This window comes from Strigops habroptila, chromosome 10, assembly GCF_004027225.2.
Source record: "Strigops habroptila isolate Jane chromosome 10, bStrHab1.2.pri, whole genome shotgun sequence".
Taxonomy (NCBI): domain Eukaryota; kingdom Metazoa; phylum Chordata; class Aves; order Psittaciformes; family Psittacidae; genus Strigops; species Strigops habroptila.
In genome coordinates this window covers 25678742-25922534 of record NC_046359.1, presented here as the reverse complement: position 1 = coordinate 25922534, position 243793 = coordinate 25678742, and the positions used below count along the sequence as shown (strand labels likewise).

Genomic DNA, 243793 nt, shown 5'->3' with positions numbered 1-243793 from the left:
TCCAGATTTAATTCTCCACTGTGCTGACCAGAGTGAAACCACTTACAGATCTCGTAGATGTCTTCATTTCTGAGGCCTGAAGCAGTACCATGGTTTACCAAGTGCTAGTAAACAGTCGAAGTGATGGGAAGGCAAGCCGGTGATGAGCTGCAGATACACGTGCCAGCAAGAAGGATCATTCTAAGACACTGCCATAGCTTTGTCTCATGCATGGGATTGTACCCTCCATATCAGGAAAGGGGGAAGGAACCAATTTCTGGTGCTCTATCACAGTGTACCTGCAATGTCCCCTTGGCCACACAGGATCATGCAGATGATGGTGTCTGATTATCTCAATCAGTAGATGGCACTGGATAAATCTGTATTTACAACTAGGCAATGAAATGACAGCATTTTAAACTCGGTTTCATCCAGTATCAAAGGTAATAAAAGGTGAGAAAAGGACTCACACAGCTGAAGGAGCACTTTCAATTAACCGTAGCGCAGTGTTAGAGTAAGACTTACAAAGTGAGTATCTCTGCAGTACACTGACTGAACTCAGAGACTGAGGGATAGACTGAACTCCTTAAACTAAATTTAGCAACAGGCTTAGCCTTGATGGATGGTACTCATAGATGAGGGTAGACAGAAGGCACAAGGGCTAGAGAACATCCTGCCTACACCACTGGCAGAAGAGGAGGCAGCAAAGACTGAGCTCTGTCCCACACAGGGAGTTGTGGCTAGGCTCTGACTCCTTTGCAGCAGTCAACTAGACTAGAGAGAATTGAGTAGGCCAGACTACTTGGACAGTTGTAAACTAAAATTATTCTGTGGACATATAATATCAGAATTAAACAACATTTTTGTAACATATCACAGCCCAACTAGCTATTCCCAGACCTAACTTAACTTAGATTCATTTTATTTTCCACCAAAAACTATATAGTGAATTCAGGTTAACCAGGGTCCTTTGAAAGATCTGTGGGACAACAGTTTCTTGGCTTCTTTGACACACATACTGGATTGACAACTGTTAAAGCACAGATGCTTTAAAGAAGCCAGAGATATGACCTGGGGGGGTAAAACCTTATGCATACAGTAGACAATCATACAGACAGAAATGCCACCAATGATATACCATATTAACAGCAATCATCATGTGTTACAAAACATCCGGGGAGTCTGGGTTGGAAGGAGAGGTAAATTATGTGGACTGTATCAAATTTAAGTGTCTTGACTGGTACAATTTTTTGCTTTTCTTTCCTAGACATTCTCTCTTCTTGCAAAGGATTTATTTTTAAAAGACTCCAGGAAGCCAAGAGAGCCCATTAGACTAGCAATTATCCCGAGTCACTTCCTAGAATGGTTTAAAACAACCTTGCAGAAAATCTCTCCTGTAGGCGTGGATGCAAGTAGATCACTGGCCTACAGAGTCGAACCAGTAAACCTGAAAGGAGTAATGATCTACAGCTAATTACATTACATTTTTAATAACATTGAAAGGGATACCAAGGTTGTAAAATCAAATGTTATTAAAAATGACAGATATCAAACACATTATGATACAGATATGTTTATCCACTACCCATATGGCAGAACATGGCAGCTACCTGCATTGCCATGCCAGTTCAAGACATTTAGCTCAAGACAACTCTCTTTCTCCTTGCAGCTCTTTCCACAGTTGATGTGAGCCTGATGCATGGGATATATATAAAATGTGAGCACACAGTCAGAGCTGGTGCTTTAATATTTGGCACTTCCAAACTTTTAGGTGCTTTGGTTTACTAATGCTTATGCTCTTTACTGTTGTTTTTTCTGTATTATTTGCTAACTACAGAAAAAAGTACCAGTTTCAAAACTTTGCACATGTAATCCTACTGAATTTATGACACATCAACATAGTCCCTAAAGTCTCCTGAATACAGAGTCATGTCACCATACTGCTCCCCTCTTGTGAAGCTGCCATTTCAAGATGTCATACAGTTTGACCATGACATATACAAGTGTCTGCTTAGGCAGGAAAACATAAGAAAGTTCTTGAGTTCTGCTTCTGAAGTATAGTACGGTATTATGGACACAGGCATAAAGACTTGGTACAATTATTCTTGGAAGATACCTCACCTGCAGAAGAAAGAATTAAAACAACCTGCCTACAGGGTAAGAGCACAGCATCTTAACTGATAATAATGAGAAGCATTTCATACTCTTAATAACGTAAGAAATAAAACAAGTGAACAGAACAAACTTAAACCATAACATTTAGGTATTCTGTCTCCTTTGTACTTATTAAATACCAGAAATGAAGAAATAATTCTCATACGATACATAAATTTATTCTCAACATATGTTTCTATCACCTGCCCAATAGTCTACAGAAATTGGACAATTCACAGGATGAAACAGAAAGCCACTGGACTGCAGATACTTTTATTTTTTCTTTCCAGATAGAATAAAACCTGGTCTTATAAATGAATGAAAGTTTAAAGACAGAATACTCATTTGAAGAATCCAGTTCTGGACTGGACTTGAGGAGCAGTGACATGTAACAGCAGTATAATCAGACTTCTGGTGAAGACAGGCAAGAACAACAACTTTACAAACTTACGCTAAGAGCATACTGACTCTCCAGGGTCCTAGTCACTGTTGATTTAGCCGTGGTTCAAGATATTCAATACCCCACAGCACCAGGTTTTTCTGTCTGAAGTTGAGCAAACAAAACAATGAACACTGAACAGCTATCACTGTCCTCAGAAGAAGAGGGCAGTGCTACTTCCGTATTATTTTTACAAACACTACACAGAACAGGTCCCATGAATCCAAAGACTGGCAAATGAGTTTTGCAGCCTCTTTAAGGGAGAAGACAGACAGCTTGAAGAAATATCTTGCAGGCAGCTACAAATACTGCCTTTGCTGAAAATGCTGAGAGTGGGAGTGTGTCAAAGCAATGGGCCCATATTCCCATGATCTGAGTAATCTGAGTTTGGACTCTTTTGTCTCATCGTCTTTAAACTGCAGCAGATCCAGAGACCAGAACTGAGCAGAGGAACTGGGAGGGCAAAGGCGCTTAAAATTGTCCCTGAAGCACAAGAAGGAAAAGAAGTACCTCACTAGGGTAAGTACGAGGTTATATTATGCAACGGGATTGCTATTGTGTTTCACTTAATAAAACCTCTCCAAAATGTCACCAAAACCCGATAAGCTGGAAATTCTAAAAAACAAACCAGAATGATAATTCCAATATGTCTAAACCCACTAATCTCCTGAATATCAGAATGCGTTCCTTAGGATCCGAAAGCAGTTTGAAATAAACTAAGTTGGCATGCTCAGCATCTTCTAAGACCAAGATACAACATATTGTCAAATGTGCTCTAAATTAGTCCATTTTGTTCTGATATTTGCATTTATAGAAGAAGATGGACCATTGATGAAAATTAGCAGTGCTGAACCAGTTCAGATAAAATTTTAATAACCAGTTTCACAAGAAAAGGCTATGTATCTTTGATTTGCCATTTCCTTTGATTATTTCCTGAGTATACAGAAAAGCTTCAACAAATAATTTTATAAATTTTTGCATTTCTTAAAATTTAGGTCATAAAAATTGTTACTAGAAGATTCTTCTCCTGACCAGGTACAGGAATGATCTAAAATTTGAAGTTTCCTTCGTGCGCTTTTTTCTTTCTTTTTCCAAATTAATTTGGCATATCCAGGAAGGTGTGAAAGTTTAATTACATTTGGATCAACATAGTCAGGACATGAAAATGGCAGCATGTGTAAAACACATGCGTGTGTGTTAGTCTCTTTGACCGAATTATTCCTTTCACTGGGCCTGTTTCTTCATCTGTGAAATGGGAATTACAGAATTGAGTACCTGAGTAAAGATCTGTGAGCTCCTCAGACTGGAAAAACTGAAGAACAGCAGAGAGTTTTATGGGCAAGAACTTCGTTTTCATAGTTGAAGGAGCACTGTCTGGCTCAGAACCTTTTTAACAGCAAGCAACCTACCTGATGCTACCAGATATTATTAACAACAAAAAAAGCGAATGTTTCATCATCAAACATTAATAGCTTAGAATTGGCAAACTGTACAGATAGATGTATCTTGTTTGATTAATATTTTATTGAAGAATTAAGATGCTAAAATGGAAGGATGCCAGAGACTGAGACGTAAGCAGTATCACCAGTGATCCGGGCCAGGCTGGAGTAAAGGACAGATACAGATAAAAATAATACCACATTCAGGATTAAGGGGATTAAGGTTTACAGGCTTCACTGGCTAATGTCAGGGACTCCAAAGTATAAGTTGGAAGAAAGAAAAGGTAGGGCCAGAAACACTTCAGGTGGTGTGTAAAAAGGGCCCTGGCTGAGCAGGCAGAAAAACAATTCAGGAGGAGAGTTCTGGGACACAGTTATGAAGCAAAAAGGGACCATCTGGGTTCCCTTATACATGGAATTGGTAGGGTACTCCACAGATTGAGTTAAATTCATGTGGCTGTCTTCAGCACATGTGGCTTATAAAGCCTTTACTCTCAAGAAAATTAATTATGGCCATTTGTGGAACAGGTTATACACTTACCTAGGCATAAGGAAGGCTCAGTAGTAATCAAATGGCAAACTGATATATTTTCTAGAGGATTTCTTTTGGGGTGTATTTGCTCTGTATTTTGCTCATTTTTTAATGAAACACAAGTTGCTCATAAGAGAAATGCTCAAATATCTGATTACTCAATGGTCTATAGTTAACATATATAATAATGCAATATAATGTTAATGATGAGAATATTAATATAATGTTAATTATGAGAATATTAATATAAAATAATAATAATAATATATGGTTGGAGGCAAAAGGCATTTTATAATGCCTTAAACATATGGCAAGATAAAAATGATAATAGCTTAAATGATTAGAAAAATACACTGAGAGCTGAAAGGTAGGGCAGGGCCAGTGAACCTGCAGGAAGAAACTGAATTCATTGTGCAGGGACTGCTGCACAGTGAATCACAACTAACAAATTACCAACTAAGTACTGGCATGGATCCTGGCTTACTTGAAAAAACTGGATGAAGACATTTTTGCTTCCTTCCCATCCCTGAAAGCTGATGAAAAGTGCTCTACACTACACCCAGCCACAGTAGCCCTCTGAAGTCATTTCAGAAGCACAGGACCACTGGAGTGCAGTAATGTTTGGAAGCAGTAGAGGAGATCACAAGTGAGTTGCTTCCTTCATGTAGCATCAAGCCCTCTGAGGGTAATTAATTTATCTGAGACACTAGTCATGAGCATCCTCAGAAACCAGGGAATGTAAAATCAATCCAAATGGAGCAGAATAATTAGGAATTGGTGAATGAAGTATTTCGTGAAACTTTGTGCTGGCAGAAAAGCACAAAGCAGCCAACTGGGGCAAGGATATATTTTTGGCAATGAATAGCTTGACGAGCTTCTTTTCTTCACGCTGGTGTTACAAATCTGATTTTGTTAATATCTGTAAATCTCTTTGAGATCTTCCAATGGAAATTACTATTCAAGCTTTTAAAAAAAATTATATAAAGGAAAAGTTACAGTGCCAGAATATATACAATGAATCTATGGGAAATCATCATTCTTCCATGTTTCAAGAATTGTTTGACAAGTTTTTAAATTATTTCTCTGGGAACTGGTCTGGCTTAAATGTGTTTATCCTTTGCCTTTTGTTAGCTTGTGTTTTCATTTACTGTCCATTAATAATAGATGAACACAACAGTCTAAGGTACTTGATTCTTTTATGAACTGTAGATAATTCCACATTTCAGTTCTACATAACATCAACAGCACAGGGGAAAATGGAATGTGGCAAGAAGCCCAGGAAAAGGCAAGTTGAGTTGGACTGGGAATTAGCTGGAAGGATAATAATCCTGCAAGCCAATATTCATTAAGTAATTTTATGTGTGTTCGAAGAAAATTATGATACACACTTGGCACCTGGAGACTTTAAAATGTTAAGAAAATATTTCAGTAACTGTACAAATTGGTTAACAGTTGTGATACAAAACAATTATTTCTAAGGTGCCTCATACCAACATGATTCAGTTTTACTCGGCGTTATTCTGAAACTCCAATAAGTAACTTGAAGAACTGCTTATCAGGCAGTCTAGCTGTTTTCTGAGATGTTATACAATCCTTCCTACCATTTTTCCTCTTGCAGCCATCGTTTGGACTATATCCAAATCACATTCACTTCAACAATGTGGGATTAAGCTTCTGGAGGTGCTTTAGCATACACTAGAGCTTAGGTAAGGCCTGTGAGGGCATGCAAAACCATCACAACTGTAAAGTAAGAATTTAAAATGTTCTATAACTAATAACAAAACCAGTTAAAACCCAGTGTACTTAAACGGCCCTTCTGGATTAAATTCATGTCTGTTCTTAAACTATTTAAACTGACCTAAAATAACACTATCCCTTTCCAGGGTAAGATATTTAATTCCCCTTGTGGCTTGTCATTTGCACCCAACCTTATGTTTTACTTATGCAACTTTTCCAATAAACCATTCAGCGGACACTGCAAATAATATGAGCTCCATTGAAAGCTAATGTTATATTCCTAATAACAATTTAGTTTGTTGAACTAGCCATGTAACTCACCTAGAAGGACTGTTTCTTTCTCTTTAGATCACTGAAATCGTTCTCTCAAGCGAGACTGCTGGAGTATCCCTTTCAACAATGATTAATCCTACTCCATGCATCTGGATTTCTGTTCATCAGTGAAAAAAGTATTATTTACCTGGAAGTAAGCAGTAGATGGGGATTTGGGTTTGTTTCTTTTCTTTTTCAAGTAGCACTTCTTGTTCATGTGTCTCCATGGATCAAACTTGACCTCTGTAAATACAAAAACTTTCATAGGGAGTCCTTACACATCCTACTAGATTTATACAACTGGAAAAGTGTTTTTTTCTTATTTCACAAAATTACAGCTTTTTCAATGACAGTAACTGTTAACAATACCTGTTAACAGTCTTATCTCTAGTGTTAAAAGGAAGTCTCTATGTGCTAGTCATTTGCAAGAAAAAAATATGTTCTGAAGAAAATCTCAAAAAAGAATTTATGTACTTCTGAAACTCATTATTCACGGAGACAATCTGATATTCCTGTTGACCTATGTTTTTAAATATCATATCTAGGACTTTGTATGCTTATTTGCTTTGGAAAAACCTGATGCGAGTGTGTACAAACCACTGCCCTCTCCTGGGGGTCACAGAACAATGCGAACTTGAGCAAAAACTACATAGTTCCTGATTTTATGAACAGTATCTCCATAAAATAGAAAAGTTATACTATTAGATTAATAATAACTTGACATGAACAAAAGCTGATGGTATATAGTTGTCTGTCAAATTACCTCCGAGGTCTTTAAGAACTTCACTTTGTGAAAAAAAGATCCACAGTATATAGTGTGTTGATGAATTTACAACTCACCATTTTGGTTATAAACAACATGTGAAAGATCTAAATTCTTTACACTGCTTACAATAAGACTTTAATTCAGTAAAGAAATAATGGATATAAAGTGCAGTACAATTTTTAACTCAGAGAGTTTATTCTATTTTCAATTTTGCACAATTTACTTCACCTGTGTTATTCAGTCATACATGAAAAACAAGTAAAACGCATATTGTTGTTTGTGATTGTAATCTTGCAGTCCTAGAGTCAGCCTTAACTTGAAAAGGATTTAATTCCAAATGCAAGAGATGATTAAAACTCACTAATGTGTGATCCTTGGGGATTCATAAGTGAAAGATGCTAGGAAAGTCGAAACGACGACTAAATACAAAATCCATAGCCAAGATAAAAATGTAAGATTAACGTTGGGTAAATGAACATTTTGTGTTTTAATATAGTGACTCAGACAGGAAGTCTGCCTCTTCACATTGGCAAATAACTGATGTCTGCAGTCCCTGGATACCAACCCTTACCCATTTATAAGATTTCTCAACTGTAGACACACAAGATCGGCATGTGACAAAATCACCCCGCCTTAAATGCATCTGGCATTTGAGACTTGAATGAGCAATGGTAGTTAATTTATTTTAAACCAAAAACTGGATGTTAAAATTAAATAAAAACCCAACCAAACTCCTTTTTTTCCTTCATTACTTGAAAATATGTAGTCTTGTAAAAAGAAAAAGAAAAAAAAGACTGTAAATACTGTTACAATGTGCTTAAATAAGAGCTATTCTATTTGACTTCAAACAGTTCAAGAGCAGTTCTTAATTCTACATTACTGTGATGTTAGTCTGCTACAAGTATTTTGTTGTTGTACTTGTTAATTTGGAAATACTACTTTCTGTAGCTACTGGGAAGCTGCATGCTTATATGCTACCCATTCACAGAATTATAGGGGGGGAAACAGTATTCAAGACCAAACTCTGGGAAAACCAGCTGCTTTGCACATAGTAACACATAAACACAGCTGCACTGTTTTGTGCATTGTCCTTTTGTCCCTTGTTTACAAGAGTATGCAAATAATGAGAAATTTAGTGGGAAGGTTGGTCTTGGTTTTTTAAGGTATCTAGTGGCTTTTTTACTGAAGACACCATTTTCTCTGGCTTCACTGCAGGCTGTGCTTGCACAATTGTCCACATTGCTCAATTTCTCCATGTCTTAATTCTCTCCTCTAAGAAAAAGGCATGTACCAGCTCTGCAGCTAAACGTGTTAATGTCTGGCATGCCTGGCTGGAGCGTATTAATATATGCATGTGGAAGCAGCAGTGAGCCTGTGTAAGTACTTACGTATGCTCATTATAGCAGCTTCTTGAGATCAGTGTACCTGGGAAGTATAATTTCCCTTATTTTCAGCTATGCTTTGCTACTTAGATTATGATTCAGACTTTTGCTTCTTTACAGATGGCCTTGTACAACTCCATTTCACTGTAGATACAAAAGTTTCTCATCTGTTCACCTACTTAAGTACTAGTCACCTCGTCCTAATTCATCTTCAGTGAGATCAACTATAATCCTTTTGTATTTTTCTTAATTACGCACTCTCCTGTGTCTCTTCACATTAACACCATGCTTGAGTCATTTACATTCAAATAAATAGGCAGAACAAAAAGCCCTCAAGTGGTCTGCTACCTTTGTTTCCCATTGCCTCCAAAGTAATACTTCATTTTCCACTCTCCTTTTCATTTTCACATTACCTAAACCATGCAGCTTATTTTTACCAGCTGGTGTTCTCCATTATTCTTATATTTTAGAGTTTCCTTCATTAGACTTCCCTGCATCATACCCTCTATTTTCACTTAATAATTGTGAAATTGAGATCCAGACATTTATCCTTAACCTTTTGAACTACAGACTTAATTTTACTCCATGGCTGTAATCACTTTATTCACATCACTGCATTTTCCTCCTACCTAGTCCCAATGAGTGAACTCCTCTCCCTGTTCCCCAAGCCCCTCCCCCAGACTCTCAGAATCATGTTGCTAATATAATCTTTTCAGTTATCACTCTGATTATGCCGCAGGCAATTATACCTTCTCCAGTAACTTTCGCTTCTTTACTACATTACTTTCTTTGTCTTTGAGGTTCTTGTCCATTTTGTTATACCTTATTCATGACCAAGTTGCAGATAGGTTTCTGTCTATAATCAATTGGTAGTATCAGCTTCATGTTACACTTTCAATAAAATCTTTCCCTGTTTTCTGCTGTGCTTGTTTTCCTTCCCAAAAAGAGTTTTTCAGAAAATTTATGTAAAATTACATAAAGGTCTTTCTCTAAGTCCTCCTTATGGTCTATGTCTGTACAATATCTGGATAGGAGAACCCTAGTCTCTGACCATTGTGCTAATATTATCCATATTATTTCCTTTTATTTTCCTCTTTTCTTGCATTGTCCCCTCTCCAAACCTTGGATAGCAAGAGCTGTTTGGTACAATGATATTTCTCAGGTTTTGGTTCTTTGTTTGGTTTTTTTTAACTCTTGAACTGAACACAAGAATCTAAATTTCTCACCAGTTTTCAGATCAAAAAACTCCAAACTACACAACCTTTTCTACTCATGGTCACCTAGTATTTTATCTGTCCCTTGGTCAGAGGCAAATCAATAACAGACTTTGGAAGTTTTCATGACAAAATAAGGAAAACTACAATGCTAAAGATAAATGTTGGAGAGAGTTAGAGAAAATTGTTCAGATAGCATATGCACTGCATTAGAAGTATGTTCATGTCTCCGGCTAACACTTCTTACATTGTAGTTTGCAACAAAGGATGCAGTTTACCATTTAGAAGATGGGGGGGGGGAGGGGGAGGGAAGGGAAAAAAAAATAAATTGGAAAAAAGATTTGTTGCCTTCTGCAGTCAGAGTCCTAAGGATCCCTAAATTTCTCCATGGAATTTTGGTTTACTCTAAAAAAAACAAATACATACATACATACATGTTTACATGTATGCATACACATAAGCCCTCAGGAGGACATTTTAAGATTTTCTGTTTTGGATGAGTCTACCCAGACATAAATTTTTAGGAAACATATAAATGTGTTCAGTAAGAATGTCAGAACAGCAGTGAAATTGTAAGGTACTTACAATAGAGTCCAAATAAACATAACACCATAAACGAAGATGTAGCACTCTTTCCTAAGAAACAGATTATACCAGTAGACTAGAAGACAGAAACATCCCTGCTCTTCTCAGCGCTGGGCTATTAAAAGCTGAACAAGGCAGTTTACGTGACAGCATTAACCATTTTAAGCAGAAAGAACAAATGTTACAGGTAGGATACTTGAAATACAAAAAAATATTGCCAGATTTTTTTCACATTCCATTTAACTACAGAAACTGAAGTTTCTATATTACCACACCTTTTACAAGTAAAGGTTGTACTCTTTCTGGCAGAGCCCAAATAACATACTCAACAGACACACAGAAATTTAAGCCAACTTTCAGATCTTAAGTTCTGGTCATTTAAGAAGAGTTTCTGGTCATGTAGAAGGTACACGTTTGGCACTAATATTTCCAGGAGCTGGATGATGAGACGAACTCAGACTCTGGCAAGAGTCTTGGCGCTTCATCCTGTCCAGTTGATCTGTGGAAAGATTTTAATGTTCTAACTTCTAATCATTATCTCAGCCAAATGGCATGACAGTTGCCAAGAATAAGTAAAGTCTATGAAAAGTAAAACTTTGGAAAAAAAAGAAAGAACTTGAAAGTTTGGGCTATTATAGAACTTACAAGGCTGTTTATTTGGAAGCATATTATGTTGCTAGGTGACATAATGGAGTACAAGTTCTGGAACTGCCAGCTCCAGTATATAGTATGACCCATATTATTTTTTTAATTGGAAGAAAACTGCAATGGTAAAGGCAGACGATTAGTTGTGATGTTGTAACTATTAATTCAGAATGCAGTGGCTGACCTTTTTAAAATATGCAATTGCCAGATCCTGTAGCTCACACAGCCACATAATTATTTCAAGCCCAAAGGTTGCTTTGTATTCTGTGGTGCACTTTCCCAAATACTGGAGCTGAAACAAAGTTTGACACTTATCTCTGAGATTTAGCATCAATGTAAATGCTGAGAATTCTTCCAGTACAAGGTGATTTCCCAGGGAAGACAGAAAGGTCTTAACCATAGTAAATTCAAAGAAGAACAAAACTTTTCAGGCCTCCATCATATGATTCAATCTCTACACCAGTACATTATCTGGCATGGTTAGCTGTCACCTTCAGGCTCCATTTTCTGAGACTTTCTTAAAAGCTCTAAGAAATACAAATGCTGGAAACAGTTCTATTTGTTTGGTAATAACAGAAACACATCCCACAATTCCCGAACCTTTGTAATAATTCTTTACCTCTAACAACAGCCATCTTTTAAAAATCTTAGGAAAATTTTAAAAGCCAATTTAGTTCTTTAGCTAACTCAAGAGAGGTCTTTTGTTAATCAGCAACTCTGTAATTATGGATAAAAAAATAAAAAGCTTCTGTTCATATTCCTCTTCTATCTTTCTACCTTATTTTCTCTTAGAGTCTGGAAATCTACTGTTCCCATTCTTTTTTTTTTTTTTTTCTCTTTCTTTTTTTCCTTTAACATGTGAAGCTTCTTGTTTCTGGTAAGCACTGGACATGATGTGTGGAGTCACCACAGTGGGGACTCTAATCTAATCCTGGTTTTACATCAAAATTTAGTTATGTGATAGAATAGTAAATAGATTGAGACAGTTGTCTTAATCTCTCTTGGCTATTGAAAGTTTTGTGTGATTTTGTGGGGTTTTTGTTATTATTTTGTTACTTTTGTTCTTTTTCAGCTTCAAACAAAAAGAATTAGTTTAATTATTCCTTTAACTAGCTTTTAAATATGCGAAATAGTTTCTATCCTCATATGTACCTGGTACATACTACTTTAATTATTTATATAACTTTTCTGGAAAAAGAATGCTAGTTTAGAGAAAATGTAGCAGTCATATTAATACCTGCATTACTTCAGCAAATAAGATACTTCTGACACTTCTAGCTGAATGGATTCCAGATTGTAGCAGAACATGTTGTCATTAGTCCTCAGTCCTACATGCCTGCTTGATTTTGCAACTTATACCACATTTAATAGTTATCCATATCTATTCCTCTAATCCTTACAGTCATTCATCTTCTCCTAGATATTTTGATCCTTTTCAGCACATATGACTGTCAGTCACATCATCAGAATTTAATTAATATATGCTCCCATTTTTGTCACAGTTATTAATTAAAATATTACATAAGATCTGTGTCCTCAGAAAAGTCTGCTAATAATTTCCTTACAGCCCAAGAATAGCCTTTTTCTTGACAAACTATAATAGATCACCTTTAACTAGATTATCACCAATTTAATAATTCTTCCACTGATCTCCAGTCTTCTGCAGTCAACATACCATATACTACACTCAAGAGAAAAACCTAGGTAATAACGATGCAGCTTTCATTTTGCAGAAAGACCAGTAAACCTAGAGTGCTAATACTGAGCTGGGTGCCACTGGACTAACATGCCATTCTTGAAGGCAATATATTGTGGAGCACAACACAGCACTTTAGCATTTCTGCAAAGACAGCTGTGTAATAAAAAGGGTATTTCAGAAGACAATTGTGAGTTTTTTCTGTTATTTTTGTTTCTTCTTTTGCTGTATAAGTGACCATTCTGCAGGTGGCCCAGGATTCCTTCCCCCATTTCAGAAATTCGGACTCTGCTTTTAAACTGGAAGCAGCTTGAGTTTGAGATAGCTCACCGGCTTATCTGTGCAGGCCATATAATACTCAGAGTAGTCCCATGCAAAACCTGTGGATGACTCTTCACTGCGGCATTGGTTCAGGGTTTTACAGCTCATACTTCGTGTTGGAGGACACCTAAACCGTTTGCAGACCAGACTTTGTGTCAAGAGCAATATAGTCTCATTCACCCAACTCCATATTCCAGCTACTGAACACCAGCAGACACAAAATGGCTTTCCACTCAGCTAACTGCAGTGTTTCAGTGCCCACTGCCCAGCTAATTCACAATCCAGCTAAGATGTTAAGTAAAACAGTCGATTATTGTATTTGAAGTTTTCCAAGAATAATGTACCCTCCTGTTCCTGTTTCAATACAAAACCAAACCAACCAACACAGTTCCTGAACCTTCAATTAAAAGTCCCAAGTCTTTCAGAATTCTAGGGCTGAAATTATCTACTCTTCTCTGTCAAATCCCCATCTCCCAGCCTAAATTCATTGAATTCTCTAGGTTCTGCTTGCCTCTTGGCTGTAGATATTTCTCTCTCACACTTCCTTCCTGTTAGTCACTTCTGGCTCTGACATCACCTTCAGCATTCCCATCCCTACTGACAAGGGACAAAATTTTTTTGTAGTTTTGGAGCAACACTTAACAAATACTCACTATTTATTCCATTATCCTATTCCAATGTCCTGTTTTTCCTTCACTCTCTATTTAATCACCAAGTAATACTTTCCATTTGTTTGCATTTTTACCCTTTTGACTTTTGCACTCAATTGGGTTGGTGATTAGTCCATTTCATTCCCTGAAGGCTCACTACTTACGCCTCATATGCTTTCTGAGACAGTTATTTGTTCAGTTGGGGGAGAAAAACCCTTTCCCCTACTGTTTTTCTTATTTGGACTACAAGTTCAACATACTTTTACCTTATATGAGTTAAAGAAACTTCTATCCTCCCCCATAATCAAGTCCCTGATTTTCCGCTTAATTTAAATTAGTGGGCTTGTAATCGCTGTAATCTGATCTTTACCACTACATCTCACCAAAACTAAGGCCAAAATACTATTGTGTTGTTTCTGTAACTCTTTGGTAACCACTTCATAGAATAACAGGGTCCTACTATTACTTCTGTGTGTTTAGTTCTCGTAACAAGACAGCACCCTCTATTTCCCACCAGCAGTTTTTTCAGAACATTTTTTAGATTAAAAAAATGATGTCTTTATTGCATGTAATGTACATGTTTTCCCTCAATTTCCCTCCTGATGTTCTGGCTGGTTAGCAGACACTTCTCTTGACGCTAGTGACCTCACAGGGGTGATTCCAGCCAGAGGAGGAGGAGGGCCACATGGACACACAGGTAATGCACAATCGCACAGATCTGGTGGGGAATTACTGATGCGACAATGGAGTGATCCATACGTGATACAAACACGGCACCGCTTGGCTGGGCAGTGTTTACAACCTCCCTTTCCTCACAGCCATAGCTCTTCAGCCTGGGGGAACACAGCTGGTGGGAAATCACCCACCTGCGGCGGGATGGCAGCCACCGCTGGCAGGTGGAGCCCGTTTCTCCCTGCTCCTCCAAGCCCCATTAAACAACCCCTCAGGGCGTGATGGGAACCTGAGGGCACTCGGGAGGAGCCGAACCCGCCCCAGCGCGGTCCGCAGCAGTCTCCGCGGTGCACGTTGGGTAGCGTGCTGCCGTGGTTACCGTTGCTAGGCGGGCGGCGCAGCACGGTGGCGCTCGGCGGGCCGCGATGGTGAAGGAAACCATCCGGGTGTACGCCCGAGTGAAGCCGCTGGGCAGGCGGCAGCAGGCGGGGGTAGGACGGGGAAGACAGCTGCTGTGCTGCTGGGGGGGAAGCGGGGCGGCTGGGGCGAGTCGGAGGGCGCCCCTGGGGCTGCCTGAAGGCGGGAGGGAGCGCGCAGTGAGCGTGTCCCGTCTCATCCCGTCGCTAAAGGCACCGCTGGTCTGTGGGGTTTTTGTGGAGGCTGAGGGGTTTTTCATGTGGTCGGGTGCGGAGCGGAAAGCCACAGCCCCGGACTGTTCTCCGAAGCCTTAAAAAGTTAATAAAACCACTGAGTACAGGAGTTCAGACTTAACTACTGGGAAAGGGGGTGAGGAACTTCTTTCCTGCCTACTTGTTGCGGAAAGGCTCCAGAGTAAAAACAGTTTATGCTGGTCACTGAGTTTATGCAGTTCAACACTGTTCTGAACGTCGGAGGGGAACGTGTAGCTCCCAGTCTGTAGTGTCGTGGGAAGGAGTAATAACGGTGATCAAAGTGCTCCTCGGAAACATGCATTTAGGTCTCTTCATTGTCTTGCTGTTTTAAACTCTATTCATTCCGTTGTACTCTTCCCTAATATATTCTTACAAGTTTTTTGGAGGGGGTTGTTCTAAGGGTCTGTGCTTTGGTTTTTTTTTAATAACATCTCAGATACTGAAGTGGTTTAGTAAGTAAATTATGTCAAAGGGGAAATGGTTCTGTTTCAAATCTTACCGTAGTGCTTACATGGTAACAAACAGGATAATAATAGCTGAAGGAGGATCTGCTCAGGTATTAAGTGAATTTTTCATGACTCTTTTCTTCAGGAAGTTACAGGTGCTAAGCTTACATAAGTGTGATATGTAAGGTCTGTACTGTGCTATTGGTAAAACTGTTTTGCTAATTCATATCTGTGCCTATTAGATCTATTCAGTTGTTGATGATGAGAAATCTCTGTCCAGTCTGGAGGTTATTGTGCCACATGATTTAGCAGATGGGGTCATCAATAATAAAAGAGAGAGCTACAAGTTCAAGTAAGTAAAAGCCTTATCTTCATATCTTCTGCTTTCAGTGATTAATATCACTATGTGTAATGATACAGATCTACAGAACCAGGAAAAGCCCATTCTTAAAATTATGCTTTGGTATAGATAAATTGCAGCTCCCTTAACAAGAGGAATAATCCAGCATATTATACTCTTCACCTACTTGCTAGTATTTGATAAAGTTGGGGAGGTTTTGTCTATCCATTGCAAGTCATTATACATTTCTAAGTATCATCTCAAAGATTGCATCTTCATTTATCAGCTCGGCCATTTTTACAGCTTGTTTTGAATTTGTGTATGAGTGCAGGACAGTGTGTGTTCTCTTGTTACCTAATGAGTTGGCATAGGCTGGCTAAAGATGTCTTGATGCAAAACACTGTTTGGAAATTGTTTCAGACATAACCGAAACATGGTAAAGAAAAACAGAGATTGTTGAAAGAAACAAACCCCTGGTTGTAGAATGTAAATATTTTTAGAAACTAAATACCAGCAATATCAATAAAATGTTTGTTTGTTTTGGGTTTTTTTTGACAGAAAACTTGGAGGCAACACTTTTTTGATGATGAAGAAAGTTAGATGTATAACCACTTCTAGTAACAAGGTCGAGGTTGTCTTTTTCCAAGTTGAATATTTTTTATTCTATAATACCCAATTAAGTAAATTTGTTGCTCTATGCTGTTCAAACTGAGAGGCTCAGATAAACATCTGCATCTCAGACAGATACCATTTTATATCAGCTAAGGAAATCTATTCTACTTGGGAAGAGATGAGCTGCCCTCTCCAACTAGATTTGTATGCAAAACTAGCTTAGGTTGCAAGTGCCCGAGTGAGCTGTAATGAATCTTGGTATTTTTTTCTGACTTTATTAAAAACTCTATAGAGATGGAATTGAGGAAGGCTATGCCTTATTATCATTAAGACAAGGCAAAAATAATACTATGGAGAAAGCATTTCTTTTTCCTCTGTAAAACTCATGCTTTCATGAAGTCTGTCTATCCTGGTCACCTCAGACATTAGTCTCCTTTGCTCTTACTCTCATATATAGGGATCAAGTTCTATGTGAGTGTACAGTTACAGATAGGAGGGACAACACAGCAGGGCACAAGCAGTATGGGAGGTTTCTGGAGTATATGGATGGCAACTTCCTAACATGGTTAAAAAGCCGATGAGGGGAGAAGCTCTGCTGCATCTCATATTTGCAAACATGTAAGAACTGATCAGGGATATTAAACTGGGTGGTAGCCTTGGCTGCAGTGGCCGTGAGATACTGAAATTCAACATCTTGACAGAAGGGAGCAATGCAAAAAGTAGGATTATAACCCTGTACTTCAGCTCAGACTGAAGAGAGATAGGACTTTGGCCTGTTCAGGGACCTGCTTGAAAGAATTCCAGGAGACACAACCCTGGTGAGAAGTCCAAGAGCTGGCCGATTTTCAAGGATTGTCCCCTCCAATGGTCCATCCAAATGGATGGGAAATGATGCAAAGGCAGCAGGAGGCTTGCATGTATTAGGAAGCAGCTCCTGACTAAATGCAAACATAGAAAGGAAGTGTACAAGAGCTGGGAGCAGCATCACGTGACCAAGGAAGGCTGTGTGAAGAATGGATTTAGGAAAGCCAGATAGTTGTGCTGCCATTCAGAGGGAACTCAAGAAGCTGGAGAAATGGACCAATAGAATCTCATGAATTTCAACAAAGTGAAATGCCAAGTTCTGCTTCTGGTGAGAATAACCAAGACAGGCTCAGGGCTGACTGAGAGCAGGTTTGCAGAAAAGGACCTGGCATCCTGATAGACAAAAAGTTGAACATGAGTCAGCAATACACCATTTGTGGCAAAGGTGGCTGCATTAGGAAGAGCATTGCCAGCAGGTCAAGGGAGTTGATCTTTCCCTTCCGGTGAGATCACATCTGGAGTTGTGTGTCCAGTACTGGGCTCCAGCAAAGGGTCACAAAGATGACTAAGGTACTGAAGCACCTGCCATGTGAGGAGAGGCTGAGAGACCGGGGCTGTTTGTCCTGGAGAAGAGAAGGCTCAAGTGGATTTTATCAATGTGTGTAAACACCTGATGGGGTGAGGGGGAAGTAAAGAAAACTGAGCTAGATGCTTCTAAGTGCTACCCAATGACAGGACAAGAGTTAATGGGCACAAATTGAATTATAGGAAATATAAATATTTTTTTTTTTGCTGTGGGGTAGTCAAATACTGGAACAGATTGCCCACAGAACTTGTGAAGATACTCAAAAGCTGACTAGACAGACCCTTGCTGTACCTGCCTCTCCTTTGAGCACTGGAATTGGAGGAGACCATTGCTCCCAACCTCAAGTATTCTGTGATTCTAGAAGACAACTGCAGATATCTTATACAGGAACTGACAACACATAGGTCGAATTAAATGTATCCTTGTGACTTACAGTAACTGTGCAGCAGAATGAACGAAGTAGTTATGAAAAAATGTGAGCCTGGCCATACTGGTGGGATGCTGTATTTGGTTATAGTGTAATCTATTTATCCAGGTTTCAGTGCGGTGCCAGTTACAAACACTGATTCTCTTGATAGATTTAAAATACGGTTTATTTCTTTTCTAAGCCACATCATTTTATCAGAGGATTTGATTGTACAGATCTTTTCAAAGCAGCACTGTGTACAGCCTATTTATATACAATAGCACAACAGCACGCTGTGGTTAAGACTACAGGGAAAACATTGTACTAAGTTATGTAAGCCTAATGATGTAAACATTGAGTATTACAAACACAAACAAAAATGTATGAATCAAGTAGTGTTTTAAGATTCTAAGCAATTATTATTTGCTTAATATTTTCAGATTTCAGAAAATTTTTGATCAAGAGGCAAAACAAGATGTGGTTTTTGACAGCATTGCCAAACCAGTAGCAGAATGGTACGTTGTTGATCTTGTGAGTAATCGGGGTAACACAGGGTCAAAAATAGCTTTCATTGTATTACTTGAAGAGCTGGCAAGTGTTTGTCTCGATGCTGTAAAAGTGGATTGATGTTTTAACTTTCTAAATATTGACATACCTGAGTCTAGGAGATATGCAACAATCCCAAAAGAATTTTATGTATGGCAAGGTTCCATTTTTAACTCCTAAAATAGCATTGCTACTGTTGGCTTTTTTGTTGCATAGGCATAGAAATCCATGTCTAATTAGTTTTTTGTATATAATGTAAGCTCATCTCATTGCCTTAGAAAAGTATTACCTATGTAGTTCCATGAAGGGGTAAACCTAATGAAAATCTTAAACCTCTGTTTGGTTTTCATTAAGTTAGGGATGCTCATGAATTAATACCTATGGAGATAGCTTCAAATTTTCCCCTCATTATTTTTGTTTTAAAGTTTAAGGCACTGGTTTTGTTTTTCTCCTCAATAAAATAACCAAACAATGTTTGTATTTTAGAGTTTGCAAAGGCAAACATGTAAGACTGATGTAGAAACCCTCTTCATTGTGTGGAGTGAATGCCACTCTGAACCGGGTGGATTTTCCAATATGCCATTCTCTTTGCTCAGCTTATGCCTACATTGCTGATGTTAGTACTGGTTTTAGTGGGGGAGAAAATCCCATTCTGGAGGAAGCAGAATTTCTGCATAATGTTTCACCAAGCTTTCTGCTCAGAATTCTAATTTGTGAGTTGGGAAGTATTACTTTAGGTATCAACTTCTTTCTCATTCATTGTCTGACCCATCCGTTGGTTTAAGCTATGATTCTGCAAGTTATTTGTCAGCCTACTGCACTATTGCATGTTTTGCACTGTAGGAAAACAGACATCCTCAGCTGGACTCATAGTCTTTCTCAAATTATTATTTGGAAGTAAAAGTACACCTAGCTCTTTATAATTTCATTTTCTTGTCCTTTCCCTACCCTGCTGCTTCTTAAAAGTCCCACATAACACAGGAGGGTAAATCACAGTGAAAATGAAGAGCCAGTGAATTTGAAACTTTACTAAAATAAGTTAAATATTCTTTTTAAAAAAATTGTATTTTCTTCTTTCACCCAAAATGGATTTCTTTGCTTATCTGACTTTTTAACATATAGCTTCAAGTTAACTAATTTACTTAGCTTTAAATAATTCTGAGTTTAATGGTGACTGAAGAAAAAAATTATTGACTGTGTGTGGATAGAGAAGGATTAAATGTCTTATTGTTACATGCTATGGATTGAATTATCCTCAGGAAAAATTGAGAGTATCAAAGCTAACTAGCAACAGACTGACTTTTCCCACTCCCCCACTCCCCTTTGGAGTGTTTGGCTAGAAAATGAAGAGGTTTTCCAGTTGAATAATTCACTTATACAGTGCTCTAATAAACAGTAAGTGGTATTGTTTTCCTTTATTTCAGTGTTGGCTGATACAAGATTTTTATACATTGATTTGGTCCATTATGCAGATTTTAGCTTTGATTTTTAGATATTTTGAAGTACTTGCAAGTACTTAAATGCTATTAAAATCAATGGGTTTTAGGCATACGTTTATCTCCAAGTAGCTGAGTCTTTATCTTCAATGCTAAAATTAATTTGTAAGATCATCATTAACTGAATCATGACTGTTTTGACTGAGTGTTATAATGTGTTAAAGCTTGTATTATAATTGACATTTGTATTGTTACTGGTAACATTGAAGGATAATTTTGAGGAGTTTTTTATGGTAGAGTAGGCAATACCTGAAGTATGTTCCTGCTTCTTATCATTTTCCTTAATTTTTACCTTTTCTTAAGCAAAAACACTTATCTCAAAATGTCTTCACAGTCATTAGGTTCCTTGGCTAGTGGAGTCTGTGTATGGAGTTTATTTCACTCTATAGCTAATGACTCAGTTTGCCTTTCTGTTGTGGGACAGTAAGATTTGCCCTGTTACTCTGAAAGACCACAGTTTTCATAGCAAAACGTTCGTTATTTGTTTCTACGTTGTCATTCTCTTGCAGACAAAAACTGTTGAAAATGCACTCATTTCTGTTGTTGGAGTCATTTTACAAAGGGAACAGGTTTTTTTTTTTTTTCTTTTGTCTGTGTATTGCCAGGGAAAAGAAAGTAGCAGGAAAATATCAATGAAATAGTTCAGTAACGTTTTGAGGCTCCCTGCCATGCATACTTAGTCATGAGAAAATTTGGTTAGAGACTTGAATGCTCAGGAAAAAAAAAAAGGGGGGCTTTGTTTAAACTAGAACCAGCAATGCGATGTTCAGGATTCTAAAATCTTTCTAGTTTGTTCTTGGATGGTTGGGAATTGGATGCAACTTTATTTTTATATTTAATTTTTATATTTTTATATTTTATTTTGGGGTTGTTTTTATTTTGTGTGTGTGTGCTTTTCTTTGATGTTGAGCCACTACTTTTCTCTCTTGAAGTCCAATTACATTGTTATCTAGCCTGTGGTTTCAGAGGGACCAGACATTAGTTTAATTTGCTGCTTCAGTCAAAAGTACCAACCTCTGCAAACTATTGTATGCATGTGACTTGTCTGAATTTTTTTATTACATTTTGTTAATGCTTAAGTCATCTCTTACATGGTTTCTTTTTATCATTTGTTTGTGCTTTCCTCTTTTCCTTTTAATTTTAAATATTTACTTGATTTTTTTTGATGCAGAGCCAACTTGATCTTTAAGAAGCAGCACTAACTCTACTACTCTAGCAAAAATAGAGAAAATGAAAGAACATCCTTTTGCAGTTTGCTAATGATTAAGCACTGCTTTAGTCTAACAATTATAATGCTTCAAATAATAGTGTTATGATGATTAATGCAATTTGAAATTAAGTAGACAATCAGTGCTTTGGAGTAGGTTTGGTTTTCAGTTGTAATATGGCTGATGTTTTGTATTGATTTATTAAAGAATAACATAGAAAATATTTTCTCTTCATGTGTATTATGCAAATAAGAAGCAGCTCATTTTCTCATAAACCTAAATGGCAATCACCTATGGTTTTTTGGAAGATTTGATAGGCTCCAGGATAACACTCCCATTGCCGAGATTTTAGTTTCTTCTCATATGCTATATTTATCCTAGGAATTAGCATCTGTAATATAGAAACTATTTCACTTAACTCTTTTCTGTTTGTTTGTTTGAGTTTATTGTTGGTTTGGTTTGTTTTTTTTCTGCTGGTTATTCTTACAGAACATGTAGTCAAAATATGCATGAACAATTATCCATTGTGACCTACATATTTGTCACACTGTGGGAAGAAGTGGCTTGGCTTACATGCAGGCAACCTTGCATCACAGCTGTGTTATTGCTAATGTGGATAATTTAGGTGCAAGAGACCTATAGAATCTATATATAGTAAAGGAAAATTTTTTTTTTTCTGTGTGTGTAAGCTTGACATGAATGCAGCTTAAAATTTCCACTAAATTAAGAAATTGGAGCAGTAATGCTATCAGTTCTTCCTGGAGTACAGTTATGAGACAATAAAAAGTGAGAAGCTTCATTAATGTTTCATCTCAAACAACTGTTAGTTGCTCATGTTTATTTTGACTTAAATTGCATAGTTTAGAATTGTTCAAGGAGGCTGCTTATTAGAGCTTACAGTCTGATACCTTTGATTCAGAGTATCTTTGTGTCACCTTCTGCAGTGCTTATGGTGGAATTCTAAATATATTTAGGGATTTTTAGTTAAAATAAGAAATCATATTACACCTTTTTTTTTTTTTTTTTAATAAGAAAGCCCTTTTAAAATTTCTAAGGAAACTTGGTTGCACTAAGCTCTCAAAAACGCATTTACATGCACATTTGGAAATTGGTGGTGTTTTTGACAGATAAGGCATTACCAAATTAGATTTGTTCCATAAATCTGGCAAAGACATAAAAAGAAAATGTCAGACTGAGATACTTTGTTCATTTTACTTAAAATAAAATTTAATCTGAACTCCAAGTGATAGAAGATACCTAACTTCTGAGTCTCTGTAAAGACAAATCCTCCCTGAAAACTTGTTTTCCAGATCCTGCAAATGAAGTTCTTTTTATCTTAAATACTGTGTCTGGGAGCTGGTTGCATCAGAACTGTGTTGAATTTTTATTCTTTTTTCCTAATAAAGTAACTGTGGATTATCTGCAGCAGAAAGAAGGAAAGTGAAGAACATGGGTAATGTGTTTCAGGTCAGCAAGAACTGACATGAGGAGTGGGCTGACAGTATTCCAAGATCAAAGATACTGGTGGTTTCTGCTTTTTTCAATAGTGTAGTATTTTAATAGTTATTGAATATTTGTTCCAACCACATGTCCTTATATTAGCAGTCCTTTAAAATGAAGATGTCAGAACTGGAGTTAATAGTGTGAAGCTGAAATAAACTCTCAAAATCAAAGTAATTAATTTTTAAAGCTGAAATTTGTATCTTGTTCCCAGGATTTTCTCTTACCTCCATATAAACACAAGATTTAGCCCTTACTTAATAATGCCTTTTTTTTTCCCCTTCATTTAAACTTTTAGACATGTTTTGTTTATTCGTATTATAAACTTACTGAAAACCTTTCACTTTGAACTCTTTAATTTTAAAACAAAACAATAATAAAAAATTACAGCTGGCTTAAACACATGTATGTATCTTTTTAATAATTTTGAAGACGGAGAAGTATGTCTTGCTTATAGCAATTAAGTGTCAGAGCAAGCAAATATTTTTTTCTTAGACGTCATATTCATTTTGCTGTGATGGCTTTTGGTGTTCAGGGTAGACTTCATTTACCAATTGCTAAGACAAGATTTCCACGTTATAACACCTGCTAATGTCAAAAACTTGAGAGTAAGGTTGTTACTTCAAGCTTTGTTATAAAAACTGATGCGTTGAGACTAGTCTGAAGCAGCACAGAGTTTGTAGCATGTTTTCAGGGACTGATAAGCACTGTTGACTTTTCCTTTCTGCTGCTGCTGACTCTGTGATTTGTGCCTACTGCCAACAACTTAGCATAATTAAGTCAGAAGGGATCTCTGTAGGTTATCTGGTCCAACCTCCTGAGCAAAGCAGGTCTAGCTTCAAGGTTAGATCAGGTTGCTCAGGCCCTTGTCCTGTAGAGCTTTAAAAACGTCCAAAGATGGGGATCTCACAACTCATCTGGGCACCTGTTAAAGGGCTTAACTACCCTCATGTGAAGAACATTTTCCTTATACCTACTTGTAGTTTCCCCTCACAACTTGTGACCACTGCCTCTTGTCTTATCACTGTAAGTCTCTGAAAAGAGTTTGACTCCATCTCTGTAATGATCCATTGTATAATAGAAGGTGGTAATTAGGTGCATGTATAGCTTTGTCTTCTCCAGGTTGACAGAAAACAGCTCCCTTGGCTTCCCCATGTGTGTGCTGTGCTTCAGCCCAAACTAACTTGGTTCTGTCAGGCTCACTTCAGTTTCCTTATAGGATCCTTCCTCCACTGAGGAGTGCAAAACTTCACACAGAACTCGGGGGGGGGGGGGGGGGGGGGGGGGGGGATTTTGGTGAATTGGGTTTGTTTGGTGGGTTTTTGTTTGTTTGTGGGTTGTTCTGTTTGTTTGGTTGGTTTTTTTCAAACTTTGTTTGAAATTGTTGAAATTGTTGAAATTGTTCTGTTTGATTCAGCAAAACCGATGTAGCAGCGAAGGAAGCAGAGTTCTTTGTTGTACTTAGGCACAAGCCTCCCTGAAGTCTCGTTAACAATGAGCACAGAAACAAATGAAAAGGTCTGTGTCCATGAACTTTAAATAGAACAAATGATCTTCACCGGAAATTAAAACAAAATGTAGTCAGAAAAACCAACCACAATAAAACCACCTCAGTCTGCTTTCAACCTCTGTCTACTGTCACTGGGCTTTATACCACTATTTATATTGTCTCAGATATTCAAGGACAAAGTACTGAATGATATTTTAAACTGTGGTAACTACCCATAAATTGTCTAGCTCTCATTTGAGGAATTTCTCACTTGAAGAATGTTAAGCAGTTGTGAACATAACATATTTATCAATTTAAATGGAATTGCTTGCATGAGTTATACTTCTGTATCACACCCTATATTTAGGAATTAGACATCTTTCAGGCATGAGGCAAGTCAGTTGAGTGACTGAAAATGCCAGTACATAACTCTAACATCCATTTATTTAAATAGGTTTAAAATGAAATGAATTTTTAAATGAAAAGTTAATTTCTCACTGTTCATGTTTTTGAATTGCCACTAATTATGAGTAAGTTAAAGTGTCAATTAACTGATAACTGAGTGAGAAAATTTGACAGGAAGAGAACACATGGCATTGCTCTCCTTTAATCACAATTCATTTATGAGTCCATAAAAATTGTTCTTTGCCTGATAATTGATACAAGGTTGTATTAACAGCTTTTGCTTAGCAAGATATATGGGAAGAAGCAGGGTCTTTCTAATGTAACCAAAGAACCAGTAACCCACTGAAGCCCTGAGACTAGTCATGTTTTCCCCCAATAATATTAGTGAGTCTAATAAAAGATGCTACCTCTCATCATAGTTGCACCTACAGTGTTACAGTCTTCAGTCCTTACATTTATTGACTATTTCTTATAAACGATTCTTTTTCTCTGGACTCTGAGGACTTTTTTTTTTTTTTTCCACAACCACTGATAAGGGAACTCCTAAAATATTGAACCCTTGCTATTTTAAACAATGGTTGATTTTTATTTTTTTAATCAGTTTCTCGAAGTCCAAAAAATCTGCATAAAATTGTCCCATGCTTTGGATCCCACCTAAAACTCTGAGATTATTGGAAAGGTAGTCATTGGCTTGAATAAGCTTTGGATCATAGTCTTAATGATACTTTGAAAGTGCAGAACTCTTTCTTGATGCTTTCTTGGTGCTTTCTATATTTCTTCTGGTTATTTTAATATTCTGGTTAGAAAAATACTTAATATATTGCACTTTCTGTTTCAAAGATTGTCATTGTGGGAGACTTTTTGGTAGTCTATGTCACAGCTTAGAAGTAAAACTTAAAATATTTTATCCCATCACATCATGCTTAAATTATGTTGCTGTCATAATATATGGTTAGGTTTATACAGCAATGTGATCAGATTACTCTCTTCAGTCCGTTGTGTGAACAAACTACTTCTAGCTTGGAAAAGGTATGCTTTCAATTCTGTGCAATATAGAGGACATATTGAATATTTTCTTTGTGTTTAAAAATGTTGCTGATTAGCTTTGTAAGGTCAAGCACAAGCTGTTGTATTTCTAAAAATCAGCAATAATTTTTCAGTGCTTAACCAGAGAAGAAGCATTCAGTTCTTTGAGTAAAATGTAAGAACAGGTCTAACCTTTTTCCTATGTTAAAATCATCTTGAAGTGGGCATATAATTAGATTAGAAATTATACTGCAGAAAAAAAGGATAAAGAAGGTTTAGGACTGTAACAAAACAATACTAAATTGATATTAGCTGTTGGTAGCATTTTCCTCTTGGTTTATGAATACCTTTTTTTTTTTTTTTTTTTTTTTTTTTTTTCCTAATTCCCCTTCTGCCTTATCCTGATTTCTACCAAGGAAAATATGTTGTATAACTTTAGGTTCTTTAATAATATCAACTTTATGAAACAGACCTGGTTGTTACTTAAATACTTGATGAATTCGGAATACTTAGCAGGTAATCATGATGTATGTATGCTCACCACTATTTTTCTTTAAATTGACTTTCAAGTGATTAAAACAAGAAGACTAAAATTTTTCATTTAACACACCTTTATGTACAACAGACATATGTAAATATAGTCACGTTTCCATTTCAAATTAATATATCCAGCATGCGTTTCAATTTTTTCATTATATATAGCTTTGTAATATGTGAGTCTTCATATGGTTTGACCAAATGTATTTTCACTGAAACACAAAAATAGATATACAACTTTAAAATGTGTGTTCACCAAGTATTGATGCAATTATTAATTATGTTACAAAATCTGGGAAATCCTGATACTCTGGCATTGTGAGTTAAATCTAAAATATTAAGATTCAGTTTATTTAGTTCTTTGATCCATTTGAATTTACAGAGTTTGACCTTTTTGAGCCTCTCTTGGCAGTCATGAAACTGACATCTCCTACACATTAATAATAAGATATGAAGACAGCTCAGTATATTAATTCGAATTGAAATATGATTGTTTGCAGAACTACTATATGTCTGTTTTCCCAGAAAGGTCATCTTTTTCTGTAAACCTTATCTTCACAGAATTTGAGGTCTTGGGCAATTTTTTTGAGACTTCTTTACATGCAGAAATTCAGGCCAATGACACTTGTCCATATTCAGTGGATCTTGTCCACAGGTATGAAGGCCAGCATGTTGGAGTGATTGCTCGTGCACATGACAACTTAGGTTTTTCCTTTACACATTTAAGTTGGTCCATATTTTCAGATTGCAACATGGCATATGTAGTTGTAAAGCAGTAGAAGCAAAGCTGAAACAACCAGTTCTTTGTTAAAAATTGACTTCTTTATATCTCTCTTTTTGTATTTGTTTGGTTTAAAGCTAACTCTAAATATTTTTGTAGGTAAATTTAATACCATTTTACTGTGTAAAGGTTGTTTTATTTGGCTTGTGATGAATGGCACTTTCTTGTCTTTGCATAAAAGCTAAGTCTATCACAAAGTGTTAAAAATATATGCCTGCATGTTTTAGTGTGTAAGGAAAAAGAAATCCCCGAATTTCCTAACACCATGGAAAAAAATGTACAAATTTGTACAAGTTTTAGTCACTGTGTTTTACATATTCTCCTCTCTAGTAAGCTTTTTTTTTTTTATTTTTCTGAGCTTGGTATAATCTGAAAAAAAAAAGAAGGCCCTCCAGGAACTCTGACAATCGTGACAGGAATATTTGCTAAAATTTGCTAGTATTTGCTAAAATATAACAGAAACAGATTTCTCCAGCAACGTTTTAGCTGATCTGTCTGGAAGCAGTCCATGAATTGAATAGGGAGCTATACAACATTGCATAAATTCATGAAAGATCTTTTCAGCAAAGACTTTCCTTGGATTATGTGTCTTTGTTTTGTTTTGTTTTTTCTGAAGTAGTAAAGAGACAATTTATTCAATAAGGTGTATCCTTAACCATGTCAAAACTCAGCTTCCAGGGTGGGGAAAAAAAAAAAATTTGCAAAGTTCTGGATACTCTAACACTGAGGGGGCATGACTGAAAATATCCTTTTAGTGTATGATTTTTACGTATGCATGTTTTAAAGTCTTCACAAGACTACCATCTATAACTGTGTCAACTTGTGTACTTTCAAATACTAAGTTTAACAGAAGTTTAGGATTTTTGTTTAGAGAATCTGAAAAGCAAAGCTGCAGATCTTGCCTAGGTGAACTGCCATGTTGCAAAGTACATTTTGCAGAATATGCAGGAAAGAGTTGCTAATTCTCTACCACCTTACCCAGTAGGGAATCAGTTCCACTGGGGACAGCTTTAATTTGCAGATGAGAATCTTCAGGGATCATTTTGGTTGATGCTGTTCAAAAAATACACTCTCCTCTTGTCTCAAAATCTGTTTCTTTCTGAATGGAAGAAATATGCGCTGTAAATATGGACAGAATGCAATTATAGGTATAACTATATACACATACACACATATATAGAAAGAGATTGACTTCGATCCTGGGTTTTAAAGTGGAACTCAACTGTGGAATCATAACCAGCACTTTGATAGTGCATCTGTGCAACACAATGTTCTCTCTTACACTGGACTGTGAGAATGCATTATTGACATTGATATATTAATATTTTCTGAATTTTCAGTGTTTTCTGGGAAACTGCTCAGAGCTGTGCCAATGCACTGCAATAAATATAAGAAATATATGAACCAAATAACACAAAGAAAACTCTGACTATTGTAGCTGTTTTGACACTGTATGGTATCAGACAGAATCATAGAATGGTTTGGGTTGGAAGGGACCTTAATGATTATCCAGTTCCAAGCCCTCTGCCATGGGCAGGAACAATTTCCAGTAGACCAGGTTGCTCAAAGCTCCATCGAACCTGGCCTTGAACACTGCCAGGGATGGGGCATCCACAATTTCTCTGGGCAGCCTGTTCCAGTGCCTCACCACTCTCACAGTAAAGGATTTCTTCCTAAGAGCTAATCTAAATATTCTACTCTCTTTCAGTTTAAAGCCATTACCCCTTGTCCTATAACTACATGCCCTTGTAAAATATTTTATCCTATGTTTACATATGTAGTGATCCTAACCGACAGCCTTTTGTGAAGTGCAGGGACCTTAAGTTAATAATTTGCATCCACCCCTTTACCACTTTTTTAGACACATTGCAAAACACACCTTTCTGCAGAAGCCATGTCACAGTAATTGAAAATATATATCTTTAACAACTTTAAAGAATTAGGGGAGAAGAAAACTTAACAACCCAAAATGCTAGATCTGGAAGAGCCAAAGACCAGAGATGTAAAAATAGAAAAGAATCTGTACTGGGTCAGACTTAAGTTCCATCGAACCCAGTATGTTATCTCTCACAGGGACTAACAATCAGTGCTCAGGGAAAAACTAAAACAAAACAAAAAACAATGAAAGCATGTAGAGCTACCTCTCCAAGTATTCTGATAGCCCTTAGTCATTTGTAGTTTAGGAATTTTCTGATTTCTCTGTGTTTAGTAGCCGAGATATTTTTTTTTTTTTTTTGGCATGAATTAGTCCAGTCTCTACTGAAGCTTGTGTGAATTTTTAGCATGTAAAACCTCCTACTGCAAGGAGTTTCACAGCTTAACTAGATTTTGCATGAAGAATCATTTTCCCTTGCTTGTTTTGAATCTGCCATCTCTGAGCTTCTTTTGATACCCCCTACTTTGTGACAACTCATTACTGTCTTCAGCATTCAGATACTTTGACAGTGGGCACTAGAAATTCCTAAGATAGATGAATGAGGTGTTTGATAGTAGTAATTGTTTTGATTTTTAACATCTGGAATCTAAAATCTATACATACTGTGTCTTTGGGTGATTTGGTCTTTGGGAGCAGATGTTCATTGTAGTTCCTTTCAGCATGTTTCTGGTTTTGTCTCTGACATCCTACTGTAATGTATTAAAATAAGCAATTTGGCAACTACTCAGGCCTTTAAATAAACTTTAATAAGTTGGTGAATTATTGCATCTCTTGTGGCGCCAGAGCAGCAGCTATCTATACGTGATTCCTTTCCTCTTACGCAAGGGTATTATTTTTTAAAATCTTACTTATTATTTATAATTTTTTCAATAAACAATGCACAAGAAAAGTTTTAATTAAATATTTAGCGAAATTAGTAGGTATTAAACTACAGTAAATCAAATCCAAAGTACATTTTGCTTCTGTTAAGTTATAAAACTTAAGAAAATTATTCTTTCTTGCTTAACTCTACTATTCTTTCAAATACTCCCTTCATATTTTTTGTCAGGAGATGTTTTTTGGAATTATGGTAGAACAATTTTGAGATGGCTGAATCCAGGAAACAATTTGTAATTCACAGCTGCTGAGAGGAAATAAAAAAGCTTGACAGTCTAATCTGATTTCTTTATCATACGTTCTGTCAACTATAGAGTCTCATGAGTTCTGGTTTGATTTTCCATCTTAATATTACAGTCAAAAACTGATTTCATCACTATTTAGTTTATGATTCTAATATTTTTTGGTAATTTTATTCAGTTTTCATTTGCTTTTACAGACAAAGAAAAATTCAAAATAATTTTGTCCTCCATCATTTTTACCTCATTGTTTCTAGTCAGCATGAAGCATAAAATCTTGCAGCACTTAAAATATTTGTCAAGTTCAGGACAGTTCTCAGTAATTAAGAAGAAATGGAATTAGAAATGTGGAAATAGATTGTTAGTATTTTTGTCTTTTGAGACAGAGCTGTACAAGGGAAATGCATGACAGACTTCTGTTTAGTCAGCCATTGCTTCTGAGCTGTATATCAGCTACAGCCATGTCCCACCTTTCCTCCGTGGCGTGCAGCTAAACCACTGTCATTAAGTTTATCTACTGTTTGGTGGAAATCAGGTGGAAGTTAATGGTGGGAGCATGGGCAATTAGAGAAAGATCTGAACGAGATTTTTGTTAGGCTCTTCTGCAAGTAGCACTTAGGTGTGAAAAAAGATAATTGAGTCTGAAAGTAATTTCAAGCTAAGCCATTGCATACAGCTACTATTGCTGTTCTACTGAAGCTTCTTGTATAGACCTAGTTCCAAGAGAAAAGTTTCTTTCACCAGTGTGTTTTTATGTGTTTTCATGTGTTTTCATGGTAATTGAAGATTTTTCCTACAGTGATTGTAAACACAGTATATGATATAATGAAAATAGTAATAAATATGACTAGCTAATGACAATATTGATTAATGGGGTAAGTCCAGGCAAAGTCCTTCAGTTCTAGATAGTTTAATTCTATTGAATCTAGAATACATACCTTAAAGTGTATTCTTGTATTACTGAAGACAGCTGCTATGTAATTAAGAATTACTGTAATTATATTTTGGTTCAATACAAAGTTGATAATGGAAAATATGTTATGCCTTATATATTAATTATCTCCACATTTTTTTATTCTCTAGTGTTTTGTCAGGATATAATGGTACTATCTTTGCATATGGTCAGACAGGCAGTGGCAAAACTTTCACCATCACAGGAGGAGCAGAACGTTACAGTGATCGAGGCATCATTCCGAGGACTCTATCTTACATTTTTGATCAATTGCAGAAGGTATGGGGCATTGTTTTCTGTTTATTTTTAATGTCTGGTTTACAAATACTAAACTGTATTGCAAAAGGCTGCTTTTATAATAATGTTAGAGGAAGCCTTAAAATTAATGCTGAAGAAAATATCTAAGTTGAAATGACACCTTATGCAAGAGTCTTACCACACCTTGAATATTGCTTATTATCTCCTTACATTGATTTTTCTAATAAGTAAATTAGAAAATTCCTTATTGAGTAGAAAGTCTTCTGACTGATCTGCAGCCTACAGGTTGGAAAGAAAGCTTAAGTAATGTATCTTATTTTTTGCCCCATATAAGGGGACTGTGAGAAACAGCAATAGTTGGCTGATGATGTAGTGATTGGCAGTCCCGGTGTTAGAACTTCGTTCTCAAGGAGAATGTGGGAGGATGTGTGTGTGTGTGTGTCAGATTATAACCAAAATATTGTTGTACGTAATGAAATGAGTGAATAAGTGAAAAGATGCACCAGAGTAAGCACACTGATGATTGTTCATTATGTTTACAAGAAGCTTCTTTTAGTGCATATAATACTGATATGAGTAAACACAGCCAATCATTTTGGGGCTTTCACAACTATAGGAGGCGAAAAGGAAGAAAAAAGAGAGGAGTCTGGTGTAATATATGTTTTAGTTCTTCATTTATGTCCTGGGTTCAGCTATAGCAGTCATTTTTCTCCTTCTTAGTAGCTAGTGCAGTGCTGTGTTTTTTAACTTTCAGCCTGGGAACAACGCTGATAACACCGATGTTTTTAGTTGTTGCTAAGTAATGTTTATTCCAACCAAGGACTTTCTCAGTCTCATGCTTTGCCAGGGAGGAGGGGAAGCCGGGAGGAAGCAGAGACAGGACACCTGACCCAAACTAGCCAAAGGGGTATTCCATACCATGGCACATCATGCCCAGTATATAAACCAGGGGGAGTTACCCGGAAGGCCCAGACCACTGCTCGGGTCGGGCTGGGTATCGGTCGGCGGGTGGTGAGCAATTGTATCCTCTCCCCTTGCTATTTCACTAATCATTATTTGGTGGTAGCAGTAGTGGTTTTGTATTATACCTTAGTTGCGGGACTGCTCTTATCTCAACCCGTGGGAGTTACATTCTTCCGATTCTCCTCCCATCCCTCCGGGAGCGGGGGGAGGAAAGGGGGGAGTGAGCGAGCGGCTGTGTGGTTCTGAGTTACCGGCTGGGCTCAAACCACGACAATTTACTCCACCGGGTCTATGACTCATTAATCTTCCCATTTTAACAAAGCTATTTAATTAAACAAATTTAAGTATTATTTGACATTAACATCAATCATTACATTTGTAGTGTTATACTCTGTCCTCTGTCATTCATCTAATAGAGGATACCAATTCTTACTCATTAAGGGTATATGTCTCAATCACATTAACATACCCTGTCTGAGTAAGGGTTAACAATATTAAGTAATTACCTTGGCTCTTTCAAAGTGTGGCTTTGGCAGGTAAATGTACATAGCATGTTGCAGGTGCACAAAAGCTTGCTCTAGTGGGAATGGGAATGAAAAAAAAGGAAACCGTTGATCATGTTGCCTTAGACCTTCTGCTGCTGAACTCACATGACCCCAGGGAGGACTTTTGTCATGGGAAGTGCACAGGTTGATTGTGCAATTGCCCACAACATACAGCGTCAACACCAACATTCTTTCCTAGTGCTAACTATGTAATAAAAACAAAATAGGATGAAAAATAAGTTGTTTATTTGCTGCCTTCTCAGCACATAGTTTCTACAAAAATAAAAATGTTTGAGTTTCCATTTTCAGCCTGGGTTTTGGGTGAAAGCTCTACTTAGTTGTGCTTATAGGGATATTTCTGTCTGCTTGTTTCCAAATCTTTGTGCTTGTTTTGTACATTTTCTTTCTTGGTGCATCTTAAAACATCTCTTCTTGGTGTTTTATCTTTCCACCTGCCTTTCTTTTCATACCTTTCCCTTGTTTCATTTCTTTTGTTTAATGAATGTGCTTTGAAAAGTGCTGACATAGTGAGGAAGTCATCTGCCTCCTAAGTTTAAGTAGGATGAAACAGAAGAAAGTGAATTCAGGGACACAAAATATAAGACTTCTGAAGCTCTTACTTGCACTGAGAGTGCAATTTAAAATCAAAGAAACAAAACTTTTTACCCCAAATGAGAAGCAAATCAAGCCTTTTGTTTTTAATAATATCTCTTTTTAATTTATTGGTTGGAAATTCCAGAACTTCCTGTACTTCCTTACTACACTTTTTCCATCCATCTGTAGTGTATCTTTTTTAATGGGGTCCCTTGAAATAGAGAACTGTCATTATCAATAAAAAAACCTGGGGGAAATAACTATTCAGTGAAAATTTAAAGTTCATATCTCAAAGTATTTTGCAAAATAACTGTAGTGGATTGGATTATTAAACTGGTACTGTAAGTGTGATATGAGTGCTTTCACAGTGGCCTCATCTGCTGAAAAGAAGTGACTAATTTTCTTCTACTTTGGAAATCATAGCCCATTATTTTGTGGTTTATGTTGTTTGGATTTGGCTTTGGGGCAGGAGAAAATTCTCTCTGCAAAACCCAGTTGTGTTAAGTTACATTTTGGCAATGTAAAAAAAGAGGATTACAGAAAACAGACGACATCATATACAGTGCTTAAATGTTATGATAGAGTGGAAAGCAGTAAGTGCCTGATGTTTCTAAATAAAGTAAATCTTTGGTTTATTTTTGTTGTTGTTCTTTGTTTTGTTTTGGTTTTGTTTTCCTTTTTTCAAGCCTATTTCTTTCTATCCATAATATGAGGGTTTACCTCTTTATAATAACATTCTTCTTTTGTTGAAGTGAAGAATGGCATGTTATATGGTTCCGTAAGCAGGCTGCCATGTTGTAAGTGTATACAGACTTTTCTGTATATTAGAAACCAACAAAAAAAACCCCAGACTAAACTCATGGGGGGATTTCGGGAGGACTTTTGTTTTGAGGGTTAGTTTTGATTAGGGGTTTTTTGTTAATTTTTCCTTTTTCTTCTTGAGCCTTTATACATACAGTGACAGAAAACATAAAAGTATCATGAATTGAAGATGTAAACCATACTCAGGAAAAGAAAAAGAGAATGAGGAAGCACCATAAAAGCTGTAGTGATAATTTGTCTGCTGATCTAGCTCTGACTTCTCTTGATAGCTCTTTTTCTTCTTTTATTCCCGCCCCCCCCCCAGGATAGCAGTAAAGTGTATACAACTCATGTTTCCTACTTAGAGATCTACAATGAATGTGGTTATGATCTGTTAGACCCAAGACACGAGGCCTCCAGACTGGAAGATTTGCCGTAAGTAATAAAACTGCAGAGAATCATCAAAAACAACAACAGAAATCATTTTCATATGCTCTGTTGCATTGTTTGGGGACTTTTTTGAAATTGTGCTACTGATAGCAGTCTTAATTAACTCAAAATACTTTGTTTTCTCAATTTTATCAACACTGTCTACATTTTCTCTTATTTTTGTACATATAGGGCATAGGGAAACTAGATGGGAGTAACTGAAGGTGAAAGCATTAAAAACATGTTTTGATACTATGCAGACAAGATCTATTGCAGCCACTCAAAACAAAAGAGAATGTATACTTGTTTTGATCCTGACAGGCTGTTTCTCTTTCTGGTATGCACATTTGTGTGTATGGCAGAGACATATGTAACAGGCAGCATTTCCTTGCAACAGTAGGGAGAAAACTTCCCTGCTTCTACTTGGACCTTTTCCTTTAGGGATAATTATTTTTCTAGAGTAAGTGATTATGAAATAATGTTAGTAACAGATAGAAAAGGCCACAGGGAACTCCAAAGAACAATATGTTTACTTCAGAATGGATGATAGTTATAATGGTTTTCATTGATAAAATAAGACCTACTAATAATTGGAGAAGGGTAGTAAGTAAAGGTTTGTAGGTCATGAACACATAAGCCTGGTGAAATTAAACATCTTATAATTTATAGGAAATGCAAATCCTAGTTTCTAAGTTTCTTCCGAAAAAAATAGTTTATAGTGTTATTCTTAAAATAACTCAGCAGACAGTAAATATGTATAAATGAGTTGTTGGCTGGATTTGCAATTGCCCTGATATAATGCTGGGAACAATAAACTTTTTCTCAACATGATGATGACTGAAGTATATAAATAGCAATTAAATCACTGCTGATACAAGAACAGGAAACATACTGAAAACAGTCAATGGAGCAATAACAGAAAATCTATAGAATTTTATATCAAACTAGCTAATTATGTTATTAACATATTAGTATTTCTTTGCTTTCTTTGTGTGTAAAATGGAACTATATTTTATCCCATAATGACATATTGCTGCTATAAGGTCTGCATCTATTTACTGATGTCTTTCATGGTAAAATTTAATAATTTAATTTGATTTATTATCTCCTTCCTGTGCTATGCAGAGAAAAATTTTAAAATCAGACTAATTTGGATAATAATTTGTTGTGCCCATTTTTACAGGTGCAGATTTATTTTGCAGTTTTGTATAAAAATAATGTTTCACTTTTATTCAGCTTATTAAAGTTAATGCTATTAAGTTATTCAAGTTTAGTAAATTATTAATTTCATTTATGTTATTTGCAATATTTTATTTGAACTCATTCTATTTTATTTAAAATAATTTATTTAATGGAACTAAGTTGAATTTGCTTAATTTAATTGCAAGTTTAAAACAGTTGTTTGGGAGTCTTGTGCCCTGGAAAATAGTAACTTTTTTAAACTAGGTTCTCAATGTTTATTAATAATCATGAATTTTAGAATCTCAAAATTGATTTATGTATTGTGATTCATTTAAGTCAAAGAATGACTACTTTTTATGTATTAATCAATTTTAAAAAGTAAAGATTGACAGTTAATTTGGTTGTGAATTAGGGATAAAGACACTGGGATAATCATAATTACCGGTAAACTTATGTAGTATATGCTATTGCAGGAAGGGATTTAGTGAGATGATAAATTCTCTGGAGAGTAACTAATCTTAATAAGTGCTTAATGGTTTTACTGTACATGGTCATTATTATTTCCAGTGCATAATATGACAAAAAAATAGGTCCTGTATGCTAAAACTTTACATTCACCACTCATATTTAGCATTGTATAAAAGTATTTAATTTATGAAAATATTTTTTGTTTGTTTTTTAAGATAATAATTTAGGGCTTTGAAAAACTATGTAGTGTCATTCTGAGCTAGAATGGGAGTGCAAATTGCAGGAAAGGGTAGTTGCATGACTATATTTTAGTTGCTTGGTTCATGTAATTAAATAGTAATCACATATTTTAAAATATATCAGGTGTTTATTACCTTATATATATTTCATTCTTCTGAGAATTTTATCTGCTGAAGACTTCTTAAGACTTTAGTGGTAGTAAGCAAAATACAGAATAATCTAACTTTCCCAAGTTTGTTTGAAAGTGTGTATTTAATGAGAATATTAAAAATAACTTATGGTTTTTGTACTTTGGAAGCATCATATTATGCATAATTTCCTGTTGATGATCCGCAGTGGATCATCAATGTTTTAAGCACCATACAAAGCCAAATGCAGGTTTTCTATGCTTAGGTAACTGTTAGCAGTCTTGTGCTGATATTCTTCCAAGTATGTAAGATGGACAAGAACAGTATTGAAGGAATGTGTCATTTTAGAAGAGTAAGCAAAAGATTAGCTAGTCTCTTGAAGTATCCAGGTTGGTTGGAAGAGTATTGTTATCCATATTCCTGCAGAAGAAAGGGATGCAATTTGAATCAAAGATACGTACTTCTGCCTAGCAAACTCTATGTTAAAGACTTTCCGTTATCAGTTCAGTGGAAGGAGTAAACACAAAGTGCTGGCATTCAGGTAATAGAAGTTAGGAAAAGTGCACAACAGACTTGTTGATAGTATTTGAAAACAAGATATTAAAATTGTAATTGATGTTCAAGACAGAGTGAATAATAAAAATTTTTTAAATTGCCCGTTGTATAATCATGGTGTGATTAGATTTGGTATCTCAGCTCCTGAAGTCAAGGTTTTCTGTGTAGCCATCCCTTGTATATTCTGTAGACTATTAAATTTTCATCTTAATACTGCTTAGCCATTTCACTAGAGTCTGACAGATGAGAGGGGAAGAGAGTCTCACAAAAAAATGACTACTTTTCTAGAAAGAAATTCCTGACAAATGTGTGAATGTAATTCATATATCTATGTCTATATGTATATATAGGTATAGGTAATTCAAATAAAGAATTACGTAATTATTTGTGCATACAGATGGATTTATGCATACATAAGTATGTATTATGTTTCTAATAGGTACAGATACTGATACATCAAGTAAGTTTGGTTTTGAATTCCCATTGAACTGTTATTTTCACAGGAAAAAAACCCAACGGTTTTCGTGATGTTTAGTTTCGACAGTATTAGATGTAGCCCATAGAAGATATCATTTGATATACCTTATTTTTTCATAATACAATATGCCTTAGTTTACAACTGTAAGTTGTTTTGTTATGCAAAGCTGACTGTGTTTTAATTTTGTGCCATTGTAGCTGAAACACAACATATGCAGATGCAATTACATTTGAAGAATCTTACTTGTTGGAATGCAAAAATTGAATTTAATATTGATAATCTAGTTTTGGTGCAGTTTTGGAACTGCAGAGAGTTCCGTGTTTATACAAGGAAATTATGATTGTTTTCAAACATGTAAGAAGTATAAAACTATTGCTATGAAATATAGCTGGTAGAAGACTATTTGAATTCTTACTGCCATCTCTTGTTTTCATAAATCTTTTATGAAATCTTTTCATAAAAGATTTACAGGACTCCTCAAATTAGGAAAATTTTTTGAAGCTCTTCATTTGCTCTGCAGTTGTGCAAGAGGCTTTCTCTAACAGATTTTTTGTGTACAATGTATTTGTAATTTATATAACTCCATGATACTGAATCATACCATTTTCACTTTAGTTATAACCTACCAGTACAAACTCTTTTTAACTAGTTTGTATTATTTATTAAGAAGTAAGAATTTCCTTGGAGTGAACAATAAAACAAAAATAAAGACTAAGATTGTAGGACCATTAGTCATAGATTAAGTCAGGACAAGCAATAAATTACCACTTTACCTGTCCAAACTATGGCATGTGAAGACAAATTAAAATTAATGCTCTTTTACCTTAAAACTTCAGTCTTTAAAACTGCAGTGGTTGAGGAGCTACTTCATAGGGAGCTCAGATAACCATTCATCAGGAGTGATGTGGCATGGGGAAAATGTAATCTAAACTTTCAGTCAGTGTGATCCCCCTTTAATGGGGAAATACATAAGATTTATTATGATGACTTTAAAAAAAATAAACCAAAAAACCCAGTTAATTTGTATTGAATCATCTGAAAATTCATTCCCAGTTTATGCTCCAGAAAGATGAAGTCTAACTGAACTATAGTTTAAGTGAACTCAATTCCATGAAAAGGAAGACATTTTAAAAGCCAATTAACTTCAAACATCAACAGTGATAACTATATCAGTACCTATTAGGATCAGGCTGACTTCAGAGAACATAAAATATTTTCACTTAAAACCCCCCCTGTAACTAAATATTGGTTAACTACCTCAAATAAGAAAAAAAACAAACAAAACCAACCAACCGAACAAAAATGTAGCTAAAGGAATAATTTTCAACTTAGAGAAAATATATTTTATATATTTTATTTGGTCTGATTTTTTTTGTTGCAAATAAACCTATCGCCTATCTCCAGGCTCAACACTGTTAATGTCAGCCCTTACCCTTTGCAGTGGCTGTACCACTTATGTAATCTAGAAAACTGGCCACCAGCCATAGATCTTCAAAAACTGTATTTTCAGTGTTCTGAGAATTACCAGGGGGTTAAAATTTCTAAGGCTAATAATAATATTAGCTCACTTTTTTCATATTAAATAGATTCTGCAAAATGAAGAGTGCTCAATGTGTTATTACTAAATAGTAAGATTAAGAGAATACAAAGGTTTACAAATATAAGGTTTTCTGTTTGTTAATGAAAAGACAGCTGAAAACTGTTAAAATAATTTTTCAAAGATTCTTTTGTTCATTACATTTCAAAGAGATGTGTAAAATAAACAATATATAATGTATGCTGAAGTTATTCCTATCCAGACTTTATGTTGATTCGTTCCCTGAAAAACAGTAGGAAGAAGTGAACGAAACTCCTGTAAGGTCACTTTTTCTAAAGGCATTGGATGAGTAAATTGATTCAGGTTATATCATTACTGTGCTGTTCAAGGCTACTTTTGAATATCCAAGTATTTTTTAGCAAACACTTTTTGTGAGTGACATTACACTTGCCTGCCAATTCTAACAGATCTTATATGTTTTGTTTGTCCATGACCCACCAATTTAATTGTTTCAGTTCTGACTCCTTGTTCTACAGGGTAGGATGAGGGGGCAGAGAGAAACAGTGCAGGGCTTTTTTCATATCTCAGTAAGAAAGGCCTGACAACAGGTGGCTTTACAAGGTAACTCCTTTAGTAAGACAGAATAAGAAGAGGAGTACAGATGGCAAGTAAACCTTCCTTCCCATAAGATGCTGCCCCCACACCCCTCTGTGTTCGTGCAGCATTGAGTGGAGCCTGGATGGATTTCCCCATGGTGCACTGTGCAGAGCCTGTTCTGGGAGAGGCAGGATCCCTCCGTTCAAGCTATGATATAATTCCTTACAGGGAAACAGCTCCATTTCTAAAAGATGTTCTCATGAGAACTTCTTGTGGCCTTTTTTGATAAAGGCAAGGCCACACAGGGGGTGTGATGACTAGATGGGAGCTGCCTGCAAGTCTTAGTGGCCTTGCTGAATTTATCCTGCAGCTGAGGGGTCTGTGCAGCAGGACACAGGCCTGAATGCCACACTGTGCGTGCTGCACAGCACAGGCTGTGCCTGCTCAGGCTAACTGTTAGGTGGATCGCTAACTCCTGAATGTGCAACATTCTGTCACTCAGAATCAGTACACAAGCTAGAACAAGCACACTGTGTTTTTCTTGTCTCGCGTGTAGAATTTGTTGGAGGCTGTGGGAAGGATTTCCTATTGTAATATGATGTGTCAGAAGAACAGACTGCACTTACTCATCTCATAGTTCTGTTGTGTCTCACAAGCTAAGGCAATTATGCTCTAGATCTGTACTCAAATGGGAGATCAAATCTCTGGGCTATCAAAAGCTGTGCTGAATAGCTGAATAACTTTGTAATCTTGCCTCTTGAATCAGTGTTGACTTTGTCCTCTGATGTGGTATTTAGGAGGCTATACTTCTGAAGGATTTTTTTTTTTTTTTTTTTATTATATATAAAATGATGATCTTGGTCATTCTTTCTTAAAACCTAAAGCTCCTTGCAACTTTACACAAAGATTAACTATAGTTATCGATTAGTTTCTTCTGTTCTTCTGGACAGACTCCAAGCTGCATGCTTGCTGCTTTTCTCTTTTATCTTTTTCCTAACTTTATCATTGGCTGTATAGGCTTCTCCTCATGCTGAAGTAGTATCACTATATTCTGATAATGTATTGTCACAGAAAATATGTATCATCATATAATATTTGTTTACATCGTTATTTTGAAATGCTTACAAAGTTTTTGAGATTATTTTAGATTTCTTCAATTTTAAATCCCAGAGGCAGATATAATGATAGAAAATTTGAATTTTTAAATTATTATTTCTTTTCCAAAATCTTTGAAGTTTTTTAATTATTATATATGAGGTGAAATTAATTAATCAAATGAAGCTTTAACTTGATTTTTTGCTAGTAATAGGAATATTATAAATGAAAGAATTCAATATGTAAGGCTCTCTTGCATTAATGGCAGCTCAGCTGAAGCAACAACAACAACAGCATAAGAAAGGCTGATCCCATCCTACAGGTTTCCCAGGCAGCCCCAAATTCCATCCGTTAAACCAAAGGGAAATGGTTCTTTGCTTACAAAGAATACAAAACCTTGTATCTGCCTTCTTTCAGTCATCGTGGATAACTTAACAGAGCTTTTCCACTCCAAGATCCAAGTTAGGGCTATGAAATTTAAAGATTTCACTAATAGAATGTTCCATAGAAATCTATTATATTATACAGCAACTTTATAGCACTATAAAATAAATAATTTTGTTGTCATTTTGGAATGTCTTTCTGAGAAAGTTTTGACAGATGCGTCTCAAGATGTGCAAATTTAGGCTTCCATCTGGAAACCCTCCTAGGAGCTGCAAGGCCATGGTATAGGAGGCTGTCACTGTTTTGTGGTGTCTCCACTGTCTCCTTTCTGATACAATAGTCCTCCAGAGCTTTTTGTCCAAACTAATATCTTGTCTGGAAATTCTTTATAACAGTGGTCAAATGTAGTCTGAAAAGATCCTTAAAAGTTTAAATACTATGCCAAGTGTGCATAATAAAACAACATTGTTTTCCTAAATTATAAAAAGAGGCAGATGATGCTCACCATGTAATTTCAAAATATGAAAATTAGTCAAAGAATCATACTGTAATGGGAACCACTCTGGGCTTTAGCATGTGATGCATGCACTGATGAAACTGCAGGCAGAAAATAACTTGACATTATTAAAACTGTTATGTGAGAGCAAAATTTTGCTTTTGGGTTTATACTCTGAATGGGGAAGTAGATTTTCATGACCGTACTACTGCTCTTACCCTATCACACAAAAATAATGCCTTAGTTGGGAAGCAGTCATACTTGGAAACACACTTGTTACGACTGCTAAAGAAGCATTATGTGTACTTTTATATGTATTTTTTGCGAATATTTCTTGCAAATAGGGAGTGTATTGCAATGTGTTTAAATTATTTCTGTATCTTCATTCCAATGTTCTGACCATCTGAGCGCGAACTGTTTCCTTAATACTGAAGATCAATACTGTGGAATGCTGCATAGCTGTTCGATTTGATTCTCTCAGTTTTGGGGAAAGAAAGACAAGCAAAGCAGAACAAAACCCAACCTGTGCGATTTTGAAGCAGGTTGGAGTAATTAACATGCAAGTACTATCTAGAGATAACAACTCAAGCCCCATACTCCCTCTTGTGGTTAATCTTGAAGATTATGGAAAAAAAAAAACCCAAACAAAAAACCCAAGCATGTGTACTTATATGTGCATACATATATACATATATGTACATACACATATATATAAAGTATCATCTATACTTAAAGGAAAAAAATGTTTAAAAAAAAATAATTCTAACTTTTTAAAAAGTTGTAATTTGCTTGTTGTAAACTGTCTCCAGAACATGTAATTCATCTTGAAGGACGTGTCATTCATCTTCAAAATTGGTGTACTTCAATTTTAACAGAATTTTTACTCGAGGAGTTTTCCAAATCCAGTGATGCAACTACTTGGCTTCCATGTCAGATACCAGAATGTCCTAACAGAGGAGACCCTAACGGCTACTCACTAAAGCCAATAAAGTTTAACTCTCAGTAACCTGATCAAAAGAAAAAAGAAAAAAAAGAATCTTGTGTAAAAGAGTTACTTAAATAAGAGAAAAGGAGTTTTGGTAATATTAAGTAGCTTTTCTGGAGCCTTTGCCATATCCTCGATACTTCCATCCAACTTCCTTTTTCTGACCTTTTAGGCTTAAAGTACAATTAAAAGCATTTCTAACCTCAGTGACAATAAATAAAATTGTTTGCTTGCTTTTAGTTTATGAAAGGGATCATTCACAGTTGTTATTACCATTTGAGAAGAGTGAAAAGAGAAATGATCTTGACAAATGCAAAGTTATTGTAAACATATTGGCTACAGATGTGTTGATTCTGAAATATGTTCCATACCTATTTGTTCATCAAAGTTATGGTATGCTTTATATATCATTTGTGTTTAAATAGCTGTGGTAATGGAAAACAAGCCTCTACTTATTATTTGTTTGTCATGATTAATCCAACCTCTTGTTCTTGAGATTTTACTGCTTCTTATTAGGAAATAAATCCCAAAGATTTCTCTAATAGTTATAGGTGTATATATATGTATATATATGGAATTTTATAGTAAAGGAATAAAAAGAAGGTAACAGAGCTGAAAAAAAGTCAGCACTTCCTTTAACGCATATTGTTTACTCTTCATGTTTTTAGTACTTCTATTATAATTGGTTTGGGGTTTAAGATGTCACCTTTTAGGCATAATCAAAATGAAGTCTTGTCGTGGTATGGAACAAAGATTTCCTTACAACAATCCTAGTTTTTATTTTGGTTTCGTTTTTTTCTCCACGTAGAAAAGTGACAATAATGGAAGACCCTGATCAGAACATTCATCTGAAAAACTTGTCTCTTCAGCAAGCAACCAATGAAGAGGAAGCCTTAAACCTACTCTTTCTCGGAGACACCAACAGGATGATTGCTGAGGTGAGAATTGCTGCTGTAAATCTTACTTAACACCACCAGAGTTAAAATTGTTATAAACTTTTCCACATGAGATGTCTAGTTTGGAAGTCTGTGGAGATAAATTAGTAAGTATCTTCTTTCTAAGTGTATTTCCACAGGGAAATTAAATAAGCATTTCTCTGATGATAGCTTTCACTTTGCAAAGAGCTTTCTCTTTTTCCTTAGTGAATCTGATTGGTGGTTATTGATGTCATTACTTACTGCAATTAAAATAAGTAAGAAAAAAAATTGCTCATAAACCATAGACTGACTTTTGAAAGTGATTTATATCAACATACATATGCATTTAAAGATTAGAAAGCATGGTTTTACAAAGCATTGTCAAATATTCCCACAGAAGTACTAAATTGCCTTTGAAGTATCTCATTCAAGAGTTAGCTGTCCTTTCTTTTTTCTTCTTATAGCATAAACATGTTGAGTTATGTGTAAAAAAAACCCCAAATGGTAGTGCGAAGCTCATTCAACATAAATGCTTGACAATATGCAAATACATGAGTTTTCTTGCTGATTCTGGAAAATTCAAATGAAGTGTTTTCATATCCAAAATCTGTAGGGTTTTTAGGTTGGGTGTTTTTTTCTTATCTTCATACTTGGAAATGGAATATAAATATTAAAAGTATATTATAAAATGTGAGCACTGTCAATGTGTCTTTACTAAACACAGCTAATTCTATTTTAGAAATTGTAGGTTTTCTTCCTCTATCCGACCAAAAAGATGTATAATAAATCAATTACAAGAAAGATATTTAACATGTATGAAATAGTCAAGTAACTATGTGTTCCTCCTGTCTGACCATGTATACCTAGCCACAGGGAAGAAACGTTTGATTACAAAATGTAGATAGGCAAAAAACTGATTTGTTCTCCCTTTCTGAAGGGAGAGTATTTCAGCAGTGACATTTTGAGAGGCAGAAAGATGTTAAGGCAAGAGATAATCGAGCTGTACTTAAGGGCTGTTAGTAAATATGAATATTGAGACGAGGAAACATTTGATGATATTGAATTTGAAAATTTGATACAATTTTGAGAAGAGGAACTGGAAAGCATGCAACAGTGGAGACAAAAGCATGACAGTGAGTTTAGAAGCCTGAATACCTATCATGATAGTTGGAGATGGAAAAAGAAAGTTCATTGGATGAAGAAAAATCTTCAGGAAATCTCTGATCAGCTTAAAGGAGCTGTGTATGAAAATGAGACACAATGTTTAAAGAATGGTATGCTGCTGCCTGACAGGGTCATAAATCAGCAATTGTAAAGGACAATTAGGTTAGATACTTGGAAAACGTTGCCTAAAGAGAAAATATATCCCAAACACTGAAAGTCATGAGCAAATAGCAGGACTAATGAAGATGGTAAGTCATTAAAGGTCAAGATGAAGTAGTGTTCAATAAAACTAAAAGAATATTCTTAATGGGGCAGACCAAAGGCATGTCTGCTCCAATTTCCTGTTCTGAATAATGGCCAATAACAAATATATTCAGAAAAGTCAAAGATAAACTACTTAAAAAATCTCCTAATCTTCATTAGTTCATGTTTCAGACAATGTATAGCTAATAATTTTTGTTGCTTTTTTCTTTACGTAAATTTTCCCAGGTGTTTTATTTTAACCTTGGCAAATTTTGATCATGAAATCTTGTGTGACACAAAGTTCCACAACTTCACTGTGTTGTCTGAAGAAAACTCTCCTGTAGTTTATTTTTCAGCCGACAACTTGGTGGTTTTATTTGAGGCATACTAGTGCTTGCTAGAAAGCTTAAGAATAGCCATGAAAATGTGTGGGACCCCAATAGTAGAGAATTCACTAACCTGCATGGCTTGCGTTAGCAAATGCTATGCCATTGTCACTTGTGCTGCTTTTGCCCACAGCAAGAGTTTTTTGTTATATAAATACTATAAAGTTATTATTCGGTTGGTCTTTAATGAATAGTACTTAAAGAAAAAAATTGAGACAATACTTGCTTGGAATAACTGCCACCCATTGCTTACTTTATTTAGTCCGAATGCTAATACGATTCCAAAAACTTCAGCTGAGGAGGATTTCATTGTAGTTTTATTTATGTAGTTATGTCTTACCTGCTGCAATTGCAAAGGAACAATGTATGTTGCAGTACAGTTCAGTGAGCTTACTGAGTGCTGTTTCATCTTAGAAGAAATTTGTCTCTCAGAATTTATCACCCATTATCATTTTTGGCTTTAGGTGACTGGTACTTTATGTGATGACTTAGCAAAATGAGAAAATAGTATTTGCAGAAATGAGGGATTAATGTAGAGGTCTAGGGAAGAGGACTTATGACATCAATGTAACTACTTCTCCAGAGATCAATATTTTTAAAACTTAATTGAATTATGATAACACTTCCTGACTTCAAAAAAGTTATTAGGACTGTATTTAAGCAAACTTCAAAAAAAAAAAAAAAAAAGAAACCAGAAGATAAACAAATACAAATAGGAAAGAAAGTAAAAGAAATGCTTGATTCATCTTTTTTAATGATGAGGACTTTGGCTATGGAAAACTGAAGATGACTGTCATGGATCACGTGAAATCTGTGGCTTCTAAAATTGCAAGCTGATACTTTACCCCTGAGATAATCCTTCTTTGAAGAATTGTAGGACCATTTTGAAAATAAGAATGACAATTTAATTTCTGCAATGCCTCTACTGGTGGAGTCTAACTTGTGATTTGAGGGCTGCATTTTGCCCTCATCACTAACTGTGCTGAAAAGAAAGTGATGAGAATATGAAGAGTATTCTCCAGGCTACATTCATAAATTCATTAGATGTCAGAACCTAAGGGAACATTTATAACTGAACACATCTTTCCCACACATAGCTACGTAGTTTATAAGAAGGAAAAAAAAGGAGGAAGCTAGTTTAATTTGTGCAGGATTGCTTTTTAGGTCAGTGTAGGACCAATCCTTTGCACTAGTTTTGACCTGTACTGCAAGTTGTGGAAATGGTGAAATGGGAGAAATCTGTGTACAAACACTTAATAATACAAAAAATCCAAATAGGAAGCTTTTGTCTCTTACATTTTGCTAGGGAAAGTTAGGCAGAGAACAACCCCCCAAAATTATTCTTTTGTTGTCAGCTCTTCCAACCATAAGGGCTATACTTTTGTTTTGTTTTCGCATAAAAAATAGTTTCTCGAATGTATAGGAATCTTAGCAACAGGTTATTAAAACAAAAATCTAAGTTTATTTTTTATATTTTATTTTTTTAAGCCAGCTTGATGATGCAGACGTAGGATTCCAAAATCTAATTTGCGCACATGACAAAGGTGGTAGCAGCATCTAAAAAGCTCATGTACAGGAATAAGTGTTTGGCCATTTAGGCAGTGTTTGCAAATCATTTTATTTTGGTAGATATGCTATTAATATGTCTTCAGAGGAAGTGTTTTTTTATAAATTCTTCTAATGGGAAGCTCATGTTATCACTGTCCCTTGAAATAATACACCTGAACCTCTGTGATACAGAAAATTCCTAGTACTTTTTTAGTATTTCTCTTAAAATAGCAGTGTAAGGTAGAGCCAGTAGCTTCCCAAGGGCATGCACAAATTTCAAAACTGTAATCTTTATGTGAGATTGATATGCCTGAACACTGCAGTTACATGTACAGTTAGCATTTGTTTTTCCTCTAATGAAAAATTACTTAATTTTAATAAGGATGGGAATGTTTTAGTGCGTGGTTTTGTACCTATAATACTCCATTGTTTATATTTGGAAGACAGCTCATGCTACACAGCATTTGTTCCATCATTTCAAATGTCTGAAGTGCACATGGGGCAAGGAGTAACCTTTTGGCAATGCTTAAGTATGTTTATTTCAAAAAAGAATGAAATTTCTAAACATTTAAAGATAGTTGTGGGGACTGACTTGTGAACTCTGAATTGGACTCATTCCCTTTGTATTTATTTTTATTGTCCATTAGTATTCTCAGGCATATATTTAGAAAGCTACTAGTAGTGTGTGAATGCATTGGATGAAATGCGAAAAATAGAACTTGAAGATGTGAACATATAAAATTAAATGACACTTTTGCCAAGAAGGCATGTTATCCATGTTAGAGCTGTATTCTAGAATGAATTACAACTTTCTGCTTTCCTTGTTGCTGTCAATTGTTAATTTATTTCCACTTTGACAAACCTGTTCTATAGTATTATTAGCACCAAATAACATCATCATTTCAGCACAGGTGCTTTCATTTCCATGTGTGATAAAAGAATCACTGGTTGTATGTACTACTTGGAATAGTCCTTCAAGTGCTTTGGGATTTAGGCGGATAAAAGGCAGTGTGTATTGTAAAGTTTAATAATATCCTCACCAGGGAATATGAATTGCTGTAAGTTACCTTAGTTAACCATGTTCTAACTGTGAAACTGTACTGGTAGTAAATACGGAAAGGTAAAGTAGTGCTTTTAGAAATCAGGGAAGTGTCAGATTGTACCTGTTCTGATACTTACATTTTCATAGCAATAGATTTTTCAGTTTCAACTGTCAAGTGTACTTAAGCACACCTGAAGACCCCCTTTGCTTGTACCATATTAATCAGAAAAGAAACTAAAGATGTATTAAGGTCTCACTCATTTACCAGATATAAAGGCAGGAACCTCCTGTTATTCGACTTACATAGCCTTCCATATAGCATGGTTCTGTTGGAACTGGTGGGGTTTATATTCATTAGGCAGATGTAGCCACTGCTTCTCAACAAAGAATCTCTGCTCCTTTAGTCTTGCAGAAACTTATGATGTTCTCTGCTATAAATTAATAATGTGAAAACACCAGAGAAACAAACTGTGTTATATTGCTTTATTATCATTCTTGTAGGATACAATGGCTCTTTTCTTATAATCTGAACTGTGAAATGACTGAAGCTTTCAGAACTTCTTTCTACGGGTATCCATCTGATTGTAGCTTGAGATTGGAGAAAATAAATTTGATACTGGCTTTGGATGCTATCCCTGCTTTTCTCTTTTACCTTGCCCTTCTTTAAAAATCTCAAAAAGGGGAGGGGGGGCAGGGACAACAATGGGGAAAGGGAAGAAAAAGAAACCCTCCTTAAAATGAAATTTTGTATGTTTTCAGTGAGACATTCTCTGGAAAAAAAAAGGGGGGGGGGGGAACATTCACAATCAGTGTTCCTTCATTTATGCCTTGGTTAGTTATGAATTCACTCACACAGGAAAATCATGTTCTTCTGATGTCTAAATATTTTGATTCAAAGAAGAAAAGATTCCATTAGAACTGTATAAACTGTCAAGTGGAGATGGTTTGCAATATGGGCTGAATGACTGCATTTATCACCTGTGAAATCTTTTTGTCCCAGCTGTCCTGAACGCTTTTCTGTATTTTCTCTGTCCGACTGAATTTGGCAGCTGTAATCAACAGCAGCTTCTGTTAGTCTAATGGTGATTTTCAAACAGCTTTTTATATGTTTTTCTCCCATTTAAGAAACTTTTTCCTTCTTAGGTCGTCAGTTATTAAGAACTCAATTTAGACCAGTAGCATCCTATTTCTGGCTATTCTTCTTAGTGAAAACAATGTTTATAATAGCAGCTGCAAAAAATAAAGGATTCGAGAAATACATACATTCTTGTATAGGGAGGAACTCCTACAGTGTTTTCTTGGTTTAAAGTAGATAATTATAATAAGATGGATAACTTAGGCTCCAGCAAGTTTTTTGACCTTTCATGACCTTGTATTTCTTGACAGAAACATCCAACTTGGATGTTTCTTGCAAAATGGCTGTGCTGCAGGTCTCATTTAAGTAGAAACCACCTTCTTGCAAGTGTTGTATGAATAGATGTAATGGTTCAAGTCACAAAGCTTCTATACATTTTTCTTTTCATTTCAGCAAACACAGGTGTGTTCTAGTCCCAAAGAAAAAGGAGTCTGGGTTGTATGGCTTGAAACACCTCTTTACATATTTTCCAAGATCAAACAAAACACTGATGCTTTACCAAATCATGATCTTGAAAGAAATGTTATTGAATTCCTCTTTTACCATGCCACAAATGGGCAGCAACAGATGACTTGGCATTAATTCCTTTGTAGTGTTCATGTGATATCACAAAGCATCTGATATCTGCTTATGTGGTTTATGATGTCACAGAATTCCTGGAAAAAATTCTTTCTTTGTAAGTAGCTGCAGCTCATCAGTTGTTCTATATATAACTTTCACAATAGCAACCATCTGCTGAGATCCAGGCCACTCCCCTCTTTCTTTTTTTTCCTTCATCACATCAAATTAATGTGAGGATGATTTCATATACATATGGTTTGAATACTGCTAACAAGGCTAAAATGCACTCTGAAAGCCACTAGAGGAACCTTGTAGTAGGCTCTGAGACACTGTCCAGAAAATTTTGTTTGTTTGTTTTCAGTTTTTGAATTTTCTGTACAGCTGAATGGTGATACTCAGAAGTTGCCTATGTAAGACAGCAAACATCGAAACCAAACAGGCTTATTTTTGGCTGAAGATGCTGACAAGTTATTTCTGTTGCTGTTCTGTGTTGCATCTACTTGTGTGGTAAAAGTAGCAGTGTGTGGGATAATGACTGCAATTAACATTTCATGATCACATCCCATTTAACAGTTTAAATTTTTATTACTTTATGCTTCCTGCAAGAGTTCTAATAGAGCTTTCTATATACTGGAGCTGCAAAGTGGAGATAGAATCATATTGTAAAAAGGAGTATGGGTGTGTTAATTAAAGCATGGTTCTACTCTGAAGAAGGTCTTTAAATAGCAGTTTGGGATTCTAGCCAATAACTTCCAAATCAGCTTCACTCATTAAGAAGTTGTGGGGAGAAAAGCAATGGACCAGTCCAGCAAAATCTGCTTAGAACATGCAAAACAAGTCATGGCTAGTGTGTTGCTATAGCCAATAAAGACCTAATACGCCAAATATTGCCCGAGTTTTTGGAACTCAAAGTCCTGACATTATTTTCTTTTATACTTTAATATTTTTTTTACCTCTGTGGGGTTAAGCAGGTGTGACTAAAAGCACATTTTGAAATACATGAGGGTTTGCTGCATAGTGAAACTTAAGTTTGCTTAAGAATGCTTTTTCTGAAGAATGATGATTGTTTTTCTGCTTCTTTCATAGCAACCTTTACTTTGTGCTTCCATAGCTAGACCTGTATTGGTATTCAATCTGGCTTAGACTTGTCTGCAGTATTGTGTGACCGATGCTAGGACTGTAGTGCAAAATGTCTTCAAATATCAATTTTGTTGGGGAGAATGTCCTGAAATATTAATTCTGTTGTGGATTTTGATCTAAAAAATAAAATATCCAGTCCTGCTGCACAGAACTGCAACTAGTAAAATTATATCTCTCCCAGTAAAATAAGTGAAGCTGGCTCTGATTATTTATGAAATCAGAATTGCTGAATAAAGTACATTTTAACAGCATATAACTTTTTCTTAGTATAACTGCATTTTAAATCTGTTTGGAACTATTTTCTTGCTTGACACTTTTCCCTGAGCCTGTTTATTTTCATTTCCATGCTACAACTCACTGTCCCTTCATTTGTTCAGTGTAGCCTCTGAAGGCAGCATAGGACATGACTGCACTCTGATGCTCGTTTCACAGGATTGTGAAATGATCCTCAGAAATCAGGCAGTTAAGCAGAGCCAGTGGCTTGCCTATATTATTCCAAAATTACTCATCTGTATAAACTAATGATCAAAGCTGTTCTCCCCCTCCCTCTGAGCTTGACTTTATTAGGTATAGCAGCCCAAAATAAAATAGTGCTGAGGCTGTAATTTCATTACAGAATTCTCACCAGCTACAAACATTTGCTGTTCCTCTGCACACCACCTACTTGTTCACACGCTGTATGCTGCCATTTTCAATTATCTAGCAGAGCTGCTTCCTACAGCTGTGCTGTGACTGAATTGGGAAACTGATCCAGGTAAAATATCTATAGTTTGCAGACTTCCCCCCCCCCCCCCTTTTTTCCATTTTGCTGTGTCAGTTCCCAAAAACAGTTCAGTTGTGCTGTCACTATTAAGGTTGCAAAAAAAATATTGGGAAATTGAAGGAGTATAGCTGTTAATATTATTCCTGGTAAAGGATTACTCAGCTTGCTGTTAAACAAGCATTTCTGTTAAGACCTGTCGTTTCTGGGTGTACTGCCTGTTAGAGTATCTTGGAACAAGTATAGTTGCTTGGTTGCTTGCAGTACCATTTGTCCAGATCAAAGTTATGCAAGTATTTGGCCAGAATGTGAATGCCAGGTAAACCCTTTTGAGTTCTTGCATATTTATTATAGATACAATAGCTAAAAAATTGTATAGGTGATTTCAGTTGCCAGATTATTGAGCTATACAAAGCTAAAATTATTTATTAAATTAACATTAAGGGCTGTTCCTTTCTTTTCGTTTTAGACTCCAATGAATCAAGCCTCATCCCGATCTCACTGCATTTTCACTATTCACATCTCTAGCAAGGAACCTGGATCTGCAACTGTTCGACGCTCCAAGTTACACTTAGTAGACCTTGCTGGATCAGAGCGTGTTGCAAAGACTGGAGTTGAAGGTCACTTATTGACAGAAGCCAAATATATCAACCTTTCATTACATTATTTGGAACAGGTAAAATTGGAACAGTGATGCAATTTCTTCCTTTACAACATTCCTGTTTAGCAATGTGCGGTGTTTCGGAAATCTTGATTCTAATATTCAGCTAGGATATTTGTTGCATTTTTAAAAAATGTTTGAGTTGATAGCTCTTAATTTGAAATAACATTTTAATTTAGGAAAAGCTTAACAATTAACCAGTAAGGTTATGGTAGGTATACAGGGTAGTATTTTAAAAAGTTTTCTTATTTGGAATGCTAAAGATATTTACAGTTATATTTCTACTAATAATGTTCTTTGTGATCTTCTTTCCCTTCCACAGCTGGGATCAGAATGTATCACTCAAAAATCATTGAACTAAAGTGACTCGGTTTTGGGTATTTTTGCTTCAAGCACTGTAATATGGTAAAATATTAGGTTCTTCTCTCTAGTGTTGTTTTATTCCTCTGCCAATGTGAATCTTCATTTTCTTTCAGACAGGAGTTACCTCTGTTAATGTATTTATGGGCTAACTACCACAATTGGTTTTGTACCAATAGGACTCTCAGATGCAACTGCAATAATAATAATAATAAATCTCCACAAATCTTTATCATTCAGCTGTTGTTACTGAGGAAGATTTAGCCTGAGAATGATTTAAGGCATACTAAAATTTCCTATCATCCTTTCACTGTTGCTTTTTATTTTTACTCTTTGGAAAAGGCAAATATTGAGAAAGTAGATTAATCCTGAGTAATCTTACTAATTTATTTTTTCTTAAAAAAACAAATAATAAGGTGGTGGTGGTGGTGAATGGAAACTGAAGATAAAGTATTTGAGTAGAAAGGTTTGGTCAACAGATTATCATTATTATAAACAATAATAATAATTGTTATAGTAATTATGACTGTTGTTAGTATGATCATCATCATTATTGGGATTTAATTATTTTTCCTTCACTGATCTGATATAATTTTCCCTTCTTGAATGGAAATTATGTTGCATCTTAGGATGCTCGTGATTTTTGTGAATGTGACAAGTGTGATGGTGAAGGCTGTTCACATTCTCCTTCTTTTCTAGTACTCATCTTTTCTTCACATCACACTGATAGGCATGGTTTGTATACCAAAGCATTCCTTCTTTTGAGATATTTCTTTTTGGCTTAGTATTTGTGGCATTGCTAAAAAATTGTTTATGCTGATTTATAAAAGCTTAGTACACATTATGTTTATGTCTTCCTGATCTGTGATCTTTTGTATTCAAATACTGTAAAACACCAAGTAAGGTTAAGAAACACATGGCAATCAATGAAATCTCTTTTGTGAATGCTGTACTCTTAAGTTGCAATCACTGAAGATTTTCAAGTGTGGATTTCAGACATTACACCTTCTAAGACAGGATACATAATGTTGTTTCCACAGTACAGTAAACACTGTTCTTGTTGCCAGAAATTCGTGTTTTGAATTCTGATGGAGAGTACAGTATCTTTTCTTAAGGCTTCTTTAAAAATTTCTATATACAACACTAGCAGGTCTGTGAGCCTGTGATTTTTTTTTTGGGAGAAATAAGGGAGTGGGAGGGGGAAGAAAAAATGCTTGACACTAAAATTCAGATTTGCCCCTTTTAATTCGTACTCCAGTATGTGTGTGCTTTACACAAATTTACACTTGAGGAAATTAATTAAAACATAAAATTTTGAGGGTGTCTATATGTCAAAATTCTTTAAAATTACATGAAGAAATAGAACTGATTCTTCCACTTACTGTGAAGAATCTTTTTCATTTTTGTGTTATGTTTTTTTCTGTTAACAAAACCAAATCCCTTAGATTTCATTTAATCTACAATCAGAGATATTTCATCTGCCAAAAGAAGCAGCTTAAGGCACAGCAGGTGGCAGTCAGTCATTTACTATTGCACTGAATTTTTTTCATATCCCCCTCTTCCTTCAAATTTTTATCTTGCAGAAAAAAGACTGTATGTTAGTTGTACTCTTGGGAAGTGATAGGGATAAGTGATTCTAAAACAGATCTCTTAGGGATCATGCAAATTGTACTCAGGATCCTTCTTACTTACCATGTGCTTTTTATGTATTTATAATGCAACCCTGCATAGATATTTAATATCTATGTAGTGTCTTTTGAGATACTCAGGTTTGAAGTGCTGTAAAAGTGTAAAATACTAATGTTTTGTCATGCAGCTTTTAACTCCTACTTTATGATAAATGCAGTTGGAGATAAAGACATTTAGTTCTGTCTGGGATTGCATGTTAATAAAAACATTTTCTAATATTGAATAAAAGTCTACTGAAGACAGTAAAAAAATCTTTTTTTGTTCAGTGGGAATTGGGCCATTGGTTACTGACCTTGCAGTAACCAATATTAAAGTACAAGGATCTCTCAGAATCAACTTATTTACATGCTCTAGTAGTTAGTTATCTACTGGTGTTTTAGCATTGAGTTATGTCATTTCTAAACACCTTGCATAATGAAGTAGCCATGTAAAATGATTTCTACCAAGATAACAATGGGAACACAGTTTTGTGTTATCACACTTGGTCTACCTGTTAAAAATTGATAATATGTTAAAAAACCTTATATACAGAGCTATCAACTACGTTTATATCTTGTATATATCATCTACATAGATGTACCTGATAGCCCTGTACCTAGAAGTGATGCACCCCAAAATCCCTCTCTTTCAGACCTGTCCTTTTTCTATTACAAGTTCCTTGACTGGATTGTAAAGATTGATTTAGTGATTTAGGTGAGGTTTTATTAAACCCATCATCTTGTGAGTTGCATTATCTCTCATATGACAGTTCAGTGGCTTCTGCATTATGAGAGCTGGTCACTTCGGTGCCAGTGTGGGTGGGTTCAAATTCTTCCTGGGCTACAAGCTTCCGGCATGAACTTCAGAAAAAACGAACTTCTCTGTAACGCAGTTCCCATTTTTAATGGAAATAGCATATCTTCCCTCTGGCTCTTTTCCCATCATGTCTATTCAGATAGTAGTCTCTGTGTAGCAGAGACTGAGAATGCGCTTATTAACGTATATGCTAGACTATGAGGTTTCTATGCAATATTATAAACTAACAGTGATATATTTCCATCTAGCAAGTTGTAATAAATAAGAGTTGAAAACCTTGATAGAAGAATGGGTTTCTAGATTCCTTTAAAAGAGAGTTATTTTCATATTATGTATTTGTCCATCTTAGGGCTGCCAGTGTAGGATTTGTAGTAGTAAGACACTTTAACTTTCGAAGACCGTTAAGAAAAACAAGTGCCAACAAAAAAAAAAAGCTACTAAATTTTCTAAAATAACAAGTTTCTTAACTGCAGCATAAACAAAATGTATGCTGATGTGTAACATTCATAAAAGGAAAAACAATTCCTAATCATTTAGGACAGCTTGCACAAGTCATATAGATACAGGTTTTTGGTACAGTTCTTGGCCAGATAACAGTTCAAATATTTGTATCATAACAGATGATGGGGTAATCTAGCTTTTTATTTAATAATAATTAGGTCCCATAAAGTAAACAGCTGAGAAGGGAAACTGAGAATAGTACGTGTACCATTTCCTGTTTGGCCAAGGCATATATATTCTAAACTGAATTATTTCTTTCCAGCAGTACATTGTAATCATTCACCCTTTTATTTGTGTTTTATTTTTCAAGACACTTTCTCAGAAATAAATGTATTGACCCCTCTAAGAACCATATGCTCTAAGAATGTGTAAAATTAAAAGCATGCTTTAGCAAATGTTAAGGAAATTTCTACTGAAATACTATTCATACTTTATTATATGACAGAAAAATACAAGGAATATTTTCAGTAAGTTCCTGTGTCTTAAGAAAGTCTGTGGGTTTTGGTTTATGGTGTTCAGTTTCCATGTTGCTGAGAGGCTGTAAAGCTAGGATGTGATAAAATTACATTTATTTGGTCTTTCAGGTCTAGATCCTACAAAGACTTATAAACATGCTGAAATTTAAGTTGAAATTATTTCCATAAAATCAGTTTGCAGCTGAGTGTGTAAGCATAGTTCTGTTCTATCAGAAGTTTGGGTTCCTGAGCAGATTTTTTTGTTCTTTTTATATATCAATCATTAATAGACATGTAAATTTAAAAGTCTTTTCCATGTTTATTTTTTTTTTTTCTTTTACTGTTTCAGGTAATAATTGCCCTTGCAGAGAAAAACCGGTCCCACATTCCTTATCGAAACTCTATGATGACCTCAGTGCTGAGAGACAGCCTGGGAGGAAACTGCATGACTACTATGATAGCAACACTCGCTATAGACAAACGAAACATAGATGTATGTTATTTCTATCTATTTTCAACAAAAATGCTTTCAGTTCTCTAACAATCCTGCTCTTCTGACTTTTATTACAGTTTGTAATTCAAGTGTGTATGCTTTCATTTTTATCCTTACAGAAAAACATTTTAAATTTGTTTCCAAGAGATAATTTTATCAGTGGACATTGCAGTAAGATGTAGACAAACCCTTTAACACTTTAAGAAATGTACTTTTCTCTAAGTAATCTCAAGTTAAGTAGCAGTTGGGCAACAAATTGCACTTAGTAATGAACTTTTTTTTACTTACTGTTTTCCTGGTGAATAAATCTTTGAGGACATAATGGTAATATCTATAACTATTTACTTCTTTGGAGTCATGATTTCACTGAGTATGGCAGAAAACTGAAGAGATTGTTGATGGGGGAGAGGGAATTGGGTGGGGTGATTTGGGATTTTTTGAAATGTTTCTGATACTTTTATCTCCCTTCACCCATTTCCTGTGCTGGAAGTATATATAGTGATGTTTTCTTTATTTACCAAAAGAGCTGTAGCGTTTATCAAAGTGCTGTAGTGAATGGGGCCTTATCTGGCTGGTGACAAGTTGTGTTCCTCAGGGTTCCATTCTAGGCCCAGTTCCGTTCAATATATTTATGTATGATCTGCATGCAGGAGTTCAGGGCACCACTAGCAAGTTTGCTGATGATACCAAAGTGGGAGGTGCTGTTGACTATTTTGAAGGACAGGAGGCCTTGCAAAAGGGATCTAGATGGATTGGATCACAAATATAAATTGTGAGAGGAGTGGCTAGAGAGCAGCCTTGAAGAAAGAGATCACTGGGGACTCATTTGAGAAACAGTTGATCAGGGGATTGACTGAGACAATAAAAGATGTACTATGATTTGACGTTTTTATATGTCACTGTCATTAATATGCTAAGCTAATTTCCCTTGAATATTGTTGGGTTGGAATATGAAATAATAGATTATTTCAGTAAAATATGCAAAACCCTGAAGTGTAGTTTGATGACTTCCTTAGCAGTATGTTCTACTTACCTCAGGGTGCAAAGGTAGCTGAAATTTTTCTTTTTTTCACTCTTGCTGTTTTTTTTGTTCCAGGAATCTATATCAACTTGCAGATTTGCACAGCGAGTTGCTCTTATCAAGAATGAAGCAGTTCTTAATGAAGAAATTGACCCCAGATTGGTGAGAGTTGTTTGGGGGCAGAGGGAAGAGGATTGCTTGATTTAGATTTTAATGATCAATAGCAGTTGAATGGATGTTGAGCAATTTTTACTGAATCATCCTATTAAATTGTTTTTTGATGCAAGTTCCTCTTTTTTTCCCTGTAAAAAAACCTACTATTTTCCTTTTTTGGGGTTTTCTTTTTGGTGTGTTTTTTTTTTTCTGAACATAGTTATAATATAAGTAAATGGACTTTTAGAAAACCTCTAAAGGCTTTCTCAGCTCTTAAGGCATCTGAGGAGCAATGGTCACTTTCATTATCGCCTTTGTGTTTCTTTTAGGGTCTTAGTTTCTAAACCCTAGACACAGATAAATGGATGTCCCTAAAACTCAACAAAATCTACTAAGATTGCTTGTCATCAGATGAAGGCACGCTGCTGCACTGAAACAGTTTGTGTATTAAAATGCTAAGAAACAGTTACAGTCCTTCCTTGAGATTGGTCCGAGGAACCAATTCATTTCTGCCTGTTCTTTTTCTTTTTTCCTTTTTTTTTTTTTCCTTTCCTATGTGGGCTTTATTGTAGCAAATCATGCAAAAGATTTCTTCCGTGGCCACAGAAGCCTTTGATCGAGGCTGGAACACATGCAGGCTCCTACATTACTACGTTTACTACATCCTGTGGAGCTATACTCCACGAGTTTGGTATGTCTTGCTCTGCAGGATCATTTAGCAAGTAAAGCAAAAGTGGACTCGTGAGAGTTAGAAAACCAATCCCCTCTTGTGGAAAAGGCAGGGGAACACAGGTACCTAGACTTTATATGGCTCTGTGCTCACTGAGGAATTTGTTGCCCGTCTTAACTACCTGAAGTATAGGGTGCAACTTGATTATTTGGTGAAGAACTCAACTACAGTTTTTTTCATAAAATCAAATGCCATTTATTTGCAGTATTTATCATCTGTAAGTTGAATGCATACTTTATAAAGGGAGTGCATAATACCTCTTGACAGATCTGATTTGTGTAAATTATATTCTTCATAATGGAGACTTCCTGGCTGTGTATCTTTCTAAGAAGATGAGCTTGTACCCATTGTACTTCTTAACCAACTCAGCTTATGATCAAAGCATTTGTTTTAAAATTAAAACCAGACTGCTGAGCTTGAATTAATTGTAACCTCCTCTGGCATTCAATATTGTGCTTCTGTAGATTTTTTCATTTGTCTTAATAATACTTGAAAATCAATCTTTTATCCATATACTGAAAATTTGATTTCTATTGTTGTCTTACTGACATTAACCATCCTAACAATTTCAACGTTGAACAGGGATGGTGCTGTCAGTTCAGCTTTTTCCATTTTATACTCCAACCCCAAATTTTGTTTTATTGACTCAGTAACTGGCACAGACTACATCAGAGTGTGCCACCGAAGTGAGGCAATCTAAAATCAGGTTAAAATGTTTGACCTGCAATATTCTTGAAGCACTCTTGCTACATCTGTAATTAACAATTCATCACCTTAATAGATTCGTATATAAAATATTGTAAGTTTGCTTTTCATATTTATACTAATAAATGTGTATCCAGTAAGTTTAGAGTTAAAAGAAATAATCATATGTATGTTTAGAATATTTTGAATTTTAAAGTAAAAATAGTCATTTTAAGTTAGGAAGTCATGGTTAAATTTAATCATTAAAAGAAATACAAATGTTTGAAGGAATTTTAACATCCAGTGAAAATGTGTCATCAGTTTCAACAATCTTATTTCTAGAAAGTGCATGCAATCAAGAATAATTCATTTTTCCTTGAAAACATTCTTCTCTTGGAAACTTATTTTGCACATTGGATCAGTGTATTCATATCCATCTAAAAATATCATTGGACTCCTAATACATTTGAGCCATTATAAGGTGATGCACTATTAAAATATTCAATCATAAAGTATCCATGAACTTGCTCATTCATGTTTTAAACTTGGGGATTTGCATATTTTCCCCGTTTTGTAGAATTTGGCCTTGGGAAGCTAATGATTTGTAAAATACCATTTTATACAGACACTTTTCCCAAAGGTACAGGCTCTCATAATGAGCTATTAGAATTTAAAAATGAAGTACAGTTCTCCAAGTCACTATTGCAATCATTACTATTCATTAATGCAATTTAATGTTAACTTATAATATTTATTTGTCATTGTCAACTGATACATCCTATAATTATAGTACACTATAATTATGAAATGTGAAATGTTACAAGCAAGAGAAGAAAAGTTAAGACTAAAGTACTAAGATATTGGTTTGGAATTTCTGTTTTTTAGAAAAATGACTTCTGGTGTGTATTTGTCCTTTCTCTAACAAAGACATCACTCCTATTTCAAACATATTTTGATTACTAACAGGCAAAACTAATAGTCAGAAAGTCACTTTTATTCCTACGGCAAATTATTTTTCTCTTTTGCAAATAATCTTTTGAATTCCTTTACAGCCATGTCTTCTAACACATAGAATTTACAGAGTTTGGAAGACTTCTCTTTTTTTTATAAATGGAAAAGGAAAAAAAGAGCTTTGTATATTTGAGGCATTTGGACTGTTTTTAAAAAAGAGATGTTTAGAAAAAGAGAAAACCAAAATATAATATTTCTTTCACTAAGCCTTCTAATGTGTAAATCATAAACTAGCTATTAATCTGTAGGTGATGCTTGGTTTCTGCCTTGCTGTTTGTAGATGATTGTCCAGCTGAAAAAGGAGATCCAGGAGCTGAAGGATGAGCTGGCACTGGTGACTGGCAAGCAAAGGACATCAGAGCTTTCACAAGAAGAGCTACTTCAGTAATGGCTTACATTGTTTTCATTTTCTTCTTTTGTGGTGATATTTTTCATCAGTTTTCTTTGGTGGCATAAATGTTTAAATTCATCTCAGAGTTTTAAACTTCTCTGAGTGAGAATAAGAAGATGAAGTTAGGTGCCAGGTTAGGATGGCAGTTTTCCATGAAACGCTCAATGAGGCTGCTGGCTGTGTTTTTGCAGCCTCAGCTTTGAGGAAGCAAAGTAAAGTAAACGCAAAGGATGGGAATGCCTGTCAGATGCCAAGTAAAAAGAAGTGTTGTATAATAGTGCAGAATGAAAAAACAGTCTCTCTTAGAACCGGATAGACGATCAGAGTAAAAGTCAAGAAATATTCTTTGTGCTGAAAAGGATCCTGCTGCAGTGTTAGTTTGATGTAGGCCAAGAGAAACCTTGCATTTCTGATACACAATTAATCAATGTCTTAAAAGCCAAATATTATGGGGTTTTTTTACTGAGCATGCTATTGAAAATGCATGAGTAATTCACATAATTATTGTAATATCTTACATCTTTTTGTAACAGATTGATACAATAGGTAAGAACTTTCTATATAATCTAGAAATATTTACTTAGGTCTAAATGTTCACAATAATGAATTCAATACCCAGTTTTGAAAAATTAATTGATTCTGAAGGATGGACCTATTTAATATCTCTGCCTCATCTGTATAAAGAAAGTAGAAACTGTCTAGAAACTTTGTTTGGTTAGTATATTAATGGTAACTAAGTTGAAGCTCTGAGAGTTTTTAGTCTTAATTTGATTTCTCTTGGAACTGATCCAGAAGAAAACTAAAAGTGCTAATAATTTCCCCTGACATCCAGCAGATTCTGGAGACATGAGGACAAGCATCAACCTTGAAACTTGAGTTTCTCATGTAGATTGTTGTCATTAATTCTTGGCTTTGATTGTTTTGTTTTAATTCAGAAACTAGAGACATCTCTATCAAGGATGGGGAGCTAGATAGTATTATGTATATATTTCATTTACACTGTTAATCTGGATCATTTTCAGCATAGGCAGTTACCAGTATAATCTTATAACCAGAAATGTCCCCTCAGTTCCTACTGGGTTAATATTTATTTATCATTCTGCACCAAGAACGTTACAGGGTAGCACTCAATGTGGCAAAAACAAGCCATAGAAAGAAAATTAAAGAAACAACAAGAACAGAGAGATATCTTGCATTTATTTATTTATTCATTTTACATGTAAAATTAAATGCCCCTATTAGATGGTTTCTTTTTACCCTGACAGAACTAGTCTTTAAGAAGAGAAATGACTCTCAATGACTATTCAGATATACTTAAATAATATATATATATTCATTTAAAGATGCACTTTCCTAACATTAGTATAAAAATCTGTTACAGGAATCTTCCACTGTAGTCTTGTTTGTTGTTTAATTTCTATATGTAAACTGGGGTTTTAGAAATAATTTGGTTTTTTAGGCCACATTCATGAATCTTACTTGCTATGATTTCTATCTGCCATGAAAATGGCAGTCTTAAAAATGCAAATGGGTTCACAGTTGATGAAAGTGTTTAATATGAATACGCAGAGAAAAACTAGGAATGTACCACCTGCATAGACTTGCACTATAGCATACATCTGGGAGGCCTTGTTCCAGAAATATGTGACTAAAAAGTGTGTCAGTTGGTTTTCCATTTTATCTATATAGCAAAATATATAGTGCATTACAATATCTGAGAAGGTTTCTTCTGAGATCATAGCAAGGAATTTTGCATCCCGTTCCTTCAGAAATTAGCAGGTAAGAAAGTTCAATGAGTTTCTACCTGTAAGAAGACACAGAGGAGAAATAACTTTCAAGTACCTCAACTAAAGTAGAATAACATAAAATTTTAAGTTTTTTTAAATTTATAATTTATTTATCTTTACGTAGGCTTATGTAGCATGTTTGTTCATCGTTTCAGAAACAAGTTCTTTCTTGGAACACATGCTGTGCAATTAAAATATAGAACACAATTTAAGTACTGCTGGCTGAGATGATACAATACTTTTTTCCGGGGATCAAGAATAAAAAAAGGACTTTAAACAATTAACCTCATCAGTCATAAATGCTATATAATGGCCTTGTTCAAAGATAACAATTTTTAACATAGACTTAAAATTGAAAAAATGATTGGATATAGAGTTTTTATGGGTAGCATAGTTTCACACAGAGAGCAGAAGTACTGCTAGAGGGTAACTCATATACATGAGTCAGACTGGTTTATTAATGCTACATGCTGCAGTTGAATGGAATGCTAAAAGATAAGTCTATCTTTTTTTAACAGTTCAAGTGGGGGAAAATATCAAATGTCAGGGTTTGAATTTTGCATTTGTATGTATTCTTGCAAGCAGAGTGTTCACAGGTAAACAACTGATGTGAGCTAAATACCCAAATGAAAGTATTATGAAATGATAGCATAAAAAGCCATTACTTCAATGAAAATATCTTTCTGAGGTTTTGAACATGTATGCATTTTGAGCTCGCTTTGATATGGCAAAATACTTGTAACCATGATGGCCTACATCTGCCTGAGCCTCCTGTTCATAAACGTCCTGAGCATTTATGAAAATCAACAGATAGTATCTAAGTGTTCTGTCTCCAGTTAGTGCTATCAATGCATAACACAGTAAATCTTTGTGACAGTTCTGTTTATTGAGACTGGCCATCTGAGTTTGGAGCTACTCGTTATCTGGAGAGTTTGTTCACATTAAAGAATAAATATACAAGTAAGTAGTCCAAACAGAAGTATTGACCTGAATGAGGGCTGATAAAATCACGATTTACTATTACTGGAAAATGTCTGTGGTGGTGTTCACATCTAGTTTCACATCTCTAATGAAACCTAAATAATATTACTTATCAGGAGACGTATGGATCAGATTGTTATGACAGACAGAAGAGGAAAAGAAACATGCTATAGGCGATAATGCAGCATACTGTGTTGCACTTTATTTGGAGTCACCACCCAAGAGTGGTTTTAAGGGAGTGGGGAATTCCAGACAGAAGAATTTTTTTTCCCTTTTTTTTTCTTTTTTCTTTTGTGTGTGTGTGTGTGTGTGTGTGATTGATGCTTTTTTAATATGCCAGAGAGGAAATTGTAGTTAGGGTCACTATGGATTTCAAATACTGTTTAGGCATTTCTGCTTAGTTACGATAGCCTCTGTTTAAACAAACTGTATCTTGACATGTATACGTATGTGAGTATATGTATTGTGTGTATATATATAAATAATCCAAGTTTACATAGTTCTTTTCAAAATTCTGTAACAAAAATCTTAATCTGACTCAATTTTATCACAAAGTAACTAATAAGAAGTGTTACTGAATATAGTCTCATAAAAAATGGATGTGTGTTAATTCTTATTCTGATTCATTATACACATTTCAAGGGAGGTCAGAATAATATTAATCTGCTCAGAAGTATTTTGTGCCAAATTTTTTATTTATTCTTTGATTTGGAACACAGATGATGAAAGGTTCAAAACATGTCAATAAAAACTACAGGCTCTAACTACATATTTATTTTGTTGTCTCAGCATAAGGCTTTATGTCAGGCAATTTTCAGTAGAAGATGGAGACCAAAATGAAACTGAGTTCAGTGGTACATGTGTAGATCCAATAATATATTTTTAATCTAATAAAATGCTTATGGTAGTGCATAGGGTTCTTTCTCTGTACATATGTTGTAGGCAATAAGTGTTAGTGATTGCCCTGAAATAAGTATTAATATTATGTCAAAACTCTATTTTATATGTTTCTTGACTTAGTAGGTCAAGAAATGCCAAACATTTCCTACAGTAATGAGCTTCATTGACTTGTTTACTTTCCGGGGTCTACTCTCTGCAGTTAAAATTGCTAGATGTTGGAAGTCAGTATGTTAATAAGCTGTAGTTCATTCTTCATTGTTTTGCTTTTCTTCCGGTTTGTTGGGTTTTTTTGTCACTTAAATCAAACAAGTGTCTTCAGGGATATTTTTTTATTATTATTATTCATATAATGTAAGGGAAAAAATACCCCATCTGTCAAATAGGCTTTTCTCATAACCACTACAATGTCACATTGTCATTCACCAAGTTTAAAACAAAATCGAAAACATGGTCTTGACTTTTATGGTGAATGCTAAGTTATAATACAACACAGTTTATCAGTCCTGTGAAGAATGCCACAGATGTCTGGAATTCTTACTTCAGAATTCTATGTTAAATGGTAATGTCATATTTTTTTATTTTATCCTCATAAATGTTAAACATACATGAATTCTGCTGCTCTCATTTTGTTTATTTAAAAAGCACAGCATAAAAAATTGAGCTAGACTACATAAGTGGTTCAGAATGTAGTTCCTAAAATGCTTCCAAAATCTGAACTGCTTGCTTTGGATTTACCATCTACTTCCTCAGCTGTAAAGGGCTGATCTCTAAATATTTCTTTGAGTTTGAGAATTAGCTTCTTGTTTAGAGGAGAAAAAAAGATAAAGAAACACTTTGGACTATTTTTAAAAAATATAGAAAATAACATCATACATCCCAAATAGAAGGAAATTGTACTCTTGCATGCTTCTGTATTATGCTTTAGAATAGAATTAAATGGCCTTCGAATGATTTATTGGGTTTTTTTGAGAAGCGTGCCAAAAGTAAAAGGGAGAATCCTTTTCGTTTGAATCATTTGGGATTTTTTAACAATTTTTGTTGTTTTGTTGTTATAAATGAGCTCACTAACAATTTACAATATGTGCCCAGAAAGTCAGGATTTCAAATCACGGCCCTGTATTCCAGAGCACCCACGCTTCCAGAGCCTTTGCCAGTTGGAATTCTCTAGGAACAGGACCGGAAGTACTGGCTTAGCACTTCAATTTATTAATAACTTTACCTTATTTCTTTCAGATACATATGTTATTACAGACGCTTCTATTTTTCACTTCAACAGTCATATATTGTTCATCTCACTCAAGTCCTGGATATCTCATTACTTCTTTCTGTCTTTCATTTTTCTGTTTCAACATTGTGACATCTGTATGCTATCATGTTATTAACAATATTGCACTGTTGTACAATATAGAGCTTTAACAGTTACTCATACTTAAGCTGTTGAACAAATGGTTTCATTTACAAAGCAGAGCACATGTTCCTATTTGCTGATGTCAGTGTTCAATTTCAGTTGCAAGGTGGAAGAAATAGAAGCATATTACCTTGCCTTATGTCAACACAGCTTTGCAGACAGTGGATTTATGTAGAAGTTAGCAGACTGACTAACATAAGCTGTGTAAGCAATATCCAAGAGAAAAGAAGCTGCCTTAACTCTAAAGTAGTCTTAAAATGTCTCACATTAGTTTCTCGCTTAGATGCCTGATTTAGAATGCTATTAAATCAATGTATATCTCTAGAGGGTATTTTTTTCTCTTACATGTTATAAAATCTTTACTGACAGCACAGGAAGTCAGATTCCTAATGCAGGTATGTAAGCTGGATGCTTAAAATAAATGTAAATACTCTTCTGTGATCTTACTATTTTGTTTCAAGACCACTGGAAAAAAAAAAATCTTATTTAAACTGATCACATTTTACATCAAAACTATTAAGAGATAATTTAAAGTTATTTTCCAAGATTAGCAAGTTTGGTTAATTGGGGAGAGTGGGACACTATGTACTATGGACTGTAATATTGTGTGGTTTCAAGAAAGGTAATGAAATATAGTATAACTGATATTAGTGAGGTATATGGAGAAAAGATAGCATAGCTGAATTTTATTATTTAGATGTTTGAAAAAATCTTGAAAATCTTTGAGCCAATTTCCAAATATGTATGTTCAAAAGTGCTTGATCATAGCAGCTTTTTGAATCTCACTGAAATTTGTTGAATGTTTGGTCAGCTGAGTTGTTTCTGGAAGTGCTGCTAAATATCTGTTTGCAAATTTTGGCACTTTAAATACTTTTTGAAAATCACTTTCTTCTGAACTTTTACATCTAATTAATAACCTGTAAATGGCACTTTATGCAATTTTTTCAGAACTGCTTCTGTCTTATATTGTAGAAATGTTCATCCATATGAGCCTTTTTGACTTCCTTACGTACCTGTTAAATGTCCTACATTTCTTTTAAGTTCTTGCTATCTTCTCCTTAGAGATATTTATATTTTTTTAAATTTTGATAAACTGAAGCTTAGTATTCTTTTGCTAGTTTTAGATGTACTCCAATGATTTGAATCTGACTACTGTTATGACCACAAATATTAGCTGGCAGTGAGTAGCATTTCTCTATGTATGTGCTTTCAGTCGGCTATTATAAAGTGCCATTGAAAAAAGAAGTCATCTACTCAGCAAGCTACTTGTATGTGTAGTATTAGTGCAGGCATTTTTCCTCCTGTATAAGCCAGTCTTGGTCTTTCTATAGTCCATGCCAAATCTCCCCTTGACTTACTGGTGCAAAGATTTAGATCTGTGCGCATTTCATCATTGGGCTGAATGATTTTCAACGGTGTAGAAACTCTTTACATCTGTTTACCACATTGTAGCCATCTAATTCAGAAGAATCTCCTCAAATAAGGAAGAACAGAAATGGCTTTGCCCCATATGCTTAACAAAAATAAAAGAGGGGGAGGGGTTATATCCGTAATGGGAGGTGTATGCTTCTCTACTGCGCAGTGCAAATGTTTAAGGGTAATCGTTCATCTGTAGGCATGATACTGTTTGTTTGATTGCTTTCCAAAATTAGAAGCCCTATATTCAAAATTTTATTTTCAAAAATTTTGGTGCTGCTCTTATCTACTGAGGGAATTGTATGAAGGCTTAGGTAACCGGTTCCACTATTTAGTTACTTTAATCATTATTTCACTTGGGAGTTAACCCACTTTAGTTAAATTAGAGGTTAAGCAGGTATTTCTGGATATGGAGTATAGCATTATCCTCTACCTTTGTCAATTACATGTTAGGCAATTGCTGTCATGTTCACTACCCATCAGTAATGTATTACAGCTCTTCTCAGGGCAAGTTCAGATGTGTTCTGTGTACTTTATCTTCTTTTTCATGCTATTAGTATGGCATGAAAACAATGCCTGGAAATACCTTCTCTTTTTTCTCTTGTCCTCCACAGCATTATTGATAAAATTTCCATGGTCTTCCTATACTGATGCATGCTTGAAGCTAACTTATGTGGATGGCTCTTATTAAATATAATGACAATTCTGCTTCAAGTATCATGTGTTTTTAGATAGATTCGTAAAATTTGTGGAGATATGGAGTTACTTTTTTTTAGTAATATAGACATCATAAAAAACCTTAAAGATAATTTTCAAAATTAATATATAAGGAAATTGCTATGGAGTATGTTACCAATAGAAAAGCTAGTGCAAAAGTCTAGATAAACAAGCTACTTTAATTGAAGCAACCTCTCTCATTACTGCAAGTGTTTGAGTAGCTTCTTTGTTTGCAGCTTACTATTTTTCATAAACTTGGATTTCCATTTTGCTTGTCAGAGTTCACATCTAACACACAAAATTCATTGTTCTTTAAGTGAACTTAATTTCGATACATAATATACAGTGTCAGTGATCGGGGATTAAAAGGCAAGCTCTCCCAGAAATGAATCATGGCACAGAAAGAAAGGTCAAAATGAGTCCTTCCAAATCTGTGTTTTGAGACCATGCATCCTGCATGCTATTGAGAGCTCTAAACTTTAAAAACATACTCTCAGTTGGCGAGGAGTTCTTTTCTGATGCATTTCAGCTGTGTAATTTGCATCCTGGTTCAGGCAAACATATGACTGATTCAGAAGTCAATTTTCTTTCTTTAAAAATTGAAGTCTGTATTTAATAGATGGGTGAAACTGAAGTAGCAAAGTGCTCATCTAATCATTCGGGAGCTGGGCTATCAGAAAAATTGTATGGAATTTAAAGTAGTGTGGATTGAAAGCTTTTGTGATTTATGTGTGGTCTAAATGGTAAGCAGGGTTCATTAAAAAATTTCTGAAGGACACAAAGTAACAGAAGAGAAATTAAGTTGATAATGTAAAAGCTGTGAGCTGCAGTACAGTGTGTGTTTACATTATTTGCACAAAAACTATAAAGAAGGAAATGCTAGACCAAGAATTTGGGCCTGATTCACAGTCGCTAACCGGAGAGCACTGTTAGTTTAACATCTTTCCATACCAACTGTTTATGACTGGTTTACTGTGAATTTGCTTCCCAGCATCAGCATAAGAACAGACTTGTGCTTCACACAGCTTGTCTTTTCAAAGTCTGGTATTGTAATTCAAACTCGCCTGGATCAGCACTGTCATACCTTTCTTTTTGTACTAGGTTAACATATAAAAGACCACTATCAAAATGAGTTTTAAATTAATCTCATAAATTACTTGATACTTTTCCCTTGGCATTCATTTAGAAAATTTTTTGTGTTTGTGGAATTTTTTACTCATGTTTTCTGGTTTGGTTGGGTTTGTTTTTTTCCTGATGAGAACTGAGAAGAAAACCCCATTCTTTGTTTACTGCTGTTTTCCACAGAAAATGGGTCTTTGTTTGGTACTTTCATATTCTTCCTCCTTTGGGGAATTTCTGTTGGAAAATCTATTCTTCCTAATACAGCAGGGTTCTGGCAGTAGGCTTCAGCACACCCTTGATCTTATTAGGATAAATTAGGCCTGCTGTTCCTAGGGCAGAACCTCACAGTTGTGAAAGGAAGAATAGAGGTGTATGAAAAATCCCCTTTTTAAGCTTCATCTACTGTAATAACATTAATAATAAATAATTAAGGGTCTCTAACTTCCTTTACCTAACAACATACAAGAGAAAAGGAAAAGTAGGGGACTCTACTTTGAAAGGCACAGAGGCACTCATCTGCCAGCCTGATCCAGTCTCCAGGGAGGTGTGTTGCCTGCCGGGGGCTCGGATCAGGGATGTTGCTGAGAGGCTGCCTGCTCTAGTAAGTCCTGCTGACTATTACGCCCTTCTAGTCGTCCATGTGGGTGCTAGAGATATAGACAGCAGTTGCCTGGAGGACATTAAGAAGGACTACAGAGACCTGGGAGAGGTGGTTAGGGGCTCTGGAGCTCAGATAGTTTTTTCATCGATTCTCCAGGGCAAAGGGGAGGACCTTAAAAAAGCTAGGCGGGTCTGGCAGGTTAATAAATGGTTAGAAAGCTGGTGCCATAGTCAGGGGTTTGGCTATTTAGAACATGGGGCTCCATTTGGGAGGCCAGATCTACTGGAGGCTGGTGGAGCTGGTCTGACAAAGAAGAGGAAGAGCTGTTTTAGTAGGAGGCTTGCCAGGCTGGTCAGGAAAGCTTTAAACTAGATGTGTTGGGGGAGGGGAGCATTGATCCATCCCAACATTCCCGGTCAGTTGCCAGCACCTGTAATAAGTGCTTGGAGAGATGTAGAGATGTTCCAGCTGCCCCAGCCATTGAGTCGGCTTCATTTGGAGCTCGGCTAAGGTGCCTCTATACAAACGCCCGTAGTATGGGGAACAAGCAAGAGGAATTAGAGATGTGTGCAAGGTTACGGGAATATGATGTCATTGGTATCACAGAAACATGGTGGGATGGCTCCTATGACTGGAATGTCGGAATGGAAGGTTACAGGCTGTTTAGAAAAGACAGGCCAGGCAGACGGGGAGGGGGCGTTGCTATCTATGTCAGTGATAGGCTAGAGAGTATGGAACTCTGTCTGGGGATGGGTGATGAGGTAACAGAGTGTTTGTGTGTCAGGATCAAAGGGAAAACAGCAACGGGGGACATTACGGTGGGGATCTGTTACAGGCCGCCTGATCAAGAGGACTCTGTGGATGAAGCGCTCTACAGACAGATAGGAGCAGCCTCACGCTCGCAGGCCCTGGTCCTCATGGGGGACTTCAACCATCCTGACATCTGTTGGAGGGACGGTACGGCCCGGCACAAGCAATCCAGGAGGTTCCTTAATTGTGTGGAAGACAACTTCCTCTTTCAAGCAGTAGAGGAGCCGACGAGGAGAGGTGCCATGCTGGACCTTGTGCTCACCAACAGGGAGGGACTGGTTGGAAATGTAACGCTCCAGGGCAGCCTTGGCTCTAGTGATCACGAGATGGTTGAGTTTGAGATCCTCAGGACGGTGAGAAGAGCGTGCAGCAAGCTCACTGCCCTGGACTTCAAGAAAGCAGACTTTGACCTCTTCAGGAACCTCCTTAGTAAGGTTTCATGGGATACAGTCCTAGAGGGCAGGGGGGCCCAAGACTGCTGGCTGATATTCAAGGATCACCTGCTACGTGCTCAAGAGTGTTGCATCCCGACTAGAAGAAAGTGCAGCAGGAGGGCCAGGAGACCTCCATGGATGGACAAGGAGCTGCTGAGGAAACTTAGAGGGGAAAAAAGAAGCTTATAGAAGGTGGAAGCAAGGACAGGCGGCCTGGGAAGAATACAGGAGCATTGCCCGAGAAGCTAGGGACCAGGTTAGGAAAGCTAAGGCCCAGCTAGAATTAAGTTTGGCAAGGGATGTAAAAGATAACAGGAAAGGATTCTATAGATACGTAGCAAATAAAAGACAGGCTAGGGACAATGTAGGCCCTCTCCAGAAGCTATCAGGAGAACTGGCTACCATGGATTTGGAGAAGGCTGAGGTTCTTAATGACTTCTTTGCCTCAGTCTTCACCAGCAAATGCTCTGACCACACAACCCAAGTCTTGGAAAGCAAATGCAGGGACTGTGAGAACGAAGACCTTAGGCCCACTGTAGGAGAGGATCAGGTTCGAGACCATCTTAAGAACCTGAACATGCACAAGTCCATGGGACCTGATGAAATCCATCCACGGGTCCTGAAGGAGCTGGCGAATGAAGTTGCTAAGCCACTGTCCATCATATTCGAAAAATCCTGGCAGTCAGGTGAAGTTCCCGATGACTGGAAGAAGGGTAATATAACCCCCATTTTCAAGAAGGGGAAGGTGGAAGACCCGGGGAACTACAGACCAGTCAGTCTCACCTCTGTGCCTGGCAAAATCTTGGAACAGTTTCTCCTGAAAAACATGCTAAGGCACATGAAAAACAACGAGGTGGTTGGTGACAGCCAACATGGCTTCACTAAGGGGAAATCCTGCCTGACCAATTTGGTGGCCTTCTATGATGGAGCCACGGAACTGATGGACAGCGGCAGAGCAGTTGATGTCATCTACCTGGACTTGTGCAAAGCATTCGACACTGTCCCACATGACATCCTTGTCTCTAAATTGGAGAGACATCAATTTGATAGATGGACCACTCGGTGGATAAAAAACTGGCTCGATGGCCGCACGCAAAGAGTTGTGGTAAATGGCTCGATGTCCAGTTGGAAACCTGTAACGAGTGGTGTCCCTCAGGGATCGGTGTTGGGACCGGTCCTGTTCAACATCTTTGTCGGCGACATGGACAGTGGGATTGAGTGCGCCCTCAGCAAGTTTGCCGATGACACCAAGCTGTGTGGTTCGGTTGATACGCTGGAGGGAAGGGATGCCATCCAGAGGGACCTTGACACGCTTGTGAGGTGGGCCGATGCCAACCTTATGAAGTTTAACCAAGCCAAGTGCAAGGTCCTACACCTGGGTCGGGGCAACCCCAGGCACTGCTACAGGCTGGGCAGAGAAGAGATTCAGAGCAGCCCTGCAGAAAAGGACTTGGGAGTGTTGGTTGACGAAAAGCTTAACATGAGCCGGCAGTGTGCACTTGCAGCCCAGAAAGCCAACCGTATCCTGGGCTGCATCAAAAGCAGCGTGACCAGCAGGTCGAAGGAGGTGATCCTGCCCCTCTACTCTGCTCTTGTGAGACCTCACTTGGAGTACTGCGTACAGTTCTGGTGTCCTCAACATAAAAAGGACATGGAGCTGTTGGAGCGAGTCCAGAGGAGGGCCACGAGGATGATAAGAGGGCTGGAGCACCTCCCATATGAAGACAGGCTGAGAAAGTTGGGGCTGTTCAGCCTGGAGAAGAGAAGGCTGCGTGGTGACCTCATAGCAGCCTTCCAGTATCTGAAGGGGGTCTACAAGGATGCTGGGGAGGGACTCTTCCTTAGGGACTGTAGTGGTAGGACAAGGGGTAATGGGTTCAAACTTAAACAGAGGAAGTTTAGATTAGATATAAGGAAGAAGTTCTTTACAGTGAGGGTGGTGAAGCACTGGAATGGGTTGCCCAGGGAGGTTGTGGATGCTCCATCCCTGGCGGTGTTCAAGGCCAGGTTGGACAGAGCCTTGAGCCACATGGTTTAGGGCAAGGTGTCCCTGCCCATGGCAGGGGGGTTGGAACTAGATGATCTTAAGGTCCTTTCCAACCCTTACGATTCTATGATGCTATGATTCTATGATTCTATGAAAAAATAGGGAATTATTTTTGGTCTCTAGAAGTTAGAAGAGACATCTTCATCTGATACTGATTTTAAATATTTTTTTTCCTGTCATGTGAAATTAGTTATGATTATCCATGCTCTAGATTTGATTAGCACAAGTTCTGCTTGGAAATATTATTGAGAGCCTTAGTGTGCTGAAAGTAGTGAAGAATGCATCAGCTGGCTTGCTAATGCTAATAACTACAACAAATGGAAGACTGTTAGTTTAATAATTGTTTCTGCACAGAAATAGAGATTATAGCACTTATAGCACTTATAAAATACACTTTTAGAGCTGCTTTTATGTTAGTTCAGAACTTTCAGTGCAAGTATCTTGTGTTTAGATACTTCTATTTCAGATCAATTTAGCCTTTTCTGATGTAGCTGACCAGTATAACAAAACCCCCCCAAATTTAAATAGTTTCAATTGACCATCTTCCATTAAATGAGTATCAAATTTAGAAATGAAAATACATGCTGCATATTTCCACTGGAAACAATTCAGTAATTTTCAATTCTGTGTTTGTAGCTAACCCCGTAATTTCATTGAATTTCAGTTAATTAAGCAGTTTCCATCATTGCTTTTTCCCATCAAGGTGAGTGCAATTCCCCTTTCTAAGCTGAGCAGGGAGAAGGCTGAGGCTGGGTATTTTCTTAAGGTGTCTCCAGTGTGAAATAGAATTCCTGGTGTGGGTCTTCAGATAATGGTATGGAGACCATCTCTTTATTCAGGTTTCTGCTCCAGGGAGTGAGAGAAATCTGTTACTAGGCTTTTTGTTATTTCATAGCTAGGTTTTTGGGTTGGTTCTTTTTGCTATTGATGGATGTCTTGCAAAGGGCTTGTAATACACTCATTTTGGAAGTTGATAATAAAGAAATAGAATACCAAAACAGGAAATTATTTCTTCTGTAGTCCATCTCTTATATAAGAACAATCAAGTCAAGCACTGCTGTAGTGCTAGTATTCATAAAGTCAAGAAAGAAAAGAAATCTCATATTGCAAGCAATGGTGTGCATGGATACCATGAGGTATCCATGGGGTTGTATGTTTCCTGGTTGATGGTTTTGTTTGTTTGTTGTTTGTTGTTCCTTTTTGATCCTATCTGGTTTTCATTGTAAGCTTTAACAAAAGTGTGTTTGGCTTTTTTCCTTCGCTTCTAGTTTATGAGTTATCTTGGCACCTTGAGCCATATCGTAGAACCTATGTACACTAACATCTTCGATTTTTCTAAATTATTTCCCACTCACTTTTGGCAATAGATGTAGTGGAGAAATTAACATTCAGCCTGTGATGTTTGGGGAGAAGAAAAGCTCAGTCACGAACTTAGAAATGTTTCAAGTATGTATTCTGTGCCAAGCATGCTCATTCTTTTTCCAAGTTGATTTTCAAAACTGCCTTCTGTGGGCAGCTTTATTTCCTGATTTCTGTTTTGAGAGGGCATGCAAATATTAACCACCATCTTTGACATAATAGCAGAAGCTATTAGTCATTAGTAAGTGTAAGGATTGATTGCTCAGGTATTTTTGAAAAGAAACTAGAGTTAGCAACTTTTCCAGGAAATAGAACATACTAATCATCTAAGAAAGGTCTAGGTATATGGTCTCAGGGCTGAGCCCCAGCAAGTGAACAGAAAAGGACATTGTCCTTTTACCTCATGATTTCAAATTACTCTTGCTCTGCCACATATGCATGCCTCTGAGTAGGCAATAAAGCAACATTTGCTAGGGAGTTCTCTGAATTTCTTGTTCTCTGTGGATTTCTTGTTCCTCCTGGACATCTAAGCCCAAGTTTGTTTAGAGCTGGGCTGTTTTTCTGGTTTGATTCTTGCCAGCATATATTCTTGCAACAGTCTTTGGTTGGAAGAAAACTGCTTGATATGCATTCCTCTGTTAGAGAACTAAAGATCATAGATTAGGGGACTACCTCAGAAGACATTGTTATTCCTAAGGAGTATTACCCATCTCTTGAAGGTAATAGAAACCAGAGGCCCTTTTGGCTCTCCTTTACTTAAAAAAAGGATTTTCTCACTCTGCCTCTTTTGATAAGAGGATGACTACAGCCTCCGTGTGATGTTTTTACTAGAAAGAATGTGTCAGAATTATAACTGTAGATGTATTGTATGAATTTCTTTATTCTTTTACAGACCTATTTTATATAATTCTGTGCTCTCGTTTTCATCTATTTCATATATTTATGGATATTTATAGAGATAAATATAATAAACTGTTTGAGTCAGGAATATGAGAAGGAAAAGGATATTAATCTTGTAGAATTATATTGTCCTGTGTTTTGTAGTCACCTAGCAAGGAGATCTACCTGGTCTAATATATGCTAGGGAAAAGAAAATGTGCAGTCAGTATTTCTTTTTCTCCCCACCCCCCCCAACCCCCCCCATCTCTGTCCTTTTTTTTTTTTCCCCCTCTTCCAATGATTCTTTATTGTCTCCTTTATTCTGTGAACATCTCCGGAAATGAATTAGCGTTGTTTTTTTCTATTTGTAAAACTGCAAATCTAACTATTGTATAAATGGTCAGAGGGCTGGAGCACCTCTCATATGAAGACAGGCTGAGAGAGTTGGGCTTGTTCAGTCTGGAGAAGAGAAGGCTCTGGGGAAACCTTATATCAGCTTCCAGTGCCTAAAGGGGCCCTACAAGAAATCTGGAGAGGACTTTTGACAAGGACATGTAGTGAGTGACACAACAAGAGGGGAATGGCTTTAAGATGAAAGAGGATAGACTTAGATTAGACATTAGGAAGAAATTCTTTACTATAGGGGTGGTGAGGCACTGGCACAGGTTGCCCAGAGAAGTTGTGTCTGCCCCATCCCTGGCAGTGTTCGAGGCCAGGCTGGACTTTGAGCAACCAGGGGCTTTGAGCAACCTGGTCTAGTGGAGGGTGTCCCTGCCCATGACTGGGGAGTTGGAACTAGATGAGCTTTAAGGTCCCTTCCAAGCCAAACCATTCTATAGTTCTGTGATTCTATAAATCACTTGAAAAATAATGGTTCAGTTAACTAAGATCTGTTCATTGAGAAGAGAAATTTCAAGTTTCATCTGTATCACATTGTCAGTTCATTTTTTACCTTTATTTAATACTTCAGTATACTGGAAGAGTCCCAGAATATCCAGGGTGTTGTCAGACTCTGTTTATTTTAGAAGAGTTCTGGTAATTTTTACACACAAACTTAAAAAAATGTGAGGGATGCAGTGATTTCTTTTGCTGGTGTTTGTGAGGGTTATCATGGTTGCTCTTTTTTTGATTATTTATTTTGGTCTTGTTCATCGTGTTTAGACTAGGTTGGTCTGTTCTTGTTCTAATTCTTAGAGGTGAAATTTTACAAGTTTATCAAAAAATACACTGAAGATTCTGCTACAATTGGCAAGGAGGCTGAATTGGTTATAACTTCTGATTTACATTCTGCTACTTGAGACTTGACTCAGTCTTCTGGTGCTCAAATATCTTTTGGCTTCTATGTAGTCCTTTGGAATCAAAACAAATGAATTGGGCTGTTGTGTTTTTTCAAGAATGCCAAACACATTAAAGGTAATGTAAGAGAGAGGAAATAGCAGCTCATGTCTGTAACTGCAGCTTGTCTAATTTGTTATTCTTAACAAATGAACCTTGACTCTTGACTGGCAAATAATAATTTTCAAAAAAATAGAGCATTATTTTACAAGAACTACATGTTCTTTTTTTTTTTTTTTTCCTCTTGAAATATTTTAACTTTGCTCAGTGTTATTCTGGTAATGGTAATAGTGCAAGTTAGTGTAGTTTCTTGATTGATTCCCATAGCCTAAATGGGTCATAATCTGAGTATGGATAAAACCCTGGCAAAAAGATAATCTTAGTAAGGTTAAAATATCTCCTGTCTATTTTCCAGTTCAAGATCAAAGGTGCATTTTTAGAAATGATTTCACGTATTCATTCTAGAGAGTCATGTTGTAAAACACTTTTTTTTTTTACTTCTTTCCTCATACTGAAATCAGTAAGGTGCTTAAGACAGTGACAAATACTGACTTTCTCTGTGTTTGTATCACATTCTCTGTGAATGAATCACATTCTCATTAGTAATATAAATGCTTCTCTCTTCCCAATGCTTATACAAATGCCTGCTTCCACATATAAAGGATTAATTCTCCTGCTCATTGTGCTTAGTGTGTCTGCAGAGAGTATGAATAATCTCTTATCTGATCTTGGCCTCTGTTGTGTTGGACTCTTCATGCAGGAAAAAATCATGTATCAATATGTAAAATTTTGTTCTCTTTTACCCACTAATTTTTATAGTCTCTTAACTTGAGAAGCAAGTCAATGCCAGCAATTCCTTTGTAACTAATACTTTTCTTTAACTGTTTTCCCATTTAAGCCTTCCGCATGTACAGGTCACATGGACTTCAGGGAGTGTTCTATAAATTCAGAAGTTGTGAATTTTGCACATATGATGAATGGTATAGACAACATTTGTTTCTTTGACTGAAATAATGAAAATGGGAAAGTGTAGCTTATCTGAAACTAACTGAAGGTTGTTCTCTACTTTTCTCATCTTTTCCTCCTGCTTTGAGAATTGACACTTCACCATGGTGAACTCTGAAGGAGATAAATAACCAAAACTCTCTGTTATGTTTTCCAATTTTTATTCCAGTCTTACAGCTACTGATTTTCAGATATTTATCACCTGAAAAGAATTATTTTCTTTTTTTTTTTCTGTTTGTTGTGTGTCTTGTTTCACCCTCCAGCAGGGAATTGTTACTACAGTATATAGTCATGTGAGGAATCTCAATAATAGAAGTCTTACAAAGCAGGGCAATATCCCGACCACCTACTTCAGGCTCAACTTTAGATACTTAAAATGCCTGAAATTTCTGTATGTGGTAACAGAAAAGTGATTAAGATAATCAAATGGCAACAAGATTCCCAATCCTGTAACTGAAGAGGATAAATGACTATTAAGTGACATTCAGAAGACTTGCGTATTAATTGTGGACTAGCTCAACTAGTCCAAAAGAAACATGTGGCACAGAGATGGTCCTGAACACCGGCCCTTCTCGGGCAGTTGGGTACTTGGTGCAGGCACCTTAGATACTTTAGCTCACTCAGGTTCAGAACCTAAATTAATCTTCTGAGGGTAATAATCTAAGTAAACATTTAAAATCATAGAATTATGTTAATGGTAATAAGATTTATCAGGAACCAGGAAGCCTTTAATCTAAAACCAGTTGAGAGAGTTTGAACTTGCACTTACTATTTTCCAGAAATTTGCCTTAGTAAGTGGGCTGAGGGCTAGTTTTGATTTAGAAATCCTCTGCCCTTTTTTTCGAGAATGCTCTGCCATGCAATCCTGGAATGCAAGACCTGGAGATGTAGTGAGACCGTGCAAGAGAAAATCTGTCTTTATCCACACAACTGTGACGTCCAGCCCAAAGGCATGGTATATTATGCCTGTGTAGCTATCCAGTCTAAATATTTTATTTTGGTTTTGAAAAAGCAAGAGGATGCTTTTCTGTGCCAAATTTTCTTATAAAGACTGAATTACCAAAATAACAATTGCTTCTCTCTAATGGAAGATGTTATCAGATGTTTGTTAGATAAGAACAAATTGCAAGAGAATAAAATACTAACTACATTCCATTAGTCAGAAGAAGAGCAGTAAGATTTTTGGAAATCTATAAATATCTGTATCAAAAGATAAATTGCTGTGCTTGGTGACTGGAGCAGATAATTCTATGTATGAAAGCTGTGCTATCTGCTGATTCTTGTAATAGGAAAGGAAGTAGATGTTTCTTTTGCATAAATAATCGTATATATTTAAAAATTTTATGCCCAAGGCCTCCAAATATTTAGTCTTCTGAGAAGGCAGGCTTTAGATCTTTCAATTATGAGATGGTAGAAGAACAGAAGGTTTTAAAATAAATGAGAAAAAGATTACTTCTTAGATGCTTTTAGTTCTAGAAGTAGTCCTTAGCATGTACCAGTGTGTTCTGATGTGGAGGTGTAGAATCTACAGTATCAAATCCAGGTTTCTGTATCAGGAGCAAAAGTGTATTTAAATTGCATGGACCTTGAAAGAAAATAGCTTACCAATGTAAGTCAACTTCGCAAGTCTTGGATTGTATTTGACACATAACCCCACATTGTTGTCTGCATGTTTGTGTTTTTTGGGTTTTTTTTTCCCTTAAAAGTTCTTTATATTTCTCAGGGTGGATGAATTGATTGAAACATTTCTCGAAGATAATGATCCTGATAGCACTTTGGACGTTGGTGCTGATATGCGCAAGATCAAGTATTGTTTCGTTCATATGAAGGTATTTCTTTTAAACCTAGATGGCACTGAAAATAACTTGAAGACATTCAGGGTTGGAAAGTGTTAAAAAAAATGGAATACAGTTGAGAGGCATTGGAAAAGAGTAAAACAATTGAACTGTAGCGAACGTAGAGGACTGATAGAAATTTGAAATTTAGTTGGAAAAATTCAGTGACATTTTGTGGAAACCCCAGCAACGATCTCTGTGTATCCATATGTATTCCCAGCACTATGGAGGCTTTATTTTGGACAAACTATGTTGAAAGACGTAAAATGAAGAATAAAAACGTCATATCCCTGAATCTGTTACACTAACTTTCCTGACAGTGTTGTAAGCTCTCCTAAATCATTGAGCAGACAAGGTATGCTTAAACTAGGAAGAACATGTGAAATTAATAGGGAAAGCAATAGAAGATAAGATAAACTTCTGTATTTTGGTATATAGTTTTCCAGTATAATAATGTACACATTCCTGATCTTAATTTATTGTCTTTAAATAATTAGGTTTTAATTACAATGTTAATAATGAAAGTTCTGTAATACCAGAGAACAGCGGAATTTATGTGTAGAAAGAGTAAATTGTACTCTTGGTAGTGAAGATCAACAAATACAACTTGTCCCACATGTCAAGTGCATATATGCACTTAAAGTGCGTATAACTTAAAGTCAATGAGTGGCATGATTTTGTTCTGTCAAGAGTCTAGAAAGCCCTTACCTTTTCTACCACAGTTGGACACTCTTAGGGTAGCGTAAATACCTAATTGGAGGTAAAGTTAAAAGAGTGTGCTTTTTTTTGTTTCTTCTAATAGCAACTAATGAATCATTCAAAGATTTCTGATAGAAAACAGCTCTCACAACACATCTCTGAAGAAAAAGACACTGACAAAGAAGCAGAAGAAGAAGAATTGAAAAAACTGAAAGAACTTCTGCAGCAAAGAGACAATGAAATCAGTATCCTTTGTGAGGGGGGGGGGAAAAAAAAAAAATTTGGTTTTAAGCTGGTCTGGCTGTGATGGTTTTTGTGTGTGTGAGATGGGCATTAGCTGCCTGGAAGGAAATTCTCTCTACTGACCCCACTGTGTTAAAGCAATTACTCAGTTCCCAGCTTTTATGTGGCAGGACTCCTGCTTTGCACCTGCTTCTATTTCAGTTGTGACTCAAACCAAAATCCTGCATCCAAGCACCACTTGGTTTTAGAATGGTCCAGCCAAGATCCAAATACTGTGGACCAGGCCACGTCTAAAACATTCTCCTCGAGCAAATTAAACCATTTTTTAGAATCGGAAACTGTTACTATATAAAGACCAATTTATTACCTTACAAAGAATAGATTTTCCTGTAAGTGTTATTTTTAGCCAAATGAAGTGCTACTTTGGGGACTATTGGACTATTGCCTTTAGAACAAATATTAAACTTGTATTTTTTACATGTAAATTTAAAATTTAAATTAAAGCTGAAGCTTTTTACATATAAAAATACTAAACTGCTCAGCCGTCCATTTCACTGCCTCACAGGAAACACGAGTAGCTGCACTGTTGCGCAATGGGTGGGAATTATTTTTAACAGGTTGAGTGTGGGCAAGACCGCAGCATCACTATGTCCCTAACTTTTTGGCTACTTGGTGGCTAAATTTGACTATGGCAGAGAACCAAAAAAAAATAGTTTGGGTTTTGTTTTGAGTTTATAGGTAACAGAGATTCTTTCACAGTTATTAATAAAAAGCAAACTCAGGTGCATTCTTTGTGTTCAATGATTCTGGATCAATTTTTATATGTTGAAGGAGAATGGCATTTTACATTAGGGTGTAGCATGCTCCCAGTCTGAATTGCGGTGGCAGGAAAGCTTTGCTATTTCTGCTCTGTTACAGAAGATAAGATGTTCATTTTCCAAGGTACACTTTCAAATATGGTTAGCTATAACACTAAGATTTTTTTTAAAAAAATCTTCAATTTTAATATTATTTTTAAGAAAAGCAAAACATCTCAATCAGACGCACTTGTGCTTGATAGATATATACAGCTTTGTTTGCAGAAGTACAACTGATGTAAATCCATGTTTGAGTTATGCAGGAAGAATGTAAGAACTAAGACTTTGAACGCAACACTGATTTACCGAGTCTGCAGCTACTGAGTGGCTGTACGTCAGCATTAGAAAATTAATGACATGTCTAATGTGATGAAGTGGTGGGAAGCATGAAAGCTGTTTAGTCAATAACTGAGGTCCTGCTTGCCTGTAGTAGCTAGGAACTCTTGCAGCAACTGAATTGTAAAATGTTCTATTGTTACTACCTAGTCCAGCTAATAATAGTCCTCAAAGACTGCTTATATTTTCTGCTGTTCATTTAGAAGATTAATTAGGATTATAATGAATAGCATAGCAAATCAGGGACTTCTGTGGTTTTGGCTGAATGCACATAGGATTTTTTATTATAAGCCCTCTATAAACTGTTAGGCAAAATATATTTTTACTAAATATATTTCCAGTAAATACATAGTGTTATTGGAAGAAGTTTCCTATAGACCTGTTCCATAGGAACAGGTAAACTTTATTGTGAAGACATTTTGGTAAACCTTATCGTGAAAAGCTTACAGATGAGATGCACTTGCCAAGTAACCTGCAAGTTAAAAGGTTATTTTTCTTTTATTTGGAAATTTTGTTTATCACAGAGTTTAACAAATAAAACGAATAAATAAAAAAAAAAAAGTCTCACACAATGGCAATAAGATACTAGAGTTTTAATTCCTGTTTGTCTGTAAATGCTTTTATCAGACATGGGTTCAGACATTTTACCAGACATCAGAATGAGATCAACAACTGTGGTCAATGTGTGATTTTACTACTATTTAGTAAGAATGAATCTGCTGTTTGGAAAAACTAAGGTGGATGAATATAATTTCAAAGAATATGTCATTCACATATAGGCTTCCATAATATGAATAGTTCCAGTTGGTAAACTAACTAAACAAATAAATAAAAGGCTTAGGGATAAACAAAATGATTGTTGCTTTATAAGAAAGAGGTCCTTAATAATTTCCTTAATGTATCTTGCAGACATTCTGGTAAATATGCTAAAAAAAGAAAAAAAGAAAGCACAAGATGCTCACTTCCAGCTTAATGCTGCCTCTACTGGTATACTATGTGCCGTGCCTTCATCAGCAGATGGTTACTATTTGTCTGTAGGTAACTGATAACAAGTTTTTATCTCTTAAAGCCAGTATTCTTAAAAATTTAATAGGTGAGCATACCAAATACTGTTCATTGAAAAAATAATTATTTGGCACAGATGGTTGGCACAAGGAATCTGCCACAATGATGAAGTATTGTATTTATTTAATAAGAAAAAGGAAATGTGCTTGATTCCCATCCTGTTCAGATAATGAGTATTAAATGGACATCTGTCTGGGATTAGAAGGTAGTATGTTTTGAGATAAGACTTTTTTTATATGATTGGATTGCACATTATATGGTTTTCTCATTCTGAAGGTAGCTGGAAATCAATTACCCTCTTTCCAGTCCTCTTTTCAATCACTTTTGAGTCAGGGTCAGATATGTCATTCCATGTGGACATGAAGCTGATGAAGCCCTCAATAACAAGGATGCTTAGTGTAAAACATGAAAGTCCTTCCTTAGGTTCACTTTTAGTTAATTTATTTTTAAAGTTTTTGGTCATGTTGCTTGAGTTATTTTTGGACTATATAAGGTGTCCATATATCTCTGCATTCCATAAAATGGCCTGACATTCAGCTACAAGTCTATTCCAGTAGTGTTGGCGGCATTTGGGCTTACAATCTTCCATAATGTATATCTGTTATAATGATATGCCTTAAAACATTATTTCTTAAAATGCTTATGTTGTTGTCCTCAGGGAATACTTAGAATGACAGACATTAAAAAAGCAGTAGAAACACTGTTAATAATACAACACATACAGCCTTGCCAGTATCCCTTAAATCTGACCTCAGGACACCGATTGTCTCTGCAAGAATATAACGGAGTGTCCAGGCTCTTTTATGCCTTTGTGTCTTTGAAAATGACAGTGTTTGCTACCTAATATATAAATAACTTGATTTTTTCTCTTTCCTTTGTTTTATTTCTTAAAATTCTGAAAGTAACAAGCTTCAATATTTATCTTCATATTGTAATATTTATATTTAAGTTCTTGTAGACTGGAAGTTATATATTTTTCAAATCAGTTTGTAGTGTTTTCACAGTTTGATTCTCCATGGTACCAAGAAACATGTTTGAGTAAAATTCACTATGTAACACTTGTAAACATATGCAGAGAGTTTGTCACAAAATGTTGGAAAAGGTATCACTGTGTACTTATACTTTATATAAGTATTTAAGAATATATAGTAATAGTTAATTTTAAGGCCAGAGGGCTCAAGGCGGGGGGGGGGGGGGGGGGGGGGGAAGGATGAGAGAAAAGTTCTGAGGGTCAAAGTCAGTAAAAAGAAATCCAGTATTAGGACAAGCAGTCTATTCCATGATAACATGATAAAAAAAACCCAAAATGCAACCAAACAAAAAAACCCCAAAACCACCAGGGGACTATAAATTACAGATAAATATCAAATGAAGAAAAAACCCTCTGTATCCATATGAAACACTCCACTTTCTTTGTAGGCAAGTTACTGTTTTGAGATCCTTGGCTGCAAAGTATCATAAACCTTCAAGTGAATATTACTATTTTTCTGTTTTATTATAAAGCTATGACAGTGCAAAGATACATTGGCGCATTCCTTGGCAGCCAGAAGGTCTTAGGCTTCTGCTAATGGCTAGGATATAGCTCTCCTTCCTATTGGACTCAGACATGAACACATTTGTATGCTTCAGACTTGATTAATCCTGTTTGGTCTACCGAAGAATGAAGCAAAAAAGAACACCATCTGGAAAAGCATAGTGGTCAACCTACATAGCAAAATAAGTTATTTGCAAATAAGTAATTTTAATACTCTGATATCCACCAAATACATATTCTGACTTAAGGTTTTCCTTTTAACCTTCCAATTTATGTATGGATTTGAAAATCTTTCTCATGATGAGTTTTTGACAGCCTACTGCAGCAATCAGATTGTCAGCTGGCTGGGGAGACTTGTGAAAGAATGGGAAAGAGTTTTGATAGGGACCATAGTAAAAGCATGAAATGTTCTTCTCAGGAGTTAGGAATTACCATAGTCTTCATCAGGACTCATAACTAATTCTTCTAATATTGTCTGGTACTCTTCAATCAATATGGTTATTAAAGAAATTCCAGATGCTTATGTTGTAACCCCCAAAATTATAAATACTGAATCATGCACCTTAAAAGATGAGCTTAAATATTCAAATTAGATTCCAGAAGAGGGAGTTTTAAAAAATACGGAGGTATTAGTAATATTTACTGTTAATATTTTGGAAAATGTATTCTGCATACTAAATTTTCAGAACTACCTGAAACTATTCCTAGAACCTGATTTTACAAGATTTTAAGGATATGCTTCGCTTTAGCTACACAAGGATTACCACAGGGTTTAAGTTTGTGCTTAAATCAATAGAAACAGCAACTCAAACCGTGTAAATTATATTAACCAGTTCGCATGGATTGCGTTGAGTTTTTATAGTGCTTAATTGAAAAAGGTTAACTGTTAAGCATTGCAGTTATCTTTCCTCACATCATCTGAGCTAGTTATTTATGACAATAAATAACAATATTCCTGCAAATTGTTAGTTTCAAGATCCATATAAAACAACTTCCAGTAACTGTAGGCAGATTTATGTTGCATAGTTGCATGTTTTCTTAATTTTCTAGTTGAATTGTTCAAATAAAAAGATTTGATGGTGTCAGTAGGTTCTGGAAGTGCTTCTGTGTTTGTTAGTAAAGAACATGCCTCATCCTAGATTATCGTATATAACTTTTACATATTCAAACTTAGATTTCTGTATACTATTTTTTATGCATTTTGTGAGGATTTTTTTAGCTGAGAATTTTCACGTTGAGATTCAGACAAGACAGCTGGAAAGTAGAAACTCAGAGTTTGCTAGTGTCCTGGTGTCAATGGATTTTTTTTAACTATTTAGAGGTTGCCAATTATCTTTTAAGATTGCTTAGTAATTGAGCTAGCAGCCAATTGTCACAGTTGAAATTTTGTTTGAGTACTCTAAAACTTTAGTAGGATTGTGACCCTATTAATTATTGTAGAGGAGATTGCATGCGGGTATGAGAAAGAAATCATCATACACAGTGAGCGGGAGAGAAGTTAGAAGGAACAAATGAATATACAGAAGTTGTATATCATGAGCTGCATACATGTGAAAGAACCAGAACTGTGTCTAAGAACAGAGTGCTGAAATAATTAGAAATTGAAATCTTGCAAGCTCCTAGTTATCCTGATTTCTGCAAAGGGAAAATCCCTTCTTAAGCTCTCCACTGTTTTAAATATGTGATTCAGGAGGAGAATTAAGAAGTCATTAACATGATCAGACTAGCAAAAGGCACAACACAATCCCACACAAGAGGCTGTTGATTAAACTGAGCAGTCAACAATTAAGCATAAAATACTGCTTAAAATTCAAAAAAAAAAAAAAAAAAAAAAAAGGAAAAAGAAGACTAGTGAAAGATAGTATGTTAAAAACCTTTCTTCATGTTTTATATCAGTCCAGCAATAAAAATCAGGAGGAATCCTGCAGAAGTTTGTCATGGATTTTTACAGTGGGTGCTTCACATATTCTTTAGAGTTATATAACACTGCCATGCTGCCCCTTACCATACCAGATACTAGGCTAGATTGATCTTGCATGTCATAGAATCATTGAATGGTTAGGGTTGGAAAGGACCTTAAGATCATCCAGTTCCAACATTCTGTAATAAAATAATTTCATGCTAGCTTTGCTGGTGCTTTTGCATCATAAAATCTCCAGACTTACTCATGTGTTACCCTGTTCATCAGAAAAAGCAATTTATGCTGCTAAATTTATGAAAAGTAGATTAATTATATGAATAGAGTCAGCCTTGTGGAGGCAAATTTTGTTTCTCTGTATAGTAAAATATGTATTACCTGATAGAACTGCTAGCTCTGTATAGTGAAACTTATTTTTACTATTTTCCCCATATGATTCCTGCATTGAAAGTTATAGGTAATCAAGTTTCTAGTCTACCCTATCCAGACAATGAAAGCAGGAGAAATGCAGACATACTGTTTCACTGCTGAGCATGAGGTAATCTGTGTTAAGAGGAAAAATTTTATCTTGAGCTCATCACAGCAGTAAAACAGCTCCTGGACCAAATTTGTCCCATAGCAGGCTGACTTGGAAGGTGAATGAACGACTTCTAGAAGTGCGCATATCTATATCAGCATGCCAACATGATTTTTAGATTTTGTAAGTCCATCCTACATTAAATGTGTATGCTCTTACAGAAGAAGCTTGGTGAATATAGTACGTGTTCAAAGGCTTGACATAACATAGTATTTACCTTCCTGTACATTCCATCTTTTCTCCACCTCCTGGATATCTGAAATTCTAAGTAGCAGCCTTTAATAGTAATGACTGTACAAACACAAAGAGAAACAAAACCTAACACCCCAAATTTTATTTCCAAGTAGGTCTTTGGGTCCCATTGTATCATATTTTCCAACTTCTAATAAATACTAAGTTATAAAGAGTTGGTTTAATGTTAAATGGTATTTTCTCTGAACAGGTATGTCTTTAATTGCTTGTTTAACTATCAGGGCTCATATACAAAATTATGTCATTAGTAAAATACTGTTGAACACACGTCCTTCCTATTAAGAAGGACTGAAATTGGGCATATGGATTGTTGCTGTGTTTTGTGTTGTGTTTTTTTTCATTGTATATTACAGCCTGTATTAGGATGTTCTCTTTGATGATTAGAGCAGAGAAAAACACAAGTGCCGTGTTCTACTAATGTCCTAGGTTTCATTGATTACATTGGGTTAAATAGCATTGAATTCTTCAGCTAAAATTATACCAGTTTATGTGCTGATAGATTTGTTTTTCTTGGATCCCAAAAAACTTCTTTTAAGAGGGAGTGGTAGGTAGGCTGCCTGGAAGCAGTGGAAGGCTGCTTGCTGCTGACATTTTGGCAAGCCAGCTCCCATCACTGGGGAGGTTTTATGGATTGCATAAGACAGTTAGCTTACAATGAACAGACCAGAACTTTTTATCTTAGTCCAAGCATTACACCACAAAAGGGGAGAACTTACTTTTCAATACCCATCTTCATCACAGAACATTCTGAAGTATAAACCCATAGCTACATGAGTAAGAGTGAGCAAAATACTAACATACTCAGTAGGTGCTATTTATTGCATCATAGTATCTTTCATAAATCTGAAACAGACATAAGTGTCTGGCTATGAATTTAACTTATGTTTCAGATGAGCATTCCAGAAAATGCAAAGATAAGTTATTGGCATAATAACCTGAGCTTTACAAATTCCTCAATGATTTTATTTTTAATACAATAATTTAGTTCATCGTAAAGTCTCTACTGCAGCTTTAGTTCATAACTCATATCTGGTAGAGATATTGCATGTGAAGTCCAAATTCAAATGTAGAACTATATATAATCATTCTCTGGAGATGGTGTCAATTATTACAAATTACAAAGTTTCAGGATAAGTCAAAGTATGAATGAATGAAGGAAAACATCAGACTTCATCATATATGTCACTGGAGTGATAAATATTTTGTTGCGTTTTACTTTTATCATATTATATCACTTCTGTACAGATAAGTCTTATTTTGAAATAGGTCTCAGACTGCTACTTGCTTTAGCTTAATTCCGTAAGAGACATATCATACCATTTTTAATCCTGCTGGATTAGGTTTTTTTCCTGAAATATCAACAGTTTGGTTACCAGAAAACAGTGTGAATATTGTGACATTCAAAAGACACAATAAATCTTAGTAAGAGCTTCAAACAGTTGTATATGTTGATGGATTTGAGAGGGATTATTTTACTGTCACAAAAGGTTTTATTAGGATCATGTTTTGACCAATTTTAGCCATTATCTTTTATTGAGAAGTTGTAAGTTTTTTGAGAGTTTGTTGAAGAACATAGCTGCTATGTATACCATTCAGGGTTTAAAATCACTTTTTGCTAGGCTTTATGCAAGCATGTACAAAAAAGAGCATTCCTACTGAAAGGACTGACAAGCTGACTTTAAAATGAAAGGTAGGAGAGATGGTTTCTATAAACCGATGGTGATTATGAATAGCAGGAAAGTAGTGATGATAACACACCAACTGCTCAATTCTGAAAGCTAAATATTTTCATCTTGAAGTAAGACTTCTCAAAATATTTATCTTGGCTATTTTAAATATTTATGTAATAATTTGGGGGGAAAGCTTCCTTCTATTGTTGGAAAACCCACAGAAAGCTCCCTGATGGAAAGAATTGACTGAGGTTTTCCACCAGAATCTATGTCCTGCAGTTCAGAAAAAGGCAGGTCTCAACTCTCCAGAAAAATTAAGTGCTTAGCAAACTTTTACGTTTCTTGGAGTCTTTCCTGTGTCTGGTAGTGCTTTGGGACATTGGGGGACAGACTCTTGGCACTGTGCTCATGGCAGGTCTTTTGTCAGCAAACAGATCTACCCATTTTATTACTATTTGGTCAGCAAAACAGCTCACTGGTTCATTTAGGGTGTTGTTCAGACTTACTGTTGGTGTTTCTCATTAGTCAGAAAAGAAAGTATGTGCTACATTTTCTGTTACAGGTCCAGGTAAAAGTATATATTCAATTTTCTCTCCACTTGAACTTCTACCAGCTTTTAGTAAGACGTAGTGAATATGTCATTGCTACTGTTAAACTTTTGTAACTAATATTTAAAACAAGATGTGTTTTGCCAATTTCTTAAGTATTAAATGTCTTCTATAAGGTAAAGTGATTATTTGCTACAATATATTTTTCATTATTGACAAGTTTAAGGACCAAGCAGGAAGTATCAGAGTTCACTGCTTAAGTTTTAGGTATTTTAAAAAGCCTTCAAAATAAATTCAGTAAATGTTAACAGTCAGCATGTACTTTTGAACAATTTTATAGGAATTTGCTTCTACAAAGTTATTTTCTGGTATCTCAAGCCACCAGATAAAAGATGTATTGCTAAGGCTCCAACTTATGTCATAAATATGAAGGCATATTTATCATCAGGCACGTTTTGTAGCATGTAATTGTGGCAGGTTTTTAATTTGTAATGTGCTTTTAATGTTTTGGTAACTTTGACTGTCTTAAAGATCACAGTTTTATTTCCCTTTTTAATCTTGTGAAATGAACAAAAAGTAAAAATTAAAATTCAAAGTAGTTTCTAGAACAAAATTCGTCTGTCTAAAAGTACATTGATTGCAAGAAATACCAAGAAGACTAACTCTGAATTTATAGGAGATTTGAGTAACTTCTTGGTGTTGCTTTTTTTAGTTTGTTTGTTTGGTTTGTTTGGGTTTTTTCAAAATCTGTTCTTCTACGTGTACTGCTTCGAAGAGCTTTATTTCGTCAGAATTCACAGTGAGTCCACTGTGAGTTTTGTTGAGTGTGGACACTGAACTGAACTCGCTGAGATTAGCGAACAGTAAAAAATGAAAGCATTCAGAAGTTAAAGGCTCTCTAGAAACATCTATGTAAGCAACAACAGATGACTATTCTTTGTTACCAAGAAATATAAATACATGTTGTAAGATTTAAAATAAAGTGAGCTCTTGCAATTGGTATTCCATGATAAAGCCCTGTGTGTTATGATTTTTGTCATCCTAACTAAGCGTTTATAAATATGAACAGAGTTATTTTTAGGCGATGAAGCCCAGATTTTGCTTTTTGGAGCTAAGTCTCCATTTGCAACATCAAAGGCAGATTTTGTAAGTTCTAAGGATTTAATGAGAGTGGGGAGTGGTTTATTACAGTACTTTCATTAAATTTTCAGAGACGTTGAAACTTAATTATCTATTATATTGAGAATGCTGTTATGTAAAACCATGTACTGCTTATATGACCATCAACAGCTTTTTCTTTCTCCACATTTATTTAGTTCTACAAAAGATTTCTGGTTTTTCTAAGATGCCCATCATGTCTGTCTTTCCACTTCTCAGCTGGGAATCTCTTCTGATGTGGAACGTATGTTTGGAAGCTTGTTAAAGATGCTTTTGGCAGTTTTTACTGCCTTCCTCTTGAGTCTGTTTAGATGGGGATACTTTCCAGTATTTTTATGCTAGTTTACTGTTCTCTTATCCAGATTAGTCTGCTGAAATGTAACCTAGTGTTCCCTGGAAGTTCTCTACTATTTCAAATCTTTTTGGCTTCCTGATACATTAGCCATATTTTGGCTGTCTAAAAATGCTATTGGATCCTTTAGACTAACTCCTTAAAGATGTTTTGGTCTTTTGTGACTGAGGCTCTTCAACTCTTGATACTTTAGAGGTAAAATATGCTTCTGAAAGTTTCTGCATACTTGAAGAGTGATTGAATTCCTTTATAGATTGACTGTCAAGTTTGGCAAATGCATCTGTAAAACTTCTTCCATATTGTTATTATTATGAACATCAGTCCCAAGAGAGTATGGTGCCTTTTAATAGAGCCACTGTATGCACATTATGTATGCATACATACAAAATACAAAAGATTAGAAGGTCTTTCTATTAGATATTTCTGTGTAGATACTGCTAATTCTGCTAAATAATAAAATAGTCTAGAGTTCTGTTTTGCTTTTGTTTGTGTATTTAATCTAAAAAATGCCTTTTCACATCTTGTTCTTAACAGAAACAGATACTGTCTTCAGAGACTAGTCTCAGCAACTGAAATATGCTATTTCAGTATAAAACCAAACTAGAAATTACTGGACATATCCCACAAACCCCTACTTTTTCCTGATATTTGCGATACATTTAACGGGTTAAGTTTCACACAAAGTTTCAGGCAAGTTTCATGCTTCTGTTATTGTACAATTTTTCAATTGAGGTTGGTGAGGCTGTGACTTTTTGCCTCAGTGAGAATGGGCTCTCAAGTTTTGAATACTTTTGCTGAAAAGATCAAACATTGTACAGTTCACTTCTCTCTGACGTATCGTCTTTCTGTCTTTTACAGTTATAACTCTTGGAACATCTATTTAGTAACTGTGCCTTTTTTTGTTTGTTTTCAGATATTATTGTAAGTTCAGAAACATACTTTTAAAAACATAAATTATGCTACAGATGGTTATGCAGTATTTAGGTTGAGAAAATTTGGACCATTGTTTACTTTTGTGTGAAAGAGTAAACAAATTATTGGAGATGAGCCATACAATTAGAGCGGAGGTGATATTTGGTTTTCCATGATGTTATGCAGTAAGTTTGGTGGCTTTTAATTCTAGATCAGGCAAAAGCTCTACTGATTTTCATTGCAGGGCTGGTCTTACAAATCTATGGCTGTAACCATCTACCAAGCTACGCTGAAAACAGTCTTTTAGATGCATCTAAAATGTCAGTGAAAGGGATATAAAAATAAAGTTCGAAGTAGTAATTTTAATTCTCTCTCAAAATCATTGTCTTTAAAACAATGAAGTCAACTAACTTTTTCCAATACAGAAGATACTATCCAGGATGTCTCCAAGTGATAAAGTGACAAAGTGATAAAAATCTTTTTTTGAAAAGCATATTTTTCTTTTTGAAAGTGTCTGTGTATCTCTTTTCCCCAAGAATAAAAGTAAATGTATTTTCCATTCCCTGTTTATGATGTATTTGCTTCCAGAGGACAGGCAGTAAAAGAACATACCCTAAGATGTTATTTATGGCTTTTTGTTATGCTGATCGATGAGTTTTCTCATGTACAGTGCAAATTTTCAGGAGATCTCATTGGAGGCCTTTATATTTAAATTGCCTTGACAGCTTGTGTAACTTCTTTATATTCTTTTTTCTTAAGAATTTCTAAATATTTTTCCTGTGAGGTTTGTATTCCTGGAGGTGGAATATCATAGCAGTACATCAGGATAGCGCCTAGACATTAATGTAAGGGCATGCGCATTCCTGTGCCACTGCCAAAACAGACAGCACCCCCTTCTGGGCATAAAAATGCTGGAAATACCTGCATCGGTTACTTCATGTGAAGGTGTAAAGCCCCAACACAGACTGGTGTTTGATAACTTGTGGTTCGGTTTGTTTTCTTGTTGCTGTCTATCACTAGTGTTTAGCTGAAGTGTTAAAGCAAAAGATTTAATAGTTCTTCCAGTTTTTAGTCGTTGTATGAGTATGTGGCCAATCACCTTTTATTATCTGAATGGCCATGTGTGTATTTAAAATAAGAACTTTGACATTTACAGCTAAATATTTTACATGCTCGTTTTCTGGACATAACATGTGCCCCATCAAGGCCTGATGATCAAAACATCCATGTAGCTTAAAGAGGATAGCACAAGGTATCATCTCCCACTCTTGTGGGGGGTCTGTAGTTTGGGGGCATAGCCTGTAAAGCTAAGAAGGTTAATCAGAAAAAGGATAAGTGCTCAGAAAGTGGATAGGCAAGGCAGTCATGACATTCATTGTGTCATTGCATGAGCAAGCAGAATTTATTGTCAGAGTTCTGTAAACCACTAATGCTGTCTCTGAGGAGGTATATATAAGCATGTTGTTGTTTCTCTATGGTACCAGTTAGATCTAATCACATATTGAACATTCAATTAATGTTTTGATACTTTGTGAATTAGAAGTTTTATGCATTTATCCTTACTATTTTAAGAGCAAGGTTAAGTCAAAAGAACCTCTTTCCCATGCCTGGCCTCCCTCATGAACCATTCATTGCAGGTAGCTCTCATGTGTTTTCCTTAGGTATGTCTTCAAGTGAATTTAAGGTTAAATCAAGCTGGATATAAAATTTAACCTCTTTTTCAGATTAAAAAAGCCCTGATATGGGCTTCTGAACTTAGTGAATACTGGTAGAATTTCAATTAGGATTTCAATTAGGACTGTATATTGGAATGTGACCTGCTTGATTTTTATTAAAAATTTTGACGTGCACTTCTTTGAGATTGGGATATAAATTAGGATTAACATATCCATTTCAATCCAGATAATAACTACGCAGCATTATGAGAACAATGGAAAGAACTATTCAGAGCTTACAGTACCAGTCATGAAGAGGAATTTGTAATACAAATTTGTAGTTTTTTAGACTCCACTCTCATTTGAATACATACTATAAATAAACGTGTTTTAATCTACGACTGACAAGCACTGACTGAATAGAGCTTTTTTCAAAGAAAGGATTTTGCTAGACTCTTACATGCATTTATTGCCCCAGGTTTGATTCCTGCAGTGTTCTCTGAATAGAGCTACAACTTTAGACCATTTTGAATCCAAATCTGGTGTAAAAAGTAACTGCTTCTCTGTGAAATAGAAGTGGTCTCTGTGTATATGTAATGGCACAGTTCTACAGTATTTCTTCTTTGCAGGTATTCCTGAAATAAAGTCCTTGGCCTAGAAATGTCAGTCATTTGGGTCCTGCCCCCTTAAGACATGCTGTTAGAGGTTGCATGTATTGCAAAAGGGAAGATCTTTGGTCAGGCCATTGTTTCAAAAGTGTCTTCTCTGTTGGCCTTCTCATGTGGTGTCCCAGAGCTTTCTAGTACTAGCTTTCCACACTGTTCCAAGTCTGCTTTTTTCTGAATTTTAGAAGGGAGGAATAGATTGAGGGGTGCCAACTATGAGAGGAGATACATGTTTCTATATTCCTATGAGTGAACTTGTTAGCTGTAGTTTTTAGTATTAAATTATTGAATTTATATTTAGGTTAAAAAGAAAACAATTGGGTGAATTCGGTCTTGCTTTGGTCTTTTGAGTAACTTAACTCAAACTTGCTGGGTTTTAAATTCCTGTGATAATGTCTAATGCAGTGGAGAGGGGGACTCAAAAAAAGGAATAGGGAAGAGATGATAGGCTTTTTATTTTCTCTCTCACAATGTTTCTGGGCTTCTTTTATTCAAATGTCAGGAATCTGATGTTTGGTGGAATACATTAAGAGACCATGTGCTGGTTACAAATAGCAAATGTGTTTCCGAATATTACTTTTTGTCTTTCTTGTGAAAATACTGTGGCTGCCAGGAAACTAGCAGGAATACACAGTGACAGCAATTGATATTACAATTGATATTACAATAGTTTTGGTGCCTCACAGTCGACTGTCTAGACTATGGAAGGAGAAAATAGATTTGTAAGTGTTAAAAAGGCAAGGACAGGAGTGGATTTGAGTTATTTTTAATAGCTAGGGTGGAAAAGGACAAAGAAACTTATGGCTTAGGATGTATTCTGGATGAAGCTGGGTAGAGACTGTAGGCTAAAGTGAAGCAAGATACTAGGGAATGAAAAGTGAACCCAAGAAAATTACTGGATGGAAAATGGCTAGAGAGAAAGTATGGTAATACGTGTTTTGAAATGACACGTATAGTAAAACAAAAACAGTACGTGGGAAGGGACTGCTTGTCTCCCTTAATTTGCCTGTTACCCCCAAAAAGAACCAAAGGCTCAAAGACAGGGGCCTGAGCTGGGGCATGGTTTAGGTTTAATGGAGCTTCATTAAATTAGGAGGGCTGTAGGAAGAAGAGTTAAAATTTTAAAATGCTGCTTATCTAACTGCGATACCTTAGGCAAATTCTTTAGTTTTAAAGATAAAGAGGTTGGTCTGGAGTCAAAGCAACCAGATTAATAGCAGATTACCTTTTCCTTTATATGTACTTTTAATCACTTGGTTTAGAAAAATTGTATTTTTACAGTCAGAGGCCTAAATTTGTCATGATAGAGATTATGCAGAGCAAGGCCTAGTGAAACAAAGTCCAAAAAATATAATTCAGTCATTGACAGCCTGTTCAGTTCATCTGATGAATATGGTGTATTTGATGCTTTTCTGTTACAGCAGCCCGTGTGTACGCTATAGATGCTATCTCATAAAATTTTCCTTTTCTATCTTCTACTGAGTGAGGGATAAACATTATCAATGCCAAATATAACAATAACTATGTTATTCCATGTTCCAATCAATGGTCTCTTTGCAGACTTTTCAGAAGTTACTCTTTACAGTGCATTCACGTGCTAGACAGTACAGGGGGAAGAGAGGAAAAATAGCAAAATACAAAAAATGGAATAATATCAGGTCATGGATGAAGTAGTCAGTGCGTTAGTTGTTTGGAACCTGTTTGATGCTATTTTTCCTGACAAATGTAAAATTGCATTTATTATTACTGGACTGTAATACTTTGAGTAGTCAAATATATAACACAGGCATACAGTTCTGGGGCTAAATTGAGTTTTTGTGTGGCTGAATGGAATGCCCATCTTGGTTGGATTGAAAAATGTCATAAGGCTTTTTTTACCCAAGCATTTCTGCCAAGAGCGTACAGGAAGTGGCTTTGGCAGTTGTATCCAAACAAGTAACTTCATTTCCTGGAATCTGCTTTTTTGCAAAATCTGGACTTCAGGAAAGAAAGTGTAAAGAGGGATGTTAAGCAGTAGAGGAAGGATCACCCCTAAAAGCCTCTGAAGTCTGCCCAAAATATCAAACTCCATTTTTTCTAGATATAGTCACAACTGTCATTTTTTTTTCCAAATTGATAGTTTCTTTATATAATAAAATTAATATTAATAATCTGTTGAGCATAACTACGCATTAATCACTGAAACTATTATCTTTGCTAGGGTCCATTTCGCAGTGGTCCATTTTGTGTCAGGGAAAAACAAGACAGCATTTAGTGTTTCTTGGCAAGGCAGCCATAAAGTAGTTGAGATAACAGGAGAATGTGTAACCCACACGGGTTATAGACGCCATTAAAACCCCCCAAAAATTGAAAGAGAATAAATGTTGTCAGGTATAATTTTTAGTTAAAAAGGAGACATGAGTTGATGTAACATTAAACATATTCTGCTGGTCAGGTGCTATTTTTCATGCTATTGCCTATAACATAATCACAGCCTTCACCTTCCCATGCTCTTAATCTTAGGGTCAGCTCATAGATCTTTTTCAGATGATTGAAAAGCAGTAGTTCAAAAGCTGTTTTGTATCAAATGTTTTTTAGTAGGGTTATTGCAAATGAGGGGCTATTTGAGAATTGCTAATAGGGAAAACAGTATGTTGAAAAATGTAGCAACAAGGAGCCATACTGTGATGCATCAGATAGTAATCTTGAAAAATTTAGTTTTCTTATAAATTATATTGCAAAATCCTGAAGTTTAGAGAGAAAAGTAAGTAGTTAGAGGAAAATGTAGCAAACATTTTATATACCTTTCCAAAATGGCAAAGGCTGTGCTTGCTATGTCATAAATGGCAGCTGCTGTAAATTTGTTTTGGGATGGAAGCTTTGCCTTTTTTATTTTTGATACATCTTTCGATATTTTATTCTTTATGCAATCACCTATGTTTTGGGGTTGGAGTGTTCACTTTTACATGCTCAGAGGAACAGTTGTCTCATTTTCACTTGTGCTCACTGACTACTTCTGCTAGTCTTCTTATTCCTAAAGAAATGAAACTTCTTTTGGGTAAAAATATTTCCTGTATAACGTATGAGCTTCTGTTAGCATTTGCCTTTGTGTGTTTCTGATTTTTCAATGAATACTTGTGATGAAGTATATTAGACTGAGGTGGTTAGCTGTCTTGGAATCTTGTTTTTTTGTTTTTCCTATTTTTCCTTTATATTCACTACTGTTTGCATGTTTCTACTGCTGTGTGGACTTCATTATAAATGAAAAAATTCAGCTTTCCATTGCGTTATAGAGGCAATATGTTGCACTGAATAATATCCCAGACTGAGATGCTGGGCATCTGTTTTTTATTTCAGTCTTTATTATTTACTAAGTTTGTGAACTTATACAAGTGACCTCATCTCTCTGAACCAGTTTCCTCAACTGTAAAATAAATTAGAGTGGCTTATCTTTCTTGATCACTTTGAGACTTCATGTTCAAAAGCCATCTCTAAGTGCAAAGTCTTGTTTTTTCTAACATTGAAGAGCAGATGAAATGATTTGTGAAACTAAGACAATAAATTAGAAGCAGAAAACAATATAAAACCTTGGAAGTCTTGACTCTTCATTTTCAGTCAGCATAACTGTTACAACACAGTTATTGAAACTTCTCTTTATTGATAGCTAAGTTGTTTGGGAAGCTTTGTTGAAAATCTAAGGTATGTTGGCTACTTAAAATGCTATGCAAGCAAGCATGAACATTTTTATTTATAGTTCATTTGATAGTTAATTTTATATTAAATTTGATATTTACTGAGTAAGCTGCATACAAATGTATTTCATGCAAAGCCATCTCTACTTGCTCAGTTAAAGGAAAGCAGAGTAAAGCATTCAGATTGAGCTGGGAAAGTTCCGAGTGTTAAAATGATTGTATTTTTTATTATGAATCCTTTCTTTTGCAATACCTTCCCACTTTGATCACCTCTATTTGTGCTATGTATATCCAGCTTTACCTCTGGGGAGAAATAATTCAAAATATTGCAGAAATTTCCTTTAATCTTCAAGTGTACAGAGAGTCAGTGACATCAGTTTGAATAATGGCCACTGTTTGGAAACAGAAGAAAGTCTCAGTTTTGTATCAGGAGCGTTAAAACAGCTTTACATAAGGGAATCGCAGAAGAAAAAGTCAGAGTTCTAGGCAGACATACTTTTGATTTTCAGGAGGTTCATTTAATTAATTAAAGCCTAATACAAGAGCTCATGGCTCTAAGATATAACACTTTTAATATTGAAGTAAGCTTGTATGACAAGGAATTTCCATAATATATTGTCTCATTTTTGATCTTCAGGAAAACAAGTAGTTTAAAGCCATCAAATAAACATTTACTTGGCATTCAGGAAGAATTATGCTGTTTTTCTAGTTATGGTCACTTATTTCAACAGATTTCAAGGGGCAAAAATACTCTTAATTCTGTGTATTGACATAAGCAGATTTAGAGCTACAGAGGTTATTGGTGCAAAAGTTATCTTTTGGTCCTTTACTGCGTATTAATTATATAGTTCAGTTGGTTACAAATTTTTGTTAAAAAGGAATTGAAAGAAGTAGCTTTTCACAGTGGGAATTATGCCAATATGAAATGGAATTTCACTCAAATAATACTTTACACGACATCATTATTTTTTTTAACTCAAGTTCCCTAATATAGCTACAGAGACCACTGAATTTTCACCAGAAAACCTCTGTCATATGATGAGTCAGAGAGACAATAGGGGAGTCTTGCCTCTGTGAGCAGTCACTTTTGTCATTAATATCACTGAGATAAGAGTGTCATCAGTTTTGATTAAACTGAATGTTTTTTGAACACAGAAACAAAAGACAGTAAGTAAAATGCAGAAGAACGCAGATTACTTGACTTCTTTTATTGTTCTCTATTTTGATACAATAGACATGTATTAGGCTTCTTAAGAATAATTACAATCTTCTCTTTTTATCTACTGTCAAGACTATACTCAGAATAACTAAAGCTGGCAGTAAAATTGTAGGAGTAGACTCTGCAGAGAACATTTTTAGGTAATGTGAAATGTATTGCATGTTATTGTGCAGTTGTATACATGTTTTATAAAAATAATTTTTATTTTAAATAAAGAAGGTTGCCTTCTAATATTAGAGGTTTTTGGTTTTTGGTTTTTTTTTACTTTTCATTGTCAGAAATGAGAAAGATTTTTGCATCTCCATGCTTATCCATATACACGTCAGCTGTGTTTCTGATGTCTGTGACCATACTTGAGGGGGAAAAGATGCACTGCATGTTTAGTTGCAGGATCGGGAATTAAGCTGCTAAGTTAATTTACTTTCTATCATCATCAGTGTTGAGGATGACAAAAAATGTGTAATCGTGTAGTGTAGATATCCATCTAATAGTAAGTGATCTGTAACCACTATAATCTTTCGCAGACTCATGGAATATAAAAGATGTATTTCTATAAATTGTCATTCTCCAGTAAGACAAAAGGAGAAATGGTCAAGAAATAGCTAAAGATGCATTGATAGGCTTCTGGAAAACAAACATTCTGTGAATTATTGTAAGCAAACAGATGTTGCCAAATCTTAAGCTTTATTTTACCACACTGCAATATCAAATTGCTCTCTGGCTTTTATTTCATGGGGAATGGTTGTTGCACATAAATACAAGGAATGATTATTTTGCTGAATGTAGATATTTATTGGTATGGCAGCAGGATTTACCATTTTTGAAATAGGCTACACCAACCCTTAACTACAGGGTAGAAGATACTTCCTGCCTCTAGGGACAATTTAAGATGGAAACTTCATCAAAAATTAATTTTACCATGGTGAAGTGTCTGGGATTAAATTTGGAGTTAGTATATGTTAGTATTTGTTTCAAAATGATGTTTGTAAACCCTGATGTGATTATTTTCTAATGTTTTCTCTAAGGACAGAAAATAATGCTAATAAAACAGATGTTTTGGTCAACTTAGCAGCAATTATAAGGTCTTAGCTGTCTCTGCATATTCATTCTCCCTTTGGTAAGACAGAAAAATTCATTCTCTGCAGTGGACCTGCCCTCAAAGAAGGTATCTTAATAATTTCAGTGGCCCAATATCCATGGTGGGATTTCACCTGCACTCCTGGGAAATAATTGACCAGTAATTTTAGAATGCTCATCGTTCTTTTGGCTCTAAGCTCAAAACATAAAAGCTCCTTATCATTAAATAGTAGTTCCTTCTTAAAAGGCATTGAGATATTTTTAACACAGTTAACCTTCTGCAGATGTCCTGTGGCTTTACAATGACAATTTTTAATCTCTGTTGTTGTGAAATTGCCAGAGAAAAAGTACTGTCATACCTAAAGTATATTTAACACTTTTGGCAAAACTGGTGTAAAAAAAGAAAACACAAAACAAAACAAAACCAACTTATAGCATTAAGAATCTTTTTTCTTTTTACTTTTTTTTTTTTACAGTGTTGCCTTTTTTGTGTTTCCGTTACAATTCAATCCTTCAAGATAGTTGTGGGGATTTTTTTCATTCAAGATAAAATACATATGGTCAAAAGAGTTTTAAAAAGAAGTAAAAAAACCTTTATCAGCTGAGGAAAGTGCAAAATAATGAGATGAAATGTTAGCTAAATGGTAGCTAAAGTTTTGTAAGAACAATTTGGCAAAGTTTTGAAAAGCTGAAGTGAAAATTCAAGAAAGAAGTTAGCCAATTTATTTTTATGTATAAATCCAGGTCCCATTGTTATCTCCTTTTCTACTCTGGCTCCTATTTGAAAAACATTACAGTTAAAAATGAAATACATATATATATATAAAAGGAATTGGTAATAACAGCTCTCTTTCTACATACACTACCAACTTATTCAGGCTTACTAAAATGCACCCTTTATGTAACACAAGAAGGATAATGTGTTTAATTCCATAGAGAAGTCAACAACTTAGAGTCAGGGTAGGTGCATGCAGGCACCTGAGCAAAGTTAGACAATTGTTCTCTAAACTGCTGTTGTATGTGTACAGGACTCCCATTTTGACTGTGCTGAACTTCTGGAGCTTATCACATGCCCAGAAGTCCTCAGTTCTAAGAAGATTAGTTAAAACTCCTGAAGGCTCAATTTTGTGTGTATATTTAGAGTACAGTAAATATACGTTGACTGCTTCGACCACTGTTATTTAAAACATCAGCAATGACACGAGAAAGAGGGGTTGCTGTCTGTAATGTAACAGTTACATGACTTGGTCAGGAAGGGAAAAGTGCTTCTTCAGTAACAGAGTGCTTGAAATTTAGTGTATTTGTTGATGAAGAAGAACATGCTTAATTACTTTTTAAAATCTGGATATCAGTACGCAACAGGTTACCATGCTCATTCTCAGAGGCAAACTCCAGTGAAGCTTCAACAGAGCAAGAATCAAAGTTCCTTCTTTTACAAAGAAGTTCCACTCATTTCTTAATTGCTAACATTCATCTTCCAAAAGGAATAAGCAAGAGGACTGGTAAAGCTCACTCATCATGATTGTAAATAGATAGCAAATTTTAAAAGTAGTTATTCTAGGTTGTTGATTGGTGAGAAGAGAGAGCTTACCATGGAGCGTATCTCATGGTTTCTTCTCTCAGGTCTCTACCCTATTCTTTTGGTTCTGGAGTTCCTGCTGGAAAGAAAATCCTGAACTCCTGTAATTTATAGCCTGAAATTAAGATTATTTGATGGTGTACCTACTGCAGACATTTTGTCCTTGTCTACCTAAGATGTAGTGCATACAGACTTCTACTTCAGAAAAACTCAGTATCTTAATAAAGAATAAAGCTAAAATGTAATATGAAATTAAAAGTATAGTAAGTTTCCAAAATCAGATTGATGTTTATAAGAAGTCCTTTTTCCTCTGCTAAACTGCTCTGAAAATGAAATATGCCTCTTTTGTGGTTTATGGTGTTACCGGCAAGATTGGTAGTGGAGACAATTTTTCATGCACCAAAAATACATGCAGCTCTCTACAGATGTCCTTAAAAAAATTCACTTGCATTTGGTCCAAGCTGTCATGATTCTGTTGATGTAGGTTGTCATTTGGTAAAGCTCTTAAAATATTCTTTAATCTCACCATTCAGAGTAATTTTTCTAAAACCGAGAAAGATATACAGACAAGGAGAATTTAAATACTATATCTATCATTCAAATCAGCATAGAACATGTAAATGAGTCAAATTTTGTTGAGAGTATTTTATCCTTTTTTTTTAATGTTTTGGTCTAGTTAAAAAAGGGAGACAAGTTTTTGAACATAAAAGCCCTTTTTCAGATCTAAAACAGAAGTGGCAAATGTTGCTACTGCAATGCGGCAGATATATAAAGGATGTCAAAACAGATCCATTTAATTTTCTGTTATTGAATCTTAATTGAGATCTTCGTCTTAAGCACAGTAGTCTAATTTAAAATTGATGGGTGACTCAAGTGTATTGGCACTTTCTTACATTTAGTAAAATTTTTACAAATTCATCAACTCTTGAAGAGAACAGATTTAAACTCCTACAAAGAGAGGGAAATGCAAAGACTATTTCTAATATCCAGCGTTTAACATAAACCGCACAATGCAGTAGAAGATATATGTCCTGGTTTATGAGAAGTTATCTGAAATTTGTGATTCTGGCATAAGCAAAAGTGATTCTTATTTATTTAGAAGTGGCAACACTGTTGGGTGGGTCTCCTAAACATCTTGCGGGTTTGACATATTTTCCTTTGTATCCACCTCCTGACCTTCTGCCAAGCCTACCATGCTTCATTTCAGGCTCTGTCTTTGTACCTACTAATTAAGGACTTTCAATGTGTGTGTGTATTATACAACCAAATACGATCTCACAGGCAGCTTTAAAGAAGTAAATGGTTGCAAATAGCAGATGAATTGGTTTTTTTTTTCTCTTTTGAGACATACAAGCTGTCATACATGAAATGTAAAATATTTCTGCAATAATATTAGTATCAGAATATGAGAAAAAACTTGGTTATATCAATACATACACTACTTCGTTCCTCACTGCTGATATCTGCAAATCCTATGTTTATGCTAAGTAGCCTCAATCTGTGCCCTCAGCTCCTCTGCTCTCACTTTGAATTTGAAAAATCTGCTGTCCCCTGGTTCTGTAAAGAAAAGTTTTAAAGCTTAACTAGGTAACTTAAAAGTATGTACATTGTAAATCATTCATGCTAGCACAGATATTCTACAAGAACTTAAGGCCATGTCGTGTAATATGAGAAATTATTAGAACCCATAACTAACCAGAATCAGACCAGAATGGTCCTTTTAACTGAGTCTAACACATCCTAGGAAAATAGGTACTCTATCAGGGGAAGGTGATGATGGTATATTCATTTGGTGTAAACAGTTTTCTTTTGTTCTCGCTAGCATTGTGCTTTGCAATGTTTGACGGGGAGACAAAGAGATATACTAATTTTCCAGAACAGGAAAATGAGGGAAAGAAATTTCAATAGTTTCAATCCTTTTGCATTTAGATTACTCTGAGGTTCAGTCTGGTATCAGCCTTGCCACATGTCAGTAAGGAAGCCTCAATTTGCATTTCAGACTGTCATTAGGCATTAAAGGTCAAGTGGCTTTTGTTGCAAAAGTATAGCTGTTAAAAACATACAGCTGGGTTAATATGCAAAATATTTTTCTTACCTGTATTGTTACCTGAGATTTCTTAAAATAATGAAACTGAAGAAAGTCAACATAATGGAATTCAGCTATCATATCCCATTGGGAGTTTTGTTGTTTTGCACCGTGGGCAATCTTAAAATACCCAATTTCATCTTGTTTTGAATTAAGTTTATACTTCATTTAACTTTTGGTTTTGAACCAATTCAATATTCAATTGAACCAATTCAATATTTGCCTTACTACTCCTGCAGAGGAATATTAATTAATGTAAAAAAAAAAAATATTCCTAGTGGAATTCTTGTAAGTAGTTGGTTGGGTTTTTCTTTTTGGAAGCATGCCAGTTGACCTTTATAAGAATGGCTTTTACAAGTTGGCATTGTATGTAACATTTCATTTTTGTTCTTTTATTTTAGTAATCTTGAAGCAATATCACATATCCTCTAACAAAATACATTGCCATAGAAATGGTACTTGCCTTCGATTTGTGTCTGACATACTCCTGTACAAGTTTGTTCTTTGCTGTTAGGCATTTACAGTGTTTAACTTAACAGTGATTTCTCTTCTGTTTACAAATTGTTTCAGCATATATAGAATAGTTTGCCTTGTCAATTAATTTTGTCAATTTGTCTTGTCAATTAATTTTATTAATAAAAATTTATTTTTATTAATAAAATGATGCCTAGGTATATGGCCCATGTACAAATTAACTCAATGGTTTGCACAGTAGAAATTTTCCCTTGCAGTCTGACCTGCCTAGGTCAGTGTTCAGTACTACAGTAAGCATGCTCATAATCCCAAGGAACTGTTCATTTTACCCTCTTCCTTACCTGAAAATAAACAAAGAAACTCCAGAGCCAGAGAAATTAAATTATATCAATGTTTTATTTAGTCTATTGAGTCTGAATATTCTAGTTTTCCTTTGAGGCTTTTAACTTTCCAAAGACTATATTTTACAGCTCAACACTGCAGGGCTACCACGAGCAACCTTGGTTTACGTCTTTCCCATTTTTGAATTACAGTCTAATGAAGGTAGCCATATGTAATACACATGCTTTTCATGAAGAATTTAGCTGAGCTTTACCGTGGGGAACTATTTCTTTTATCTCGGTTTTTGGTTTGTTTTCCTGGTTTTGGGTATTTATTCTTTGTTGATTCACTATTCCCAAGCTCTGTTACACCTACTTTTTTCCATTCTGAACAGATGACTATGATATCTTGAGGAATCCTGGTAAAGATATATAAATGATGCTTACATGCAAACATTTCTAATACCTTAGTTCTATTACGAAGACTTAACAGATAATTTGTATTTAGTTTCATTTGGAAGTGTTCACAGTTCCTTTGTTCATATTTTATAAAAAGTGAATTATTTTTATGGTAATTATTATTCCAGTTCACATTGTAATGACCTGATGACAGTCTTTGTAAGCATGAAGATTCACGATTCACACTAGCTACTCTCGCGAAATTCTTCAGACAACCCTCACTTGAATGAGAGCTGTTCTTGAGCCAAGGGAACTTTTTGCTCCTATTGATTTTAGTGGCAAAATTAACATTCAGTGAATGTTGAAAATTCTTGTCTGATAGAGCACTTGGTAGGAATGGAAACACAAAGTCTTTTATTTTGAAAATGTATTTTCTGAAAAGCAGATATGTGGGCAGATATGTGTACAGATGCCTTTCTCATCACAACACATGGTCTGAACAGCTGTTCCCAAGAGTTTGCTTTTGTTAGCAGTCTTAATGTGCCTCCCTCAGAACAGCTCAACTTGCAACCTTAATTCTTCTCTCCTGGAGAGTTGTTTCCAATCCTTTTGCAGTTTAAACTGGCAACCTCTGGCATGAGGGCTGCTGGAACCCCCTTGGAGCTCCCATGCCAGGACCAAAACCTGGTTTCAAGGTGGGGTTGCGAGGAGGCACTGTGATTCTGCTTTCTGACAGAGAAGCTAACAATTTCATGCTATTGTTTGACAGATTTTTCCAGACTTAACTGAAGAGCATGTGAATGTTTTCTGTGGGTTTCACACATTAAACTTCATGAGGTCTTCTCCCTATGAGCAATAAACCCTTTTTCAACAAACAAACCAAAAAAGAAGAAGGTGGCCAGACTTAGTGTTCTGGGAGTGTCATTTACAGTTTGAGCACTCTTGAAATCTTTATAAAAAAACCTACAATAAAGTCCTTAAAAATGGTCCAGTATTTGTAAACTGTGCACTAAATCAAGCTGCAGTAGAATTTGTGGGTGTTGGATACATTTGAAAAACAGCATGGTCATTTAAATATGTACAACCATATTTGATCACTTATGGCAACAAAATAAGGTCTAAGTTTATATACTTGCATGCTCCTACCTACTCAGATATAGTCCTTGAGTAATCTCAGTGGATACTATTTAACTTAAAAATGGCATTTAGCCCTATAATTTCTCTGCTGGCAGTTAAGCACCCAGTGCCACACTATACCCTACATGTTCCTTTAACTTATTTTCTTAATTAAAGTTTGTGAGGCAGTAGACAGTTGTTGCCTTGGATAGCTGGAAATAGCATTTGTATATGTAACAGCATAGAATAAATGATCTCTAAATCATTTAATCATTAATGATCTAAATCATTGTCATTATTAATAATCTAAATAATAATAATGATAATCTAAATTATTATCATTAATAATCTAAAACATTTAATCATTTAATCTAAATCATCAAGGGCTTTGCCAATATGTGGGCTTCTACCTGCTGTACGCATACAACTGATTGTTGAAGTGGCTTTGATCATTTCATGTCACATCGAAAAGTAATTGGCCATATCAAAAGCCTTACTACATTTTTACTCAGTGTATTTTGAATTGTCATCAATTTAAAGAGTTTAGCGTATTATCAATACTACATCAAGCTTTTTATTTCTTGGTCATTTCTGATCTTGTTGCTCTAGTTCAGAACATTCTTAAACATTCTAATTCAGAATGTAAATCAAGCCAAGTTCTCCCAAAATTTCAGCTGTTTGAATTTGCTGTAATTTATGAGTCTGTTGTATATTTTGCTTTGTGAGTTGGGCATATTTGTGAGTGTTTTAATATTAAAGCTAATCTGCACCTAATAGGAAAGGTATAATTAAAATTAATTTGATGATACAAATTTTATCAATTTTTACTGCAACCCTGTCAACTGAGTTTTCATGAATGTGGTTGTAAGAAGGTCTTATCCTTTTGCCGGTGATCTGTATTATTTTTATGGTAGTGTTATTTCAGTTCACACTGTAATGACTTGATGACATGTGTTTTCTGGTTCTCATTCTGTAGGATATGATAATTCTTCCTTAGATAAGAATTTTCAAATATTTATTTTGTAACACTATGCCACAGTATTAAAGAAGGGAAAGGAGAAATTGTTCGGCCTGTAAAAGAAATTGTTTTCTACAAGTCTAACAGTTTTAGCTTAACTGTTCAGCTACCTTGCCAAAAATGTGTTATCATCAGTGGTTTCTTCTCTCAATTTTACTTTTATTTATGTCATGTATGTATTGCTATATACAGGCTTCAATTTACAGAAATAAACAGAAATTCAATAGCACCTTGTTTTAAAAGAATATACAGCTTATTTGTTTGAATTGGGATCAAGAAAAACAGCATGCCAATAATGCTAGTACATCTTGCACTTGGAGGCCATTTGAAAGAAGGTGAAACTACTATAAAAATTATAGATTGTTTATGAAATGTAAGTGGCATGATTGAAGATACATCAACTATGGAGAACAAATAATCTGCGTTACTGAGCAGAAGGAAAATACAACCAGTCCATTAAGTTTCCAATTTTTCTTGCAGTCTTTTACTAGTTTTAATATTTCTGTATTCTATAATAATCCTAAATATCTCTGTCATTACCCACAGACTGCAATGTTCTCCAGTAGCTGTTTTATGCTCATCTTATGCTGAAATACAATCTTAATAGTCCTTTTTAAGCTCCTTTCCTTAGATACTATTTTCAGAATGTGATTGTTTACTGCTTCTTATATTTCTGTATTTTCTTAAAATGGACTGCATAAACCAGAAAATTTCCCCTTCCTGAGAGTTCTGGGCATCTATTTTTGTGTGCTTTGTTTGGCTGTACAAATCTGCTGCCTCTTAGTGTAGCACTGGAAAATGATTATCAGATTACCTTTAATTTTGGTTGATGCATTTCTGCCAGGCAGAAGCAATAATCACTGTAACAGTTTTGTTTTCCAAACTTACATCTCCTGTTTTCACTTCTACTCTCAAAGGCAGCATATTGCCAGAAGGGTTAAATACTTTACATTGCAGTGTTACATATGAGTAAGGCCATTTAATTGTTTATTTTAGGCTCAGCCATGACTTTCATCCAGACTTTCTGCACTTAATACAAACTTTTTCTGAAACAAAAACAATTCTAGAGGGTCAATTCAGGCTCCATATTAAAATTAGTGCTTGTGATGGGATGAATATGCTATAAAATTCTGCTTGTGAAGCTGCCTGTTTTTCTTTGAGGCAAGCATGAGGCATGAACATTATATTCTCAGGTCATCATCACAGAAAAATATATTTTCTTAAATCTTTTTTTTCTCCTTTGGATCACAGAGCAGTATAAAGACTGCACTGTATCTTTCTTTGATTTTCTTATTCAAAAAAGGTGGAGCATTTCTGCATGCTTTGCCATTCAAACATTCCTGGTGGTTCTATTTTCAACTGAAAATTTTAAAATTATCAACAGATGTGCTGATTCTTTTGACCGAAACAGAGAGCAATTTTTTCTACCGTATTTTGAATAAAGATTTTTAAACTTTTACTGGTTATTGAACCCTGAGTGGTAGTTTTTGTTACCAGCCTTCATTGTAAACAGTATCTTACACCACATAAATCTTACTGAAGTCAGTGAGGAGTAATCCTGGTATTAGGATATAAATATGATAAGGGGCAGCAGAACATATTTAGAGTGACTATAAAATACAGCTTCCAGAGCTAGACCCCAATAGGGTATAGTATCCCAGTATTGCATATCCCAACCTGTTTAGGTATGTTTTGTTAATATATCATCCCCATTTGCACCACATTGCAAAGCAGGTAGCACAGTAATAATTATATGCAATGTGTTCTCAATAATTGGCATATGCTTTGTGCATAATTGGCATAAAACGTGTTGAAACCTCTTGCACAGCAGAACTCCTAGGAAGCTTCATAGCTTTTGCGCACAATGGATTTGGGTGTCTCAATAGCTGTGAAGCAGGAATAAAGGATTCTGAGTAGGACAGAAAAAGGAATCTAGAGGGGGGAAAAAAAAAAGAGAGAGAAAAAAATTCCAATATAAGGAATATCATTTTGAAGTTTAAGTTGCAGCCATGAGGTTGAATTAGACATGCAGCTATTTTTCATGCATGTTTGAGTGTGAGATTCATCCCCCTTTCTGCTCCTGGATTGTCTTCATTAGTGTAATTTATTTAAGTGCAATTCTCATCCTTTCTCCTTGGTTATTGACATATACGTATTCATGATACACAGATGCTGGTGTAATTTTTCATTCTCCTTAGCCTTTGAATTTTTTTGCTAATGATAATACAGTTGCATTATTTCTTACTTGGATCTGTAGATCATCTAGAAATCAGAATTATTAATAATACAGACTGTAATACTTTACAGTTGTGATTCTTAAAAAGATTTGAAGGCCAATTAGGTCTTGACCTTCTGGTGCACAAAAGGAGACAAACACCATGTTGAAAATATAAAAGGAAGGAACCAATCTTTTTTGTAGGTAGAACACCTACTTCGCTTAAAAGGGCATGAAAAACATTCACTAATACATAATTAAAAGAAGCCTGATTTTTTTTCTTCCAAGAATATTGAGACTATTCAAGGTATGTTTAGAGGCCAATATGAAATGAGGATGAAAGAAATAAAGAAGCAAATTACAGTTTGCTGTTGTGAAAATACTTCCAGCTTACACTATTTCACATTTGAAATTTTCAAAGTTTGGTTTTACTTAGCAACATTTTAAGTTGTCTTGAGAAATTACACAGCTCAAACATTCAGACTTCAGAAAAGTGAAATGAAAGGAAATGAATTTGTCAGATAAGAGAAATCTTTTGCCAAAAATGCTTTCCTAGTGGTGGAACACTGAACTAAGTAACCTGGGTGCTTTAAGACCCTTGGGATGACTTGCTATATTTGTCTAAACAGGAGTTAAATAAATACAAATTGTCTGTCTTTTGATGGTTCTGAAGTAGTTCCCTTTTTTTTTTTCTTCCTGGGGCAGGAGGAAAGATGTCACTTGAATGTCAGGAAGCTTTTGAAGTTTTCAAGCAGGACCATGCTGACAGTGTAACCATTGAGGACAACAAACAGCTTCTAAAACAGAGGTGAGTGTCACAGCAAGATACTGCTAGAGGCAAACATCTGAGAGTATAAGTCTGGGTAGGACTGCATGCGTATTTTTACACCAGACATTCCAGGCTTCTATTGAGAACCTGGTACAGAAATTTCACCTTTTCTTACTAGGAATATTTCATATTCAGAAGACACTGAGTGGTGGCAGAATAAAAGTCTGGGTAGAATATGAAAGTGGCATGAGGAATCTTAGTGCCTATTTCCTCTGGTTTTATTCATCTTATCTGCATAATCATGTTGAAGCAATGTGGTAATGGCATTCATGATCATGAATTATCTAGAGGAAGTAAGATCCATGTGACCGAATCCATTACTGCACTTTCCATTGTCAAAAATGCTTTACTGGCTTTAGCACTGAGTTGGACTGTAAGCTACAAGATGTTTAACATATGCTTTTGCCTGTTGTTCCTAACTTGTTTGCCAAGAGATTTCAGCTTCTCTCTGTCAGTTTTGCACTCAAAACCAGAAATAATTTCTACCTCCACATTTATTTAAACGGTGGCAAAACACTTCAAAATCTTCCAGGTGAGATGGTGAGAATGGCAAAACATTGAAAACATGAATTTTCATAAAGCAAATTTTAAACATCTCGCAAATTAAACCACCAACACTTGTCCATTTGGTTGGATAACAGTACTCTTTCAGTGTTAGTTTTTCTAGTGTTAACTCCCCTCATACTGCAAGAGAAATACAAGGTTTTGAGAGTGGATATGCCAAAAGCAGATCTCTCAATCTACAACTGTAACTAAAATTTCTTCTAACAGTTGGTGGGTTGGGGGGTTTTTTTAACTTCATTTTTTTTTCTGTCCTGAGTTTTTCTCCTTCTCGAAATTTATTCGGCTTTCTTCTGTTTTCTTAACACATTTTTCCTACTTAATGGGCACAAAACACATTATTTTCAAGGTCACTGAGTTTTATGCTCATTTACCTCAGTAAAATTGAGGCAAGAAATGATCTCCACATCTTTGTGACTTATTCAAGATCTTGTTACATCTAACTTTTCTGAACTGGTTACCTTTCTGCGTGGATCTCTAACATAGCCACAGGAATACAAATTGTGAACGTATTGGATGTAGGTAAGAATTTATCCAAGTAAATTGAATGTTTAGTAATGCCTTTCGTCTGATCAATGTGTCAGATAATCATCAACTGCATAAATGATTGCAGTGCAGTCATTTCTGGCATTGCTGTCTATGCAGCAGAACACTTCGTGGTCACAGCATGATAATGGGAGGAATACAGTTCTGAGCCATGTCCTGCATATCCTCTAGTTAATCACAATTCTTCCATATTTTGTCTGTCTGTTATTACTATGAAGCAAACCAGTATTTCCTTCTGGTTTCAGAACATGTAATAGAGATGGGCAGAACACACAAAGTTGGATGCCAGATTTGCTTTCCCTAAAGAACAAAGAGATTCAGGCTAATGCCTTGGGTAACCCCTAAATGCATCAGCTGGTTGCTGAAATCAGTGCTAACGTGAATGTTGTTACCCTGGTGCAAGACAGCTTTCCCCTGCTATTTGCAGTCATTTTTAGCAAAGATGCCTATAGCTCCAAGTTTACTGAGCTCATTAAAATGGATTTATATCAAGTCCAGTCTGTAATTTGGAATGCAGCCTCTGAACTACTAGTTACACAAAAGCTCTGTTACCCAGCCAGTGTTCAAATTGCACAGGAAGAAGTGTGTGGACACCACATGTTTAAAAGTTACCATAACTTTCCCTTACATGTAGGCCTCTCATGTTAATAATTTTGTTTATAGTTGCATAACCACTTCTGTCATACCACAAACAGTTTTTGGTTCACAAATTACTTATTTTTAGTTGTCTTATTTTTTCCTTTGGGTATTTTGGGTAGGTTTTCTTGGCTTGCTAATTATCATAAAATCATAGAAGAGTTTGAGTTTAAAGGGACCTTTAAACGTCATCTAGTCCAACCCCCCTGCAATGAGCAGGGACACCTTCCACTAGATCAGGTTGCTCAGAGCCCTATCCAACCTGGCCTTGAATGTTTCCAAGGACTGGGGCATATACCTCTCTGGGCAACCTGTTCCAGTGTTTCACCAACCTCATTGTAAAAAATTTCATTATATCTGGTCTGAATCTCCCCTCTTTTAGTTTAAAACCATTACCTCTTGTCCTATCACAACAGGCCCTGCCAAAAAGTTTGTCCCCATCTTTCTTATAAGCCCCCTTTAAGTACTGAAGGGCCACAATAAGATCTCCCTGGAGCCATCTCTTCTCCAGGGTGAACAACCCCAACTCTCTCAGCCTGTCTTCAAAGGAAGGGTGCTCCAGACCTCTAATCATCTTCATGCCCCTGCTGTGGACTTGCTCCAACAGGTCCACATCTTTCTTATGTTGAGGGCCTCAGAGCTGAACGCAGTGCTTCAGCTGGGGTCTCATGGAACTAGTGTAGAGGGGCAGAATCTCCTCCTTCAACCTGCTGGTCACCCTTAATTCCTTTGAGGCACACTGGTGTTTTCCGCTTGTTCCTATTACCTCAAGAGCCCCAGCTCTTACAGTCTCTGTAAGACTTCAAGTACGTATTATATCATTCTTATAATTACTACATACTGAACTGTCAGTGAGCCTCTTCCACAGCCCAAACTGTTGCTTGGGCTGTGACATTATTCATATAGATGTGAATATACATAGTCATATATATGCAATATACTTTTTTTTTCCTGTAGTAACCTGTGTATAATTGGTTGATTAAATCAAATACTGAAATGCATTTGTCTAGTTTTAAAAAACATATATAAGAGAAACACTGGTTTAGACATAAAAATTTTCACCTGCTACTTCAGAGCTCTTTATAGGGGTAATACCTCAGTACTGTAACTCAGTACCATCTCTGGCTTTAAAAAGCGGGGAAGCTTATATACTTAAGGATAGTTTCTCTCTGAAGCTCATTTACTGACTTACTGTTCAAGTGAAAGACAATTGATTCAAGTTATCCCATTAGGACAGTTACCTATGGGAAGTGGCTTTGTAAGGTGATCTTCTACAGCTTAGTTTGCAGTTAATACAAAGCAATTCTTTTTCATTTTTCTTCTGTACATTAAGAAATGCTGTCCTGCTTAAAAAAAAAAAGGTGTTTATGCCCAGACAGAATCAGATTTCTGCAGGTTGGAGTTCCTATACTTGACTTCCAGAGTACTTAATCATATCCTATTTCTCAGTTCTGTGCTCTCTTAGCATTATTTCTTTGAGGAGAAAAATGTATCTCATTTTCAGGTGAAATACACTACCGAGAAATCTTCCCAGCTGAGCCACTCTGATCTAATATTGCATACTGCATGAAGCTTTTAAATCCTATCCTAGTCAATATTTCCAGTAGTAAAATTCTACTGAGCTTACAGATATGATGTAAATCTAGTTTCCTTTTTGTTGTTCTCCATTAATTTCTACCACTTTCTTCTTTCCTTGCTTTCTGTGTTTCAGCTATCTAGCAGCTAGCTGATTTTTTTCAGTAACTATGCATGAGTTTCGTGGAAAGGATGAGTTTCACTTAGGTCATTTGTTGTGATTACTAATAATTAAAAATGAGTGAATATTCGTGTAATTCACTACATGTCTACATTCTCTTATTAGACAGCCTGAGTTTGTCTTGGTTTACGTTGTGTGTTAGAGATTTTTTTCCAAATGCTTTTTTTTGTTTTTTTGATTACTGGCATTTGCATTCAGAGTTAAATCTTTGCAAAAACACTAAATTAGTGGCTAAATTCACTCTGGGCTTTAATAATAGAATATTTATCTTGCAGGTAATACACATGAACTCTTTTCAGCTAACAGTATAATTGTTCAGTCATCACTATTCGTAGCAATATCACCTTTATGCTAGATAATATCACCTTTTTATTAGAGGAGTGTCAGAAACGGTTTTTTCTCTTTTAATATTAGTGTCAAATCCTAAGTGTTTGTCAGGTTATTTTGTTTGACTATGATTCATAGTCACAGATGGAATTTGTTGGACTGTCATAAATTAATGCCAATTTTAGTTTCTGTTGTTGTGCTAGTTTATAAACTGTGGTGTTTGAGAAACAGATGAATGGCCAATTCAGCTGTTAGGAATAACCTATGAATAAGGGCTGGATAGATGGCTGGCTTCAACTTGTCCAGCTAAATCTCTCTGTGAACACGAATCATAGTCAATATTCAACAGGAGATTTGCCTCAGGAATTACTAAGTAATTGATGAACTTAGTATTTGGCTCATAGGAGCTGAAGGAGAGAAAGAGAGAGGTGCTTTGGGGTGTTTCCCTTTGATCTTTAAATAATCCTCACTTGGATTGGCCTACTTGGTTGCTCTAAGTTAACACCAGTGAAAAAGACTTGCATAAAAGTCTCACAGATGCTTCAGAGGCTTCTGCCTTCTGTATGTGAGAAACGTAAGTGCTGAGGAAACCTCTATCTTCAGCCATTTAACCATATTAAATTCAGCCTTGAAAGCAAAATGTTCATGAGCAGATACGAATACAGGCACCTGAAATTCTAAGTTGTACAAGTTTTACAGGGAAATGGACTAATTGAGAAGGGGCAACTTTCCAAACTCCACCTCTCCAGGGGAAGGTCATATTTCTATACTGTGTTTTGTCATTATTTGAATTAGACAGAAATACGATTTTTTATTTCCTCAGTTACTTTGGCTAGACCAAGAATCTTCCAGTTCATCTGAAGGTTTGCTTAACAGCTAAGTATTACAGTTCTGCCTCCACATTCAGCAAGGTTCAACTGGTATACAACCAAGTAACAATTCAGAATTTCATGTCATAGATAGATAAGGACTGCTGTAGGTAGGGACTATCTATAGGAAAACAGAATAATGTAGTTTTGTCACACTTCCCCATATTCCTGTTTGAGACATTTCTTAGTGACTGAGATGTACATTTTCACACAGCACAAACAGTGGTCATGAGCAACATGCAAGTTACAGGCTGAAATTTGAAAATTCTTGGTGCGCAGAAGTTCTAATACTTTCAAAAATTTTGTTTTGACGTGGATTTATTTTTGTTTTACTTTTATATAGCTGTATGTTAAAATGTTGCAAACAATGTAGCATATTAAAATTAATATTTTAGTGTAATGTGAATATTTAAGAGAATCCAATTGTTAGAATTGAAATAACATAATTCTTGAAACTCAAGAAGTCAAGTAAGTTTGTTTTGTCTATCTAGTAAACCTATTTGTTGCATGGTTTCTTTCAGAAATAGTTTCTTTTAGACCAAACAATCTTTTCTGATAGAATTCTTTTTCCAATTAGTTCTACTTAAAAATCAAAAAGTAGTCCTGAGTAATTCTGTATTTTATTGTGAACAACTAGTTTGACTAGTTGTTCTTTAGAGTAATTCTGTATCATTATGCTTGCATTGACAGGTTTGCTGAAGCTAAATGCCTTGGAGAAAAATTGAATGAAGTGAGAAATAAAATAAGTGAGTACATTTTAACTTCAGTTTACCTTTTAGCTGATGAAATCGCAGAATTCAGAGGATATGGGAAGAGATTATAGTTTCTACGAGAAAAGAGTCAATCTATTACTGAGATTTCTAATAAGGTAATTGTTAGCTGATGGTACCAGTAATCATTTTATGTACCAGTTTTGGTTATTTCAAATACCATAATGTAAAAATTAGCTCCCTTCTTTACTTGACAGGATCTTTGAAATCTATCAAAAGGAGAAGTTAAGCTATTAATACTGGGGTTTCTGAGTTTTATTTTGGGATAAAAGGATCCAAAAACATAATTTCAAATTGTGATATCTATGGATTAAGGATTGTTTTATCTATAAAGGATTGAACTTATCTATAAATTTATATAGCTTCTGATAAAGAAGATTTCATTGCTGAATTATTGAATTGCTTCTCTGCGTTTTCTTTGTGCATATTAATTAGAACAATTCTGAGGAGTGCCTCAGCTTGCTGGGGTTTTTTGTCATTTTTTGCTTTAATGCCCAAACAGCATGTGCTTGTCTTCCAGTTTCAGATTGTTCAGAGCCAAAAATCTCCTATATATACATGGAACTCCAAGCTAGGTCTTATCTGATCCTCCTAGCAGCATTTGATATATTCCTCATTGATTTCTGAGTTCTGTTGATTCCAAGCCTGTAGCTTCTTTCCTAGAAATTGGCTATCTAGGTTCTCTATCAGATGTGAAATGCAGTTTTGTCCTCTATTCCTGAAGTCCCTGGAGATCAAATCCTCCTATATGCACACATTCAGGTGAACTAAGTCTCTTCAAGCTTCCAAATACAGGCTGCAAGGGACTAGATTCGAAGTTAATCTGGCATCCTGGTCCAGTGGTATAGACCTTGCTTTTAGTTTCTGCTTCCTTCCTCTTTGGGTGGCACCAACATGGACAATGAACTCATTTTCATCAGTTCTTGTTTTATAACATCAACTGACTTCTGGGAAAGGACAAAAGTCTCAAGGCACTCCTGACAAGTGCTCTGTAGTTTCACCATAGCCATGATTATATTCTCTGTGGTCGTGAATGGTAGCTACTGCCAGATTCCCCTCCCAAACACCTTCGGCTACACCACAAGATGCTTGGAGATATTTTGCACTATATTTAAAGTTATGTCAGCTATGTGGAAAGCCTCAAACATGTTGGCACAGTGTTTTCAAACCACAACACAAAGAATGTTTGGAAGGGATCCAGAACCAGAGACATCAAGTGCTGAGCCTTGCTGCAGCACTTATTTCTATTAAGACATGACACTTGAATCAGAATTGACTTCTCTCAGTTGGCTCCTTTTTCTCCTTCAGACTGGCCAGAACATAAGTGTCAGTACAGAACTTGCTCATGGATATCCATAGGTTGGCCCATGCTAGTACAATTTCAGTATCCTTCTTGCAACTATGGGTCTCTCCAGTGTTCATGTAAGCTCTTTTAAATCCCGACAAGTAGGCTTTTTCCCTTGGTAAACTTCGTAAACCAGTTTAAACCTACTGTGGAAGGCAATGCCAAGTGATGGGAAGCATCTCCAAGATAAATAATGCCTGCAGCTTTTAGGCAGCAGTCTGCACAGGTGAACATGAGCTGTCATATCAGGATATAACCTCTTTTTCTCTGCTGCCATCTTGAAGTCCACATTGTCCTGATTTCCTTCTATCTCCTAGATTTACCTGTCTGTGATAAGCCTAAATGAGATAGAGCCAAAGTCAGCACTGAGTCTCAAATTTCTTTCTCTTGCTGAAGTTAAAATCCTTTTTGGAGCAGCCATAGAGAACACCAGCAATAAGCAGCCACACACAAGCACATCTTTCTCAGTGCCTGGGGCTGCAACTGTGCTGCTGGAAGACAGGAGCCTTACATACACCTTATATCTGTCGCAAATATCTAGGGGGAGAATAAACATTTGGAGGATGTGGGAGAACGTACAATAAGTGGTGGCACACATGCCAGTCCTGAAGCTACCACTTGTAGAGTCATGCTGGGACAAGATTTGTGTGTCCCTTGAGATTTGCAACAGTCTACTGTGCCAGCTCTCAGAAATAATGTGACAAAGCAATGTAAAGTAGCCCCTCAAGGCTGTTTCCATGGATCCCAGCAAAACCTAAAAGAATTCCTTGGTTTGCACTGAACCACTGTGGGTTTTGCCCCAGTAAGTTAGACAAAACTTATAATCATTATAGTGCAGTAGAGTATGGATTTTGCTGCAATTAAAAGCTTCTGGTTTAAGATTTTGTTTTAGTGAAGTTCTTCAGTGTTAGAAATGAAAGTGTGAAGTATATCTGGGGAACATGAAAAATACAAAAATCTGAGTGCATATTCATATCTGTATGTAACCTAAAAACCCAAACTGATCCTTGAACAAAACAAGCAGCTGTACAACAAATCAGTAGTAGTGCACTGAACTTGACAATGCTTATATGCCTCCTATAGAAAACTGTAATAGCTTGTAGTCCACGTGAATGTTGAAAAGCTGCTTAAAGAATCTCCATTGTTCAAAAAAAAAAAAAAATTGCATGAAATTACACATTTTGGATTTGTTTTGGTATGTAAAGAGCAGTTAAAAGTGTTTTCAAATTGAGAATTCTCATATCCAACCTTCTTTTGATCATAGTTGTTAATAAATCTACCTGTTAGCCCCTCTCTGACAGCTATTAAGTCTTTGCATCCAGTATGACACTTTCTGGCTTATTCAATGCAATTACGCTAGTTTATATAGTTTAGCAGCCTGAAATGATTTTTCAGTTAAGTTTGTCTTATCATAGCACGCATACTCAGAAGACCATTAAAGATGCTAAGTAAGGTTACTAACCTGCCAAATTATTACTGAAAATGTGGTAGGAGAAAGAAGAGTCATCTGCGGCCTGCAACTAGATCTTTCATTCAGTTTTATTGTTGTTTCGGTTTCCTTAAGCATTCCTGGCTGTCTTGTTGTGCACAATCAAGAACAGATCCCATCAATATAACTTCCTGTTATTTCTAAGCTACCCTTAATAGTATAAAAATATGCACCACAGAGGCCATAGAGCTCATTTCACAGAGTCCGATTATATTTTGAGATAGTAACATAACAGTTGGCTGTAACTTTCATGTCATAAATATCCTTTCGTTATGATTTTGGAAATACTACTGTTTTGCAGTGAAAAATACACAAAATATTCCAACCACTTCTCAATTACACTAGCATTTCAAAAACGTCAGGAAGTTCGGGCTGGAAAAAGGAATTTGCAGTAAGATTTTCATGGTAGGCTTTTGCTGATGTTATTATTTACAGAAGAAGATTAAGGAAAACAATGTCTTGATGTAAGCTGGAGTTTAAGTGTAGAGTGACTATGATACCAGAAATGAGACATTGTGGCTAACATGCCTCTTTGCTACTATACTACATGTTCCTGGATTCTATCTCCTTTTATGTTGAATAGCACTGCAGAGAATGCAGAGATTTTTATTTTATTTTTATGGAAAATAATATGTATGTCTTAGTTTTTTCATTACGCTTACTTTTCATAATGATGTCCTAGAAATAAGAAGGTGAATTTTATTGTAGGATGAAAATTGCCTTTTTTTTTCTTTACACAAAAAAATTAAGAAGAAAAAGACAGACGTGTTTCTAAGCCAGGTCTAAGCCAGATTTTAGTGATCCTGTTTGCTGTGATATCACACAAACCTCTGCATAGGCACAAATAAAGGAGCAGAGAGCTTTGGTGCAAGCACTGAGGGGCGCTTTTTGAAAGTCAGTATACTGCATAAATACACCATCAAAAGGTGGAGAAACAAAGTGTGGATTAAACATGCAGCCATGTCTGGATTGGTTTGAGTGAACTACTCAGAATTGTTTACATATGACTGGAGAATGTACCCAAGGACTAGACTTTAAAAGGCAAATACAGAAAACCAACAGTAAAACTGGAAAGAAAGAACTTTCAGGTCAGGGAACTAATGAGAACTCTGTAACCAGCATAGAAGTGGAAAGTGGGCCAGCACTGACGTACAAGTAAATTTTTGCATTTCTAGTCCAACATTAAGAACTTTAAAAATGTGTATTACACTGAGTAAGGAAAAAAAAAAAAGTGTTATTTTCTTGTGAAAAAACATGCTGTGCCACTGCAACTGTTATTGTATTGTATCATTTCCAAAGAGCGAGGGTCTCTGAGAGGAACTATATATCCTTTTAGTATTACTGAAAAAGACTTAAGGAAGAAAATTTGATGCTGAAGCCAAGGGTTTGTTTTCGGAATAGTGATGGTGTAGAATTTCTTCTTGCAAAAAATTGAGTAATTGTGGCTAGCACATTGTGATGGGTTGACCTTAGCTGGCTGCCAGGCACCTATCAAGCTGCTCTCTTCTCTTCCTCAGCAGACGAAGGGGAGAAAGAAAGAAAAAGCTTGTGGGTCGAGATAAAGATGGGGAGATCAGTTACCAATTACCATCACAGGCAAAACAAAATCAAGTTGGAGAAAATCAATTTAATTTATTGCCAATTGAAATAGAGCTGGATGGTGAGAAACAAAGACAAAACCTCTGAAGTCAAAACTTCTCTCCTTATCAGGGTTAGCAGGAGTTCGATTTCTAGGACGCTGTTACCGACAAGGTGGTTTTACACCATTACCAAGAACATTCTGTGTGTAAGGATTCTGACAGTAAGGAGAATATATCTACATCTGAACAAACTGCAAAGCATTAAATAGCAACAAAAAAGCCCAACTGCTACTAAATTGATCACACAGCAAGTTAGAGTTGGGGGAATTAATAATACTGTTTTCTGTGTAAATTAATCTGATATATTGTCAGAATGTACTGACTAAAGAAGTTGCCTATATACAAAAATGTGCTATGTGTTAGATGCATTTAAGATTAGTAAAGATTTCCAATTCATCTCTATAAATGCCTGTCTATTTTGAGGTATTTATGCCACTATTAGGTTTAGTTTTTTCCTAAAGGAAAAAGAAAACATACTAAATGGTATTTAATGCCCAAAGGGAAGCAGCTGTTGGTTTTAGTCTTTCCAGAAATCAGCTAACATTATGATTGAAGCTGGGAGAGGAAGGGCAAACTCATGTGGGAGTAATAACTGTGTGAGGAAACAGACACTCTTGGAATGAAAAGGGGTAGGTGGGTGGATGTTGATGATGCCACTATACCCACAGGAATGCTGAGATGTTGCACTGCTCTGCCTCGTTTCAAGCTTTGATTTTAGTGCACAAGATCATAGGATACCAAAGCCAATTATAATCGTTAGTGAGGGCATGTCCTAGTATTTCAAAGCAAGATTATTGAAGAGTCTTCATTTAATTTGCTTGAAAATTATTCAAATAATTTTCCAAATGTATCACAGTTAATGGAGTGCTACACTGAAATGGTGATGACTGGAGTGAGAACAAGACATCACAGTGTTCAAGGATAATACTGAGTTTGGTTCACTGCCTTGTACCTTGCACTGTCATCTCTGTGAACGCAAAGTAGATGTTAAACCTAATCACAAGCTACATAATGTAAAACCTGAATTTATAATTACCTTTTTCCCTATGTCCAAGACTCTATGTATGTATACATAAAAAATTATTCTATTACGATCACTCTCCTTCCCCGTGGAGATAAGCCAAGTAGACCTACTTTTAAACTCCCAAGTAAGAATATTTTGTGCAAGGTTTTTCTTTATACCCACGCAATTTTATGAAGGGAACTGATAGCAACCTTTTTGCATAGATAAGAAGTTAAATAAGATGATGTTTTCCAAGCAGAGCACTCTATTGACTACGTTGCACATCTGTATTGTTTTAGCTTCACATGCAGTCAATAAATCACTTTGAAAAAAGAGAATCAGCTAAGAACTAGAATATCAAGGATGATGTTGGGACCATAATTATATGAATTGAAAGAATTGAGGGAAGTCATGCATGAGAAAAAAGTATTTGTAAACCTTTGGCTGAAAAAGTACGTGTACTTAGGAAGATAGATAGAATTTTTCTGTTGAAAAATTCCATGCTTTACATGAAACCTAAATGAAATGAAAATTCTGTGATGATTTGCTATATGAAAAGAAACTTCATCAACATCAACATGTAGCTTTCTTAAAGCTCAATACTAGTTGGTGGTAGTATTTATTGATTTTATATTAAAATAAGTGTTCGGAGTCAGAGATATTAGCTTACTGGACATTGTTTTACCCATGAGTAAAGTGAGGTTGTAATAAGGGAGGAATTATTGTGCTTTGAAATGCATTCCATTCTTCAGTGTAATATTCTGAGATACTTATTCTTTTATGGAGAAAAACATTGAGATTTCATAGCTTCTGATTAGTATAATTCGCTGTTCTAGTTTAATTCCAGAAAGCATCAAGTACTTACACAGACTTATATCTGTGTATATATCTTATATGCTCAGTGAATTTTACTGGAAATGAATTTTACTGGAAACAACTAGCGCAGAAGAAAAATGGCAAGATTGGATTTAAAAAGGGATTGAGAAACTCCGAGAAGAAAGGTTACATTCCACAGGCAAATCTGGTTCAAATGAGATGCAAACAACTCAGAAATAAATGAATTCAGTGTGCAGATTTAATGAATAGATAACTCAATAATATCATTCCACATTTCATTCTTCAGGTAGCTTAGCATGAATTACTGTTCTCAGCAGAGACCTTTAAAGCCCATGGAATTTGAAATCTTGAAATCCTCACTAAAGAAATCCTCACTAAAGAAAAATTTAGCTGAGGTCATTTTGAGTTCTACTTGTGTAAGGATTGAAAAGAAAATTCTGAAAAGATTTCCACATTTGGCTGTATGGTTGTTTTAGTTGATGAAGGGCAACAATCATTAGACATAGTAGTAATTCTTTTAAACAAATAGTATCATTTATATAGTGAAATTTATTGCTATATAATCCACCTTTGAGGTCTTTGAAGCTGCCACCTTTAACTGCATTCAAAAGTTTTATGCCATTGAGGCTGCTCAGCCGCCTTCTGATGTTGGGAGCAATCCATTGTGCACTCAACCAGCCGCTTTAGGACTGTCCTCTATTTAAAAGGTGGTTACCTTTAAAAGTTTTCTCATTCCTGATCTTCAGGAATGATACTACAGGTATGATGTGGTCTTTCAAGTGCTTTTTCTTATTTCACAAACAAGTGTTTCACCCTATGGAAGTATTGTATACTGCTTTTAAACATTACATTGGTTTCTGTGTCATGGAAGACAACTTGCAAGAGCAGCAAGAGAATTTGCTCTTTGCTATTTATCTTGTTCTCTGATAAGAGTCCATTCTTGATGTGGAAAGCTCCCTGAGAACCAAGCATTATCATATTCACCAATTCTTGGCATTAAAAAACTAAGGATCCCAGATTTCCCTCATAGACAGAAATTGAGCATTGCAGTGCATCTAACATGCTCAGGATATGCTGACTATGTGCCAACGGGACACTCATGCAGCACATGCTGGGCAACCCATCCAACACGTTCTGCAGGTGTCAAATGTACTGTGTGCCCAGATGACTTGTACTAAGCCTGCTCAGTGTCACTGCATGCATTCTGCATGTACAATGATTTATGTGTCCAGGATTTCTGGCTGCCTGGCAGCTGCTACCCTAGCTGGACTCCTCAGTACCTGAGAAGTTCCAGATGAACAGCCAAATCAGTGGTCTTGAACAAGCAGTAGTTTACCATCAGAAGTAGGAGATTTGGCAAGTTCACATCAGTGTAGACTGGAAGCTTTCTGAAAAAAAGCCTGCTGTTTCACCACTTCTGTTCCAGCACTGGGATATATATAAATAAAAATAAAGCCTTGATACACTTAGTCACCACTGATTTCTTCTTTCCTGGGAAGCTGTCTGCATGTTGCAGGTGTTCTCTGCTACTTAGCAGAGAGTCAGTCTTGGTCTCAGGACACAACAGTTGTATCAGAAAAAGGAACACAAGTGGTATTTCTACCATGTTTAATCTCAGGTATGTAACTATGCTGTTTATTCATAAGAGGTGTCAGTTATGACTAACAAAACAAAGCACATTAGCTCTGCAAAACCTGCAGCCATCTGTGAGAAAAACAGAAGAAACAGGCCATGGGACAAACAGTCCCCTAGATGTAATTTCCCAGCTGGGATGTTGTTCAATGTGGCCCAGTGCCTAGAAGCCCCGGTCTGTTTCTGATCTCCAGGTCAGTTTCAAAGCAGTTTTGTAATAAAGGAGGCATGTTTATGTGTGTACCAAAAATAGCAGTAGCTGTTAAAGCTGAAGCCATTTAGCATGGCTGACACAGTCTTCAGATTCTTTCTCCTTAATTTCTTGGCCCAATTGTTTTGCAAGCTAATGCTGAAAAAACATAGTTCCTATGCATGTTTGTTTTGGATAAATATCTAATCATCATGCCATTGTGACTGCAGTTTTGGAATCTGTTTTTTAAATGTTACATTTTGAATTTTGGAAGCATGAATCTGAAAACATGGAAAAGCAGCTGAGTTTCTGCAGATTTTATTTTCTTAACCAACTGCAGTTTGTCCTTTGTTAGAAATGTTATTTACTTTGCTTTGCAGGATGCTACATCTTATTTTTTTGCTTGGTTACAACTCCTTCCATTTTAAATCATTTTCTTCTTTCCATGATGAAATATAACTAACTTTCACCCTGATTCAGTTAAGGTTCTTTTTCTAACAATGCCCAATTCACTTCAGGCATGGTTTCTGTGGCTCAATTTAGCCAGGGATCTGTAGAGCACAATATAAAAATGCTGTGATCTCTCACAGCATCTTTCATAAGATCTCTGTCAAGGTGCTGTAATGCAGAACAGATGTTGGGCATCTCACACGGGCCTGACAGATAGCTGCAAAATGGTAACTGGTTGCCACCATCTTGGGCAGACTTAGCGCTGTGACGAAAGTTTCCACAACTATTTTCTTGTTCTAGGAGCAGCCAGTTGGCTTGTAATAGAAAGCAGAGTGACAGGAATGTATTTTTCTTTCTTGCTAGCAATTCAGTGAAAGGTTCATGTTAATGAATTTTTTGTTTCTCCAGTGTTCATGAGTCAGAGTAACCAATTAACTGCCTTGATTGTAATCCACAAATCCTTTTTTTTTATTTACATGAGAATTCTTGCTTAGAATCTCAGAAGTGACGGCAACGTGAGCAAGGCTCACATTGCGTTGGAGTAGTTACATTTGCTTAGTTTAATTCTTAACACCCTATGATTAGGCAATGAATAATAATGTAGTACGTTTAGCTGAATGAGAGTCTCCAGAAAGCTGGCAGTGAGATGTGCAAACAAGGAGGAAAACCAGACAAGAATATAAACTCTATTATAATAGCCTGTAAAGCATCACTATGCTTTTCTGAAATCGGGAGAGACAATCCGTCTTTGCTATACTTACTGTAGGAAATGGAAACATAGTACGTCTAACTCTTGCCTTACTTGTGGGGTACACCTAGATTGATGGCAGCTGTAACAGTTGTCTTTCCAGCTACTGCTCCATCATAGGTCATGCTTGAGTAATTCAGAGAAGACAGAAGGAAAGATCTCATTGCTATGTCTGTCAGTCCTTAGCTGGAGTAGGATTTGCCTCCCCTGCTCTGTTAGAGATGAGACTGACAAGACAACCAGGCAACCCTAGCAGCTTTCTGGCAGCCTTTCTCCTTTTTCTGCTCCTCCCTATAAGAAGAGGATACCATCTTCGGTAATATAAAATCATCTTTGCAGCAGCACTCAGGAAACTTATTTTGGAAGGTACAAGTCTTTTGGCTTCCGGGAGCAATGCATATGTTTATGCCAATGCTAAATATTGTCCATTGTTTCAGAGTAGCTTACATATGTTTGTTTTTACTTTCAAACAATAGGCAATGCTGCTGGGTGACTGTGCATAGGCTGAATGGGTCCTTAGAATGAGAAAACACCATTTGTCAAATGACTTATTCAGAAAATACCAAACTGAATGAATTCATTTGAACCGCTCAGTTATGCTCCCCTGATGTGCTATTCTTTAAACAGAGGAACCTTATTAGTGGAACAGTCACTCCAGGCCCAAGATGTTAATGTTTTCTTTGGATCTGTGTTGCAATCTACATGTGTAAGAAACATTTTCATTTTCTAATTATTACAAACGATGTTCTGTTCTTTAGAAAAAGAAGTATTTTCAGGGGAACTAGTTATGCTCAGGAAGAAACCAAGTAAACACTTTTTACCTAAGGTTTTCACTAGATAGATAACTAAAGCAAAGGGACCAGGCTTATTGGATTATATCAAGCTATGAACTGCCATGACTATAAGCTTGGAAAAGTACCTCACAGGAACAGACTTTCTGCTTGTAGGCTGTCTACAGAGTGAAAAAAGGTAGTCATTGCTGGATTTATACACTGCATTTTTCTGTTTTATTAGACTAATAAGTTTTTAAGTCAGTCTATTCAATTTGTTCTTTTAAAGAAAAGATGCTAGATAACAGTTAATGCTATATTATAGAGCTTTTTTAAAATCCTACAGTCTTTTGTACAAAATGTTTTCCTTGATCATGTTTGTCTTTAGTACTAGATGGCAGGAGATTTTATGAGTGAAGAATCAAACTTAGATTGGAATCAAACTTAAGATCTAGACCTTAGCTTTTTCAGAGTATCACTGTTAAAGAACAAAACCCCTTCATGAGTACAGAAATAGAAATTTGTTTTTCATAGGATCCTGTGGTTCATTTACACATCTGTACAGCATTCATGCAGAGTTGCAGTATAGGCAGACATACTTACATGTACTAAAATATAGTAGCTGCTTATTTCTAATCAAACTAATTCTTAAATCATGTAGGACAAGTGATGTCACCACAGCTGGTAGTGAATATTGCAAAAGGAGTGCAATCAACAGAGAACAGCTCTATTGTGAAGATGTTCTCATGCACTTTAGTTAAGGCTAAGGGAAGATGACTGTTCAGAGCTGATGACATGATTATGCCATTTTATTTAGAATCAGGTTGTGTTTTAAGTTGCTGAGCAGTTCAAGAAGCAGACTTAGGCTTATCCACAACAGTAAATATATTACTGTTAACAGTAAATATATTACTAAAGAAATACCTATCTTTACAGGCAGATATTTCAGATTCTACTGGGACGCTAATATGTGTCTAACACTTAAAAAACCATTTCTTAAAGGCTTGGTATACATGCTACAAGTAAATGAGCATAAAAAATATAAGTCATACACCCATTCTCACTCTGACCTTGTTTCTGTCATCCTGAAACCTTGACATGCCCTCAAAAGATGGTAGCATATCTAAGCAGATACAGCACCATGATTTTTTTTATGATTTGTTTGATTTTTAATTTTGTGTCATATCTGACAGATTCCTAACATCAGTCTAAGTATGTTGCATCTGTCTGAAAGTCACATAGCAATATGAGCTCCATTCAGAGGCAATTTCTTGAGTAAGAGCAAAATCCTAAAATGTGGAACTGAAGGATATAATGAGGCCTGGAACTCTATGCTTAATTTTCTGTTGGGCAGTCCTGGCCAGAAGAAGTATCACAAAATGAAACAACATCAAATTGTTGCATAGAAATAGCAAAAATTTCTACTAAAGCTGTGAAGGCAGTATTAGAACAGAACAGAACCATGTCCATCTTATACTTGGATATGTTCACTCTCTGTTTAAAATACTAACTGAGACCATTGTATTATTACCAGAAAACTTGGCTTTTACTTCGCCTATTTGTGCTTTAAGACCCTATATATTTATATTTTAAGCTTCTTAAATTTGAACATTTAATATACAAAATAGGAACTGCATACAAAGCTGTTGCTCTGACTTCCTTTTCCTTATTCTTGCTCTTTAATTTCTCAGAAACAATCAAGAGATAAGCTGCATTTAGTCATATGAGCATCAAGAGCAGTAAACTCACAGATTATGATTCCTTATCCATATGGCATTGCTTTTCAGCCATGCTTTTTGGGTCAGCTTAATATTTAATTCATGAACAAATAGATGTGATAAACAACAAAGCAACAGTTTCCAGATGTGCATAATTTCTGTCTTTTTTTCCAGCATATGAAAAGAAGATAGATACACAGAATATTTGTTAACTTTGGACAGTACCTAAAATAGTACTCTGGCATCTAAGATCTAGTTTAACTGAAATTTAGGCACCTAAATTTAGGAGAGAGACCTAGGGAGAAAAAAAAAAAAAAACCAACCAAAAAAAAAACCTCACACCAAAAATAACCCTGTTCACTTTAAGTCCTGAAATACAGCAAACTGCCTTCAAACTGCCTTTTCTAGTGCATACAGAAGGACTATTTTACTGACTGAGCTGCCTATCTCCTACCCACTGAGAAACCAGAAATACTGTGTACTTCTGCTGAATTCTCTTGGAGTGTGCTTGCTACTAAAGATCCATACTTGGCTAAAACAGCCTGGGCAGCATTGAGTCCAACTTAACAAAAAACAGCTGAGTAGTGACAACCAACCTTGGGACAATAGAATAAAGTCTGTCCATTTGTTTCTAAATTCAGAAAGCATCCAGGTTCTGAGTTCCAGTTTCAAGGAGATGTTGAACTGCAGTCCAGATCCCTTAGTGCTGTTGGTTATCCTAGATATTCCAGTATTGCCTATGTGGACTGTTAGGAATTTGTTTGCACTAGCCCCTTCCCATCCTCTACTTTCTACAGAAAGTAGTCCTGTGTCTTTGTGTGAATGGGAGCGGTGGTACATGCTAGCATTTCCCTCATTTGGATAAATGGGATCTTGGGGAATACCTCAACAATTAAGGCCTATGCAGTCAATGAGAGTCTGTACTTAGAGGAAGAGAGATGTCCAGAATGCTGTCACCAGAGAAATAAATTTTCTCTACAGTTTTGCTCTGTACCCCTATCAAAGCATTTTCTTCTGTAGAAGCAAGAATGTATAAAAGGCTATTAGAAAAAAAATGTGGGATAAAGGGTGCTGTGGAAATGCAGGCCAAACAATGAACAGTTACAGGAATGCCCATCAACCAGAAAGTGTAAGTAACCATCTTGTGAGAAAAAAAGTATGATGTAATCTGTCCAGAACTAACAAGATGTGGGAAATGGGGAGGAGACTTAACATGGAGGTTAGAAATAAATGCATAGAAATGGGGACAGAGTTTAGAGGGCTATATCAAGTAGCTCAAGGAATAATCAGTGAAGTAAAATACAGTCATCCTATAGCAATAAGTGGCAGAGACTGCTGTCTCATAAGCTTTCTTATGAGACAGCTGTCTGTAAATTTGACCCTGCTTAAAGGTATTAAATATGTCAATAGAAACTGTTATCATCTCATCTGAGTATGGCAAGGAAGGGAACATGCCCTGACAGATGCTTTAAATAGTAATCTCAAAATGTGCAGTAATCTACAGCATAGTAAAATGTATGTATTTGAATCTGTGATATTTGAACTTCAAAGAATGAGAGCATGTTGGGAAAAATGTCCTTGTTTGTGCATGTGCTGAGTTTAAGCTGTGGTTTGCAGCTGTGGATTTGGTGTGGAAGTCAGGATTGTGCATCTAGTTCTGAGCCTGTCTTCCCTCCTGGGAAGCAGCATTGAGCCAGGTTACTGGTACAGATTACTTTGCATCTGGATATTGTCCTGATAGAGCCGGCTGAAATGATTTTGCCATTGGAGAAGAATGAAGGTTTCAAAGAAGAGTCAGAATTTGCCCCAGATATCTCTCTGTGTCAGAGAAAGGCTGAACAGTTTGGCTGCTCTTAGTGCTGCAGGATTTTAAGTTAAAACAGAACGTTATTTTTTTGTTCCATGACTTTTCTTGTCAGATACTTTTTATCATAGGTTTTTTCTCATATAATTTCAGCACCAGATTTTCAATAGTGTCTAACACATCTAGTAAGATTTTCAATAACTATCTCTGAATATACTCCATTTGAGAAATTTCTCCATTCGAATATCTCCATTTGAGCTCAATGTCTCCTACTTTCAGAAATCCTTTGTAAGCTGTTACAACTGTGACCTCAAGCTCAGTTAAAGATATATCTCTACAAGGCCCATGGAAGTTACGTGATTACCCTCTTCTTTGTCTCTAAAAGCCTATCTCGGTGATTGATTGCCACATATACAGGTTTAATTTGTGCTCATTCAGCAGGACTCCTTATCTGACTCATAGATACAGCATCCTAGTTGAGGTGTGAAGCTTTCAGGATCTCCTGGAAGGAAGGACTTCTTAAGCTAAACACAGGCTTGGAAAATGTAAAATAATAGAAAAGTATCAAAAATAATGAGATGAGAGGTCATTGACAAATGCTTCAGCCTGTCGATTATGAAGTCAGAAGAGACCCTGCATGAAGTTAAAGGTCTATCCACAACAGTAACAACAAATATTCTCAAAGGGAGGGAGTTAAGGTTGTATGTGTACTCTTAGCTTGTCCAGCATTTTTATCCTTATAATAGTATTATATGGAAGGTCTGATAAAACATCATAGAAGCTTTAAAACCTGTAATATAGACTCAAAAATCTCAAAATACTTTTGTAAATATTCTTTTTTAATTGTAACATACTCACTTTTGTATTGCCCTGAAGCATATGCAGTATTGTCAAAGTATTCGTTGTCTGTAATAAACTCAGCTCCTTGAAATAGTCTGGAAGACAAGAAGCTGAAGGACAGCTATGTTATTAAAGTTATGGATTCTGTCATATTTAGTCAACATATGTATACTTTCCTCTGCTTTACATCAGTCTTAATTAGACTTCTCTATTCCATTTTGTCTTCTCCATTTCCCTACTTGCTTTTGTCTCCTGTCACAAAGCTGAAGTTCAGTGTTACCAGTTCATCTCTTTTCCATACCTCTGGATGGTACATGTGTCCAGAAACCCAGGCCAAAACCAACAGATTTATCACAGTCTTAATGACAGCTGGCTGCATGCTGAGTGAATTCTTAAATTCCCAAAAACTACTTTTTTGCCAAAACATGTGGAGTTGCAGCATTCAGCATTTTACTGGGACTGTTATCTTCAAACAAAGAATGATTCCACTGGAAAAAAATTGTTTGGTATCAGCTGCAGACCTATTTTTAGCTCCTTGTTTGGTGAAACTTCAGAAAACATAATTAGCCATACGTTGAGAGTTGTTCTCCAAGTCTTAAATTCAATTTTTGCAAACCACATTTAAGTATTACCTTGTCCACAACTTTACACTGTTGGAATCAGAAGACATGGAGTTTTTTGATCAGAATGTGATTCTTCATATTCCTTTGGGTAAATATTTGTGTTTATGATGGTTGTAGAACTGGCAGTACTAAACACTGGAATCTTCCATTTGTTTATATGGGAAGGTCTGTGCAGGCAACAGTACTGGAATCATCCCCTGCTTCTGTCACTTGTGAACTTCAAGCCTTGCATTGGGGTGATGGAGTTCTCAGAAGCAGTAGTAGAGCAGGTCAGAAACATTCATTGTCTCCCACAAGTATTTGTAATGAAAACAGAACAAGATTACTTTAATCAAAAACATGCACAGAAAATGTTAAGGTTTTGTCAAAAATTAGAGTTTCTACATGAAAACATTTTTTTTTTCCCAAAGGAAATCTAAATAAACTGTCAAATTTAAAATTGGATTAAAACAAATTGAAATATTAAATCATATCTGGCTAAGTCTTGGTATGGAATTAGTCAGGTGCCTCATGATACCATTATGTTCTCTGAACCAGAATTCCTGTTTGGACTACTTTTCCCATAATACGATTACAGTTTCTCCTCCAGGAAGTTTTGTATGAAATGAAGTTCAGGTTTTGCTGCCCTGAAAAGGCAGTTTGGACTGTGTGAATTGGATGAATGTCACCTTTCTATTTCTATTCATAGAAGAAAAACAAAACTTTTTTGCTATAAGAATGGTAAGACTGGATTTTTATTTTTCAAGCCGAAGGAGGTTTTCTTTGGTTCCTTTCTGATTACAGGTGGTCTGGTTCCAACTTCTCATTCTTTCATAAAGCTGCCAAATATAAGAAAGGCTAGATTTCTTACATCATCATGGTCTATATCATGGATGGAGCAGAACTGTAAGAAGGCTAGAATGAGGGGAGGAAGGAGCATCTGGGAGAGTTCCACACTGTTGGCTGGCCTAACAAAGCTGACAATAAAAGTAGGGCTTCTGCAGCCTCTTGTGCTCTCTGTCCCAGCTGTACTGAAAGTTATTCTAGGTAACTGAAAGTCAGGCCTCTTGGCTGTAATAATTTAAAGACCAGTCCTCATATTCTTGTGTTTCCACATATTAGTATTGATTGCAAGCTATTATCTATCTCTTTGATCTTACTTTCACTGACTTGTTTAGCTTGCCTTTTTTTTGTTGACCTCTTGAAATTGCAAAACCACTTGCCACTTGAAATGCAAACTGTTTAGATTGCTGATGATCTGTTTCTAGTAAGGTTAAAGAAAGAGAAATAATGCTACTAAAATTATTTATCGACAGGATTGAGAACTCGTATGACACCTTTATTTTCAGTTGGCTCTTGATGAACAGCATGTTCTCACTACTAGAACCACGTTTTCAAATGACAGTGGCGTTGCCTTTTGCAGCTCACATGAGCCCTTGCATGAAGATAAGTAGATGGTTTTCTGAGATACCTAAAGTAATGGTAGTCCATTGAGGTGAATCTCAAGACTACTACAAATTGTTTCATAACTGTCTCATGGCTCAATATTGAGTTAATAACATCACCCTGTATGATATAGTACAATAGAATGCAAGGATCTAAGTATCCAGAATAGCGAAAGCAATTTGAGGAAAAAAATGGTATATTTTATCAAATTTTGCGGAGTGTTGACATCAAGTGAGTTTCTTTACAAAGATTTCAAAGCACAAATAGCGTAAGTGTTGATCATTTAACTGGTAAAAATTATTAATCAAGGGGGTTTTGTCTGTAGTTACAGAAATCAGGAGCTTACTTAACTGAATAGGTTTTTCAGTTGACTGTTAGTACAGCTGAGATGGAGGATTTATTTGCAATAGCTGGGGTAGATAAGGTTAGTTATTTCACTTAGCCTGTTTCTTAGTAGCGGAAGGCTTTCCTTAATTTTACAGATAACTTTTGAGTACAGAAGAATTCATTGGTTAAAATAGAAATAATTGAAAAGAATGAAAATTCTATTGCAGCAAACAAGGAATCTGCAATTTCTGTTTTATAGAGAAGGACTAGGTAGGGTTTTGGTTTGGTTTGGTTTATAAAAGCATTCAAAACAATGAAACTGCTGTTATACTGCAATGTATTGCATACAATACCTTTTCAAAATGCTAAATACTTAAGAATTATTCTCATAATTCCCAAAGAAGTTTAATTTCATGGTACTCATGAAAAAAAATTAATTTTTCATTAATTTCTTTGGTGCTCATGGAACAGTTTAATTCTTATGACCTGTGAATTTAAATGGTTTTTCACATTTTCCAGTAAAGTATTTGGCAGCTTTTAATGGCTTAATTTGCTCTGATTAGTTTAGTCTAAAGTCTTCACTTGTAAGCAAAAAGGATATTTTTAATTCAGAATGCATGCTAATATAATATACATAATCACAGATCTGGGGGAAAAAAGTTAATCCAGTAGTGCTTTTTTTTTTTTTTTCTTTTCCATGGTATCCAGATGTACAGTTTAGTAAAGATTATGAACAAGTCTCTGCTTAGACATTGTTTTAATTTGAATACTTGAAAGGCATAATCCCATCCTCCCTCCAAACACATATACTGCTGCAATTGCACATTTAGGGTTATGTTTTTCCTTTATTGGTTCCATTAATATCTATGAATAATGGCTTCCCATGTGGTAATCTAATTACAGTTTGAAATAATTGGTGAACTGGGACAGTGTCATAGATCAAGGAGGAAATTAATAAAAGGAGGGTAAAGGTGAATTTTATGGGGCATGGGAGCCTAACTAGGAATAATGAGATAATGAAATTAAAGAAAAATTTCCATTGAAGACCAGTGACATCTAGACAGTGAGTTGTGTTAAGGAGTAGAACTTGCAGAAGATCTAGCACATGGGATATTTAAAACTGAGCTGTACAAACAGGAAAAAATGGACTGTAGGGAACCAATTCTTCACTGGCAAAGAGGTGGACTGAATGACCTAATATCTCATTTCCACTGCTAGCGCCTATAAGTCTGTTTGAACAAATACTTGGAATTCTGTATGTCTTCTAGCCTCACTTGGACTTCTTTTGTATTTAGCAGGAGGAGATCATTATCCTGTAAAAGTGCTTGACAATAAATAGCTTCATTTTCAGTCTTTCTTACTGGATAAATTTAAATCTTAGGATATGTAGAGCCAAATTGTGCCTACTTGTTTACTTGAAATAGCAAGAAGGAAAGAACTCAGAAAACTACTTGTCCTGTGGATCACAAAAATCCACTTAAATTGACCAGCAGCACAGGGGTTTTCAAATGATGGGAGATAAGCAATGACTTCATTGATTACTGACATTTTGAATTCTAACTGTCTGCACTTTGTGTCTTTTATAGACAATCTGAAAGGAAAGATAACCCAGAGGCGCATTCAGAAGGCAGCTCTAGGTAAGAGTAAAACATTTCATATGCAATAGGTTACAGCAGGGCCTCAAGCTTTCTCCCAGGCCTGAGTCTGCTTGTGAAGCAGGTTGTTTTTTCTATGACAGTTTTTGCCACAATATTTCTACAACAGTCCATACCATAAAGAACATGGACTCTGTGAAATTTGCCAGAAATCTGGATCAAAAGGCATCTAATGTTATGTGTGGTATGAAAAATAATGCAAAAGTCTTACGGTTTTGGGGATTTGGTATTGGCTTGCTTTCTTTTCACAGTGGCCAAAATAATAACAGAGACATGTAAGCTCACCTCAGTTTTAGTTTTTCGGTTGTTTTGTTGTGGGTTTTTTCGCTTTCTGATGAGTCTAATTTGAATTCCAATTAACAGACATTGATTTGTCCTGAGACTGAGCTTCTATCCATGTTGCCACAATCTGTCTAACATTCTTTTTAATTTTTCTCATTCCAAGAAAGACCGAAGGCATATACAGGTCATTTCTTTTGCATCTAGTTATAGACGTTCAGAACTTATTTCTTGCCGTTTTTGTTGACACAGCTGTGAAGCTGAAACTCTCTATGTAAGTTGTTCACATAAGTGTAAAGTCATCCAAATTTGGTTTAAGATGCTTTAAGATGACTCCACTGACTTTGTACTGAAACAGCCTAGGAGTGTTCGTATGAGAATTTCACTTATGGGACAGTAAATTTCATCTAAAATGTGACAGAAAACTACTCGGGCAATAACAGTTTAAGCCCCCCTCACTTTAAATCCATAAAAGATTCCCAAAATGTGCCTTCATGGACCTTCTTCACATAAAAAATGGAACTAACTCAGACCAGATTGCAGTCGATGGTTTTATTTCTGTATATATGTAATACAGTGAACAGTATTTGTTTCTTAATGAGAGAAAGAAAATTTGGGGGCTTTCTTCTCTCTCTAAAGTCAGGAAAATAATTTACAGCAGCATAGCAAAAAATAGTTTCCCCTTTCTCTTTCTAATTTAGCCATGCATCTCAAGCTCTGTTGATGATGTTATTATTTTATTTTAAAATCAGCATTTAAAATTAATGCTGTCCATGTCAATAAAGCCCAGGAGTCAAACTGAAGTTATTTTTGTGAGTATGAGAAGGGGAAGTAAAGGAGGTGCTGATCTTCCTGCATCCAGTGACAGGGCACATAGGAATGATTTAAAGCTGAATCAGGGAAGGTTCAGACTTGATATTAGGAAACATTTCTTTACCAAGAAGGTGGTCAAACACTGGAACAGGCTTCCTCAAGAAGTGTTTGGTGCCCCAAGCCTGGCAATATTTAAGAAGCATTTGGACAATGCCCTTAATAACATACTATAACTTTTATGCAGCCCTGAAGTGATCAGGCAGCTGGACTGGATGTTTGTTGTAGGTCATGTCCAACTGTTCTGTTCTATTCTATTTTAGTCTAATTATCTGAAGTTCAATCTAAAAGTGATATTTTCAGTATAAAATGGAATTCTTTCTTTAATTCACTCCAGGTTTTAATACTATTTACTAATTTTATGCCACTTTAAGAAGTTACATCAAGACAAATCATAGCAATGCTATTCGTGACAATTCCTTATTCAATGTTTCAAAAAATGATGTATTCTGATTGTATGTCTCATTCTGCCTGATAACATGGTCTTGTATACTGATTTCTTACTATATAGAAAATTTTGTTGCAAATGCTGTTTTCAATAACTATTTAAGCTGCTTTTCATGAAATAGGTAAGCATCTTTTTTTCATATCCTTAGGAAACAACATAGTAGTGACTTTACCAGCTACACATTCACATTGTAAATATTGTATTAGTATTCCACAACATAGCAGGCAACTCATGTGTTTTTCCCTTTTGTTTTGAGCATTGCTATCTACTTATCATCACTAAGTCTGGACCTCACAAAGTATTTTCCAGACTTTTTTTCCCCTTTCGTTATTCTTTTAAATACTCTGGATATTTTAACTTAATATTTATTCTGAGAGCTGGGGAGTATTATTTGCCTGCCTGCCTTTTTGGATAAATGTTCTTCCAAGGAGTAACAGGTGTCAAGTCTCCCAGGATCTTCTTGATGACCAGAATGTCAGCAAGATATTTTTAAATGAAAACTGCATGGTAAAAAGCCTAATTAAGAGTCTGTTGAAATCCCAACATGAAATAAAACACACCATTGTTTCAATTAGAAAACAAGTTAACATCTTCCAGCTGCCTTTTTAATTTTTTTCTTTTTTTTTTTCCCTTAACTTAAAGCTTTTTATGGTTTAAACTCTTTAAGCAGCTATTCTAGTTGGATTTTAAACAGTGTAGATCTGTTTCCCTCCTGGCTGTGCTTAAGATGTGGATTTCTTATTGAAGGAAAGCTCCACTGTTTAGCCCATTGTTGTTAGCTATCTCTTTTAAAACTCCATATGCTGGGAGTTAACAATGGACACAAATAGATGGAAGGTTTCATTGGAGCAAGACAGTGCTCCATGTTTTTCAGTACACAAACATTGAATACTTGGTGTAAAATTTCAAGGATTAACTCTCAGTGACTTTCATCTTCATTAATTGTAAGAAGACCAGTGTTGAAGTACTGACAGAGCAAAAACTTTAGGTCACCATCATACCTCTGAGTGGAAAAGATGGAATAAAATAGTGGAAAGAAAAGCTTTCCCTGGGGTTTCCAATAGAAGAAAAGATATGGTTTGTATGATTCTAATCAAGCATTACCATAAGATGCTTTAAACAAGCATTTCTGTAAAATAAAGGACCTGATTCTTCATTGCCTTATTCCAGTTTGGCATTGATAGAACATGATTACAAACAGACAGTCAGGCTAATGCAACATTATTCACCATCACTGGGGGAAGACTTAATCCTAATTTAGACCTGCTTTATGCCATAGGAAATCATATGACATATTGTAATGGGAAGATGCAGTCATACTAGCAAAAGCACGTTTTGTGCAATAGCTTTCCATAAGAATCGTAGAATCATAGAATAGTAAGGGTTGGAAAGGACCTTAAGATCATCTAGTTCCAAACCCCCTGCCATGGGCAGGGACACGTCGCACTAAACCATGTGGCCCAGGGCTCTGTCCAGCCTGGCCTTGAACACCACCAGGGATGGAGCATCCACAACCTCCCTGGGCAACCCATTCCAGTGCTTCACCACCCTCACTGTAAAGAACTTTTTCCTTATATCTAATCTAAACTTCCCCTGATTAAGTTTGAACCCATTACCCCTTGTCCTACCACTACAGTCCCTAAGGAAGAGTCCTTCCCCAGCATCCTTATAGACCCCCTTCAGATACTGGAAGGTTGCTATGAGGTCTCCACGCAGCCTTCTCTTCTCCAGGCTGAACAGCCCCAACTCTCTCAGCCTGTCTTCATACGGGAGGTGCTCCAGCCCCTGTATCATCCTCTTGGCCCTCTGGACTTGCTTCAACAGCTCGATGTCCTTTTTATGTTGAGGACACCAGAACTGTACACAGCACTCCAAGTGAGGTCTCACGAGAGCAGAGTAGAGGGGCAGGATCACCTCCTTTGACCTGCTGGTCACGCTGCTTTTGATGCAGCCCAGGATACGGTTGGCTTTCTGGGCTGCAAGCACACACTGCCGGCTCATGTTAAGCTTCTCGTCAACCAACACCCCCAAGTCCTTCTCCACAGGGCTGCTCTGAATCTTTTCTCCGCCCAAGCTGTAGCAGTGCCTGGGATTGCCCCGACCCAGGTGTAGGACCTTACACTTGGCTTGGTTAAACTTCATAAGGTTGGCATCGGCCCACCTCACAAGCGTGTCAAGGTCCCTCTGGATGGCATCCCTTCCCTCCAGCATATTAACCGAACCACACAGCTTGGTGTAGTCAGTAAACTTGCTGAGGGCGCACTCAATCCCACTGTCCATGTCGCCGGCAAAGATGTTGAACAGGACCGGTCCCAACACCGATCCCTGGACTGTACTGATACTTGCACAGTTTTGCCTATTCAACTACATCTTCATCTTGAGTAGAGGCTTCTGTTGGGTCAGCTCTGGAAGTTAGGGAGGATTCTTGAACATACTCCTGACTGATCTGTCCGTATCAGCAGAAATGTTTAGTAAATCTGCAAATCCTTCAGGCTGTTCAGTGAGCTTCAAACACATCCTGACAAAGCATCATGCACAGAAGGTCACTGATTATATGCAGTGTGAAATGTGTTTTCTAAATTAACCATAGTAGAGTCTGTGGCCAGTGGTGCAGCATCTTCAGCACAGCATGCCCCTCGTTACTGGTAATTGCAGTTACTGAATCAGTTTAGTTGAAATGTAGTTTTGCGGCTTTCCATTTCAAATATTTTTCTTATTCACCTTGTTCTCCATGAGCCTCCCTTCTCTATATATGTAAGTTTTGAATCCTGGGCTAGTAGCACCTATCTGTTGTTTTGGGATTCTCCTGAAAACGTCCAGAGATGGCAAAACTTTTCTGCTTCTGGGAAGGTTTGTTGGGAGCAAATTAATCTCTTTCTGTCCAAATCCATTGCTTCTGAAGAGCTATTTGAAAAACAAAAAAAAAAAAAAGAAAAAAAAAGTCCAAACTAACATCGGTAAAGGTAACAAATAATAGGTCTTTGTAAAGAATCTGCATCCTTTATACTGATTTCAGCATTAAGGCCCGGTTTTATCAACATTCTATAAAGAAAAAAATATATTGTTTTCTATGGTTTTACAACTTCCATTTTAGAAATATGATTTTATATTTCTGCTGTTATTCAAAGAGCTGTTCTCAAGTTCTTTGAGAAAACTTCCTTTGAAAAATCCCGTATTTCATAAAAAATAAAATGACTAGGTGAGTCAGAAATAACAAATATATTTGAAGCCCTGAAAATGCATACCAGCATTTGATTTAGTGTGACAGATGCCTGAGAGCAAGGATTTGGCATCTGTTATTTTTGTACTTGGATTTGTAACACATATTTGTTTTAAGCAAAAATAGGGAGCTTTCTCCTTATCTTTCTTCCCTCTATGGCTTTAACTATATCATCTTTTCCTACACTTAGAGTTACATACCTCTTCTAAAGATATTAGTATCAGTTTATGCCATTGTTCTTGCCCTGCTGTGTGTTTCTTTATAATGTATTTCATTCTGCTTCCTCACCTTTCCTTGACGTGAAAGTGTGCTCAGTAGCAGGATAAAGCAGGGACAGACAGTGCTGTATAATGTATCAGGGCACTACTGCAGGAATAATCCAGACAGTGTTAGGAAAATTTCAAAGAAACTATTTCTCCAATGCACTAGTTTGTGGTGCTTCAAGAAGCTGCCGCTACTGTAACTCCTATACTTTTTGGGATGCAAATATGTTGTCTGACATATTTCTGCACATTTGAAGAGGCAGAACTGGGAACTGCTGCTCCCACTTGTCCAAAGTGAGATATAATAGAATCACAGAATGATTTGGGTTGGAAGGGACCTTTAAAGATCATCGAGCCCAACCTCCCTGCCGTGGGCAGGGACACCTTCCACTAGACCAGGTTGCTCAAAGCCCCAGCCAACCTGGCCTTGAAACTTTCCATGCCATTGGAAAAGCTGGGCCACCATTGTTTATATCTGACATGGATATTAGGTATGTTTAGGAACTGTATGGTAGTTCTGTCTGGAACCATAGCAACCAATACTAATTAGGTTAATAATTAATAATTGTCATGTACTCATCTGCTGTGAGCTGTGTGAATGGAAAGCACATAGCACTTCCCTACTGCTGCTTTGCATCAAAGTCAATCTCTTATTATTTGAATAAATACGTATTTAAATAAAATGAGCTCAGTTTCTTTCACTGCTTTACATCTTGTAGCTGAGATGACATTTAACTTTGTTCATATGAAGCAGGAGGGTCTTGATCTGTACTAATACCATGAATTGAAGAGACACAAGTGTTTTCAATCAGAAAATTACAGAAGCTAAGGAAAGTAGCAGTCTGTGTTTTCCCGTATAAATCCAACACACTCCATGAAAAGTAATAGATGGCCTGTTTTAAGACCATCGTTTCTGGTGCTGAGAAATGATATCTCATGTATGGGTCAAATAAAGCACTTTAGAAAAATAATCTATTTGAAGTCCAGAATTTTAAGATTTTTTTAGACTTTTTTACTAGAGATAAAGCAACATGTCACTAGTGCTGCTAAGCATCCAAAGATGCTTCCTCTAAAACTATGTGGGTGGGTTCATGTATTTCCAGCCTGTAAAATATGCTACATCTAGCCACACGAAGAAAAACACACAAAAAAAACCCCAAAACCAGCGTAGTCAGTTTGCAGTGGCCTCAGAATAAGCGAAGGTTTTCTCTTAGAAATTCATCATTTTGATATACACAATGTGTATGTTCCTCCACACATTATGCATGAAATGTCAAGCAACAGCAGTGTTTTTGTAGTTCAGTATTCTTGTGCGTACAGGGCACTGATTTTATTCCTAGGGTGACCTCTAGTGGTATCAAGGCCACTCTTTGCCATGATATATTTTCTTGAGTCTTTTTATTTCAAAGGAAAACAAAACCGAAAACAAACAGAAATGTTTTGCATTAAAGTTTATTTTCGAAATTCTGAGACTGACAGGAAGCTGGTAAGATTGTGTGTGTTAAAAAGAATGATGATTTTTCAGTATTGCTAAGACAAAGATAACAATAGCAAAACTGGCTGCAATTTCAGACACAAGTACCTCTTTGCCTGTCTTAAAATAAAAGTTTCACTCTGACAAAGATAAAGACACTTTTGAATTTTCTTTGTGCAATTAGTGTAACATACGAACCTCTTTTAGAAATATTACCAAACCAGTTTTTAAGCAAATGCTTGAAATACTGATGGACAATTAATTTTGAAAACATGTATAAGTAGTTATATAGGATATTTTAAGTAGATTAGAGGAACTTTATACCTTCTTGTTACTTCAGTTTATTGAAGTCATTGTTGTTATTCCAGATTTTTCTTGGAGGAAAAAAGCGTAGACTTCAGCCTGTGATAACTGTGAAGTTACACACCATGACAAACTTACTCTCCTGGTTGTACATGCTGGTTTGCCCTCCAAGTCAGCACAGTATATGGCTAAAACTCTGAGCACTTGAAGAGCTTTTACATTTTTGTATGTACCAAGTTCACCTGTAAAGATGATCACAATCTGGGAAAAGAACCACAGATTCAAAGCAGCAGCTAGCCAAGCAGTAATGATTCCCTTTAGGTGGTAGTTGAGGTTTCTTCATAGGTAATATGCTTTGGGTTTTCCCCAGTATTAAGTAAGAATTAATTTTAAAACTGTAAGAGTATGTTCTAATAATAAGACACTTTTTACACCTGTCCCTTCAGGTCTCAAACCCATACAGACCTTACCTTCTTCAAGTTTTCTTCAGTCTTTCTAAGTTGTTTTGTGATTTCATTGATTGCTGTGGTTTTTCTATTACTTTTTTTATCTTGTTTTACTAGGCATAATGCTAGATTCTAGAGATGGCCATGAGTTTTTTCTTTTATTGTATCTTCCAGAAAGAGTATATGGCATCTTTACTGGAAATTTTTGCAAATATGTTCTCCTGAACCATCATAGAAAATTCTGAGATTACTCATGTGTTCTTATTCAGCTTCCCATGTGACCCACTCAATTGCAGCTTATCAGAGATCAAAAAAGAGCAAAGACATCTTTGTATCAAACGATATTTTTATTAGAAGTCATGAACTTGTAGCAAGCTATCCAGTTCTCAGTTTTATTGACATTGACTTCAGCATTTCACAGTTGGAACTGCTTGCAGTCTCTGTAAACTTTCTTGCAATAAGTATTTTTTCTGAAATACTGAAAAGTTCAGTGTGAATTGCATTATTATTTAGAGATTCCTTCTGGTGATGAACAAGCAAGACAGAATCTGGAGATGAAGTTCTCAATTCTCTAGTTTGGTCTACTAAAATTAAGGTAACAGAAAAAAGATGCTATGAGCATAGTTAGACATTGAAAGAGATCATCAGAGATATTTGTAGGATCTCTGTCCGTGGAGTTCTTTATGACATGTCTGGACAATCTAGTCTGTTTCCGTTTTCATGCAACTTTGCCAGGTATGGTTTTATCTAATATTAAGAACAAGATAAATGATACAACAATAATCTCATGTAATCAAATGGTAAAATGTATTTAGTAAGTGTAGGCAAGAATCTTAGTTAGTAGGGGTTTCCTGACTAAGACCCAGCTATGTTACCATTCCACTAGATCAACTTGTGGAACATGTTTGGAACATATTAAACTTGAAGCTGCTGCTTTTTTTTTTCTTTTTTTCCCCTCAGTCTATTGTACTTGTATATTTGGAAACCGAGAACTTGTAGCCACAATGGTTTCAGAAACTTTCATGGCTTGAGGGCAGCTGACGTGAAGGCAACACCTTCTGTTTTATATGCCATGTGTTCTCGGGAGTAAATATATAGATGACTAGTTTCAAAGAAGAAACTTAGAAGGAATTGAAGCGTGAGTCTGTATTTAGCTAAAACAGCTCATAGAGACTAGAAAAAATAGCTCCACTTTCCAGATGTGCATTGGAAGTTAGTTAGCTTGAGTAAGTATTAAGCCAGTAAATCAATAAACAATGCTATGATACAAAGAAAAGCAGCATACCAGTGGACTTTTTCACTAAATTCAGTGATTAAAATAAAAATTAAAATCAACAAAATACACATTCCCTCAAGCCCACACACACGCACTAACCTGTGAAGTGCTGAAAATAGGATAGTTTGTTTCAGTGTATGCTCATGACCAACTGGCTGAAATTTTTAAAAGTCTATTACATTAGGATTAGGGGTAAATTGCTCTAAAACCCCAATATAAACTCTTCCAGATATTAGGGTATTGTCATCTTCTACTGAGTTTCACTGTGCAGACCCATCTTTGTTTTCTTATGAAGTACACACATGGTGTCTGGTGACAAACATACGTTGACATAGCCCAGAGGAGGAATGAGAAAGAAGGGGAGGATGACTTGTAAGCCGATCCTGAATAATGATGGACAGATAGTTCTTTTTAAAAAACCCAAATGGCAGCATATGTTCCAATTTGAAAGCACTAAAGCCCAAGTTTGCCAAAAGCTGCTAAACTGATAAATAAAACAGTAAAAATATTAACTGGCTACTGAAGTCAGTTCTATATTTGGTTACTTCAAGTGACCATAAATTTAAGCAGATAAACACAAGACTATCCAGTGAAAAAATTAAAATCTTTGACTGCAAAAGTACAGCTGGAGGGCAGGGCACAGTGTTATTTGAGGCACAACACAAGAAATCCCTAGGAGTTTGACTTCTAGGATACACTCAGGTCGAAAAATATATGAGCACCCCAGAGAGTATAAAGTTCAGGGTCACAGAGAGTTTCTTGCGAGGTTTTCTGATTGCAGACAAGAATCTGCCAGAGAATTTCAAGTTTTTGCCAGCTTGCAGTAAACTATAGTGATAACACTTGGTATCTCATACTAGAAGAAGTGTTTTTCATCCATGCTTGCCATATTGCTCTGAAATAGTGATCCAGTTAACAGGTGCTATCATTTCTTTCTGGTACTGTGTGATTTGGTGATGTGGAATGTGTTGTAAAATTTACTATTTCTCATGCTCCAAATTGGCCCTTTCATTAGGATAATATCATTATATCTTAAAATGCCTCTTGCTATCTTCTTTAGGAAAAAATACCAAAACCAACAACATGAACCTTTACGATATGAACTGTCAACTCACGCAGATCTCACCTTCCTCTCTAAGCAGGCAGATGGTATCAATTGTACCCTGTGCCTCACTTCACCAAGTGTATCTGAAGGGTTGTGTCTGAAGATGAAACAAAATCAGTTAACCTGAAGATGAATATAAAAGTTGCTATCTATTTCACAATTCAGTGTAGCAGTGTCTTTACATCGTGTGGCTTAGTACTCTTAACAAAAGATTTCACAAGATAGTTTGCCATTCAGCTGTACGTTCGGTTACGCTAATGTAAAGGAACTAATACTCCTTATGAGTACATTGCTGACTTCTGCTAAAATAACTGTATAGATTTGAGGGAGGTATGCCAACAGAAACCCTTAGCATACATAGAGGCAACGTTTTACTAAACGTGCATGTAATACCTCCTCTGCGCACCTGAAACCTGAGTCTGCATTATCCAGGGTCAAATTGCACCAACTGCATTTGTTTCCCAGGGGAAGTCATCTGGGGCACTAAAAGTGCATGTGATATTGCACATCAGCTGAATGGCTCATCTCAGTCGATGCACTAAAAGCATACAGCTACACTATACAACCAAATTTCATATAATACACTGTCAAGCAATGAATTAAGTCAACCCTGAGTGAACAAAACAGATATCGCTTTGTGTTCTTCTGTACAGTTGCAGAAATTATATCTGATAGTTAATATTTCAGCAGTAGCACCTCTGCACTTTTTAATGCATTGCAAATTTTTAAATGTATATGGGTAAAAAGTTGCTCTTGCGAATTTTCAGTTTGTCATAATTTACATGTATATATATGCAGTTAATACATAGATAAAATGATTTGATGTTTTCATAAATATTTTCTTGCGTGGGCAAGCAAATATATACAACAAAAAGAAACTATTTGGGGAAATAAAAACCTGTAGCAAAAGGAAGTATTTCGTCTTGGATATCTATCTTGAATTTTTGGGTAAATATTATGCTTTCTATGTTTTACTGTCTATTCACTCAGTTCTCCCTCTCATGTTATTTTAAAATAACTGAGCCTGTGTTTTGAAGAGTGCTAACATTAGAAATGTGATACAATGAGCCAATAACCTCTGCCTTAGCTTCCTAGCTTCAGCTGAAGCTGAAATTATCTGGCGTGGTGGAAGGAGAGGGATGTGAGGCAGCAGCAGCAAGAGTCTGTGGTCAAAAAGAGGCCACTGCAGGGGTTCAGAAAACGTAAAGGTGAGAAGGGAGTAAAGAAGTAGTAGGGAATAACGAGAAGGCAGAAGCAGCAGGATACAAACGGTTTTAAATGCACTCCATCAGACCATAGATCTCTTTTCCTCAGAACATCAGGAAAGAGCTATGTGTTCATCTGCACGTGTTACAGTAGGCAGATTCAAAAAAGTCTAGTCTTCAGAGAAGAATGCTATTCAGTTCAAAAGCATGCTGTTGTGATGAGCAGGCATGACAAAAATCTGAAATGGAGACTGCAACAGCATGGGAAAAGACAATAGAGAACTTTGAAAGCAGTGCCCAAGTAAGCATGTCCTGCACTTGGCTTACCACTTAGACTACACCTGGCACTTTGATCAGATCTCTTCTGCTTCTGTGACTGGAATACAGTGATAGTCTAAGTTTTAGCCATTTACTTGATGAAATATCCAATGCTGTTTTTGCTGCTGGGGCCTCATCAGCTTGCAGTGTACTCATCTCTTTCCATTCCGTACATATACAAAACTTTGCTGCTCACTTTGCCCGCAGCTGTGTTTCTTGCTTTTACCACCAGCATATTGCTAGAGATAATGTGCCTGCATTTAGGGTTGAGGATGCTGGGGCCTTTGTGTGATAGAGGTACTTGTCTCATGTAAAAGGCTTTATTATTATTTCTGAAAGTAGCTTACAACCAAATAATCCCCTGTGCAGTGTGTAATCAGTAGCAGAAAAACATTTTTCTTAGTGTTTTTGTATCTAAGTGACAAAATTCTGCCTAAGTTTGGCTGCCTTTTCAGAGCTAGTGCAAAAATATTTTTCCATTGCTAGATGTCCAAATAAATCAAGGAAGGAAGCTGTAATATTATGGCCTTGCATCGCTCTCTAATGACTTGCAGAATTTGGTGATGTTTCCATGTAGGGAAATCCTCACCTCAGAAACAGCATTAACATTTTAAGATGTTACTGTCTTCCACTTTGTATTGTTTCCCCTCATTATAACGAGCTAGAGCTGCTACCTTCTGAACCCAGACACACTAACAGATTGTGCAAATAGGTCAAATGCACTTCTGTGTGCTTGGAAGAGTCCCCTTAACCACTGCTGAAGACGGTTCAAGCTAGGTCTGGCTGGCTTTGCATGAAAACGTGAGAATTGTGCATTGACCGCCTGTATTAACATGCTTAACCTAAGTACTCTAAATGAAATAAAATTCTTTTCAGCTTCATCCATATTAAGATACAGGGTGCTATAACAAAAGATTAATGGTTTCAGCTGACACACTGACAGGTGGAGAAGGGTCATTACTGCCCTCTTGTTCCAGACAGAATTCCTCTCCTTTAAGAGAGAGTGCACTCCTCAGGCCTCATGACAGATTGACATAGAATTTATTTTCTTGGAAGAAATAATAGTCGGATGGAAACTTGCATGCATTGTACAGCAAATCTTTTGTTCCCTTCATTTTTCTTCAGTTAAAAATGTTAAACATGTTTTCTTGGGAACCTTAAACTATTCTCATTCATCCTAGAAACAGAAACTGTTGTAATACTAGTAGGTAACTTTACATTTCCTTTCACCACTGAACATATAAGCCATGATGGAAAGACTGTTTTGCCATTTCTCAGAATAATCATATTGTGTATTGCATGCTAACTAGCTCTGTATACAGGACAGGGAAATCCTAAACTGCTTTCTTAGGTTAACTTAGGCTAATTGTCCTCCTTTACCTTGAAATGTTTCACACATAGTTTCAGGACGTTTTCCTTATTTATACTAATTGCCTGAATTTCTTGCTTATAAAGTTAGTTTCTCCTTCAGGATTTGTCTTTTACTCTTCTCTCTGCTACTCTATTTCCAGGCACCAGCACAGATACTGTTGTATGTTCTTTTCACAACAACTTTGCTGTTCTGGTCTGTCTTTGTAGCCAAAACTGTCAGACTGAATGCATTTGGGAAGGTTTTATGCCTAAAATGAACTTTTAAAATGGATTGGCAAACTCACTTTTATTCGTATCTAAAATGAATATTCCAGTCCTTACTAGAAAGGAAAAAAAGAAAAGCAACTCAAGTCACTAGTAATTGAATGTCTTTTATACCAAATAAAGCCTGAATAGGAATTTGAAGAAAGATTTCCAGAGCAGAGAAACCGTTAATGACCGCCCATTTCACTGCATACCTCTTAAAAAATAGTTTTTATTCTAATTAAAAGTCACTTCTTTTCACATCATATGATCATTGCTTACCTCTGATCATTTCTGCTATAGCTGTTTCCAATCCTTCTGAAGAGCTAAATATGCTCGATGCAGTAGAAGAGAAACTTCGAATGCAAATTGAAGAAGAAAAAAAAAGGTATTACTTCTGCCTCAAACTTCTGCCATCCTGCAGAAGATAAATTATACTGAGAGTATATTCCAATTACAATTCTGCACACACAGGTACCCTCAGGGTTTTCTCTGACATTTAAAAATGTCAGCTTTGTGGCTCACTAATAGTTTTTAAATTTGTTTATATGCTGTTGGTTTTCTGTAAGATGCCACAGTACATGAGTGGGGGAAATTTATACTTGGGCTAATGGCTAAAAATAAATAAAAATAGCTTCATGTCCTCCCTGAGGATTAGTGTTAGAAACTTGTTATTTAAATCCTAATTCATTGTAAACCTTTTTGATTGGTTCAGAAATGTCCTGCCTTTCTTGACCTGAGGAGAACCTTTAGGCTATACAGGATTGACGAAGTGTAAATAATAAGCAGAATACATATTGTTTAACAGATCCTTGCTCTAATGTCGTTGTAGCCAGGAGGATAAAAGAAAATAGATGCAAGGACAGGAGTTCTAAGTAATTTGCTAGTGTTTATGTTATGTGCAATCTGTGAGGAAACTTCTGGCTATTTCATACTACTGGTAAATCTCCAGCTGTATGGTAGGCAAGAGGCCTCTTTACTGAAACATCCATCTGAAAGGGAAATCAGTCTCAGCTCCTATCTGAATCCGGGCTTTGGCAACCAGTTATTTATTAATGGTAACATGCTGAGAAATCAAAACAAATAATTGACATATTTGATCTGTATTTTAATTGTTAATAAGTATTGATGCCATTTGAATTTCACTAATTTATCTTGTGAAATAAAAGCTTTGTGGCATACGTTTCTTGTACTTACTGTCCAGTGAAGCTCTTACAAAATACGATATGTCTCTTCCTATCCCCACCTTGTCTGTGTCCCCTGCATCTCTATATTATGTAGTTTAAATCTGTAACTGTTGTAGGTAGGATAAAGCTTTGTCCAGATATGTGTTGAAAGAGTTGTAATACACTTTCTTCTTCCCATATTAGTTACAGAACAATGTTCAATCACTTGAAAGGGCTGAAAGTAGAGATTGAGCACCTGCAGCTTCTTATGGGAAAAGTAAAGATGAAGCTGCAAAAAGACTTTGAAGTCTGGTGGTCTGAAGAGGCAAGAAATCTACAGGTATGAAATCACTTCATATTTCTTCCATTTTCATGTAAATGTAGCCCCTTCAATAATTTCTTAAAGAAGTAGTTAATATACTAGATAGAAAGGAGTATTAAGGATAAGATTTGGGGCCTGATTCACCTGTGCTTGTGACAATATAAATCAGAAAAAGCGAATGTGAATTATGCTTATATGAAGCTAACACAAACGAAGCAAAGCCCATGCTTTCTGGTCTATTTTCTGTTTTGACATTCCCCCAAACAACTTCATTGAAACCCAAGAATGGTCCCCAAATGCCAAAAACTCTGAAGGAACATAAAACAAACAGAGGACATTAGAAAAAATAATCCTTTTTACTGCTATCAAAACTATGATTTCATCAGGTGTATGATGTGTATAATAGAAGATGGCAGCCATAGCTATAATATGGACAAATCCAAGCAAACGTAATTGGGTTTTAGCTTCCTTTTTTTTGCAAAGATTCCAGTAACCTTTCATCTTTCCTAAGCTCCTGGAGGGTCAGCACCTCTCAGCACAGAATGTGTCCCCCATACTTTCTAGCTGAAGCCCACCACTGCCATCATTGCTAGTTTAAGAACCCAGCAGCAACAGAGTGCTCTAATGTAATGACTTGTGTAAAAATAAACTGAAGAGATGTCATCTTGAACGGTCTATTAGAGGTTCATAACACAGTCAGTCTGAAAGCTACACAGTTTCACAGAGGAGACAGACAGTACAAGATCTGGAGGGGATCAACTGAAACAACATAGCTCTGTTATACTCCCCATCTAACACTTTTTTAATGTCTTCCAAGTCGTGACATGGCATCTCACAGCAAAGCACTTACATGAAATGCACATCATCCTAATGAAAAAGAGTGCTAAGTGCACTCCATCCCATATGAGTTATTATTAACCAGAAGAGATTTACTCCTTGGGGAAAACTTGTTGTAAACAAAGCAGTGTTTAGCCAGTATTTTGTTTAATACTTATGAGTATAAATTTAAACTGATTTTTTCTGAAAACAGCCTACAGTAAACACTGAACTTAACATGAGGAATTTAGTTATCCATAAAGTGCCACCTAACCAGCTTCACTTGAAGTTATCGTTGCAAAATACATTTCCAGTTAAAATCCCTAACTGTGTCAGTGGCAGAGGATAATGTTTTAGTCACCCTCCTATCTAAATATTTAGGCTTTTCAAAGCACTGCAAGTAATATTCTTGAACCCACTGGAGCGTATTTTTCTCTATCCTTCAACAGGAAAGGTCCAGGATTCAGCCTCTCATGATTCATCAGTAGAATATTAGAAAACTGGAAAAAATAATTGGTATTGATTTCTTGGATCTTGACCTATCTATACATCTGAGCTCCCTAAGAAACTCAACTCGGTGAACACATGCTGTTACATATTAAAAACCTGTAACTTGAGCTTAAAAATACTTGGAACACTTTTCTCTTTGTTCAGAAGTGTTTGCCCAAGTGAAGAAAATACCGTGTCATTCAGGCTCTGTGTTTTCTGAATGAGTCATTGCCTACCATGTTATTGCCGAGACCTGTAGACCAATATTAAGCACTCAAAAAAGAATCCTATCCTACATAATTTTGTTTTTCAATCTAAATCCAGCAGGAAAAGCCAGAGATGGTTAGCTCACCAAATACCACAACTGTTTATCCCCAGTTTATCAAATCCTCACAGCATCTATCAACTAACAGGTAAAATGGTCATTTTTCTCTTCTTTACCTTACTTGTACGAAAATGCAGCCTTAGTGGAAGTGCAGTTCACCAGAATGCTTTTGCAAATATCACACTCATATGCCACATTTCCAGTTACAAGAGAAATGACTGTGTGGAAAATGAATTTTTATCATTCAGTTATTTTGTAATCATATTGAAGGTAGCTTACTGTAACTCAGTTCTTTTGACTTGTTGGTCTTGGGACACTTGAAGCCTGTCACTATGAAAAGCAAACCTGTTATCAGTTAATTTTGCTATATGAGGAGACTATATCCTTTCAAATGTATTCAGGGGGCTGCAAACAAACAAACAAAAAGATTTAAAAATTATTTAATATATAGGCTAAATAGATTTGCTGTAAAAAATGTCCTGGTGCTACGTTTATGCAGCATATGATTCCACAATGACATTGCATTTGATATTCTAAATCACTAGTGCATCCTGTACAGTAGAAAAATGTCATAATCTTGGTTGTTCAATCATCAGCCATTTCTGATTTTAAACCCTCTAATTTAAATTTGCAGTAATAGATCTTTCATAGCCTTCAAGCAGAGTGCAGGAAAACACATACCTGAATGTGGAGGTTTCCATATTCATTGACAATAAATGGAGGTGTTTTCTCTCCTTTCCTGTCCCAGTCTCCTTCTCCCCATCTCACTTGCTCTCTTTTTCTCCTTCTCTTTCTCCCTCCTCTTCATTATACAGTTAGTTTTTCTCTGAAGAGTGGCTTCACCTACAATTTTATAACAATACTCTGCATAAATGATGCTTCCTGCTTTGCAGCAAAGATATCCTACGTGCCATTAAATAATGAATATTAGATTTTATTAAAACTAAAATTCATTCTAATTTTTATTGCAAATCTTTAATGTAAATGCTTCATAAGCAGTACAGAGAATGAAAGACATAGTCCTCTGAAGTTGTCTAAGAAGGCATTTTCAGATGTCTCAAACTGATGAAAATTCTTATTCTGTGTTCTCACAAGACATAGGCACTATTCATTTTGAAAATGGCTGGCAGGTTTTAGGCCTAATTTGAGCTGTTAATTTCTGGGTTTAGGCTGAAAGTTACTTTTCCCACAGAAAATCTGATGGAATAGAACATGGGTTTCATCTAGCTTAGCACAAAATCAGTCAAATTAGCTCAAGCAATCCATGACTGTCACTAACTTTGTACTGGACTGAACTAAGGACCTCTTGCACAACCTCTCTGCCCGATTGTTCTTGGGAACAACAATTTCCAGTTAGTGTGTGTAGCATTGCTTAGGAGAGTGATGTCTTTTGCAGTCTAAGCTAGAATTAGAAAGATCATATTACAATGACTAGCCACTTTCCAGTCCAATGGGAGACCAGCATCCAGGAGTGGTGATTTCTCCTTCTCTCACCATAGCTCAGAAGCAAAATTGCATAACTCGTTTCTTTATAATTTTCTTTTAAACTTTTCTTTCAAGCACTTTTACTGTTTGCATTTATTGTTGGAGGATAGGTCTCAGAAAAACGTGTCTAGCATTTTGAATATAACTGGGGAAGGTGCCTGGTCGCTTTCAGCTGCCAAGCTTACTTCAGGATTCTGTGCTGTCTCACATGGTCTCTTGTGAAAAATCACATGTTCTTTATAATGAACAGTTTCTTTGTGTCTAAGTAACAGATATGTTGACTGAGATTGACTGGATGATGTTTGCATTCATATCACAGACCCAGGACATTCATCTTCTTGAACTGAAATTGTAGAGGGAGTTAGGATGAAACTAATTTTGTTTTCCCACCTCTATCAATATTCTTGCAATGATCTTTTGAAGTTAACTACTCTTTCCTCTGTATAGTTCCAGAATGTTGATCTTTTTTTCCGTTAGGCTGTTTAAACATATTTTACACAGGTACATTTCCAGTGTGATGTATCTGGAAGTAGAAACATTATTTCTGCTTTTTGTGAGGCTGGAGCTGCAGGCTTAACATCCCACTGTGCATGAAAATTTTCTTTTCCCCATACTTGAGGCAAGAACATTTTAGAGTAAGAGTTTCCAATTTCACAGGCATTAAGAGTATAAGACAGTAGAATATTTATTTCCCAAGGATTTCCTTGGCCCCAGTTGACACAGGAACTTCACTTACCAGTTCCCATGATTGTAGGCTACAGTTGCTCATCTTGATTACATAGTCCTGAGACACAAATGGCTCTCTGTTTCTAAGTCACCTAAAAATAAACAATCTTTTTCTCTGAAATCATATTGCTATCTTCACTCAGCAGAATAACTGGTCACAAAAGCAGAAACTGACATAAATTTTATTTGATATAATGTGGTGTAAATAAAACCTTTCCAAGATGGAATTCAGTTCACAGGTGTGTTCAACAGATATAAGATCTAAAACTTAGTGGGCTGTATGTCAGAAACATAAGACTGCTGTTGACAGTGTAAGTATGCAGCAGGACCATTTAGACAAACTCCTGAGTGTAAATGGATATAAATACAGTCTTCAGGATTAGAAGTAATAAGTTATCTATCTCAGCATATAAAGGATAAAAGTATATTGCATAATATTTCTTGAGATATATGTATGTGTTGAACGATATCTTTTGATCACCTTCTAGTGCACAATTCATGTGGATTGTTACTGTTTGACACACTGTAGTCAGGTTACCAGAGAAAATTAAGCCTTGGGAAGAGAATGAGATAGTCTCAAATTGTATTTTATATTAAAACAATTTATAACTAAAGTAACAGAGAAGGGAAGCTGGTAATCCTCTTGGGGCTTGAGAAGGATACACACATATAAAAAGCATTTAATTCATAGCCAAACATGCCTCTTTTTTAATTGAAAAAATAAATGGCTAATTTTTTTAAGTGTTGAAGTGATTCTGTGTTAATAAAGGAGTTGAACAGTGAGCATTTCTGCCTTAGTCAGTAAGGTTTGAAAGCCGTTGCCTTGATCCTACTCTCACTAGAGTAAGAAGCAAAACATTGATTTCACTGACCACAGAGCTGAAGTGGGGAAAAGGTGACATAAGAATTATCAGTGGGTTTGGCATGAGAAAAAACATTTCTGCGTAAGAAAGGTAATTTCTTTAACAGGTTAATTACATTACCAAATCTGATATACTTAACATAGCTGATCATGCTCATTAACCTGTTGAGTAGATTCAGGTTTCCAGGCTATATTTATCTTTGCATGTATCTTTTATATGAAAGTGGCAGAAATATTAAATCTTATGTGATCTGACCAGATTATTTAAAATTAAGAACAACTGTGCAAAGTGGAGAAAGAATGACCCACCTCTATATTTTGGAGAGTAAAGGGTCTAATCAGCACTCCCAGAGTCACAGTACAAAGAGAAAGGAAGAGGAACTTGAAATAGTCATCAATAAGTTATTTCATTCAAAAGGAATACCTAATAAAATTCCTCAGCTTGAAAGAGAATACCCTACTTGTCCATAGTGTCTCTAGCATAAAGCTGTGTTGCTAACTTCAACTCATACCATATGTACATTTATGTCTCTTAATGTGTTTCTGTCAAGTCTGCAGAAAGTCTTAAAATGCGTATTGGGCTCAGCACTCCATGTCTGCTCCATTTCAGAATTCAAGCACAATGTCTTCTCCCACATTGGCTTTCATTTAAGAAATTTATCAGTCCTTGTCTGTTCAAGTTACTTCTCTCACTGAATGTTTAATTCGGCTAGTGTTGGACTGTTCTTGTATTCCCCTTGAATCAAGCAAATGTTGGATAGTTATTCAAATCTTCTACAAAATTTTGGATTTTTTTCTTTCTTTCAGAAGGAATACATTCCTTTTTAATTCAGTCAGATCTTTCTTAACCTCACTTATTCCCTTTTACTGAATCTCATTTGTCGTATTCCGGCAAGCCCCACAGTATGTTCAGTCTCAAACTCCTCGGCCCTCGAGCTTCCTCTTCAAAATCTTCCTGGCGTTTTGGATTCCCGTGGAGATATTTTCAGAGAACTCTTCATATTCTCTGATGACTTTGAGCATCAGATTTTTTAACAGTTTTTGTCCTGGATTACAAAAATTTACTCCCTATATTAATGCTATGTGAGACAAGAGAAATGTTTACATATTTTGAAACATTTCTTGTTGCAATAATTCTTCATTCCTGCCAATTTTCTGCATTGTTACATGATGATAAAATATAATCTAGGAATAACATCATTGATTAATGACATTTCAGAGGTTTTCTCATTCCATTGGTAACAATTTAACTTGAATAATTTGTCTATGAATTTGCGAGTTAGGCCAAATTTGATTTTGTAACCAAATGCTCAGCTTTTAAGCAGCTTGAATCTTGCCTGCCTTTACACAGAACATCTGTTCCCCTCACATCCAAGGCTCAGATGACTGAAGAACTGCAGCTGAGTTTTTTTTAACATTGCAGTGGTTGCACACCTTCAAATTTTACACTTTCCTTTTTAACCTACCTGACTTTCCACTGTTTTTCAGCTGGCAAATCAAGCATACACCCATCATCTTTCCCACTCCTCTACTCTGTGTGCTTGATGGACCTGGTGAGTCCATAGGACAGTTGTCTCTGGCCCAACAGATGCCCCAACAAAAAAAAGCAAGTTACCCACTGGGTGAAACTTCAGGTACTAGGATTAAAAAAAGAAAGAACTGAGACATATGAAGTTGACAGACTATCTTTAATCTCTAGAAAAAGCAGAAATTTTACTGAAGTCATCAGGAAACAGTGCTTTGAGACTTCCTAAATTCAACTCAAGGAAAAACCAAATACATTCAGACTGAAAATGGGAATTATACATTGTCAAAAGAACCTGAATAATATTAGAGCTCAGAGGACAGACAAAAGGGCAGAACTTTTATACCTTGTATGTCCATCCAAATTCAAAATGTGATCCAGGAGCGCCTATTTACACATTACAGAAATGTTGGTTGGAAGGCACCGCTAGAGATCTCTAGACCAACTTCTTGCTTGAAGAAGGACTATCGTCATACTAATAAGGTCAGCTATGGTTTTGTCTGGCTTTATTAAGCATCCTGAGATGTCCAGTTCTGCAGGCTTAACACACAGAGAGGGGGATTATTACCCCCACCCCATGCTGTCATAATGACTTTCCATTAAATTTAGAGCAGTTCTAGCAAAATTCCTTACCTATTCTCATCACTGGAGCAGCATATAACACTCAAAGGAGGAGAGTTCTGGCTTCTGAGAACAGGCTATAAGCAAGTTGCTTCTGAGTGTATAAACCACCGCACAGCAAAATTACACTCTTTCGTCTCCTTATCATTCAACATATTTTGCAATGTCATAGAAATATTATCAGGGCTTCAGTGTGAAGGATGTAAATTATCCCCATACAGGCCATCCCTGTAGCCTAGGAATTAGAGAAAATTCTAAGATACCCAAAACATAGATTTGAGTTCTATCAAGCTGAGGGGCTCATTTGTTAGATTAGTGCTTTAACAGTTAACCTCTTATATAGAAGCAGCACTTTGAGTCATTACAAGAAATAGTTATAAGCTTCCTTATAATTTTGCTGAATTTGCAGAAGAGTGTGAATCTCACAGACAAAAATGTCTGTTTATAACCCACAGGCAGAGGGTAAGAGTTTAAGTTCCATCTGTGAGCACAGTAATGTTAATTTCCTGATTCTGGGCATCATCTCATTCAGTCTAAGGGTTTTTCTTTTAGTATCACCATCCTCAGGTGCCCAGTTCTCCCAGAGCACCCTAACGCAAGTTTTGGCATATTGTCCTGGGTCCAGGAATCCACTTGAAAGTGAGATCCCTGCCACACCTGTAGTGTCTAGATTTTTTAGTGGATCTGGATCTAAGTCCACTTTAAAATGGGGATTTAACAATTTTAAACAATATTTCCAGCATACAAACTACTGCAGATTAAAAATAAATTACTTCAGCTGACTTACAGTATTTATTATTTATAATATTTTACACTCTGTTCATGGCAAATAAAAAGCAAAGAAGCTAATTTCAATGAAAAGAAAACAATGAGAAAGGATCATGTTAAGTCACATTACCTTACATTTGTTGCAGGCTAAGAATAGAGTCGTGGACAGTTGCTATGATTCAGCTGATGTGTAGTAATTTATTAAACCACAGTTATATGACTTGGATGCCTAAACATCTCAGGGCGCAGAACAGGGTTCTTTTAGAAAATTAAATTTAAGACCCTAAATCGCTTAGTTTTTAAGAACTGCCAAATTAATTGAAAAAATGTTCAGGAAATCCTAAAGCAGAACTATGGCGTGAAGTTCCCAGATACTGTTAAGCCATACAGTAGGTAATAACATCACACATCCTTTCTCTCTCTTGTAATATGTAGGCGTAATAAAGTACAGAATATTATTAACATTAAATATTATATTGCTTTAGTTCAATTAGGCTGAGGCTTGGGGTTATTTTAATCCATTTAGGCAGGTGGAAATGGTATGGGACTCGAGGAGTTAAAGAGAAACTCGGTAAACCTGGAGCTATTAATCTGAAAATGACTTACACTCTTGGGCATGATATCTTCTGCAAAACTGAACCTGGCACAGTGCAATACAGTAAAATTGTAGTAACAATGTCTTTCCTTTTTCAAGTTCTCTGCCAGAAATATCAATTCATCAGCCAACAATGAACAAGCTACTGCAGCGTCAGAAAGGCAAGAACTTGCCAATCCTGCCATCTACTGGAAAAATCCTAAAACTGAGTAATTCAGTGTTTCCACTCTCAAAGATTGGCACCAGATAGGCAGCATTCACAACCCCTGGGGAAAGGAGAGTCTCTAGGACAACCCGTGGCAGAAATCTTCCTTTCTAGTGGAGAAGTTCCTTGATAGCGATATCTGCAGGGACAGAATATAGCTGATGCTATATTGCGTCAGTTGTTTGCAATATATTTGGCTACCATCAACAAGCCACATCCCAACGTCATCACTGAGTTTTTATTCAGTCTCCCACTGATTTTGGTAATAATTTTGCCTGACTAAAGAAAGAATGGAAAATGAGCTAAGGCCTCACTTGGCTAATAGTCAGTTTGGGAACTAAATATACCATTACAAACTGTACATCAGATACATCAAAGTGCTTTATAAGCCTCCTTAGAAGGCAAATACTAAAAGTATAATCTTTATCAGTTTATTTGTCATTCTTTCATAGCCACATTCGCTACATAAACCTAATCATCACATGGATTCAGTCCTCTTCCAGCAAACAAGTGCTTTATGTAGATTAAAAAAAAAAAAAAAAAAAAAGAATCTTGAAAACCAGCTTCTTTGTAGTTACTTAGCATGTATTACTATTTATTTCCTTCTCAAGGGCAATATTCTTGCCTCATTTCTGCTTCCCATTTCAGCTTTTCAGAGACCACAAGTGTCAGCCCTAATGAAGATCCAGCTGGGAAAAACAATTCAATCACTTCTAATAACCCTACTTTAAAAACAAGGTCAGAAGCCAACCTGGGCTATTCAGAGGAAAAAGCGAAAAAGTAAGTAATACAATGCCTAGATAGCCCTCTATCAGTCTCTTTAACAACAGTTTCCTTGAAAAACAAAAGTAAAATTGAAATTGCAGATTTTCTTCCAACTTTCAAAACAATACCATAATTTCACACCAAATACCTGCATTATCAGCATTAATGAGGTGGGGGTTTGTTTGGCCTGAGGCTTTTTTCCCCATGAGCTTATGAATTCTTATGACTATGTCTTCTCAGCAAGAGAAAAGGTCTCTGAAAGAGTAAATAAAAACGTTTGAAAGAAGAGAGATCGAAGTATGTAGGTATTGCAGAATGCAGAAGCTATGCAGAGATTTTTTCAGTCATATGATTTTGTCCTTAAAACGTTTTGAATCTCCCTCCTGCAAATTATTCTAGTAAAATAAAATTACACCAGCAGCTGGAGGTGTTGGGCTGGGCAATAGTTGCATGTCATGTTTTCTCAAAAGAGATACTGCTTCGTGGTTACATTCTTACTGTGCTCAACAGTTCTGGCTGTTAAGGCCCTTAGGAAAATATGGTTACTATTTTTTCTACTGCATTAGTAAGAACAAATCACAAGGGGGCTTTTCTTTCATTTTTCAAAACAATCCATGTCTAGGATAGCAAAAAAAAAAAAAACCAACAGAGGAAAATTTCATTCCCAAAACCTAATGTTTTAAATTACATTTGTGCATAAGAAAAAACAGAAGCAAAAAGAAGCTAAAATGGAATTTAGACAGTACCTTCTCAAATATATTGTGTATTTTTTATTTTTTACACTGTTGCTAATCAAATGAAAATCAGTAGCAGAATAGTCCTTTACTGGTGTTCTGAGATCACCTAGTAAATTACATATAAAGAGATATTTTACGAAGTTCATAGTAATTTCTGTTTTCATTTTGGTTCACTAATTCAGCAACTGAGGACTGAATTAGTAGTACAAAGAGAAGGATATCAGACTTCTGTTTATGTCAGGTGCAATTACATTCTACTGCAATAGTCAGTAAGGAACAGTGGAAATAGCTATAATTACAAAGGTGGAATACGTGAAAAAAAGTCTCTCCATTCAGTTCCACTTGTCCTTCCATACTGTAATTTATATTGCTATATCTTTCATCTCACTGTTAGTGCTTAATCTTTAAACAAGGCTAACGACCCAGGGACAAATTGTTAGCTTTCTTGGCTGGTTAGAATAGCTTCACTGTACTCCTTCATTTTGTACCACTGGAGAGTCTAGCAAAAGCAGACATAACTCAGTGATTTAACTGCAGAGCTACAAGATCACAGCTGGCACTAGGGACTCAGCAGCACAAAGGAGTTGTGCCTGTCAGCAAATGTCATGAACGTCATGTGGTTCTTCTATGTGTGTTTGAAGACTTAATTCCCTTACAGCAGGCAAAAATACTATTGATCTGTTCAAATAAATAGCAGCATTTTTCCCCAAAATAAACACATGGCATGTTTGCATCCATCATTTCCTTGGTAAACACTATATTAGGCTTTTCTGCTTGGCAGTAACTGACTCAGCAATAAAATATTTTTAGTCCTTTGTGAGAGGTTTTATATCTGATAAGCATGTAACCCTACCAAACTAAAAAGATATTGGCCAATTTTAAGAATCTGCATAAGAGCATTAAGAAGTCCTGAGCTTGGTTAACCTCTGAACTGTGCCATCTCTAACCATGGATCTGAAGAGCAAAGTCCTTCATGCTGGAAAAAGAGAAGAGATAATGGAATAGAAAAGTAACCTTCTTACTCAGTTGGGTCCACAAATATACTTTCATATTTCAGGACCCCACCAAGTTCAAGTGCCTCTATTCCTCTGACTGGAGACAGCCAGGCTGATGCTGACATCCTTGCTTTCATTAAAGCAAGACAGAACATCCTGCAAAAGAAAGGTAAATCCTGCCAAAAAATAGGAAGCCAAACCAAAATCTCCAGTACAGCATGTTAAAGCCAAAATAGCTTTAGTCCACGTTTATACTGACGCAAGTGAGAACTGATTCTGGCTTAAGTTATATTACATTATGTTCTCAGCCGTTCTAAACACTTGAGGTTCTTCACATGTATTTATTTTAGTAGCTCAATGATGTAGTATGAAACTATGAAGGCTGTCTTTTTCTGAGCCGCCATCAAGTGAACTTTCTGGGACATGCATGTCTCTGCAGCCTGCACAATGTATTTCTTTACACTTAAGTAAATGCATTTGAATGTGGTTTCTTGATGATTAAAATACTTCTGCAATTTTCCATATACATTTTCTTTATCTGGCCTGGTTTTCAGCTGGTACAAATTTAGCTATAGCAATTGACACCAAATAAAGATTACACAAATGATTGCACTGTACCCTATCTCATAAGGCAGACCGGCCCACTGTGGCTTGCAGAATATGCCCTTAACAGGTATTTCACTATATCAAGGTCTAGTGAAACTTTCTATGGGTATTTGTTACCAAATTAGGTACCAAGAGCAATGATAGGTAGGCAGTAAAGTTCACTCTACAGTGTAGATAAGTAAAATTGGCAGGAAGCAGAAAGCAATAAATATACAACAGTGGCATAGTGAGGTAGACTAAAAGTAATTCATCATGATAAAGAAAAAAGACCCATGATTTTCTGTTTTTTTTAGTCATACTTTTTAGTGACAGCAACCAATTAGAAGATGAAAGCAGTAGTGGTTACTGAAGCAATAACTTTCCATCAGCATGAGTGCTGATGACAGCATTATTCAGCAAGCTATCAGCACCTGGCAGGCAGATGGTGTTAGCACTGTCACAAAGTGGGGTTTTGGTATCACATAGCTTATCAGAAAACTGTCAGGTAAACATACAGTGGCTGAAAAAACAGCTGCCTTACATTCATCCAAAGCAAACACTTAACACACTTAGGCTTTAGGATCCCTTTTGTCTTTATTTAGAAAAGCTGTTGTCAGGTTTCTTCTACAAATGAAATTAAGCTGAATTTATAGGCAGCTCACCAGAAGAAGGTTAGAGACAAGCGTCTTACAACAAAACATTTCAGGTCTTTAGAAGGTCCAGATCTGACTCATTCTGTGAAGTACAATAATCTAACAAGAGCACATCTTGTCCTGTGATCATCTCCTAAATCATACCTTATCAGGAATGTCTTTCTCAAAGGCCTTTTCCATCCTCATTGTTTTTCAGCCACAGGCTATTACCTAGCATCATCTATCAGTTTCAGAACGGTCTAGGCATTACCAACATTGACAACTATTAGAACCCAAGTTGTAAAAAGTATTCTTGCAGAACAAAGGACAGTCAACACTTTTTAAATTGATCTGAAGTTCAGTTAGACAAGATGAGCTACATGCTGCCATAAGTAGCTGGAACCGAATGAAGTAGCATTTGATCATCCTGACAGTGCAAGGCTGGATGACTCCACCAATCACTAAGCACAGGCAGGGGAACAAAAAGGAAAGAGGCTTCATAAGTACAACCTGCATATTACAAATGTGTAGGGACCTTATGTGTCATAGATAAGAGTTCAGCAGCAAGTTGTGAGAAGGATTTGGAGTCAACCTGGCAGATCAAATAAGACTTTTCTTCCTTGACTGCTTATGAGAAAAGGAGAATCCTCCCAGACTTGAAGGATGGAGCCACTGATAACAGGAACCATTGATCAAAGAAAGTTTATAAATTCTAAGTTAGCAAGATGAAAGAGGATAAAATCTGTGGATTAGTACTTCTAAGGAAGTACTTTGTCTTCAGCACCACAGTGAAACCTGAGCACATTTATGATGTGCAGTGGTAGACTTTCTAATTGGGAGAAAAAAATGGGTCGAGAGACTCCACTACTCCCATATCTGTGATAGCATTATGTGTCCCCTTTTCCTGTGAGCACTTCTCTCTTACCTGACCTGTTTCTAGACTAAAAGGAGACAAGAGGCATAGTAACTGCTGTAGTTTTTGTGCATCATTGGCTGTATGGAGTTTCTGATACCAGTTACATCCAAAGCACAGGAGAACCAGAGTCTTTTCTTTTTGGGGGTAGGAATGGGGACTTGTTTTTGTTTATAAAGAAAAACTATCAGAGGTAAAGTAGAGTTAAGCAGAGGGGGAAAGTAGAAGAAGAAATGTGTTCTGTCTGAATACTCTTGGGGAAAAAGTTATATGTTACCAATTTCACACTGAACTTTTCCTCAATAAATTTCAAACATATACAAAATAAACCAGAAAAATTACTTGCCTAGAGCCACTAAGCTGAATCAGACAGCTTCATATAGAAGCTGTGCTGCATTACAGTCCAGTGCTCTGTTGTCTCCTTCCCAAACTCTCTTCAACTGAGATGTTCAAGAAGTATTTCTATATTTGCATGCAAATGTATTCACTCCCTGCATGATTGTTATACAGAGTGCCCTACAAGAAACATGCAAAAGCATAGGTTCAGCCAAACTAAAGTCTGCTAGGTTTAAAAAATGTCAACATGCTTACTGCTCTTTCCTTTATTGATCCTGACCCTTTCAAAATCAGTATCTTAGAAGAAAACTGAGACCCCCACTTCTCATTAACAGGGGAAAGAAGAAAAAAAAAAAAAATAACTGTGTGCAGAAGCCAACAGAGTGGAAAATAAGTTTCATAAACAGAAAGCATGGGAATGCGCAATATCCTTAGTGACAGTAATGCAGGGGAGTGAATGAGAGGTCTCAGTAAAGATTAACTTAGGGTTTACAGGTTGTTACCATTTGCTTTCTAAACAGAGCGGAATTAAAGTGGATACATTCTCAGGAGCTTGCTGGGATTGCTAAAGCATTGTAATAACTACATTGGAAAGCTTTTTACAAAGGGCTACACTGCAAACGTGCTTTTGTTGCCTTGTTCAGCCTTGAGGTAGAGAAATGAAAATGCAGAAGAGTAGATGAATGGTTGTATGGGGGGTTTTTTGTCTCAAAAGGTTTTTTTGGTTTTTTTTCACTTTCTTTTTTTTTGTGTTTCTGAAGTTTGTTTTAAAACTGACAACACAACCTGAAATATAGTCTAATATATTCTTTATCTCCTTTCAGGCTTGGGGAACAAATGAAATTCTTGCTACAGTTCACTATTTCCTTTCAGAAACAGTTAAAGACCTTTATTCTTTCCCTCCCTCTTCTGCTTAGAAACAGGTAGGAATGAGAACTTTGGATGTACAGGTTTAATTAGTAAAGCTATAGAAATTATTTGTCTTTGACAGCAAAATCAGTTTCTCTGGGGAATGATATTTGAATATTTGCACTCAGTATCTTCAACTTGCATTAAGATTAAGCAAAACTAAACCTATCAGGAGTTTGCCAGATATGTTTGTTTATTAAAAATTCACTGTATGTGTTCTAAATGTTAAAATTATCTGATATATTAATGCTCTTCTATATGTTTAATCTGGGAAACATTTATTACTACTGCTGGTAGTTTTGTTTGCATCGATTTGCATAAGGCTTTATTAAATACATCTAGGTAGCATCCAAAGTTGTTTGTGCAAAAACGGTTGTTACCTGGGTTACTAAAGTCTATAAAATTCCATTTGAGACCTTTTCCTGTTTTTTATTTTCTTCTCCAAGGAATAGTAATTTTCATAACAGATGATTAGAATACTGAGATTGTATTGTAATATGACAATAAATTTTTATTAGAAAGTAATTCTAGAGTTCAAAATATCCCAACTGTTTTTTTATTTGAATACATTAAATGTTGTCAAAATATACATCTTTCCAGAATATACAGGTTTCAGAAGAAACAATTACACTTAAAAAACTTCAAGTAAAACAGGACACATACTTGCAAAACACAAACTAGATGTGAACATTTAAATGCAGTTATATCTTACATACAGTTGTTCACTATTGACTCAATACTACTTTATTGCATAGTATCTGGTTATGCAGCAACTTCTTTTACACATCAGACTAATACAAATTAAAAAAATGTAATGAAAAATACAGTCTATTTCTCCAAGATATACATACTTCCAGATTGAAGCCATCATTTTTATGCTAGTGCTAAGCCTATAGTCATGCATTTGAAAGGGTTTGGGTTACTCACAGAAAAATACAGCAACATTTTGGCAGAAGTCACGTATCATTCTCAAGGATGTATATTTCCTTAAGTTGTTGATACTTAATTCTGTGGCAAATCCATAATTATTCAGAAGTACATGGTGAACTGGTATGTTCAAACATACAGAAGATACGTGTTTTTCAAATTAACAACTAAGGTGCAATAGATTAAAAAATATTGAAGTTATGTCTTTTTCTGTATTTTAATTTTCTGTAAATGCAGCACAGCTACCATATGAATTGGTAAGGACATACAAGGTCCTAAAGTCAGATCTACTGTTGTTTTGGGTAGAGAGAGTTCAAGGATTTGGTCAGAGGTGGGAAAATCCACAGTTCTGCTTTGCTGGAGATTATATTAAAATGTCATTCTTCTACCAGAATCTTTATGTGTCTGTCTTTATTTTTCTTCTTCTGACTCTATTATGTATAAATACTGTATTAAATATACACTGAATTAATGTTTATATAGCTTCCCTGAGGAGAGCAGGGCCACCATCCTGCCTCCATCCAACCCAGCTAGCTGGAGAAGAACCAGAGGTTCCCAATCATTGCTGGGTGAAGCAGCTGTCTTTTTGGTTATCAGTAAAATCCCCATTATGATGAACTTATTTGAAGGTGGCCAAAAGAGAATTACTGATACAACAGCTCGTTTCTTTTAGCATGAAGCATTTCCAATTGCTTTCAGTAACTCATTAATAGAAGGATCTCATCGCTATCCTGGTATGATTTATGTGGCGCTGCTACCTACTTGCTGATTACATAATTCAGTGTTTTGTTCTCAGTTTGCCACACATCTAACTCACAGGGAGAAAAGATTGCTTACTCTCCTGCTTCAAAATTCTCCAGCCTTTTTTTATGATATTGTAAAATCAGGGTGAAATTCAATCAGCAGAGTAATACCTGATTGTCAGAATGATTTGAGATTAAGATTATACCAAACACATAAGAAGAGCTTGGACAAAATTGCATCTGATAATAGAAAACCATATAAATAAATATAAATCTTTTCTTGCTTCTTTTGGAAATTTTCATAATATCATGTGGACAGAAAAGATTGCTGATTCATGATAGATTGCATGATACATGATAGTTTTAAGAAATAAAGCATATACCTTTTTAAAAAACTGCATCCGCTCTTCAAAGGTTGCCTGTTGGGTCATAGGAAAAATCAGGTTGGAAAGTACCACAGCAGGTCTTTAATCCCACCTCTTGCTCAAAAAAAGCGTCGGTTGTGAGATCAAACCATGTTGCTGAGGACTTTGTTCAGTCTGGTCTTGAAAACCTCCAAGGATGGAGACCGCATAACTCTCTAAGCAATCTGTTCCAATTCTTCGCTGTCCTCATCATGAAAAAGGTTTTCCTTATATCCAGCCTGAGTTTTTGGGGGTTTTTGCCTGTCGTCTCTCTTCCTCTCAGAAGCCACACTATCAGGCTCCATCTTCTTGATGGCCTTCTCACAGGTGCTGGAAAGCTGCTGGGTTTCTTCTCTGTCTCCGTGTCTTCATGAAAACATTTATTGCTTCAATAATGTTTCAATGGCCACAGATGAACAAAGTTACTTGTTTTAGTGATCTCTCTTCATGTAATTTCTAGATTAATTTGAAATAACCCAAGCATTTACCATACTGAAAAAATAAGGCCCACATTCATAATGGTCTTGACTTCTGCCTAAGTCACCTATAAAACAATATTGCTAAGTTTAGAGATTCTCTTGCATATCTGACTTCTGTCTATTCTTTGTGATATAGCTGCTGGTTGATTAAATGTTTGCATGGTAAATACATTTTATTAATTTTCTCCAACCAGAATAAATCCAAATCTCTTTTTTGTGGAGATTTCTTTGGGAAGTAGCTTTACAGTGCTAGGTATCATACAGATATTTCTGGGATTCATTTATGCCAGACACTGTGGATCATCTCATCTCTTATTTCAGGGTATTTCCAATCCTTCTATGTAGTTTATTTCAGGAGAAGTCAGGCATCTGCTGGCCTCCTACAGCCATAGCTTCTGGAAGGGTTAGGGTATGACCCACACTTATAATAAAGGCCAAAGGATCTGTTCTCATTTATGCTGAATTTGCCAGAGATCTATGCACAGTCTGGAAGCACACTAATGAAACCTTTGAGCTCACCAGCTTTTGGGTTGGGTATTTGTCTCCATTTTCATCACTTCCTGGCCACTGCAGCTTTCCAGAGAGCTTCAAGCTGAAAATGACATAACCTTATGTTGAGTTTCTCTTTCTTGGAAGATGGACATGCCTAATTCAATCTCCTTTTTTCACTCCTGCATTTTTTATGAAAGACACTTTGAAGTGCAGTCATGAGGTTCACAAATGTAATGGTGTAAGTATATATTGTAATATACTCCCAGCAAAAGATTTTATTGTTTTTAGCTGGTTTAACCTATCATAGGATGCAAATGGTTTATGTTAATAGTATAACCTGAGAGCACTTCAATGTAATAAAATGTTAAGATCTTGTAAATGTTCCCTGTACCAAATATCCAGCTGGTGAATATGGACACCAACAAGATGAAGATCTGGGAATGCCTAGTTGCATATAGCATGTTTTGTAGCTCTATATAGAATTCGTTTGTCTTTTCAAAGTCCGTTTTTAATAACGAAAACAATCGAACTTCTGGGTTTAGATTATTTCATATGAATCATTTTTATTGTTGCTTAAATCAATGTTAAATGATCTTTTTCTAATATTTTTTTCTGTTTTACTTCCTTCAATGTTTGCTTTGAAACCTCACCAATAAGGCAAGCAATGTAAACTAGATATTTATAATTACTATCCATGCCTTGATTTGACACCACGACAATAAAATTGAAGACTTTTGACTAAGAAAGACTTTGTTTTCCCTTTCCCTTGAGTGAAATCTCAGGGGTTGCACCTGATTTTTTTATAAAGATTATCTTCTGTTCATTTTTTTGGACAGCTGAGGTGCTTCATTTGACACAAACAGTGAATTAAACAAATACTTGTATTTGTGGTCCAACAGTGGGTTTCCCAAATGCATTTGTACAGATAAACAACAGGAACAACAAGGTCTGCCTCCAATAAAATAACTGCAGAATTCGAGGAAACTATTTTTTTTATGGAATCTGTCTGAGAATAATACTGTTGAAATCTTGGAATTCTTATATCTTTTATCTGAAAATGCTTCATGTTTTCACTTATATGACTGTAAGTCAGGGAGTCAAAATGATTGGTTTAAATTTGGAGTGAGAAAAAAACAAAAGTAGCAAATTGCCAGATGGCAGTCTCATGCTTGAAGAAATGCAATGTAACTGTTATTTATATGTAACACAGTTCTAAAATAACTTCCTTGACTCTTCTTTGAAATGCAGGGGTTTAAAAGTCAAATAAGGAACAAAGCAAATTCAAAACAATTCAGTATTTCCATGTACAAACTGTTCAGGCTGGAAGGCATAACCTGTGGAAGAATGGGTCCCTGGATCTTTGCATGCAGTTTGTCGTCTAGTTTTGCAGAGACATTTCTTCCAGGAAAACTAGCTCAAAAATTCACTCTTCATCAGAAGTTTGAGGATGACAGGATCAACCAAGGTTCCTTTCAACCATGTAATTACTTATTTTAGAAACAGCTTATTTGTGTCTAAGTAAATTATACTCCTACTATTCACAATGGTATTTTTTCTGGCTTTTGAAATACAGAGTGAGGAAATCATGTCAGTTATTTTTGGCCTGTCTTTTATTTAGCATCTATCCGTGTTTAAGAATTGTTAGGGACTTTAACAACAATCAGTGAAGCAAGTGAAGAACCCTGAATCCTTTGATTTGCTCCAGGTAATACATGTAAAGTGATTAATTACCTTGATTGTAGACCAGGGTGTCACTTCGGTATCTGTCCTTTCCAGAACAGCTCAGATTTTCTTTGTGAAAAGTTGGATCTTACACATATTACACACATATCAAATATTAAAACAACATTGAAAGAGGAAGATATAAGTGAAGGAATAATCAAGGAGGTCATGTTCAGCCCTGGATTCAAAATATGTGTTGTGAGAATTCATTCCTTAGCTTTGAGACCAAGTGCACTCTTAAGTTTAACGTCAGCAGGGGGCACTGGAACTGCGGGACCTCTGAGTAAGTCAACTTCCAAGTTAAGAAGTTCTTGCTTTCAGCATTTTTTATTTCTAATGTTTGTGAACTCAGGTTTTGTTTATATTTTTAATCAGAAGAACATTAAAAGAGCAACAAGAGAAGTTAGATTAGACAGTGTGTTTTGTCATCCCATCATCAAAAGGAATCTGCTAGTATTGTTATTTCAGCATATTGCATGTTATGCCTTTTTACCTGAAAGCTAAATTTCATTTCTGATATGGTAATCCATCCTCCCTCTTCCAGATTCAAAACTCACTCAGAAATCTTAAGTCTTCAACTTACATACAAATGTATATATTTGCAGGGTTTTTTTCCTGTGGCAAGACATAATTTCTGGTCTACTGCACAAAATCTTGTTTTGTTTTATTCCAATGTTGCAACCTGAAACTAAGGGGGAAAAAAAAAAAACAATCAATCAAAAAAAGAGGGGGGGGGGGGGCAAAAAAACCACCACAACTTTGCAAACAGAATATTGATGATTTCTACAACTTGAAATCCACAGGTACATACTTCTGAGCTTTTTCATGGGAATAAATATGGCAGCATCAAATACTTCAGACTGTTGTCTTTCACATTTTCAGAGCACAGTACTCTGCTTACCTGTGTGGAACTGTGCATGTTTATGAAAGTACTTTCTTAAACATGTGCTTTATCTGGAAGGTCATTCAGTTATAAAGTGGTTCAACTCTAACTGTATGTTTCCTCTGCAGTTTCTTGTACACATGCAGTTGATTTTTTCTATTTTTTGCATCTTTCTGCAAAAACACTGCTTTCTACGTCAGTCCCAGGACACATCACATATTCCACGTGCCTCTTGAAGTTCTCACCAGCTGTTCATTACAATACCCATTAATTGATTTTTTGTTTGCCTTTTTTTTTTTGAAATGCTTTTCAAATAATAGTCATGGTAAAGATGATAACACCTTCTCGGAAGGTTGATTAGAAAACATTTCACTTGGCCAACCAAATAGGATACACCTTTAATGTTGAAGCAGTTTAAGTAAGAGCACCTAAAGTATAGAAGTAAGCACACTTTGACAGTTTCAGTGACTCAATTTGCAACATTCTCAGAAAATTAGGCGAAAAACAATCTGAATACTAAGCAAAGAAGGGACATTTGTATCCAGAAGATTTTCACAGGAAGAGAGTTTAATAACAAAATTGCAGCCCTAGCCACATGGCCTTCTTGCTCTGTGTGTGTGTTTGTTTTCTTTTAGAAGCAGTGTGGCATAGATGACACTTGCCATAAAGCTCTTCCTACAGAAAAATATGCAAGCCCAGCTTATTTCCAGTGCATGATAATCATTAAAGCTTCCATGAGTGAACCCCTGATATTTTTTTAGCTAACAATTAACCTTAAGCCCTCCTTCCCTCTTATGCATTTGGATTAAAAGAGCAATAGGGAGACTGAAAGCAGTAGGCATGAGTGGCTCATTCCCTAACTCTATGGACTAAAGGCTGGAGTAATTTGACAAAGAATTCAGGAGAGGGAAGCCAGGTGGTGAGGGGACTGATCTTATAAGGATTAGAAAAGAAAGAGAAGGTCTTTCTTGTGACCAGGCTTAATTCAGGATGTTTATGAGCTTCAGCATGCTGTTTTCACTGGTGCCAGCTGTATTTGTATGGTCCAGACATCAGCTATTGACTTTTCCATTTATTCAGCTCCATACTCTTCTTTGTTCTGGGGAGTCTGCTATAATTAGAGAATTTATAGTGTTTTCTCGTACAGAAGTCTAGTGTTTAGAGTAAAGGTTTACTTGTCAACACTTTAAGAGTCTATCTGTGACTCTATATTCATATGATCCTGGGTAAGTCACTCAACCACAGTTTTACTCCAGCTTCCCAGCCTGGAGAACAATACCAGCCTCAGTGGGCTTGTGTCAGGCTTCATGCAACTGAGATATTTGGATAAAAGTTGTTTTAATAGGGGAAAATCACTATGATTCACATTCTTATTAAGCCATAAATGCTCTCCATTTATTTTGGATAGAGAAAATACGTGGAGGGATAAAATTTGCCTGTTAGTCTCATTTTGTATAGACTTCTATGTTCTGTAAAAAATTCTCCAGGGCAGTAGTTGGGAACATGGGTGTGTGAATCCTGGGTATCCTGAGTAGCACATATCCTGGGACAGTAACCTATTAATACTGAGCAAGGACTGGGAGTAGCAGAGTAGCAGCATGCCCCTCCTCACCATACAGAACCGGCAGATCAGCTGGACTCCGCTGCTGGTACTGGGGTATCTCTTTTACCTCCTCCTGGGCGCTATGATGTTTCAGCTGCTGGAGAAGCAGGCAGAGACCCACTTTCGGGACCAGTTTCAGCTGGAGAAGCTCAAGTTCCTGCAGAACTACACATGCTTGGACAGGCAAGCCCTGGAGCAGTTTGTACAGGTAAGGGAAACACACTCCCATTATTTTGGTTCAACCATTATTTTGGTTAGAAGAAATTATACTGTTGTGGCCAAGCATGTCATAAGTTGATCTGCTGTTCGTGACATTAAAAGACTAACTGCACAAAAGAAAGGCAGAGTTTTCTCAAGCCCATTCACCTACCTCTTGATCTTGATCAATTGCACTTCTTTTCCCGGTCATGAACTCCCAAAATATGCAAATACACTGAAGCACCTTCCTACTACTTTGCAATAATTTCAGCTTCAATGTTTTCAGCTCCCTTGGGAATCATGCATGGGGACAAAAACAAAGAATGAAACCTACAAGAAGTAGGTTGCCCTTCCAAGGTTCTCCAGTCCAAGCCTGTGCAAATTCTGCCCTTCTTTTGTACTAGAAATTTTCTCCTGCCTTTGAAGGTGGTCCTGCACTACCAGGCCTCTAAAGAAAACGTAAAGCCAACTACCATGAACTGTGTTATCTATCACTTATAATAAGATATAAAGGGCTCTTGTTCAATATGGGTTGTAAATTAATGACATCTTCAGTTACACTTTAATCTATTCCTCAAAACTGTCTGGAGATAATATACTAGACCTTTCTTGATATTATAGTATTCTAGTAGACATATTCTAGTATTGCAAGAACTGGACAGAAATTCTTGAATTACCACTTTTGTTGTGTTCAAAATGTATCCAGTTGCAGAGCTGGGTGCCTAAACAGTTTGAACTCTTTCTACCATGTCATTAAACCTGATAGAAACTCCAAGGAAGTAGACTGCAGGTTTGCACTGTCTGAGTCAGAGGACTTCCACAGAGGTATATGCTTTTGATCAATAAAAAGACAGATTCTGTAAATGGATTTAAGCAAACAGTGAAGTTCAGATCAGAAAGGGAAGAGAAGGTCTGAACCTCTGCCTACAAGGACAGTGTTCTGATTACTAATACGGTGATATAGTTCTTGTAGAACATTTGGAATTGGCCAGAAAATTACTAGAGTTTTCAAGAACTTCTATGCATAAAAAGCTGTCTGATTTTTTCAGCTTCAGCAGCTGGTGATATTACCTGTCTTTCCCTTATCACTGTGGTAATGATTGTAGAGCAGAAAATCCTGATTCTCATTCTAAACCAAACTGGGATATTGCATAGGATTGAAAGGTTTAGTTAAATATCCTAGAAGCCTTAGGTCGGGTTCACACATGTCCAGTTTCTCCTCTCTCTGGCTTCAGTGGACCTTCCTCAGCACTGCCATGCCACTCAGAGAATCATGGCTTTTTTGCATCTCTGTGGAATTAGATACAATTCTTTCACTTGTAAACTGTTCCAGACAAAACCGGCTGAGGGCACCAAATTATCATCTACAATGCACCAAGCTTCAAGGTACTTAGACTTGATAGTTCACAGGTATATGTAAGTGCAGGTGCTCTCTGACTCACCAGTCATTTATAAGATCTCTTAAGAAATTGTCCATCTCTTACCAATAGTAGGGACTAGATGTCTTTCCATATTAAATCTCTAAAACTAATGCAGGAAAGCAATCATCTCTCTGTATGTTTTAACTATATGGTTTAGGAGGCCTGTTCATCATGTCAGAAGTTCCACTCTGAAAAGTCATGGTATACAGGCCGTGGTGAGACACAGCCACTAGATTCAGTCTGCTCAGCTGACAATTGTATGGTGCTGGCAGAGGGTAACCAGTCTCCTTCAGAGAAATCCTTGGGGAGAGCAAAGGAACACAATCTTCATTAAGGCAGCCAACAAGGTATTTGATGCATGAATAAGAGCGCCATTTCTTTTGCACATAGTAGTTTTGGTCATCTGATAAGAGCTATCTGGAATAGCAGAGAATATTCATTAGCTAATCTTTCAGACTAGGAGAAGTCTAGTATTCATTGAAAATTACTGGAAAGTCATAGACAAAAATAGCAATTCGTACTCACTAGTACTTACATGGAGGAAACAGAAATGAGCATGTTCCCCATCCCCCTTCCCACAGACACAATGATACATTTACACGTGTCCAAATTAAAAGCTGGAGATGACTATCGAGATGACTAGACTAGGAAAGGAGAGAAGAGGAACTGCCTTTATGTTTTATAGTATAACTTCACTTTATTTTCCCAGTTTGATCACTTTGAAGTCTCCCTCCACTCCCTTCCCCTTAGGCTTCAACTAGTTATGGAACCTATGCTCCTTGTCACTTCTCCAGTGACAAGAATTCAAGTTCCTGGCCAGTTCTGTTTCCAAGTTTTGCCATGTCAGCACAAGGCCATTTTAACTAAATCTACCCTGTTATCTACACTGTTTATTGCTCTGTTTGCTAAAGATGGAAAGCAATATTTACTTTCTTTTTTTTCTGACATTCTTCTTGATTTGGTCTAATGGGTTGCTCATCTTTGCTCCTTTGACCTCTTCTGCCTCAGGTCCTCATGGAAGCACGGGAAAAAGGGGTCAACCCAGAAGGAAATTCTACAAATCCCAGTAACTGGGACTTCAGCAACTCCTTCTTTTTTGCAGGAACTGTTATCACCACTATAGGTGAGGTACTCTCTTTCCTTATAAATTGGGGTTTCCTACAGCTGTCCTGTAAATCGCCCAGAAATGTGCAACTGGTGGACAGAATACACCTGCAAGACAATCTTGACTATTGTGGGTTACAGTTTTCTATTGTTTTCCAATTGTACCTGTTATTCAGATATATCCAGCCTATTACACCTGCAAAAAACAGCTGAATGCCTACTTGGTACATGTGATATCATTTTGTACATGCACAGCACATCTTGAGGTTGCTTTGAAACACTCAGTTGCACTCATCACAAAATCAGAGACCTATAGAAAATTACAATACTCTTTATGAGTAATGTTTTTCACATTAAATTTTCTGTTAGTCATAGTGAATGCATAGGGCTCCATCAGGAGCTATGGCAATTTGTAAGGCAGATTTAATTGCAGAAAATCATAGGTCCACATAGGTTCTGAAGTTTAACATAGCTGAACTTCCAAGCCTAGGAACTTCCCATGATGGCCTGCAGCCTGACTGTAAAGCCTTTTCGTGTAGCTGTTGTCTTATTTTTTTCCAGGTTACGGTAACCTGTCCCCCAGCACAGTGGCAGGGCAAATCTTCTGTGTGTTCTATGCCTTGTTCGGAGTGCCCCTCAACCTGGCCTTTCTTAATCAGCTGGGGAAGGGCCTCAATGCTCACCTGATTACCCTGGAAAGATGGGTGCAAAAGCCAGGCCGTGCCCAGGTACAGTGTCAATCTATCCTTTATTTCCACTATTTTAAAATTAATTAAATTTCTTCTCTCAGGTAGGTACTGCTGTTGCTAGATTGGGTTCCCTTGTGCATGGTTATATTTTTCTGAACCACAGCAATTAAATGGCCTCTATATCAGAAAATTTATATACTCTATTTAGCCAACTTTAAAGCAATTTGATTTTGCTTGAGGGACTCTAGATTTGCCTGTTTAAAACCTGACTCAGCAAAACTGTGAAGCAAGCATTGCCTCAATTTTGAGCAAGGTCCTTAACCTTTGGGGACCTTAGCAAAATACATGCACGTACACACATTGCTGAATCAAGTTCTTATTATCTATCCTATGCTAACATCTATCCAGAATGTAGATCTAAACTGTAGAAAACCAACTTATTTTTATCGGCCTGCTAATCTGGCTTGAATTACCTTCCCTGATTGTGCCAGCAATTTAACACTTCCTTCCTTTTCTTTTCTTGAAACGTAAATAAATACTCATTCTTCTTAGTTATTAGTGAGGCATTGAACTAGTCCAGATGTATTGGAATAAGGGAAGCACGAGTAATAGAAGATAGATGAAGGTCATTTATAGCAAAGTTAGTGCACGTTTCTGAGTAAAGGTTCAATGAATTGACCCCTTTAGTTAGGGAAAAGGGAGATTAAATATGTTAAATATGTTGAAACATTTCAGAGCTCTGGCACAATTTTTTTTTCTCTTTTAATTTGTAAAACCTCTGAGTCACTGCCTACACTGGGAAAGCTATAAAGGTACTGTCAAATGCCTTTTGTAGATTATATGAGCAAGAAGATCTTTAGGTGCATAACCTGTCTGCTCCCATGCAGCTCTGCCACCAGAAGGACTTTCATGCTAGTATAGCTGCATCTTTCCTGAGATTCCTCATGGATGTGATTTTTTTGTTTTTTGTTTTCACTCCTGAATTAGTATCTCATTTCTGGCAGAATTCCTAGGATCAGACAAACTTTTGGAGCTGTATCTACTTGTTCACTCTGAAAAGCCTCTTCCAGGAAACTGGTTCATCTCCTTTTAAACACAACTTAGTCGTGCTTTGAGAAATTAATTACAATTGGTTCTTCTTCATTCCTGACTTACTGTCCTCTATGTTACAAGTTCATACCAAAAAGCCAGAGTAAAAAGTAATATTGTGCATTTATGCAAAATTTATTATCTAATTAAATGCTATCACACTATCCACATATCTGGAATTAACTAAATGAGAACAGATATCAACTATAACCATGTTGATCAGTAATTCGCAAAGTGCTTTGCAAATGAGGTAAGTATAAAAAGCTAGAAAGACAGGATACATAATACAGAAGTGATTTGCCAAAGTCACCCAGTAGGCTCACGCCAAGTTTCTCAAGCTCAGCTGACTATTTTATATGTGAGATAATACAGAGAGGAAGAAAAACGTGATACCTGGCCCTTTCTACTCTATAAATAGTGGTTTGGCTTTTCATCCAGTCACAATAGGCACATGCATAGAAAATCATATCCTGGTTTGAATGCTCTTGAGGACATTTTTAAACGATTGTAATGAGTTTGCATCAGCCCATACGTCACTAGTCAAAAGTTCACCAGAGTGTGTCCCCTGGAAATCCATGAGTTCCTGATCCTCAATCCTAAACTCCTAAAATCCCCTGTCATGACCCATCCACTGCCCTTTCTGTGTACCTAGCCATTGCAGCAACATATGCTGTAACTTATCTCCCAAAAGGCAGACATTTGTACTGAGAGACACAGATCTGCCCTGCACTGACACAAAACAGTTCTGCTCTGAATGCTGCTTAGTTAAAAATAAAAGCAGGCAAACTGACTTCACTTAGATTTTATCCAAACATATTTTTGGCTGAGCTCTTGCAATCCACTTTATAAATCTTTGGAAGCAGTCACGGTGAAGAGAACCCTAATTTGTCCTTGCCAATCTTTGTATCATGAGTTATGCAATACTTACTGATTTTCCTCAAAGACGGGAGACAACTGATTATGAGAGCATCTCCACTTCAATTGAAATTGTAAAGTCAGTATTTCATTCTTGTGGTTGTCATAATAAGTTTGAAAATATGACTTGAGCGTACTTAAAAACTCATTGCAAAAGTTTAAAAAAAAGTCCTCCTTTTCTTCCTATTTTTGAGATTTTTTTGATTCATGATTAGGTACAGTATCTGTGTGCAGGGTAAACAGCAAGGTCATCCTGCAGTGCATGGAAGCATTGGTTTATCCTTCCTTTTTGGACATTGCTCCCAGCTGGAGCAGGTTTGTGATTCAAGAGCAAAACAGATCCAGCAATTTCCACTCAGCAACTGATCAGTGCTATTTATCTGCCATCTTCTTTTATTTTTCAGGTGGTTCAAACACTGGCAGTGGCCATCTTCCTGACCACTGGGACCTTGCTTTTTCTAATATTCCCACCATTGGTCTTCAGTTATGTAGAAGGCTGGAGCTATGGAGAAGGCTTTTACTTCACCTTCATCACCCTGAGCACCATTGGATTTGGGGACTATGTAGTAGGTAATAAAGAAGGTGAACTGGATTGAGCTTTGTTGAAATTAGTTGCTCTAGTATAAAGCTAAATACAGAGAGCATAGGTATCCATCCCACTATAAATCTGGCAACCCGGTTTAGTGGAAGGTGTCCCTGCCCATGGTAGGGGGATCGAAGTTAGGTGATCTTTAAGGTCCATTCCAACCCAAACCATTCTATGATTCTATGATAATGTATTATATGACATGGGCATTTTTCTTTTGGCAGTTAAGCTGAGAGTCACCAAACTCATTTCACATATGCCACTGAACACCCATTCAACAGTGACTATGTCCAAGCTGCTAAGAATGTGATCCATGAGTGACAGGTGGAATATAAATGAAATCTTTGTCAGTGTTAGGCCTTTGAACCACTGTCTCCTAACACTGATATGTTTCAGCAAACACCTACCATTCCCGATAAGAAATCATGTGAAATATGTAATGATCAGTACTTAAAATGAGGAAAATATTACTGACAACCCTAGAACGCCTGTGAAAGAAAACAAACCCAGTGAGATTACACAGTCTTTAGAGGCTCTGTGTTGAGCCTCTTCTCTAGGCTGAGACACAGAAATAGACACATGTGAAGGGGCTATTTTTCCACCCACTTATTTGAACAAATGCTCTTAACAGATTATATAGTGTGTATATTTGTTCACTAGAGTCTGTTACTTCACAAGTAGCAGCTCTCCTCTCTTAGAGGTTGTAAGCATGTCCCAAAAGGAGATAAATCCTCATCTCATGCTGAATCTGGGCTCTGTAGAGTTTCATGATGATCTGGTTGACAGACTAAGTGTATGGCTGCGGTGCTGTCCTGTGCCTGTATCAGCTGCACTGATTGCCCATGCTGTGGAAATATCAATTTAGGGATTAAGATTCCCATAACCACTTACTTAAAATGGCTGCATTTCCCATATAATATTCTCCAGGTGATTTTTTTTAATCCTGGTTACTGAGGTATATCATCCTACAAAAAGCAATCATTATATCACTGAGGTAGGAAACTGTATCTTTCTAAATCGTCTGAAACCCCCTGTGTGTTTCTTGAGAACGATATGACTAATATGGATTCAAAATTGGATTTCCAAGTTGATTTTTTTTCTTTGTCAGGGGCTGGGAACACTCAATCTTGTGCATCACTGAATAACATTAGATATGGCTATTTTTATTATATGGCCTCGGCTTCAGAGATTTGATGCCAACTGTGCTAACCTTCACCTGAGAGTTGGAACATAAAAAGAAAAAAGGAAAAAAAAAAATATAATGCTCATAGATCACACAGTCCTGTTAAACATAAACGTTTTCAAGGTGTGGAGGACATATGTATGAGAACTTATGTTTGTCAGACCTAAGCTGTCAAGATTAATATGCAAAGTTTCCTGGATTTTTCAGGCACAAACCTCAACAAGCACTATATCCCAGTGTACAGGAGCCTAACTGCAATTTGGATTGTTTTTGGCTTGGCCTGGCTAGCTCAAGTCTTCAACGTGGCAGCTGACTTGATGGAAAAATTCCTTCAGCTAAAGTGGTACAAGCCTGACTTAAGCTTGACAGAAGGAGCCACCACCAAACTGGAAGATGAACCTGAGCAGCCTAGAATCCACATCCCTAGCTGAGCAAGGTATACAGAAAGCAGTCTTAAAAATATGTCTTTCATCTGTATCTCACACTAAGCTAGCCATGTGGATAAAGGACTAAACCACAAGTTGTGGACTGTTTCCTAAGGAGCACGTTTCCTAAGGAGAAAATTTCAGATGCATTGGAATTTTCACACGCTGTGTAGGTATTGGCCAATTAAACCTCCAAAAAAGTAGCACACATGGTCAAACAACTTTCCTGGGATTCATTTTACACTTCTCACTCCATAAAGACAACTTCCTCTGAAGTAATCATCATCCTTTCTCTTTCTCTAGTGGAATTCAGTTCTTGTGGTCATTTGTTTTCACATAAATCCAGAGTGACTGCCTCCCGCCTCCGATGAGAAGTCATGTCACCAAGAATCTCAAGTGGAAAAAGTCAGGTACAGAAATCTTTCTTCATTTCCAGTCGGAAAACAAACAAAACCACAGAGGAATATCAGCAGTAATGACCACCTGCTAAATGACATTCATCCAATTGACATTCATTTGATATTGTCTGAAATTAGCAGCTTTCATATAAAACGATAACATTTCTTTAGTTCCTGGGCTAAAATGCTTCTCTCTTAAATTGTGCAGAAATCATGTGTCTATCCAGCACTGCCTGGACTGTTACAATCCATTTTGGAGTGAACCGAGAGCTCAAAACAGGTCCTTATCCTTATCGCAGTTCATTTCACAGCCACTTGACAACAGCACTTTAAATCTAAATGCAAGCAGACTTCCTTATTTCCAGCCAGATCACAAATATTATTAGTCTGGCATTTGCTTTGAGACAGTTCACTGTGGAGGTATCATGCATGTAGAGTTGATGCTGTCCATTTACCTCTAAATAACACTGATGATAGGCTCTTGTGTTAAATCTGATCCTCAGCCACGCACATAGTGTCAACTGTGAGAAACAGGGAGTTTGGTTTTGTCACACCTATTGTAACTCGAACATAGCAGCAGCCATCTCCAAAGAAACAGTAAAGCCAAAGAAGGGCACATAAGCACCTTATAAACAGGGCAGTCACTGAGATATAAAACTGTAGTCATACTACGTTTTAAACTCTAGAAACTTGATAAAGCAATTAACCATTCATTGAGTACCGTGCTAGGTAATTTATAACCATCACTTACACGTTCCATGGCTTGTAATTATGTACATATTGCCATTTACTAGGTGTGTTTATAACTCATAGTAACTGTTAGTTAATCCTTTTAAACTCATTTATAAGTGGAACTTTAAGTGTGAGTGAATTATTACTGGGCATGTAGCAAGCTAGCCCATGGCTGACAGGCTACAGTAACATTTCATGCCAGCCTTTCAGCAGCTGCTTTGGTATTTCATTTTGGGGAAGTGCCCATAAAACATGTAGACAGGTGCAGGTCACAAATCTCTTCTCTCATACTTTCTTACTTCTGAGGACGGTCACAGCAGCAGCTTGTTCTTACACCTGACTTGGTGCTCGCTTTCTTTGCTAGTTGCTGACTCCTGCATAGTGCAGTGTGCCAGCTATGGTTTATTCAACTCAGTTCAAAGCTGGGTTTTCAAATACGCATCCCATCTAAGATTTCCCTCATGTCTTACCACTGCCTAACTCACAGATTTTATCTCCTCAGTTTTTGCACTGATCTTCCTTTATGCCCTCAGCTATTCCCATAAATTTATGCACTGGCTTTGTTTGTAGCTGCTTTCACTGAGGGCAGCCAAGTCTCTCCTGTCTGGCTTTTTGTATCTTTGCAAATCTCATGGGAAACTTTCCCAGTATTCTCTATTCTTCAGACGTAATGTTTGCATATGCACTTGTTAACATACCACCATCACTGTACTCTGTACCTGCCTTGTGTCAACGCTACAAGGTATTTTGGACCAGTTTGCATGAAAGACAAAAGTAAAGTTCTACTGACTTTTATATCTAACCTGTTCCCTCCTCCTTTTTCCATGCCTTTTCCCATGCCTTCCTTGCTTTATCTACCCACAGCCAGCCAAAAAACATGCACTAAAGGTGATGCTATACAGATTTTTACACCATGCTGTGTGCCATAAAAAATGATAATAAGGTTTATAAAGGACAGAAAGTATGCATGCACCACTTACTGGAAAAGTGTTTGTTAAAATCATTCTTGCTTGACACCTGACAGCAGGGAGTTCGGATTTGTTTTACTGCAGTCCAGAAAATTGCTCCTGTACCTGATACTGATTTTGCAAAGTAGTAGCATGGTGAGACTATGCTACTTGAATCAAGCATGTGTCCATGCTGGAACAGAAAAGAGGAAGATACTGATGACCTCTCCTATGTTACAGAAGTGATTGAAATTTCTTGCTCACTTTGTCAATTTTTCAAGATCCTGTAAGGATCCTAAAGGTCATGCGCATTTGTAATCGAAGGTACTTTGAGATACATGCTGAGAGCACTGGTCCAGTTCTTGAGCATGAATGGATAAAGTGTTTTCTAGTACGCTTGCTCTAATAAAAAGGTAGCCAACAAGTATCAACCAGCCAGCTAAGAAAAATAATGTGGAAGAACTGTGCAATCACAAGGGCTTACTAGCAGTCAGAGGAATATCCAAAAGGGACTTTTCCACTCTTTTAATAACCCATTTTACCAGTGGTGCAATCCTGCACAGAATGGCGATCAAACAACATACTATGAGATGCTCAGATGGACACCAGCACTTCTGAAGCCTCTGACTGCAACTCTGCACCCTGTGGCAGAAGCAATGGCCCAGGCAGTGGTCATCCAGGATGCAATAGCACGTTGTCTCAAGCAGCTACCACTTGCAGTCCAGCGCAGGATAAGAAGCAAAAGTCTTTCCAGGCTTACACTTACCCTTTAAGCCTAATCAGCAAGCCCTTCCTCATCCTTAGGTGTATTGGTACCTTCCAGACAACACCAAAACATCACTTGCAAATATTTGAGCCATTCTCTGGAGATGTAAATAGAAGGCTGACACACAAGTGACAGTTCTGAGTACACTCTAGAAAATCAGCCATTAAAATATTATGTGATTCTATGAGGTTTTGTTGTGAATCTCGATATCTACTCTGCCTCCCCAAATTCCTTCTAGAAAGCACATGCTTGATGTCCTAGGTTTTCAGTCTTTCTTGTAGTTACAAACCCTGAGTCTCACCTGTAATGTTTTTTATAATATATCTTTGGTATAAACATTAAATGCTGTATGTTTAGCCCATAATGTTTCAGCATGGTTATCTTAGTGTGCTTCGTATAAACTATCTGACTTTAATGCAGTTAAATGTCAAATTGTAGTCCAGATGTGTCTATTTCCTGATCTTAAATGAAAGAAGAAACTTGACTGTATATACTTTTTAGTATTTTTGCATCTTTCTTATATACATTTTTACAGAAGGCTTTTTTCTTTTCTATTTTAAACATCATTCAGTGATGAATACATTGAAAAGGCAGAGCGAAGTCCGAGCAATAAGCAGCGTAACTTTTGGGTAACTTTTTTAAGACTGTGTTCAGGACACCTTTAAATTGGAATTGGTCTTTGCATATTAAGTTTTGCATCTTGCCAGTAAACCCATGAGTTTATGCTAGTCAGTTTAAAGTATCTCCCACAAAAACATAAACCAGCATATAACCAGAACTGTTCCAGTAGTGCAACACCTGATTGATGGCTGCCTTATCTGTGATAGTACCAGCACTCCCCTGGCAAAAATAAAAATCAGAGGGCACTGCAAGATGACAGTAGCATCTCACAGCACATAAAAGCATCTTGTTTAGAAAATTAGTGAGTTCATTTCCCTTAATCTCATATTCCACAACAAAATAGGTAAGTTACAAACTTCGTATATACTTAAAGTGATTTGGTTGTTTTTTCTACTGATAAGAAAACATTCGATGTGTACCTTATACAAGAAAATACTTTAACCAAACAGGTCTCAAGAACTAACTAGGTGAAGGAAGTACTCCTATCTTTCATCAGAAAACCACAAACGATAAAAAGAGTGACAAGCCTGCTTTCTTTACAGTTGTTTATATGGAAGGCTTATTATCAGAAACACCTGTTCACTGCCTTTTAAATTAGTTTAGCACCTATGTGAAGGAGGAAACTAGATTTGCACAAGTTGCTAGTACAGCGATCTGTAACTGGTATCAGCTGGTTAGATCAGCAATTCGGCTTGCCCAGAAAGGAGTTGGGTAGCATCCGTCTTTAAAGGACGAACGTGCCCTGGTGCCTATCGTTGCGTGGAGAAGGGAGCCTTGGGCTGGTTTTGCGTACCGGAGAAGACAGGTAGGAAGCGGCGGACGAGGGGGAGGATGATGAGGGTGGCGGCGAAGGGAGCCGCTGCAGGGGAGCGGCAGAACCAGCTACCTGGCCCGGCACAGCGCCTCTCCCGGGGTTGGGAAGGAGCAAAGCCGGGGGGCTGGTCCGGGGGAGGCTCTAGGGGCCGGCCGGGTGCCCTGCCCTGCCCAGCGCATCCCTCCTCTCGGGGGCAGCTCCGCTCCCGCCCCGCCGCCTTCTTCAGCCGTAGCGCGGTGGGCGGTGGTAGCGGGGCCGATGGTGAAGGCGCGGCGGCAGCAGCAGAAGCGGTGTTGGGGAGTACCACTGCTGCTGGTGGTCTACGTGGGCTATGTGGGTCTGGGCGCCGGCGTGCTGCAGGCGCTGGAGCGGCCGGCCGAGGCGCGGGCGGCTCAGCACATCCTCCGGCAGCGCTGGGAGCTGCTCGCCAACCACACCTGCCTGCGGGGGCCCGCTCTGCAGCGGCTCATCGAGGTGAGCCCGCGCCCCGACGGGGCAGCGCTGCCTGCAGTAACGAAAAACAAACCCCAGAACTCTTCTGTGCGCACGCATAGCCCTGCCGCGAAGAAGCTGCCCACGGCGTGGGAAAACCTTTCCGTGCCGCGAGCAGCTTCCTCTGGGCTGGCTCTGCGCTTCGCTGGGCTGTTCGCCCGGGGTTTCGGCCGCTATAGAGCTACCCCGTCCCTGCCTGGCCTCCGCAGGTCGCGGTATTCCTGAGTCCTTCAGTAGTGGCCCGGAGTTAACTGCAGGTGGGTTAGGTTTGGTTTGCTGCAGAGCTTACTGAGAATGAGTTACAGCCTGTGACGTCCTACAAGTGGTAAATCCTAACGGGAAGGCTTTGTCGTGGTAAGTTTAATTGGTATGTCATGACAAGCTTTTTCAGTTTTCTGCTTGTTATTTAAAGGGAAATAGAAAATCCTGGTAACACTACTTAAAGTATCCTTAAAAATGTGTCTGAGGATGTTTCCAGGATGGTTGTGAAATGTAAAGCATGACTGGATGCAGTCTTACTAGAGAACAAGTGGATGCATTTTATAATACAGATTCAAACAAAGTGAGATGCATGGGTTCTCTCCTTGTTCATTTTCTATCTGAAAAAGAAAAACCTACAATATTGAAGTGACTTCATTATTTACCCAAACCATTCTAGTTCAGTCGGTGCTGGTGGTTGAATATGTACTGCTTACTTTGGTCCATCTGCCTAAGATAAGTGTTGCCAAACAATAACAGGAAAACAGAGTTTTTCTGTAAAAGCAGCATTTGGTAGTGGCTGAAACCATAGTAGCTGGCCACCAGAGTTCAAAGAACCTAAAAAGGACTTGGATAAGTGTCTTTCCCCCATCCTCTCCCCAACCCCAGCAGAGAGTTTTAAAAGGAAAAAAAAAAAAAAAAAAAAAATCTTGTCAGGAGTTTCAGCAACGACCTGGCAAACAGAATTATGCTGATGACCTGTTAGGCTCTCATCCCTTGACTTTCTAATGGTAAGTGCTCTGTGGCAGTCAACAAGTACATTGAAGATGTGATACAAATTTGGACCCTCATAAGGTACCGTGGTATCTATTCTCATTATTCATAGTGTGTGCTGCATATTGCGCTAGCTGTGGAATGTAAATAGAAGTAAGAAACAAGTGAGAGAAGACCAGTCTGGCACTTCATAAAGGCAGGTCTGAGCTGAGCTTTGTTGTGGAACAGCGAGTGCTTGACCTGGCGCTTGGCCTGGCTCTTGCCCTGGGATTGGAAGGGTTTCACTTGATGAATGACAGCAATGAGGTGATAGTAGTGGAGAGAAGATAATGATCACACCTGAGTAGATAGGTCGTTCTAATATCGTTCTGATAGCTTGTTTTTCTATATATACCTCTACTAATTCTTGATACTCTCTGGTAAGACAGCTGGCCCTGGCAGCCCTTTAGACCAGGCATTGTTATAATATGCTATGCAAATAATCAGTTGGGACCTGAGCAAGCCGTAGGTGAGGAGGTTAAAAAGTTTTGTTTCATTTTATGGAGTGTCTGTGCATACCTTTGTACTTTGAAAAAACATAGTCTGAGTTTGAATGGTTTTGTGTGTTATTTTTAATAATTTTCACAGTGAGAAACGAGCCTTAAACATATAATCCACATGCTTCTCTAATTTCCTGTGGAGCAATTACTTGGTGCTGGAAGTATGCTTTAAAAATGAGAGCTTTTTCTGTGTGGTACTTTATTGCAGTAGATTGCACATAGTTTAGCAGGCAGTGCCATCACTGGCCCTCTTCAGATAACAAACTTATATTCTAGATACACAGTTGATTATTTGCTAATTAAGAAAGACATAAGGAGTGTTTGTGAAAACATAAAACTGTGTGAATTTTAACTGCTTTGACATTACTGGCAATTCCTCATTGTTTTCTTACCACTTTTTCATTCTTGATAGTTCTAAACCGTGTTTATTTTAAGAGTATGGGGCCAATGGGGAATAAAATCCCAGTTTACTAAGCAATGTACAAATGTCATTTTACACCTTGTTTATCACTCCGTTTCTAGTTACCAACCAGGAGTGGAAATCCATCCCTTGCGCAGATAGAGAGCAATAGAGAGCTCCTGCTTTGAGGAGCTAGCAGGAGAGCAGGGCATGAGGATGGGCAGGAGGAAAGGCAATCAGTCAGTACTGTAGTAGCCAGACCAGTGAATTCTCATTCAGTAATTGCTATGGCTCAGATCCTTTCAGGGATGAAATAATTTTCTGGTTAACAACAGAAATGACAGAAGGAAATGGGAATAGCAGAAACTGAATGTCAAGAGGAGAGTGTTAGAAAGTGTGCAACACCAGTAGTGGTGGGTCCTTGCTTCCCACAGCTGTTTGGCTTTTGTTGCTGGAGTTTTTTGCCTGGAACTAGCTGGCTCCTCCCCGGTGGGGTGCTGAACAGTTCCACATTTCCTAAATAGCTGAAGGTAGCATGTGTGAATACTTATGTATAAGCAAACAAAACTGCATGCTCATGTGTTTACACATACATAAATGTGCATATGGGGAAGACTGATTTGTGTTTTTCTTGGCTTTTGTTACTTGTTTAGAAAAGAACAAAAGGGATGACAGGGACTCTGTCCATGTGTCTCTCTACTGTGCATCCAGTGACATCTACTCAAGGACAACATAAATTTGGTTTTGCTGACCCATCTAACCCTAGGCTATTTTTCTGACACAAACACATCTTCACCAAAAACAAGATCAAGAGAAAACAGTTCCTCAAGTGTCATTAGGCTACATAGAAAGAGGGCAATGTTGGGCTTTTAATTATAAATATGATGGTGGTCTTCGCGTGCCAGAATCACTGACTGTAAGGTCGCATCAAAGGAAGCTCTCAATAATAAACCCTACAGAAGAAGGAAACAAGTGCAATGATAAGGCAGGTTTCAGGTGATACACCCTAAATACAGTGAAGGACAGTAGCGGGACTCAGCTGGGGAAAAAAGCATACAGCAGTCTTTGTCCAGGCAAAAATGATGTTGCTTCCAGGATTTGAGAAGTGTCCAGAGAGTGAGGTCACACATAGAGGGTCCTTTCTTTACTGGCATGTCTCTTAGAGCTGAGACTCTTTCTGACCTTTAAGGGGTGGGGGCACCTACACACACCCTACCCAGTGTGATGCACTTATACTGTGTATGTGTCTTGATTTTACTGCCAAGGGCAAGTATATATAGCTCTGCTCCAGCTGAGTTGTCCTCCAGACTCGTTCTTTTGCCTGCACTGTTTTCAGTGGTTACAGGCACCAGTGCAGCTATTGCTGCTGTACTTAACAGCATTGCTTTAGTCAGATGATTGGCCCTGTGGCCAGGCTTGGAACAGTTTTCTGTTTTACATGTTAGGCTGCTACCTGGACATCCTTTTCATGCTGCCCTTCCTTTTTTTGCTATAATTTTTTTGTTATGTACATATTTCCCTAATATGAGTATTTCCTGTATTCTATTGTTCTATTCATATTCTATTATTGTAGGTGTATAATGCTATTTAAACCCAGTTGCTTACATAAACTGGGGAGAAGAAAACTGAGCTAAATCAATTTTTTTAAATCTAGCAGGATTTAAAGTGTAGTGAAAAGGATGTAATTGTAAAGGGCAGGTCATAAACTAAAAGCCTGGAGGTGGGTCTAGATACTATTATCTCCAGAGTCAACAGTTAGAGCTACACAGAGTGTTAGTTCATGTTTACTAGAGCAACGAGATCCCACATAACTGGGAGATCCTCATCAATACCTTGTCTTGCACTGACATTGAACCAGTAGAGATTTGTGCCAGGTGTCAGGAAATACAAGCCTGCAAATACAGTTTACTAAAATCATCTTGCTTGCATATGATGCAGCAGTGAGGGACTACAAAGGGGTGAGCATCAGAGATCACCTGTTGGTGATAAGGGATTTTTAAGGAACAGAATTGGCTCTGGGTGTTGTGGAGCAGTGACATCTGTATAGAACTCACTTCAGTCAAATATCCATTGGTTTGTCACAAGTGAAATAGGGTCAATCCCCTGTAATTGTTCTAATTTGCTTCTTATCCAAATGTACTACTGCTCCAGTTAAGTTATAGCCAGTTTGTCATTCTCCGGACCTATTAACTAAAAAGAACTGTGGGTACTTTACCAAGAGTGTGAATTGTGTGCTTATAACATCCTATTATAGTATACCTTTGACAGAAGGTGTTAAAGACTCTTTATTGTGCTAGGCAGTAGGCATTTAGTATTCAGTAACACGGTTCCTCTTTTTGGAAGGTGGGGAGAAGACCTACTGATGAACTGGTTGCTTCTGGTTAGTTGACTCTCCTAGGTCTTCAGGTCAATGATGTAATGTCTAGTACCTGTGTTTGAAAAAAGAAGGTGGAGAGGAGGCACAGGAACCTATTATTTATGTACCTCTGCCTAAAAAGAGATGTTCATTGATACTATCAAATTATCAGTTACACCTGGTTAGTCTTGGTGGGAAGTAACAAGTAAGGAAGTGCAGCAAGCTGGAATTAACCAGTAACTGTCTCAATAACCAGCCAGGAAGGTTGGAGACACAAAACTAGCAGTGGATATCTAAAGTGGGTATCAGTTAAAGAACTGATAATGCAATACACATGGTACATGAGAGAGACTTAAGGGTATGGCTGAAAGATAGTTACTCCACAGCAAATAGAAAAGAATGAACCTACATTTTGCAGAGAAGAAAAAGATGTAACTCTTAAATGTCAAGAGGAAACTGAACTCTGTAGGCTGAGGCTGCACTAAGCTTCTGGATACTTCAGTGGGTGTCCTGGTAGAATCAGCAACCTCACTTTTTTTTTTTTTGTAGTTGTTAGGTTTGTTTTGGGTTTTTTAACTAGATGCTGTGAGAAAAAGATCTTTTGACAATGTAATTCAAGCATGTGGTTTAATTTTTGCTGTTATCACTCTGACCTCATTGAGTTTGTTGGTGCAAAGCTGTGTAAATTGGTGAGAATTTTCCAGGATGGATGAGGCACTTGTTACCAATCACCTGCGGAAGTATAACCCTAGAGTGGTGAAGGGCTAAAAGGCAGTCAGGATGAAATGGTGATTATTATTATGGATTGGTTTGGGTTTTTTTTAATATCCCAAATTGCGACAATGTTGTGTTTGGATGTTCCTGCAGGAAGAACCAACAATAATTATTCTAATTAATGATAGAAGAGAAGGAATGAAGGGGTATTGCCATCCTAAAATAAGTTTCATAAGTCAGAGACAAGTTAGATACGCGAGCCAGCAGAAATCCACAGCTTCCTCATGGAGTTACTACTGGATTATTTAATTGAACTAAAGGAAGGAATTCCCTGCAGAAGGCTGCACAAAAGTAGGGTTTGATTTTGTACTGGGATATAATGATCTAACATAAAGCATGCATTTGCAAGCATTAGCTTATGATGTTCCTAACTGGAACTTCAGAGCTTATGGTTAAGCAGAATGGAGCTGGAGGCCCAATTTAGGTGTTCTGAGGCATATTTTATCACAGAGGTAAGAGGACAGACATCTACATTTAAATAGACTACTTTGAATGGGAGTCATGCTGGTTTTTAACCACCGGCTATGGCAATATTTGACCATGCAAGTAGACTTTGCATGGTGCTATTAGGAAAGAGAACAGCCTTCTTGATGAGAAAATGTGACAGCCTGCAAGTAAAGTTTCATCAACTCATGAAGGCCTAAGAATCTAATAATTTATCCTATAGTAGTTATAATAGTTTCCATAGAAATTTTTATCTTCAGTTTAAGCATTGTCAGCTAAAGATGTAGTAGTTGCCGTGAACTGTAAGTTACTATTGGAAGGGGGAAGAGCAGAGAAGTGAAATTACTTTGTGTTGTGTAGCTTGTCTGTTAGTAGCAATCAAAGTGGAACTGAGTTCTGTTTCTTTCTGATTATTTTAACCACCCACTTGTTTCCTCCCTATACTACTTTCAGTTGCACACATGACCTTTCAAGTTCCCAAAATACCAAGCCCAAGCTCTGCCATTTCAAGAGTAGTTGTGTTTGAGCAGTTGGTGGTTTTGACTGGTTTAGATCATGCAGATACATACTTTTGAACACTGATTTGAGATGCTACTTCTACTAGGTGCCTTTTGATACATTAGGTTTTGGAGCAGACACTGTATAAATTACTAGCCTAATTAAGAGAAAAGGGAAAACCCTTAGAATTTCACCTCAAAATAGGTGTAAACAAAACAAAAACCTCTGGTTCTTAAAAAGGCATGTTAAGGGAGCCAAGCAGATATAACACAATGTGTATGATTTAGTTCCTCTTTAGTAAATTTTGAACCCACAGCCCAAAATACACGGCAAGGCTTTTTTGAAAATAAGCAGCGGGTACCTATCAGTGCCTCTTCAATGGGAAAAGCAGGGGTAATTCAGCTGTTCTGTTAGTGTTTATTAGCTGCTTTCTCCTATGCTCTGCTGTAAACCACTTCTAATTCTTCTATGAAAAAGACCTCTAGCCAAAAGCAGAAGTCTAGAGAAACATATTCAATTAAGGCAAGTATACACTGATATCTTTGTGAATGCTCACTCAGCCTTCAGGAGCTTGTAGTCCAATGACTTCCTGTGCCAGAAGTAATTTCTGTGTATTAATAGCTCTTTATGGATTTCTCTTTCATGAATCCACCTCTGTGAGCGCATCTGTAGGAAGGCAAGCTCCATTAGTTCTACTGTTCTCGGAACAATCAATCTTTAATTTTCTATCATCATTGTTGCTGTGTCAAAGGTTGGTTCTAGATATTATAATAAACACTTTTTTTTACTTAAGGATACCAGGTTTTGGGTTTTATCTCTACCCTCCACAAATCCTCTAAGGATGTCACAGTAGCTCCTTCATTCTAACAGTGAAGTGAATGAACTTGAGTTTCTCCTGGGAGTGTCTGTTTATTCAAGTGGCTTTGATTTGCATGAGTATGCAGTGTTCCCTGAATGGGGCTGTGCCAGGTGCCGTGAGCCTAGTAGTTAATGGTGTTATCTGAATGTTTGATAACAAGATTTAACAAGGCTTACTGCAAAAGGCTCTTGAAGACCTACTGCGAACGTGCTAAGTGCCTCAATCCCAGAAAGAGGAAACAGCTGGCATGCTGCAAGCTCAGTAGTTGCTTGCTCTTTGTCAATGTGTAATGATACCTTCCTTCTCATTGAGATCAGTGCAGGATCATCATGCCGTTTAGTGCACATACTTTAGCCTACCCACAGATTCTTAAGACAAATGCTGTACTTCCTGGCTGTAGCATCACCTCAGGGAAAGTTAAGACAAGGACCCTGAGACACTGTGCTGTTAGAAATCACTGCGAAGCTGACATGGGTGCTTGTAACTGAGCAGTCTCTTGGTCCTAAACCATGCAGAACTGAAGTGTGCAGCGATATGAAATTTAGTGACCTGGTTGCTGGTCCTTGCTACTCACATGATGTCTTGTACAGGTGGTTTATTTCCCCTTTCTGCATGAAAACATTTCCATTTCTTTGGGCCCATTCAGCTACAGTTTCTTACAATCCTCTGGGGTTTAAATCCATCTGGCTTCAAAAGCTCGATGTGTGTTTAATATTGTCAGCTGCTGAGCTTGTATCAGCAGGACATCAAGCAGGAGAATGAACATGCTATATGTGTACATTAGAGTCTCCCTGATCAAATTGGCTTATCTGAGAGCTGGACTGTTGCTGTTCCAGCAGATACATGTTCAAGACTAACCACTTAGAACAGTGGAGATCACAGGCTACAGAAGGAAAGTTTGAGAGAATAACAAGCTTTTTATTTTCAAACTTAACCACTAGTTTCTGGAGGTGAAAAGATAAAGGTCATCTGTATAAATTTCCAGTGTCTCCTTTGACATATGGTTTAGTTTGGGAGTTTTTATTTCCATGGAGACTGTGATTCCTGGCTAGGCTATTGTCTGCAGCACTTCTTACACTTGACCTGGAAGAAGTGAGGCTGGAGGGGAGAATTAAATACAACTATATATATATAAAAAAAAAAGTCACACTGGAGGCTTCCTGATATAGCCTTTTCACTCTTCTTTTTTGGGTAGGAGAAGGTAAGGGCAAATTTGATTCTTTCATGTCATTTATGCTGCATACTCATTCTTCCTGTCAGTTGCCCCACACAAGTTACAGCAACAATTCACAGAAGGAAGCAAAATGTAATACAGCATTTTAGCCCTTTTCAGAGCAAGGCCTCTCTGCTCTATCTTGTGCAGAGCATGCTCTTAGGCTTTAATAAGGTGACCCTGAATGGTTTAAATTGCCTTGAGTTATGAGTAACGTGACTGTCAAACAGCATTTCTTACTTGAAAAAATGCATTGATCTCTGAGCTGCTCCTTGCTCTTAATGTGAGAACTAGTAGCTCTGGAGAAAAGAGATAATGGTCCTTGTGGTTAAGGTGCTGCCTAGGTCTCTGGAAAGAGTTTTTAATTCACAGCCCTGTATAATTTTAATAACTTGCAGCCTATTACATCAGTAAAATGGGACAAAGCTTCCTTGCTTTGCAGGCCTGAAGTTTGTTTGCTTTTGATAGATATATAAACTTTGACTTCTTTGTAAGACTTGCAACTGATGCAAATCTAACCTGACAGTGATTCCTTTTATTATCAATGGTGATAGCTTTATCACCAGCCTTATTGTTAGGATAGGGTTAGCATTATTTGATATCCACATATCTTTCCCAGAGGTGATGAATTTTATGTGTTCTTGTCTACAATTTGCATTCCAGGATAATCAACTCTCCAGGATTCTTCATCAGTGAAATGTTTAGCGTACATGCTGTGATTAATGTTGTTTTGACCACAACTCAGTTCAATATCATTAACTTTAGTGGCATGAGAAGGTATAGTCAGATATGGATACTGTTAAGACAATTGATATCTTATTTTGGCATAACTGCACACTTCAGCATAGTGACTTCTGAATCTTTCCCAGGTGGATTGAACAGAATTGGGCATCATGCTAATATAATCCATTTATTCATATTTAGAGACCTGATGTGGGGACATATTCCCCAATACTAGTAGACTGGCCATCCTGTGTAGTCTCCATCTCCTACCTCACACCATATACATTCTTCCTCAGTGTAGACAAGGGATCTATATCATTTACATATCCACATATATTTGCTGTTCTGGGACTTCTGCCATGAGAATATCCCATCTGGAAATACTTTCTTTTCCTAATGAATATGTCATAGGTAGTTCTCATAATGAACTAGCTAAGCTTTCTCTAGGTAGCTCTTGCCCTCCTATCTCTTCCACACTTACCTGTATGATCTAACATCTGCATTTGCAACTTTCTTTTGTGCTGTAAACGCCCAGTGCCCTTTCCTTAGAAACAATATGCTGGATTTTGGCTTTTGTGACCTCTTAGCTCTTTGGTCTCTAAGGCCCAGGATATCCTCTATTAAAAGGGAAACAACAGGTTCAGAAGTAGTTGCACTTTGTGACTTTACTAGCCAGCACTGGAAATGCCAGTCACACAAACTTGCCATAAGGGGACTTGCGGGATCTCACATATTTCTCTTTGCAGGGTATCGTCCAAGCCTACAAGAGCGGCATAATCCTTCGGGGAAACACCACTAGCCTGGGCAGGTGGGACTTCAGTGGATCTTTCTTCTTCTCCATCTCTGCAATAACAACCATTGGTAAGAGTTCGCTGCATGCAGGGTTCCCTTATAGGTGGGAGAGGAGTGGGAATAAGGACCTGTACTATCAGATGCTGCTCTGGTCCTCTGGAGCTTCATGTAGCTTTCTAGAGCATGCAGTAGGTAAGCACCCATGAACCTAGCCCCAGAAAGGCTTTGTCAGTGCAAGGGAAGTAGTGATCCCTAACTAATTAGATAGGGATCTAACTAACTAGATTAGGGATATTTAGCTTGGTACATATCCCTACTAAGTTACAGAGCTTTTGGGGCCTGAACTTCACAATGCTGCACTGCCTGTACTTTCCCAAGCCTAGTGCTCTCTGAGAGAGTTGTGCATTGCAATGAGGTGAGTTGTGCATTGCAATGAGCCTTTCCCCTCACAAGGAGAGGGAATGATTTTGAAACTCTCAATATTGGCTATTGAATCCTTGGAGGCTATATTTATAAATTATTCCTTCTTATTACTACTTGTTTTGGATGAGGACCTGCTTGTTTAGGTCAAAAAGCTGGATAAATAAAACAGTTGAATCAGGTTTCAGCAAATGAGTAATGCAAAGCCATGAAGGAATAGTGGAAATAAGTGGTGGGGAGAGAATGGAAACCATAAGATGTATTTAAGTATGCTGTTACTTAAGGCAGACGCTATTAATTATTGTCAGTGCATGTCCCTGGTCCCCCAAACCATTACTAACTTGCCCTGACATCTTTTTCTTACTGTGTGACTCTGAATTATAAAAACCATGGGGGGGGAAGAATGTAGAGAGATGGTTGTTGAATATCAAAACCCCTCCTGATTTGTGTTGAGTCTGTCAGCTCTCTTCAATTTCAAGCACAGTTTTAGATCAAGAGTTTTCTCTGTGCACCCACGTGGAGTATTCTTTTGATTTCTCTTATCATTGTTGAAGATACATTGACTTCAGAACATCAAGCCCCCAGACAAGAGCACAGAGAGAGGGTTTTGGTTGGGTGTTTTTATTTTTTTGCTGGGTGGCAGAGGGTGTGTTACCTTCCTGTGACTCTGTACATCTTTCTGCCCTGCTCTTTTGCACGTGTATTGTTTTGGTTGGGAAGTGTTTGGTGTGTTGTACTGCTGGGTACGGGTTGTACCAGATGATGGCAGTGGAGGCTCATTAGACAGAGCTACACTGGCTGTGGATTTCCAGCGTAGAGCCTGGACATTTGCTTCCAGCCTTCAAGTACAAAGCAACATCTGCTCAGAGCTGTTCTGCATGTTTCAATAAGTTAACCCTTCAGTTTCTAAGATGTCTAAGTAACTCTGCTTTCTACAACCGATTTAAGTTAATGACATTCAGGAAGAATCAAATTTGTTATCTTAAAATACGAGGGGGTTTTGTGATGTTGGCAGAGATCTAGACTAAACATTTCTGGCTATTACTCCATGAAAGCCTAAGCCGCCTTTTTTTTTTTTTTTTTTTTTTTTTGTTTTTGTTTTAATTTCTTTAAATAAACTCCATACCCTGATGGCTGGGGGATGACAATGACTGACTTGATAGGAGGGGCAAATAAAAAGAAACAAATATTACAGCTCTCTATATCATGGTTTTAAAGCTGATACTGTGACTCTGGGGACTTGTTCACGATTGATTGATTGTGGACTTGAGAATGCTGTATAAGTCACCTTTATGCAGAGAACTTCAGGCAACTGGGTCCTAGCTCTTGCTTTTTCAAGTTAAATTGTTACACGGATACAGGTTAATGTCTCAACACTCTGTCAGTAACAGTATGTTGAAGAGGAAAATACAGATGGCCTCACAGAGCCTTACCTTGAGTCTGTTACCCATACTCTTCCTTTATCCAAGTTCTTGAGAGTGGCTGGTGCAGCCTCCTTGACCCAGACATCACTGGATGGCTGAGGAAGGATAACTGATGATGTCAACTAAAGAGACAAGGTCCTTAACAAAGAGTTCGGAGTTCAGAGGAGTGATTCACAGTATGAAGCTTCATGTTAAAGGCATGGCTATGGGGTAAATGACATAGTTGAGAGAGTTTGAGAAAGGTTTGTTGAGGTTTTTGTGTCCTTACATGGCAGGGAAGAGCTTATTCCAGTATGTAAGTATGGAACCATTGAAAGCAGGTCACACTTGACAAGATTAATGTGTAGGAGTTAAAATCCAAGGCATTCTGGCAAATGAGTTCAGAAAGGATAGAGTTAAAATAGTAATGGAGAAGAGTGTCTCAGGAATTTAGGGGTACTAGATAAAGATTTTGTTGAAGAATCTGTGTGAACTCCATGTGTTCAGGCAGTTGCAAGTCCTTTGTCCTGTTTGTCTCTTTGATATTCTTTCTCTGCAGCTAATGCTGTCTGTGCCTTGCTGGCCTCTTTGTAATATCTTTGTGGCTTTTGTGTCAGTTATTTTTTCCTTGGTTTTCTCAACCAGCATTGCCAAGGCCATTATCACTTTTACCTTCATCACTTCCCTTTGAGATGTCCTTTCTGCTCTATCAGCTTCTGTTTTCTGCTTTAGGTGTTTTAACCCCCTTCAGAAGGCTTGGTGTGTTTCTCCAGTCCTTAACAGAACACTCTTTCACTGGGGTATGGGAGGGGATGTTAGCTGCTTTCCCCATTAACACCAACGGAGGAACATTAGCTTCTTTTCCTACTGACAGTTTCAGTCCTCATGTCTCCTGTTGCAACACCTTCTGTGCTGTACCCTTCTTCCGTTTAAATGAGCATCATCTATTTCCACTAGTGATTAAAAGCAGTACGCAAATTTTGCTTAAAAAACAAAGCTCTAACCTGCAGGCTGGACACACGTGGTATCCTAATCCCAAAGGTATAAAGAACAGACATGTATGAACCAAAATCTGCTGTTTAAAGAAGTGCCCCAAAGCCTGGGTAGTTTTTGGCCAGTCTCATAATTTGAATAGAACTACATTTTTAGCTTTTGATCATGTGGGTTGGGCAGCCCTGGGCTTCTGCTGATTCCTTCTCCCCATTGTTGTATTTCTGTGCTTGCTTCAATGCTGTCATCTACATGTCATCCCAGATCTCGTATGTTTATCTCTCTTTCTGCAGATGTTTCCGTAGGAACCCTCTCTTCAATGCCATGAAGAATCATCTTCAGAGTTCCCTTAGAGCTGTAGAGCTAAACATGATTAAAGAAAAACTTACTTTCTGCCTGTTTTCTCTCTGGGACATCTTTATCCCTTCCCAACACAAAGTCTTTCCTTTCTGTGTTTATTCTCCTCCTAGTTAGTTTGGACTAACAGGGCAAAGGTCAAAGCAAGTTCAGAGTGGGGCACAAGATGAAAGTTCCTGAAGTTAAATGACTACAGGGTGGTGTAATTTCAGAAAAGGTGCTAGGGAAAGGATTTGCAATGAGACTGAGGTTGGTCTGTGCTGGCCTAAGAGTAGAAGAAAGAGTATTGTGTCCTCTAGCCTGAACATCCCCCTCTCTCTTGGGTGGGTGGATGCCATTACCTAGCACTGCCTTACTGTTCCCTGGTAGTTAGCAAAGCTAAGTACTCATTTTTTTTTTATGAATTTCAAAGGCCCTTTTTTAAACACAAAATTGAGCAAGTAAACCATCTTACGGCAAAGAAAGGAAGAGCTTCCTTCCATCCTTCCCTTCTCTGGTTAACATGATATCATAGCTCCTGACAACAATTCCCCAAAGGATTGAGGGTAGCAAAGAGGCAAGGAGAAGTCTATAGAGCGGGAGCTGGTATTTAGTACATTGTCACAGACATGTTGGACAGATGATTCCCATGAGGGGGAAAAAAACAACAGCCAGTTCAGTGCTGTGGAGTCCTGGCAGTGCAGGGCTTTGGGCCAGCAAGAGTTTCTCTAAGGCTTGGCTCTCTGTAGTGCTGCCTAGCATGTGATGGAGCAACTAAGAAACACCCAGGCTTCTACCCATTGCTGGCTGGCAATCCATTGGGAAATCCACTTAAAGCAACTTGATGTCTTGAAGTAGTTAAACCATGGAATAACAGCCTAGGACCACTTTTAAATCCTCTCTGAACCTCAGGTTTGTGGAGGGGAGTTCTCTGCTGAAGAGCCCCACACCTTTGATGTGTTGATCTCTTCCCTGCCCTGTGGCAGTTGGCAGAGCTGCTCTACAGCCTTGCCCAAGTGGGAAGTGGTATAATGGTCCATGAGAGGTCACTAGTGGATGTGGGGATAACACTCTCAGCAACATCCTCTAGGCTATTTCCTTAGCACTGGCAAATTTGGTCTGCTTTCCTGCCACCTCATCCTCTTGAGACTAATTCTGCAGCTTCCAGTGTATACACAGTACAAATGTAACAAATAGAAGACTGCAGTACTCATCCCAAGCAGTTTTCTGGCTTTTCACTCACTGAAGGAGTGTGCAACCAAATTTTGCTGTTGCCTGGAACTTCATAGGGCTAAAACTGTTAATTAACTGTTCAAGTGTGTGTTTTCAGCCTACCAGTGTTAGTTATTGGTCTCGACTTCATTACTGTGCCAGCTAAAATGAGTAGCGATGGGTACCTCCCACACAGACCCTGGTTCAACCTGCTGTGGTACCGGTGAGCTTTCCCACATAAGACACAGTCCCTGAGATTCTGCTACCACTGCTTTTAAAATAAACTGGGTTATTTTTATTGGTCCTAATTATCAAACTGAGATGCCAGTGCAAATACTGGCGCTGCCTGGGGCTTCAGAGTCCTGTTTCTGTGTAGAAAAACTGGGAGGCCTCAACAAAGCCACCCTCCATGGACGATGAATTGGAAACAGTGACTTGCCGTAAGAGGTGTTCTGAGCTCAATGGCTGTGTCCAGCTGACAAGTAGGAGAAAGATTTCAACCAAATCTCCCCAAAAATGTGTTTGGATGCTTGAAATACTGAAAAATTTACTGGTTAGGAAAGTGACACTTCCTCCAGCTTTTTTCTAAATCTAATTCTGTTTTTTCCCGCAACTAAAATTATTTGGTGAATTTGCAGATGGGTTTTAGCCTGTGAAAAACATTCCTTCATTCTAAGCACTTTTTGCTTAAAATACTCTTGTATCCGGGCAGTGAGAACAGGAGCCAAACAAGCTTCCCATTGTGGGTAGCAGGAAGCCACAGTTGCCTCTACTGAGCTGGGGGCACTGCAAGAAGGATAATGTCTTGCCTATGAAGACAACTTTTACTAATAATCCATTAATCACACACGAGTCTCCTTCTCTTAGCAGAGCCTTTGAATCCCTTATGCATAGGAATATAATGGGCAAGCAGGAAAAGACTTAATATGTGTAATAGCACATGAGGTAAAACATTTAGAAACAAATACGAACACTTAGAAATAAACCATTCTTGCTGCTTCTAAAGAAGATTAAATTACATTGCACTTTATTTCAAAATGAGGAGCTATACAGGCATTTAATCCAGCTTATTCAGTGAAAATGCTTACACTTTGTCCTCTGAAGTTTTTGGTGAGCGTCATCTGTGTCTCTTGGTGCAAGCGTGTACTAGGTGGCATCCCAGTAGCAGGCTCAGAGGGATGTGACACACCTACCAGTGCAGCTTTAATCTTTGCATTAGATCTGAACCAAGTTCATAGCCCACAATGGTATAAGACGCTGATTACCCTCATTCTATTTATGGGAGAGGGTTAAGTCCCATTTACCCATTCCTGCTTGAGTTTTATAACATTTGAGGTTTATATACAACTAGGTTGGCATCTATTCGTCTAGTCCAAAATCAAGGGGGTATCATCAGTCAAATGTAAATTGCTGGCTATTTTGCATGATCTAAAGTCTCCTGTACTGTTTGATCAAACTTTGTAGCCTGTGTAAAAAGCTAGTGGAACGTGGCTTTTTGCCATATTTACAGCAACTGCTCACCAAGTCTTCAGGAAATTGTTTTGAGCTACTGAGCCCAAGGGAAAAGGGAGCTAAATAAATCGAACACCAATATCTGCTTTGCGTATCATGTGCTGGGCTTACTGTATGTATTGGACCTTCTTACATCACTCAATTTGCTGCTCTAAAATAGATGTAATGTACAGCTTGACCTTAGATGCTCTCCAGTTAGCACTGTGCGGGGTCCTTAAAATCCTGAAGGCAGCTGTGCTTCACACAGGGACCTGAAATCATGGACCTTTCTTCCTCTCTTATCTGATATTTGTCTCCAAAAATAACCTGGAAAGCTATGAGTAGAAAGAACTGCCTGAGCCATTACACAGTCTTTTTGAACTAGATATAGAAAATGGGGGAGAATAGCTGCTGTAAGCATATGTGACTCATGTTCAGACTCCAGCCTCACAGTAAATGCCCCCCAGCTCTTTCTCCTGAGTCCAGAGCAGCCTGCAAAACACCTTAGTTCCATAAAAGAGAAAAGCTGGAATTAATCCACTGAAATGTGGCACAGCCAGTGTGAAACAGATCACACCAGGCACATATCCCTTAAATTCACTTACGTGTATTCACCTGCCAGACATACTTGCCTGCATGTACATGGACAGGGTTTTGAGCAACTCGATCTGGTGGGCTATCCCTGCCTGTGGTGGGGAGGTTGGAACCAGATGATCTTTAAGGTCCCTTGCAATCCAAACAATTCTATGATCTGTGCCTTTCATTTATCACACCTGCTAGTCTAGAAATAGTGAAAGCTGGCAGAAGTCAGCAATTCCACATGAGGAGAAGAAAAGTGCATAAATACCACGAAGCAGCTCATAAATGAAGAACATAGTGCTGGAATGAAAGCTGCTGTACAGTCCTAATTTAGCCCCTTTGTTTGACACAAAGTGTTTCAAAACATCCTCTAGTTGCGTAACAGCCCCCTCTTGGGACAGGCTGCTAGGGCCATCGCTTTGGAGGTATGTTATGTGTTATCACTTACGTAAAATCCATGGGCTCACATTCAAGCATAAAATTATTGGATGAAAAGTCCTCCAGATAGTAAACTTTTGAATTTGTGGGGTAGGAATGAGATGAAAAAACAGCCTGTATGTATGCGAAACCTCTCACGTATTGTGAGATAGTTTGCTGCCAGACCTTCTCTGAGGGTGGTTTAATGGTGCGTGTGCACAATTAACTGTTTGCAGAATTGTCCACAGGGAGAGATCTTGTCAGCACAAAACTTGGCACAGAGCATATACATATTATAAGCTCGTAGTCACTAGTCTATAAGTGATAAACCAGTGACTTACTACAACTGGCATGGGACAGAGGTTAGTGAAGGAATGGGACTCCATCTAATCAACCACAGGTGTTTGCACTCTCACTTATCTGGTGTGAGGAACCTAGCCCTTGGACCTCTCCCTCTTGGGGGCTGTTCATTTGCCCTAGGGCTACGTCACCTACAAGCAAGGTAGGTAGGCATCAGTGGCGGTAGCATCTCTGTGCTTGCACTGAACCAATAGTTGGGTGTCACTGGGAGGAGATAGATTATTTGTGGTGAAAAGATAAGCTCTGCCAGATTGTCAACCTTGTATATGGACATACACAAATCTCTAATGAGTGGAGGTGATTTTGAAATGCAGTCAAGGCCATAGGTTTCTGGCTAAGTCTCTGTTGAAATGCTTGTCATATGCTAGTCCTTTCCCTGTCTTAAAAAGTGTCCTGTGAAACAGACCAAAGTTGAATCTGATTTTTCTGGTGGTATAAACCACTTGAAATTTCAAAAGTGCAAGTCTGTAGATTTGCAGGACATTTTTAAAAGAAGATGTGGGGAACAAAGACAAATATTGCTGCAATGATGTTGAAGGTATCTAAGGATATGATGATGATGGCCTAAGGATACAAGCAAGGCTGTGCTTGCAGGACAGTACCTTTATTAGACCACTTCATATGATTAGGAGAAAAAGGGCAACATTTCAAGCACTTTTTTTTCTCTCATTCTATAGGTCTGAGACCAAAATATTTTACTCAGGTGAAATATAATTTCTGTGGGTTTCTTGACTCTAGGCAAACATTTTGACAATTTAAGCTTAAGGTGTATTTGTACTTGTGGCACAAAAGAGGAGTATAAGCAAAGAGGCAGTGTTAAGTTCATTAGTTTTGTGGGACAAAGGTAGAAGAAGGTGGTGGTTATAATTAAAACACTATTGTTGTGATTCAGAGACCATCTGAGAGCAATGCAGGATCATTTACCAGCAAACCCCATGCCAATAATGCTTACAAAACCTGAACTAAATGGAAGGTTTGCATTTACGTCAGACCCCAGCCAGGACAGTGGGTAGGGAAGAGGAAATTGACTGGTAAATGGAAAAGGAACTAAGCAAAATTGGCAGGGAAAGAAATGTTATTTTCCAACCTGCAATAGGATATGGCAAACAATGGATGTAACTTAGTTATTTACAAAAAAGGTCCTTTTTGGAGCAGCGACCTTCTCTAACTTTTGTAGGAGATAGAGGTTCACCCCTCCAGGGGAGAAGGGCAAGCAGAGAATATTTTAGCTTTAACACCTCATTCCTTTCCTGTCTAGGCTATGGGAACCTGAGTCCCAGCACTGTGGCTGGTCGAATCTTCTGCATCTTGTTTGCACTCTTTGGGATCCCCTTGAATCTTGTGCTCCTGAACGAAATTGGGCAGCTGATGTTGTTGGGGGTTCAGCATTGTGCCCATCGCCTAGAAGAAGTATTTCACTGGCAGGTAAGCAATGTGGACAAATATGCCTCACCCTCAGGTTCAGGAAAGAAAAGACAGAAAGAGCATTGTCTGGTATTTGAGATCCTGTGACTAACAAGGATAGCTGCCTACCTATTTGGCCAAAAAGGCAATAATACTCAGGAATAACTGGAAGCAGATAAATTTAGTTTATGACAGCCCTATGAGGTGTCAGATAAGGTTGTTTATTAATTGAGGGAACTTCTATGATGAACGGCTTCCCCTACAGGAACAGAAGTGCCAGAGCCCTAGAGCCGTGCAACAGACCAGAATATCTGGTCTGTTTATCATCAGCAATAGTTAGAATTGCACATGTAAGTTATATGGGAACATGTGGGAAACAGGCTTTAAACTGATGTGAATTTAGGACTCAAGTAGGTGATGCGCAGTTCATGTTGACTGGAAGAACCACACTATTTATTCTAGTGGAACATCATGAATGTGTGTTTTTATGGAGTCCAGCATCATCTTCAACCAGAAACTGAGCTGGACTTTCCCTGACACCCTACTTGTGACAGTCTCATCTTTTCTCTCTTATCTTTTCTTTTTTCTTTCCTGTTTTACTAGAAAAAAGCTTCCCTGCTGATTAAGACCTGTGCTCTGGTGACTGGCTCATTATTGTTCCTCCTGCTACCTCCCTTGTTGCTCTCTGACAAAGAAGGCTGGTCCTATGAAGAAGGCTTCTACTATTCCTTCATTACCCTCAGCACTATAGGGTTTGGAGATTATGTGATTGGTGAGTAGTTCACATTTCGTTGCTTTCACCTACTAAATATCAAAGCCGCGTGTGCCATATGAAGCTCCCAGCTTGGCAGTTTTACACCACTAGCAATGCACAGACCTGATGATCACAGAATCATAGAATGGTTTGGACTGGAAAGGACCTAAAAACCATCTAGTTCCAACCCCCGTGCCATGGGCAGGGACGCCTCAAACTAGATCATGTAGCCCAAGGCTCTGTCCAACCTGGCCTTGAACACTGCCAGGGATGGAGCATTCATCACTTCTTTGGGCAACTTATTCCAGTGCCTCACCACCCTCACAGTAAAGATAAATCTCAGTAAATGATAAATGTGTTGTGGTAGGCATTTGACAGGTTGGAGAAGACATGATTGCTGAGATAGCAATGCCACCTGTAGAAGAGCAAAGAAATAATTTCCCAGTCAATGAGTAATATTTCAGTATTCAGATTATCTGCCACTTGAACAACTCTAACACCAGACTGGAAAGCTACATTTTTTATGGCAGCAGTCACTGGTGGTGCGCTTGGTGTGCTCCAGTGTCAGCAACGATTAGTTTTAAGCAGATGCTACTCTGCACCGCCATTAGCAGACAGTGACTGTTTCCTCTGTCAAAACCCCAGACAACTGCTTTCTAAAAGGCAGCTTAAGTCACTTAGGTGTAGACTGTCAGGCACCAGGCACAGCCTAGTTTTAGTTGCCAAAACCATTTGCCAGAGGAAATGGGTTTGGACCCACGCCCGATGCATTTGCTGAAACACAGGACACACCTTTCTGATAAAGACTTTCTCATTAAAAACAAATTGATTATAGAAACACATGCACCCTTGAATCCCTAGACAAAAAGACTAGAACATCTTATGACAAGACTTGCACCTGTCAGTCTCTATGGATAAAGCGTTCTCCTTGAAAGCCCCAGATAGCCCTTCTTTCTTGTTGTCATTTATTATTTAGAAGCAAACAATTTTAAAACCTTTGATTTTAGTATCAGTGAAAGGTGCTTGTTTGAAGGATGAATATAATACTTTTTCTGGTTGAAGTTCACCTTGATGTAGAAAGTCAGCCCAAAGAGTAGTTACTACAGAAGTATTTGGTAGCTCCCGGACATTTATCTGTGGTTTACTGATAACCTCAAATGTCTTGTGCTCCTATTATATTGAAAACACATGCAATATGTATTCTATTATATATAATAATACCGAGTAAATGGCTGTAAAAGATTGGCTGTTTAATATGGCTCTGCTGACCAGTTATCACAATCTTGTAGACAATAACAGTTCATGGACCACAATTTAGGAATGGCTAGTCTGTGCAGGTAATGGCAGGACAATATTCCTACAGATGATAAATACCTAAATGCCAGCCCTATATGTACTTTTTCATTGGAATGTGGTAAGGGAAGTGGCTTCCAGGTTCATGGAGGTACCACCTCAAAAAAGTCAACTCCTCCCACTGTGTCCCAAAAGTATCAGAAGTTCTGTAATATCTGCTGTGCTGTAGGTATTCAGTTATAAAATGACAAACCTTCCAAAGGTAAGGAAAACTAAATAATGATACCTGAGAAGCAGTAGAGGAAAATCCCATGCAAAGACTGCTGCCACTGATTTGTACCCTGCATCTTACCTGTGTTTGTAAGGGTACCTCCTTTGCAGATACAGCCCAGTCACTTCATAAGGCTGAGCTCATTCCTTTGCTTTGCCTGTGTTAATATTACTACTGACACTAACTTAACACATAGAAGCTTCTTTGTACAAAACATTGTGGAAACACAACCAAAAATATTATTCTGCTCCAAAGGGATCACAAAGTACCTAACTGAGCAACCAGGCAGAGGTAGCATAATTTCAGGCTGTCTTCCAAGGCTTAGTTGTTCTTGGAGGTTTTGGGACTGCTCAGGCCCCTTCCCTCCTGCTCCTAAAGGCTCACATATACCTGGCTTAACAAAATACATACACTGGTACATAAACCCGCTTAGCGCTCTGCCTGCAGGGGACCCCTGTTACATACTAATACAACATTACGATGATGAGTGATAAGTAGGGACATGAAACTGTGCTTAATTGTGAATAATTTCACTTTGACACAGATGTAATCTGGGCTTTATTTTTCTTCCTTATGGGTAATCTTTACAATTCCTAGGCAGTTCTAGGCTGTTGCTGACACGTCATGAAACATGCTTGCATCATCTGTTCGCATGCTAAATAGATGGCATACTCATGTTTTATATAGAAATCACTAATACTAGGTCGTATTTCCACTGTCTTTGCTTTATATGTAATAATCTGTCTCCTTTGAGGCACTCTTGAACCCATCTAGAAATGTTTTGGGTGGTTCTCTTGTAGGGATGAACCCAGACCGTACCTACCCAAGCTGGTACAAGAATGTAATCTCTCTGTGGATCCTCTTTGGGATGGCCTGGCTAGCACTGGTTATCAAACTTTGCATCAACTTTCTAGAGAGCTCCAGTGACTTCTGTCAGTGCAACAAGAGCATGGCAGAAGAGTTAGTGGATGGCAACAGAAACAGTACAACAGGACTTCATGATATGGAGATCTGCAATGACAAAGACACAAAAATGAAAGGACCTGATGAACCTCACACCTACACAGCTCCTGCAGAAGCACCCTAGGGAAGAATCATCCCTTAGTATCTCTTAGGTTTTAGTGCACCAGAGATGCACCACTCAGATATTTGGGAACAGAACTCTATTCTGAATAGAGTGATGACATCAAAATGTTTCATTTGCAGCACTGCCAAGAATTACCAATGGGACTTTTAGCCAAAAATAGATTTACAGAGATATTGCCCAACCTCCCACCTCAATATATGAAGCAAACTTTGACATCCATATGCAACACTAGCTGTTGTCCTCTTCTTTACATGCAAAGTTCTTGTAGTCCCTAATTATAAGTATGGCATTTTGAAAACACAAGCCACAACTAGAAAAGAAAGTGCCACTTAATGCAGGAAACAAATTACATGTTGCTGAAAGAGTTAATGAAAAGTACTATATAAAACCACCTGGCAGTCACTACAAATGCGCTTCATCACCTATATATATGCTTGTGCTTGCCAAAGGTGGTAACATGCTTTTGCTCTCTGATCATTAGTACATGGATGGCAATGAGGCAGAGCTTAATAGAAACATCATTCCATTTTTTTAATAAATTTCTACATCGGAGGTCCACTAATATTAAAAAGAGACTAGGTAGTTACACTGTTCCTTACTCCAGAACTTATGTAGGCTCATCCTTTATGAAGTACTGTGTGGACCAAATGTCATCAGCTGAATGGGACAGTTCATTTAGATAGATTTTCATTTTGCCACATTTTAGAAACCAGAAAAGGAAGAACAGAGGCAGTTTAAATGCCAGTGGTCATTATTCCATGGCCAGTGCTAACAAGGGCAATTTTAATCTAGAAACAGACTGAAGTGTTTTTAACTGTGATCAAGAAATGCTATTCTGATGAACTTCTCATGTCAAAATGAATAGTGTATCTGTTCTAGCTAACATCTTTTATATAAGCACAACTATCTTTTTATCTGCAGAGTGCCATATTCTGCAGAATTTGGCCTTTATGAAACAAAACTGGTTTGTGTTGCTTCGTGGCGTTGTTTCTTTTCCCAATTCCACTAAATTCTGCGAAATCATTTGATACGTTATGCCATTTGTAAAGACCCAAGAGAGTCAAATTCCTGCTGCCATTTATGTACTCATATCTAATCTTCTAATTTTCTTATTCCTGTTGTGCTACTTGCATCTTAGACCATTAACTTCGAAAGCTTGACCATAGCAGTAAACTGGAAGGAAGCATTTGGGTAAGCCTTCAGCTTCTGCACTGGATCAAGATTTCATATGGATGGTGGAGAAAAGACTGAAAACATGGTCTTTTCAGGAGGCACTCAGGAATTATAAATATCCATAGCTGGATTCGCAGAAATGCAGTGAGTGAAAAGTTTACAGTCTTCAGGAACGCAAGTTCTGAAACACATATAATGAAAAAAGTATTTCCAGAGTAGGCCAGTCTGAGTGTTGATATGTGGTGGTACTGATTACAGAAGAAAATGCAGTGAAGGAATCTGCTGGATGAAATCTAGTCTGTCATTTGTCAACCTTTTTGTCATCACCCTTTTGCCAACTCCATCGTAATAAATATTCTCTCAAATACTGTTTCAATATGCATCAGAGGCAAGAAAGAAAGGCAGTGGAAATCACAGGTCATAGTTAGGAAATTGATGCAAAATAAATACATTTAAATTTTTTGAAGATTGGGTAATTTCTTTAACAACCTTTAGCATCAACTTTTCTGTTTCATATATGTTTTGCCTTGTTTATTTTCACTGATGCGTATGCAATGCAAGTTTTACTACTGTTCCTAGTGGACCAGCCTATAATATTACCAAAATGTATTTCTTTAAACCTGAGCGAATCACAATTCCACAGCATAAAATGTAATACCCTTTTATGCATGTTCTTTGCAGGTGTGAAACTTAGTAAATGTAACTTTATTGTAAAACCTGGATGACCAGATAGTAGGAGTAGACAGTAGGTGTTCCATCTGTCAAAGTATATTTCAACTTTATCTTGAAGTGTCACAGGCTCTGAGGATTTCTACCAGCTCTGCTGTTTGATGAGAAGGCTTAACCTGAGAAGAGTTTTTTCTTTTCAATTTGAATGCGTATTATATTAATCACATCTGCTTATTATTCCTATGTATTTGTAGTATGTGGATGAGGTTTTCAAAAGTGCCTTAGAGGTTTGGGCACCTTGGTCCCACTGAAGTGTAAATAGAGTCGCATGCCTTAGGACAGCAAATATACACTTCTGAGAGCTAAAAGGAAGAGGAACTCTAGTAGTCCTGAAAAAAAGGGAAAAACAGTAATTCTTCATGGATCTCAGTGCTTCCACTGTGTGTCAAGGTTTATCCACAAACTGAAGCATATGGCTGGGTCTCAAGGTGACTCAATATCTGCCCAGCAATCCTTGCTGATTCACTTCCTTCTGCAGCTATGATGTTGTATTACCCAGCAGCTCACCATCAGCATAGTCCTGCCACTAACTGTCTGATACAGCATGCTTATAGGTGGCACATCTAAGCTGCTTGCAAGCCACATGCAACTCCAGAGATGTGAGTTGCCTGTTTGGGTCCTGGATCACCTAAAAATATGAAATAAGTGAGTCTAATACCATCTCTGCCTGGGATCTCTGACACCAGATAATCATGTTGTCATTTATGAATATCCTTAATGACAGTTCCTCAGCTAGCTTTTGATATGGGCAATAGATATTATTGTATCTGAGTCCCCACAAACTGCTGTGCCTCTAGCCTTTCTGTTCTTTATAAAGCTGTGTTGTGGTTAATGACGTAGATGAATTTGTTCCCAGAGGGATGAGAAGAAAGTGGAGTTTTGCAACATCACAAAAACATCATCACTGATCTGTCTACTCTACCAAAATATGAAAGGTTATCTGCTCAAGGGTAAAATAAAGAAAACAAAAGCATGGTGCTGTTATCATTCTTGTCACAGCTCACTTGCAGTCTTCTGTAATCTGCATTGGAAAATTACAGCTACTCCTTGATTATTTTTTTTATATAATGTCTCTTCCTGCTCAGATAAGTGTGCAGTTTCCATTAGTGATTTTGGGTAAGACTTTCACTGCTCTTATTCTTCACATGTCAATTCTTCCTTATTATCCTGGTTTTTTCCTTAGAAGGACCAGGGGCTGGGAACAGGTTTGGTTAGTAATGGTAGTTGTAAATATTTGTGTAACATCAGTGTCCAAAGGCTTTTTCCCAATTACATAGAGCATAACATGCTTCTGACCTTTATACGGTTTCCCAGGAAATCAATCCCTTAAAGCAAGAAAATAGGCCTCGCTCTAGCTCCCCTACTCCAAGGACAAGTCCTGGCTTCCGCCTCAGTGTTTTTCGCACTGGCTCTTTCAGCTAGTCCAAAAGAGATGTTTACCCCCTGGAGATATCTCCAGAAATATGTAATATTACAGCAACATAGTACAGACTGCACAGTTTTTAATAACCTAATCGACTATAGTATTTTAAGTTCCCTAGACTAGAACAAAAAAGCCCTTTTTTCCATGATGATCTCTGAGTCAAAAAATCCTGGATATCATTTTTCTCACAGTGACTGGCTGATAAGATCTTGCCTGACAACTGATATCTTATTGTACAACTGATATCCCAGATCAGTTTGGGGCTAGGACTGTTTAACCTAGAGAAGAGAAGGATCAGGGAGATCTTATCAATGTAAATACATACCTGCAGGGAAGGTGTAAAAAGCATGGAGCCAAGCTCTTTTCAGCAGTGCTCAGTGACAGGACAAAACATGGTGGGCACAAACTGAAATGCAGGAAGTTCCTCTTAAGCACCAGGAAGCAATTTTTCACTATGAGAATGACTGAGCACTGGCACAGGTTGCCCAGAGAGGTGGTGGTGTCTCTGCTCTTGGAGATACTTAAAAGCTGACTGCACACAGTCTTAGGCAACCATCTCTAGGTGAACCTGTTGAGCAGGGATGTTCAAACAGGTGACCTCCAGAGATCCCTTCCAACATCGACCATTCTGTATTTGAAGGTCAAGCCATTCTTCTCATAGTCCACAGCCTGCTATCTCTCCAAACTATTTCCATTAATGCTCAGGTTGCACTCCCACAGGGAGACTTGATTCTTCCCAGAAAAGAAACGGATCTTTCCAGTCTGAGTGAGCTCAATGGACTGGCCTGTATGTGTTTATTTTTCATAAAAACTTACAGCTTTATACAAAGGGTGGTACAGAGCAGATATGATTAATTGGGGGGGGGGGGGGTGTATCCTCCAGATGCTTAGGCATCATTGTGCCATTCAAAAAATGTGCAATAATGTTCAACTTTTCAGCTTGGTGTATTTTGCCGTCATGGTTATGTATCTGCCTACAAGTTCCAGCAAAAGGATTCAAAGCTTCATCTCTCACGTGCTTCAGGTAAGGCAAACCTCATTCTGGTTTACCCTTTCTAAATTAGAGGCTTACATTGGCACAGGTGGCTACTTACCAGTCGAATCAGGGCAAAATTTTAATGAAATTAGGTCTTATAAAATGAGCTTGCCATCCTTGAAAATAAAAATTCTGGCTGATGGGAGAGAGGGATGCAATAAAAAAAATGGTCTTTTTCAGAACCATTATGATATGGCTCAGGGAACTGTGTGCTTGATAGTGTCTCCCCTTCCAGTAGTCCTGGCTGTGTGTAAGGTAGCATCAGGGCATATGATTTTTATGACTGCTTGAGCACCTTTGTTGTTTTAGGAAGTTTCTTCTTTTTTTTTTTTTTCCCCTTTCCTTTTATTTTTTTTTAATTTGCCTCATAAGTATGTGGAAGCTTACAGTGGAAATGGAATTAAGTCTGAATGTCTAGGCAACTATCTGTCATGCTGCGCAGTTCTGGGCAAAGATTCAAAGGTTTCTCAGAAAGATGAGTGATTACAATGGAATGATATCTATGCCCGTAAAAATTCTCATCTCTCAGAACTGAGATTCAAACAGCTGGTTTGGTTGGGGTTTTTTTGGGGTTTTTTTTTCAGAGGTAAACTGATATACGTGTTTTAAGCTAGCACTGAGCAGAGATGATAACTTTGTGGTCAATGCATGTAGTAAAAGCCACTGAAAAGCTGTCACTCTTGGAGAAGACAGCAGCAACGTGGTTTTCAGAAACTATGCGTACTGGAATAGGAGAAGAAGAAAACACATGAAAACTATTTTGAGATCTTCAATGTTGTACAAGGTTTCAAAGGATTACTGTATTCTAAAGTTGTTGATGTTAATGTGTGTGCAGATATGGTTTCCAAACCTTTATATTCCTTCTCAAGTTTTGAGCTAAGATACCTTTATTTTTAAGGGAAGTGGTACAAGAAGACATTCCCAGTAAAAAATTGATAGATCCATAGTGCTTGAGACTAGGTGCTGGACCTACCTCTTGGGGCAGAAGCAATGCAGTCTAAGTTAGAGAGGCTTTGAATTTTTTTTCAATTTTTATGGTAATATGTAACTTGTTTCTTCCCTACTACTGACTTAAACTTACTGGAACATAAGGTTTAGTTCTTGAGTAACACAAGTTTCCAAAATCTCTAAATTAAAACAAGAGCATGCTTACCAAAGCAAGCTGTAACAGATGAAAGCAAAGGGAGGGAAAATAATCGGAAAGAAAATGTAGAGAAGGAGAAAAACCTGTGGAGTTTGTTAGTCATTCCTAAGGAACCTGCTATTCAAACTTGACCAGGTTCATGCATTTCGTTTTGGTGATGTCTTTAAAAACCATAAATAAAGCAGTCTGTATTTAATCAGTGATTATGGAAAGGCTTCAGACAGCCATGTATCTGGGTGAATAGAAAAGCCCAGTGCATAAAGTCAGGGTTGTACAAATCTGCCACCGGAGGCAAAACTGAAGACACTGATGTGGAAACTGAACAAGGAGGCACATAGTAAGGATAGGGTCAAAAAGAAAGGATGAGTTGAGGCAAGCAGAAATCCAGTGAGGCACCATTTGCCCAGCTGGCTATGATAAATAAAGAATGTGTAATTGAGGGAACTTTCAACATAATTAAGAATTAGGATTAACCTGATTTGAATAGCTACTGATCAAAAAGTCATGATTGTACCATACTTGCTATTATTCTATATGGAATTCTATTACAGGTTGGAGTTCCAAGATGCTATTTTTAAAGAATTTCAGTTCTCCTCCAGATTAATACTGTTGTTAATCCCTTTTCCTGGTATTTTTTTGGATCCACCTGGTTAGAACATTATCCTAGTACTAAAGATGTCCTGCGCCTGAAATAGATAAAGAGGGGTGCCTTCCAAATAAAAATTTAAATCAATAAGCTTTGGGTTAAGATGTAGAAATGCTAATTTTATGATGTATAGTGCAAAAAAATATAATTCCAGACAGCAAATGGGGTGAATGACTGACGTATTGCAGCTGTCGTAGACAGTGCCTGGTTTTGCAAAGCACAGTACGAAGTTTAATTTGCTATGGGCTTCAAAATAAAAGAGAATTGCTCCTTAATAAGCAATGAATGTAAGTCAAGACTTTACTTGTTAACCAGTTTGGGTGCACCCAAAATAATGCCCCATCTCAGATCTTCTTTAATAAGGAGACTCAAGCGTCATCACCATTTGAATGAGAGGATGTTTGAAGTCTTAAAGCACTTTCAAGCCCAGAGATTAAAATATTCTGAGTCATAGTTTTCAATTACTTTGAATTTTGCCCTTTGAATTTTGAACTGTTATTGCAGTGCACAGTCTTGTGTGTCTGTGTGTTTGTGTGAAAGAAAGGAAGAAATGTTGCTGCCAGTGTTCCCAAGTACGTTAAGGTCACATTAATTCTTACAGCACGTTCCTCACAGGGCTCCAACCCCTTTGCCACCAAATAAATTAATTTTTCAAGATTTCTTCTTCATAAAGCATTTCTTTCTCATCCTTTCTTCTGGTCTTGCTTCTACCTAATCAATATTTCTTTCTCATGAGCTTCCTCACGACTCCCAGACCAAAATCAGCTCTGCTCCTCTTGTGTTTCCTCTGTGTGCTCAAATCCTTCTCCCATGCCAGGAAGGAGTACGTACAGCAGAGTCATCCTCTGCTATGCTGAGACCAGCATTCTACAAAAAGCAAAGAGAAGGGGCAGGAGCAGAGGATTTGCAGGAACTACTTTTCCTGCTCTCACCCTCTTCTCTTTATGATGTTAACTTTAGGATCCCAACACCGGAGAGGGTTGAGATGTCCCCAATATCTGCACCAGTTCTGATATGCTGTTCTTCTCCGTGAGGGGTTCAGACAGTCTCAGCTGGCTTGCTTTCAGGTTGGTTGTAACTCACTGGAAAGCTGCAGCTTTTATTGTTAGCCATGCTACAAACTGATTTGGCTTGTGGAGAATTTGAAGGAATTGGCAACATTCAGGAAAAGCCTAAAGGAAGGTGGTGATGGCTTCACACAAGTTTGCCTTTCTTTTGAGACAGTGTTAGCTGCAGTAATCCGGGAAGTACCGTGCAGCAACAAGCGGCCCAGGGAATTGAGAAATAGGTTTCCCCAGGGATCTCTTTTGAGATCCAGCAACCCTGGGTGTTACTGCTATTTGTTCCATGTTACTGTCACCTTTTGAGCTCAGAACAGAATGTTTCAGCTGAGCAATGAGTTGAAAGCACACAGATTGAATATGAGGATATCTTTTGATGTGACATAAAACATGATGACATAAAAAATGATGACAACTAGTAGCCACAAAAGCGTTTACTGCATAGTGTTTGTATTGTGACACTGGACTAAAACTTTGGAAAATTTAGGACCTGTCACTGAATTTCTGCATGATTTCAAAAATAAGGCTATTTACCACTCTATCTGCATCACCCTTATATAACCTCTAATTCTCTGAGTAAAAGTACAATATTCCCTGCTGTGCATGAAGTAGGTGACAGTGGGAGTCAATGAAAGGAGCTACCTGAGCCAGTAAGAGAAAAAAAAGCTAAATGGGTGGACAGGACCCCATTCTTATTCAGGCATAGTGAAGTGCCTCTGTCTGGTCTACAGCTCTGTCTTGAAAAATATGAAATAAAGTGCTCGGATGTCATTTCTGGGAAGGAGGGACCCCTTTTCAAGTCTTCACTCTGACTCAGGTAGGGCAGGCCAGCAGTATGACATGAATGCCATCTACCTAAGGTTCATGGGCAGGCCATCTCAGCCACTCTTGAAGCTGTTTCATGGTTCATAAATTATTAACTTGACTATGAGGTAGGGAACTATTACCTACCCTCTGTCTTGATGAATCACTACATGTGTAAATCTTTATGTGGATTTAGCCCTTAGGGAATGACTACAATAGGAAGAGAAAGTATAGTCCAGTGCTCGGATAGCAGTAGCCAGTGATTTGAAGAATTGCTGTCACAGATGTCGTCAAGTTAGCTCTCATGGGTCTGGATGCTTGTTGGTTCTCAGGCACTACAATATCTTGGTATTAGATGGACTTGTCCTGCAGCAGAGCCTTTAGCCCTAAGGAAGGTAAACATGTTCCACAGATAATGTATGGGAATGCTTAGATGCATAACTGGGAGACTTCCTTGTTCTTTAGCAAGAAATTGTCCATGTGAGCTTGTAAAAACAAACAGAAATTAGAAGAGAAAGGTTAAAGGATAGATGCAGAAATGTCTGACTGACTCAGACAGGCAGCTTCCACAAAGCACTTGGCCACAATTCCTTTGGCAGAGACACCTACACATGATATTTCTGTTTGTGGAATCCCAACAGAGATACCTCAAAACAGCCAGCAGCCAAATGGTTAGGGAAGTCATTTAGGTCAAAGCGACGCAGGTTCATATTTCTGTATGATTAAAATCAAGGGATTTCGATCTATATCACAGCAAAAGCCCAGGCTAAACAGACACTAGTCCTTTTCAGCCTCCTGAGCTAAATATCTGTTGCAGGAATAGAAAGAGCCGGTGGTTGACTCTATAGCTTTCTCGTGAAGGTATGGGGGATGTGAGTGTTAAATAGTTACACCAGGCGGGACAAATGTACCTGCAGAGACTGAAAAAGGCTCAATTCAGGGTAGTAGCAGCTCTGGTTCAGGAGAGGCAGAGGCTTCAAATCCTGGCTCAAAACCCAAGTAAGCACCTGCTGGGTAGCCAGTAACAATTTTGAGAAGGTCACTAGCCCCTACACAGGGGGGGCTGGGGCACCTACAGAGCAATTGCCACTGTAGCAGAGCCCTGAGGATGCCAGCTACGATGCAGAACCGCAGAACATGGTTAAACTCTGCCGATCTTAGTTAAGTTACATCAGACCTGAATGATTTGTTTTAAAGATGTAGCTGTACGTACAGCTGGCACAACTGTGCAATCCCATTACACAAATAAACGAGTGCAGAAAGAAAGTCAAACTGCAGGTGGGTGAGCAAGTTTCTCACCTCCAATCTTCCACACCTTTTGCTTTGCAATAAGAGGAAGCCGTCAGAGACTGCCAGTAGGGCCTGTGTCTCCCAGCCTTGCCCTCCCTTATCATATTTCCAAGCAAAGCCAGCTGATTAAGCAGGGTCTGATGTGACTGACCTTGTATCTGGTTTGAGACCTGCAGAGCAATCTGTCGATTCACTTTAACAAATACAGGGGCTAGCTTTCACCTCTGCAGCCCTAATCTACAGCTTCACTGAGATGCTCACAGGAGGGTTACTTTAGGTCTTGGGTTAGATGTCTGTTAACTCACTGTACAGTTCAAGTTGCTGTGGGTCAGGGAACTTCTGAGAAATGAAGGACACTGAAACTCTGCATGCACACAGACACACACAGCGATACGCAATATGGTAGGAACAGGATTTTGAATGCAATAGGTTATGTGTATAAAAAACGGTGATGTAGAGGGAGGGGAACATAGGATCGTGTTGTAGGAACATGCATTTCTGGAGTAATTCAAACCTTATCTGCACAAGGAAGTATTTGCCAGTTAACTTCAATTGGTATTGCTATACCAGGAAACCCTCCTAGCAAGTATAAAGCTCATATTACTTTCCCAAGGAAATAAAGGCTTATCTTTTTGGAATAACTGTTGTATTCTGGACCAACACAGGCTGGCAAATCTTGGCAGGAGGAGTAAGACGTCTCTTTCACTTCTCCATAATTCAACTTTTTCAGTCATGAAACGTAAAGAATGTTCCTTACTCTGTAGCTCCCAGAAATACTGAGAGAAGTCACTACTGAAGATTTGTACAATACTTTCAGAAATAAGATCTCCAATACACTGTACAATGGAGTACTGGAGGCATGCTGTGAGCAGTCTCACAATCCCTTAGACTAGCTGTTGTATCTAGCTGGTAACAGCATCCACGCAGCTGTTGCAGAAAATGAGATGTGGTCTGTGAGGCTGCCAGTTTCGCAGAGGTAATCTGTTCTCATCTGTTGTATCTCTGTATAGAAAAAGATGTCTAAGTGCTGAAGCTTCATGAGGCATGTCATGCTAACCTCTAGCTAGTGTGTTTGGGTGTAGGCATGCAGTGGTAAATGACATGTGAAAGATAGCTTTGGTAAAATCTTTCAGTGTACAAGAAACCCAGGGAATCACCATCACTGCACAGACAGCACAGGGCAGTTCCAGCCTTCCCTTATCTCATCCAGCTCTAAAATTTTGTTTCTGCTTCTACAGTTCTTTAGCTTTACTGAAAAGGGCACTGTAATGTTGCAGATTGATTTGTTAAAGATTAGGCAAAGAATTAATCTCACCCAATATTAGGCATCTCTATATAAACTAATTCAAGGACATCAAGGGTATGATTTGTGTGACCCACTTTTAGAATAAGATGAATTTCTCCTGAACAGTTTGTATGTCTTTCAGTTGCTTCTACAGGAGGCCTTGGCATTGTGCATATTAAGACATCAGCTGAATCATATCCTAGAAGTCTTTACTCGCCCTGTGTCTAAGCCTCTGATTAGTCTTCTGTGTTGATGCAAATAAAGCAATCACTTTTGCTTTTATTTTAGGTCAGTTTCACATTTTGGTTTTCAGGCACTTGGCAGCTGTGTAATGTTTGGTTTGCAAACACTCCCAGGGAAGGGCTCAATCCAAGACAATTATTTTCTTTACAAAGAGATAAAAACTCAAACATTTTTTCTTTACTCTCACATTTTGTAAAATATCTATCAGTTTTTCTTCCCCAAAATGTAAGCTCCAGGCTCAAACTACTTATTTCTATACCCTTTGTATGTTTAAGTGTTGTCTTTTTCCGCACTTCACCCAGGACTTTTGTGTGGTTCTGTGCTTGGTTTTGATGAAGATGGAAGTTTTTTTAAAACTCTTCTTTAACAGCCCAGTCATTGTGGGAGCTGGAAAAAGCAGGGGCATATCTACCCTGCACAACACAGGCACATGGACTGACGCTGACCTATTCCTGCCTAAGCTGGTGCTTCTGAATGATGTATGGCAGCTGTCTTTGGAGAAACTGGCTTTGGTTTAAAAGCAGTAGGCTTCCTTGGGAAAACCCTCCCATCCTTGTGCTGCTTGCCGCAGTGCTGCTGGATTAGGTGTCTCTGCGCCCATGCTCTGCTGTGTGATGTAGACATGCCAGCAACCGTCACTTGACACTGCTGTCATTACCCCACTTCATTACCTTGCAGTGGAGAGTGCTGTTCTTAGGAGTCTTAATATGTTCTAGGGAGCCTCCGAAGAGAAATCATAGGGAATGTTTAAAGTCAGCACCGTCTGTAAATTGTTTAGAAAAGCCAAGTCTCACTTCAGCCATTTTCCCATTGAGAAAATCTCAGTTAAACTGCAGATCCAATCTGCACACTTCTTCCCCCTCATAAAAGTCTAGAGATCAAGATAGTGGAAGCACACTAAATATACACTAGACCCTTCATGGAATAAATGAGCATATTTAATTAAAGGCAGTGGATTATATCTTCAAACAATATAGATTTGCACAGACTTATCGCGGCCAAGAAGGTAGGCACACAGTCATATTTTCAGATGGAATTGAAAGTTAACTCAAAAACTAAGAGATTGAGATAGCAGGTCAGTCAGGGTTGTCCAGTCTTTCTCAAACTGTAGGCCAGGTAGGAGGTCTGGGCTCCTTCCACTTAAGCCCCAAGTCAAGAATAGCAGTGGCTTATGTATGTTCCTGCTGCAGGAGGATTTCCTCTGATTTGTGCTTGCAGTTTTCCTTCTCCCTTGTGGATGCAGCAGTTGCTACATCTCTTGAGGCACAAGAGGCTCCCTGTAACATAAAGCAGGCACTGGATCTGGACAAGACCACTTACCTACTTGAATAGGTTGGTCTGTGTTGTTGTTCAGGAAATGCTTCTTGTGGAATATGCACATTCTCATTTGCACAGTATAACCTGAATATAGGGGTGCTCATAGGCAGCCCAAGAGCCACTTCCAGCCCACCAATGAGTCCATCTGTACACTCTGCAGTTTCTCTTCTTTTTAATCAAATGGTTTTAAATGGTTATCTGACAATTCAGTTCCTAGCTGTTAAGAAGCTGGACAAACCTGTCTTGCGATGTTGGTTCTCCAGTCTCTCTCAGGGCAGAGATACCAGTTACAGGAATATATCAGTTCTGACTCTTTCTTAGTTTTTTTTATGTTCCATTAGAGTCCATTGAAAACTTTTACTACCCCATGTCTTTTGAGCATGGACTTCTCCTGCATAGGATAATCAAGACTGAGGAGAATAAGGCCTGATGGATGTCTCCCTATGGATAAGAAAGATATAGCACTTTTAGCACCAAAGACAAAGAAAGCAGCTGAGAAAGAGTCAGCTCAAAGATAACAAACACTGTCAGACACCAAAACCAAATAATGTCATCTGCAGAGACTAATTTTTTTTTCTAATAGGTGCATTAAATGGTTCAGCCTTTTCTATTTCTTTAGCTAAAATGTTTTCAGTCTTTTCTTTAAAGGTTATTTTCTTCATAGTGTTGGAGAATGCAGAAATCAACTTGTTGGGCTTGTTTGATTGCTGCCACACTAAACAGCAGACCTCTGGCATTAATGGAAAGTGCCATTTTAATTGAAAGATCTAATTTTTTCCATTTCCTGGATCTGTGAAATGTGATTTTAAATATAAATGAGAGTCAGACCCAAGGGGATGATCCAGATTGATTCATTTAAATTAACATCAGTGAGTGGATGTTCTTGTGTCAGTTTCTATGTGATTTTTAAGGTGGATAGATTGGGAAGCAGATAGATGAAAGAGCAGGTTAGTGGGTGAGACATGAGCATAGCACAGAAGTCATGGTTACCTAAATGGGACAGAGCACAAAGGGAGGGAGCTGCAGGATGCAAGGGTGCCAATTAAACCATGAAGGGCAGTGGTGTTTATAGATCCATCCCTCTTCTCTTGATCAACCCACCAAAAGAGAAAGAGATATTCCTGGGGCCTGAAATAGGTCCCTGTCCCTCTTCTGAGATTTCAGCTATGGGGAGTGCTGAGAGCTCCCTCACTTGACGCATGCTCTGCTTTGCTGGGGAAGACCTCTCCCTCAGGGCAGCCCAGGGACTACGGAGCCGGAGCCGTAGAGCAGCTGATGTCCTGAAGGCATTGCCGGTGATGGTCAGTGTAATGGGAGCTTGGAAATGGCAGAGCAGCTAGTCAGAGGCGAGGCAAAGTAATGCCAGCAATGAAATCTAATTAACCCTGTCTTCTTGCAGTTTAATAGTGTTGTGAAGGGAGGTTGTGTGGCAGCATTGTCCAGCTTTAAATTATGTGGTTTATTCAGGCTGTAAAATGCTTCATTTTCCTTTGAATGGTTTCCATACAACAGTCATAAACATGCCTTGCTTTCCTCACTGCTCCATTTATTGCTGCCAGGCTCAGGGCTGCTGTTATCCCACTGCTTAATTGTTACTAGTCTCAAGTGGCTCTGACACACGGATAAAACACCTTGTTCATTGGAGCAGGCATCAGAGGATACATTTTCTATTATCTTCAATATCACTGTCTTTCCCCTGGAACTATATGATCTTATTGTCCTTTCCAACCCTGACCAATCTATGAGTCTATGATTCTTAATATATAAACTTTTTCAGCTTTGCAGCATAAAGGTTACCTGATTCAGGCTTTTCCCCATCTTTGGTGGGAATTTCTTGATACTCTGGGATGAAAGGGGTGCTTATGAGAGGATCTGTACAAGCTCTCTTGCTGTGGTTGGAGAAGTCATATGTACTGGGTATTTGGGTTTATTACCTTAAGGTGATTTGTGAATGCTGAGCTATGCCTGCCCTTTCATTATTACAGAGCTGCCCACAAGAACTGCCCTGTATCATGTTTTGTATTGTACTGTTGTTTGAACACTGAATTATACATGGGTTAGTTTATTATTCCTGAGTCACTCATGCACACTTGCACAGACAAGCCAGGTATCAATTTGGATCATATTTTCTGTTACAAAATCATGTACATCTATATGTAAACCTACACCAAGAAGATCTGCATTCATAAACAAAGTCTCAGCTTTTTCTTTGCCTACATTACTTGAGGCAGAAAATGTGTCCTGTTAACCTCAGTGGTGGGTTGTAGAAGGATGAGTGCAAAGCAGTGAACTGGGTGGTTAGCTGGTACTTCAGAGGTCTGGATTTTGTTGTTTTCATTTTGACCTGCTGCTTGACCCTGGGACCTCTCTTTGTTCATCTTGTCTATTCAGATTGATGGGTTTCACTCACAGTCTGTGCTGGATGTAAGTATTCAAGTCAAGGGAATAAGGGTTTTGGGGGATGTCTGCGTTGCAGTCTTAACTTGTGCTCTTGCCTGTGCATTTGCCTAAACCCACTACTGTGTCCGCACAAAAATCTTGCTTGTGTGGCTTGGATTAAGTGATAAAGCTAAACTATTCCCAGCTGCTAGTCAGTGGATTCCTGAGAATGACTTTTATTATGTATTCTTGGCCTGGCAAGAACAGTTGACTAAAACTACTTGTATCATAGAGCCCCCCTGCTACTAGAGATCACAATATCTGCTGGTTGCATCCAAGCAGGAGCCAGGTAACCACAGCAGGCACCAAAATTATTTGTAAAATACATAGCAATCTTCCATTTCTCTACCAGCCATACAACCTTTGTCATCTAGTTATTGGCCAGTGTACCTCACTCATGGACCAAAGTGAAGCATCGCGGTGTGACTGGCTCCAGGAATTTCCAAGCTGTCTCCCTTTCTCCTGCCCTCTCTCACTCACATGAAGAGTGGAGGTGCTGCACCAGGGCAGGAAGACTGTCAAGTCCTCCCAAAACTGGGACCCACCCCACACACAGTGAGAATTTTGCTTATTTGTAGCGCATTTTTGTTATCTAATATGAAGTGCTTCAACCATTAGCAAAGAATTCTACTGGTTCAATATAAAGGCTTTTTATCTCTCAAACTTTGGGATAACTGAGTGTTATGAAAGTTAAGTCTTTCACACCCCATCTAGTCCATGACTGGTGCTGGTTTGAGTCTCTTTTCTTGGCAAGGCAGGACAATTTCTTAACACTTCAATAATATTTTAAGACAATAAGATTCATCACTCTCACTTCTATGCAGTTTTTGTCTGTAATTATTGCTGGCAATAATCAAGTATTTCCTGTCTGAAAAGTAGCATTTTTGCTGTCCCTAATTTCTCAGCTAGTGTACGAGGTTGCTCACTTTGCCTGCTCCGGAGCTGTGATTCTTGATGATGCCTTAGCTGATGAGTTGAGATGCAGGAAGACCTACCCGAATACTTTTATCTGTCCACAAACATTGCTGTTTCCTGACACCATTAAGTAGGGGCCTCAATAATTCAATATACAGATCTGACCAATGATGTGTTCTGTCCACAAAAGGAACATCTGTTATTCACCACAGTAAATGAATCACTCTTTTCAAAGTCATTTGCCCATTGGATTATAATTTAACCCTTATCTGGAGTGTGAACCAGGAACCTGAACGATGACCAGATGGTTAAGAAAAGTAACTGTTGTTTCCTCACTCCTCCTCCCAAGTTGTGCAGAAAATTGGTATCATAGCTTCTTTTTCAGCTTATGTACTCATTGTGTACAGCCCCTCTTCCTTTCCTGCTCTGAACCAGAGTTTGTGTGGTACTACTAACACTGTTAAAAATTACAACAGCCAAGAAGGACTGCTTTGGCAGAAAAGGGTGGAGAGCTAAAATCCTTTGCCTTAGAGGTAACTAGCTCCTGAATTGTGCATTCTCAGAGCATGGCAAGTTGCACATGGATTGGGATGCTAAGTTCTTCCGAGAAAGAAACATACCTATCAAACTGTCCATTGGGTGCCTTGCATTTTGTGGGCTCTTGGAATAACTAATGGTTAAAAACAAAGTCTGGAGACTCAGATCATGCTAGCTGTAGCTCTGTTGACATTAGTGAGATTAGACTTGAGGTTGCTATTTCTTGCCTTTTTTTTTTAGGTCATAGAGCCTCTTATGGCTGTGATAATTAAGCCTCAGATCAATTCTCTGAATTGTTTTTCATTACAGCTATGCACTGAGTCCCCAGACTTTTGTTAAACTAATTTTCAAGATGCTGAGAATTCATTTTCTTTCTCTATTGCCTCTGTTGCTAGTACACATTATTTCCTGGGAGACTGGCTGGCTTTAAGTGACCTGAAGGCCACAACGTCAGTGCTACAGGTAGAACTAAGACTCAGATGTCCTGTTTCTATGACAGTCTTCAGTCTTTAAAGTATTGCTTACTCTGCATTGTGGTTTTAAAACACATGTGATCCAGATTTAAAAAAACCCAAACCATTAGCCTGCTTCCATGCCTGGAGAACCATTTTCATTCTGCTTTGTAAGCCAGATGGAATCCAATACCCAGACAAGTTGGTCATGGGAAGAAAATCCCTCACTGACCTCAAACTAGACCTAACCGATGAGATTTTTAACTGCCATTATGTCAATGAAAACTAAATTACAAGTAGATGACGTTACAAGCACCTGGCAGTGAGAGTCACATGGGGTAAGATTCACCCAATGTAGACATATCTGAATGAGATACTAGGTGCTCCTGATAATTAATGGAGAGAAGAAAAATATATGGCTAGGTCATGATTAATTTCATTCCCAAATTGCTGATGAAAAGACAGCAGATAAATCTCACTATGAAAGTATGTATTTCCATTGACTATAAAGTGAGCTTAGCATGACTACTTTGGTTAGACTCATCACAAACATCTAAAGTTGATGAGATAAGCTCCCCCAGAGGATGAGATCCCATACAAAATGTGAGTACAAATGTGAAGGTCACCTGTGAAGTTAACTCTGTAGTGCCAGAGCCCACAGTCAGAAAGGGAATTATGTTTGCAGGATGTTGGAGAAGTCACCACTTGCAAGACCCTAGGTCAAAAGCTCTGGTGCCTGCAGGAAGCTTGCACCTAAAATGCCAGTAACCAGATTTGCAAGATACCTGCCAGAAAAGCAAGGTATGACATAGGCAGAAGGAGCTCTGATTATCGACGAAGTTGTTTAATTGAACAAGAATGAAGGTCAGCGGGATAATGCTATGAGGAATTTAGCAAAAAAAAAGCCCTTTAGTCAGACTAAGGCATGTTTATGAGACTGATACAGCCTCTGAGTCCCTCAATGTCAAAGGTGCAGACAGGAAAGCCTAAATCTAGCTACTTTAACAGGCCTTTTATATACCACATAACGGCAAGAGTAGTTAACAGGTCAGAAAAGGTCTAAGCCAGCAGTTCCCAAATGCCAGACTTGTGGGCCATGCTGTGAAAGCAAGACCTGTTACAAGGTCTGCCACACAAGTAGAAAAGTGTCTGCTGTACCTGTTCTCATGGGGAGAGATGGTCATGGTGCTGGACACACAAGGTAATCAATGAGCCAGCTGCAGACCGTGCACTGGGGTCCCAATGAGCAGATTTGGATGCCATTTTGGGACACCAGCACTTGTTATCCTGGAGTTCTGACCTCTCTGATTTTAGCTCATTTCTATAAGTCATAATTGAGAAGAAAAAAGAAAAAAAGAAAAAAAAAAAGAAGAAAAACAATAAATCAAAACCTGTGTGTATTCCTTAAGAACCATTACTTCAGTGAGAGACTGTTAACGCTGTGAGAGACTTCCTGAGCACTACAGAGATTTGTCTGTTAACAAGAACTTTATGAAATGTTCATTATCACCACCTACCTACCAGGGGAGCTAACAATTTCACACCCTTTTTATTCTTAGCTGCACATTATACCCTCTTAACAACATTTTAAATATAACTGCAGGAAGAACTGAATCACACATAATTTGAACAATTAGAAGTGACAAGCTGTTTTTCTCATCTAGTTAAACATGCCTATTTGGCATACTTTACTGTCTAGCAGAGCTCTTTTATTCACGCCATTCCAGTCGCTAAGGAAGACAAGCTATTATTATTATTATTCCATTGAAGAAATGGACATCTGTGCTTTCAACAAGATAAATGTATTATTGAATGCACCAGAGTTATTTTATAGACCCTGAACTTATTGTTATGAAGTAGACCCAGGAAACTGAAGAAACAAGGCCAAGCCAAGCAAATCCTTGTGAAAAGCCTCCCTCCTTGTCCAGAGTTAGCCAGACAAAATGAATCAGCCTTCCTACCTGTAGCATCTGCTATTTATAAACTAGGTCTTGTAATGACATTTGGTCCTCCACTTAATAAAACTTTAAGGAGTTTGAGAAGGTAGCACACTCCGTATCAGAGGTGGCATAGATGTTCTCTAGGCAAAGCAGAGGCTCTGAGTTGAGGATGTTATGCGGTCATTTTTATATCAGATAGACATTTTTTCTTTCCATCCATGAATAGTCAAGTTCAGGTTTCTTGCTGAGCAACTTTCAGGCAAGCTGCAAATTAGGACCCACAAAGGTTGGCAAAGACCCGAATACCTAAGGATGCTTTAAGCCTAACTCCTATGACCTTTCTCCTTGGAGACCTACCATAAGGCATAGTTTTAAGCTTCTATATCATGTTTAGAAATTAGTCACTTGATGTCTCATTTTTAAAGGAATGCATGTGCCTGAAAAAGCAGGTAGGTGGTTATTGGTTATTTCAGAAGTCCTTTCATATCTAAATTCTGTTGAATCAAACAACTGTCAGAAGACTTAATGCTTTGAAAAATCCTAGAAAGATGATTTCTACAGCTGAATACATTTATGGGTTTGGCCTCCATTACCCCATAAGTGAAATGAAAGCTATTATAACTGCCCATTTCCTCGGGGACAATAACAAGATTTTAGTAGGAAGTAGAGGTCTGGAGCATGAGTGCTGCTAAATAAGGTTAAGTAGAGCTGAGGGACGTGAGAACATCCAGCTTTCTGATGTTGTGTCTCTTGCCATAGAGCAAAGAGGAGGCAGTGAGCTGAAGCATTTATTTTTCTGCGCCCTTATTTCTCTATTTTGCATACTGGTTAGCTTTTTTCCTTCACACATCCCTGATCCTCTTTGCTCTGCTCCTCCCACCTGCCACATACACAGCTTATCTCATCCCACCCTCTCGGATGGTAATGGAAGGTTAATTATCTAGTGGGAGACAGTGTGACTCCTTTCTTCTATCTCTCTGGGCACTGACATAGTGCACATCATTATCATATCTACTTCAAATAGCATGCTAGGTATTTCAGGATGTGAAAAATGTTCTTTATTTGCTACCAGGAAATCCCATTGTTTTCTACTTGATCCAAATCTTTTTCTTTTCTTCATTTATTTTCTAGAAGCAAACCGAACGTGCTTTCATTGTGCACACTATTAGCAGAAAAGCAGTTCTCTTAAAAATGTCATTTTTCTGTCGTCTTCTGTCCCTTGGGGCTAAGTAATCCCTTGTGAAAAATCTGACCCTATTATGACGGAACTGTAAGCACAGAAGAAATCAATATGTGTCCACTTGCTGGTGTGCCAGACAAATCTGGATAAAGCACATAAAAAGGATAAGACTGATCCATTTCTGCGGTTTCGAAGTGAGATAGCTTAGTGCATTAGAATTATGGAGTAGAATCATAGAATAGTTTGGGTTTGAAGTGACCTTCAAAGGTCATGTAGTCCAACCCCCTTGCAATGAGCAGGGACATCTTCAACTAGATCAGATTGCATCACTGTGCTTCCTTGTATAAACTGTAGTGACTACAGAACAGGATATCTGCTTGGTACCCAGAGTTTCTCTCTTTCTGAAAAGCATTAATTTTATTCATCTTAATTCTTCACAGAGGAAATATTTTTTCAGTAGTCCAACAAGTAACCCTGTTAGTACTTTGGTTCTGTAATGTCATATAGCTGAACCCATGAAACATTGATGATCCTTCACTCTTACTGGGGGCAATGGGAACTGATAATCCTAATTACTTTGCAAGATTCTCTGCAGAATGCAGAGAATTAATTCAAACAATTATAATTTGATGCCTCAGCATCAAGTTGTGGGGTTTTTGTTGTTGTTATTAGACATAGAATTCTAACCTTCTTAGCTATGAAAAAATGTATTTAAGGGCAGGTGAATTTGAAGTGAGCTGTTTGATTCTGTATGTGGTTTGGGAGAGGTGGAATGAGGACTGCAATCTTTGCATCCAAAAGGAACACGGAAATGAAGAAGATTACATGATGCAGTTGTGGAATGGTAGAGATTTGGAAAGTAATGCTTTGTAAAGGAGTGAAATTCTTGGTCTAGTTGCTGAATGTGTGTAGGCAGCAACCCTATGTTGGGTAGCCGCACTGTGACTAGATATACCTGCCTCCAGCAAAGAATGTATGTTAACAGTATTGATTTCATCACTGTTAAGAGGACCCATCAAGGCAATGTGCCTCAGGAACAGGCTTTTGGACAATAGTAGCCTTCCTGCTCTCTCTTTGCTTGAGGCAAGTAATAATTTACAGCTATACCAACAACAGTCACTGCAGCCCTCAGGCAGCTGGATTACAGCTCCAGGTGATGCACAGAGGATGGAGCAAAAGCTACACCCATTTGCTACCACATATGTTCTACAAATTACTTAAACTGGTGACAAACCCTACAAACTCCCCCATGTCATACTTCTAATTTGGTAGCCTGCATAGGGCTGTGAAGTCAGTGTCTATTCCTTATGTAGTTGCAAACGACTTATGATCTGAAACATTGAAGCCTGTGGCACAAATTATCTCAGGTTCAGTTTCCGTTGAACCATAAGAGCTTGTGCTGGTGAAGCTTGCGCTTACTTCCTGATCCCTATTGCAGCAGCACAGTCAGGGCTACATCCCCAGTGGGGCTGTCTGCCCGGAGCCATTAATTTGGGTCCTAAAGAGTCTGGAGGGTGCCAAATTCACAAACCTGGAAAAGCTCACTCTACAGCTGTGTTATGAAACATCTGTGTTTTCTTTTTGTGTTGAGCTACAGTCTGGGGAATAAATCATGAGTTCTTAGGTTTGTGGGGTTTTTTTCCCATTTAATGATTTTACTTTTTTTTTATGAACTGAATTTAAAAAAATGGGGAATATTTGTCATTATGTGAGGAATAAGCTGACCAGTAACAGCCTAGAGAGATACTGTCTATTTGGGTCCATAACTCTTTTTCTGCAAACATTCACAGCCTCCTGCTCTCTTTTCTCTAGCAAAATTCTAAATTAAAATTATGCCAGTCCAGATTTTCAAAAGTGAAAATTTACTGCAGAACTTGGACACCCAAGCCTCCCCTGGAGAAAGTATTACCAGCTCAGAACAATCCCTGGTAGGGCAGGAGACCTGGTAATGATGGACACAGAAAAGGCTGAAATCTCATTTCTTTCTCTTCCTCAGTCTTCCCTGACAAAGTCTGCTTTCAGCCTTCCAGAGCTGCATGCCTTGTGGCAGAGTTTGAAGGAGATAAATATTGCTAGTGGTAGGGGATGATTAAGTTACAGACTGCATAAACAAATACATCAGCATAAGCATGGGGACATGTACAAGTCCTTGGGATGGGATGGCATGGATCCAAGTGTTATGAAGGAGCTGGCTGATGTCATTACAAGGCCACACTCTATCATATTTGAAAGATTATGGTAATTGGATGAGGTCCCCAATGTCAAGAAGAAAGGCAAATGTCACACCCACCTCCAAAAAGGCCAGAAGGAGTATCTTTCTTAGCAAGAACCTTGCCAGCAGGACAATTACCTCAATTCACTATTCATGAGGCTGCATCTGAACTGTGACCAACTTATAGGAATGAGTCCAGAAGAGGACCGCAAGGATGATTAGGGACACATGGTGTGGGAGGAGACAGTGGGACAACAAGGTTTATTTAGTCTCAAAAGGAGAAGGGAAATAGGACAGCTAATTGCCATCTTCTGCTATCTAGAGGAGGGGCTACATGGGAGACAGAGCCAGATTCTTCTCAGGGATGCAGCAGGAAAGGCAATGTAAGAAGTTTGCAGTAAGACAAACTCTGACTGAGTATAAGGAAAGAAAATTTAATCCTGAAAGGAACTATGCACTGGAACAGGTACCCAGAGAGGCTGTGGAGTCTCAATCCTGGGAGATTTTCAAAACTCTGCTGGTCAATGCCTTAAGCAACCTCACAGAGCTTTGAAGTTAGCCCTGCTATAAGCAGGTAGTCTGGTCAGATGGCCTCAAGGATGCCATTAGTCTGTGTGAATTTTAGCCTGTGGTTCTGTGGCTCCGAAGTGTTGGGGCTGGGGAGACTTTCATGGGCTCTCTTTCCTGTGTGTATTCCCAAACAGTAAAAGAGAACAAAACAGTCAGGAAAGTATACGTAATTGTTAAGTCACAAAATAATTCCCTTACTCCATTAGAACAAACAAGGAAAGTAAAATAATTAAACGGACCTGACTATTCTGTTCTTAGCTTACTGTTGTTTAGAGGGGCATGATTCCAGGTGAAGAACATGGTACTATCACTTACTAGAAAAGTGAGAGTATTTTTCAAGGCACCTTCTGGCTTTTTAACAAATTTATTTGCAATGACTGGAATTTCTTCCAGTGTGTCTGAATGCTTTCATATGTAAGGAAGTCTGAAGAGATGCTGCTGATGGCTCAGTGAGATTGTGACTTCTAGTGTGTGGAATGCAGTATCATCTGACACATGTATGTTGGCCTTCTGCTGGCGTATTCTTTTCCTGCAATCCCAACATTTCATTGCATCATCAGTCAAAGCTGTTCTCTTTTAACTCCTAAGTTTAACAAGTGCCTAAAACCTCCAAATCCACATAAAAGATGCTAACCTATAAAGTTTCTTCTGATATTTTCTTTTGATGATGGAGCTCATTCGTCTTAGGATCTTTCCACTATGAAAGTGAATATGCTGGGGAGAATAAAATCACATGATAGGCAGACCAACACTTATTGATTAAAAACACTGCTCCTTAATGCATCATCAGTTTGGTATGGACATTTACCAGCAAGCATAATCTTACTAATATAGTGAGACCAATACCAGTCTATAGCAAAGACATGGAAACAATATCTGGTTGCACGACATTTCTGTTACTTTCACGCAGCACACAGTAATTTCACCACTTTCAATTCCACTTTCAAATTTCCATTCTACAAGAATCTGTAGAAACATCTTGTATGCATTTACCACCCACACAAACACATGCATACATATGCACAGTGTAAAATAGTCCATTAATGGTTGTTATTCATGTGCTGTTTGGTCTTATGTGTACTGCCACAGGTTTTCCAGTCAAGGTGACTAGTCTAGTTAATAAGGTGGCAGCACAAGTGTTGCCACACAGGTATTCCCTCAGCTGACATGTGCACCAGTGCAAAAGTGAGAAGTTACCTCTCTAGAAACAGCCCAAGTATCTGAAGATAAAGATAACTATCTTCTCTCTTCTGAATGTGAAATGGAACCAAACTCCTTCATGTGTCTTGGTGAGTTTTGCTTGTGTTTCAGCCCATCTTCCAGACCTGGAGGAAATGGTGAGCTGAATGTGCAACAGCCATATTCCTAAGGTATTTGAATGCCCTGTGTCCCTCTCAGCCAGTTCTCTGCAAAGCATAATAATGGTCTTAGAACACTCTCTTATGACAGGGCAGATCTGTCTGATGTTCCAAGTCTGTCTTCTGCACCTTCTGCAGAGCAGTGCCTTACAGCAGCCGGCTCACTTCAGTTCCTCAGTGGTGTCTGATACCATCCTGCTTGCCAAGCAGATTTTTCCCAGCTCCACAGTTCCTCCCATTGTTTGAAGCTAAGTTCAGGCCTCACTAAGCAGCTTCAGCTCCCATGTTTTCCCATGAAGAATTCTGCTCCCAGAATGCTGTCATTCTTTCTGTAGTGTAAAGAGCCGCTCCCATGTGCCTCCCTTGAGAGCCTTACACACACCCTAACTCATGCTTCGATTCATCCCACTTAGCTAGCGTGCCTCATGGTATGATGCTGTGTACTCCACCTTATATTAATACCCAGACTTAGAGTCCAGAAAAGCCCCTTTAGCATCCTCATGGACTAGTAATAATTCTTCTCTCTAATAAAAGGTTAATTCCATTTTTTTCTTCTTCATCTTATCTCTTGGCCCACAAACAAGCTACAAACATTTTTTGTGTATAAAGCTGCCAAAACCCAGACATCTTACACAAGAGCAGCTGCTGAGAACTTTGTCCTTAGCTGGCTGGCAGTGCAATGCTAGAGCAGAGCCCAGTTTCCTCCCCTGCTGGCTGCAGCACAGCTTTGATTACACAGACTCTTGAACCTGCAAGTTTCCACATGGCAGCAAGATCTCTGCTTTGGCTTTGGTTGGGTCATCAAAGTTTTAGTGGCATCATTGCAGTGCACCTAACCTGGGATGCCCTGCAACTCTGAAAAGAAATCTTTCAAGGGGGATATTTGCATATGGGTACATCTGCCAACAGGACAGTTCAATCAGTTTTAGAGGAGAGGTTCCCTTCTGTAATTAACTTAATGCTACAAACAAGAGCTATCAGTTCACTTATAATGTCCTCAGCATTGCTGATGGTTGCCTTGATACTACATGTTCTTTAGTTTGAAAGTTCCCATTCTTTGCAAGCTTTTTCTTTTCTTTTTTTTTTTTTTGACTCTGGTTTCTAGAAAATATGTCTTACTTCTTCTCTTTCTCCTCCCCCTTAGCTTCACACTACTTCTTGGCATTTATCAATATCAAACCCTCATTACCCTGTGCATAACTAGATAACAGTTTCATTACTCGTGAATACAAGTGCAAGTACTATGCCTGTTAGTGTGCCTTGGAGTTTCAGCTGACAGCCTGCTGTGCACTGCACATGGACGGCCCCTCCAGCCGTGCACTTCTTTCTCAACTGAAGGACTAACTGGTTCTCTCTTCTACACTACTGTACAGAGCTTAATAAAACATGTAAAACATCAGCTTGCATAGGTGAGGATGCAGGTGTAGAAAGCAATATTGAAGCCAAATACCGTATGTTTCAAGAAGGAGAAACAACAATATATGCAGCAATTTCTTGTGTTGAATGGTATTCATACTCATATTCTTTCCAGATTGAACATTTGTTATTTGCTTACTGTAGAAGCTGTCCATGCAAAAATATACTGTTGCTTATATATTTGCTTATCAATGTATTTACACAACTGCAGTAACTCGCTAGTGTTCTGTGTGGACATTCTTGCGCTGTAACAAGGTCATAAACAAAGAGAGCTGTGCTGGACAGCATGTGCCTGTATTCCTTGCATAAACCTGTGGGCACTTGAGCTCACAGTAAGTTTTTGTATCCTGACATAAGCAAAAGCATCAGATCTTATGCATTATCCTTCTAAGCTCTCCCCTATTTTCTTATCATTATTTTCAGTCCTTGATACCACTGTGGATACTCTTTGTTAACAGCCTCTTCTCAAGCACTGATTCTGCACTCTAACACTCTAACACTGTCAGCAAGTCCCCTTATCAGGTAGAGTCTACAGGCTTGGGTGGATGCAAACACAATATGCAAAAATCATCCCTCAGGATTGGAGTGCTAGTGAGAAATGGGTCCTTTGAGCATTTCCACCCTTATAGGCATGATGCTGTAGGAAGCTGGAAACCCTTATAGCATTATTAGGTTAAGCCAGTAGTGTAGAATTAAACAGGGCTCAGTAAAAATTGCTTTTAGAGTAAAGGAAGAAGGAAAAGAGGAAATTACAGTCATCAAGGTGTGAGATGACAATAGCCTGTGTAAGTGGAGACATCTGTGAGAAGCTGCAAGAAGGAGATAAACAGTCACATTGAATATGATGTCCAGATTACAGGTCTATATGAGAAAATGGTATCAGAAGAAATTAAGGCAAAAGATCCAATATATTAGTTAAGATTAAATAAGGTTAAAATGGCAGCTAGATGCAAGCAGAAGTTCAGTTGGAAAAAAAAGAGAAATCAGCAGGGATTCAGTAATTTTTCCAGTCCTTTACACTCAAGTGGTCACTTTAGGTGGGCAACGCGTATCTGCAGCATCCCTGCACAGCACTGTGGCAATGACTAGTCTCTCTATGGTAAATCTGGTTGTATTTCAGAATAAGAAGAGATGATCAGTGGTGGTTGTTTAAATGCTGATGCTTCTGTGACTAGATCTGCCTTTTGCTTCCTACTCATACATAAAAAAACCAAAAAACAGGCCAACCAACACTTGGGATAATTTGGTGTAGCTGCATCAAGGATTCCTACTAATTTTAAAAGGCTTCTTCTCAGTCTAAATTAATGTTTACAGAGGAGGTACTCTCTGCCAATTTGTTTGCAATGCCATGATGTATATGTGCTAGCTCACCATTCAGCCTGAGAAAACAGAAATCCAGCAGTGGAATAGAGACCACTTTGAGAGGTTTGCTCTTCTTTTATGTCTGCTGATGGAGAAGGGCTGTTCAGCTGTAATGGTGCAGATGCATACTCTCTCCATAAGTACAGTCCAGTGTGGTATGCAAGTTCCTGGTCAAGTGACACAGAGCCACAAAGGTAACTGCAGCTCACTTGCCCTTTTCCCCTGCTCTCCATGTGCATTTTAACACATCTTCATAAGCTGTTGTGAGGTGAGAACTGGCACCTGCTACGTGCCTATTTATCCCGTGACTCTTTTTAAGCAGCAGAGAAGGTGCACATCATAGCATCCTTTCTGAAGATCTGTTGCCAGAGTTCTCTCCAGTCATAGAGCCTCTGCACCCATATTTGCTGGCAGTTGAATTGAAGACTGATTTGAAGGCAAGGGGCTTTGTTGTTGTTTAAAACTTTGCCTCTGAATACTGTTTGTGCTCCTTTCCATTCAGGGAGTTAAAAATTCTGGTATAAGGTGGTGCTTTTGTTCTGATGTATTTTGGGCTTACCATCAAACTCAGGCCATCACTCCCTTTCTTTTTCTGAAAGCCCCTGCAAACTTTGTTTCTGGCAATATCTCAGAATATGATTGCATAGTTGTTTTAGTTGATTCCCACTACTCTGCTCCCCTTTCCAGCACACTGCTTGCTTGCAGTTAAGAGGGTGATTTTGATTTTCACTGCCTCGTGTCAGTGTGCAAGTCTGGAGGGAACTTTTTATAACTGTAATAACAACTCTCAAAAAAATCAATGGCACTTTCATTACTGGTAAAAAGCATCCATTTTCTTTTTCCCCCAAGGAATGGATGTCTTATTGAAGAATGATGTTACAATAGAGGCTGTCAAGCAGCAGTTACAGAGTAAAGACACATCACAAGAAAGCTCTGTCATGAGACTGCCTTTAATAGGCAGCCAGCAGTGTTTGGCTCCCACTAACACTTGAATTCTCTTATCAATAAACTTGGCATCAAAGGAACTGCAGTCTTCTAGATTTTCTGAGCTTGCCTGAACCTCACTGATCTGGTGACCTCTGTCCTGACAGCAGCTCTTGCTATGGGTTGAAAAGTTGGAAAAGCGTTATTGTTCCAATTTGGTACGGGAAAAGGAGGTTCTCAAGCAAATACCTGCCCGAGGTGACATGTCAATGCAGGGACTGAAATTTTTCAACTTAATTTTTAAGCACTTGACTTGGCTCACAGTAGATACAGGTAGATTTAACAACAGGTGCCAGAGGATCTTGCTCCCTTACCACTGCGTAGGAGCACATGCTTGCTCTGGTCTCACCCATGCTTCTGGATTTCTTTCCCATGAACACAGGGACAGCATGAAGAGAAGACAGAGGAGAGAGGCTGGTGCATGCTCAAGGTTTACCCTGCTAACGGCCTGGGACATAGCTGGGACATGTCCCAGCCCCAGGAATATGAATGTTTTTTCCAAGAGCATGGGCAGATTAAGGCGCTGTGGATCATTATGACTACCCTAAACCAGTGTTGTTGCTTCTTCCATCCACTGCTTTATCCTGCTCCTGACAAGGGTGCACCAGTTGAGCTGATAGAGCAGCTTGGGTGGTCACTGTGTGAAACAGATTGGAAGACTCCATCTGAAAACTAATTTCCTTTTTGTTATTTTCTCACTAGAGTGATTGTGCAAAGCTGTTTACAGCTGCACTACTGAGAGATAAGGTGTAAATGAGAGAAGGCATCTTTGGGGAGGGGTCTGTACGGAGAGGAAGGAAATGATAGTTTAAACCAGCATAGCTGTGAAACTCTTTGTAATGTAAAACTACAGCCGAAATCTGTTAGCTCATCTTCTTTGGGCTTTCTCTGTGATCACTAGCGAGAGATAAGCTCTTTCAGAGTGATGGAGAGCAGGAGTCCTTATCTTCCTTCACTGATTATAGAGGAACCCCAGACAGCGAAGTGCTCAATGTTACATGATACAACTACCCCCAAAGCAAGCAGGGAAGCCAAACCTCCACCATCTCAGGCATTTTTCCTCATGCTGTCTTCATATTAAGGAAATAACTTCCATTCTTGCACCAAGAGACTGCCAAAATAGCAGAACCACACTCCTAAGTGTAAAACTATTTTGTAAATCTGATCAGCCAACAAAAAGGTATCTGAATCCTAACTGCGATTACCAGCCCTGACAGTGCAGGGTTTTTTTATTTTCAGAAATTATACAGTGTTTAAGATAGGGGCCTATCCCCATCCCTACCTACTACAATCTTTTAAAGTCTGTCTTGACTTCTTTTTTTCTTCATCTGTGTAAGCCTTTCTTAGTCTGTGAGCTGCATTTCACCTCTGAGATTGCTTACCCAGCTCCTACTCCACCTTGAATTGTGCTGCAAAATACTCCTTCATTGATTCTAATGGAGTCTGGTCTAAAAAGGAGGGGAAATTCTACATTATGCTGTCTTCTGGCTGAGCTGGAATGAGGAGGCTGCAGTTCCCTGTCCATCAATACCAGTTTCTGCGCTCTGTAGGACCATGTGGCAGTACACATTTGATATGGAGAAGTCACGAGGTCAGAATGCTGTTTTAGGCTGGTCGGTTGCAGGAGAGCAGATCTTACCTGCAGTGCTACTCTTTCAAAACATTTTGAACACCTCTGAGACAGCCAAGAGAGTAAGTATTAGATCAGTGCCTTATATCCTGAGACTGCAATACTTTTGATCCATGACTATGAACCCTGAAAAGTGGAATTACCACTCCCAGGGAAGCCCAGCCTGAGAAATGTCTGCCAGCAAAGCAAGCATGCTGTATTTTCTTCTGTGAGGATGGTATTTATACTCACAGACACTCTGGTTCAGCCGTATCAGAATTTGCAGTGTTTATTTATATAAACTGCAAAAGGACCACCCAGCTATTGTGACCACACAGCTGTCAGCAGCCATCAACCAAACAAAACATTTTTGCGTGTTAATTGACCACTTAATAGCATGCTGTGACTTTCTGTCTTTGCTTTGCTCATTCTCCCTGTGAACTACAGACCAAGAAATCTACCATAATGTAGGTCTATTTTTTGGCATTTTTTAGCTAACAGACATGCAACTCAGCTCACACACGCTGCACCAAATGCTGTTATAGCACAAATCACATTGCAGATTTATTTTAGCTAAGTTATTCTATAGATGTAGATTACACAATAGCTGCACTAAGATAAAAGTACCAGGTTAAAATGTCCTACATAAAATTATTTCATGCAAGATGAAGTTGTGAACTAACCATAACAAGAATTAATCAGATCCCACAAGATCTTGATTTCAAGATTCAGTTTCATGATAATAAAAATGTGTATCTTTCAAAGGGTTTGCTGTATTTAAATAAAAGTTATAATGTTGTGTCTTAGTTCATTCCAACCCCCAGTACTGGCACAGATACTTTTAGTTTAAATTTGTCTTCTGTGGCATACATCCAGTGAAGAAAAAAGCCAATGTCAGAATGTCCTTATGCAGAATCACACTGTTTAGCTAAATTTGTGCAGCATTGTACAATTTGTTAAAATGATACACCTTCCTGTTTAGATCTTGCTATTCCGTTCTTACTCTTACACCAGATATGCTTAATTAATTTTTCTTGTGTTCTACTTCAGCCCATTTTTAATGAAACTCTCCACATAAAATTATGAGCAAAGTCATTCCTCTTATAAAAAAATAAAAGATTATTCTCAAACTGGTAATGGGAATTTAGGCTATTTATAGTCAATCAAAAAGAAGTAATTAACAGTATGTAAGAGATCCTTGATAAGTGTTTGCCTCTTTCTTACAAATTTGCTCATGCTGACAAGATGACCATTAGCAATTTCCTTCCTCCTATTCCTCTTTTATTTGTAAGAAATGGGAGTGTAGAGGCTGTCATAGAGCAGTGTAAGCACTCTGGCATCTATGCTAGGTGAAGGTGGCCCTGCCCTGTCATGGTTTGGGGAGCACCATCCCCACACTTCTGCAGGCTGGTCCCTCACTCATGCTGACATACCTATCCATGGGGCCATACCACGCTCTAGACCACTGGATGGAGATGAATTACAAATAGGTGCAACGCCTTCCCCCCGAGTTCTATTTTTACTGAGGTTAATTTCAGTACTGTGGTTCCCAGAATAGCCCCAGAGATGGTTATGTTGACGCAGTGAAGGGGCTGTTATGAACGAGCAGCTGGAGGTGGATGGGATGGTGGCAGGAGCTCCCCAAATGGGTTCACTGCTGAAATCCCCATATCCTGGCAGTGCAGCCTGGGCAGATAGTGCCAGTGAACCAGCATCCAGTCCCAGCCAAAGGTGAGGTCTGGAGAGTCAGTGCTGAATTACTGGCTGGCCATGCTGGCTCAGGAGAGGACGAAAAGATGTGGGCTGTTCCTGTGATAGTGAGGACATCTATCAGGCAAAAGTCTAGAGGGGAAAATGTTACTTGTGTTTTAAGGGCTGGTACCGTGACACAGAGTTCTATTACAGTAGCACTATCAGCAGAATGCCGTTTTGCCAGACAGCTAAACACAGAGAGTAAGACAGGCCCTGTTTCAAATGCTTCAAAAGTCAGCAGGAGATGATGGAGAATACTGTGTTTGCCCTTAATTCTTCCCATATATCAGAGAGGTTAGCTGTCTCCTGAAGGATGAAACATAATAACTCTGTTTTCCCATTTCAGGATTTTCCCCATTTCTATCACTTGGCTGGGGAAGGTCTCTGCATCTACTACTGACCCCCTATTTGGCCAGATGGCCACTGGCATGCCCTGTTACTCTCAGTGTTGTACTGGCACTGGAAAACCCAAATGCCACCAGTGTCTGAATAAGGTCTATCAATAACCAAACATGGGGTATGGAAGGAACTTTCCCTCAATTCAACCTGCCAAGAACTGTTTTATCTATCTAATTGCTCGCTCTCTTTCTCTCCTTGTCTCTTTGTCCTGTGATGAAGGGCCACACTCCTAAATCTTCTGCATATTGTTTATGTAATATAGCCTTTGTAGCGCAATAATGCAGGGCACTAATAATGCCTTTTGATAACCTGATTCTTCCTATGGCACAGTTTGTAGCCTTCCCTAGAGAAGTTCACTGTGGGGTATTGTAGAGACATCTGTGGTAGGGCATGGAAAAGGTGGCGTGTGGAGACTTTTGGAGGACAGATATCTTACAGGGTTGCCTGCAACTGCAGAAGTATTGAACAAAGTTGTTAGCCAAGAACCAGGTGCTTTTTTGTGTATTAAACGGAATGACAAAGTCCCTCAACATTTCCCCTTGCAGTTGCTTTCTTCCATCCTTAGCCCTTTACAACATAGCAAAGGAAGATCTTGGGTTCCTGAAACTTTACTGCTGTTTTATCTTCTGGAGTGACAAAGAACCTTTCATGATTAGCACTGTTTCCTCCCTACAATGATCCTTTCCTTCATGATCTCCATTAAAATCCCTTTGGAAATTCCAGACACATATAACTCACTGTTAGACTCTTCCTTCCATGCCTCAGTCTTATGATAGTGGTGCCTACGTGACTAGCTCATGGGTTGGTCTACTGGGTACACTACCTTGCACCATTGCTTTTCCATAGTCATTATCTCCACATTGTGGTTTGGAGTAAAACTTTCTCTATCTGCCCAAAACCAAAATATCTCTGAAGGTCTTCCAAGGTCTCTCTGAAACTGAATCTTTTAGTATTAGCGATGAAACTAAGCATAGTTTCATTCCAGTGCAAACATCCTCACATCTGCTATCCCCATGGTCTCTCCTGGCTGCCAGATCCAAATCAGAAACCGTGCAGTCATGTTAGCATGGTCTTTCCCCTCAGAGCATGAACCTTGCTGAGAGGGAGCAGATCTGAGCTCAGGTTTAAGTTCCATACCAAGGCCGTTACTTCTGATTTAGAACTGGCTCACATCCAGGCAGCTTGGGGAGGAAGCAGACCAGCCCTGGGATCACTTGCACCCACCTCCTCACTGCTAGAAGGCAAAGGCTAAATCTACAAAGCACAATGTTACTTCATACTGCAGACTTTAATGTCCAGCTGTCCTGAGAGCAAATCCTGCCCCAATTAACCAAGTCCAATACAACTGGAAGGTTGAGTAAAGAACCTATAACATTACTTATGAGAATCACATCCTGAAGGGGAGAAAGCAAAGTTTGACATCTAATGGCATAAAAAGGAATGTAGTCTAAGCAAGAGAAGGAATATAATCTTGCGATGGATCTTGTCCTAAAACTAAACACTTCAATTATATTAGGCAGAAAAGTTTATCTGTAGATCTGGGATCACTACAGGAGCTTCATCCATTACCTGTGCAACTTGGCAGCAGTAGAGAAACCTGTTGCAGCATCAGTGGGGAAATGCTTGCTTACTTAGGTGGAAAATTATTGGCATAGTTTTCTTGTTATCTAAGAGTGGTCTGAATTCCTGAAAGGGATAAAGGAAAAAAATCATCTTTGTTCTTTCCAGCTGCACTAAATAAACAGCATTCCTCTTCCATGATTGTTATTGCTTACAGAGCAGGCAAAGAGACCCATTTCCTTCTCCAGCTTTGATGCTTATGAAAAATTGGAAATTGTAGGGACACACCCTGCAGCTGCCTTCAGCCAACAGATGGTTAATTGCAATTGCCCCTCCATTTGGCACTGGAGAAAAGGATGATAAATCCTTATCTACATTGAAGAAAAAAACCCTCACCAGAATAACAAGCATTGCGTTGAGAAGGAGGTTCAATGAGCAAACGCTTCTCAGCATTAGGAAGTTTTGCAGCTTTTACTGTATTTGTATAATCAAAGCAAGCAACCTTTCCCCACACTTTATCACAAATATAAAGATAGCAACTGAAAGTGCCGCAAGTTAATTTTGGCTTGACTTGCATTATAGTTTATGTTAGTGACAGGCAACTTTATTTAGGGCTTCTAACGGCATAAGCACTTCTCAGGTAAAAAACAAGATACTGCATTTCTGATCAACATATTTATAACTGGTCTAGGGAAGACCAGAATATTTAAATTTGAATCTAGAAAATTGCAAGCGTGATCAACACTGGTGTAGCTCCCTCTCTTCACTTGTGAATTACAATGTAATTACAATGTGTAAATTGCCTTAAGGACATAGTGAATTCTCAAGACATTTGTGAAACAAAGCCTATAGGATACTGAGCTCCAGGGCTGAGTTAAACCTCAAGCCATGTAATCGGGTTGAATATTTAGTCTTTACCTTTTGTTAATCCCAAATTTATGGAAACAGCCAATGAAAACAAACACTGAACTGAAATGAAAAAGTATGGCTACTCATTCATCATAAGGGCTTTGTGCCTTAGAAATGTAATAATCTGAAGTGAATCTGAATAATGTCTGCCTTTGCTCACACAGATGAGTGCAGATTCATCCCACTGCCTCATGTCATTTCAGCTTATCCTTTTTTTGAGCTGCTGACCTCTTTGAAGTGGTAATACTTCCATGGAGCCTGTGTCTCCAGAAGGCAAGGTACTATACAAGCGTCAATAACTTAACTCCTAACATTCCAGATAGCAACAGAAAGATAATCAGAGTCTGTTCTGTAGGCTTTAGCTCCATGGGATCAGCTGGGCTAACTAAGATGGTGTTGAGCTGAAGAGAGGAGGTGGGGAGAATTTGCAACTCCTCCTGAAGTGTGATCTATCATATTCAGCTGTTCTCAAATTTTCCAGTGAATGGCTCAGTTTTTCCTTCCTTTCAGAAATGCTTTCTTCTCTTTGCAGTCATATAACATTCCTATGTTGTCTTCAAGGACTAACATAAGGAAAGTATTTAAGTATTTTACCTAAAGCAAGTACTAAGGCTATTAAAAAACTTCTATGATTTAAAAGGTGACAGAAACATTTTTCTATCACATGATGTAAATGGAACGAAGTTAGATTACTTTGGCTGCTAATGCTCTTATAATGCAAAAGCAGACCTGGAGTAGTAGAGGAAAAACGTGCTTTGGCTTTTCACTTCAACTTTTAAACTGATTTTGTTTATGAATATAGTTGTACCATGATAGCTATACCATCAATCTTCCTAATGGAGACATATCTTATGGGTGTAAACTAGTTAGCTAAATTAAATAAACCAGATGACCCAAAGGATTCATTTTCATTTCTTCTCTCCTTCCCCCTCTTCCCTCACACATTCCTCACCCCCCCCCCCCCCCCCCCCCCCCGTTTTGTTTTTAATTCTGTTTTAACTTCATCTGTATCAGCAGAGGTGTGATTTTATCTTTCATTCTTTTTTCTGGGCTTTCATCCCTCCTCTTTTGCTTTTCATAAAAAGTCTCACTAGCAAATTCAGTATAATGGTTTAATAGAGACAAAATCAATTTGCAGCAAACATCAGATAAATAAAAAAACAATATAGAACTTGAAAATGCAACTCTCCATTTCTGGAACAACCACACACAGGGACTGACAAAACCTGAACATACCAAATAACTAGAAGATTTCAGTGAAACCAGTTTGGAAAGTAGTAGCCAGGTACCTGTAAAACACATTTCAGCTGGGAATACAAGGCAATACTCATGGTATGCTGAGGCTGGACGCACAGCATGAGAGACTGCACTGGCATCACTTCTTCCCAAGCCTAGGTACAGAGTGACCTCCCCAGTGGCCTGTGCCCTTGGAGGAAGAGGGGAAAGGAGTGAAGTGAGGTAGAAATCCTGGGTCAGACCTAAGCAATGAAATTTTCATGCTTTTAATATTCACCTTCTTATTCCTATCCCTCCAAATAAATGACATCCTGAAGTACCCAACAGATTTCTGTGGGTTTACTTTTATCAGCTGGGGGGAGGAAAGGTGCATGATTCCTCACCGGTGTGTGCTGTGCCAGCACATATCCTAGGGTTCACCTGATTATTCCCCAAAGTGCTTTTGTCAGCGCAGTTAGTTAATAGGTAGCTCACCATATCTGAATGTAGGACCATTCTACTGCTATAAATACGTCCTCAGGAAGAGTCAGTATGATACATGGATGCCTTATGCCCTAAGTAACACCTAGAATAATGTCTCCAGAAGCTGTTTGCTAGAATCAGGCAGAAGATGAAGTTCATCTAAGAAGACCCCACTGCTGCTGAACGCAGAAGACAGCCCTACCTCTGCCCATACTTTGGGCCAAGGTGATGCTCTCTAGGGGATGCTCACATGTGAACTGCTCCTGCTCAAAATGAGTTTTACCAATGAAAAGGTTTTGTATCTTCCTAGATCAGTGCCCTGGCCCTGCTGACTGTGTGGGTACACAAGGACTAGTGGCATCATGTAGCTGGGGACAGAACTGCATGAAGTTCAGCACTAAATCAAATTAAGATAATCGGGGAAGTATATCTTAAGTCAATAAGTAATATTGATTGGTGAATGAACACAAGCAAATTCCTTTCTATTCACAACAACCATCCACACAGAAAGACAAATATGTGTCAGATAGATACGTTAGTTACAGCAGGGAATTGATTCAGTTGAACTTCTTACAGAGTAAAAGAAGAGTGACAAGACACATTAACCCTTGAATTAATGAACAGAATGTTTCAATTTTAGTTTCACTGGAGCAGAAACAGAAATGCTGAAGTTGCCTTTTTTTTTTTTTTTTTTTTTTCCCCCTGAATGCAGCCCAAGATGTGGGCGGTAACAAAGCATCAAAAAGGTTGCAATTGATTTGGAGCATATGGCAAAACTCTTTGTCAGGGAAAAGGAGCGAAAACATTGTTTTGTTTGCTGGAAGAAAAATAAATGAGAAGACCAAAGCAATTCAATCTGCTGAGTGTGAAATGCATTAGGACGATAGGAGTGTTGCATAGCTGAATGCTGCGCTGCCACTGCCAGACACTTCTCTGCTGGCTCCCAATCCTGGAGCTCTGAAGTAGGTCTGGCAGCTCCAGCCCTATCTTGGTCAGAGCCAGAGCTCCGGGCTGTGGGGATAGGAGCATATTGCTCCAGCCCAGTATAGACAGAGAGGAGCTGAGGGAGATTTTATAGGTGTTTTGAGATAGAAGAAAAAAAGCTTTTTGAGTATTTTGAAACATAAATGCAGGCAATATATTACTTGTTCAGATATTCAGATATTTGATTCATTTGCCAAGGTGAGTAGCTCCGGAGAGGACGCCATCAGCACCAGAGCATGGGGAAACCATAGCATCCAGGAGTCTCAATCCTGAACTGCAAGAGCCACCAAGGGAGCCTCAAGTCCTCGTCAGGAGCTGCCCAGGAGATGGCAGCTCTGCTGATGCAAGCACCTGACTCACAGGGGGCATCACCAGGAGGGGTGGCACCAGCTCTGAGCGGATAAAACTGCATTTGATGGATGGACCACCCAGTAGATAAAGAATTGGCTGGATGGCCACACGCAAAGAGTTGTGGTCAACAGCTCAGTGTCTAGCTGGAGACCGGTAATGAGTGGTGTCCCTCAGGGGTCGATATTGGGACCGATCCTGTTCAACATCTTTGTTGGTGACATGCACAGTGGGATTGAGTGTGCCCTCAGCAAGGTTGCCAACGACACCAAGCTCTGTGGTTTGGTTGATACACTGGAGGGAAGGGATGCCATCCAGAGGGACCTTGACACGCTTGTGAGGTGGGCCGATGCAAACCTCATGAAGTTCAACAAAGTGAAGTGCGAGGTCCTATACCTGGGTAGGGGCAATCCCAGGCACAGCTATAGGCTGGGTAGAGAAAAGATTTAGAGCAGCCCTGCGGAGAAGAACTTGGGGGTGTTGGTTGATGAGAAACTGAACATGAGCTGGCTTCAGTGTGTGTTCACAGCCCAGAAACCAACCGTATCCTGGGCTGCATCAAAAGAAGCGTGACCAGCAGGTCGAAGGAAGTGATCCTGCCTCTCTACTCTGCTCTTGTGAGACCCCACTTGGAGCACTGTGTGTACTTCTGGTGTCCTCAACATAAGAAGGACATTGAGCTGTTGGAGCAAGTCCAGAGGAGGCCACGAGGATGATAAGGGGGCTGGAGCACCTCCCGTATGAAGACAGGCTGAGAAAGTTAGGGCTGTTCAGCCTGGAGAAGAGAAGGCTGCATGGAGACCTCATAGCAGCCTTCCAGTATCTGAAGGATGCTGGAGAGGGACTCTTCATCAGGGACTGTAGCAATAGAACAAGGGGTAATGGGTTTAAACTTAAACAGGAGAAGTTCAGGCTGGATATAAGGAAAAAGTTCTTTACTCTCAGCGTGGTAAGGCACTGGAACAGGTTGCCCAAAGAAGTGGCAAATGCTCCATCTCTGGCAGTGTTCAGGTTGGACAGAGTTGGACAGAGCCTTGGGCAACATGGTCTAGTGCGAGGCGTCCCTGCCCATGGCAGGGGAGTTGGAAGTAGATGATCTTAAGGTCTTTTCCAACCCTATTTGGAAACTGCACATCTGTAGTAAAAAATCCAAAGTTTCTCCTATGTACCAGACTCCTGCATCACCAACACTGCCTCTGCCACTGTTCTTAGCAGTCCCCTTCCCCACATGCCACCATCACTTCAGGTATCAAATTAGCCTTGGTAAGAAATGAAGACCTGCTTTGTTAGCTCTTTCCATCTACCAGAGTGTGCCTAACTTAATCAAAGCATGCCTTGCTTCTAATGAAAGAAGATTGCCCTCTTTTCTCTGTTTTGGAAGAGAAGAAGGATCTCAAAGACATCTAAGATGTCTAAAAGCAAAAGCATAAAGCTTTCTAAAACTAACATATGAAATTCACACTGCAGTTAGGAAACCACTGTGCTTTGTGAGAGAAGTTAAAATTAGTTCGCAAGTGAAGCCACAGAGATGGAGCTACTGACTGCAGAACCCAAAGCAACTCTGCAAACTGTATTGCTCTCAATGGACTGCTTTGAACTTCAACTTACTGGGAATGAATAGAAACCAAACTTACTCTATCATGTAGGCTTTGTGATCTTTGATCAAACGTACTATTAATGGAAAGTGCACTGATGGTCTTTCTTGGTTTAGGTATGCCTCTTTATTGAACACACAAAATAGATATAATTAATGTATATATCATTGAAGTTACTTCTGATAATCCAAGTATTGATCAAAGTGCCATGAGTGGTAGATCATAGCTTGGAAATCAGTGTATGGCCTAATGAAGTAGTACAGGAGGAAACCTTCATGGAAGAGGGACAGATGTCAGCCATAACAGAGCTTGTGAAGTCATGCCACCATGAGGTGTCAGGAAGCCCACATTTATTCCCTTTTGACTCATTCATGAAGGTTTTGTGCTCCAGCTAATGGGTTGGAAAGTTATTTCTGTGGACCTTTTGCTTCTTGAATCCCTCTTTGTCCACTTTGCTCACAAAAGGCTTCATTTTTGCTCACAAAAAGCTCCATCTTCCCTTAGGTTTAAATGTTTGCTGCTGGATAGTGTTAGACAAAATGTTTCGAGGAATCCATGTTTATGAATTAATAGAAGAGAGAGATTGTAACAATTCCCTTGTTCAACTTCTGTAAAATCCAGGCAAAGAATTTCATCTTAGTGCAACCAGTTATCTCCTGCTTAAGCCTCAGGAGCTCTTTCTATACTGTAATAATACAAGATGCTGGCACACATCCTTCAGAAAATAGAAGTTTAAATCTCTCCCAGGACAGATCCAACCTGGTAGTGAATTATTTCTCCAGGACATTACCTCTGTAGCTTAGCTGGGGAGCAAATAGGAAAACAAGTATTATAGTTCAAAACAGCCAAACAGGTTTTGTTTTGGTTTTGGGGTTTTTTTTGTTGTGGGGTTTTTTTTGTTGTTGTTGGTTGGTTGGTTGGTTGGTTGGGTTTTTTTCACTTTCTCCTCCCCCCCCCCCCCCCCCCCCGGTTTGAAAAAAACTTCAACCATTCCAGCTTTGAAGAAAAGTTTTGGGTTGCCTGACATCCAGATACACACCAAAATTGCAGATGAAAAGTTTACAGCAGTCAAACAAATTCTTACTGTCCTTCACTTACAATGGAGAGAGTCAGGAAAACAGCTGTGCTTTCTGTTCTGATACTAGCTGGAGGGTCCTTAAAATAAAGCCCATAATCAGCCTTTATGATATTAAAATATACTTTAGGTAGTTAACATGCAATTAGAGCTTAATAATTTGAAGTACTTTAGCTGATGATCAACTTCTCACAGTGCTTTAAAATGTGATTCTCCTTTGAAATGTGATAAATAGGAAAGAATTTGTGAGTGGTGATAACCCTGCAGTGTGTTCAGAGTTGCCTCAGGTGATTTTAGTGTCTGTAGTGTTCTGTTGTGTTTGATGTTTCTTTATTGTGTTGGAGGGGGAGTGTGCAAAGAAGCAAAGTCGTGATTGTAAGCGCATATTTCTTTTCTAACAATACACTGCATTTGTCGAGCTCTTACCTTCAGATGATCTCACAGGACTAATCTATTCCATGGTGGCAGAAGAGAGGAGGGTATAAATGCAGGACTGTGCTTTCAGGATCTCACCGTAGGAACTTGGCAAGGGGTT

The 243793-nt window shown here is 37.6% G+C and overlaps 3 protein-coding genes across 7 annotated transcripts; all 3 read left to right on the top strand.

Moving 5' to 3' along the window:
- Positions 1–14906: 14906 nt before the first annotated feature.
- On the top strand, positions 14907–163878 carry KIF6 (kinesin family member 6). 4 transcript variants are annotated; one of them, XM_030500054.1, is made up of 22 exons: positions 14907–15014; positions 15883–15992; positions 18829–18903; positions 31511–31658; positions 34866–34975; positions 43923–44052; positions 52480–52686; positions 56821–56964; positions 58061–58147; positions 60844–60947; positions 79479–79584; positions 80393–80534; positions 82635–82763; positions 109911–110013; positions 115420–115475; positions 133927–133977; positions 147120–147204; positions 148187–148322; positions 149937–150022; positions 157370–157501; positions 159281–159387; positions 162509–163878. In XM_030500054.1, the coding sequence occupies exons 1-22, from the start codon at positions 14949–14951 to the stop codon at positions 162523–162525; spliced, it is 2331 nt and encodes a 776-aa protein (XP_030355914.1). In that variant the 5' UTR covers positions 14907–14948; the 3' UTR covers positions 162526–163878. The 4 variants fall into 4 exon arrangements, with proteins under 4 accessions (XP_030355914.1, XP_030355913.1, XP_030355916.1 ...); XM_030500053.1 differs by having other exon boundaries at positions 149934–150022; XM_030500056.1 differs by lacking the exons at positions 159281–159387; positions 162509–163878 and adding an exon at positions 154937–155015 and having other exon boundaries at positions 149934–150022; positions 157370–157481.
- Positions 163879–169841: 5963 nt separating this feature from the next.
- LOC115613814 (potassium channel subfamily K member 16-like) lies at positions 169842–177462 on the top strand. The gene is made up of 5 exons (XM_030499788.1): positions 169842–170054; positions 172474–172588; positions 173131–173297; positions 175667–175832; positions 177239–177462. The coding sequence occupies exons 1-5, from the start codon at positions 169842–169844 to the stop codon at positions 177460–177462; spliced, it is 885 nt and encodes a 294-aa protein (XP_030355648.1).
- A 368-nt stretch (positions 177463–177830) lies between these two features.
- KCNK17 (potassium two pore domain channel subfamily K member 17) lies at positions 177831–205452 on the top strand. Of its 2 annotated transcripts, none has more exons than XM_030500080.1 (5): positions 177831–177866; positions 191751–191865; positions 200263–200429; positions 201012–201180; positions 203527–205452. In XM_030500080.1, exons 1-5 carry the CDS (start codon positions 177834–177836, stop codon positions 203811–203813), a joined length of 771 nt encoding a protein of 256 aa, XP_030355940.1. In that variant the 5' UTR covers positions 177831–177833; the 3' UTR covers positions 203814–205452. The 2 variants fall into 2 exon arrangements, with proteins under 2 accessions (XP_030355940.1, XP_030355939.1); XM_030500079.1 differs by lacking the exon at positions 177831–177866 and adding an exon at positions 181993–182208.
- Positions 205453–243793: the final 38341 nt, after the last annotated feature.

Coding starts and splice junctions, on each gene's coding strand:
- LOC115613814 (XM_030499788.1), top strand. CDS start 169,842: ATGCCCCTCCTCACCATACAGAACCGGCAGATCAGCTGGACTCCGCTG. Junction 170,055..172,473: donor CCCTGGAGCAGTTTGTACAG/GTAAGGGAAACA, acceptor CTTCTGCCTCAG/GTCCTCATGGAAGCACGGGA. Junction 175,833..177,238: donor ATTTGGGGACTATGTAGTAG/GTAATAAAGAAG, acceptor TGGATTTTTCAG/GCACAAACCTCAACAAGCAC.
- KCNK17 (XM_030500079.1), top strand. CDS start 181,993: ATGGTGAAGGCGCGGCGGCAGCAGCAGAAGCGGTGTTGGGGAGTACCA. Junction 200,430..201,011: donor AAGAAGTATTTCACTGGCAG/GTAAGCAATGTG, acceptor CTGTTTTACTAG/AAAAAAGCTTCCCTGCTGAT. Junction 201,181..203,526: donor GTTTGGAGATTATGTGATTG/GTGAGTAGTTCA, acceptor GTTCTCTTGTAG/GGATGAACCCAGACCGTACC.
- KIF6 (XM_030500053.1), top strand. CDS start 14,949: ATGGTGAAGGAAACCATCCGGGTGTACGCCCGAGTGAAGCCGCTGGGC. Junction 56,965..58,060: donor TAGACAAACGAAACATAGAT/GTATGTTATTTC, acceptor TTTTTGTTCCAG/GAATCTATATCAACTTGCAG. Junction 133,978..147,119: donor CATTCAGAAGGCAGCTCTAG/GTAAGAGTAAAA, acceptor TTTCTGCTATAG/CTGTTTCCAATCCTTCTGAA.